Source organism: Podarcis erhardii (genome assembly GCF_964252035.2).
Source record: "Podarcis erhardii genome assembly, chromosome: 7".
Taxonomy (NCBI): domain Eukaryota; kingdom Metazoa; phylum Chordata; class Lepidosauria; order Squamata; family Lacertidae; genus Podarcis; species Podarcis erhardii.
Genome location: NC_138511.1, coordinates 59216951 through 59452256, shown reverse-complemented (window position 1 = coordinate 59452256; position 235306 = coordinate 59216951). Strand labels below are relative to the sequence as shown.

General features: G+C 46.7%; 11 protein-coding genes and 4 long non-coding RNA genes across 40 annotated transcripts; 5 read left to right on the top strand and 10 right to left on the bottom strand.

Annotated features, from left to right (window-relative positions):
- The first annotated feature begins 3090 nt into the window (after positions 1-3090).
- TXLNA (taxilin alpha) lies at positions 3091-15040 on the top strand. 5 transcript variants are annotated; one of them, XM_081869959.1, is made up of 11 exons: positions 3091-3278; positions 4817-5064; positions 5814-6140; positions 6689-6780; positions 8367-8541; positions 9136-9326; positions 10371-10490; positions 10782-10856; positions 11330-11422; positions 11641-11736; positions 12756-15040. In XM_081869959.1, exons 2-11 carry the CDS (start codon positions 4851-4853, stop codon positions 13098-13100), a joined length of 1728 nt encoding a protein of 575 aa, XP_081726085.1. In that variant the 5' UTR covers positions 3091-3278; positions 4817-4850; the 3' UTR covers positions 13101-15040. The 5 variants fall into 5 exon arrangements, with proteins under 5 accessions (XP_081726085.1, XP_081726081.1, XP_081726084.1 ...); XM_081869955.1 differs by having other exon boundaries at positions 3092-3278; positions 8367-8537; positions 9132-9326; XM_081869958.1 differs by lacking the exon at positions 3091-3278 and adding an exon at positions 3329-3348 and having other exon boundaries at positions 8367-8537; positions 9132-9326.
- Positions 15041-16601: 1561 nt separating this feature from the next.
- CCDC28B (coiled-coil domain containing 28B) lies at positions 16602-30404 on the top strand. Of its 4 annotated transcripts, none has more exons than XM_081869966.1 (6): positions 16602-16699; positions 20249-20484; positions 24086-24258; positions 24532-24686; positions 26340-26362; positions 26652-30404. In XM_081869966.1, the coding sequence occupies exons 2-6, from the start codon at positions 20324-20326 to the stop codon at positions 26704-26706; spliced, it is 567 nt and encodes a 188-aa protein (XP_081726092.1). In that variant the 5' UTR covers positions 16602-16699; positions 20249-20323; the 3' UTR covers positions 26707-30404. The 4 variants fall into 4 exon arrangements, with proteins under 4 accessions (XP_081726092.1, XP_081726093.1, XP_081726095.1 ...); XM_081869967.1 differs by having other exon boundaries at positions 16618-16735; XM_081869969.1 differs by lacking the exon at positions 16602-16699 and adding an exon at positions 18133-18218.
- Positions 30405-31757: 1353 nt separating this feature from the next.
- DCDC2B (doublecortin domain containing 2B) lies at positions 31758-44964 on the top strand. 6 transcript variants are annotated; one of them, XM_081869964.1, is made up of 11 exons: positions 31758-32211; positions 36244-36301; positions 37663-37739; positions 38359-38490; positions 39621-39767; positions 40211-40250; positions 40870-40938; positions 42444-42621; positions 43604-43707; positions 44167-44229; positions 44688-44964. In XM_081869964.1, the coding sequence occupies exons 1-11, from the start codon at positions 31934-31936 to the stop codon at positions 44688-44690; spliced, it is 1149 nt and encodes a 382-aa protein (XP_081726090.1). In that variant the 5' UTR covers positions 31758-31933; the 3' UTR covers positions 44691-44964. The 6 variants fall into 6 exon arrangements, with proteins under 6 accessions (XP_081726090.1, XP_081726088.1, XP_081726089.1 ...); XM_081869962.1 differs by having other exon boundaries at positions 44167-44245; positions 44691-44964; XM_081869963.1 differs by having other exon boundaries at positions 44167-44245.
- Positions 39774-42464, bottom strand: LOC309346335. Its single transcript, XR_014158607.1, has 3 exons — positions 42332-42464; positions 40836-41005; positions 39774-39911 (listed from the first exon to the last, which is right to left on the bottom strand). It is a non-coding gene; the product is annotated as an uncharacterized lncRNA (long non-coding RNA).
- Positions 44965-46263: 1299 nt separating the features above from the next.
- Positions 46264-50095, bottom strand: LOC309346334. Its single transcript, XR_014158606.1, has 2 exons — positions 49883-50095; positions 46264-48837 (listed from the first exon to the last, which is right to left on the bottom strand). It is a non-coding gene; the product is annotated as an uncharacterized lncRNA (long non-coding RNA).
- A 66-nt stretch (positions 50096-50161) lies between these two features.
- Positions 50162-53610, top strand: LOC309345372 (IQ domain-containing protein C-like). Of its 2 annotated transcripts, none has more exons than XM_081868387.1 (5): positions 50162-50474; positions 51287-51430; positions 51618-51930; positions 52192-52310; positions 52831-53610. In XM_081868387.1, the coding sequence occupies exons 1-5, from the start codon at positions 50337-50339 to the stop codon at positions 52867-52869; spliced, it is 753 nt and encodes a 250-aa protein (XP_081724513.1). In that variant the 5' UTR covers positions 50162-50336; the 3' UTR covers positions 52870-53610. The 2 variants fall into 2 exon arrangements, with proteins under 2 accessions (XP_081724513.1, XP_081724514.1); XM_081868388.1 differs by having other exon boundaries at positions 50170-50457.
- Positions 53611-56292: 2682 nt separating this feature from the next.
- On the bottom strand, positions 56293-71021 carry EVA1B (eva-1 homolog B). 6 transcript variants are annotated; one of them, XM_081872329.1, is made up of 5 exons: positions 70896-71021; positions 68649-68747; positions 64087-64140; positions 58681-58766; positions 56293-57660 (listed from the first exon to the last, which is right to left on the bottom strand). In XM_081872329.1, the coding sequence occupies exons 4-5, from the start codon at positions 58745-58747 to the stop codon at positions 57239-57241; spliced, it is 489 nt and encodes a 162-aa protein (XP_081728455.1). In that variant the 5' UTR covers positions 58748-58766; positions 64087-64140; positions 68649-68747; positions 70896-71021; the 3' UTR covers positions 56293-57238. The 6 variants fall into 6 exon arrangements, with proteins under 6 accessions (XP_081728455.1, XP_081728453.1, XP_081728454.1 ...); XM_081872327.1 differs by lacking the exon at positions 70896-71021 and having other exon boundaries at positions 68649-69543; XM_081872328.1 differs by lacking the exons at positions 68649-68747; positions 70896-71021 and adding an exon at positions 65573-66378.
- Positions 71022-73684: 2663 nt separating this feature from the next.
- Positions 73685-100126, bottom strand: STK40 (serine/threonine kinase 40). 2 transcript variants are annotated; one of them, XM_081872460.1, is made up of 11 exons: positions 100000-100126; positions 86811-86924; positions 84500-84585; positions 84056-84199; positions 82389-82616; positions 81753-81805; positions 79299-79414; positions 78911-79055; positions 78691-78810; positions 77798-77882; positions 73685-76798 (listed from the first exon to the last, which is right to left on the bottom strand). In XM_081872460.1, exons 1-11 carry the CDS (start codon positions 100118-100120, stop codon positions 76580-76582), a joined length of 1431 nt encoding a protein of 476 aa, XP_081728586.1. In that variant the 5' UTR covers positions 100121-100126; the 3' UTR covers positions 73685-76579. The 2 variants fall into 2 exon arrangements, with proteins under 2 accessions (XP_081728586.1, XP_081728587.1); XM_081872461.1 differs by lacking the exon at positions 100000-100126 and adding an exon at positions 93928-94050.
- A 4680-nt stretch (positions 100127-104806) lies between these two features.
- On the bottom strand, positions 104807-107286 carry LSM10 (LSM10, U7 small nuclear RNA associated). 3 transcript variants are annotated; one of them, XM_081872222.1, is made up of 2 exons: positions 107188-107286; positions 104807-105536 (listed from the first exon to the last, which is right to left on the bottom strand). In XM_081872222.1, the coding sequence occupies exon 2, from the start codon at positions 105514-105516 to the stop codon at positions 105145-105147; it is 372 nt and encodes a 123-aa protein (XP_081728348.1). In that variant the 5' UTR covers positions 105517-105536; positions 107188-107286; the 3' UTR covers positions 104807-105144. The 3 variants fall into 3 exon arrangements, with proteins under 3 accessions (XP_081728348.1, XP_081728350.1, XP_081728349.1); XM_081872224.1 differs by having other exon boundaries at positions 104807-105529; positions 107188-107246; XM_081872223.1 differs by lacking the exon at positions 107188-107286 and adding an exon at positions 106720-106859.
- A 145-nt stretch (positions 107287-107431) lies between these two features.
- On the top strand, positions 107432-118746 carry LOC309347557. Its single transcript, XR_014158975.1, has 3 exons — positions 107432-107655; positions 108085-108335; positions 118452-118746. It is a non-coding gene; the product is annotated as an uncharacterized lncRNA (long non-coding RNA).
- Positions 109291-121957, bottom strand: OSCP1 (organic solute carrier partner 1). Of its 2 annotated transcripts, XM_081872219.1 has the most exons (11): positions 121725-121957; positions 119238-119267; positions 114416-114570; positions 113879-114046; positions 113237-113317; positions 112976-113079; positions 112547-112675; positions 112388-112457; positions 111272-111411; positions 110764-110827; positions 109291-109876 (listed from the first exon to the last, which is right to left on the bottom strand). In XM_081872219.1, exons 1-11 carry the CDS (start codon positions 121834-121836, stop codon positions 109727-109729), a joined length of 1203 nt encoding a protein of 400 aa, XP_081728345.1. In that variant the 5' UTR covers positions 121837-121957; the 3' UTR covers positions 109291-109726. The 2 variants fall into 2 exon arrangements, with proteins under 2 accessions (XP_081728345.1, XP_081728346.1); XM_081872220.1 differs by lacking the exon at positions 119238-119267 and having other exon boundaries at positions 121725-121954.
- Positions 121958-123640: 1683 nt separating this feature from the next.
- On the bottom strand, positions 123641-131296 carry LOC309347554 (cornifelin-like). The gene is made up of 5 exons (XM_081872221.1): positions 131224-131296; positions 128460-130222; positions 127350-127486; positions 124484-124604; positions 123641-123757 (listed from the first exon to the last, which is right to left on the bottom strand). Exons 2-5 carry the CDS (start codon positions 128569-128571, stop codon positions 123744-123746), a joined length of 384 nt encoding a protein of 127 aa, XP_081728347.1. The 5' UTR covers positions 128572-130222; positions 131224-131296; the 3' UTR covers positions 123641-123743.
- A 498-nt stretch (positions 131297-131794) lies between these two features.
- Positions 131795-137733, bottom strand: MRPS15 (mitochondrial ribosomal protein S15). Its single transcript, XM_081872486.1, has 8 exons — positions 137564-137733; positions 135658-135720; positions 135074-135149; positions 134723-134771; positions 134378-134462; positions 133589-133647; positions 132684-132875; positions 131795-132004 (listed from the first exon to the last, which is right to left on the bottom strand). Exons 1-8 carry the CDS (start codon positions 137673-137675, stop codon positions 131879-131881), a joined length of 762 nt encoding a protein of 253 aa, XP_081728612.1. The 5' UTR covers positions 137676-137733; the 3' UTR covers positions 131795-131878.
- Positions 137734-139857: 2124 nt separating this feature from the next.
- CSF3R (colony stimulating factor 3 receptor) lies at positions 139858-167329 on the bottom strand. Of its 4 annotated transcripts, XM_081872422.1 has the most exons (17): positions 167218-167329; positions 166259-166349; positions 161229-161339; positions 160135-160437; positions 157665-157788; positions 156184-156374; positions 155815-155969; positions 153279-153450; positions 151926-152008; positions 151014-151227; positions 149718-149927; positions 146663-146764; positions 145523-145669; positions 143998-144138; positions 143101-143191; positions 142185-142266; positions 139858-141491 (listed from the first exon to the last, which is right to left on the bottom strand). In XM_081872422.1, exons 3-17 carry the CDS (start codon positions 161311-161313, stop codon positions 140976-140978), a joined length of 2616 nt encoding a protein of 871 aa, XP_081728548.1. In that variant the 5' UTR covers positions 161314-161339; positions 166259-166349; positions 167218-167329; the 3' UTR covers positions 139858-140975. The 4 variants fall into 4 exon arrangements, with proteins under 4 accessions (XP_081728548.1, XP_081728547.1, XP_081728550.1 ...); XM_081872421.1 differs by lacking the exon at positions 167218-167329 and having other exon boundaries at positions 166259-166780; XM_081872424.1 differs by lacking the exon at positions 167218-167329 and having other exon boundaries at positions 160135-160434; positions 166259-166780.
- A 6870-nt stretch (positions 167330-174199) lies between these two features.
- Positions 174200-178151, bottom strand: LOC309346325. The gene is made up of 2 exons (XR_014158604.1): positions 177929-178151; positions 174200-174432 (listed from the first exon to the last, which is right to left on the bottom strand). It is a non-coding gene; the product is annotated as an uncharacterized lncRNA (long non-coding RNA).
- Positions 178152-235306: the final 57155 nt, after the last annotated feature.

Sequence of the window (235306 nt, the reverse complement as noted above, 5' to 3'; positions counted from 1 at the left end):
TTCTTTTATTTTGACCTAATGTTGTTGTGGCTGCTATGAAGTGGCAGATGGGAAGAGGCTGGCTTGTTAATGGAACTGGTGGTGACCTTCTATTGCTACTTAACGACATCCTCGTCTCTTTGAATTTGTACCGGTCTGTTGTCATCCTGTGACCACAGGCTGAGCTGCTGGGGGACACAAGAGGAACATGGAGTGATCTGATGCCTGGAAGCTGGCCTTTTCAGGAATCCACCTTAGAGCCCACATGGGTCACCAAGGGAGAGGGTGGTGCCACTATGTGCTTGGGAGGGGGAACTTCCTCCATGCTGTTCTTGTTCCCAGCTACTGAGGGAGGCTTTTCTGGTCAGGTGTGTGAGAGAATTTGAGGCGTGTGGAGAGAGAGATTGTCCTTTTGATGGGAAGTTCTGTGGGTGGGTGGAGGAGATACTATGACTTTTATGTAGATTTGGAAGCTGAGAAAGAAAAACCACATTATGGTCATTGGGAGGGAAACTGAGGCAAGGAGATGGGGGTTAGGAAGCAGAGTGAGCAAGGGGGGAAGCCCCAGGTACGTCGATTATGCAAATATAAGTGGATTTTAATATATTTGATCTACATGCTGATGTCTCTGTACAATCTTTGTAATACACCCAGCTGATGGTGTGAAATTCCTGTGCCACACAACTCCTACCTATATTCTTTCCCCACTTCTTAGGAATTCCAGTCAGGCCAGGGCTGATTTTAATATGTCTGTTTATAACTATTAACCATACTGCCTCGTCTCAGATACAAGCATATCAACAAATGCAACTGTTGCTCACATTGATTGAGAAATTTAGGTGGGGCTGAATGATGCTCATCCAATAACCAAGCTCTTCTGTTCTCTCACACTCCTAATAAGACGTTAGCTACATGAGGGGCAAGTGTTTCTGAGGATTCCCTCTCTTGCCTTAAGAAATTATGTGACCCATCACATCTCAAAGGACATAATCAGAAATAGATGCTTCTTTTAAGGCAGGCTTTGCCCACCTGGTGCCCTCCTCAGATGCTATTGCACTGCAGTGCCATCAACCCTAGCCAGTACTGAATGGTACTGATAGTTGTGGTCCTGCAACATTTAGAGGACACTTAGAGGTGGATGAAAGCTGCTTTAAACGTTCCAGTGAGTAATTGTAATGCAACTTTGTTGTGGTGGTAGAAAACTTGGTTTATATCTCTTAGCATGATTTTTAAAAATCAGATGAGTGTGAGACATAATGTATATGCCCCTTATTTGAGCATCTTGGTGAAGGATCTTATTACAGCTGATATGATTTCTCATAGCAGACAAAGCTAGAAGTATTTGGGGTGGTTGTTGTTTTTACTATGGAAGTGTCATTTGGCTAATTGGTCATCAGACTGGGACAGAAAACTTATTACTGTATTATTACTGTGTAGAAGACTAAATTATTTTGATAACAAAAAGCCCAAGACCTGTGATTAATAGAATTTCTGTTTGAAGGAAAGGGGACTGCAATCTATAATGTTCCAAGGATTAAGTTAGAGGTCGTTGACTGTCATTTTAGGTTGATATTTGGATTTCTGAGTGACATAGGTGCCCTCCCCTCTGGCCACTTTTACCCAGATCCCTTGTAAAAGCAACTGTGTGTATTCCTCTCTGTGAGGGAGTGGCCTAATCCAGGGGAAAAGTTGGATCCAGTAGATCTAATGTAATCCTTGAAAATCTCATAGAGTATCACTGTTCCAGTTTCCTCCTTCAGCTCTGCACTTTTTTGGGGGGGTTAACCATCCACATAACCACAGAACATAAAGAGGCTTCATAGGAGGGTTGCTATGTTGGTGAACTGAATTAATGTAGAACAGTGATAATATACTTGGAATTTCCAACTGAAATCTAGAAAAATTATTTCTAGCATAAATAGTCTAGTAAATTTAAGGAAACCAAATTCCTACCTGGAAGCTTTATACTGCTATATGGATAAAACTAGACTAATGCACTGCAAAGTGCACTTTTATTTCTCTCTGGGGTTTTAACAATATATTTATCTGCTTGCCTTACAGACAGAATAAATCCCATTGATGAAAACAACATAATTAGCAAACAGGATAAAATAATAATAACTGCAATAATAACTGCATTAATCTGATAAATCTATTGTAGAATTGGTGCTACTTGTGCAACCATGCTTTTTTACTGTCCATATGTTTAATTCAGATTTCCTCATACTGCAGAAAACCTGTTAAGTAAAAAGATAGTGCATATTAGAAGTCATGGATGTGGTGGAAGCTTATTAGCATTTTAAAATTTTTATTCATTTATTTTTGAGTGAGTGGTTTGTCACGCCCATTTGCTCCTTGCCTGATCACAACCTTGCATTGCCCAAACAACGTCAGCTAGCCTTTTTTCAATTGCTGCGTGTTCGACTCTCATCATTCAGTGTCTCAAGATAGCAACACATGTGAGGGGTTACCTTGGAGACAATAACTGTGGCACATATATATTGGAACTTCTTTATAAAAAAATATAGCACAGGTCTTCTGTAAGACCTCTTTATCTGAATTTCCGTATGGTTAAATTTCAGTGTTGTAATAAAACAAGCCAGGCTTCCTTAGATTAAGGCCACGGTAGCAAAGCGACCATTGCCAAGGATGAATCTCAACCTTGCTCCCTATTAGAGTGAGCATACGTCCGTCCGTGCGTGTGTTATCTACCTTCCACGCTTCTAAGTACAACCAGATAGCATCTGAAGCCCTTTTAGCACTTTAAGGGTCAGTGTAAGTGTTAATTATGAAAGCTCTCCCTTGCGTGCCGCCGCCCTGCCATTGGGTAAGATCCCTTTCCCTTTGCCACCTTCCTTGCTTGGGGTGAGTGCGTGGAACTAGCCGGGATTTGTTCTCCAGCAAGAAGCCCGGGACCGCATTCGAGAGGATGCTGGGAGTTGTAGTTTTAACGAGGCTGCCTCTTACCCCGCCCCGTCCCCCCGGAGTGATGCATGCCGGGAGCTGTAGTGCAGCCCAGACTCCCGCCTCGCGTGCCGCTTTTTTCCACCCCATCGAAGTTTCCCAGCATGCTTCTCCCGGCCGCTCCCGCTGATTGGCTGGCGGCGGCTGGCGGCGCATGCGCAATTCTGAAACCCGGGGCCGGAGCTGCGTTCTCGAGCTTTTGGGAACCGCTAAATCCAGACTGGAACCGGGAAGAAGCGCTGGCGGCGGCGGCGACTCGTTAAGAAGAGAGTGGCGGCGGAGCAGCAAAAGGGAAAAAGCAAAAGCGATCAGAGCAGCCCCGTGCGTGCTGGGCGGTGAGTTTGGTAGGACGCGTCATACCTCTGGGCCGTGACGTCAGAGCACTAAGGGTGACGACAGCGCTGAGTGAGTGACGTGGTCATGTGGCGAGCAGGGAGGGCCGCGGTAGCGCCCTTCCCCCGGGGGAGCATGCGTAGTGGGGTCGGCAAGTTGAGGCTGGGGGGCGGGAGGAGTCCCGGGTGGGCCAGGACGGAGGCTGGGACTGGCTGGAAAGGTAGGCAAACTGTATGAGGAGCGGGGCTGGGACTGAGTGGCAGCAGGAGGAGGCCTGTGGGTTTCCAGAAGGCCTTCTTTCCCCGCCCCGCAAAGTTGCAAAGGTAAACACAGCAGCAACTCTAAATACATAAAAGGAAACTTGCGGCAGCAGCCATGGGCTGGTAAAAGCAGTAAAACCCGCGCCGAGTATTTGGGGTGTTTGACTGAGTGGCAAAGAAACGGGGGCTGAGGTCAGTAGACTGCTGAGCTGTGTGCAAGGATGAGGGAGAAACAGTAGTGCTGTTTTCTTGAGGGGGCCCTTTGGGGTATATTTGCCAGGGCTCGGGGTGGGAGGTGAACAGGCAAACATTTGGAGCCAAGCAGGGAGCATCTGGGGCCTGAGTTCCCAACTCATGTAATAACAAGGTGTTGGGGGATAAAAAATCATAGGTGGTGTTGAGCTAAGGGAAGGAGGGGTCCCATGAGTTGCTCATGCCCTAAGGCGGTTGTAGTGGGAGCAGGGAAGGGCTGGCCCAAGACAGTTGGGCACCTGAGACAAACCACAAAATGGCACAAAGCTGCCCACAAGAGACAAGGTGTGTGAAGATCTGCATCAGGAACAAGCGGGAGTCAGGGTGGAAAGGAATAAAGTTCTACATCGGGAACGAGTGGGAGGAGACCAGCAGTGCCTCCTATTCACCACTGCAGAGGTAACACTGGGGAGGGGGCAGCAATGCATTCCTTGGGGACTGGATCTGCTGTCCCTGTAAACCCTGCCGCCTGAGGTGGCTGCCCCAACTTGCCTCATGGGTGGGCCAGCCCTGGAGTAGGGCTTGGCTGATAAGACAGAGAGGTAAGTCACTTGGTGGGGTTCATGAGAGAACATCTGAGGGCATTTTGTTTTCTTGTAAGGGACTGGCAATGTTCTCTGGAACTGTGTGGAAATGTGCCACATATTTTTTTGCATAGAAGAGGGGCATAATGGGAATGGGCTAGGAGTTTGAGGTTCCTTCAACTGATAGTGTTCACATGTTAGCTTTTAACAGGCCTCTCTTACCTTGTTTCTCACAGGGTTGGGTGTGGCCAGGGCAGGAAGATAAATCAGGGGTGTTTTTAAACCTATGAGAGCAAAGCTCTCCGCCATGCTGAGAGAAAGCAACAATACAAATTGTCCCAAGCTGTAATGAATGATACATGATTTCAATGACTGCACCAGCGACTATCCTTTCTCCTGAATGTGGTGTTTTCTTATCTAGTAATGACTTTTAATATCCATTGAAATTACTAGTCATCCTCTGAACTTAATGCTAAACAGAGGGCCACTTTTTTCTTTTACTAGACGCTGTTGGAAGTGGCTTGGAAGGTGACTTACAATGAAGAGCCAAGATGGGGAAAGCAAAGCTGTCCTTCTACCTGCCAGCCCTTCCAAAATGAGTAGTGTGCTGGGGTTGGAAGACTTAGCTGAGGCTCCCATAGCGACTACAGAAAGCTGTGAATGTCCACACCAGCCTGAGATGTGCAGCTTGAACTCTTTGGTTGACGGAAATGTTGAAAACCCAATGAGTGAGGAGCAGAGTAAGAAAGAGGGTATGTGTTATCATGAGGCCTGTTGCCCTTTCAAACATTAGTTTTTATATCCCTTTACATTTTTCTTCAGCCATAAGCTGCTAGTGGCATTAAACATTTATTTCCTTTGTCTTTGCACCACCACCCCTAAAAGGGATTGTTGTTTATATTGCATACTTTCTTAAATCTCACAATGCCCATCATTTCATCGACTCTAAAGCCAAACTCTAAAGCCAAAACACACCTGAGGCCATACCGCTCTCTTCCAGGAAGCGTTGGTCTCATCTCTTCCTCTCCTCCCCCGTGCTGTAATCCTAATGTACCACCTTTATCCCCAGCCCCTTATTTACTAAACACTAGTGTCTACATGGCTAAGAAGTGCAAAAAAAAAAAGAGTTTTATATATTTTCAGCGCAATATATGCAGTGGTTTATGTAAAGTGCTTATTTGTTAACTGCTTGAACCTTACCTAGGAAGTTAGTTTTTATGTCAATTTTCTGTTATTAGTTTCCAGGCCTTATTTTACAGGAAAAAAACAGCTCATTTCTTCTGTGCTGTTAGTAAAACGTCTAGTACATTAAGAGCAGAATATTTTGAAATATTGTATGCTATTCTGGTAGACTCTATAAACTTTGCACAATGATCTGAAACACAAGAACATTTGATATTATTTAGTTAGTAAAATCTTTCTCCCCAGTTTGCACATGTTCACACATTTAATATCTTGCGTATTAATGTTAAATAGTGTTGTTCATTTATTCCTTTTGCAGCACTTTTGGTGGATGAGGCTGTATCCCAACCCCACCAACCGGTTAGCTGTGATGTCTCTGAAGAGCTAAGCAGACAACTAGAGGACATTCTGAACACATATTGCCTGGATACAAACCAGGAAGGACCAGGAGATGACAATGGGCAGAGTGAACCTGTAGAGATGGATGAGGCAGAAAAGTGCCGGAGTGAGTCCCCAAGGAATGGCGAGCAGGAGCAGAGTTGCCCTGAGATGAATGGAGAGAAAGAGGGACCCAGAGGGACCAGTGATGAAGGCGGCGAGCGGGATCAGAAACGAGCCCAAGAAAAAAAGAAAGCTAAGGGGCTTGGTAGGTGGTTCCTTCCTGATAGTGCTCTGCTCTGCTGTCCCATCCTCAGTTTATGTCCTAATTCTAAACGCAGTTGCCCTTGCTAAAGAGTAATCACTTACTATTGCAATCTCTTCATGGGCCTCTGGTCTCGCTGCCTGCTGTGCTCTGATGTTGGAATAGTCATGCCAGGGCTGTTGTGGCTGGTATTGACTCAACTTCTTTTTGTTACAGACATTCTGGACTGCCTAAGTTCAGATTGTAGAGTGCTTAAGGCAGAGATTTTTCACATTATGATGACTGAAAAAATAAACTGTGAGCTGGCTGCTCTCTGGAAATATGCCCTTTGTTAAAGAGCAGTGAGGCAGGCAGGAAAGCGTATAGCAGAGACCAGTCCACATCCTGCCTCCCCACCCCGATCTACAAGCTTATAGAAAACTGGTAGTAATTTCCACAGTCTACAGGTTTCTAGTTCCTTAGATTCTTTTGGTCTCAGACTCCTACTCTCCACCCCCTAGTTCTTTTCATTGTGATCTGAAGATGTGTCTACATTATCCTTTGTGTTCCAGGCAAGGAGATCACGTTGCTAATGCAGACCCTCAACACTCTAAGCACATCTGAGGAGAAACTGACAGCCCTCTGCAAGAAGTATGCTGAACTGGTCAGTGTCTGGCAAAGTGAGAGGGAGGGATGCTTGAGTGGGGTATTAGTGCAGGAGGCAACAGGAGAGGGCTTATTCTGAAAGTGAGAACTTATCCCTGAGGAAACCAGATGCTTTGCTTTGAATCTTGTATGGTTTGTTGTGGGTCATAACAGGTTCAGAACAAGTGGGACTCCATCACCCAACTCGTCTGCTAAAGCCAAGACATATGCTATTATAGTTTGGTGTAAGTGTAGGTTAAACGTTGGGGACATGCGTGCCATATCCAAATCCCACTTAACCGCCTGGCCCTTCATAAGGGGCAAACTTTGTCTTCAAGGGACTTGGGAGTTTTTCATAGGGACCATAGATAAAATAGTTTGTCTATGATGAGGAATGCAAAACACCCAGGCAGCAGAGTGCTCCCTCCTTTTGTACTTGGAGACTCTTTCAGAAACCTTTATGGCCAAGCAGAAGTGCTCAACAGGCTTCTAGCAGTGGCTTGCCTCTTGGGAATCCCAAACTAAACCGCAGGCAGCAGTATGCTTATTGCCAGGTTGTTGCCAGTGCTGGCTGGATGGGTGGGTAGGAGTTGTAGAACAGGCCTTCCCAAACCACTGGTAAAGGAGATTTTGCCAGAAGATTTACCAGTTAAGGGGTTAAGAGAGCTGTCTTAGACCTGTGAAATACCTAAAACACTTTAGGCACAAGTGGCTCCAGTTCTAGGATGCTCACATTGTTCACTGACCATGAGTACTTCTGCTAATGGCTTCCAGTGGCAGTTATCTCTTACCCCTGGTAGTAATAGGGGGTTATTGTTCAGGTTCATCTCTGCCCCAGTGTGTTCACCAAACCCACAGTGTCAGGTGTAATGCATATCAATCCACTGACAATCGGTTTAGACAATCTCAACTGACCTTCTTTGGAGTGTCATAGTCTTTGCAGTGTCCAATCTATGGCAAAATATCTGCAATGCCATGCTTCCTACTCAATATGCTTGTTAAAGTGTGGGGTCCAGAACTTCAGGTGGGGTCAGACCAAGTCAGAATAAAGTGGTACTATTAACTTTCCTTGATCTGGGCACTATTTAACGTCGTTATGTGAATTTGACAGAAGCTTCCTCATGATGAAATGCAGGACACCCTCAGCTTTGAAGAGTAAGGTCAGAAGGGGGCTTACAAGACTGTTTGCCTAAGTGGCACAAACACCCTTCATATCTTGATGCCCAACACTGCATTGTGCTGCTTGCATTCTTAAGATTTTATAATAACTGAAAAGGACTGCAGAGGTACAATACATGAGAGTCCCAACAATTAGAGTTGCATCCAGGGAAGATTGTTACTTGGGTGGCTGATCTCTCTTGTGGCTCAGGGATCTGCCTATCCAAATTCATTGGCCTTTAGCCTAGCCAGAAAAAGAGGGCTGCATTTCTAGCACAGAGGGGCCACCCAAGATGATGCATCCCTCCACCATGTTGCTTCAGTACTAGTTTTCCCTCTTCTCCCCCCTCTGTCCTTATTGCTCATATGTTTGGGAACACTCATTTTACTGCTATGTGGATACCATTACTTATGCCTGTCCTGGTCTGCTTCTCTTTGTTCTGCCAGCTGGAGGAGCACAGAAACTCTCAGAAGCAAATGAAAATCCTTCAGAAGAAGCAGACCCAGTTGGTGCAGGAGAAGGATCATCTACGGAGCGAGCACAGCAAGGCCATCTTGGCCCGCAGCAAGCTGGAGAGCCTGTGCCGGGAGCTCCAGAGGCACAACCGCACCCTCAAGGCAAGTGAGAGCCAATCTGTAGGTAGCCTCTCCCCCACCCCCATCAAAGCCCCGGGTGCTGTTCCAGTGTCATGTGCAGGCCTCTTGACCAGAGACCTGTGTGACGCTGCTGCACCTTTGGGGTCAAAAGAAAGCCTATCCAAGCAGCGTAGTTCAGCCTAAGAAGGGAGATAACATTGTTGTGGGGGCAGCTCCTGGCTTGCCATACTGGATGTCTTAGGTTGCCCTCTTGGCTGATTTTAAATGATCACAGTGGAGCCCCCAGTCTGTGACTTTGTAGACAAATTGGTTGGGGGGGGCAAGATGGGGGAAGAAGGAAGAAGATAACAGCTTCTGAACTGGATTTCAGCAGGTGTTTTCCAATAAGGGATGATGAATAATTGCTTTTCTCCAGCGAGCCAGTCCATTTTTAGCTAAGCTCTGCCTACTGTGACTTGCAGCCATTCCCTTTTCCATCGCTGCCACTGAACAGAAGCCCTTTAAGGGGGGTGCCAAGTATCCCCACCCGGAGAGCATTCTGCCCGCAGGAGTCCTCATTCTCGCCCTTCTTCTTCCCCCTGACTTTCACATGTTCTTTCCAACCTGTCTATCTAGGAAGAAGGTGTCCAAAGAGCCCGGGAGGAAGAAGAGAAGCGTAAGGAGGTGACATCCCACTTCCAGGTGACCCTCAACGATATCCAGCTGCAGATGGAGCAGCACAACGAGCGCAACTCCAAGCTACGCCAGGAGAATATGGAGCTAGCCGAGAGACTGAAGAAACTCATTGAGCAGTATGAGTTGCGAGAGGAGGTGTGCAGCCCACAGTGAGCGGTGGGGTGTGCATTGTGACTGGGGGGTGAGGGACGACTGGAATGTTGGGGAGGTAGGGAGGAGAAGTATCCCCAAATCTCTGCAACCTTAGTCTTATGATAAGAATTTAGTTCTACACCACCTGTTTGTTACCCAAGTGAGGGAACAGCTTTTAAATAAAACACAGAACCAAGGGAATTACAGCAAGCTCCAGCAGATCCAGTTAGGGACCCAGAATTTATATTGCAAATGTCCCACTTTATCACTGTTTCCTTAGCAACCAGGCCTTTGACAGAGTTGTTGACATTCCTGTCCCTATCTGTTCCTTGGAACCTTTCAAGGAGGTGCCGGATTTCACTCTAGTGCTAAATCAAAACAGACACGGCAAAACACCCTGAGTGACCGTTTATGCCACTTTCAGGGTCAGATAGGAAAGGAATGCAGCTACTAGGAGTCATAAAATGCAGGCACACAGGAATCATTCATGGATGCATTCTAGCCAAAGGTTAAATGCAATTATTGAAACATTTCTAAAATCAAAAATATGCATTTGGGGGCTCTGATTTTTTACATCAGTCGCATAAGTGTGCTGGCTGGGGCTGATGGGACTTGTAATCCAAAGCATCTGAAGGCACCAGGTTTGGGAAGGCTGGAATAGAGAATGTTGAGCTAGATAGCCCAAGGGTCTGACTTTGTATTAGACAGTTTCCTATGCTCGTTGTAGCAAGTGGCCTGTTGGCAACTGAAGAAGCACCGTTTTGATACCAGAGTCTGCACTCTGGCTTTAAACTGACCTGTCCTATGCAGGCCCCCAAATTAAAATGCTTTCACTTTCAGAAAAAAACCAAAACATTGCAGCTTTTTTCTGGTATGCCAGAGGCAGCCTCCCTATGAGCGATTGCTTTCCTTTGGCTAATGTGACTTGTGAAAATAAAAGTGATATTTGTGTCTTGGTATTGTGTCTGTGACTTTCTGCTCTTGCATTTGCCAGAAGCGGCTGCTGCTGCTGCTGACTGACAGCCTGTTTTGTCTTTCCATTGGCAGCACATCGACAAGGTCTTTAAACACAAGGACCTGCAGCAGCAGCTGGTAGATGCCAAGCTCCAGCAGGCCCAGGAGATGCTGAAGGAGGCTGAGGACAGGCATCAGCGGGAGAAAGACTTTGTGAGTCTTGCTCAAATGGTCCAAGGAGAAGCTCCAGTCTGGCTGCCGCAGCTGAGCATCTCTTAGGAGGAGAGCTGCGTCCAAGCTAGGGAGTCCTTTCCCCTCCTCCTGGATTCTTTGATATTCCTCAAAGCTACATCAGGCCCTGCTTGCCTCTTAATTGATCCTCTAAACATGGAGTGGAGGGAAGTTCCAGGCTGAAGGGCGCTGTTCTCCTGCAGTGGTGGTGGTGGTGGGGAGTTAATTTCTCTTACTCCATTACCTTCCCCCTGTTCCTTCTCTCTTGCACAGCTATTGAAGGAAGCCGTGGAGTCCCAGAGGATGTGCGAGTTGATGAAGCAACAGGAAACACATCTCAAGGAGCAGGTGTGTGTGTGGGTGGCACTCTTCTCTCTCCGCCGCCCCCCCCTTGCTAGAGTTCACATTTTCTATACAAAATCCACTTTCTTAGAATGAGGAAACAATTTTCCTTCTTGCGACTTGCTGGCAGGATCAGTTGGTCACGACAGGGGCATGGCTAAAGGAACAGTTGCTTCCTCCAAACCTAAATTGGGTTGGAATGTTGTTAGGCACTTAAGATGGTTTCGTTTGAGTTCCCAGCTGAGTCCTGAGTAGCTCCCTCTTCCTACCCCACCTCTGCACTTGCAGTGTTTTCAGTAAATGGTGCTTGAAGAATGTGTGCCTATGCGTGTGTGTGTGTGTGTGTGTGTGTGTGAGAGAGAGAGAGAGAGAGAGAGAGAGCGCGCGCGCACGCGCACTTCCCTTTCTCTTACTCAGCCCTGATATAAAGAAAGAGTTGTAGACACTAACTCTTCTCCTTCCCTCCTCCTTTTTTCCAGCTGGCCCTCTACACAGCAAAGTTTGAGGAATTTCAGAACACACTATCCAAAAGCAGTGAAGTGTTCACAACCTTCAAGCAAGAAATGGAGAAGGTACTGTATGTTTATGCTGCTTTCGTGTGCTGTGGGAGGAGAGGCTCTGACTTAAATTGTCACTCCTATTGAACAATGCTTAAATTCTGAAGTGCACCAGCCCATCCCTTTGAACTGCTGCCTTGGGAGGGGAGGACAGCCCCTGAACTGTTTCTCTGCTGGTGTCCCAGGACCGACTGACTTACACTGTTTTTTCCTTCCTTGCTGCAACCCCATAGATGACAAAGAAGATTAAGAAGCTGGAGAAAGAGACCACAATGTACAGATCCCGCTGGGAAAGCAGCAACAAGGCCCTTTTGGAAATGGCAGAAGAGGTAACGTTGCTGCTGCCTTACCCACATTGACTTCTCTAGGGGAAATGAGCCACAGGGTCAAATGCATAGCCAGACAGGCCCCAGAAATTCCTATGAGGGATTGAAACTATGCCCACCCCTTCAAATCTTTGAAATCCTCAAGGATCTAAATAGTGTTCAAAAAATCAGAATTTCTGGAAGATTATGTTCATTTCCCCCCAGACTCTGCACTCAGGAGAGAATAATAAATATTGGCAGATCCAGTACAAGATGCTGGTGCCTCTGTAGTTTTAGAGATGAGCTTGGAAACGCTGAGCAACCTTTTGCTGAAGTCTCGACCTGTTGATGGCCTATGCATAGTTTTTCAGTCCTTGGAAGTATCCTCCTCCTCAAAGAGTGTGCCACTCTTTGGGGGGGGGGGGAGGCATTTTGGTGAAATCACAAATCCTCTCCATTAGAAGAAACCTCTCTTGCTCTCTCACTTCCTTAGTTTTGCTCTTGGCATTCCGTGCTCTTAAGTCAGGATTCCTTTCAACAAACCTTTGAGTTTTTGTTCTTGCTCTTTGCCTGGCGTTCAGCCTTGGCTTTGCAGTTGGGCGCTGGCCAGTTGACAGAAAGACAACCCAGGAATGGTGCCCTTGTTTTTGTTCTTCATTGCTGGCTGGGACTAGAAGCTCCAGGCCAACCTCGATGCCACAATGAGTTGGAGTGGAGTGGAAAGAAGCAGGGATATGCACTTCCCTGTCCTTGTACTTGGAAGTTTCTTCTTCCAGAGCACACATTGCACTACTTGCTATGGGGCTTCTACGCCCAGTGGTACAAGGAGGGGAGGGTGTGGCTGAGGGTTAGTTAGTATCTGGTCCAGAGCTGGCCTGTAAGCTGGTTAAGGACATTTCCCATCTTAATGAACAAGCAGCTTTCCTGACGTCTTAGCAGCTGAATTTAAGCAACTTATTTTTGTCGCCTTTTCATGATCTCTTCTGTACCTTGGCAAGCAGGCAGAAGCTGGCCCTGAATTTGATTTTGTTTCCCCCTTGCAGAAAACTCTCCGGGACAAAGAACTGGAAGGGCTCCAAGTGAAAATCCAGCGCCTGGAGAAGCTCTGCCGGGCCCTGCAGACAGAGCGCAATGACCTGAACAAGAAGGTGCAGGACCTGTGTGCCCTTGTGCCTCCCGCTGCCAGCACGGACCTCCAAGGACCACCAAAGGACTCATCCCAAGGCAGCTCAGAGGAGCTGGCACCTCAGGGCACCACCGTGGAGGAGTGCCTTGCCCTGGCACAGGCGGTGTGCTGCACGGCACCAGTGGAGAGGTTTGGGGAGCCAAGCATAGGAGGAGCCCCTGCTCGGGAAAAGATGGATGAAGCTGCTGTCTCTCTTGAGTAAAGATGGAGGAAGGGGGAGAGGCGGGCATACCTCTCCAGAGACTGGGCCCCAGGCCTGGGGTGACAAAGCTCAGTCCCCCACCCCCCAGGCACTTAAGGTGTTCCAGTTTAAGTTTGAAAGCGTTTTTCTTTTCTTTTTTGCTTTATAAAAATTATCTCACTATATATTACACGATATGATGTGCAGGGCAACTCCCACTTTTTATATATAGGCCTAGGAACTAGATTGAACCACATCCTTGTGTGTCGTGTGAACATCTCTAAGTGTGTGGCAGTTTCACCAAAATACCTTCTGAAGTATGGGCATGGGGGAATCTTGCCAACCATAATCCTATTCCCCTCCCCCAAACTCAGTTTGGCTGCTACATCTCACTGTGGGTGCTATGCCATGAATGCAGATTTAGGAGGTTGGCATCACGGGGCCCTTTGGAGGATTTATTTTTCTCATATATTGACCAGACCCAGAGGCTTAAAACCAGAACAGGAGACTCAGGAGTTTGCTATCTAGTAGGTTATTTTTAGCATGTAGTTTTCCCCAGGAAAGCAGAGAATAAAGTAGATGTGACTTTGCTTCACAGGGACAAGAGACTGAGAGCCCTGTTGGTTTGAGGAGAGGGTGGGTGGGGAGCATCCTCTCTGGGACTTTGCTACTTCCAGAATCTATGTTTCAACAGCCTTACGACTTCACCGTTGCCTCTATGCTTATACACGCACAAGTGTATGTATTAAAGATTTAATCCAAAGGTTTTCCTTCCTTAAGTGTTTTGCACATGATGAGCACCCGTGCACATGGTTGCGTGTGGGGAATGCTCTGGGGGTGGGGGTGGGGTGGGCAGGGGGAGTGAATCCCCCGCGTGTGTTATATACTCTTCCTTGGGATACTTTGGTACTAAACGTCCTTCACAGTCCCAGAGGCTCAGGGAGACAAACCCTAACCTCCCAGGCAGCAAAGCCCAGTAACTAGAAACAAACTTAACACACATCAGGAGCTGCCTGGAGATTGTCCTCCATGACCGGACTCCCGTTTCCTTATCTTAACAGCACTTTTCCTTGGGCCACCTTGTCTACACAGCTCCATGTCAGTAAAAAAGAGGTTTCCTATTTAGTCCTCAGTGCTGCCATGGCTAGTTTAAACGCATAGAGGCTTTTTCTGTTTGTGATTTCAATTTCTGCTGCTTCTTGGGCTTAAAACCCAACTACAGACTTCTTTGCGTTTTAGTAGCTGCTGCCTTTGCTTTTAAAACTCTGCATCCCTCCTCGCTGGGACCATTATTAGCCTTTATTGTAATTCCTGTCTTGCTGAGCTGCCTATTCCTGTTAGTTGTGTTTTGAGCTGTTGAGTGTTGGTGGTTGGGAACAGCTGTGGGCAGGCACCATTCAGGCCCAGCCCTATATACTTCAAACACTCTGTGTTAAAGGAAGCTGGGCTTTAGGAAACAGTATTAGCAATGCATTTTGTATGATCTGACTTCACTCAAGTTGGCAGATTTCTTGCAGAGCTGTTTTGCTTCCTTGTTTCTCTTACTGGAGGTAGTGATTTCATCAAAGCTTTGGGTGACATCCAGCATCACACCAGCAGATATGGCAGGACTTCACCTTTGTCACAGCCCCTATCCCCACGTACGCCCAATCTGCTCTGGAGGGTCCCTCAACCCTTGAGCAATTTCAAGGGTGCATGGGGGGCTGGGGTGGGGAGAGGAAGTCCATGCTATGAATGGGCCGCCTCCCATCCTTTTCCTTGTACTTTGCAGGGCTTGGCCAAAAGCTGATGAATGTAAATGGGAGATAGAACTTTACTCTTGAAGCGGGACAGAACTGAACACTGAGATGTTTCAAGAAAACCTTCCAATTTTTTTTTTAATGCAGTGGTACAGGCAATATCTAGATCTGTTATATATATATATATATCTTTGTATCCAATACAAATGAACATAAACTTGACTGCATGTCTGTGCTCCTTTTTTCTCCGCTACCATCATGGATATTGAGGCAGGCTATTGAGCCTGGCACACAGCACCAATTTCCAGATGTCCATCCCAATTCGCTAAAAAGGGTATTTTGGCCCTTTTCAAGGGGCTTGGGACAGTTTTTGTATCACTTTCATGTGTCCTGTAAGCGGTGAAAATGGGTCTGGGAAATATTTTTCACTTGCTTAGCTTCAAAATCATTTTTTGGTTAGGATTCAGAAATAAAACCAATGTAGTGCTTTAGAGGGAGTGTTAGTCTTCTTAAGCATTAACACCAAACTTTCAGGTCCCAGTGTTTTTTTTTATTCGTCTAGAATACTGAAGACTGAAGTTACAAGGGGTCTTCCTAATTTGTATTATAATTTAAGTGGAACTCTAGCTACATTTTAAAAAAGGAAACCATGGAGCCGTGAGGGACCTCAAAGACCATCCAATGTACTGTTACAGCAGCCTTGTCTGGGCCATCCAGCTTCTGTTTAAAACCTATTAACCAAAAAGAGTGTCCGCCACTGTTCCAGGATTGAATATATTGTGCGGTTAGCATGGCAAGTTCTTCCCAATGCTTTGTTGAAACCATGTCATTTTGAATGAACTGGTGTGGATCTGACTGTGGAATGTGTGGTAACCTGACACCCTTCTGATTCTGACCATTGGCCAGGACCGATTTTGAGTCGGGTCCAACAAAATCTGGAGCATGGGTGTAGTAGTACCCATATCTCTAGTCATACAACTCTGCCTTGAGGCATCCTAGCCCCTATTTTTTTTGGGGGGGGGGGAGGGTGCTTTCAAGTATTGTACTCCTTCAGCAACACTTGTGATAAAGGAATTGTAGCTGTGTACCCTGCCCCAAAGCCTTAGGCTATGAATATGACCAAACACAGATCCACCCCCACTGGGAGACTATCCTGGGGGGGTTCTGCAGGCCATCATGTCAAGCTTAAAGGGGCAAGCAGTTAAACTTCTAATTTACATTTTTCAAGGGATGGGGGCTCTGCCTCTCCTTTTCTTTCTTTATAAAGGTCCTGCTTCTACTCTGGAGAAATGTACCAGGTCAAGCTTTCCTGGGTGTGAAAGGAGGGAAGAAGTCTAATGTACAACTTGGGCTGAATGGAAGCTGTGGGGTGAGGGAGGGGAAGATGGGCAGAGGAAGGCCTACCTAGGTGGAATCCGGTGCCTTCTGACCACACCCAGAGACCTTTTCCCTTCGACGCGCTGTTGGGCTACTGAACCCTATCCTCCAAAACGGGTTTAAGAATTCGGGCGTTTGCAATGGGCTGGCTCAGAGCGGGGGTGGGGAGCAAGCCAGTTTTCCAAGGGCCCGGATCTGAGCGGTGGAGCAGCGGCTGCTGTCCACGAAGGCAGTGGCAGCATCGGATCCAGTGAAAGGGCATGTCATTCTGGCCACCAAGCCTCCCTCCGCCCGAGCCCGGGGAAACCAGCTGCAGCCGACCCGAGGCGGAACGGACCCTGAGCATCGGGCCCCCGTTTCCACCAGCCCCTTTGCGGAGGCGTCTGCCTGGCCACCGCCTCTCCGAGAGGCAGTGCGCGCGCACGCGCTCGGCGCTTCTCGGGCGCGCAGCAGCAAGAGCAGCCGCCGCGGGAGCGTCCCCCGTGGCCCGTCTCCGCCGCAGAGGTCAGTGTCTCCGCAGAGCGTCCTCCACCCTATGCGGTGCGAAGTGGGGGCGGGGGGCGTGGAACCTCGGCGAGGAGAACGTTCTGATTTGGAACGTGGAGCGAGGAATCAGCGTTCCAAATCGGAACATTGGCGGTGGCATCTTTTGTTGCTGGCCGATGGCGGTGGGTGGAATTAACCGGCCTTTTAAGATTGCCGGCGGAGAGCGAGACCTTTCCTTCTCTCGCCCCGGACCTCTTTTCTCGGGCAGCGACCTCTTCTTAGAAGTCAGACAGGGCTGTTTGTTAAGGCGCTGCATCATCGCCGCCTCCTCTGCACGGTCTTGTTTATCGATCTATTTATGTGAGCTCCTTATGTGATGCAAGAGCGAAAATAGAAGGTCGATGAGCCAGGGAGGGTTCAAGTTAGCAATTCAGCGTTTAGTGTTGTTACCTAAATGAGATGCACAGCGCATTTCTCATAGCGGGAGAACCAGTCCTCCTCACCCAAGCAGTTGACAACCCCAGCAGCTACTGCTGGAGAAGGAGCCCTTGCACCCATCACCTCCCCCCCCCCCCACCGACCGACCTCTGATAATTGGCCCTATACCAAGAGGTGTCCCTGACGGACCATGTTCCCTAACAGAGCAGGGGCTGGAACACCAGGGAGCAGTCAGCTTTTGAGAACTGGGTGGAGGAAGGATTACCGCCCCTTCTCAAAATGTCCCCTCTGCAATATTAACACATTTATTTATGAAATCAATTTAAATTCTACCTTAGTTTTCTTACACAGAGCTAAGGGGTGTAAAATACTTACCCCACCCTCACTTGGGATAGCCAGGATTTTTGTTGGGGGGGGGGCAGGCTTCTGTGAGGAGGACAGAACCTCAGATTTGTATTGATTTTGATTGATTGGGGGGGGCAGCTGCCCCCTGCCCCTCCTGGCTACGCCCATGCATTCTCATTTTATTCTCAAAACAAACCCTGAGAGCTAGGTTAGCCTAAGGAAGCCAGACATCTTCCCAACATCACCTGGTGAGCTTTGTGGCTGGGTGGGGACTGAAGCTGTCTCTCCCTAGCCCCAACGCTGATCAGCGATACCATTTTCTGGGTTGTATATTCTGGCAGTGCAGCTGTTATTCTAGGCTGCATCAACAGTAGTGTCCTGGTCAAGGGAAGTAATAATACCACTTTATTCTGCCTTGGTCGGACCACACCTGGGATACTGTGTCCAGTTCTGGGTACCACAGTTTTAAGGAGGATATGGACAAGCTGGAATGTGTGCAGAGGAGGGCAGCCAAGATTATCAGCGGTCTGGAAACTAAGTCTTAGAAGGAATGGTTGAGGAATCTGGGTATGTTTAGCCTGGATAAAAGGAGTCTGAGCGGATATATGATAGCCATTTCAAATATCTGAAGGGCTGTCACATGGAAGATGGAGCATGCTTGTGTTCACCTTGTCCAGAGGATAGGACCCAAACCAATGTATTCAAGTTACAAGAAAGGAGTTTCTGACTAAACATCAGGAATAACTTTGTGATGGTAAGAGCTGTTTGCAGTCAAACAGCCTCCCTTGGGAGGCTGTGGACTCTCCTTCCTTGGTGGTGTTTAAAGCAGAGATTGGATGGTGCTCTTTCATGGATACTTTAACTGAGATTCCTGCATTGCAAGGGGTTGGACTAGATGACCCTTGGGTCCCTTCCAACTCTACAGTTCTATGACTCTAAGAAGGGTACTTAGGTATCTCCACTGAACCAAAAACGCCCAGCACCTCATTTTCTCATATTATTGTCTCCAAGTAATCAGAAACTCCAGGGGTAATACAACCCATGCATGATGTCCTTTTGAAGGGGAGAACAGTAGAGACTTAGGCCGCATCCAGACTTACTGAGCAGTCACCTTGATTTGTTTGTGGGAAGGTTGTACAATCTTGCATCGAGCAAATGTTATCCCAAAACCTTCCAGTTCATTTTCCCCATCACTTTTCTTATCACCAAAACAATTTTTTTTTGGGGGGGGGGAGAAGCAAAACTGATGTGCTCAAGCTTTAAAAAAAACTGTGCAACCTAGATTTGCCAGTGTGTGATTGAATCCTACCCAAAAATAGCAACAGTCAGAAAGTGTTCTCACGTTGTACTTACACAGTTATCACTGTACTCAAACAACAGCAGAAATCTGAGTAAAGCAGGGCTGGAGACACGGAGGCAAAAAATGTGGCTTTAATAATGACAGAGGCTTGAGTGCAGCAGGGATGGAGAGACACTGGGGGTTGTTATTTTAAAAAATGAAGCTGTTTTAACAAGGAGAAGTAGCAGAAATGGGTGCATCATAGCAGCTAACACAACAGAACCTTCCCACCTCCCTTCTTGCTGTATTCAAACCTTTTTCTAATCTGCCACTTCACCCCTCTTAATGTCACCTTGACTCATTCTATTCAAACCTCTGCCGCTGTCTAAAATAACCATCCCCTGCTCTGCTTTGTTCCATCCCTGCTTAATTCAGACCTGCGCTGCTGTTTAAAACTATTTCCCTACTGTGTTCTTTCAGCCCCACTTATGCGATTTTCCCCCTTCAATGTTTCCCCCTTCTCACTGTACTCAAACTTCTCCTTCTAGTCCTCACCTGACTCCTGTGTGTGTGTGAGAGGATGAGGAGCTCTCAATGATTTCATTGTATGGAAGGTTCTTTATTCAAACCTTTGCTGTTGTTTGCTAGATCCAGTTCCCCACCTCTGATTCAATGGGTTGGAGATGGGACGTGAGGAAGAGGAAGTCTGTTTCTTGTCCTGGTTACAGAATGGGCTGCTGTCTTCAGAACGCTCCCTGGGCTTGCAACACCTGACAAAACTGCTTTCCCTCTCAATGTGCCTCCCTTCTCACTCCCTTGCTGTTGCCATGCTGTTGTACAACCTGCCTTCTCTTTTCCTCCCCTACTCCACCACAGCTTCCCGCAAATCCAGGATTGTGATGGGGGCTGTGCAATGACAGCCTTACATATCTATGTTATTGGGAAGACATATTTATATGTCTCTTATTGTCTTGTTTACCATTGGGGTTATAAAAAATATTTGCAAGCTGTGTGAAGAGTTTTATTAAAACTTTTGTACACCCTGCAATTTTCTGATGAAAAAATGGCTTTCTAAAAAAATAATAATAAAGAATATCTGTTCCAGCCTTTTATTTTCACTGAAGGCCAGCCAGATTCCTTTGGAAGGCGCAAGAGCCATAGCTCAGTGGCAGAGCATCAGCTTTGCCTGCAGAAAGTCCTAGGTTCAGTCCCCTATGGCATCTCCAGGTAGGGCTGGGAGAGGCCCCTGCCGGAAACCCTGGAGAGCTGCTGCCAGTCAGTGCAGGCAGTACTGATCTGGATGGACCAAGGAATTGACTGGGTATAATGCAGCTTCCTGTGTTCCTATGGAAGCTCCCCTGCAGAGCATGGCAGGACTGGCCACTGCCGTATTGTTTGTCCCCGGGCCTGATGTTCAGAGGTAGTCTGCCTTGGAGCACTGGAGGGTCCATCTAGTTAAATTCATGACTGAAAGCCACCAATATGCTGCTGCTATCTCTTTCTAGCTTATTTTTAGGTTCATTCTTGGTTCCTCTGAGCGGTTTCCGGTGTGTGACTAAAAGAGACCCACTGCTTCCAGGATGGAGGAGAAGAAGAAGAAGAAAAGTCCCAAAGCCCACCTAGCTCAGCCAGTTCCAGCCAGTGCTCTCCGCAAGCTGCCAGTCCCTTCTAGCAAGAGCACCTCTTTCTCCCTGGGGATGCCTCATCTTCCTTCGCCAAAGCAAAGAGCCAAGTTCAAGAGGTCAGCCAAAGGTTTGGGGCAGAGCTGCATGGTTTCCTCTGGGGGGGACTTGAACCCAGAGCTCAGCAGGCTAGAATTTCATCCATCTAGCCACTGCCAAGCGGAAAGATGTGAAACTGGGGAGGAGGTGTTATAATGCTTATGTTGTGTTCCTACCTTTAAACAGGACTGTTCAAAATTGGACACTCCATGCATGTTTAAGGACATTTTAACCTTATGCTGATTTATTTATTTTTTAAACCAAGCTGCTTTTCATCAGAGAAAGGCATTTTGCCATTGCCCAGAGGCACCCTTTTCTTGCTTTTTGCTACTGCTTTGAGTTTGATGATTTGCATTTAAATGGTTGCACCATTCTTGCTTTTTTACATTTCTAAGCTGCTTTGATTTTTTTTTTTTTAATAATATTTATTAAAATTTTCCAATTAATTACAAATTAATAAAACATCCAATTTCAAATCTTTTTCCAATTACATCCTTTCAGGACTTCCCCTTCCCTCCCCCCCTTGTATTCCAAATCTCTCAAATGATCTCAACAAGTTCTTCTCCTCAATTCAAACTTGTTATCCTTAACCCAATTTTTTTTTTTTTAAAAAAACATTATTTTCCATTCCCCTAAAATCGGCTTATTCCCACCACGAGTTCCCCACTTTAGAATACCATGTAGATGTATATAGCCTAAATAAAACATAGTTTACGCCTTTAAGGATTCCACATTTCCCACCCCCCCTTTTCCCGGTTGCGTTCCCAATGTTCCTCAATGTCCGATATTTCCACGTCTCTCTAAATCATAGTCCTTTGCCAGTCCTCTTTAGTTTCGAATGTCCAATCATGGAAGGATTCTGTCTCAAAGAGAGGCCCATTTTTTCCATCCAGATTTTTATATCCAGGAGTGAAAAACTCCAAATTATAATCCTTAAGCTTGTCAAATCTGGATGTCCCAAATGTCCCCACTTTTAACTTGGTCCAATTCTTGTTATTTTGTTGTTCTTATTGATCACACTCCTCTTTCTATTTCTTTCTGTCCCTGTTTTCCTGCACAAATGTCCTAATTCCAAAAGTTAGTTCCTTTACAGAGGCTTGTTATTCAGAAACAAAACATTACGTCAAGTTCCTTTCATTCCACAACAGATGATTCCATTGTCTTCTTCGGTGTAGTGGCCTCTGTAGTCATAATAATGTTCCATTTCTGCAGTTTCCCAGGAGATAAACAGTTCAGTTCCAATTTCCAGCTAAAACTTGTAATGTCCCTCGGCTCCTCTAGGTGGATTGCAAAAACTGAGTTCTCTTCCAGATCGCATCCATTAGCCCTAGTAACTTTGTAATCCTTATTTAAAACAATTTGTATCCAATTTATAACAAATATAACCAGCAAAGTCCTTGTAACATAGTCTCTATCTTATTTTCCGCTTTGACAGCTCTTTGACAGCTGTCAAAACTTGCCTTTCTCCTCTCCAAACTCCGTCATCGATCGCTCCTGGGGTTCCAGGGGGGGTTGTTTTTAAGTCCGAATTCTACTTTCCTCCTCCAGCTCAATCTCATATTCTTCACTCGTGAGGTTAAAAACTTGCCAAAATGATGTTACTCCGATCTTAGTTATCAGATCCTTTGCTTTGACCCTTCTACAATGGAGGGGGTGGCTGACTTCCTTTTTTGCGCCTCCCCTGCTCGCTCCGAAATTTTTAAAATTTTTGTCCCTCTTTTTAGTCCAAGTTCCAATTACTTACAGGTTATTCTTTTAGGTCCGAATTTTCAAAGGAAGAAGCCAGCGCTCTCCGCCGAATGGCATGCGGCTTCGCACGGCAGGGATAGCAGAGGACTCAAAACACCACGCTTCTCCCCGGCACCCGATCCGTAGCCTTTAAAAAGGCTCCTTCACGAGTCGGGAGGGCGCTAATGGTGTCAGCCGAGTCTCCATGTCCACGGCCCCCGTGGCCGTGGTTTTTAAGGGTCCCCGCATCGCCGGTGCGGTAGGACCCAGCCCCTGCCGTGCAGGCTCCCTCCGGAGCTCGGAGGGAGTCCGCCATTCGGCGATGGCGCCGACCCGGAAGTTTCTAAGCTGCTTTGATTGACTTTTTCTGTAGGGGGAGAGCAGGGTATAATTTTTTTAAGTAACGTATTTTTTGCTCTATAAGATGCACCAGACCACAAGACGCACCTAGTTTTTGGAGGAGGAAAACAATAAAAAAAAATTCTGAATCTCAGAATCTCAGAACAGCAAGAGGGATCGCTGCGCAGTGAAAGCAGCAATCCCTCTTGCTGTTCTGGCTTCTGTGATAGCTGCGCAGCCTGCATTCGCTCCATAAGACACACACACACACACACACACACACACACACACACACATTTCCCCTTACTTTTTAGGAGGGAAAAAGTGAGTCTTATAGAGCAAAAAATACGGTAAATAAAATTAATAGGTCTGCTTTTTAAAAAAGCTGGCTGCCTTCCCAAAAGGAGGGCACTGGGCACATGCTTAGAGGCACTTAGCCCCTGGAAACATTATTGAAAATGAAAAACTTGGCAACCCTGCTTTTGAATAAAATTATCTCAGCATCTCCTTACAGTAGCAAACAGGGCACAGTCAAAAACAGTGAGTCAATGTATGAAGAATTACAGTGTCTTGGTTATGCCTTGCTAAAGTCACAAGCGGTCCTTGCTCCACCCCACAGTGCCTTAAGGCAGCCTTCAGATGCTTGGGACTACAACTCCCACCAGCTCCAGCCAGGTTGGTGACAGCTTACCTAAGGTCCATTCCCCTTAGAGAGAGCCCACCTCTTTTCCCTTTGAAATGACACTTCTTCCCAAATTATAACCCGAGGCAAAGGGGACCCAGGCTTCCAGTTTGGGGCTGCCCTTAAGGGTGGCAGGAGGGAAGATGGACACGATTGAGTGCTGTGAGCAATGTCCTCTGAAGCAGGCCTTACTGAAATGAAAGGAGACCTTTGCTAGAGCAAGCCAGGTGGGTGCCTGGGTGGAATCTAGGTTGTGGCCTTGAGTCAATGGCATTTCTTTATCCAGTAAACAAAGCAAAAGGATTTGACTCCCTAGTCCAGGTCTTGCGGTCTGGTGTGTGGGAGGTGGGAGGGAGTTGGAAGGAATATGTCTCCTGAGCTGAAAGTTCTGGGCTGAGAACTTTTGCTTTAAAGTTGTGGGTAAGCAGATCAATGTCCAGTGATGATATAGCACAATTTCTAGCAGCATTTATGGGGAGGCCAGCTGCTGAGAAGAAGTCTGCATACAAGAGAAAGACTCTACTATCCAGTTAGCTGCCCAACTTTCTGTTCCTCCCTGGGGAAAAATCACCCCAATGCCTCCCTGTTAATAATTTGGGGTGGGGGATCCCTCAGCTCTCCCCCACAACTTCCATAGGAGGAGGTGAGGCTGCCCTCCAAAGAGAGATTTTGGTGTGTTCCCACCCCTGCATGCCCAACTGGCCATTGCGTTGGCAGAGCCCCTGGCTCCTTGGCAAGGAAAGTGGAAATGATGCTGAGGACAATCTTGGAGGCCGTCTCTGGCTTCCTTTGTGCTCTGAGGAAGGAAGACGGACTTCCTGCCCGGTCCCACCCCACCCGTCATCTTTTCTTATTGCTGTTGTCTGATGCAGAGCAAACAAGGAGAAGCCCCGAGCTCCCCAGCCCGGAGGCAGCGCTGCCACAGCAGCTGTGGGGACCCCTCTGCAGCACTCGTTCCTGACCGACGTCTCGGATGTGTATGAGATGGAGGGGGGCCTCCTGAACCTCTTGAATGACTTCCATTCGGGAAAGCTGCAGGCTTTTGGTAAGCACTTCGGTTATTTCTCGGCCCTTGAGTTCCGAGGGAGAAAGACATCTCAGAAATATCTGTTTCTGGATGGTGTGTTGTAATATGCAGGGTGATGGATGGGGAACGGCAAGGCCTGAATTCGAATCTTTGCTTAGCAAGTGCAATTAGCTGAATTAAACTCTCTCAGCCTCACCTAGCTAACTGGTCCTCCCTGCAGGGGAAATGGGGGTGGTATCTCCTAGAAGCTCCATGGAATAACACTGGCGTTCTTTTTCTCAACTAACGCAGGGAAGGAATGTTCCTTTGAGCAGCTGGAGCACGTTCGGGAGATGCAGGAGAAGTTGGCTCGCCTGCATTTCAGCCTGGACGTCTACGTGGAGGAACTTGCCGAGGACCAGAAGAAGACGGTGGCCGACAGGAACCTGGATCAACTGCTGACAAATGTGAGTGCTGTGAGGAATCCTGGAATCCCTTTTCTGGCTGAGAGACTCTCGCCCTCTCCCACCTCCTTGTTCAGCCCAGAACTGAAGAGCTCAGGCTGCATACACTTTGAAACACATCCAAAGCACACACTTTCCCTCAAAGAATTCTGGGCAATGTAGTTTAAAGGTTGCTGGGAATTGTTAGACTGTGAAGGGTAAACCATAGTGCCTAGAATTCTTTGAGTTGGGGGGGGGGATGTGCTTTACAATATATAGTATGTAGCCCAAGTCACAAATGTTGTCCAGCACAAGACATGTTTGGGTGCATATGCCTTTGTTGTAGAAAGCCAGCATACTTAAAATATAATTGCCTCTGCCCCTAGAAGTTTATGAGCATCCATGACATCCCAACTACTCGGTCCGTGTGTAGGGTGCATTTACAGGTGATAGGTAACAATCTTTTAAAGGTAAAGGGACCCCTGACCATTGTGACCGACTTTGGGGTTGCGGTGCTCATCTTGCTTTATTGGCCGAGGGAGCCGGCGTACAGCTTCCGGGTCATGTGGCCAGCAAGACTAAGCCGCTTCTGGCGAACCAGAGCAGCGCACGGAAACGCCATTTACCTTCCTGCAGGAGTGGTACCTATTTATCTACTTGCACTTTGACGTGCTTTCGAACTGCTAGGTTGGCAGGAGCAGGGACCGAGCAACGGGAGCTCACCCCGTCGTGGGGATTCGAACCACTGACCTTCAGATCGGCAAGTCCTAGGCTCTGTGGTTTAACCCACAGCGCCACCCGCGTCCCTATCAGTCCTTTACTTACTGGCAAATTTACACTCTGCCTGTGGGGGAGACCTTGCTCTGTGCTCCTCCAATATTTATGGCCAGTTTGGTGGTTTTGGCCAAGCCCTATACCTGATCAGGTGTTGGACAGGTAAAGGTGTGGCTGAGACAGAAGAGGTTTGCAGGTACTGGTCATCATCTGATCATCAGGACTTGCAGTGTTCTGTGAGCAGCACTCTGCAAGCCCCACCAATGAGCTGATCGTCTGCATGGACAAAAACAGGATCCTTCACATTGTTGTGATGTTGGGTGATTGACTGGCCTGCCTATCAAGCTTGGCCTATAGGGGAGATAAGGGTCCATCCAGCCTCATGGCCAGATCCAGTTCCTAAACCCTGCAATAGAGCTTTCTCCATGTTGGTGCAATATCTATGGGACTCTCTTCTGCATTTTAGGAAACAAGTTAACTTTCTTAATCTTGATCCATTTTTATAGTACCTGCAGGCTAAATAAGGGAATATGACATATTGGATATCCCCTCTCTTTAAATATTGGCAAATGGCAGCCACAGAGGTGGCAGTGGGAGATCCCTCCGGCTTCTCCCTTAACAGAGCAAATACCTGTTTCAGGGGCATCTTTATCTGAAAAATAAGGTTTTGTGCATGTATGTGTTAAAAACACTACCATACACACTTACTCAGTGCCTGCACCCCTGATGCTTACCACTGCCTTCTCCCAGAAGCTGCTATTTGCCAAAATCTAAAGAAGGGGATGATCCTATCACAGCGCTCCATCACCTTGCTTAGTGTGACCCCAGTTTATTTCCACTGCAGAAGTTCCTCTTAAGAGCTCCTTGTGTTTGTTTGTGGCTGACTCTCTTTTGCTTTTGCAGCTGGAAGAACTCAGCAACTCCATGTATCCTCCTTATGGTGCCCAGTGTGTGAATGCCCAAGCCATTTCCCAGGTGGACTGGGGGCAGAGGCGATGGTGGGGGTGAAGGGTGGGACGCTGGGTGGGGTACAGGGAGGAAGTAGTCTATCCATCTGTGGCAGATAGGCAAGGTTGAATAGTCCAGCTACTCCTTTTTAAATAGGAGATTCCCCCCGGCTCCCTCCTCTCTCTCCCCAAGAGAAGCACCATTCAGAGAAGAAGGGGGGCATCATAGCTTAGCTGCCTTCCATTTTTCCTTAATAAGACACCTCAGACAAAAGCTCCACCTGGCAGAAAACCCTGACTTGGAGGATGCGTCCACAGTCTAGAAGGAGGAGGAGGAGGAGGCTGCCTGGTTTTTCTCTTGACTGTTTTCATTCAGAAGCCTCAAAAAGAAAAACAAAGGAAGCAAAGAAGCAGCTGCGGAGCTGAGCAAGAAGACCCTCGCGCAGAACTACTTCTGGACTGTACACAGCAAGGATAAGTTAGATGGAGCCTGGTGGAAAAGGATGCAACTCCTGGGCCTCAGTGCACTGGGGACACACTGCAGATGCAGCATGGAAGCCAGCCTCTGGCAGAGACTCCTGCGCCCCATGACCGACAGAGGGCAAACAGAGAGCTCTAGTGCAAGGCCCTGGGGGATGTGGCAAGGGATGCTGGGGGAGCCCTCTAGGGCCATGCAGGGCTCTGGCTCTGACTGGCAAAATGTCCTGTGCCAACACAGAGAGATGCAGGTTCTAGGGCTTGGTTGCCTGCAGACAGTCCTTAGAACCAGGATCCACTGTTCTTTTCCTCCTACAGCTCCAGACCAGTTTGCACACATGCTATGTGTGTACACACACAGTTTGACAGGCACAAGGCCAGCAAATTGAACGGTGATGTATTCCATCAGCCTCTCTGCTTCTGCCAAGAGTTGTCTGCCTCCAGTTTTAATATCCCCACCCCCCCACCCCCCGCATAGCATGAAAGCTTATTTTCATGACTGTTTGTTTGGTGCCCCATCAACATTTTTTAAAATGCCAACTGTTTAATAGGAAACTGCCCCTGGAGGAGGGAAGTGGTCTTATGACTAGGGAAGGCCAAATTTATCAGAATTTCAGTTGAATTCCTCCTAATTATACAGAGTTTTCCTTAACCACATTTTTGCAAGCAATTTCCCCGAATGCATTTTTTTGGTATGTTATTTTCCTTAATGTATACATTTTATGCACACTTTCCCCTAACATACACATTTTAAAAACATTATTTGGTTGGATAACTGTGTTAGACTTCAGAGGAGTGTGAAGTTTGAAGAATAGCTGTATTTTTATTTACACATTGTTTTAATAAGCACAACTTATGGAGTTCTTCATTAAAATGCAAGCCAGACCCAAATTTATCCCCCAGGCCTATTTGTAGAGAGCTGGTGTAGTGTAGCAGCTTAAGAGACTGACTATGAATCAAGAGGTGTCCAGTTTGAATCTTGCCTCTGCCACAAACTGACTAGTTGTCCTTAGTCACTCTCAGCTTCAGTACCCCCTTCTGCAATATGGGGTATGATAATATCTTACAGATCTGTTGTTAAGCTTTACAGCTAGGGAGAGTACATGTGAAGGTGCTATACAGATGTTAAGTGTTACTATTTTTATTATCCTCATCATTGGGATCATCCAATCCTTGGTCTGCATGTTTCATTTCTGCTATGAAAAGGAGGACCCAGTTCCCCCTAATACCAGATTTGAAGGACAGGTTGTGGAAGTTTATGGAACCACTTGAGGAGGGCAAGTTTCCTGGCTCCACAGCCCTTCACATGCTGCCAGGTGAACTTCTGCACTCTCTCTATTCAGGATGTAGCTCTGCCCCTTGCAAATGCACACAAACAGCTGGTTTGCTAGAGGTGTAGAAATAACATCCCTGGGCTACCTCCTTTCCCTTCCCTCGGGCTTGTCCCTCATTTTTCACCCCCCCTCCCACCCCCACAACCCAGCCCTAGGAATCCCCAGACAGGCCTAACCCAAGACTATGCTAGGTTACCCCTACATCACATGCAGGGCTCTGGCGGTTGTTCCAAGGCAACAAAACAGAGGTGCAAAACTTTCCCAGTGTTAACAACTTGGGGAATCTAATTAGGGTTCACATTTGCTTACTCAGAACCTAGTGAGACAGTAATGCATAACCAGTGAAAAAAGACTCAAGATTATACATGAAATGAAGGTATATTATTCATTTGCTTCATTTAAGGTATATTATTCACTTCATATAGATAACTGTGGCATTTGAAGAAATGTAATATTGCAGTATAGTACCATTAGAACTTAATATGGATATCGCCTCCAGATGGCCTCTACATTGAGCATTCATCCTGATTTGTCTACACAATGTTTATGGTGTCTGGTTTTTATTGAGCAAACGTTCTGATTTGTTTTCAGGGACGTTATATGACAATGGACATTCATTGTGATTGAATTGCTTGTGTGATGGTGTTATGCCTTCCTTTTAATCAGTTGTTTATCTCACACTTTTTAGTGCATCGCTTTCTTAACTGCAGAAAGCTTGTTTTTTCTTTTTCTTTTAAGTGGCTTTGTTGTGCTGAGCAAACCTAGGTTTCCAGAAAATTCAGCCTCCTGACTTGGAGCCATCTAGTTGTGAAAATTAATTTCTAATTTTGATGGCACATGTAGCATTTTGGAATAAAATATTTAAGCATCAATAACTGTGGGCTAGGATCCTGTGGCCTTTAGCTGGGTGAGAGGTTGTAAAAAAAGAGTTAGACCCCAAGCAGGCAGGTAGAAAGAGAGAGATTCTCTGAACACCTTTTATATATCAGAAAGATTGTGTTTTCTACCTTTTCTATCAATTTCATTACTTGCTTGGCAAGCCCATATAAGATGTAGATTCTGAGTGCCCATAATCTGTGAGCCCCTTCCTTTTCCAGCACCTTTGCTCAGGTCACTTTGACACTCCGTTGTCAATCATGTTATTGATTCCACATTTGCTGAGGCACTGTGGCTGTTGTTCTCATTGCGCTTTTTAGTATCTTATTTATGCTGATGGGATAATGTTTCCTGTGACGACCTCATCAGGTTGCCAGGGCCTCTCATGACTGTCCCTGAGGGTCAACAGAAAGTTCCAAGCGGCCTGCGCAATGTGGCAGAATTGAGCTTGTCGTCCGCTTTAGCCCATGACAGCTGCTCTACTGCCTGCTGGCGTTTGCTGCAGCTGATGGCTCTGCAGGCCTAGCTAACTCCAGATCAACATCCAGATTCTCCATGCGGATTAATGCACATGGGAGCCACCTCTGCCTTCCTGCAGGAGAAATTAGCGCTGAGGAGTATCAGGGGCAGGAATCTCGAGGACCATATCTCTTGGGATTTTTCTGACCCTCAGTTCCACCTTCCCCAGTTCTGGTGCTGCTGCAAGTGCTCCCAACTGCCTCCTTCTCCTGATCACCCTTAGCCTTGAACCCGGAGTCACTGCCAGAGCCATTTGGATACCTGGAGCTGTTGTGCATTGCCCGTCCCTTGAGGCTTGCAGAGGATCTCGCATGGCCCAGTTAGTGTTTGTTTAGTAACTGATGGTGTAAGGATATGGATTGAGTGCTTAATGAGTTGAAGTCCCATAGAATAATTCTTTGTTAATGCATAGGACTGCTGAAGGCAGGGGTTAATGCAGCCTTCACCAACATGGTGCCCTCCAGTTGTTTTTGGCTACGTCTGGAGTTGTAGCCAAAAGCATCTGGAGGGCACAAATTTGGCAAAGACTGGGTAGTGTGTACCCCCCCCCAAAAAGCTGCATTTAAAATCACAAGAAGCAGATAAAGTATGCAAACTTTAATTTGTATTACTAGTCCGCTTGTGTTCTCTTTCCCTCCCAAGCTCTTCTAAACCTTTGTGAAAATTGTAGTCTACTGAACAAATGAATGTGGTTTGTAATTTTTTAAATGCTGTTATGCTTGTTAACACATGAAACGTTCATCGTGGAAAGGGGTGGAGTCCAATTTTTGTAAAATCAGCTCATAAATAGTTATTAAACTTTCTATAGGACAAAAGTTTTGTGTGTATATTTGGTAGGTAAGTTTATTTTGTGTCTTTGGTTTTGACATCTAACTTGGCAACACTGCAATTTAGCAGTATCCAGTCGCTGCTGATATGCTTTACCCTGCAAATGGTATCACAACTCGGTTTCCAGACTTCTGGAGTCCAAATCACATCATGTAGCCAAGTGGGCGGTAGGATTTAATTAGGATGAGAGTCCAAATACTTGAAACCCCCCCCCTCCAGATTCCTAATCATGATTGCCTACCCCCACCAATTTAGAAGGCAGGGGAAGAAAATAAATAGAAAGGCAATAATATTGGGAAAGGCTGACGTACGTAGTGTATGAAACAAAGTAGGCTCCCAGCAATCCCACAAAAAGCTTGGATTATCTCAGACTTATGCACCCAGTACTCCAGAGAAGTGTCCCCTGCCTAGTACCAAACCATCACTTCTGCCCCAATGCTGCTTTCTGTGGGTACAAGCAAGATGCTGTGCACAAGTGGGCCTGCTGTGGTCAGATTTACCTACATCCTTTGCAAGGTTTATGGCTGTGTTTTCCCCCCTGAGAAAAGTTAAGATTCTGGAGAATCTGGATTCTGCCCCTTGTGCCACTATCTGCATTTTTTTCTGTTCTTGTGCTGAATTGCAGAATACAAACCATCCGTGATCATCAGAGGTGGCAGCCACATTTCCTACCTGGCTGGACAGCAATGCCCAATGCAGGGAGATGGTTATGGAGCACCAGGTTCTGTGAATATTCACAGAATATTCTCCAAGAAACAATGGGCTCTGCATCACAGGAGTTATAACACGGCTGTTTGGGACTGTAGTACTTAGTCCTGCCAGGGTGTATAGAGCTTGCTTTGACAAATAAGCAGCCCAGAAGCAAGTGCTGTGGCTTCAGTGGGTAGGCAACACATTCGACCTCTTTTTTTCCATCTGTAAATTGGAATTAATAATGGACTACCTTGCTGAGTTGTTAGGTAGGCAAGCACAGGAAGGATTGCAAATTCCTTTGGAAAATAAATGTATTGCCTATAGTGTGAAAATATGCGTTCCCAAGCTGTGTCCACCAGTGGCATCACTTCTCAACATAAGTGAGAAGGGCCTGGAAGACACGTTTATAATCCTAGGTGGGAGGAACTCTGCACATGCCCATGTTGTGGGCCTGAGAACTAGATAGGTTCTGAAGTCAAAGGAAGGAACCTGGACTGTGAATGTTGTTCAAGGGAGGATCGGTGTCCATGGCAAGCCAAAAGTGACTCACTCTCTTCCTCCCTCCCTCTCGCTCTTGATGTGGCTCAGCTTTCTGGCCTGACAAGGATATTTCCTCCTCCCCTGCTGAGCTGGCAGCTATGGAAACGGCAAGCCTTGCTCTCTCAGAACAGACCTTGGCAAAGAGGCCCTGCTCAGACTGGAAGGGTTTGCAGTGGTGGGAGCTCACTAGGATTGCCCCCCACCCCCATTGCTCCGCTTTCCAACTTTGGCCAAGGGGATTTGCAAGATAAACAACCTGCTGGTACCTATAGGCCAGAGGGACATGAGCTCAGGGACAGTGGCAGTGGCCCCTGTGGCCAAGAACGTGATGGTGTATCGCAACGGGGACCCCTTCTTCCACGGCAGGAAGTTCGTGGTGAGCCACCGGCGGTTCCTGACCTTTGAGGCCTTTTTGAACGAGGTGACCAGCACAATCCACGCCCCCACGGCCATCAGAAGCATCTACACCCCCCGGCACGGTCATCGGGTCTCCGACCTGGGCGAGCTGCAGAATGGGTGCCAGTACGTTGCAGGAGGCTTTGAGAGATTCAAGAGACTGGAGTGAGTAGGCACTTGGAGGCTGGCTGTGCTGCCTGCCCTACCGATGGCAGCAGAATATCTGCCCCCCTCCCCAACCCCAAATAATCCCAGGCTCTCTGCAGAAAAGCAGCTCCACCGACTGTGAACCTGTTAGCTATGTTGACAGGCAGGGAGGGATGAAGTCAGGTATGAGGGCATTGATTTCCTACCAAAAATGAGGGTGTCTTCTCACCTGGGGCACTGCAGGATGCCACATTTTTATTTGAAAGTAGCTGCTGTTGTGTGTGTGGGGGGGGGGGGAACTGCATAGAGGGGAGTTAGGCTTTCAGCACAGCTGTCCTGCACCATTTCCGCAGATAAAAATTGTCCTCCCAAGCTGCAGTTAGCTCTGTAGGGAAACATGTGCTGGTTCAATGTGCACGTTTTCTGCTGTTGAGCAAATAACAGGATTGGGGGGGAAGTCATTTAAACCTGAAAGACCATGCCAAACAGAGTTAACCCTTTCTCCCATATGCTGTCCCTGATCCTATCCAATGTTTTTGTTTTCACATACAGCCGCCTCGTGGCTGTGAGCGTTTTAGGAATATGTTTGGGAGGTGACTAGAAATAGACACTGAATCTCGCTGTGTCTGGCAAGTCGTCTTATAAGAAAACTCCGAGAGCTCCCTCTGCTGGCACGTGGTATTTTATTTGTTTATTTATTAAATTTCCATGCTGCCCTATAGCCGTAGATGTCAGGGCTGTTCACATCATAAAATTCTCATATAAAAACACACACAAAATACATAATAAGCGTAAGAACAAAGACAACCCAATAATGCCCCCTCCCACCACACATTAAAAGGGCATCGGATGTCATTCTGCCCAAGGCCTGGTTGAAGAGGAACATTTTCTCTGGGTACCTAAGTGTATAATGAAGGCACCAACTGAACTTCTCTGGGGAGAGCATTCCACAAACAGGGAGCCACTGCAGAAAAGGCCCATTTTCGTGTTGCCACCCTCCGGCCTCCTTGCGGTAGGATCTCCTACATGAGTCCTGATGGCACGAGTGGAAGTTAAGAGCATAAGCAGAGCCCACCTGCTGGATCAGGCCAGTGGCAATCTAGCCCATTACCCTTTACCCCCCAACATTTCTCTGATGAAAATAGGGACGTCCTATTCAGTAGTAGTAGTAGTAGTAGTACTAGTAGTAGTAGTAATACCCCACCCATCTGATTGGGTTGCCCCAGCCACTCTGGGTGGCTTCCAAAGTATATAAAAACTATAATAAAATATTAAACATTAAAAAACTTCCCTATTCAGGGCTGCCTTCAGATGTCTTCTAAAGTAGGGCTGCCATATGTCTGGGTTTTCCTGGACACGTCTGGGAATCAGATTGTAAAAATGGTGGCCGGGCAACTAGGGTGATTTTTAAAATAAAAATGCTTTTAAAAATCCCCCAAAGGCCCAAAGACTTACTTGTTTTTTGGTCAACAACTTTGTCTGGATTTTCGCTCTTGGGAATATAGCAACCCCATTCTAAAGGTTGCACAGTTACTTATCTCCTTAGCTCAGGGGTCACATAACTGTATCCTCTCCCACATTTCTCTGATGAAAAGAAAAGCAGAGCATTCTGCGATCAAATCAGAAACCAGGATGGTTTCTGTAAATCCAGGACTGGCCCTGGAAAATAGGGGCACTTGGAGGGTCTCTCATCCTGTTCTTACTCTGGCCCTCTGGGAAGCACACAAGGAAGACCTGAGTGCCACAGCAACATCTCTCCCCATTTGTGATTTCCGTACCCATACAGGAGGCCCCACAATGGATTGTGTGTCCCAGGGAGACTCCCCTCCTGGATTGTGACAGCAGCAAGTATGTGATGTCAGCCCACAAACATCACAGGCATTATCCCCAGCAGGTATTGTGTATGCGTGGGCTCCTGACATACAAAGCTGATGTGCAAGGTAACAGAACAGTCTGAATTTCAGCGCCTCTTATCCCACAGTCCGCTGGGAATACAGTCAATCTTCTGGCAGGCAACAAAGGCTGATTTAAAGAGCGGTGTATCTGGTGGTCAATGTTTAGTGCAGCCTTCCTCAACCTGGTTCCCTTCAGATGCTTTGGACTACAGCTCCCATCAGCCCCAGCTAACATGGCCCAAAACAGGAGTGGGTGGGTGTCCAAAGTCTGGTGGCTTTTGGAGGGTCCCAGAGAGAAGAGGTGACTCAGCCCTTTGCCTGAGACTTGTGGAGAGTGACTGAGGTGAATCATTGTGATTATTATTAGGAGAGAACTAGAACCTTTCTGCAAGTGCTTTTGACTTTGGAGGTCATGGCTGAGGTTTCGGAGGGACAGGGCACACAAGTCTAATGAGGCTTCTATTGAAGGGCTATATTTTGCTAGAAATAATGGGGGGGCATGTTGGACTTAATATTTCTAGAAATGTTTCTCATTTTTTTAGATAAGTGGTTCTTCTTGTCTGTACAGTCTTCTAGGTGCTGTGTGGAGGGTTGGTGAAGTCACCTGTAAGCAATCTTGCTTGGGGAGGCTTTTCCTCTTGTGATTTGGCTGCCTTTGCTTGCTGATTTGATGGTAGCATTTATTGCACTCCATGAAATAAGGACCCCAGCTTGATTACTGCCCTTAACCAGAAGAGGGCATCCCTTGCTTTTGACTTTCAGATGTCTCTTGAAGACCTTTTTATGTCAACAGGCCTGTTCAGTTGTTTAAATTTTTAAAAAGACGAGCCAGTCAATTATTATGATTGTTTTGTACTGTTTTGAGGCACTTTACAGGTGTGTGTGCGTGCGCGCGCATTGTTGTACATTGCCTTAATATATTTTATGGGAGTAGGAAGTTTATAAATATTTTAAAGAAATAAATATTTTGTTTTAACATGCTGTTTCCCACTTTGGGAGCCTTTGGGTCAAAAAAGTGTATAATTTGTAGTTGTTATAATCATATATTAGAGACTGGATTAGGACCTTAGTCTTTATTTGCTCCTCAAGAGCGTTGGGGCATTTTAATGGTCGTTGACAGGGATGTTAGCAGAAGAGCAAGGTAGGTGTGAGACAGACAGAGACAGCATTTTGGAGGGCTGTTACAGTACGAAGTTGGGGGTCGTTTCTGGCTTTTGTAAACCATAGTGTCTCTGGCTTTGGTTGCCTCCAGAGAGTCACTATTTTCTGGGAGGGGGCGGGATTCAAGGGAACACCATAACTTTAGAACAAAACAAATTCCTTCCAGTAGCACCTTAAAGACCAACTAAGTCAGTTCTTGGTATGAGCTTTCGTGTGCATGCACACGAAAGCTCATACCAAGAACTGACTTAGTTGGTCTTTAAGGTGCTACTGGAAGGAATTTGTTTTGTTTTGACTTTGGCAGACCAACACGGCTACCTATCTGTAACTGGAACCATAACTTTAGGTTTGCACAACAATTAACGTTGTTCACCACTGCTGTTCAGGCTGCACAGGAAAAAAAATTGGTTCTAGAAATTTGTTTCGATTGTGCAGATAAAATATAATGGATAGAATTCCACAGGATGTGATATTAGTGTGTGAAAACAATCAAGATCCAATGATCCCCAGGCATGTACCTCCAGATGATGGAGATGTCAGGCGCCATCCTGACTCCCTGGCATCTTCATTTGTTCACAAGTGGCCGATAGTCAGGTTCAAAATGTGCCTGGCTCTTGGCTAATTTCGAACACTGGCAATAAAGCAGCAGCAGCAATGGCCATGGTGCTGCTGGTGCCTGCTTACTTGCTCACCCCTGCAAGTCCTGGAGGGCACCCCTGCTATACCGCAGCACTTTGTTGCAGATCCAAATAGGTTTTTTTAATTAATCACCCAAATGTTGCTGTTTATAAAGATCACATTGGTTTCGTCATGGGACATTAATTCCACCAAACAAGAAGCTGTAAAGCCAAATTACATGTCCAATCCATAGCAGAGGAGAATGAGACTTGGCAACAGTAGACTTAACTAGACCCAATCAGTGAGCCAGACTTGAGCTGGGATTTGACCTCTGCTTGCACACCCTGTTCATTTTCTTCCCTCACTGCTTTGACAGCTACCTAAACCCTGGAATGAAGCAGCTCAATGGGAACCAGAAGAAAGACAGAGTGCAGGTCAGTTCCAGAGGAAAGGCTGATGCTGCTTTAAAGGATGAGCAGTCTAAAGCGGTTTTCACACACACACAAAAACTTTTATTGGCACATTAGGCACTGTGGAAGCAAAAGAATAAGCTTTGCCTTCAGGCTTACAGTCTGAAAAAGTTACTCTCTCTGCTTGGCCCACCCACTCCAATATAGTCCAGTCTCTGAGAAGCCAATGCAGTGAAGCAAACCTGCAAGAGGGCTCTGAACTGCTCTGTTTCCATGTTTTTAGGCTCAGTAGAAAGCAGCTTTAAGTGATTTTAAATGTTTGGTGTTTTATTATGCTTTTATATTTGTTGGAAACCACCCAGAATGGCTGAGGCAACCGGTCAGATGGGTGGGGGTATAAATAATAGTAGTAGTAATAATAATAATAATAATAATAATAATAAGAATAATAATGTGTGTGTTTATACACAAATTGCAATGCCTGGTGGCTGATGCAAGTAAGTTATTCACCCACCCACCCACTGATTTTTCTCTTAAATATAGCAACAAGACCTTGAACTATCTATCACTGTTGTGATTCTACTTAGGTCGAAAGGCAAGCAGTGGAGGGGTACAGAATGGTCCACTCATTGAAGATGGTGATATGAATTATATAGGTTAACCTCTGAAGAGTAAATCTGCAGAGGAAGGTCTGAATCTTCCTCAGGCTGAGTGGAACCCCTTGAGTTAGTCCCATCCACCTTACAAGACTAAAAATCATACAATTGTAAGAGTTGGAAGGGAACCACGTGGGTCATCTAGTCCAACCCCCTTTAATGCAGGAATCTTTTGCCCAATGTGGGGCTTGAACCCATGACCCTGAGATCAAGAGTTTCATGCTCTACCAACTGAGTTGTGTATATATACAGTAAAGCTTTAGTCACCGTAGCAGCAAGATGTGCACTCAGCAAGCTATTGTGAAGGCTTCTTTCTGTGTTGGTGACAACAGAGACCTTGTCTTAGCAGTGCCTCTTAGGAACAGGCCTGCCAAGGCCACAATGACTCACTGCTGTGTGCCATAGTTCTGGGCTTAGCGGGGAGGGCAGCAGCCCATTTAACCTGTTGTTGGCTGTCTGGTTTCAAATTCCGAGTTTGAACTCTAGAATGCATAAAGCCTGTCAGGCTTTCCTGGGCTGCCTCTGTCTTCTGAGTCACCCCATGTCCGTCGCTTGTCAGACTTGGTCCTCCCTCCCCTCTTCTGGTCTTCCAAAAATCAGATTGTAAGGTTGCTGGGGTAGAGACCCCTGTTGGTCTCTCTTTTCTGTTTATGCTTATCTGCAGAGCACCAAGAGCACGGCTGGAGATCTCTTGTTGTCAATAACAATTTTGGTGTTTCTGGTCTTCAGAGCTACCCAGTTATTCCCCAGAAGATGCCTGTTTCGACACAGTGGAGGAAGCAGGCGAACTTGCCCTGCATTATACAGTGAGTGACTCCCTGGCTGCTTCTGACAATTTCCCCTTTGGAGCAGTAGAGAACTAAAACAAATGTTCTTTGGACAGTGGTGGTGGGGGGAGTGCAGGGATTATTAGGAAAGGGTCTGAAGGCAGAACATGCCCCGTCCCTTACCCCAGGCCTGATTCAAGCCATGTTTCTTGACTGTTATAGGGGTAAACGTCTTGGCACAAGGTCTTCGTGCTGCTTTTAGCTGGTGTGTGGTTAGCAAAAATGTATAAATCTGAATTGAGCACCTGTTGGGTGCAAGGCGGCTTGGAGGTTCCTGAAGCAACAGTGGCATTAAGTGTCTTGTTGTAAGTAGTTGGTGGATTTGGTGGTCGTCATTGTATACCATCAGTGTATACCATTCATACACTGGTTCATCTTGGTCAGCATTGTCTACAGTGACTGGCAGTGGTTCTCCAACGTTTCAGGCCAGGTTCTCTCCCAGCCCTACCAGGTGCCACTGGGGTTGCAACTGGGACCTTCCATATGCAACCATGCCACAGAGCCATGCCCCTTCCCAAAGGAACGGAGAGCTTACACATACAGGCGACTATGGAAATCATGCCCTATGCAGCCTTGTCCCTTTGCTTCTCTGTTTAAGTGTTTTTCGCAATGGGGACCTGCTAAGCCCCCCCTTCCGCCTGATCCTCAACAAGAGCACCCTGCAAGAGTGGAGTGCCGTCCTGTCCATCTTGTCAATCAAGGCGAACCTGCGGACTGGGGCTGTTAGAAGGTGAGTACTTTGAACAAGCTCCACCCCTTTTGCCTGCCTTTCGCTTTCCAACAACGAGATTCTTTGGGAAATGGACCCAAAGTTTTTTGTCTCCTAGGAGGCACCTCTATGTGGGATTTATTGAATTCTGGAACACTGGCTATTTATGTGTTGTTTAGTGCCAAAATAGACTATTAAGTAGTTTACAAGTAGAAAAACCAGCTGGGAATGAGATGCTTGCCGTATGGGGCTGCCTTTCCAAAGGTGTAGTGGTTAGAGCATTGGATGATGACCTGGGAGACCAAGGTTCAAACCCCTACTCAGTCATGAAGCTCACTGGGCGGCCTTCGGCCAGTCACTCTCTGCCCAACCCACCTCACAGGGTTGTTATAAGGATAAAATGGGGATGAATCCCGCCTTGAGCTTGAAGAAGTGGGGTATAAATGCCATAAATAAATAAAAGTAATTGGAATTGCTACATTCTTCCTCTGAAAGTGCCCATTCCTAGGAATATGTGCAACAAGGTTTGCTGACTGCGGGTTACAAGCAACCACATGGTCTGTAGGAAGAGATCTGCACTCTGTTTCATATTGGCATCACTGTCATAGTTTTTCTCCCAAGGAATTTAGGGAACTGTAATTTGGCAATTCTGCTCAAAGTCCCAAGCTGTCAACACAGTTCCCAAGGGAAGACAGTGACATTTAAACCCACATTGTTTTGTACAGTAGGTTTAATGTTTGAATAGAATACCAATTCAATATTATTATTATTATTATTATTATTATTATTATTATTATTATTATTATCATTATTTTACAGTAATGCAGAAAGGTGCAAAGTTCGTTCTCAAGGCTTTGTAAGCATTTTGGTTTGCTAGTTTCACTTCAGATTTATAGTGAAGTTTCAGAAACTACTTTATACTGAGGCGGACCATTAACCCATCTGGCTCAATATTGCCCACACTAACTGGCAGTGGCTTTCCAGGGTTCTCTCCCATGCAAAGGTTGTTTTCTGCATGCGAAGCAGGTGCTGCACCACTGAGCTATGGTCCTTCTCCATTCAAATATAGAACTTTCTCTCCATCCTCAATCTCATTCCCAGTTTAGATTTCCCTGCCTGTTACAGATACTTGCTTTTCTGTTTCTGGCCAGGCTCTGCAAGCTCAATGGCGATGCTGTTTCCACTGGTGAAGATCTGGTGAGCGGCAACTACTACGTGGCGGTGGGCCTGGAGAAGTACAAAGACCTGCCCTACTTCGAATTGCTGGTGCCCCCAAAGATAACACACCAGCCAATTCGGTAGGTGGCTGAAGTCACTGAGGGCCAGTTCAATTGCCACTCCTTAGATGGCCATAAGTCCGTAAACACCAGCCCCTCCCACTCCTTCGTGGTTGTGTTCATGCTGCTAAAACTTGTTCAGTCCCTCTTGTTCCAAACATAGCCCTTTAAAACAAATTAAAAATCAATCATAATCGTATTTGTAGGCCGCTTTTCTACAAAACAAATAATGCTTTTACAACCAAGGAAACAGGAATGCATTTCAAAATCAAAAAGTGCAAAAACAATGTCCTAATTACATAGTGAAACAACACAATAGCAGATATAACAGCGTACCAAAGGCAACTTTTTAGCACTATAAGAATTATTATTTTAAAATAAATCTTACCTGTCCAGACCCTCTTTCCCTAACTAAATTTATCTGGGTGTGGGCCGCAGTGAATTTCCTGCTTCTATGATTACAGGGACCACTCAAATAGCAGACGAATGAGCCACAATCGAGGGGTAAGTTTTGCTGACTTCCCCAGGGATGGTGCTGACCAGGGATTCTGCTGGTTGAAGGGGCAAGGGTGGGGACAGGACTTCCAGATGGGTTGGTTTGTCATATGGTGGATTTGGTGGTGCTCATGCAGAATGGCCAGCCCATGTTTCTTCTCAGATATTTTATGAGAAAAATATTTTATTCTAGATTTTCCCTTTCTGGGAAAAATCCATTTTTTAAAAAAGGGTTTCCAGTAACCATTGGGTAGCACCCAAGGAGTTTGTTAGATTCTTCAAAAATAGTGTGATTTCTGCAAAACGCTTGCTTCCCTGTGTGATGTATTGGGCTGGTCCATCCCCATTTCATCAAATAAAAGAGATCACAGGGAAGCTAAAATCTCACATTGCTAAATCTCAGTGCATAGGATTTCCTGATGTTGTGCCACAAAAGTCTGCCCTTTCCATTGCCACGGCTCAAAACCCAATTGAAATGTAGAGATAGGCTTTGGTTCCTCTACTCGGAATTCCAGCCCTCTGGGTCTGCCTGTCTTTTTAAAATGAAGCAGCCTTGGGTTAAGTTAACAATTAATTTGATTTATTCACAATTACCCTGGTGGGAATTTTATATCTTCTTTTTTTCCAGTCAGCTAAGCTCCACCTGGCTCCGCTAGAGGGGTCCAGTGACTCAGCACTCCTTGAACCGCCACAACAGGTAGAGAAACACAAACAGCAGCTCTGGGGAAATGGGGGCTTCTCCTCACGCTTCTCTTTCGTGTTGACTGAAAAAGGGAGCTTGTGATTACATGGTCATCAGTAAAAGTGCACAAATAATATTACTGCAAAGAACTTAACAAAGACCCCCTAAGGTTTGTGCAGCCTTAAAAATTCATTGATGTCATATTTTTAAAAACATGTTTTTATTGTATCTCTCCCTTCCATCATTAAATACTTCTATCTGCCACCCCAGAAAAGCAAATGGTGGCTCTTAATATGCCATTTGGGACAAATGTTTGAACCATTTAAGACAGGGGTGAGCAATCTCCAGACTTCAGGCCAGATTTGGCCCTGTGTGGGTTCCAGTTTGGCTTGTGAGACTGTTTTCCCCAAACTACACCCGTCTTCCCCATACCTGATGTCATATAGAATAATAGATTCACAGAACTGCAGAGTTGGAAGGTAACCCAAAGGTGTTATAGTCCAGTCCCCTGCAATGCAGGAATCTCAACACATGGTCTTTCATCCAGTTTTAAACCATACTGGACCCTGCTTAGCTCTGCAAATGTAACATCAGGTATAGACGTAGGTAGATCATCTGCATGACCAAATTCCCTGTGGGGCACTTGATCATGGTTCATTGCCCATCAGCAGGTGAACTCAACCCATGGTTGCACAGCCAATCCCTCCAGAATGCAGCTTTGCCAAGCATCGGCCTGCCCAAGCTCCTCTTGCTGCAGCCCCCAAGCAGCTAGCATTGTAATGACCCTGTGAGGGTGGGAACAGAAGGTCATCAGACCCACTGGGCCAGGAAGACTCCACACCCCGATTTGAGATGGTGCATTTTCAAAGTGGATGAATCTCCATGAGGTTGCCATTGAGTCCACCCTCTAGAATTAGAGAGTGATGACAAATGATGGATGTGCTGGAAGCACTTGTTCTCTGGCTACCCAAGTCTGCCATTTTATTTTGTGGGGACCCTTTCCCCAAGTTTGCTTCAGCATGAGAATATGGAGTGGGAAAAGTCATCCTGTGGTGTGTCTTCCACCTTGGCAATCATTGTGTGGAAACAGCCCTGTTTCTCCCTCAAACCCGATGGCCAGCTCAAAAGTGACAAGGTAGCACTCATTGTTCTCTTCCCCACTGTTATCCTCACAACTCTGGGAGGTAGGTTAGCCTGGGAAGCTATGACTGGCTCAAGGTCACCCAGTGGCCGAGTGGGGATTTGAGCCCTAGTCTCCTGGGTCCTAGTCCCACACTCTAACAACTACACCACACTAGCTTTCTTTTTTTGGTGGAAAGAGCCTAGTTGTGTCAGCAGTGAAATGTGAGTGTAGGAGCTCACAAGTGACAGCCATGGCAACTTGTGTGATTGTGAAGAAACATCTCACCTGAGCATCAGCACTCATAAATGTGGAGATGGTGGGGCTCCCAGCTCAAATAAGGCACCACTCCTAGAAATAAATTTCTCCTGAGAATGATAGAATTGTCTCACACTTACAGCTGAACCTTCGGAGAGTGCAGTCCACAGGGATTGTGCAGAAGGAGAGCAGCCAGAATCTTTCCGCGGTGACGCGGAAAGGCAGGAAGCACCTGCACAAGGAGGCAGACTCCATCTTCCACGCCAAGCCAGGCCAGGCCGGGCGTATCAGGAGGAACTCAAACCAGAATTCTGACCAAGGTAAAAAGGAAAAGGTTTTCTTGCTTGGAATCTCTGTCAGCTAAGCCAGCCCCACCAGACCTCCTCCTCTCCCTCCCCCCAACTGTCATCCTGGGGGCAGCCATTCTCTCAGGCTGCCTCAGGGGGAGAGATGGGAAGCAACAGGGCTAATGTAATCAGATTTGCTCGAGAATCATTTCCATCAGGCCCCACCTGCCCCTGAATTGTGCCAGCTGGTCAATATAGGAACAGCTGTGTAGTGCCTGAGTTTTTTTATTTTCCTCTCCCCTCCCTGTTCCTTTTCCCTTGTGTGCTGTGTGAATTTTTAGCTGATAAGCCTGTATTGTTTTGATTGCATGTAAGCCACTCTGGGAGCCTTTTGGGCTGAAGAGCAGAGTACAAATGTTATTAATGAATGAATGTTGCACATAACACAAAGATAGCCTCATTGGTCATTAAGAAACAAAACTCAAATCCCTATGAGGGGCAGTGTATTCATTCAGGCCAACCAAATGTCTTTATTGGTTGGTTTAATATGATTGTAGTATCCTTAATACAGTAGTAATAAAGATGGTAGAATTCACATAAAGCCCAACTGCATGTAGTATGACCGGTGTGTGTGCTGTGAAGGTTGTGGAAGGTCTCGGGTTGAGCCAGCTTGATTTACATTTAGGCTGTGCCCCCTGAAGGTTCCGTCTTCCATGAATTTGTCCTTAGCTGGTGGCAAGAACTGATGGCGTAGTGAATCCCATCCATCATGTGTGAGAGATGTTGAAAACTTCTCTGGAATATGACGTAGCTGTGTTATTCAGAAGTACCTCTTGGGTGAAATGAAAGGGTGCTCCTAATTTTAAGGGGAAAGGTCATAGGATTCCCCCAAAGTGAAGAAGACTTCAGACTTGTAGGCCATTTGGGTAGGCTGCCTTCACAATCCCATTTCCTCTGGTAAGGATACCCCAGGATACAAAATAATGTTTTCTCAAAATGTTTTATTTTCCTACAGATGAAGGAAGTGTTTACAAAATAAAAGGTGTAAGGGAAGAGATACAGAATGCCCAGGAAATCAGAGATGATGAAAACACGCAGGTGGAATTGCCTCTTGACCAGGTATGAGGGTCAACATCTTTAGGTCTTTAGGTCAACATCTTCTGGATTGATTTTATGAATGGAAACTCTCACCACCGCAAAGAATCCCAGTGAGTGACGAAACTTCAGCAGGAAGAATTCACTCTCAAAATGTGTCTAGGGGAGGAGTTATGGAGAACTCTGAATATTGGGTTGGAGTCTCTTTGCCTTTACATTGACTCGAAAGCTGAAAGCTTTTTTAGATGTCCATCCTCACACAAGGAGCCTGTTGTTAAATTTTACATTCCAATTGTGGCCATGATTCTAAAAAGCAGCTGGCTTTGTGGCTGTGGCCAACTTACTGTACAACCCTCTACACAGAAGCAAGTCCCATTTTCTTCACTGGGACTTACTGCTGTATGGAGCAACAAAGCACTTCTCCAGCTGTGTGTGTTGTGAATCCTCTTGGGCCTCTTCAATTTTATCTCCCCTTTTTTCCAGAAAGCTGCAGAGACTGTAGAAGAGGAAGTTGTGCCCCAAAGTGAAGCTTTGCAACGCAGGAAGGTAAAGTAGCCGGAAGGTAAAGTAGCTGTCTCATAGAAATGTGCATATTGTCTGCAGCACCTTTCACAGAAAAAAAACGTATCCATAGTTTAACCCCTTCACCTTAGAAAAGGTGGTTAATCACTTGAGCACAAAATACCATTTATTCTTGCACGTGTTACCTTTTTCTAAGACAGGGGTGGGGTACATCAGTGGCCCTCCACATCTTGCAGGACTCCCATGTCTCATTGTCCCCTGCAGGCAGCATGGCCCAATGGTCAGGGATGATGGGAGTTGTAGTCCAGCAACACCTGGGACACCACAAGTCCCCCATCCCTGTTCTCTTCCTACAGCCCTCCTACTCCAGCAGTTGCACCCCAGTTCAACCTTCCTTCCAAAGCCCTCTAGATGCTTATTTCAATATTTTTTGGAGACAGCACTAGCCTTGTATTTTAATTTCTAATTCTTTATGCATCAAGTAGGTTGAGAATACTGACAAACTACAGAAGGCCCACACAATTCAGTGTTCTGCTGGTGACTCACAGGAAGAAGTGACAAGAAAGCCTCCTTTTCATCCGGCTTGAAGAAACTTTGTTTCACCTGAGAAAAGACTGTGGTAACACAAAGACCCGGCAAGGCTTTTCCTAGATATGAGTGTGTGAGAGATCCTTAAACAACCACATGCTGGTTTTGTGCAATCTTCGACTCAAATGCTTATCTTATGGATGTTCTTACAATAAAGATGTAGCATTGGAATGCTCTCTACTTTGGAATGTACATCTGAGGATCACATCACAGAGGTGGGCTGTGGTGGTGGGATCCAGGAGGCGGAAAGGGGCGCAGACCTCAATGGGACTGTGTGAGACAACTGATACTTGCTAGTTTAATACAGTGACACACACACACAAATATGGGAATGGGTAAACAGGTCAGTTAACAAAATAAAAAAAATCCTTCCAGTAGAGACCAACTAAGTTTGTTATTGGTATGAGCTTTCGTGCGCATGCACACTTCTTGAGATACACTGAAACAGAAGTCTCCAGACCCTTATATATAGTGAGAGGGTGGGGAGGGTATTACTCAGAAGGGTGGTGGGAATGGGTGATTAGCCGATAGGTGTGGTAAACCTGTTGAGGACTGTTAACGACTGCAATTCCCACCACCCTTCTGAGTAATACCCCTCCCCACCCTCTCACTATATATAAGGGTCTGGAGACTTCTGTTTCAGTGTATCTCAAGAAGTGTGCATGCGCACGAAAGCTCATACCAATAACTTAGTTAGTCTCTAAGGTGCTACTGTAAGGATTTTTTTTTTTTTGTTTCGACTACGGCAGACCAACACGGCTACCTACCTGTAACCACGACAGTTAACATCAACTACGGGTGTGCAAGAGAAAGTGTGCATGCACTCACTTCACTTTTCCAAGGGATTTGTGCAAAAGTTGGGTCCAGTAGAATTAATCTGAGCCTTGAGAGCACATCGTGCGGGAAACGGGTGTCCAACTGCCTCCTTCAGTTCTAAGTACTTTTCAAGGGAGAAGGTAGTAAGGAACCTCATCATCTCATGATCAAGAGGGCAGTAAGCCAGGAGTTCAGGGGCTTTATATGGGCTGGGAGACATCATTGTGGCAGTGCAAGTCAGACTGGCAAACTGTGTCTTAAAATAATTTTTTCTCAATTCTTGTTCATACTATAACCACATTTGCTATAAAATTGATTCTGACCCAGATTTGGGATTGAAAATGTCTTGATGGTCCTGCTAGATGGTCTACACCAGTGGAGGGTGCGTGCGAGTATATTGGTTCTCCTATAGCTTTTCAGCTTTTAATACTAATATGTTTTGAAGGGAGGGAACTGGCACTACACTTTAGTGACTTATCTGGCTGATAGCAATCCTAGGGGACTGCTGCTCTGCCCCAAGGCTCCTCTTGGCTGTGTCACCCTCCTGTGCCCTCCCCATTCATTTGCTAAGGGGCCCTTTCATTTCTTGGATGGATTTTTAAATGTCATTGTAAACTGCCTTGGGAACTAAGGCTGAGAGATGGGGCACAAATACATAATTGCAAGGCTTGATTTAAATATGAGGCAGTGTGGGGAGACAGACTGTTTAATAATGCATCTCTGTCTTCAAGCAAACTTATACATTAGCATTCACCATATACTGTCAGTACAAAACATTTATTTAGTGTCAACAGTGCATAACACCCCTCTCAGTTCCAGACTAAGGTTACCATATTTTGAAGAACAAAAAAGAGGACACATTTGCTAACTTCTACTTTTAATTACCTCATGGTATGTCACTTTCAAATGCACTTTGATCTTCTTTCTGATGTTGTCTGGCCCAAGCATATTTCTCTGTAGATCTTATCTTATTCAACAACTGCTTATTGCTTAAGAGATAAGCATGAAATTCCTTGCAAGTAAAGTGCTTATAATTATATTGTACTAGCAATATACTCCGCAGCGATTCCAAGGATAAGTGGCCTCTTTCTTTGCTCCACCAACTCTGCATCAAAGAGAAAATGTGTTCCATATTTGCATTATCATGTGATGCAACAGCAAAAAAAAACTGTGCAATCTTCAAAAGTTCTGAGTGGCACATGTTTTGGGAAGTCTCAAAGTACTTGGTCCACTTCTGATGTGCCTGAAGATTAATGAACCTATCATCACCTTTGTATTGATCCACAAACTTCTTGAGGTTGCAGAATTGATCAAAGCATTTCACATCATCTATGGACACATCCCTGTCCAGGAGAAATTTTATGGAAAGTTCTACCTTATCCCACTCAAGTGACTCACTAAGAGACATCCACATGAAGCATGAAAACTCTTTCATGCACTCCATCCATTTTCCCAGATATTCTATGCAGCTGTCATATAAGCTATTTACTTCTGCATAGAATTTGTTACACTCTGCACCAAGACCCTCCTTACGCTTTTCTTCTAGAAGGCTCTTAACTTTGAGGGACATAAAGTTGTTGCTTTTATGTTCATTGAGCACGTTCTGAACACAAAGCAGAACTTTCAGAACCTCTACAACTGAATTATTTTCCCTTTCGAGTTCTAAAATATATGAGTGAAACATACTCATGAGAGACTGCAAGTGCAATAAATAAACCTCACTAAATGCGTGTTCAAAAAACCTTTTTAACACTGTTGGTGGATTATTCTGCGAGAGAAAAAATGCCTTGACAGCTGGAAACACGCGAATGAGTCTATTGACGCCTGGAAATAATGACAACCACCTTGTCTTGCTATGAGATAGCAGCTTTTTGTATTCAGTATCTACAAATTCACAGTACTCCTTTAACTGCTCCGTTCGGACTGTATAGATATGAAAGTACTGGTATATCTTGAAAATGATGCTCTCAACATCAATGTCCAAAGTTTCTGCTGCCTGATGAACACAATTATTCAAAATGTGTCCTGGACATCCCACACCAATTAAAGTTTTGTTATCTAGCTCATTGTTCAACTTTGCAAACACATTTCTTCCTTCTGAATCCCATCGTATCCCTCCAAACATTGTGTTGCAGTTGTCACCTGTGAATGCTATGCATTTCTTTAGCAGTCCTTTACTTTCAAGAGTTTCCTTCACATATGACAAGATTGTATCTGCAGTCTCATTGGGTTGGCTTCGCATTTCAATTATTTTGGACTGCAAACCACCACTTTTCCAGTCAAAATACTGAATAACTATTGGAAACACCTTTACTGAACCATGGCTACTCCCATCAGTAGAAACTCCACAATAACATACGTCATTTTCTTCAATGCTTTTCAAAACATTTTCCAAACAATCGGGTGCCAAGACAGAATTTACAATTGCTTCTGTCTTGGTTTTTGCACTTGAAAACTTCCTTGCGATATTGGAATCTGGGAATGTCGTCTTCAGTAGGCCTGATGTGCACGCCATCACGTTATAACTGTTGTGGTGCTTAACAGTGTGAAAAGCAAAAGTTCCTTCAGCTGCGGTTACTTCATCTTCTAATTTGCTGCACGGTCTTATGAAAAAGTCTGTTAATTGTGCTGAGGAAGCTTCGCCTCGAATTGCTTTTTTGTGTTTTTCGGACTCCACATGTGATTGCAGGTCACGTCCTCCTTTATTTGCCACAGAGACAAATGTACCCGGTTTACATATCATGCATTCACCTTCAAAATCATCTCTACCTCTTCTAAAACAGGTATACTTCTTCTGTAGCCCAACAGAAAATTTACATTTTCTTTTCGGCATTTTGTAGTGTAGAAGCACTAAATCTCAGTTTTGCCTGAAATGTTTGAACCAGAAAGCAAAAACAGCTCTTGAAAGTAGTATGCAGAACTTAGGTTTATACAATTATCCTTTCCATGTGGGAAAATATTAGTCCAAGGTGTTATCCTGAATTTAAGGAGAATTTCAAAAGTTCATGAGGTGGTTCTGCAGACTTCAGAAGTGTTTGAAGTGGAAAAGTGACTGAGCTGGTTTTAATCCCAATTCGCTTTTTAGTCAACGTTTTCCCTTTCAACCGAAGCAGACTCTGCAGGTCAGCATCCAGCTACCTTTTGTCCCCCACAAGTGAGGCAACAGGTTGCAAAACATCCAGGCCTCATGTTCAGAATCCAGATCTCCAGATCACCTAGAAGGCCAGGCTGGGAAGAAGAGACAAGACACATTGCAATCAGTGTTCCTTTCTCTAGACGTGAACACCATGTACTTGTGAACAAGGAAGCCTTAAAGTAATAACATGCAACGAAATCCACACTGATTGCGCTGGAAGCATACGCTAAAATCGGCAGCAAGGCGATACTATCATGGGAGGCAGGCGCGAAGGAAACCAGAGGAATTAAAACTGTCAAAAAGGACGCTCCTTGGCCCAACTAGCCAAAGAGAAGGCAGTCCTCAGTGAAAGGAGGAGTTGCAGTTGCAACCCCAAGGCATAAGAGTTACTTGGGAAAAGTCCCCGTTACGCACCGTGTGGCTTACTTCCGAGTAAACACGCAACAGGACGGCGCTGCAAACCACCGGAGGTGGCAAGCTCGGATCCGGGACCCGAGGAAAGAAAGAGGGGGCGGAGGAGGAAAAGCGCCCGTGGATCTCAGCGCCTAACCTGCAGGAGTGTGCGCGCGTTTCCTGCCCTCCATAGCTGTCAACCTTCCCTTTTTTTGCGGGAAATTCCCTTATTCCAGCGCTGTTTCCCGCTGCTATCCCGGATTGTTAGATATCCCGTAGACTGTCCCCGGGACAGGTGAGGCTGCTGATCCCTTATTTTCGAATCTGAAAGTTGACAGCTATGCTCCCCTCCCATTTCATAGCCAGGTAAAGTCGGGTACGACTCCCCCCCCCCCGCCCCAGGTTGCCCTATCTACACTCTCCCTCCCTCGCAATCCGCCTCCAACTGCCGCCCCTCGACCAAGCTGGACCCCAACGGAACTTCAGTCCCATAATTTTTTTCCCTTGGAAGAAGAAAGGAGACGGGGGAAGGACGGAGAGGCCACATGCTCGAGGCGGGGGGGGGGGAAGAGACGGAACTAGGGGAGCCTCAGAGCCCGGCTTCTCCTCCCTCCCCCCCCCCCGGGACGAGCCCCGCCCCCCACACGCAAGCATTGTTTCCTTCGCCTCCTCTTCCCTCAGGCCGGTCGGCGGTGTGGAGGGAGAAGGAGGAAGCGTGGTCGCCGCCGCCGCCGCGACTCTCACCTGCCAGCCAAGTTCCAGCAAAGCACAGCAGCTCCAGTCGGGATCCCGGATTTTGAACGCTTCTCTTTGCCGCCGTTTCTCCCCCGCCGCGCCCACAAGGCCTCGCTCGAGTCTGCCAGCCAGTTCCAAAATGGCGCGGCTCAGAGGCGCATGCGCGATGCCTTGCGAACAAGCCTCGCGAGAGTTCGCCACCAGCCGCCGCGAGCAGCAGAAGAGACTTGTCTGCGGGCAGTAGTGGGCGGGGGGCAGGTGGGCTGGAGGAGGGGCCGCGCGCGCGCCAGACGTTACAATTAATTTGAAAGCAAATAACGGGAATTTTTTAGTTTCCCCATTCGCCTCCGTCATCCAGCCCGGAGAACGAAGAGGGCGCCTGGACAGCGCCACTTCGCGGCCGCTCTGAGGAACTTCAGGAAAAAGGAAGAAGAAAAGAGACCGCGCTTGTCGCGCTTCGCTGATGTCATCGAGAGACGCGGTTGCCAGGGCAGCCAACGCCGAGGAAGATGATGGAGGAGAGCGAGGAAGAGCAGCAGGAGCTAGTGCTGAGGAGGAGGAGGAAGGTGCTGGGGACGCTGCAGGTGCCGGAACCAGGATAGTGGGTGGCACTGGTTGGCATGGTGGACCTGCCACTCAAGGCAGACCTAGGAGTGCTCGTCCTCATGGTTTGGCTTCCTATCGTGGCCTCATCCCCCTGGAGACCCTGAAAAGGAGCAGCAGCCCTGGGAGGGTGGGAGGCTTGATGTGGGTGCAAAGCAGGCGAGAGGAGCTTTGCATGCAAGACTGGGAGCTTCTGCATGCAAAGCAGATGCTCTACCGCTGAGCCATTACTCTCCCTTCCCAACATGGCCTGCTTTGCGTAAATACACATTTCACCCACCCGACCCCTTTCCTCAGTGATTCCCTTGCAGCAAATAAACTGCTCTGCTTAAAGCATTTTGTGCTGCTGCTGCTGCTGCTGCTGTTTTTAAATGGAAATGGTGGCTTCTGTTAAAGAATGCCCATAGGGAAAAGTTCTCAAAAGCGGTGGTGGTAGCATGTACTATATAAATACACACACATACATATGCCTTTTGCTCATATTTCTTTCCTTTCCTGCCTCCAGCATCTGTTCTCTTGGGATTGGGGTCAGGAGCGCAGTATACTAGGACTGCCAACTTCCTAACTGGCCTTTCTCCTGCATCTTGTACAGCAGCCTGGCAAAGGTGGAGATAGAAAAACCATCACTATATAATTCCTGCTTGTTGGGCTGCTTTTTAAAGCCACAAGACCAGGAACTGGGGGGACTCATGGCAACCCTAGAAGGCTGGTCTGTGTAGACTTGTCTTATTAAACCAGGCTTGAGCTAATGGCCTTTAATTCCTTCCTAATTTGTGACTGTTATTTTTTTATGATTCATTTACTTCCTAGGCTCATGTCAGGGGTTACCTGGTCAGGAAGAGATTTCAAAGCTTAAAGGGGGAATATGATAGCATCGTCAAGGAGATTGAAGGGGATCTGGATTGGCTGAAGTGGGACAGTCATTACATGCCTGTGCCGGTGTTTCTTCCAAAGGTATGGTTACTGGTTCTTTCTACTCTTGGTAGAAGCTGGCAGTGCTTATAATTTCGCTGGCTTTTAATTGCACGAGGAGGAGAGAGAAGAGGGAAATGAAAACTGGCGGCAGTAAAAGTGAGGGTGATACTTAATGTTGCAGCCATGCATTGAAAATGGTGCTCTTCTTCCTCTGCCTTAAATATAGTCTGTCCAGAAGCCAACAAAAGCCAAGGAATTAAGTGTCCAAGAGCCAGGGGCCAACAAGAACAAGTTGCATGAAAAGGAGACAGCGTTTTGTTGTCAAGAAGAGCTACTCTCCAAAAAAACCCTTTATTGCAAGATGCAATCACCAGCTGAAGTGGTGGCAAAAACTGAGGCTGAGGAGCATCTTGTGGGCAGGCCCCCTGGGAATGCTTGCAAACTGCCAGGAGAGAGTGAGGAAGGCATGTACCACAATAGCATGTCGTCCGAATGGAGCAGCATGATCCTCAACATGGAGTCTCCAAGGCTGAGCCAAGGTAAGGCATGTGGAACAATTTGAGACTCCAAGCTCCCACCCACTGTCTTCCTTTGCTTTGCAGTACAGTCGCTGTTTTTCTCTGTTCTTCAGCATCATCACCCAACATAGTGCTTTTTGCTTATGCTGAAAAGGCAAGTTCCTGCCCCAATAAACTTACCTGGTAGTGGGGGGCAGGGAATAGGAGCCAACTGGTGGGGAGAGACATGGGGGGCAGACTAAGAGTGGTTTCTTGACCTTTTGTGCACCTCTTGTTGTGCAGAGCTTCATTTCCAAAGAGTACCAGAGATGCCCCAAGCTGTGCCTGACCTCCAGCGCTACCGAAAGCACCTGGCCATGGAGCTGCTGTGGCTGCAACAAGCAATTGCCAGCCGTAAGAACGTAAGAGCTGGTCCTCAAGGAGCCATGGGGTGTCTTCTGTGGATGGGGAAGAGATGCTAGGAGAGCCAGTGCTGTGGTGCGGAGCTGTGACTTCTTGTTCACACCTTTGTAAGATGCCTACAGCACCCTCCCACCATTGAGAAAAGAGCTGGTGGGTCTGGGATGATCCCTCAGCTTTTGTTTCTTTTAATCTCAGTGGGTGGGTAAAAGGTAAAGGTAAAGGGACCCCTGACAAGTCCAGTCATGAAGGACTCTGGGGTTTCGGCGCTCATCTCGCTTTACAGGCCAAGGGAGCTGGCGTTTGTCTGCTTCCGCAGACAGTTCAGCACCAAATAGCTAAAACTGTCAAAGGCACTATCCATTGGAGTCTAATGGGGGTGCTGGTGCTTATTACAATTTAATATTCATTTCAGAACCAATGGTGCCCTAGGTGCTGTACAAAGGACAAGACTTCATCTGCAACTCATTTCCTTATTTCTTCCTTTCCTCTCTCTTTTCTCCCTCCCTCCCTTCTTCGTAGTATTTGATCCTGAAACAGAAGTTGGGGAGCCCAGAGTGACTGCCGACTTGGAGGTCTCCAGCCTATGTTCCCAGTCAAACAGAAACAGATGTAACTGCTCTTACCAGCCATCAGGGGGAAGAAAGCATTGGGGGAGCAGCTCCCACCATGACTGCAGGGAAAAGCTTGTAGTTCCCTGGAGCTGGCTACTCCACATGCCCCCAGCTTTGATGTTTGTGAAAGCAACAGTGAAGATTCTCTTCCGATTTATCTGTTGTGAGTGAGGCTCAGAGCCCATTTCTACAGACTGATAGCTGGTCTACCTTGGATGAAATCTGAACTTTACATGAGCTATTAGCACCCTTTATGGTCTGTGTATTGGCTTGTTCTGCAGTCTGTTGGTTGTTGACCTTGGCTGCATGTGGATGATTTGACAGAAGGAGGTAAGTCCCAAATTGGAGGCGGAGCTTTGTGCCTTCATAGAGTTCAGCTCCCATAACTGTACTCCAGAGCTTACAAATATCACTGTGAAGTGATAGACATGGCTCTTAACCTTTGTAGAACAGGCTGCATTCAAGCCACACAGTGTTTAGATGTGCATCAGCACACCCACAACCACCTCTCCATCCTCCATGGACAATTTCTAAAAAGAGTTAAATGCACACCTGTGACAGAGGGTGTAGTGCAGAGACTTGTAAGGGAAGATGGATGAAGAAAAGCTGATACTGTGGAGAACACACAAGAGGATAACAAGTGGGTGGCATCATCATGTAGGTGTCCCATAAAAAATGAGGGAACAATGTGTTAGCTCTCTGCTAAATGTGCAAAACAAGGGCTGTTGGATTCTAGGGGAACTGCAAGTGTCTAGCGCAGACAACTGCTAGATGTCTCTATTCCATTACTTATTTTGTTGTCCTTTTTCTCATGGTCTCCCTGCTACTTGCCTTACTCTTGCTTTTGATGAGATGCTCTTTAGAAGGTGCCCCATGCAAACAGGACCTCTCTGCAGCTAGAAACTTGGATTTTCAAAGGGATAAAATGGCTATCAAGAGCACTGGTCAGGCACCCAATATCCTGGTCCCAGGCTTCTTTGGGGAGAGGAGAGATACGGTTGTGACTACTTGAAACTAAACAAACACATGCACAAGCCTAGCTAAGAACCAGTTTCCTTCAGAACCTCCAGGCTCCCAGTTTGGCAGAGCTCCAGGCAGTCCGTTCTGGCCAGAAAGAAGAGACTCTGCCTGAAGTTTTGGCTTCCTGTTTCCTTCAAGGGGTTGAAGGGAGTTTCCGAACCTGTATTTTTTTTTTTGGCAGTTTGTATATCATGGTTCCCTCCTAAAGAATAGATGTTGCTTGATAAGTGGTATGTTCTATAGCACATGCCTTTGTTTGTCCTGCTTGTAAACCTAAAGGGACTCAAGGAAGAACGGGAAGAAATTCACCTAGCCAGGACCTTTCACTTCTTAGCTCTGGCACAACCAGAACCTCTTAGACCAGGCTTCCTCAACCTCGGCCCTCCACATGTTTTTGGCCTACAACTCCCATGATCCCTAGCTAGCAGGACCAGTGGTCAGGGATGATGGGAATTGTAGTCTCCTAACATCTGGAGGCCTGAGGTTGAGGATGCCTATCTTGGACTCTTGCAGACATAAATTTTATTTGTGGGGCCCTCCTTTCTATTCCCCCACCCAAACTGAATTGGGTAGGTCAGGTTTTAATTTCAACAGTGCCAGCTAAATGATGTTTGTTTTGGTGGGGTGGTCATAAGCCTCACTCATTAACTTCCCCCTTACACCAGATAATATGAGGAAAATGATATTAAGCCTCACTTAAGAGGCTGGCATAATAACCTTCCCATGCACAGACATAAAGAAGTGGCACACAAGCCTTGAAAAAATGTGGGGCAGGATAAAACCCAGAAGGATTTCAGGGTGGCTGGAGACACTGGCCTTAGAGATGCTGTGTGTGTGAAATCCCAACATAGTTGATAATGTGGATATAAAAAACAGATGTCACATTCCTAACCTTCAACAGATGGGAACAGGGAAGACCCTGGGCTGGCACAGGCTCTCTTTGGGGCATCTGGACCCAGAAGCCTTGCCTTCTTTTCCCACTCCCTAGATGCAGGATGGCTTCCTTCCCCCAACACCCCTTCTCATCCCCTCATCCACTGCATTCCAGGCAACATCCTGCCCAGCCCCCCCCCCCCCGCCTGCCTGCAGGAAAACATCTGGCTCCAATTAGAGCAGCAGCAGGAGGAGAGGACTGGCTATTTTTATCAAGCCAAACTAGGGAGGAGTGGGATAAACAGCAAAAGGAGCAGGGAGGAAGGGGTGTGTGCCTTGAGCCCTTTTTGTCCCAGGACCAATGACCCCAAATGTCCTACCAGGGGCCAGATGCTGTCAGGGGTGGGGTTTGTTTTCTTGGATGGAAGAATTGGTTGCTTTCCCTAATTGCAAAATAAACTCTTTAAGCATCTGATTTTCAGCTGTGCTTGTCCCTGCTCCACACTGCCCATTCCCAGCCCAGACAGATTTACTCTGCTCTCACTCGCCACCCCTCCCACATCACCAGTGCTGTGTCTCTGGGGGAAAACATGCGGCTACTGGACAGAGGCTTTGACCCTGGGAAGCCAACCCCAACCTGACCCGCCCCCCTTCCCACCAGCCTGTTACTGTTTTCCAAGATTGAGTCAAGGGACAGGTGGGGGGTGGGGAGGAGGTTTGTGGGAACCAAGCAGAGGGCTCCCAAACAAGGAAGGTCAGTAAGAGCCTTCAAGTAGCATGGGTACAAAAAACTCTTCTTCCAACAACACAGGGAAGGTCTGGTGCAGAGGAGAACCAGCCTTTTTCAGGAAAAGACTAGACATCCTTCATGTTGGCTGGTCTGTGTGTGTGTGAATGGGGACAGAGAGAAAGTTAAAGGAAGTTATACTACCAAAATATGCTTGGAACATGGCCAAGAGTCTCTCAGACTCCCCCACCCTCTCAAACCTCCCATCTGGCTCCTTCCTGTGCATTAGGGGGCTTAGAGAGAGAGGCATTGGCAAAGCATCTCAACCAAAGGAGGTTCCACCAGGGGCAGGGGAAAGCTAGCCTTCCCGCCTGCTTCCCCCATTTTCCTTGTTACCCAGGTAAAATTAGGCAGAGGACCAGAGGTGAGACCAAAAGGCAAGTTGTGGAAAACTGGAATGAAGTTTATGAAAGATAAGGCACATTTTTACACAAAAGTTTACCGGCCTGTTAAAAACCAAGGTTGTCCTGTATACAACATGGGTCTGTGCAAAGTTGAAAGAGTCCCCTTCTGGGGTACATGGACACCAGGCACAAAGCCCCACAGGACCAGTGGGAGGGTTGCTAATCCCCCCCCCTTTTCTTCCATCTGGGGAAAGAGCCATAAAGGCCACTGGACAATGCTGCTGCTTGATAATACTTAGCCAAACCACACCCTGTTTGTGGAATGAGAGGAGTCAGGCAGCAAGCTGCCTCCCTGCAGGATGCTCCCCAGTTGTGCATCAACCTGGCTGAAGGTGGGATGAGATGAAGTGCTGCACCCTGAGAATTCACTGGGAATTTCCTGGTAGTGTGGAAAAATACTAAAGTTGGCATTTACCTGTTCCCTACGCAGCTCCTTGAAATAATAAGCACCATTTGGGAGGGGTAGGAGAAAAACAGGCTTCCAACACAGCCAGGAAAAAAGGGAGATACAGAACTTTGTCACAGTTGATCTGTCTCCCTTGGTATGTGGTTGTGTGTAAGCACAGGTGGGTTGAAGTTCCTTGCAGTCTATTCCCTCCAACCCATCCCTTTAGAGGTACCTGGACAGGAGCAACAAGACCGCCCCCCCCCCCCGCTGCCGCCACAATCCTCCCCAAGAGCACCATATTCCTTTTTTGCCTACTAAATCAGTTAAGCACAATGCAAGCCAGAGTCCTGCATGCAAGTACTGAGTTTGGTCTGTTCAGGCTGGTGAACTGCAACCCCCGTACCTTTCTGTTACTGCAGTGGGCACTGCTACACCACTTTCCATGTTCCCTACACATGTCCATTGTGAAAATCAGGACTAGTCCTCACACGTAAACAAAAGAACTGGCATTAGTTCTGTGTGCTGCTCCTTTACTTTGCCTGCACTGCCTTCCCTCTCAAGTTCCCAGGAGGAAAAGCAGCAGAGTCCTTGAATTTGCTGTCCAACAGTTTAACTAACTCATCTTGGTCCTTCTTGCCATTTTATCACTGTCACTTGATCCTCTCTCACCCCTGTGTGAAACCGCTACCTCTTATCTGGCATCAGGGCAGGTCTCGCAATGTTTGAGATACTGGTTGGGTGAAGTGATTAACCATAAATCCCTTGGGGTGAGACAAGGGGGTTCAAGAGTTCAGTAGCAGTCCACCCTGCCCGGGTGAGGAATGTGACCATGGCCAACCATGGGTCAATAGTAGTGGACTCTGCCAATGGTGCCAGTGCCTGTGCCCAGGATGTCAGGCTGCCCGTTGCGCCAGATCTCCCGGAGGATGCGTTCCCGCTCCTCCAGCCGCTGGGCACGCTCCAGCTCTTCCGCCGAGGCAAAGACGTTGACGGTGAGGGTCCCATCAGGGGTGGAGTGGGCCTCCAGCGGCAGCTCCGTCATAGCCAAGGGGGGCTCAGAAGCCGCTTGGTCAATGGTGTCTTCTTCCTCCTCGTCGTCATCATCTTCCTCGTCCTCATCTTCACTGAAGTCGCGTAGGCTTTTTCGGGGCTTGCGGGGGATGGCCTGAGGCTGCCATGAGATGTGGATGACCAGCAGGCAGAGGGTCAAGACAAGGCCAAAGCAGACCCCCAGCACGAAATAAAGGCCAAAGCTCTCAGGGTGATCTAGATGGCAGAGACATGGAGGAGAGGGTCAGAAATAGGCTAGGAAGACCACCGAGGAGACCGGCTTTTGAGATTCAAATGGTAGTGAAGGGGACAGAAATGGTTAGGAGCTGGGGCTCCCACAGACTCTGTAGACATTAGGCGGTAAGAAACGGAGTTGATTTGCCATTTCTTTGTGGATGCTGGAATTTTAGTAGCCAAACACTGAAAGACACCAGAGATTTAAACTATTGTGCAGCTGGAGGTGAAGGGCTGTTCAGTACTAAGTGCTTAAAACTTAGATAAATACTATGGTGAAGGGAAAGTACAATGACATATATAGAAAATATAGGGATATAGTTTCTTCAGTGTGAAATAAAGAAATGGCCTTTGAATAGCTGGGATGTAATGAAGGAATACGGAAGTGGGTACAGGAAGAAGGCAATTAATTTGACATGGTAGTCTTTCGCTGAGGTTTCTTAAATGGTTACCAGAGTATTATTTATTTATTTTGCTTTGTAAATGCTCAGTTTCAGGCGTTTGTGAATTGCACATCAAGGGATGGATAGCCTTCATCCTCAATGACACAGCGCTATACGAATTAGTTTATGAATGAATGAATGAATGGAAGAGCACGGTGTTGAATGCCTCCCACTGTTTTCCATTATGAAGTCAAGGAGGTATCCTAAATCACACTGCACTGTATGGAGCAATATAACTTTTATAATGTTAAGTTGACCAAGAGGGTTCCTGAACTTGAAATGCAGTGGACTATATTGGCTTCTGAGAGAAGAAATCCAAAGGCTGGTGGCTAAATTGGCCGGTCAGTTCATAAATGCAGGTAAACCAGTCTCCATTCTGGGGATGGGAAGGAAGGAGGTTGGCCTGCCATTTTGAAACAGGAGGAAGAAGATCCTCCATCCACATCCCAAGATAGTGTGCTGAGGACGGATAGTGGGAACAAGATGCCACCTCTGGCCAAGTGCCAAAGACTGCCATTGCTCACATATATGTCTGCCCCTGCCCCATTTCCTGACCCACCTCGAATGTGTGCATAGGCTGCCATGCTGTTGCTCAGCAGCTCCATCTCCCGCTTGTGGGTCTCCATGGTGGCTCCTCAGTGGCACCTGGGAGGACAGGGAGGAGGGGTCGTTATTAGCATATTACTCCTGCCCAATTCCTTAGAATTAGGAGACACGGTTCATCTAACGATTTGTTCAGACAGGAGGCAGCTTGACTGGAAAGAGGACTAAATGACAGGGTGTCCATGAAGAATTGCAGAGAACATCAGGCTAAGGGCCTTCAGAAAGAACACAGAGGACCTTCTATCAATATCCCTGCTGAGGAGCAAGGACAGAATTGTTTGTGGTCTGAGATAGGACAGTGTCACCAATGGTCTTCAGAATCGTATTCACAAACATTGGCATCTCAAGATAGCGTTCTATGTTTAGAGAGCAAACCTTTAATCACAAAAGAACAAGGAACTTAAAGCACTGGTTGGTCCGCAGCGACTCTAATGTAAAATCCACCATAGTCCATTATCTTGGGAATATCTAAGCTCTCTGGCCACCATCCCTGCAGACACTGCATTCACTGTAATCATACAAGTAAATTTTACATGTTCACAAATCCAACAGTTTATACCAGCCAACCTTTCTCCATGTGCAGTAGCAGTTATGTAGAATATGCCACTTGGTGTGCATCCAGGAAACTGTATGTGGGTCAAACACAAAGACCACTACAAATGAGCACCTCAGTAACATGTGGGATAAAAACAAGGTACACTGCCCCCACTGTGAATCATTTCTTAGAACCAGGTCACATAAAGCTGAATGCACACAAGTGGGGTGCAGGTCTACTAAGATGCCTCCAGCAAAGGAGTTTCTCTAAAATGGGTCGGGCTTTTAATAAATTGATTGTGGCACTCCTGAGGACTCCTCTCTCTTGGTTTTGCTCACACTGTGGGGTGCACAGGCCCAGAACTCTTAAGCTTAAAGGGCAAACAGCTGAGATAGTTTTAAATTGCCAAATAAAAGAAACCTTGGGGGCTTGACTGTGCCAAACAACTGCCCCCCCATTAATTAGCAAAACAGCTGCCTTGCTTCCCTCAGGCCCCCAGGCCAGTCATGGGGTTGCTGGACAGGACAGCCTCTCAGGCTACAAAGTCCTGTGACAGTCATCCCTCCCAGGGGGCCTCTTCCGACATGCGTCACACACCACACCCCAGGCGAGCTTGGATGGAGGCATCTGTCAGTGACTCTGCAAGCTGAAAAGAGGGGTGCCAAAGGATACAAAGAATTTCCTGTGGCATTTAATCCTCTCAATGACCCAGGCCTTTGAGTTTCATGCCCAAACAGGGTTTGAACCCAAGTTTCTCCATACCCAAACCCAATGCGTTATTCACACTGCCTTGTCATGTACCGAGGCCCAATGTTTAAGTTACGCTTGTGCATGATCCTGGGAACAGAGTCCCAGCAAATGTTTCCTCTCTTCCCTCATCCCTTAAGCCCCCCACCCCCAAGGCACTTCCTGCCACTGTCACAGGAAAAGATGCATCCTCAGTGGTGGGAAGATGGCTTGTTGTTTGGAGACCGGATGTTGCCTCTTCCTCTGCCCCCACCCAGCAACAGCCACCCGCACTCAGGAGTCTTCCAGGTCAAGGCTATTTCTGGCAGGTTGAAAGGATGTTGCAAAGGGTCCAGAGGACACACTCCAGGGTGGACAGAACAAGGGCCAGGGAAGAAGCTGATAGTCATAGAATTGTAGATGCTGGAAGGAACCCTGAGTATAATCTAGTCCAACCCCTTGCAATGCAGGAATATGTGGCTGTCCCATACGGGGATCAAACCTGCAATCAGAGCAAAAAGGTATTGAGGACAGAAGGACAGGTTGGGTCTGAGACTCTCAGGTTCAAACTAGATCTGAGTCAAAAGCTTTGAAGATTCTCAAGCTGCATGTGAACACAAATTTTCACCAATATTACTACCCACAGCACTGACTCCTTAAACAGGGCCTTGGGCAAATAATTATTCCTGGCCCCCACTTCCACTGAATAATAGATAGAAAGCACCCCACCCCCATTCAGGACAACATGCTGGATTGGATGCCCCCTTGAGCAATGAGCAGCTCACAGCCACCCATTTTCAGGAGCCATCCAGGCAGATGCCAGCCTCATCTGCAAACAGAACTCTCACCCCACAAGCTTTTCATGAGTCCAAGATTTCCTAAAGCTCTGAGCGACCCTTTGATGAGAGCCAGGCAGCTGGGCTGGGCAGCAGGCCAGAGAAGAAAGAGGGGGTTGTTTTGGGGGGGGAAATTACCTCCTCTTCTGAACATGCTAAGGATAAACCATGCAAAGTTATGGGCCCCAAACATAACAACATAAGACCAGCCTGCGGGATCAGGCCCATGGCCCATCTAGTCCAGCATCCTGTTCTCACAGTGGCCAATCTGAAGCCCTAAAGGGGAAACAGCAACCAGGATTTTTCCAGTGGTTTCCAGCAACTGGTATTCAGAAGCATTGCTGCCTCTGACTGGTCGTGGCTAGTAGCTATCATGGTTGTTAGTCAACAATAGCCCTCTCCTCCGTGAATTTGTCTAAACCGCTTTTAGAGTCATCTAGCTTGGTGACTGGGACGCGGGTGGCGCTGTGGGTTAAACCACACAACCTAGGACTTGCTGATCAGAAGGTCGGCAGTTCGAATCCCCGCGATGGGGTGAGCTCCCGTTGCTCGGTCCCTTCTCCTGCCAACCTAGCAGTTCGAAAGCACGTCAAAATGCAAGTAGATAAATAGGTACCACTCCGGCGGGAAGGTAAATGGTGTTTCCGTGCGCTGCCCTGGTTCGCCAGAAGCGGCTTAGTCATGCTGGCCACATGACCCGGAAGCTGTACGCCGGCTCCCTCGGCCAATAAAGCGAGATGAGCGCCGCAACCCCAGAGTCGGTCACAACTGGACCTAATGGTCAGGGATCCCTTTACCTTTACCTAGCTTGTTGACTACCACTGCCTTGTTGATCTGGGGTGTGAGTTTGGTCACTTCTGCTGGGAAGGAGAGCACCTCCTCCTGTTACCTCCCACTGTTCATCTCTACAAGGAATGCAGAGAAGGTCCTGCATCAGGGGTCTGTTCAGCTCCTACCAGACTGGCTAAGCAGTATTTCCACATAAGTCGGGGATAACAACAAAGTTGTAAGGGAGGGAACAAGGGGGTGTTGCTGCTAACTTTCATCAAAGGTAAGAACCGCCTCTTCTCATTTGTCTGTGATGTTGGAAATTACGCACACACCCCTCCACCAACCCCATGGCAGTACAGCAGGGATGCAATGGGAAATGGAGTCTTAAAAACCACTTGCAAAAATATCTGTAAAACTTGGAAATGAAAATGAGACATTTGGGCACAGAGGATGAAACCCTTAAAAAAACAACAAAAAACGCAGAAAAACAGACTTGTGCTATCAATCACTAACTGGAGTGCAACACACGCATATTGGGGTATGGGTAGGAAAGGGGTCCCCCCATGACCTGTTTTAGCTAATAAGCATAGAAATAAATGCTTCCATAATCTGATCAAAATAATTTGAGATAATGGAATAATTTTAAAAATAGAGATTTCTCTTATAAAACCAGTCTCACCAACAAAGCCCAGGTTTGTCCTATTTTTTCAAATATCAAGCCGGGGAGAATAAAGAGAAAAGAAAGAAAAAGATTGCAGAGGAACCTTTTGTGAGTAGGGAAAGCAATTTAGAAGGTGCCTCAGATTCTCTCCCACCCCCACTGGTACTTTCTGGGGAACTCTCCTAGATGCTTTTTTTTTTTTTTTTTTTTTTTGAGGGTGAATGAATTTCAAAGAGGGACCAGGCCGTTCCTCCTCCAGTTGAGCCTGAAATTAAAATGGAAACTGGCTTGGCTTGGTTGGAGTCTCTCCTGTGCTGACCAAATTGCCCAATGATGCCTGGCCTGTTGCAGCAGGAAGCCAAGAGTCCAGGAATGCAGGGGAGGGAGGGAGGGGGCGGGGAGGGGGAAAAACCAGCAGAAGCCAAACACAGACGCAGCTTCAGGCACAGTCCTGGTGCTCAATGTTGCTTTAAGCACATCTCCGGGAATGTGCTAGCTAACAACAAAGACAAGAATAATCAAAAGCATGCACAGGGTGCATCCCTCACATTGAGGAAACATTGCCTGTTATTTGGGGGAGAGCAAATCTAGAAAGTTAATTTTTCGATTTCACCCCTTAGGCTGTTTATGGGTTCTATATAACATCAAATTTTTAAAAAGGGAAGAGGAGTTTGGGTGTTTTTTGGGGGGTGGGGGGAGACTTTGTGAATATGTTACGGCGAACTGCAGCTTTGGCTGAAGACGTAATGTTAGTAGGGACTGGGAAAGGCTCCGTGAAATGGGATTTTCCACAGAGCATTAAAGATGTAGAAACTGATCTCACCCAGTAACAACAGGATATTAAGATGTCACTGGGGGACTTGACTGGAGGTACAAGTCATTAGCAAGACTCAGCCTAGAATTTAATAATAAATTCTGTCTCTGAGCATGGGCGGAGTGCTCTTGCATCCACAGCAAGCCCCCTCCCCCAATTTGGGATAAGAGAGGACCCTCCAAGGGCAGAGGTGACAGCTAGCCAGGTCTGCTTTGTGAAATTAAGAGCAGTTGCCCCATCCATTGGTGAAAGTGAGCCATGAAAGTTCAGGAGCTACACCTGAGCAGGTTATTCATGCCACTACAGTAAAGGATGCGAGGAAGAGGCCAGAGATGGAGCCAACAGGGCTGTCCCTAGAGGTGGGGACTCTCCTTCACTGGAAGTTTTAAAGCAGAGGTTGGATGGCCATCTGCCAGAGATTCTTTAGCTGTGATTCCTGCATTGCAAGGGGTTGGACTAGATGACTCTTAGAGTCCCTTCCAACTCTACAATTCTTTGATTCTAGGAACAAGCACGACTTCTTCTAAAGGAACAGTTACCAGAGTAGAATCGGACTGGAATCCCAAGGCTTGTTCACCCACTATTTCCACTGAGAAGCTCCTTCCACAAAGCTCCTTCTATCAGCCCATCCTTCCCAAATGGCACAGCGACAGGATCCCCTCTCAGGCATCACCCAAAAAGGATGAGATGCAACACCAAAAGAGGGGCAAAGAGGATGCAATTGCACAAACTTTGGATGCACTAATTCACGAAAGCTTGCCAGTATTTACTGTGCTTTCGATGCAAATAGAGTACATCTCACCCTGGCAGGGAAGTTTGTGGGTCAGGCAACCTGTGGCCCTGTGCTTGGTCTGCTATCCAAGTGCATAGATGTGGATGGGCAACTTCCAGCTCTCCTTTCTGAAAAGTTTGCTATCTTCAAAGCAGATTTGAATCGGACCGTTACAAAGCGGCTCATGCAATTAGCAGCCACAGAATCCAGCTAGCAGACCAACATTGAGAAAGGTTGCCAGGCTTACCGAGCGCAGGGTCTGTCCGAATTCAAGGCTGCTGCTCTGCCTCCATTGCAGTCCCTGTCAGAAGAAAGGAGCCTCTGAGAAGGAGGGGAGAAAGGGAGCCCCCCCCCCCCGCTTGAGCGGGATCTTACAGAGCAGCAGCAGACTGGCCTCTGGACTGAGCGGCTAATGGAAACTGCCGCTCACTTCCGTGCAGCTGGAAGCGCACAAATGTCAGGACCGGCCTGGCTCCCTTTGGACAGTGACCCCGCCCCCTCCCCTGGAGCAGGAAGCCTGGGCTGGACACATGGACGGACACACACACACCCAGGGACACACAGAGGGAGGAGAAGAGAAGGCCTCCTGTTTCTCTGCGTTCCGGGGAGGAGCAGCCCCCAGGCAGCAGAGGGCCAGGCAGCAAGGAGGAGAGGCTTGCAAGGGCCAATGGACTGCAAAATCCTTTGCGAAAGGAGCTGTCCCTGTGCCCGCCCGCCCGCCGTGGTGGTCAAAGGGGCCCAGAGTCCACGGAAGGAAGTCAGGATCAAAAGAGGTCCACACAAAGGACCCTCTCTCTCCGCACCAGGGAGGCCTCCAAGGTTGGGCTTGGGTTGGCATCAAGACCCGCTGGGTGTGTTTGCACAGCCAGGGCAAGAGAAACACCCTCCTGCCAGCAGAGGCAGAAAACGGCTCCTTTGGGCCTCTCAGATTTGGTACCCGGCTTCATCAGCAGAGCTTGGTTTTAAAAAGGAGGAGTGCTGGATGGGCCCCCAAGGCTGCCTCCTTCTGGATGGGAAACTAGTCAGTAAGCTTAACTATACCGGAGCAGCAATTTCTTAGTTTGAGAGGGGAAAGTCTCTCTCTGCACATGGCGCAGAGACACTCTGTTCCTGTTTCTCCAAGCTAAGAGGTTCTCGGATTAAGCTCCCAAAACGGCACCCTGGCAGCATGCCTCCAATGGGAGGGGTGCTCATTAGATGTGGCATGTTAAGTTTAACTCAGTCCCACAGGAGAGAAAACAAGCACTGACGCCAAGGCACTGGTCCCAGGAGGCCACACTGGTTGGCACACCCCGCAAGGGAGGTTTTTTTGGTGCGCGTCAAAATAGCCTCTCCTGCTGTTGCCAGGACTTCTCCCCCAAAATGTCAAAACCACGCACAGGCCACAAATGCAGCATCCAGTTCCTGCAGGTTTTGCAAACCCTGTTATCAAAAAGACAAACGCCAGGTGCCCTGTCTTAGGGAGAAACACTGCATTCAGACAACCAAACTTTCAGTGCAGGAACCCTTCCAAGAATGTGGGCGGCTGCCCACCCCCACCTCCCCAAATATATTAGAAATACTGGTCAGCCTGATAAGGAAAAGGATCCGGCCATCTGATCCAGAAATATAAAGTGACTGCTCCCCTCCGCCATTGGTTCAGATTTGGCACACATGTTTTCCTGGCACACGAAAGTGCTCTCATACCTCTGGGCACTCCAGCCTTTAAGTCCCTCAGCCTTTCAGTCACTAACCTCAGAACTCCAGCAGTGGCAATGGGGCTAGGAAGGATCAGGCCTCCTCTAGCATCCTCTCTCTTTCTCCGCTTCACAACACTGAGCTCAAAAGCAGCTGTCCCATCTCCTTGGCTGCAGCTAGTTTGGCAGCTGGAGTTTTCCTGGGACTGAGAGCGATGGCTGCTGAGTTTAGCCCAAGTGGGGCAGCGGACACAGGGGCAGCCAGATCCTGTTTTTCCCAGAAATATCCGGATGGATGGAGGATGAAGAGAAAAATCCAAAAAATGTGACACATCAGCAGAGATGAGTCAAGCCAGGCCAGCAATAGAAAACACAGACCCCCTTTGGTGGGGTGGGGGGGCTTCTGGCAAGGAGCAGGAGGAGGGATGCCAAGTATTCAGCCACAGGAAATGGGGGGTGCTGGGGCCCCTCTCTTGTTTGTGGTGGCGGCGGAGGGGGGGCAGTCACTGCCTCAAGTAGTGGAGCTGTTCCCCCAGCCAATTCAGTGGCTTCTCCCAATCTGTACTGATATGTCTGGCTGTATCTGTCCGACAAAGGGCTGGTTGGCTTATCTGTTGGGGGGGGAGGGAGGAAGGGAGGCAGGTCAATGAAGTGGCCAGGCTTGAGTGACAGTTGACACTTCACTACCACAAAGAGGGGTGATAAGGTTGAAGCTGCCAGCCTTGAGGGGACCCTGCCATAGGCACATTATGAGTCCAGACTAGGACCACTAAAATAATGTGAAGTGGCCCTAGATTGAGCCTTGCAACCTCTTCCACAATCTTCCCCTCCTCCCCTCAATGCAGCAGCTCAGTTCCTATAAGCTCCCACCATCCAGCGGGGGCCCCCTCCCATTCCCTGGTCTCCGCACAGCTCAAACATCTGGTTAATGATTAAAGCAAAGTCAAGAGGCTTGAAGTGCAGGGAGAGAGCAGTGGAGGGGGTGACTCAGGGTGCCAACTGTTCAGCTGCAAAGTGTAACGGTGTCTTTGTAAAAGCACACTGGGCCGCAGACTTTAGCAGGTGAAAGGTCTCAGTGCTGTTGGAGGCACAAGAGCAAGGAAGTCCTGCATCTTCGTAGTCAGCTGGCCGGCTGGAGAGCTGGAGGAGGAAGCAGTTACAGGTGGAAAGAGAAACGGAGTCCCAAGACAAAGGGTGTGTGCTTGCAATAAGGCCACCGGCTGACGGTCATCCTGGGGTGCCCTTGGCTCACTCTCTCATCTCTGCAATATTCTCAACTGGATCCTTAGGTTGAGACCGAGTCCCGACTGCTTAGGGGAGTCTGCAGCACTCTATATATGCATTATTGCAACTGCTGAAGCGCACCCAACTGGGGCAGCTAAGTCCATTTGGCCCCAGCCAGAGCCATGAACAAGAATGTCGCCTGGACTTTTCAGCAGCAATTCCTGGGCCTGCTGGGAATGTGCTAACAGGAATGGGCATTGCCATCATGCTCCAGTCCTCATTGCTGAGCCATGTGCTGCCAACATGGCAGGAGAAAGCTTTCATGGCCCAAACCCAGGAAGCAACACTGAGCTTTGAAGAAGCCTAGTGCCCTGTGGACTTTATCTCATGTCTTTGACCCTGACCCAGGCTTTAAAGGCAGGGCAAGGTGGAAGAAGGGGGTGGATTTGGACCTGGAGCCCCTTCTCAAGGCCTTCATCAGAGCCACCTTCAGGTTTACAATGTCCTCTGATGGGCTTAGCTGACTGCTGGGCAGTGAAATCTATGTACTTTTAAAATTTCATACAGTACCCCAAAGCAACATTAGGCCAGGGGCATTGTTGGGAAATTTAAAAGCTGGATAGACCCCATTGCCGTGCTCACAGTGCTCCCCCACCCCATCAAAATTATGGGAGGTCTAGGGAAGGCATCAGCAGTGGACCATGCCAAGGTACTGCAATTCTGGAAGCTGCCCAAGGATGCTTGATGCTGACAGAGAGTCTAGTATTCAGCGCTGGGACACATGGCATCAGCAGCCCCACTGTTGAGTCAGCAGTGGGATGGGGTGTCTACAAAGGCTAGTGAAATTCTAGGCTGCATCAGCACGATAGCATCCAGATCACAAGGAACGGTGCTGTTCCATTCTGTTGTGACCAGGCCTCATATGGAGAACAGTGTTAACTTCTGGGCACTGGAGCTTAAAAAGGCTATTGACACATTGGAATGTGTCCAGAGGTTGGGGTTGGGGTGGGCAAGCAAGCAAACTAACACGGGGAGGGGCAAGAGGACCCCTTTCTTCCTAGGTCTTTAGGTTGAAGCAGCTGAGTATATTTAGCCTGAACAAGATACAATGACGACTACTTTCAAATATCTGAAGGGCGGTCACAGAGATGGGGCAAATCTGTAGGACTCCTGAAACAACAGATTCAAATCACAGGAAAAAGGATTTTGCCTTATTAGAAAGAACTTCCTGATAACGTGAGCTATTTGGAACAGGCTGTTTCAGAAGGTGGTGGACTCTCCTTTGTTAGAGGTTTTTAAGCAGAGGTTGGATGGGATGCTGAAGCAATGGGTGTCTTTGCACCGAACAGGGGTTTCAAGTGGACGAGCTTCAAGGTCTCTTCCAACTCTCTGGTTCTGTGAAATAGCAATGGCGTCATTGAACACATGCAGAGGGACATTGCTGAGTAACTACAGTCAACTGCTACACATTTGAAAACAATGGCTCCCTAATTCCAAGGGTTAGAAGGGTTGCAAAGTTAAGTAGGACCGGAGAGGAGGAAGGTGGCTAGCTTGTTCTCTGGCTGAATTCTAGCATCTGAGAGAACTCAAGTCTGTGCCCAAGACACAAATTTGAGCATGCTTGCACTGAGCTAACAGGCCCAGATCGGTTCCTCTCCCTACATACAAGCAAACAAACACATGAATACACACACAGAGAGAGAGCAGAATCAGGGTGGGGGGAGATTTCTCCGCTACCTTCCTTGTGAAACATGGTGGAGAACCTCAAGCTAAGTGGCTTCTAAGCCAGACGCAGAAGCCGTTCCTCTTTCTCCAGTGAGCAAAGAACTGGGTCGCCTGGATCCCTGGGTGGGAAGACATTAGAGATGGGGGTGGGGTGGGGGAAGGCTGCTCGCCATGGCATACTCACCAGGCACACGGAGAAGAGGGACGCGGGAGCACCAGGGGTGCCAGGAGGGGAAAATGGAGCCCCTCTGCCACGGAAGGACCCCCCTGCTCCGTCCTCTTGCTTGGGAATGAAAAGAGTCAGAGAGGCAAAGATGGGGTCTGTTTTCCATTAACGCTGCTGAGCAACAGGAAGTGGTTGAGAGGGGGCTGGCGGGTCAGAGCTCCCCCCCTTCTACCCACACAGAGGGAGCGAGAGCAGGGATGGCTGGATTATTTTGATGGCTAACCTGCTTCAGGTAGAACAAGCAAGGGAAGGCAGGTACCGTCCCTTAAACAAAAATGGCCACTGGAGTACACAGAATGACACTAATGCGTATTGAAATTCCATGTGGATGGGAGGGAAGGAGGATTAAATATTCCAGCTGGAATAGTTGGCATGTTAATTTATTTAAAGATATGCAGATTTGAGGAGCCTGTTGGTTTAACCTTAATAAATAGAATAGGCTGAGAGGCAGGAGAACAAGAGACACGATCCCTACCAGGACAGAACAACAAGTCCTTCGTGGGCACAAACTGCAACTCCCTTTAGCTACAAGGATCCAGCTTTTGAAGGTGTAAATCCAGAGACAGCATGGCTTTCACACATTCCCATATCTCCTGCTCTGGTGTTCATGGGCAGGCCTGCAACAGCCCCTGTGTGTCCTGTGGAGTTTAAGGGTGGATCTGTGCCAGGGAATGACTTGAAACGGGGGACCCCTTTAGACCAGCTGACTCTGTTATCAGGGGTGGAGAACCTCAAACCTGGGTCTGAATGTGGCTGGGAGTCTTTTGCAGGGCATACCCCTTCTCCCCAAGGCCACAGCCCTCATCTGCCTGGCTCAGCACCTTCCTCAACTGCTTTTGCCTAGCTAGAACATGTCCATGAGCTGTGCAATTATGCCTCCTGCTTGCTTGGACAGAGATAGAAGCGTGGGTGGGCAGGCATGCACCCACTCTGACCTGTGTGGATAGAATGCAGGGAGTAGGAGTCACCTCTGCTGCTCCGCCCACTCTTGCCTCTGGCCCCGCCCACCACTGGCAGGTGACTTCCGGAAGACATGCTAAGACTGAACATGGCATGTTGGAGTGAAAATTCTCTCCTTTCATTCTTTCCGCTTCTCAACCATTTGCAGGTCCTTCCCAGGTGTTGCAGAGACCCCCACCCATAAATTCACCCCCTCCCCTACCTCATTTATAAGCTGCTGCTCTCCCAACAAATTTAACCCAAATTACTAGATCTGGCCATTCCCTTCCCTTCTCACCGGTATCCTCCTGCTGCTGCTGCGGCTGCTCTTTCTGAGGCTGTTTCCTCCACGAGACTCTTATGTGTTCAATCACGTGCAGCTTCTACTTGGGTCGAGGGAGATTTTTTTAGGCATTAGTCCAACCAGGGTTTCGAGGGTGCTCCTCAGTCCACTTCTATTACCTCAAAGGGCAGCTGCGCCAGCAGCACAGCCCATTTCTGTCCACCCAGTCCCACAGGGAAATGGGGCTGGAACTTAACCCTGCCTCCTTGCCTAGATGCCTTGTCCCCCAAATCCAGGGGGCAGGAGAGTGGGGCTGGGCTTATTGAGCTGTGAGAGAAAAGCATGCACTCGGGAGGGGATGGTGGACACTGGCACTGGGAAGCAATGGCAAGTGGCGAGGAAGGGGCAATGCTGCGTGCTCAAGGGCTACCCTCAACCTCTGGAGAACTCTCCCCAGCCACCCCTTGTGGGCTGGCTCCATCTCAATCACCTTCACTCCTGTACTCCTGTACAAGGGGATTTCCAATTATGCTAAAGTAAAGGTAAAGGTACCCCTGCCCGTACGGACCAGTCTTGCCAGACTCTAGGGTTGTGCGCTCATCTCACTCTAGAGGCCAGGAGCCAGCGCTGTCCGCAGACACTTCCGGGTCACGTGGCCAGTGTGACGAAGCTGCTCCGGCGCACCGGCACCAGAGCAGCACACAGAATGCCGTTTACCTTCCCGCTAGAAAGCGGTACCTATTTATCTACTTGCACTTAATTGTGCTTTCGAACTGCTAGGTGGGCAGGAGCTGGGACCGAACGACAGGAGCTCACCCCGCCGTGGGGATTCAAACTGCGCGGGGATTCGAACTGCCGACCATGCGATCGGCAAGTCTAGGTACTGAGGTTTTACCCACAGCGCCACCTGCGTCCCATAATTATGCTAAAATAGGTCCCCAATTCCTCAGTTTGGCACAAAGTTACACAAGCAGTTTGCCAACCTGTTGGGTACACAGCCCTCCATCTCTCATTGTTTTGGGGTGGGGGTGCAAAAGACCCTCAGGGAAGCTGCTCAAAGAAGATGGGAAGCCCCAATAGAAAAGCTCCTTTCACCTTCCAGGTCTTGAACTGGGGAGTTGGGGGGAAAGCGCTGGCAGGGACTTTCCCACCCCAAATCTTCCTTTGCAGGAAGGGAAGGCTGCTGCTGCAGTTGCAAAGGGTGGAGCTTCCAGGAGGGACTGAGGCCCAGTCAGGGCTGCATCCAGCGCCCAACCCTCAGGCGCCCTCTTGTGCCAAAAAGAGGGCCAGGCATTAACTCAGCAGTGGAAGAGTCTAGCCTGAGGCCCTTGCTTGCCCCCATATCCCTTTCAGGGGAGCAAGTGAAGGTGCCACACTGGAAGCCCCAGTCCTTCCACTGACTTCTGCTCAGGCCCTTGTTGCAGCACCCAATGCAAGAAGAGCCTGCTTGATCAGGCCAGTGGCCCATCTAGTCCAGCACCCCTCTTCTCCCAGTGGTCAACCAATGCCTGTGGTAAACCTGCAAGCAGGACCCAAGCACCAGAGTATTCTCCCCTCCTGTGGTTTCCAGCAACTGGTATTCAGAAGCATTGCTGCCTCTGACGGTGGAGTCAGGGCGTAGCCATCTTGGCTAGTAGCCTTCTCCTCCGTGAGGTTGCCCAATCCTCTTTTAAAGCCATCCAGGTCAGTGGTCACCCCTTCCTCCTGTGGGAGAGAGTTCCACAGTTTACCTATGTGCTGCATAAAGATTCTTTTATCTGTCCTGAATCCTCCACAGCTTTTGGCTTTGAATGTGTTATGGGAGAGGGAGACAAACTTTCCCCTATCCACTTCCTCCATGCCACACATTTTATAATCTTCTATCATATCACCGCTTAACTAATTTCTTGCTACGCCAGCAGTGACAGGGGGCTGGGCTGGGCTTCGGCAACTGACCTAGCCCTGGCAGCAGGCCTCCAAATCGCCATCACTTGCAGGATACACCTCAGCAGTGCCCCTTTGTACCAGATCACTGCAGAGGATCCTCCGGGGCTCAGAGAACATGGAGAGGGCCTGCACCTGATTGGCTGGAAACCCCAAGTTCAAGCATGGGGGGGGGGGGGAGAGATATACCAGGTGTTAAGAGTTGCACCCAATACAGTCATACCTCAGGTTACAGCCGCTTCAGGTTGCGTTTTTTTGGGTTGCGGACTGCCGAAACCTGAAAGTACTGGAACGGGTTACTGCGTTTGTGCATGCGCAGAAGCACAACCCGCAGCGTTCACACCACGTTCGAATGTGCATCCCGTACGGATCATGTTCGCAACCTGAGCATCCACTGTACCCTGAAGCAGGTGACACCAGGTGAGAGGAACAAATTAATAGTCAGACTGATTCTACGTGGCAGCTGCGCGCAAAAGAGGGAGCATTCAGCCTAGCATAGGGGTGTCTGCAGCATGCTGTTGGTTTTAGACTGGGGTCAATTTCAAATCTACCCACCTCCCTGAGCCAGAGCACTCTCTGAACTAGTCATCCTTTTGGGTTAGCCTACCTCACAGGGCTGGTGCAGGAGATGTCCCGCCTCACGAGCTCACTGCAATGTGAGCCAACCAAAGTGTTACCGAGGCAGAGGTGGGTTAACGGTGCCTTGTTGGACTGGAAACTCTAGCTCACTTTACCTTCACCCCAGCTGTGAAGGTTCCTGGATTTTCTTTGCCAGGCCATTTTTCACAGTGAAGGTAAAGATACCCCTGACCGTTAGGTTCAGTCACGGACGACACTGGGGTTGAGGCGCTCATCTCGCTCTATAGTCCGAGGGAGCCGGCGTTTGTTCACAGACAGCTTCCAGGTCATGTGGCCAGCATGACCAAGCCGCTTCTGGTGAAACCAGAGCAGCGCACGGAAACGCTGTTTCACCGTAGGGCTGCCTAAATGTCTGTGTGTAGATGGTTGGCATGGGAAATACAAACTATTCCTGCAGCCCTCCTCCGACTCTGTGGAGTCAGAAGCGGGCGGCAAGGGAGAGATCTGAGAGTGTCTTCCCCTTCCCCAGTTGAGTACCAGCTTGTGCCCTCTTGGGTTTCGCTTCCTCAATGGTGCATTGGTGCCTCAGAGGAATTTTGAGTGTGTTAGATAAGACAGACCAGTGGAATTCTCTCCCAGGTGAGGCCCAACACATTCCTAAGTAGAAGAGTTTTAACTACCACAAGCACCCATACCACCAGGGCAGATAGGACATACCTGACTGCCAGTGATAACACAGGTGTAGAACATTGGTGTTTGAAAAATGAGTTACACAAACAACTCAAGGGATGCTCCTCAGGCAGCGGGGAGAAGCCCTTCGCTCTGGCTCACTGCAAGGCTTGCTTATTTGAGACACATTATATTCTGTCTCTTTGGACAACTCAGATTTTGCACCCAAATTGCAGGCCTTGCATAAGTTACACAAAGTGATCCTATGTGCTCAACCTCCCCATGTGCAATTCGTTCTAACCTGTGGTCTCATGTGCAGCCTTCCTTCCCTCCAGCTTCCAAGATTTCTGCAGATATTGCCTACCTCATTCCAAGCACATCTTCAGACGCATGAGAACTAGCAGTTTCTCTAAAAATGTTTAAAAGCTAGCAAAATCTCTTGAAACAGAGTTGTTTTCACATGCTTCTCTCTCTCTCTCTCTCTCTCTCTCTCTCTCTCTCTCTCTCTCTCTCTCTCACACACACACACACACACACACACACACACACAGAGAGCTAGGCTCCAGACAAAAGTCGCCAGGACCTTCCAACACAATACAGATTTAGTTCTACATTATGAAATTTTATTGCTGACATGCAGGAATAGTTGGATGTAATACAAAAATAGGTCTCTATACAAATTATCTTTGCAATTTTTTTACAATAGGATCTTTTGTCTCTGGTGTCTCACCCGGCTTGTAATCCACAAAAACACAACCCAGACAGCTCACCCCAATTTCCACACACCCTCACTCCCCATTTCCTTTCAGTTTGCTTTTCATCACCATATCCAGAGTTGGGCGGAGCACACAGCTTGACAGCCTGTCGAGTATTGCTATGTTTTTTGAGGATGGAGAGAGTTCCCAATGCAAAACACACAGCCAGCTCTGCTGGGGAAGATGGTCAGTACTGGTGAAAGGGAGATGAGAGAGAGAAAGGAAGTAGAGGGAGCAGCATCTGCCCTGCCTGAATTCCGAGAGGGGAAGGAAGAGCCGGCCCTGCCCAGGGGGCTTCTATTGCTACTGACACAGGAAATATTCCAGGCAGAGGAGAAGTCCACAGAAACCGCCTGCTTGGGAAGTGGACTAGAAAGTTGTCGTGAAAGCTGGCCCACACCTCGCCTGTCATCCTACACTTCTTCTCCCACCTTCCAATACTGTTAAGAAAACATGTCAGCTGGGACTGCAGCCCCATAGAAAGCTGTAGGTAGGACTGAGGGGAACTGCTAAGGGTCTGTCTTCAGCAGAATAGTTCATTTTGGAGGTGTGCAGGCCCCGCTCAAGCAGGATACCTCGCATATGCTTCCAGATGACATGATGGGCAACTCAGTTTTTGGAGTGGGGAAAATAACTTGCCCCCGGACTGAGGGATTCCTCCATCTTGTGGGCTATGATGGTGCTGCAAGCAACAGTCCCAAAAACCACCAGGGAGGCTGGGCCCCAGGACACAAGATCCAGAGGCCTACAGCAACTGGCTCACCTGGAGAGGTTTGGCCCACAGAAGGGGCTGCGAAATGGGAGCCCAAATTTACTGCCCCCACCTGGGCCAAGCAAGGGGTGCCATTAAGCTTGTTAGCGTTCACCGATCCAGTTTTGGCTCGACCCACAGAGCTAATGCCTTATAGACAGGTTTATGCTGTGTTTCTTGGCGAGACTGCATGGGGGGCTGGTGACCTTTGAGGGGTTGGTTACCGTCCATCCCTAGCGAGAGAGCAAAATAAACTGTTCCTGGGTTTCCCTAACTCCATCCCTGTTTCCCAACTTAGCAACGATGAGAAAGCCAGAGAACAACCAAAGCAGAGTCTGCCCCACAGAGGGGAGGGGACTGTAGATCAGGCACAGAGGTTCTGCAAGGAAGTTTACACGTGGTTGGTTTTCTTCTTTTCTCTTTTTAAAGAGATTTGCAGAATTCTTTTGCAGTTCTCGTCAGTAGAAAATAATTCCTTGTGCTGAAGTCAGATTTCAGGATCTACAACCTTCGCTAGTCCTCCTCTTTGCACCATGCCAACACATTCACACTAAGGGAGGCCGTTGTCCTCGGCTGGTTCATTCATCTCAGGGCCATCCAACAGCCCCACTCCAGCCAGACTGCAGAGGTCTTGAGCCAACTTCCTTCAGGTCAGTGTCGCTTCCTGGATACTGCAATGTTGCTTTTGCTGGCATCCAGTGGTTCAACAGGGTGGGTGGCGAGGGGACACCTCACATTTTGAGACAATTTTTGAAAGGGTGATGAAGGCTGACCGGAAATGGGAAGGGAGTGGAAATGGGGCAGCACAGCCTAGGGAGGGTTGCTTGAGAACAGCTTATCTGGCAAGAGAGGCATCCAGTTCCAACAAATGAGGCTCAGAAATGATCCAGCCCAGTCCCAGCAAGACCTCCTGCCCACCCCCGCAAAAAATAATAATAAATGTCATGGTGGGGGAATTGTCTGTGACAAGATGGCAATGGCAAGACAAAGCAAAGAGCACATAAAGGAGTGGAGACCAGCAGGCATTTCTGAACCTGAGACAGCCTGGGGGGTAGGGGACAAAACAAAAACGAAGCAAGCAAACCCTTTTCACATTTTTCACAGATTTATCCCTTCAGCCGTACCAGTGTGGGTGAGGAGGAGGCAGGGAGAAATGTCAACAGAATTAATGCAACGTTACTGCGCCTTTCAAAAGCTACCATTTAAAAAAGAAAGGAAGACAGAACAAAACAAAAACCCTCCCAGGATATCCCCAAATAATTAAAGTGATTGGAAAAGGGAGGTTTGGGCCCTCGGAAAAGCTACATTTTTTTAAACAGCCCCTGGTTTGGAACTCTTTCCCCAGGTCAGAATCTGCAGAGCGAGGCTTTCTCACGTGGAGAGAAGCTCGTAGTGGAGGCAACCCATTTGCTAAGCCTGTGGTCACGCAGAGGGCCCGAAACCAACGTTTACACAAAATATATTCAAACCAGGTGTTAAATTAAAAATAGAACAAAGGGGATGGGGGAGAGGGTTTAAGAAATAGTTACTTTCATGAAACCCACCAGGGGGGAGGGAAGAAAGGAGGGGGAAATGATTAAGCTTATTCAAACCAGACAGAGCGAAGCACGGCCCACGTGGTCTCCGCAGCAGTCCAACGTCTGCGTCAGAAAAGAAGCCTGCGGGGGCAAACTTTGCCAAAAAACGCTCCTCGTTTCAGTCCAGAGAACAGTGTGGTTAAAAAGAGGCAGAGAGGTAGATTTCAGAGTCATGATTAAAAGCAGATTAGCTGTCTAGGTGTGGAGTTAAAATCCGCCAGCCATTTCCCCAGACAGTTGGGGTCTTTCCCCTGCTGCCCCCTCTGGGGTTGGGGGGCAAAGCCCAGCAGGCGATGCCCGCTGAGCACTCAGCTCACAGGGGAAGACTGCTACATTGTGAGGGATCCTGGGACCTGGCTGTCGCTGTCGCACGCCCCGTCGGGGGCAAGAGACCCACGGTGGGGTGGGAGGAGCTACTTCCGAAGGTAGCGCTGTGCAAGGATGGCTGCGTCCAAGGGGTTCATTGGCTGGGCGTCGTGGCCCAGGCGCCGCACAGGAGGGATGTTCCCAAACTGCCGCTTTTGGAGGAAGCTCTTGGCCTCGTGGAGCGTGTTCTTCTCCTCGGCCAGCAGCAGCTGCTGCCTCATGTAGTTCTCAAACTCGTACTGCGAACACTCCTCCGTCACCTTCGCCTGCGAGGGGGAGGAGCCCTGTTAGAGACCAACAGGAAGGTAGGAGCCAGACCTGCTTGCAACAGCACCCCCCTTCCCCCCAGCATTTGTACACAAGCTCACTGCTCCACTGCACACAAAAAGCCCGCCAGGCTCGTTTTCTGAATTTGACAAGTCGCTCCCCATCCCCACCCCCCATGTTCAAGAGCCTGGGAATCCCAGTTTCGTTCAGAGCAGTGGGCATATGACTTGAGAACAAGCTCTGAGAGGTGACAGAGGTCTCTGCTGCAAGGAGCCACCAGATTTGAAGCACTTGAACACAACCTGGGGGCTCTTAATATTTGGCAGGAATGTCCTCAGACATTCCAACTGCCAAAGGGAAAGCAGGAGGGGCCTGGAGGAAAGGTAGGTGGAGCCAGCTAAGAAGGGAAGGGGCCACCTGCAGGTGAAGAGGGAGAAAAAGAGGAGGCCAAGAGACCAGCTGAATTTCATGGACAGGCAGAGGAGGTTGACTTCAGATCCCCAGCAGTATTTAATAATACTTAAGAATCTGAATTAAAATTGCAATTGGGTTTTAAAATGTGTTGCTATCTCAGAAAGCTTTCTCAGCAAGACATTCGTTTTCCCCAGCCATCACTTCTCATCAGCTGGGAACCAACTGATGGAAAAAGCCCCCAAGGCCAGCAGAGACAGATGCTGCTGGGTACCTGCTCTGCCCTGCTTGTTTCATTTCTGACTAGAAAACAGATCACACCGAATGTCCTCACAGCTTCTGTCTGAAAGACACACACACACACACACACACACACACACACCCCCCAGCGAGTTCCCATGTGGCTCTGGAAGCAAAATCTGGGATCAAGCCACCTGAGAATGGGACTTCAGAATGGAGCAGAGCTCCTTTGACCCTCCGCACAGCTTGCAGAAAATATGCAAAGCAAGCAAGACACACCCTCCAATCAGGTCGAAGAGCCCATCTCCCTCAAGGGCAAGTGGTCCCGCTCAGCAGGCAGGACTTACCTCGTGTGCGCCTTCTGGATTGGCCACCTGGTCGTCTATGTCAGGCACCACTTGCAAGGGCCCGCTCAGCAGGGACATGGACTGCCTGCAGGAGAGACAGGCTGGTGGGTCAGGAGGCGGCACATTTGTGCCAACCTCAGAGGTGGCCTAAGCCTCCAGTTGGAAGATGGCAACCCTCACACACTGCACCCAGGAGCCTTGCCCACCCACCCACCCACCTCACCATTTCTCAGCATGTGAAGCAGCAGCACAGGACCGGGGTGGGGTGGGGGCAACATGGTGCAAAGGTTATTATGGATGCTTCTTTATCAGTGGGCCAAAGGGTCAAGGGTCACATGCTGCAGGCAGTTGTTCCATCCCCAGGATCCTTTTGACTGTCCTTTGACAGCTCTACAATATCTTTTTAAAGACCTGGTAGTCAGAACTGTAAGAGGTCTTCCACAGTGCCCACTGTCAAGAAAGGCAAGCCTTTCCCTGGCTGGACACTGAAGGACACAAATGGGGTGCTTCCATTTAGTTGAGAAGTAAGTAAAGGTAGCTTCTCATGCTTGATTCGGTACTTGGGTCTTGGTAGCAGGGTATAAAACTTAGCTCAAGAAGATGCTCTTCTAGCAAAGGGAGCAAGGGAGGAGGGTGAAATTATGCCGCACCCACCATTAAGAAACAAGAGACATGGCCCAGGGTGTTCCTTCCCGAGAAGTTGAGACAACACTTCCTATGTCTTTTGGCCAATGTTCAAAGCATTTACAAAAGACTCCTCCACCCAGCCTTCCCAACAAAGCTCACTCCTTTACCACAGGCCAGCTTTGGGCTGGAGGGGTGAGATGGGCCTTTGGCTTGATCCATCTGCAGGGCTCTTTGAAGGATTTTATCCCCTTCCACCACACACTCACCAGGAAGCAATGATGGAACTGAGGGAGTCGAGCACTTCGGAGGCGGTCAGGCGCTGCTGAGGGTCCAAGACGAGCAGCTTTCGGATCAAGCACACAGTGTTTTCCGACACCCGCCCATCTCTGTTAGGAAAGAGCAAGAGTGAGGGGCAGTGGAGCTACCAAACCAGAGACACCAAGGCCCAGAACCCCATGGCCAGGCATGCCTCCGACCCCCACTTACTCGGGGATGGTGTATTCAGCAGCCTTGATCTTGCGGAAGAGCTCCTGGGGGATGCTGTCGTAGAAGGGGAACTGCCCGTACAGCATGGTGAAGAGGACCACGCCCAGGGCCCACATGTCGCTGGGCTTCCCACGATATGGCCGGCCTGCAAACAGAGAGAGACAGCCCTGGAGAGTTAGCAGGGCCCATCCAGGAGGAGGAGGAAGATGAAGACAAAGGAGAGGCGCTAGGCAACCAGCCTGTGGGGTGGTCTCATGTTCCCGTCTTGGGCCCAACATTGGAGTGGCTCAGTGCCACGTCACATGCCTGTGATGTCATGCGTGCAAAGCAGGGAGGAGGCCCTTTTGGGTGAAAGGTCTAGGGGCTGCCACGGGATGCTGCTGCCTACCACTGAGGACGTCAGGGCTGATGTAAGCGGGGCTCCCACGCTGGTCCTTCAGGAGGTCATCTTCACTCACCAAGTGCTTCCCCAGGCAGAAGTTTGTGATGGTGATTCGGTGGGTCCTGGAGGGGAGAAAAAGTTAGTGGCCGGGTAACGGGGGGTGGGAGTGAGGGGTGTTGGAGTGGTATGAATGACCGGGGTGTCAACAAAGACACTGAAGGCCGCTCTGAGGAATAATGCCAAGCAGCTAACAAAAGTGGATGGACCAGATGGGGCTTTTGGGAGTTTGGTATGACATACACATCAGAATTATTCAGAGCCACTGTGGTGCAGCAGATTAGCTGGGAAGACACAAATTCAAACCCTCCCTTCAGCTGCAAAGCTCTCTGGGTGACCTAAGACCAGTGAGTAACTCCCAGTCTAGCCTACCTCATGCGGCAGTTGGCAAGGGCATGTGGGTGTATGGATGCAAGACCATGTACATTGGCCTGAGCAACTCGGAGAAGCACTGTATAAATATGTCGCTGCCTATTTATCTAAATTTGTGAACTCAGGTTCAGCTTAAACTTTGATGTTCAGAGTGTGAAGAATCGTCCTCAAAACCCTGATTCAGCCTTCACCAACTTGATGCCCTCCAGACGTTTTGGACTAAAACACCCTTCAGTCCTCCACAAATGCGGAGAGCACCAAGATGGCAAAAGTTTGGGAGTTGGGGGTCTGGCACTCCCCTGAAAGGTTTTGATCATCTGTGCCAGATTTACTGACCTTCACTCAAGAAATATGAGCAGACTTTTGACAAGTTGGGAGTGGGAGGGAGGGACGACGGAGCAAGAGGCCTGAATGCACAAGAATCAGCAGGCCTGGATGTTCTTTGGCTAAATTAACTGAGACTTTTTTAAAAGAAAGAAAGAAGTCAGCATTCCAAACAGCCAGCTCCTGATGACTCTCCTGTGAGCGAGGGGTGGAGGATGGCCTCAGCTCATAAACAACCGCCATGTCCTCCTGGCAGACGACAATGTTTTCTTGGCAATGAAGCCATCAGCATCCAAGGTGCTTCAGCTGTGAAATGTATGAATGGCTGTTTTCAGGCAGCCAAAAACTGACCTCATCCCACAGGGGATCAGGAAGGAGCAATAAATGGCACCACTTGCCTCACTGTGATCCTGGATGAGCGAGGGCCACCCAAAGGGCATTTCTGCACTACCAGGCCGTTGCTCAACAGATATTTGCCTGCTTCACACCTCTCGCTCCACAAGGCCATTTGATGCGCTTTTAATGCAGCGGTAGCAACAGAAACAAGAATATGCCTGCAAGAACATGGCCTTGTGGCCACCTTGAATGCAAAACACTGTTGGATCCCTGGGATAAGGCCTACTCAGGAAGGGTTCATTCTTGGTAAAAGAGCCAAAGTCAATGAAAGGCACTTTGAGCCACGGATATCACTTCATACAATCAAATGCAGGGCTGGAACTCAGAGAACCTTCCAGGTGCGAACCAGATCCTTTTTCAGGGTCATTCATCCCCAACTCCCTAGAAAACATTTCCCCATCCTGGTACCCTCCTTTAATTCCAATCAGCCCCACTCAATGGCCAACATTAAAGGGTTATGAGAGATGCAGTCCCAAACACCTGAAAGGCACTAGGGTTGGGAACGGCTGCTCTAGAAAACTGTTGTGATTCATTTTTAGGAGTGTAAGAGCGGCCCTAGTGGGTGATATCAGAAGGTTCATCTAACCCAGTATCCTTTTTCCAAATGCAGCAGCTTAAGTATCTCCAAGAAGCTCACAAGCCAGACATGAAGCCACATGTATGCCTTGTATGTTTCAGAGCAGATATAACAGGGGCTTGAACAGGCAAAGTCTTGCCAGAAACGTGAGTCACATTATGCGGAGCATGTGAGTGTGTGCAAGCAATGGATACAAAACCTACTGATGTGAGATAACATCTTGTTTAAAGGGGTACATAGAGCTGTCAGCGGCATTCCTCACTGTGACCCTGAGTTGTCTGGGAGCAAAGGAAGGGAGAGGGCAGTGGCAGCTATTGGAAGTTACACTCTGATGATAAAACTAGTTAGCCTCGTCTCAATTGAGGCTCTTATGAGGTCAACCCTGAACTAGTGCACAAATGACAAGGCTGCAACACAAGTGCCTGCATCAGATGTCTAGGGGGATGAGACTGACATGGCCTCTCTCCTCCAGTTTCATTCTCCTGTGACCTCGCTAAACTCCTAAGGAAGGCCAAAGTGCTTTCTCCAGGGAAAAACAAGCAAACAAGACACTGCCTTCTAAGGTTGCTGTTTGATTTGTGTGCGGATGCACAGACTGGAAAGCGGGAGCTTTCTTGGCAGGTGTTTCCCAGCACATACAGGAGCTCAACTTTCTTTGGTGTGCGACCTCAATCCGCGGAAATCCCACCAGCTGCAAATAATGTTCCAGAGTGAAAGTTGCAAAAGGGGCTCACCTTTTGTTCAGCACCATGTTCCCCAACTTCAAGTCTCTGTGCACAATGTTCTTCTAGAAAGACAAGAGGGAATTTATACTATTACAGTAGTACCTTGGGTTACTAACACTTCGGGTTACAGACTCTGTTAACCTGGAAGTAGTACCTCGGGTTAAGAACTTTACCTCAGGATCAGAACAGAAATCGTGCAGCAGCGGTGCGGTGGTGGCAGTGGGAGGCCCCATTAGCTAAAGTGGTACCTCAGGTTAAGAACGGTTTCAGGTTAAGAATGGATCTCTCGAACGAATTAAGTTCATAAGCAGAGGTACCACTGTAGTACAAAGTAGATTATTTGGTAAGATAAGAAACTTAAATGCTTAATTCAATCCCCCCAACCCTAAAGTTGTGCTTGCAGAAAATGGAGTGGATCAAGATCCCTTGTTCATTTCACCTGGCCATTTATGACCTGAAGACTTTTGCACCAACTAAGTTGGATATAAGAAGATGCTTTGCACAGAACTCTTTTAGCTCAGCATCGGCAGACGCCATGCCCCCCACCAAAGCACCAAGCCTCCCTCACAGTCACGTGGCTGCCAAAACCCCACAAGGGCCCCACATCTTCCTCACAGCTCCCTGAGACAAGCAGAGACACCCTACCTTGTGCAAGGCTTCCACTACCCGCACAACGTCGTAGAAAATCACGACGGTCTCCCGTTCGCTGAGGCGCTTCTCCTTGATGACATAGTGCTGCAGGTTGATGAGGTCGGCTGTCTTGTCGCTGAAGTCATGGGCGCAGAGGCAGTCCAGCACCAGACAGATGCGCTTCTTCATCTTACGCACCATCCGGTTGGATTCCAGGTCTTCCACATGCTCACAGGCTCGGTCCTGCAGAGCCCCAACAAGGATGGAGGCAGGTGTTATTTTAATCTGGGAGAGATGGTGCCAAACTGGCCTTTCCATCCATCAGTGGCTGACCCCCATACTTGCTGCTTGTGTGGCTCCCAAAAGCCAAGACCCCTATCTAGGCCACCACTCCTTGGCATGAGAGGTCACAGCCAACCCCAAACTCTACACCTGCATGATCACTGACATGCAATAAAGAGCCCAGTTATGGTTTTGGGGTTGGAGGAAACTAAGGTATACTCAGAGTTGACCCCCTGAAATTAATGGGCCTAAGTCAGTCATGTCCATTAACTTCAATGGGTATATTCCAAGTATGACTAATACTGGATGCAACCCTTCTGTTTCAAAAGTCTCCTTTCCAACCAGCACAACAGCAGCATGTGTGGCAGGTCTGGCCCATTCACCTTCTCCAGTCATGTGCTGAATTTACATGGATGGATGTGTGTGTTTGGTGGGGGGCCTGAGAAAAGGCCTTATTGCTGGAAGTGTGCTGGAATTCTTCCCACTAATGTGCCACAGACTCAAAAGGCTGAACTGCTGAATGTTCCACTGAAGAGCTTCCTAAACACTTCAGTGTGGGTCACCCGCAGTCTGTATTATGAACTGAGATTTCTTACCTTCACCATAAAGTCCAAGGGTGGGTTACAACAATGTAAAAATATTAAAACCGGGTAAAACAAGTTACAGTCAGAAGAACTTGAAGACTGTAGCAAAGCCTGAACAGAGTGATATTTCATTGTTGCAATATGATTGCAAAACATGGAGTCACTGTGGCACTGGCAACCTCAGCAAGCAGCTTTAAAATATATTTGATCCGATCTGATTTGATACTTTATTCCACTTTTCAGATAACAGCTGCTGAGCTCAAAGCAGCTCATAATAATCATAATAGCATTTGGGGGGTGGATCATATTGCAAACACTATAATATCAATAGAGTGACATACAGTGGTGCCTCGCAAGACGAAAATAATCCGTTCCGCAAGTCTCTTCGTCTAGCGGTTTTTTCGTCTTGCGAAGCACGGCCATTAGCGACTTAGCGGATTAGCGCTATTAGCGGCTATTAGCGGCTTAGAAAAAGGGGGGGGGACTCGCAAGACGTTTTCGTCTTGCGAAGCAAGCCCATAGGGAAATTCGTCTTGCGAAGCACCTTGAAAAACGGAAAACCCTTTCGTCTAGTGAGTTTTTCGTCTTGCGAGGCATTCGTCTTGCGGGGCACCACTGTATAAGTGAAGCAAATATGTGGGCAATCATGGTCATAAGAGTAGCTGGATAGGTCTGCAGTGTCTTTTGAGGAACAGGGGCCTAGCCTTGTAGGAACACAGGCCCACATCTCTCCAAAGGGCAAAAGCTGATAGAACATGCAACCGGTTGGGCTGGGCAGGGATACAGAACTCCAGTGCCCAGGATGGCTGTGCTTACCTGGAAAAGGCCGTGGTGGTGGACCACCCCGTCCTGATTGTGCAGGAGGGAGAGAAGTGAGTACTCTGTGTGGAGTAGCATCTTGCCCTGGCGCTCCTCCTGGGTTTCTGTGCCTTTGTCATTCCTATCCTCCAAGGTAAGGATCTTTGGGGAAAGCAGGCAAAGAAAAGAAAACACACACACACACATATTGCATTCCTTTCTCGAAAGTCAACAAGCTCCAACATCAAACTCTGTGCTTAGAATATTTACAGCTGGACCAAGGAAACCCTGGTGCCTGACCTTTGGGGACTTGGGCAGAGCTGCAGCACTTTGTGCTGTGGTGTCAGTGGTTTAAAGGCTGACAATCACAGAAGGAACAAGGCCACAGACTGCAGCAGCTGCCGATGCTTCCGCAACCTGGCCAGCTCTTCTCCAGAAAAAAGGATTCCACCTGCTGTTTACCTTGAGCTGGTAAAAGTCATCTGTCCCATCCTTCCTTGCCAAACACTGGACGATGCTCGGCACTGGAGAGTTGCCCAAGCGAGGCCCTGAGAAGGCAAAAGCAGAACAATGGACTTTGCTTCTTCTGACTCATCACCTACACTGCTCACTGCTGGCAGTTCAGCTGCCGACCCTGATTATCAGGAAGTTCCCTTTCCCGGCCCGAGATGGATTACATGTCTTTATGTAAGTCACACAGAGCTTCAGAGCATGGAGGCCCAAATGCTTTGCAGCCCCAAGTGAGGGTTGATGAAGAGAAACAGAAAACAGCGGCCACATAAATGATGTTTGTGTGACTGCTGTTTAGGAAGTATGAGATACAGTTTTTTTTAATTAAAAAAAAGTCCAGGATTATCTTTACTGTCTCCCTTTGTGTTAGTGAAGTGAGCGGAACAGATATGGTTGAAAAATTAGGAAACCGCTCTTTTGGCTCCAATATTTACATCTCAACAGTTGTATTTCTAAAAATAGTAAGACTTTGAAGTACTGTCATACTAATCCAAAGTAGTTCAAATAATCTGGTGTCAAAGATTTACGGTAAGAAGTAAAAAAATGTACAGTATATTATTAAAATTTGCATGGTAGTTGTAATAGCTTTTAAGAAGCTTAGGGAGAAATGAATGGCTCAGATATATCATATCAGATATGGCACTTTATATTTGCAAAAGATCCACCTCAAACCATCTTGTTGGAAAAGGAGAGAATCATTAAACTATGTAAGTGGTATCTGAACCAGACAAGCAGTTTAGAATATTTTAAAAGCCACAGATCATGGCTGGTGCTATACTCAAAATATGGCTAATTTCTACCACAGATGGTGAGCTTGCTTGTAAATTAAATCCTTTTCCAAAACAAGCTAACTACACATTATGCCTAACATGAGGTTACACAATGGCACTAGATCCTCTCTTGAGGTCAGTAGGTTATGTGAATGACACAGTAAAGAAAGAAAATTAGGGGCTAGTGTGAAAACTATTGTCAGCTGCAAAAATGGTGATTTCAGCAAAGTGGAGAGTCAATTGTTTTTGTCACATCAACAAAAATGTGATTGCTCGAGATCTGGACTATTGTAGAAATTGCCAAGATTACTGAGAACATTCAGTTAAAAGATGGCAGTCTGGGGGACAGACGGACAAAGTTTTCATCACCACTGAACATTATTTCTAAACTTTATGAGGAATAGATATGGATTAGATATTAACTGCTATAATCCATTCAAACTAATTTAAGTGATTACGGTTAATGACTGCATTTATAATCTTGGACCATACTACAGCTTATTATATTATCGCTGTAGTGGGCTTAAGTGTATTTGGTGCTATTGATTGGTATTTTAGTATGTACCAACCTGGAATTAATCTGAATAAGGAAATATAAAGATGGAATGGTATCAGGTAACTTAGAACTAAATTACTATTCTTCTTGATTGCACATCTAAATAGAGAGAAAGGATACCTACATTTTAATAGCATTTTAGGTCTTTTAAAGGAGATACAAGAAAGGGCACCTCCTCCAGAATTGGATCATGGCAGAAACGTCACACATGCCAGAAGAGCCTGGCTGTTTTTTACTTTTGGCGCAAGCCCTCCTGCTGCTCAGTGGTTGCCAGCATAGTCTAAACCACCACAGGACCTTTGGAGGCTGCACTTGGGCTATATCACAAGGAAACAAGGTGGCTGGGATTGGGCACTGGACACAGCAAACCACAAAAAGGAGAAAGGTGGTGCTCTAAGTCAGGGCCAGATCTGTGGAGCAGTGCTTGAATGACGACAGCCGAGTGTCTGCTGCTTACCAGGAGGGAGAGTTGGAGGGGCAAGAAGGTCGCCAGGAGCAGAGACAATACAGCATCCCTGCCTGTGTGTTTGCACAGCACGGACATCCCCACCACCTTGCCCCTCCTACTTTCCCAGTAAGCAGCAGTGACTTAGCTGTAAGGTGAGCAACACTGTGTGCTACTGAGAAGCACCAATGTGGTACCAGGGACAGAGCTCTCCTTCAGAACCTTACCTAGTCCCCCTTTTCCCAAATTTAGGGGAAAAAACCCAAGCTCCTAAGCCACCTGGCTGTGAAAATAAGCTGGAATATGGAGGGATCTCAGATGCCAGAGGGATGGGCAGAATGTTGCCAGAGAATTAATTGTGCCCAATGCAAGCTCTATGCACATTTGATTAACTTGCATTCTGCACGCCAGCTGCAGAGTAAGCACAGGGTAGGTTGCAGCCTGCCTTTGCCAGGTGCAATGCAGCAGATCACAAGCTCTGTTCCTACTTACCGAGAATGAAAGGTCCTGCCCGCTTGGTGTTGCTGCTGGAAATTCCTGGGCAGAAAGCCTTGGTGGACGTTTCCCCGCCCCCTCTGTCAGACACTCGCTGGTTCATTCTGAGTTCTGTGGAAAGAGAGCAGACACTTATTGTGAGGCCCTGAAGGAGCCCCCTACTTTCAAGTCTTTCCCTCTGTAATGCCCCTACATATCCTAGGCTACAGAGAGAGGGGGCGGGGGAAGAGGGAGAGAAGAATTGCATGATCTCCAAACTCAGGACACGCAGAACATAGCTGACTTCGCATAGTAAGCATAAGGTTGGCATGTCTCTCTAATTTTGTGTTATGTGCCTCCCTGCCAACAGCTATTTTCTGAATGGCACCTACAGTACTCACTCAAAATTCAAAATGGTCCTAAAATGGTGATCCCTGCTCTAGGAGCGAAGGTTATTCCTCGAGCAGTATTAGAAACTCAGATATATAAGCTAGGCGCCAAATGGCTCCTTAAACCAAGGTTAGAGTCGCCAAAACGGAATGTCTAGTTGCCATTTTGGGGTAAAATGTCTCTAAAGTCTTAATTGTCAAACAATGGACTGACTGCGATTGATTCTCATTTAAACATCTGGCTAGTTCAGATGACAACCTTGAGCTAGGTTAAGAACTTTGAGAACTTAAAGAAGAAAAGCCACTTGATCCAGAGTCAGTCCATGTATATACTGGCTTATTCCAACCTTTTTCTTAATAGCGACTGCTCCTGATCAAGCTGCACAGAAAAAGCATTTTGGTTCCAGAAATTCATTCTAATTGTGCCTATAAAAAGTAAGTGATAGAATTCTACAGGACGGGGTATTAGTGTGTGAAAACAGTCCAGATACAATGATCCCCAGATGATGGAGATGCCAAGCACCATCCTGGCATCTTCACTTGGTCGCAAGTGCTCCATAGCCAGGTGCAAAGTACAACTGGTGCCTGGCTAATTCTGAACACTGTCCTCATGTCAATAAATGCAACTCTCTCCCGCTTTATTCCATCCCTGCCAGGGAAAGCCCCTGGGAAAAGATGGCTGTGCTACTCTCTTAATCCCTTGTGCCTTTGCCATGCACTCACAGCCACCAGATACTGCCCACCCTGGGCAAAGGTCGCAGGTGAAACATACAGGAAAAACAAAGGCTAAGAGAAATTAACTGTGCCCCTGCCCAGACACCAGATTGGCCTCAAGTGATCCACAGATAAAGCAAGCTCAGCTGCAGCAGCTGTCACAGCCTTGTTATGTAGGACTGTTGCTTTGTCAATCACAGCCAAAATCCAAGCACATTTACACTTTTCATACAAAAACAGAAAAGCACCAATAATGTGAGCACCGCCTCTAAGGTTGAGTCAAATAGGATGAGATGTAAAAAGGCCCAGGTGCTCCCGTTATGAACTGGCAGTGGCCACAAACTGAAGCAGTGGCAGTGAAGCTGCCCACGTTGCAGCTTCTGGAGCCAAGAGCCCAAGGAACGGTGGCTGAATTGAAAGCACATTCACCTTCCTCAAGAGGCATCACCCTACACACATCCAGGAAAATAGGGCTGAGGGTGGTCTTTGGAAACACAAGAGGGATTTCAAAATGGGGACTGTGAGCCTACTCAGCCCCTGGCGCACAGGACCACCCACCCAAGGCTGAAGCAACTGAGCATAATGTGACACGATGGGGAAATACGAGAGAGGTTCCCACGCTGCTGAAGTTGACAGGCATGCAGAGGAGATGAGTCACTTCTCCCTGGAGACTCCTGGCGGGCACCATTTGTCATCAAACTTGAAATGTCAGCTGTTGTTGCAGCCTTGCCAGGACAGAGAGCCGCCCAGGTGGCAAGGGGCCAAGGGGATCTCCCAGCAGTGGCTGATGTTCTGTCAAAAGAGGAACAAAGGGAACCCATGGGGGAATCTGGCCGGGATCTCCCTTGGGCTTCTCACCCTGTGAAAGTTCACTGATAAAACAAATACACAGAAGCTATGGTGAAACTCTGGGCTCAGCCAACCCTCCAAGAGCTGCTGTCACCTGCCTTCAGCTGATACTTGGTGGCAGAGATTATGGGAGAAGATGATCTGTTTGCTCATGGGGAGAATAGGCAGAAGGGCACTGCCTTATTACGGTCAAAGGGGAGAATGCGTGATACCAAAAGAGCCATCCAAAATCTCACAACACATTCCCATTCGCCTCTCTGAGTTTACTTGGTACACAAGAACAGGTCTCCCTGGCCAGCTTTGCCTGCCCATCTCTTCCAGTCTGAGAATCATAAACTCGACAGCAAGGACTCCATAGAGCACCGGTCAATGCAGGAGGGCTGAGAGCAGAAACATATGTCAGATCACCTAAACACAGCACAGAATTCAGCAACCTGGAAAATCTCAACTTCTTTTTTAAATATAAAGATATTTTCTGCACTCACAATAATCCACGAGGAAATCTATGCCCAGTAAAGACATTCAAAGTTAGGGGGGGTAGAGCTAAGCAGTCACTGCTACTGGCCTGGGGTTTGAGCTGCAACCATCGGCAGAGACAGAGGAAAATATGTAACTGGCAGAATTTATCCAGGTTGCAGGACACAGCTATTCTAGGTGCCAAAATGCCAGTATTGTGATGACAAAAGCACAAGCACGTGGCTGGGAAAGGCAGCAATGCTGCAGCCTGATTCAAAGCCAGCTGTTCTCTGCACTTTGGCCCCCAGCTTTGGATCTGGCTGCCTCCGAAGAGCAAAAGTAAACATCTGCTTCACTCCACTATGCATGGCCTGCAAGGAGCAGCCAGCCAAGTACAGTGCCTTCTGTTACTGAACCATAGCCCACCCTCTGGCCGCCTCCTCTTGGCTTCCAAAATCTGCAACACAACTGGCCTGCAAGTTCTGCGCAAGGAAACCCTGTTTCAGAGATGCTGAAGATGCCACAAAGCCCATCTATTCAGGATGACGACAAAGCCACACAAGGAGAACTGTGTTTTTAGCCCTCAAAGCTCTCAGGGTGTCTGTGGTTGCTGTTAGGGAGAAGAGAGGCAGCATGGCTGATAAAGCGCTGCAAGGAGAGAGTAGGGAGCTTAACTCCCATCCTCCTTAATCATTGGCTGAGGCTGATGTGGGCAGTACAACAACAACTGGAGGTCCACAGGTTCCCCAACCCTAAACAATTCCTGGAGAGAGAGAAAATGTGCCTAGGAATGAGGAGACAAGCCTGCAGTCCCACCCAATAAATATTGATGCATCCTTAGAAGGAAATCTTTCCTAATAAAGAGAGGAGCATGGCAAGAGTGGTTCTTGATGACAATGCCATCTGCTGCAGGGGAAGTAAGCAAACAGATATGGGATACAGAAGACGACCTGGTGCAGATGTAAATCTAAACCAAAGTTTTGCATTACGAGCAGGCATTGCAGCCAGCCCCTCCCCTCGGTACAGAGAAGCGACAGGGAGTTTGGCTTGCGTTTTAGGTTCAGCATAGCTTGCTGTGCTGCCTGAATCCCAACAAACTGTGGTTAGCCTTAACAACCATCAATGGGGAAAAGGCAGCTTAAAGCCACAGTTTATGAAGCTGGCTTGTTTCAACTAACTATGGAGTTCAGAAGATTAAAATGGAAGTGGAAATTTCCAATGTCCTTCTGGCAGCTGTAATGGAGAGGCAGTGCATGCTGGTGAGCCCCCTGACATGCTAGGGATTGTGAATGGGACCGTCAACATACAGAAGATGCACAAAGAGGTCGGCTTAAAAATAAGTAAGTAAGTAAGTAAGTAAGTAGGTATTTTTTAAAAGCTCTCTTGGATAGGCAGTGTGCCAATGTGAATCTGCCTTGGACCAGGGAACTCTATCTAACAGCTTTCACCATCCAGATGACCAAAGGTGTGCAAGTTATTTAAAAGACTTAAGCAGGCTTCACGAAGCCCACTCTGAAACTATAAAAGAGGTTGGGGCTAATGAAAAGCTGTAGCCCAAAACATTTGGAGGGCACCAGGTGGGTGAAGATTGGTCTTAGGTGACATCATCTGGCTTTTTGGTGCCAGCAGTATGTTTTTAGGCCTATTTCAGTATTTTGGCTTTCTAGGCACCAGAATCAAACACCTATCATCAGGCGTCTGGATTTTTTTCAGCCCTGAACAAAGGCTGATGCAGTTGGAAAACAGGAGAACCAGGGACTTTGGAAAACTAGAGATTAGAGCCCTACTCAGGCATTGTTTAAGCATGCAGGTTACCGCATGACAAATACAGTAGCTGTGCCCCCAGCTTGTTTTCATCACCTTCCACAAATTGAAGGGAAGCTGTAGACGGAAGCCTCTTGCCTCTGTACATTTTGGAACACTAGCGGAAAGCATTGAAAATGGGGGTGGGGAGAGCTAGCACCCTCCCCACAAGCTTCTCACGTGATAACTTACATGCTTAAACAGCACCTGAACAGGGCTCAAGATACACCATACCAATCAATTCATATAACCAGCCCAGTAGGAACCAGAAGCAGAGGGGAGGGGTAAGAGGAAAGGCAGGGCCCAACACAAACGAGGCTGGCCTTACCCAAGTGTCGCCGGTGCTATACATCACACAACTACCTCTCTGGTGCTTAGGAAGTTATGTTTCTTCTCTGATGCTCCAGAAATGGCGGGAACAGACTGGCAGGACCAGAAAGTTTGCTTTGGATTAAAGTTCTATCCAAGGTGGCATTGCGGAATGATAGAATTGTAGAGTTGGAAGAAACTCTAAGGGTCATCTAAGTCCAGCCCCCTGCAATGAAGGAATCACAGCTAAAGAATCCCTGACAGATGGCCACACAACCTCTGCTTAAAAAACTCCACCAACTTCTGTGGGAGTCTGTTCCACAGCTCTTACCATCAGAAAGTTCTTCCTGATGTTAATCAGAATCTCCTTTCTTGTAATTTGAATCTACTGATGCGGGTCATAACCTCTGGGGCAGCAGGAAACAAGTTTGCTCCATCTTCCATGTGGCAGCCCTTCAGATATCTGGAGATGGCTATCTCCATGTATGATAGGAAATCTCTGGTGAGACCTTCTCTTTACCAGCTGGGCAGGTGGAGTAGCTTGTAGATTTTAGAGTATTCATGTTCACAAGATAGGACCTGGAAGATTTCAGGGCTGTGATGAAACTCTCTCGTTGTCACCAGTCAGGACAGACCGGTGAAGGCCTGGTTTGCTTACCACTGTGCACAGAGATCTTACGAAGGACGAGTATCAAGAGGTGGAAATGACAGGGAAGAAGATTTCAGCTAAACATCAGGAGGAACGCCCTAGTGGTAATATTACCTTGGGCAGAGATGGGCACCTCTGTTGGAGTTGTTTAAGCAGAGATTGCCAGTTGTCTGCCAGGGATGCTGTATCTGCTGTAAAGGGGATTGGGCTAAGTGACCCCCTAGTCCCCTTCTAATCCTCTGCAAGAGAACCCTGAGCAGCATGCAAGAGAATATCCTCTCCACTACACACACAAACACACACACACACATAGAGGTATATCTTGTTGAGTTCTCTACATCTCATCAGTCTAACCTGCACCTACAGTTGGGAGATACTCTGGTACCTAAAAGTATCACAACATTCCAATGCCTCTGCACTGCAGTGATACTTTCCTAGCCCTGATAATCACTGCATGCTGCCACAAAGCACCCGAAACACAGAACAGGATTATCTACAACTGTGTATATGTTTCTTAGCAAAGTCCTGCTCACTGTTTGGTAGCTCTCACCGCCAACGGAACTCCAGCTTGATGCCCCATTATGCCACTGAAAATACACCCCCAAAGTGTTCTTTGGTGACTAATAAAAAATGGGATTAGCAAACAAGTCTCACTTTCAGCCTTTTGTCACACTGACACTTCCAACCATAACTCAGCTGCAGTAACATGCAGTTTTTGCATGTTGCGCTGCTACATAACTGATGACCCCAAAGGTGATAAAGATATTTAAACAAGAGGTTTGATCCCTGATGACACAAATATTAAACACCTTACTGGTGAACCCATGCAAGAAAAGTGCCAACCTCTGGTTGCCCCTGTCTGACCAGTCCAATACAGTGGTACCTCATGTTACAGCCGCTTCAGGTTACAGACTCCGCTAACCCAGAAATAGCACCTCGGGTTAAGAACTTTGCTTCAGGATGAGAACAGAAATCGTGCTCAGGCGGCGCAGGAGGCCCCATTAGCTAAAGTGGTGCTTCAGGTTATGAACAGTTTCAGGTTAAGAATGGGCCTCCGGAACGAATTAAGTACTTAACCCAAGGTATCACTGTATGTACTTTGATCAGATCCCATTCACTGATAGGCTAAAGGCTGTGATAAGAAGATTCGTCAGAGGGCAAAGACTTTTCCATCAGTCAAAATCTCAAAAGAGCTCACCTTGGTAAAAAGCAAAAAAGTTGTATGTATGCTGACATACTCATTACACAGAGACACAAAAAAACTCAGTGCAAAGTTCTTCTACCCAGTAGTAATGCTGGGTAGGAAATTTCCCACCGTTACTTTTTTCAAAGGAAAACGTTTAGAAATGCACTGCTTCATAAGATTGGTAATATAATGAACAGACACAACTTAGATTGGGCAACTGGGACAGATACAATACCACTCAAACCTAAAATCAATGTTTTTATTGTATGATATTTAGGTGACTATACTTAGGAAGCACATATATTTATGCAGAGCTCTTCAGACATTCTAAAATAAGTATGTTAACAGTCTTCGGATCCTTCATTTTCCCTTCATGCTGCAATCCTAAACACACTTTATAAAAAGTAAATTCCACTGTATTCAATGGGACTCACTTCTGCGGAAGCAGACATAGGACTGTGCTGTTAAAATCCAATGATTTGTGGGAAGCATATGCTACTGAGCTGTCAGGTCTTAATGTATTTCTGCGTATGTTAATAAAAATATTTTCCAAGTAAAGTTTTGATTATTTTTTTTCAACTATGACACTTAAGCCACACTAACAGCACTTTATTGGTCTCCCCCAACCCAAAATTTCAGCTCACCGACTTGAGCTACAGGGGCTGGGGAGGAAACTTACAGCTCAAAAAATAAAATAAAAATAAAAATAAAAAAACATGACAGGTTAATAAACAAGACAAACAAACAAAACTGTAAGACTGTAATTCTAACCCCACTTACCTGGGAGTAAGCCCCAGCAGACATTGTTAGAATTGCACTATTAGGCAAACAAACATGCTAAATAAGATTTCCATAGATTTAGAGCAGCTGGGGGGGGGGGAGAAGTAAATTTAAATGTTTCCAGAAAATTTGCAGAATGTCTCCCCAAAATAATATTTACACATGCCCCAGTTGTTGCTCAAAGGCAAAAAAACTCTGTTTTCCTTGGAACATCAGCAACCCAGTGGGCCGTTCGCTGCTCAAACTTATTTTAGCGCCGTTCACTGGCCGAAGGTATGCCAGCTATGTGGGTTTGGCAAGTTTAGCTCAGAGCAAGCCACAAGGCTTGCCCACATTTGGTCATACGGATAAGGAGATTGGGGCAAGTGGAGGAAGGCCATGGACTCCAGAATAGTAAGCCAGCCTGGTCATGATACCCAACAGCTGCACTCTTCCAAAACCTTCGTCCCCTGAGCCAGAAGCCAGTTTTAAATGGGCACTTCAACCAATGGAGTTTGAAAGGGAGGGAAGGCCTTCTTCTCAGAAGTCCCTTGCTGTTTTATTTATAACTTGCCTTTGATTGAGTTAGTCTCAAGACGACTTACAAAAGATTCGAACAGCAAGCACAAACCCCCAAACAGCCCTCGGCCTCTTGGGTGAAAGATGGGGCCAAGACACTTTTCCTTTCTGCTCTGTAGCCTCATGTGGAACTTTAGAGGAGAAACTCACCGAAAAACCAATCCTCAGGGGAAAACATGGTCTCTGTGGGCCAGATGACAGGCAGAAAGCAATATGGAAGACACAGGCATATGGAGCAAACAGACCTTTCCAAGCACAAGGGAGGGGACACAACTGCTTGTCCATGACAAAGGACCCCAGGCCCGGAAAAAAGGGGTCTGAAGTTATGTGAAGTTAAATTGTTCTGGGCCCAACTAGTGAACCTAGATTTCCTTAGCTTTGCCACTTGGGGATTCCTGAAGAATAGATACATCAAGGGTTCCCAAACTGTGGTCTGTGGACCACCAGCAATCTCTGAGCCCTGTCAGCTGGTGTGGGGTGTGGCTATGGATTTGTGGCTGAAGACAGGACAGCGGCAATCCATCACATTCAACATTCATACTTGTTTTTAATCGTATTTTTATTGCTTCTCTTATTTCTTATATTGTATTTTGCCATCTTACAATTTGATTTCAAATTGCAATACAATAAAACCCAAATATGAGAAGTAAAAGAAGCAATGCAAAAAAAAAACAAAAAACAAAAAACCCAGTGTCTAGCACAGCATATTACAATTACTACAATAGGCAGAAACATCACATGGTCCGCCAAGACCTGCATCACTTTTCAAGTGGTCTGTGGGGTGAGGGTTGGGAACCACAGGAGGCATTGATTAATCTGGTTGCTGCCTCTCCTGGAGCAAATTAATAGCAGCCCAAACAGAACCACCGACCTGTGCACACCCATCCTGGGTCAGACAGCTGTTTCAAGAAGGACAGGTTTCTGTGCTATCAGTCACCAAAGTTTCTCATTGAGGAGCTATAATTATTGTTATTATTAAGAAAATGTATTTGTCCCTTTTTCTTGCTACAAGAAACTCAAAGTGATTTACAAAAACAAAACAAAAAAAATCACATGCATACAATTAAAACAAAGGAGAAAATATATTAACACACATAGCATTAAGAAGCCATAGATCATTAACAGAGGAATGTTTTTGGGTGGCACCTAAAGATATGTAACCATGGTGCCAGGTGAGCCTCCCTGGGGAGAGCATTCCACAAACGGAGCCAACACAGAAAAGGCCTGTTCTTGTGTTGCCACCCCCTGTGGAGCTAATGCACTGAAATAGAAGTGCATGAGCAGCTTGCTCAGTATCTGCACCTGCAATCTGCAGACGCTATGCTTGTCATGTCCATAGAGGAGATCCATAGCTCAAGGCCAGAATCCATGCTTTGCATGTAAGTCCCAGGTCCAATCTTTAGTTAGCACCTTCGATTAGAAGGCTAGGAAGGGAAGAAACCACACAGTTGCATGCTAGATGGAACAGCCAACATGGTGCCCTCCAGATATTGTGGGACTATAACCCCCATCATACTGGACTACTGGCTGTGCTAGCTGGGGCCGATACAAGCTTGAGCCCAACACCATCTGGAGGTCTCCACATTCCTTGTCATCAGAATAGGCAGTAGTAGGCTTGATGAGCCAGCATAAAGCAGCTTCATCTATCCAAACAGATCAGAAGACCAACAACCATTGGTAAAAACACTGCATTTATTTGGAAAATGCTACCCATGACAAATGTGAATCAGCCTTGGAAAAATATCTTGCTATATGGATTTAGAGATCAAACCCAAATATATGTGCATGTGTGCAAACACACACTTTGACTCTGTTACTTTGGGCTCTGATCGATTGTATTTTACAGAGGCTTGCCTGGTGCCATCACTACATATCTTCCTGTGCCAGGCAAAAGAATTTCCTTTTTATCCAGGCCTTTGGCTTTAATTATCTGTGGCTTTTTTGCATGGATGGAGTGTTTTAATGTAGAGATTTTTCTTTGCTTGTTTTAACTTGTGTTTTTGTTTAAAATGTTCTAAGTCGTTTTGAGTTGCTGCGGCAAAAAAAAAGCAACTAATAAATTTAATAAACAATAATGCTTCTACAGTACTCCTTTTTACTTCTGGGGTGTAGCGCTGTAATCAGGGCTAGAATCATGTTTAAAAGGAAGATCAGAACGCTCAGAATGCCAAATAGACCCTACAAAAGCACATCAGGTTAAGTGCTATGCAGCCTGCATGTGAACTAACACATAACCAGAAGCAAACCACAGGATGTATTTACATGGCCTGCCTTTCATTTTCTCACTCTCATTCATGCACTTGAAGACACAGGAAGCCTAGTTTTTCATCTCTGACAGCTAAGATTTTAACTCTATACCTGACTAACTCCTCCGTAAAGACCTCAAGCACAAGATATCAGATGTATTCATTATGCCCATAAATCAGCTCCTCTCACTGCCCGCCCCCCAGCTTCCCATCAGAATTACAGAGCATATCCAAGTGTCATAGAAGCTATCAGAAATCAAAGAGAGTTTTTTTTAAAAAAAAAAAGTTGTCAAGATTTACAAGCTACACAGATTCTGTGTAAGGTGACTGGAATGCCAATGATTTCTATGGATCACCATCATGGGTATCATTACTTGACTTTCCTACGAGGCTATGGCTGGGGCTGCAAGCCAGCAGACACAACTGTGCTACTACCTGCAGAGAGGACTGTAAAATGAAGCCTAGTCTCTCAACCTCTCTCTCCACCTGAAGTGGTGGACTGCACCTTACTATAAAACCACACCTTAAGTTGCAGCATTATCAACGTAACAAGAAAAAGGAAGAACTGAGCAGAGAAGCAGCCCCGAGAAGCTTCAGGTTGAAAAGGGAAGAGTGTGGTCCACACATGAAAGGAGAGCAAGCTCTGAACTCCGGGCCTGTTTTATAAGACAAGCTTACCCAAAATCACACAATGGAATCAGAGGCAAAGTATGCTTACAGAGGAGAAAGGCTTACTCTATTTGTACTCAATATGTATATTTGCAATTAAAAACAAATGTTACAAGGCAAGAGAGAGAAAGAGAGAGAAGGGCGTAGATTAGAAGACCTAAGAAGACTCATAATTCTCCACATGCTGAAGACTTGTGAAACAGCTACACAGTGACCCTCTTGGGCTGGAAAGCTTTTTCAATTCCTAGGTCAAAGATATCTCAAGTTCTTGGACACGAGCATCAAACTGCCATATATATATATTTTCCAAATCTTATTCGAGTAGCTGCTAGTGGAATTTCTATAGCTTTCTCTCATTAAGGAAACTTGCTTCCATAGACTTCTGGAGACAGAGACAGAGCAGAGGCGAGGGTTATACCTCTGCTCCAGCTACTGGTGACAGCAGAGTCAGAGGACTGGGAAAACTTTGTCCCACCTCAACATTTTAGCCAGTGGCAGACCTGTGAACTTCCCCCACAGCTGTCAAGTGGAGCCACAGAAGAAAGCAAGGAGCTGTTAAGGTGCAAAAGTGCTGCACGATCTTTTTCTGCATCATGGAACACAAGTGCCATTATTATCAGTTGAGAGGAGAAAGTATAGTGGCTAAGAGCCAGAAATGTGGAAGCTCCCCCCCCCCCCCATATCTCTTCTCCTACAATGGCCACTGCCAATCTTTTTTCCCTTCAGACTCAGCTCCCACATTAGCCACATTCAGATAGTAGCCGTAGCTAATCATGTTTAGATAATGATGGTGAAGTGCTTCAAAAACTCTACAGCGCAGTAGCCATGCTCACTAATAAGCAGAGATAATGGTTTGCCATGGCAGAGCTGGGCATAGCCAGGTTCCCACCACATCCAATGATAGTGGTCCCTGAACACTGACCACATTGAGTGGGGCTGATGGGAGCTGTAATCCAATAGCATCCAGAGGGTACCACAAAGACTATCCTGATCTGTGGGACCACACTTTCTCAGAGGGCAAAAAGCAAATTCTCATGATATAAGTTTTATACATAAAACGAGTTGCCTCTTACTTGCAAGGTGAAGGCTGAGCCCTCATATTTCTCTTAGCTCTGCAAAGGAGCCCACCTGTCATTCCCGAACAAGGATTATTTTCATCCCTCCTTCAATCCCCTGAAAAAGTGCTCTTCTGTCTGCATGTGGGCTCCCAGCCTCTCCTGGGCCAAGAGTCCTTCCTCTCACCTTCCTTCCTGCCCAGCGCTCAGCACCACCACAGGAAAGTCCTCATGGGTTGCAGCCTTTCCTTGATCTATCATCCCCATGCAGAGAAATGAGCAAAGCCAAACACAGATCTCTTGAGCAGGAAGGGATGGCAGTGTGGGGAATTATGGCATGCTGCAGCAGCCCTGGAAGGGGCTAGGTAGAGGAGCTGAAGCAGCACACATGCCGGAAACAAAGCAACTGGCCGGTGGGGGGGGGGGTACCGGTGGGTGGAGACGTGGTCACGGAAGGGAGAGGAAGGAGTCTCAGCTGGAGGCAGGCAGGGAAAGAGAAAAGAGGGATTGAACGTCAGCCCCCCCCCATGTTTTTCTGATTGCAACAGCATTAAATGGACATGAGACCAGAGCGGCCAGCAGAGTGTGTGTGAAGAGAAATGCAAGAGAACAAGATGAAAGGATCAAAGTAGAGGGCAACATCAGTGAGCAGGGGGCCTATTTCTGAAAGGAAGGAGTAGGCCAGACTGCAGACGAGGGCAAACCTGAGGGTGAGAAGCAGCCATGGCCAAAGCAACTCTGTCCTCGCCCTGCAAGGAACAGAGGGGGAGTCTTCAGCCATTTCTTTTTGGGGGCGGGGGGACTCTATGCCGGTGATGAGCGACTGATTTCCGCAACGGAGGTGTTCAGGGGGTTGTCTCCACAAACCCGTATCCCAGTGAGAGGCCGGAGATGGGGAAGGAGGGGCGTGGTGGCTTACCGACCAAAAAGCTTGCAAAGGGGCACGTTGGTCTCCCCTCCCCGATTCCCCGACCCGCTCTCCGCCGCCCCAAACACCGTATGCCCGGTCTACTAACCCCCTCGGCTCCGCGCCGCCTGCAGTCCTACGTGCCCTAAGCAGCCTTCCTGGGAAGGCCACCCCGTGGAGCTCAGCGAGGCTTACTCCCAAGAAAGCCTGTGCACCAACTGCAACGGGAGTCCAAGGAGTACGTAGAGGGCTGGGCTGCCGCGGCTGGCCCTTGAACGAGAGGCGAAGCTGCCGCCGCCGCCGCCGCGGGAAGGACGGGGAGCGCTCCTGTACAGGACGTTGATTTGCCAGCCAGACCCTCTGCCAGGAGGCTCCATTCCATTCCCTGCTGGGCTGCCGCGGCTGAGCCATTCATAAGAGCCAAAGCTGCTGCCGTACGGGAGGAGGAGGAGAGGCGGCGGCGGAAAGGGCTCCTGCTCAGGACACCAGCTGGTCAGCCGGCCAGCCATGCCCTCTGCCAGGAGACTCCATTGCATTCCTACCTACCCTTCTCCACCCCCGCCCCGGGAAAGAGAAGGTTCGCGCGCACCGCGGCGGGGGTAGGTGGGCGGGCAGGGGGCGGCCTGCCCCTTCTTACCCATCGCCGCCGCCTCCGGGCCCGGCCCCGCCGGCCACCGTCCGCTTCTCGCCTGTCCCAGCCAACTCGGGCTCTTCGACTCCGCCACCTGACAACGGACGTGACGCGACGCTGCCGTCATCGCCAACGCCGGCCACGCCCCCGCAGGCTGCCGCCGCCGCCATCTTCTTCCCCAGAGCCTCGGCCTGTGTCAAAGATGGCGCCGACAGAAGCAAGGCCGGGCGGAAGAGAGGAAGGGGGGAAGTAGGCGGGGAGTGCCGGTGCAGGATTGGTAAACTCGAGAGTCACCCACCCCTCCCTTCGGTGTGAAATCAGCCCTGCCCCTCACCTACCCGAGGGCGAATGAAAGACCTGCGCAGGGTATGATTGGCAGGATCCGACTGACGTCACTTTAAATACCATAGGTTGATATTAATCTTTCTGTATTATTTCTCTTTTGCTTTTGTATTATGCTGCTGGAGGAGACTCTTGAGAGTCCCATGGGCTGCAAGAAGATCAAACCTCTCCATTCTGAAGGAAATCAGCCCTGAGTGCTCACTGGAAGGACAGATCCTGAAGCTGAGGTTCCAATACTTTGGCCACCTCATGAGAAGAGAAGACTCCCTGGAAAAGACCCTGATGTTGGGAAAGATGGAGGGCACAAGGAGAAGGGGACGACAGAGGACGAGATGGTTGGACAGTGTTCTCGAAGCTACGAACATGAGTTTGACCAAACTGCGGGAGGCAGTGGAAGACAGGAGTGCCTGGCGTGCTCTGGTCCATGGGGTCACGAAGAGTCGGAAACGACTAAACAACAACAACATTATTTCTCTCTCGGAGCAACGTATTTAAATATAATTAATTATTCCGTTTATTAAAAAAGCAAAACACATGAGAAACCTGGCCTGGCCGTTTCCACCAGATCTGCTCCTGGAACTGGCCTAGGGGAAAAGGGGCTTTATTATTTATGTATTTTTATAACTCTTATCTTCCCACCTTTTCCTCTAAGACACTCAAGGCGGCGCACATGTTTCATGGCCGAGTAGGGATTTGAACCCTCGTCTCCCTGATCCTAGTCTGGTGTAACATCCTGGTAGATCAGGGTTCAAATCCCCACTTAGCCATGAAGCTTATTGTGTGACCTTGAGCAAAGCACTACCTCTCGGCCTCACCTACCTCACAGGGTTTGTTGTGGGGATTAAATGAGAACCATGTCTGTACACCACCTTCAGCTCCTTGGAGAGAAAAAAGTTGGTCTATAAATGCAGTAAAATATATATATATATATTGATGGGGCCTTCGCTTGCTCCTTATTTGACAGCCTCAAATTGCCATATCTCTTAACTAGAGGTTTTGTTTTTTTTTAAAGTGAAAAGCAAGTAACCCAGAGCAACCCTCAGCCACTTTTGTAACTGGTGAGTCATGCTTGGGTGGTGGGGGCAGGAGGGAGAAGGACAAACAGCAGCTCGCTTTCTCTCTCTCAGTTGCGCACTTGCATCATGCAGGCATGACTCACTCTATGGGAGCCTCAACTGCCACTTGTGCAAACAACAGACTCCAGGGAGGTAACAAAAGAGTGTTAGCCTTCCTTAGTACTGCCGGCATTAGGGGAAGTGGGGCTGCAGTCACCAAACCTGACTTGAGCCATCTGCCAGATTTGGAGACCCTTTCTGCAAACAGCTCTGTGTTCTGGGTGTGCAACTCCCTCCTGCTATCATTGGCAGGGGTGCTCAGCACCGTTTGGAAATAAAGCCAGGCTCTTCCCACGCTTTGTCTAGTGCTAACTGAAGTGGATAGAAACCACTTTTTTCTAGAAGTTGTTGCAGCAGCCAAGAATCCTGAATTATGAGCCAGTGGTGGTGCGCTGGTTAGTGTTGGACTAGGACCTGAGAAACCAGGGTTCGAATCCCCACTCGTTCATGAAGCTCACTGGGTGACTTTGAGCCAGTCACTTACTCTCAACCTAACCTACCTCACAGGGTTGTTGTGGGGATTAAATGAGGAACGGGAGAATCATGTAAGCACCTTGAGTTCCATAGAGGAAAAGGTGCAATATAAATGCAATAAATAAAAACATATACCACGTGTGCAGTCTGAGTAGAGACCCACAAAATATATGTAGCTGCAAGCAAAAAGTCGGGAGATGGTTCAGCATATCCAAACTAGTTAGCATAGCAAATATGGAGCACACAGAATTCCATGGCCCTCATTGGCTCCTTAATGTGATGTGGCCAAGATGCCACTTTTTTGTTACCAGACAGACACACCAACATGTGCCAGGCAGCCTCTACACAACCTTTGATTCACTTTGTAAACTTGCACCTGCTCCATCAGGTGAAGGGGATGTGTTAACATTTCCTGCAGTACAGATGAGTCACGTGCATGAAATGGGGTGAAAGTGTAGCTGTGGGGCCCACATTGCTGCAGCATTTAGCACACATTAAGATGGACGCGGGTGGTGCTGTGGGTTAAACCACAGAGCCTAGGACTTGCCAATCAGAAGGTTGGCGGTTTGAATCCCCGTGACGGGGTGAGCTCCCGTTGCTCAGTCCCTGCTCCTGCCAACCTAGCAGTTCGAAAGCACGTCAAAGTGCAAGTAGATAAATAGGTACCGCTCCGGCGGGAAGGTAAACAGCATTTCCGTGTGCTGCTCTGGTTCACCAGAAGTGGCTTAGTAATGCTGGCCACATGACCCAGAAGCTGTATGCCGGCTCCCTCAGCCAATAAAGCGATGAGCGCCGCAACCCCAGAGTTGTCCGCGACTGGACCTAATGGTCAGGGGTCCCTTTACCTTTACACAAACATTAACTCTTTGGGGCTGTAGATTTTGGGAAGAAAAGCAAAGCTGGTGCAGACAGGCAGGCTGTCTGCTGTGTCCTCAGTGGCCCTGGAAAGCTCTGAATCATCAGCCCAAAGGCATTTAAGTCCAGCTCCTCTCCTGTGCCAGTTACCCCTCAACATGTGCTAGGCAAGTCAGCAGACTTGGCAGGAAGAGCAGCTTTCAATGCCTGCTGGAGGAAGGAGGGGATGCTGCTCTTTCATCTGCCTAGAGAGTAGCTGAACTAAATGGTGTGAAATAACAGGTGGCCTGTTGCCAAAACAGTACCTCTTTTGTGGGGAAGGTGGTGGAGAAGCTGCAGAACTGCAAGTGTTCCTGGATGACACTGGTTATCAGGATCCAGGTTTAGGCCTGGTTTTGGGAATGAATTTGCCTTGGTCACCTTGGTGGATGACCTGTAATGGGAGAAATATGGCGATACATGGCCCTGTTACAATTGCTTGGTATCTCGGCAGCTTTAGATAGCATTGGCCAGGGTAACCTACTGGATCATCTGAGTGGGATGGGTAATGAAGACACTATATTAGTGGTTCCACTCATACTTGCTTGGTTGTGTCCAGACAGTAACACTGGGTAGGCGACTGCTCTTTGACATTGTTCTGGCATTGATATACAAAGCCCTGAGCAACTTAGGCCTAACATACCTGAACTGTTATATTCCAGCTTGACCACTGAAATCCAGAGGGGTGATGTTATTTGTCCCCCCATGTTACAGACCGACATTTAGAAACTAGACATTTAGCACCACTGGTCACATAACCTCTGATGTACCTGCTTACTCTGCGCCTTGGAACCTGACTTCTGTACCAAACTGACTTATGCATTAAAACCTTTGGAAGAAATGGTGTTGAAAGTTCTAGTTCCTCACCCAGCTGAGAGCCAGGACAATCCCCAAGCACTGCTTATCCATGGTGCAAACCATTCTCTCATAACAAAAGAGCCATAGTTAGCAGCAACCTGCCTCATAGTACCTGTTGCCCACTTTGGAGTGGGGCTGCCAGTTCAACTAAGTAATGCCCATGGGTGAAATGCAAGGGGGAACTGAGCAACAGTTATGGGATGTTAGTAAGGTTGCAGCTGCCCTCCTCCATTATTTTCAGAAGAGAAGGCATTACAGTCTACACATGTGCTTCTGGCACAAAGAGACGATGCCCAGCAGCTGTATTATGAACTGAATGCACTCTGTCAGATGCAACTTCAGATCAAACAAGAGGATGAGTGAGAGAAGGGCTCAATGACGGGTTTATGCTTTGCAATTCTTGGGCATCTCCTACTGGAAAGATGTGATGCAGCAGAACTAAGAAAGCTCTCTCTGCCCAAGGTTTTGGAAAACCACCACCATTAGTCAGCACTGGGCTAAATCAGAATCCTACAACTCCAATTAGTCCCACCCAGCATGAGCATTAGCCAGGGATGATGTGAAGTGTAGTCCAGCCTCTGGAGGGCACCAGGGTGGAAAAGGCTAGGCAAGATAGACCAAGTTCCTGATACATGTTCATATTGCATTATTGAGGTTCTAGAGCCAGCGTGGTGTAGCGATTTGTGTTGGACTAAAACATGGGGGACCAGGGTTCAAATCCTCACTCAGCCATGACATTGGGCCAGTCACTTCTTCAGCCTAACCTACCTCACAGGGCTGTTGTGGGGATGAAATGGGGGGAAGAGTATATGTCACCTTGTGCTCCTTGGAGGAAAGGTGAGATATAAATGTATGTAAGTAAGTAAGTAGGTAGGTAGGTAGGTAAGTAAGTAAGTAAGTAAGTAAGTAAGTAAGAAATAAATAAATAAATAAATAAATAAATAAATAAATAAAGAGTCAAACTCTGTACAAGGACTGAGTGCTCTCTCCTTTGGAATTTAACCGTGGCTCAGCTGCTACTTTTCTCAGCCTGCAAATCCTTGTTAAAGAGGGATGATATGAGGATTTTCAACGTACAAAACGCTGCTGGTTGGTCTGGTGAGAAACAGTTTGTAAAAGGAAAGTGGATCTTAAAATTTTGTAAACAGTTTATTTGGAAAAAAGAGGCTGAAGAAGGTGAAGAGAGTATTAGTCCACAGAAAGCAAGAATCCTATTTGTTGCTAAGGTCAGTTGTATTCAAACTTATTCTTACAAACAGACCTAATGACCACTTCCCCTTTCTATAGAAAAGTTTGGTGAACTCTTGAACTCAGGAAGTGCAGCCAGGTAAGGCATCTAGAAAAATCAGGGAGGGTTGTCTACAGGTCACTTCTAATCTCAGTCCAGAAAAATGTGCTTCTTCATCAGGAGTACAAGCAATGTCAGGCTGAGGTTGGGGCACATGGCAAATCCAGGGCACTAGCCTGCTCATTTGTAGCTCTGCTTAAGGAACTCCTTCCTGCCCCTGTCTCGGCCACCAAAAGTGCGAACTCTGTGAATGAGCTGCAGCTGTTTCTCAATGGTGGCCGTGATGTCCATGTCATCAGGGATGTGGACGTAGCGGACGTTCCTTCCCGTCACAAACAGATCATCCAGCCAGGTGGAATGGCCACACCGGTCAGTGAACGTCGCCTCGGCCAGGCGGATGTTCATGAAGGCGTCAACATTGGTGATGCGTCCCACAGCCATGCTCTCGTCCCGCAGCTCCACAGTGGTGACGTGTCCGTGGAGGCCCTGCAGCAGGATGACAAGGCTGTTCTCCGAGATAGTGCGCTCCTTCACGGAGTGGCTGATCTCCATGGCGTGGCACCACCTGATGGCTGGAACAGAAACAGGAGGAAGAAGAGAGTTCAGTGAGTTAGCCCCATTAATCGCTTTCTCTTGTGCTATATAGAGAACGGGTCTGTGCTTGCTCTGTGCCAACCATGGAAATCAGCTCATGATTTTAAAATCACAGTTCTTGTTTGTTTTGCTTGGAGAGTACACAGGTGAAACCTCAAAACCCAAACTGAGGCTCTGCAGGATCTCTAAAGGCACCTAAGCAAGCTTCAGTACAGAACTCTGTGTGTTGGTTGGCCTCTCCTTAGCAGCCAGGCAGTAAGAATCAAAAGGGGCTGAGCCCATGATCTATCATCTGTCCCAAAGAATCTGCACATGCCCAGAGGCTAACTGCTCAGCAATCAAACATTCTCACTTGGAAGGAGCAGCAGTAGAATAGCGAGAAAGCTGAATTTCTTCTCTTTCCCATAATGTATTTATGTATACCGTATGTGCTTCAGTGTAAGTTGCTGCAAGACCTGTTTGGTGACAAGCAACTAGTAAGTTTCGTACATAAATGAAAATAAATAAATGGCAGACCTGGTGCCAGGGCCACTGAGAGAGGAACACTGTTATACTGGGTCCAGACTCGAGCTTTCTTTCTTTCTTTCTTTCTTTCTTTCTTTCTTTCTTTCTTTCTTTCTTTCTTTCTCTGTGTTTTTTAAATTGAATTTAACACTTGTAGAAGGAAAGCGAGGAAGCAAAATGTGTGGGCATTTGAAGCAATCACTATTTGAAGCAATTGCTTTGTGATAGGAGCCTATTCCTGCTTTTCTGTTTTTAGCCAATGAGTACAGTCACAGCTGTGACCCATAAGTGCTGTGGGCAAATACATACACAGAGAAGAACCCTCAAACTTGGAAGCCTTTAAAAAAAAGGATTGGGCAAATCAGTGGAGAAGGCAGTGGATGCTTCCTACCCATGATGGAGGCCAGGCTCTGCCTCCTCAGCCTGAGGCAGATGTGTTTCTTAACGCCAGCTGCTGGAAACAACAGGAGGGTGTGTGTGCTGCTATTGCCCTCCGGTCCTGCTCTGGGGTTTTCCCATTGGGGGTATCTGTTTGGCTACTGTGAGATGAGGACACTGGGCTAGATTGGCCCCCTATGTCTCAATCTAGCTGCAGCTAGGCTGTTCTGATGTTCTTCTGTAAAACAACTTTCAAGTGGCCCAAAGAGTCCCTCTCGCCAAGGAGGTGGCCTTCTAGTGGGGAAGAGGGCCCGATCCACTCATGGGGCCTGCTGGGCCGCAGGAAATCCTGTGGGCGCAGAAAGCAAGCAGGCAGGCAGGCAGGAGAAGCAGACCCAGGGACTCATGATAGGGGTCCCCAGCATGAGCTGCCCCGCATTGGTGTAGCCAAGGGGGGCAGGTAGGGGCAGCTGCCCCCTTCAATAAAAATAAAGGAAAATACATGGGGGGGGGCAGAACCTCTGTTAGCTAACAAATGGCCTGACCCCCCACCCCAACAAAAATCCTGGCTACGCCCATGCGCCCTAGGCCTGCTCCTGGCTGCCTAACCCTCGCTCTGTCTCGCTCTCCGGCCTTTTGCTCCGCTGCCAAAGCCAGGGAAGGGGAAAGGGCAGCTCGTGGCGGCTCCTGACCCGGATCGGGTCCCGTTCAGAAGAGGCGCGCGCAGCGGAGGCTCCGCTCGCCTACCTGTCTTGGATCTCCCGCCTCCTCGCCCAGCGCAAAAGCAGAAGCACGCGTGCGCAATCGATAGGGGGCTTAATCAGAGACTTCGCTCCTCATTCGCCGGTTCTAAGCCCAACCGGAAGAAAGTGGAGCAGCCCCATTGGCTAGAATGGAAGAAAAGGCGGGGCTCGAAGTGGGGGAGGAGAAAGCTGGCTTGTGATTGCTCCGTTGTTTCCGCCCGTAGCTGGTGCGCTCGGAGATTCGCTTTCCGCCCTGAAAGTGACGCGAAGAAGCCACCTAAAAGCTGGAGAGGTTGTAGTTTCGGCGGTGTCGATGGGCTCCTTTGCTCCAGCTCAAAGCCGCCTTAACTCTCAACTAAGCATGCTCAGAATTGCCGGTATCCGGGTGTGATTTTACGAATCACAGTAACATCAGGGTGCAATTCATTATTTTGGAGCAACCCTTGTTAAGCAGGGTAATGCTTCCTGCCCGGTAAACATGGATAAGATTTAGTTAACTACACATGACGAGCTGTGTGTTAAGCTGCATTTTTCAAATTTAAAATGTTTTAAATAAACACATACAGTTTTTATACACTATTCTTTAATGGTAGTAATGGATTTATAATTAGCTTATAATAAAAGTAGAACTATCTTCTCTAATAAGCAGCTTTTGTTCTGTGCAAATAGGCTATATCTAGTTCATCAGAAGCGGCTTAGTCATGCTGGCCACATGACCCGGAAGCTGTCTGCGGGCAAACGCCGGCTCCGTTAGCCTATAGAGCGAGATGAGCACGCAACCCCCGAGTTGTGTGCGACTGGACCTAACAGTCAGAGGTACCTTTACCTTAGTTAGAATCTATTTGGGAGTCCTATGCAAACTCACTTAAGAGACTCATCAACCATTTTACCAAACCTGCAGGCAGTTCCATCAGCCTGATGACGAACATCCTGGGTCAGGACATCGCCAGCACTCCATGCAATAGCACTGGTGATCACACGCTTGAGATGGTAGACTGTTTTGTCTATCTGGATTTCACCATAACCAGCAGCCTCCATCAGTGCTGAGCTAGACAAGCATATTGGCAACACAGCTACGACAATGTGATGCTAACATCCCATACCAAGATAAAGGTCTACCATACTTGTGTGTTGAGCACGCTGCTTATGGAAGTGAGTCATGGGCAACTTAGAATTGTCAGGAGCGACTCCTCAATGCCTTACATGTGTGCTGTGACAGGAAGCTTTTGGGTATCATCAGGGACGTGCTCTATGGGAAAATGGCTACAGGCACCAGGCCTGTTGGCCAACCAACTCTGTGTTACGAAAGATGTCTGCAAACGTGACATGAAGGCTGGCAGCATTAACCCCACTGTGTGGGAATACCTTGCAGAACACTGGAGTGCCTGGAGATAGACAGTCAGGTTGTGTATCCATAGCAGTGACCAGAGGAGCAAAGACCACTGGGAAGAGTGTAGAGAGAAGAAACGCCATAGTGTATCTGCACCAGCACCACCAGATGCCTTCATCTGACCCAGCTACAACAAAATGACTCTCTTGTATTAGTCTCAACAGCCACGGCAGGTGCTGCAACCATCCAATAGATTAGCTTCACCCCCCAAAGGCACACTCCTTCACTGTCTCCTGAGACAGATGGATGCCAACAACAATACTTAAACCATGCTGTCCCACAATCAGAATTGTCAAGGTTTTTGCCAATAGGGCTGCTGTGCCTTTAACAGCTGCAAAAGCAGCAGAAATTCATCAGTGGGAGAGGCATCTAGGGCAGCCTTCACAAATCTGGTGCCCTTCAGATGCTGTTGGACTACAACTTCCACCAGCCCCAGTTGTAGTTCAGCAACACCTGGAGGGCACCAGGCTGATATAGGGAAATAAACAGTGGCAACTCTAGTAAGAGTGTTGTTTCTCTCCTCTGTCAATGTATGTCTACGGGGATTTTCAGAGCTTGCAATCCTCTACACACTTACTGGGAGGAAACCCTACTGAACAGAGGGGGATTTGCTTATGAGTAAACTTCTGGACTTGGCATGTGAGGCGGTGGGTTATCACAGGGCAGGTGGGGTGGAGAGAGCCTTAAAAGGTAAGTGATAAAAAAAGCAAAAGGACATCTTGTTTCTGGTCTTTATTGCTGCAACTAAAAAGACCTTGGTTGCAACACCATTAAAAACTTGGTCCCCATAAACAAAATGAAGGAACTGGTCTTTCTGCTCGTGTTATAACACACTCACAAACTTAACTAGTGATATAACACAGTTTGGACCTTTAATTAGGAAGCCTATAGAGGAAATCTGTGTATGCATACAGGACATAAATGCCCACTTTCTTTCCAGATGCTCCAGCTTGTAACTCTGGGAGGCACAATCTAGGTCCTTATTAGCACAGGAATGAAGCTGCTATTTGACCATGACCCCATTTCACCAAAGCCAGAGACAGAATTGGTCAAACACATCTAAGCAACATCCAGCCTTAGTGACCCAACAAAAATGGATGACCTTGGTAACTGCTCTGTTCTACAGGAGGCTGGCAGCCAGGTGTTCTCCTCCTCAAGATGGGAGAGACTTGCATTCATGCTCAGCATCCAGCTCATCCATCATTGCCAACAAGTCAGCACCCTTGCTGATCCTCTCCTTTGGTTCTTCTGCGACCTCGAACTCTCCCATGATGCGAGCCAGCTCCTCATTCCGTTGAGGGTCCTATTTAAAAGAGTCCAATTGGTTCTACTTATGGGAGAACATAAATCATAAATTTGACAATTCAATACTTTATTTTCAGTAACCAGCTTTAAAAAATCAATTTAACCTCAGTTGCCAGAAGCAACAAAACAGTGTAGTTTTGATTTTAAGAGCATCAAAATGTTCCTCTGAAAATCAAAAGGAGCTTTGACTGCTGTGAGGGCAAGCAAAGAGCATTCTTGGTTTTCAAACACCAAGTTCCAGGTACATAACACACACCTCATATGAAACTCACTACCACAAGATGTGGCAATGGCTACTGGTCAAGTTGGCTTCAAGGGGACTAGACAGTTTTTATGATTATCAATAATAAATATTAAAAGCAAAAAGAAGGAAACTAGACAAATTCATCAAAAAGCGCAAGTTCTCACTGGTTCTATGGAACTTGTGTTTTCAAAGGCAGCACACCATCTAAGATGCAGGCAACAAAGATCACTAGAGTGCTTTTGTTTTGCCAGGTTCTGACCAGACACTGTTCGAAACAGTATGCTAGGATAGAGAGGCTCATGTACAGATTCAGCAAGGTTTTTCTCAGTTATATTCACAGAATGTGGTGGTTTCTCTCCCCCACACTCCCCATGTGTTATCTTCTTTTCATCTTTTATGCAGGCTGATCAGGCAGAAGAGAGATTCTGCCATGCAGTCAAGAGTTCTGCGAAACTCAAATGCTTGCATGCCCAACTAAAATTACCTCCCCCCTATCCCAAGTTCCTTACCTATTTTATTTTCTGGAAGTAACATAGCAACAAACATCAATACAATACACTTCACCAAATGCACATTCATTTAGTTTGAAAACTATTCAGCTTACTCTCGAAATGAGAGGCTAGGGGGCAATGACTGCATACCTTGTCTGCTTGTATGTTGATAACTTGATACAATAATTCCTCTGGGCGGGTCAGTGCAGCATGTCTTGAGGAAAAAAATAAAGAGCTGTCACAGAATTGTAGAGTTGGAAGGTGAGATGAGAGTAATCTAGTCCAACCCTCCGTGATGAAGGAATCTTAACTAAACCAGCCATGATTAAATGCTATTCATTTGCAGATAGAATGCTACAAATGCAATCTGTTTGGTAAGCTGTAATGCCTCTAGCAGCTTTTCACATATCTCACTTGTTTGAATTTTTAATGAATAGCAATTCCCTGACAATTGCTCCCCATTGCTGCATCTGATGAGCCTTTTCTGCAATACTGGTACTAATTAAAGAAGGTTCTGCAGCAAAGGTTCCCAAAAGGAAGGGGGGGTGTCATGCAAGGGCTTCAGTACGTGCCTCTCACCCACGGATTGATTCAACTAGATGGCTGAACGGCCAACTCTCACCCACACCACCAATAAAGCAAGTGAGACTGATCATACTCTTCTTCCTCATCTGTGGTGAAGAGATTCAGCCGGAAACCAGCCTCGTTGCCAAGGGGCTTCTTGATGTCCAGGCTTCCCATGAGTCTGGCCAAGAAGTTCAGCTCTTCTTTAGCGAGAGGGTTTGGAGCAGTATTCTCCTACATGGAACAAGAGTGGGTCTGTTACACAGAGAGGCAACCAATGGCAGTATTGGAAGCTCATCAGTTCACAAGGGTTGTGGCCTCCTAGCACTATAAAAGCTGCAACAAAGCGGTCTGCTGGGGGCTCTGGCATATTGGTTGAAAGCAGCTTTGCAACTGACATTTTTGAAATTGGGAGATAAAAGAGCGTACTGTATATGGTTGTAGCCAAGTATGTTCTGGCATGGAAATTAATGTGCCTGGGATAGGCATGATTGTTGATTTCAATGAGCCTTCTTTGAGTATGATTAGCATTGGATACAACTTATGCACATATCATAAAATAACGTCTAGAATAATCTATAAAGCCAGCTCATTGCTCCAGAGGTTATCGGTTATCTCCACAGAATTGATGGCAGCAACATGCAACTTACAGAATATGAATTACTGGGGGTTATTTTGGTGTGAAACTCATAATTAAGTGGACATCTAAATATCTCTCTCTCACTCTGGAGATCACTGGGACGAGATGTTTATGTGTGGCCTTGGCTCAAAGTACTCTCTGCCCACAATAGTCTCTCAGCCCTCAATGCTCTTAAGCAAACACCTACACTGGCTTATAGAAGTTGCATTCAGCAACAGACACAACCTGATCAAAAGAAAAGACCAGAAAAAACAAACTCCAGGTTGAAAAGATATGATAAAGGATGCTCTGTCTGAGAAAAAGGGCATCCAGAGAGAAGGACTGATTATATTACTAAAGGATACAGGATCCTAATCTGAAACAGAAAACATTTAGGTAGTAAAGTGGTTTTCTGCTCAGCACTACTTAAGAGCAGCCCTCTCCAACATGGCGTCCTTCAGATATTTTGGACTACAAATCTCACAACCCCTAATCACTGGCTGTTTGGAGCGTTGGGAATTGTAATCCAAGAACATCTGGAGGCACCAAGTTGGGAAAGGTTGATTAAGAAGGTTGACTAAAGATACTGACCTTTACACGAGATGCCAAATTTTTGGCTGCCCCCGACATGTCTGTCTCTACAGGCCGACTGATGCTGTATCTAGAGGCAATTGGTAAAGGCTTATAGTAGACACAAAGGAAAACTGCAGAGCCCCCAACTGAAATGTGACTTTGCATTTCATGGCTTACATGTTTGTTCCCAATTTGATTACTCTGTCTCCATAGAGGTCGAATGAGCCTTCTCGATATGGAAGCTGGTAATTTCCACCACTGACGAACTCAGTCCTCTTAATTTCATCCCCTTTACTGTTGAAAAGTCTGAAAAATGCAATATTGATGCACTGTGGTGACTTCTAGTGCTTTTGTGAACAAGGAAGAATAACCCTCTGTCTCACAGAACAGCTGGGAGAGTTAATAAAGGGGAATTTGCTGGCCTAAGGTAGTACACATACACTCTTTCCTCTACCCCCAGCAGGTTTGTCTCAGTCAGATAACCCATACAGCCTGGCACTAGGGATTCTCCTTAAGATTGGGATAGATGGTTAACTAGGTGCAGCTCATATATCTAGTGGCTATATGGAAAAAGCAGGGTGCAAGGTAGAGAGGTCTAAGATTCACCTGATGAGCCCTGGAACCTCTGTTCCCCAAGGAACTGGACCAGAGGTTGGCAGTACAAAATGCCCATTTGAGTTCTGTACTTTATCTTTGAGGAGGATGGAAACCTGTGGAGGAAGCACAAAACTTTGTAAAGTGGTCTTGCTTAGAAAGAATTTCTGCCCAAGACCTTCTTATTCCTGTATCACATCATGCAACTTCACCCAGGGATCCTTGCTCTTCTATCACAAGCTTCTGATGTGTAAAAATGAAAAAGCCACCCACCCTGATGTGTATGTCCTGGAAGAAGATGAGCAATGTCTGCCGGATGAGCTGAAGTTCGCCAGCAGAGAGAGAGCCGTATGTCTGCGGAAGAAAATCAGAATAAATCCTTGCTGCTGCTTTAGCATTATTCAGGTGTATGATTCACATGGATGTTTAAGTGCTTCCTCATAGCTGTGGGCAGAAAATTATTTCCATTTTGGTGACAGGCAACTGAGAAAGAGCAACTTTCCCTGAGGACACCCCAGTGGTTATTTAGTTGCTGCTGGGATTTTAAACCAGATCTCCCAGATTCAAGTAAGCTTAAATAGAAATCTAACCCCCAGTAAAACATGCTTCTTTTATGAAATCATGAATCCATTTCAAAACTTTTGTTACTTTTTGAATATTATTAATATCAGTACTGCAACACTGATATAACCCTGGTAACGAGACATGCTTGCATTGTATTTTACTCAGTTGTCTTATTTCTGCTTTCACTGGTGAAATCTCCAGACTTACAGTGCAGCAGCTTGAAGGGAGAGCACACTACACAGTAGAAAACCAATATGAGGGCATGCTCCAATATGTTTTGCCTTCGTATCATTTCCCCCTGTAATTGTACATACATTTGAATAGAATCTAAAAGGTATGGTGTGCTCTTACATCAATGAGTTTCCTAAAGGTTGCATCAACCTGGGCCAGAGTTTTGGGTGCTTCATAAATGAAATCTTTGATAGCATCCAGGTGGTTGAAAGTGATGAGTAAAATGTCTTTGGGCCGAGGGCAGAGTAGAACTTGGTACTTGAATGCCATGGTCATTAGATCGTAGAGCTACAAAGTAAGGAAACTGGAATTAGTTAAATCACAGAGCCCAGGCTGAGCCTTATTAGATATTAATCAGCTGTCTTCTTGTGCAGTTGGCTGGATTTTATTCTGTGAGCCACCCTAATAGGAGCCTGTGCTTGGTTAGACCTGTCTTGATATTGCTCTAGTTGTCACTGCTGTTTCATCGCCTTCAGCTCCCTTGTCTACCTAAGCTGCCATTCTCCCCTGATTCAGCTGTCACTTTCCTTTATCCCCCAATTTTTCCTGAATGTTAAGTGTGAGAATCCTAGTTCCATTTAATGACAGCACTTGTTGACAAAGAGTTACCTGAATTCCCCATAAGACATTGGGGGAAACAGAAAGGTTCATACTCACCTTATCCATACTGGGTGCATTCAGTCTCATGATTGAGGCATGAACCAGACGCTCAAAAACTGTCCTCAGGGCCTTTCTTGAATAGAGCTCCTGCGGCTTAAATAGCTCGTCCATAAACTTTTTATTGAATATACCCCCTATGATGTCATTCATAACTGAAAAGACAAAAGATTCAAATGTATCACAAATGGATCGGCTTTGCTTTTGTTTCACAGGAAGACACAGACAGTTATAGCTGAGGAGAGACTTGCAAAGGCCACTCTCCAATTGAAACACACCATGCCCCACAAATGTCTTCTGTGCGAAGCTGTGATCCTCTCCAAATCCCCTTCAGTTCAAGGAAACTTGCACAGAAGCCATTCCCAGCCTTTCTTACCAGTGACTTCTCCAGTGCTGGTAGAGATACAGGATCTGGAAACGGTTTCTTTTCTTAGTAATGAGACACGGTTGCCCTCCTTGAAACTACTGCTTCCAAATTCAATAAATTCCAACAGTAGAACAGCAGATTATGGTAATCTGAAACAATTCGTCTTCTTTTGCATTTGCAAACTGCATCCATTCTTTTTCTTCTGCAAACATTTTATAGAGGCTCCCGAATCCATGGTAAGTAATTTGAGGTAGAAGAGAATCACAACACCCTGTCCCCCATTGTTTAATCATTTGCAGTTGGGCTGATAACCACAACCAAATACTGAGAAGTACATAAAATGATTGAAACAATATTCAGATGTAGTGGTCAGGGTTACTATTGCCAGAGGTACTACACCAGTAATATTCAAGCACTAGATGTTATTTCTTTTACACTCAATACCCAGTAGTTGTGCAGGCAGAGTTGGCTACAAAGAATCTCTCATGAACCATAGTAGGTATCCCTACTGCTAAGAAAATGATATTTGGCCATGTAGATAAGTCTTGAACATTGGAGAGAATCACTGTAAAAACCAGTCTTAGAAATGACTGTGTACCTGTGTACAGAGAAAAGGTTAAAATATTTCACCAAAATGTCAAAATTCTCCATTTATCAACTCCAGATCTTAGGTGCCTGGGATCTTCCTAGTCAAGCTGAAATTAAATACAGTTTCCTGTATGCGTCCTAGCTGCTACAGAAACCATATTCATGTGGACACCAATAAAGTCTGAGTTTAAAAGGTTTCGATCCTGATCTGTTGCCCAGTACTGTCCCTTCCACACACACCCTGGTGGAAGTGGACAAAGGCAAAGTCTTCTGATTGTCTATGCCTTCACTGGAAGTTTTTAAACAGAGGTTGGATGGGCCATCTGCCAGGGACTTTTTTTTTTATAATTTTTTTTATTGAGTTTCATTTGTCACACTCATTCAAACACAAAAAACAAGAAAAAGCGAAGCAAATGCATTTGAGAAGAAAAACACAAATGCAACTACTCACTAAGTATCTTAACAGAAAAATTCAGAAAGAAAAAAGGCACTTAAAAGTGAAGAGAAAAAAAACCACATCCAAAGAAGAAAAAAGCAAACGAAAAAAGAAAAAAAGAGAAAAACTAATACATAAAAAGAATCTGACTTCCTTCCCTGCTGATTTCGGATTTCTACTTTTAATGGTTTGGTTTTAACAGCTGGTATTAGTAGATGGTTTATGCACCGGAAGTTTTATAACTGACCTGCTATAGTTGGTAAGTTTCCTAATTTATCTTCAATATAGACCAAAAAAATTTTCCAATCGTCCTTTAACTTTGCATTTTTTTGATTTCTAATTCTTTGCGTCATTTTTGCCAATTCAATAAAATCATATAATTTTGTTTGCCATTCCTTCACCGTGGGTATATTTGTGTTTTTCCAATTTTGAGCGACTAGTATTCTGGCTGCTGCAGTTGAGTATTGAAATAGAGTTTTATCTTCCTTCCTAATTTCCTCTCCGATGATTCCTAATAAAAAGGCTTCTGGTTTTTTGGGGAATGTGTATCTAAGACATTTTTTTAACTCACTATATATCTGGTTCCAAAATTTTTTCATTTCCTCACATCCCCACCACATCTGCCAGGGACTTTTAGAAGTGATTCCTGCATTGCAGGGGGCTGGACTAAATGACCCTTGGGGTCCTTTCCAACTCTACGATTCTGAGATTCTATGCCCAGTCACAAAGTCTTTTCTAGCTCCCATTTTCATTCTCCATTGTGCTAAGTAACAGCAGTTGTTCAATCTAGTATCCAGCAGGTGTTGCTAAGCACAGAGAGACTAGGATGGATAAGCAGAGCTTTTAGTGATGCAATTCTCTCTTGACCCGCTCCAATGCAATCCTTAACAAAGCTGTAGTAAATTCTCCTTCAGTGTATGCTTCTAAAGAGATTTGACAGAGTTCTGCTTCTGTGCTTCTCTGTCAGCCCCAGCCAGGAAAATTCTCTAGTAGTTTGGAATTGGACAGAAACATGATCACACCAAATAGTGACCTCTGACATTTTGCACTGTATTCGTGTAACTGAATGAGATAGTACATTGCGTCACTGTCCCAAAATATAAGTCACTAGGGGTGGTAGAAGATTAGGATGCTTACCAGCCAGTTTTCCTCTCAACCCTCAGGGTGGCACAGGGTGTTTGGTGCCAGGTGAGTGACTAAACTTTGGGTTGGTAAATGAAAGTGGAGAAATCCTGCATTGCTCTACGATCCACACCAGAATCCTGTGGTGGAATTGCTTTTTTTCTTTTTCACTCCTAAACAGTTTGGTTTATTAAGCCACCACCAATTAAGACTACCTAGTACAGTCGCTATACACAGCATTTAGGGTAGCTATTAGCCATAGGTGGTTAAGACTTCCTCCATACCAAATCCACTGGTCTGGCCTCCTGTGACACATAGGCAAATGCAGGTGGGCTAAAATTCAGCCACTAAACAGCATTTTAAAAAACGACTCCCTCGTTCCCTCATTTACCTACAGACTGCTATGCATCTGAGCAATAGAAACAGAGATCTTGTAGCATTTGGGGATTATGTTTGGTTACACAGTTTACTTGGGGGGGGGGGGACATACCTGGTGGTTTCTTCAGCTCAACCCACTCCAGGTATTAAGCATGATGCAGAACAGCACGATGCAATCTAAAGATATGCAATAATGCCATACTAAAGCAGCAGCAGTAAATTTTGGGATTTAATGAGGAAAGTTGTAGATTAAAAGACATAGTTCAAGGCAGAGAACCGGTGACTAATTCTGCAGTACAGCAGGAAGAGAGCAAGAACCACGGGATACACTCTACCTCCATACTGCTCATAGTATGCTTGTACAGCCGCTCCTTTGCCAACAGAGATGTTCAGCAATCAGTTGAGCTACTACCTAAGATGAATTTTCCAATAAGTTTTTTTTCCAAGGCACTAGTGAATTATTTTTATGTTTCAGGATCATTCCTGCCTGTTTTTAAAATGCAGAAAGCCCTAGTCAAGCATTCACTTGTTCGTCAATTACACCTGCTACAGAAGTGTTGATGCAGCCAGGAACACTATGCAGCTCTGTGTATGTACAACATGCCACTAAAATGCTGTCAGTCAAAATTTTAGTCATTAATCAGTCAGGTTTTTACAGGAGTTCACCATCATTAGAGGTTCCGCTTTGAGGTTTCATTTACAATCGGTATATAAATTTTGTTAGAGTAATAAAATAAAACCACTGCAATCAACACACAGAAGGACTGTAGGCAGTTCATAGGCTTTAAAAGCACATCCTAATACATATGTGCACCATGACAGTCTATTGCATTTATGGTTTGTTCTTAGTTCCTGTGCAGCTATAGCAAAATCTTTCAACTCTGTATGTTGCCTGATTCATTTAGACAGACGGCAGATGACGGTTGTGGTGGTTGATGGGTTAAAAAAAAAAAGACTTGGTCAATTGACTAATCCAATATTGTTAAATGATGGTCAAGTATTTTCAAAGCATTAATATTAAAGCAAGACAGTTATCAACCGATTTGAAACTCATACCAATTACAACAAAATTGGATAACTTTCACTTTAAAAAGGGGAATGAATGATTTATTTTTAATACATATTTATTTTGGCTTCTTCTCCAGAAATTGAGGGCAGTCTGCCCATCCCTCAGTGTGTTCTCACAACACACCTGTGTGTGACTTAACCACAATCGCCTAATGACTTTCTTGGCTGAGTGAGGATCTGAATCTGGGTCTTCCTAGTCCTAGTTTGACACTTTACTCATCAATGACTGCTTCTGCTCCTGTTTGCAACTGCCTGTTAAAGAAGGTAGCCTGTTTTGATGTGGAGTTTGTCACTAGCAAGCAACCCTCGTGCCTGCCCCTGCTAACAAATGATAACCTAATCAAATAAAATAAAAAATGACAAGTTGCCATATTCACAATGGTATTCTTGAAATATTTGATAATATGTGACCAGAGTCAAATAACAGGCAATCTATCTTGCAAGCAGAAGGTCCCAGGTTCAATCCCCCATCTCCATGTAGGGCTGGGAGAGACTCCTGCCTGAAATTCTGGAGAGCTGCTGCCAGTCAGTGAGGACAATACTGAGCTAGATGAACCATAGTCTGACTCTGTATAAGGCAGCTTCCCAGGTTCCTAACAGTTGCCTAGCATGCCAACACTACTATGAGTTACTTAAAAAGTCATAAGAATTGACCAACGAGGGTTCAATGAATTTCTTCCAGGATTTGCTATAAATGTGGTACATAATGTTGTCAGTTACCCGAGCTCCATAAATATAATGCTGCTGGTCTGAAGGGATCTTCCAATAGTATCCCAGAAGATACTGTGTGTGCATAGTTTGGAATCTCAGTGAAAAAAAACACAAAAAGCTCTTTGTGCAGGGGGCTAAAAATGTTACAGTACCTCGTCTCCTGTCCACATCAGTCCATTCATCTACACGAAGCATAAAACAGAAAAAATGACGGGTCAAGTACTAAGAACAATAAACTGACAAGCAGGATGAAAGAGGGGAAATAAGTAAAAAAGAATCCAACAGTATTTAGTACCCTGCTGTATTAGAGCTGCAAAGCAAAGGAGAGGAGAGCTTTCAACTAATATTTTAAAGTGGCAAAAAATAAAAAAATAAAAGCCACAATGTGTGGAGGGTAGGGGTGATATACAGGCATTATAAAAATGGACCTATGACACTTCTGTAATCTCATTCCACACATTGTGGGGGGAAGAGGCTTATTTTCCCAGCATAAAATTTGGTGAAAAGGCAAAGTATTGCAACAGCTGCACAGCCTTGATGTGGAGCATTCACTTCAAACAAATGAGATACAACAGAATTAATTGCACTAACTGCTCAAAATGACTGTGCTGACTGCCGAGCATCCTCAGATCCACATAGATGAGTTACTGTGCTAGAGCAACTCCAATACTTCTGAGCAAATGTAACCTGTACAAAACCATTGCCTCATACCTAAGTCTGCAGGGTAGAAAAAAATATGATACATGCATGCTGGATCACCAAGAACATAACAAGATTTGTTTCCCACCTTTCCTCTTGAGTTCAGCCACTTGTCCAGTAAGCTGTATGACGAATTGAACTCATGCTATTTACCAGCCCAAGATTTAAACACATGCATATCAGTAGCTTGGAATTTTAAGCGTTTCTGCAGTAGAATTAGTATACTATAGGATTTGATGCTGGTGCCTAGAGAACGGAAATCTTTTTCTAGTCCTGTTCACCTGCATCTGAATGTCAACCATGACTTACATTATTATTTTTTCTTTTACATTTCCTTTCAATGTTCTGTTTCTAGTACAGCATGCCCTCAACTTATATGAGGGTTATGTTCCAGGGATCACACCTAAAGTCAAAATCATGTAGTCAAAATATATTGGGTACAATGGCAGGTGGGATTGCCAAAGACCCTTTTCCTGGATGCCTGTCCCCTTCTTTATTTTTATCCCCCCAAGTGTGTAAAGTTGAATAAGTTAAATTTGTGTAAGTTGTGGGTACCTTGTACATCAGAAGCAACATTCACCTTTCAATGCTAGCCCTATATGCTCATGCCCAAGAAGAAGAAGCAAAGCTATTCTTCAAGTACCTAGGAAGCAGATCAGACAAACCTTCCCCCCTCACCTTGAAATGGTGGGGCAATTGTCCATGAAAGATGCTGTTCTTCCAAAATGCTCTGAGGGACTACAAAGTGTAGCATGACTGCAGCTCCAAGTGGGAGGGAAGGGTCTCGACATGTTCACTAATGGGTAGTGGCATACTATGGCAAAGGAAATTGTGGAATCCTGCAAAGGACTTATTTCTAGAGAATTCCATTAGAATGCTAAACATTTCCAGCATTCAGCTCACCATGTGGAAATATTCTCCCCTCTCAATGTTCCCAAGTACTACTAATGTGGCAATGTCTTCAGAAATATTGATCCTAACAAGGTTACCAATCACTTTAAGACATAGAACTTAAAACTGTCTGCACAAGTTGTCATTCAGATATGGTGGCAGAACATTATAAAGGCTGTTTAACATTCAACATCATTTTATTATTGTATAAAGATGCCTGGTCAGAATATTGTAAGTCACCCAGGAGGTTGTAATCTGTGACAGGGGGAAGTACATTCCTCTGATCAGGTGTACTTGGATTTGCCTACCTCAACAGGCATTGGGAAATGTACACCCCTCCTCAAGAGGTCTGGAGGGTGGCAACACGAGAACTGGCCTTCTCTGCAGTGGCTTCCTGCCTGTGGAATGCCCTCCCCAGGGAAGTGTGCCTGGCACCTTCATTATACACCTTTAGGTGCCAGGCAAAAACGTTCCCTTTTAAGCAGGCCTTTGGTTGATCTAATTGATATCCTTTGCCTTTTTAAAATGTGGCCCTTTTTAGGGGGTGTTATTTATTTTGATTACATATATTGTGGTTTTCGTGTTGATCTTTTGTGTGAACCGCCATGAGACCTCCGGGTATAGGGTGGTATATAAATTCAAAGAATAATAATAATAAAGACCCACGTTGTAAGTGGGCAAGATACAAATCACACTAATGTGTGCAAAGCCTTCCCTAATTTGGTGCCCTCCAGATGTTTGGGGCTACAACTCTCATTGGGCCCAGCACCATTCGGTCGTAGTCCAAAACATCTGGACGAGACTCATGTTCGGGAAGGCAGCAGATGCGCGTTGCCGAAAAATGTTCCTCACAGCTTCGGGCAGGGCGTCTTTCACCCTCGTCGTGGCACTCGCCCCTCCCACCCCGAATAGCCGTTATGAGGAACTCAATCACACCAGCCCCCTCCCCCACCCCGTTAAATGACACCCTCGCCCCGCGTTGTAGCCGGAGAGGAAAGGTGTGTGTGAGTGTGAGAGAGAGCGCGGTATAGGCGGGGCCCCTCCCAGACCTTGGCGCGCCTTGTCTCCCGGGATGCTTTGCGCGCGCAGCCGCTGGTCCACGATGTAGAGCATCTCCCCGCCCAGGTTGAGGACGAGCAACGGCAGCGTCCTCAGCGACATGGCCGCGGGACCCGCACTCGGCCGGGCTTCCGTCCAGGAGACAAGCTGTGGCTGCGACTCTGATGGCGGCGGCGGCGGCTGCTACGACGGCAGCAGCGGCCCCGTTGCCTGGACAACGCCACCGCCAATCGGAAGGCTGCTTGCTGGCAGGTGTCGTCTCCTTTTAAAGGCGGATCTTAGGTCTCCGCCCACAACTTCCCTAGATGGGCTTACGGCCCGCCGTCTCATCCTCTTTCCCGCCCTCTCATCTTCGGGCCTATAATCGAGACGGAGTCGGATGTTAATAGGATGAGCTTTTTATTGGCGCATGCGCAGCTCAGGATGCAGTGTCCAGTTCTGGCCCCGCAGGTCTGAAACACACAAGGAAAGTGGGGAAGATATAATAATAATAATAATAATAATAATAATAATAATAATAATAATAATAATAATAATAATAATAATAATAATAATAATAATAATATTTATATCTCGCCTATTTAGAAGCTTCAGGCGAATTGGCAAAAATGACCGGGAAAATCAGAGATCAAGAGGACCATAAATTTACTAAAGGGGATTTTTTTTTTAACTTACTTGAAAGAGCACTGTAAACAATTGAAAACCTTGGCAGGATTTTACAAACACTTGCAATGAAGCGAGAATTATGATAAAAAGCGAGTTTTAAGAAATATGGAGAATATGATACAATGCAGTTTGAAAAGAATACCTGGGGAAACCATGGAGGGGTGGAGGGAAGTTCAGGGATTCTGAGAATCCTATTTGTAAACTGATTATGATTTGTGTATGATGCCAAATGCTAAAAGTGAAAATGAATAAAAAAACTTTTTAAAATAAAAAAAAAAACAGAAGTGTCATGTGAGGGAAAGGGTGAGGCTAAGCATTACCGCTCTTGGTTCTAGTTGCAGCCCTAAGGCTCCTGGGAAGGAGAAAGTCGTTGCCATTTGCAGCCTGATCCCCACATGCGTTCTTCAGGCAGTTTCATACGCTAAACACATTTAGTGACACAAACACACAACTGACAAGGTGCAAAAGTCAGGCCTGGCTCCGCCTTCTTGCCTCAATCAGTGAAGTTCCCTTCCAAATGCATAGCTACCTGCATCCCTTGTTCTTTTACTCAAATTGTGGGCCATCACTGAAAAGACCCCATCTCTAATGCCCACCAACGAAATTGATCTGGCAGGTGAAGACATGAACATGGCCTCTGAGGCAGATTCTTGATGCCCAGGCAGGCTCATGGAGCTTAGGCTACAAATGTGCAAATGTGAAAGAGAGAGAAACTTTTATTCACTTTCTCCACAGTGTGGATAATTTTATAAACCTATCATGTGTATCTCCTTTTTCCCTCCTAAATTGCAAAAGTTTCACAATTTAAGCAACTATCAGAATTTAAACAGTGTGATTTCCCTGCTGCAGCACTAACCAATTGCAAGTGGACTCAAATACAGTTGTACCTTGGATCTCAAACGCCTTGGCTCCTGAACAAATTGGGTCCTGAACAATCGAAACCCGGAAGTGAGTGTTCCGGTTTTCGAATGTTCTTTTGGAACCCAAACGTCTCATGCGGGTTCTACGGCTTTCGATTGGCTGCAGGAGTTTCCTGCAGCCAATCAGAAGCCGTGCTTTGGTTTCCAAATGTTTTGGAAGTTGAACGGACTTCCGGAATGGATTCTGTTCGACTTCCAAGGTACGAGTGTATTCCCTTTAGGCATCTGACAGAAAGCTGTGCTTAGAGATCATCAGAGTCCGACAGAATTTTTATCTTGGAGGGGGAAAACGTTGATGCTCCTTTTCCATCAAGACCCACCTTTGTACCTCCATTTCCTTATTTATTCAGAGAGCGGGTGTGCACTTCACGGCCCATGCGGCACAACTCACACAGGCCACAAAGACACATTGACATGGCATCCCTAAAAACAGTGCCCTGTATGATTCAAACAAAGAAAAGAGATTTAATGAGACATAGCACCTCAAATCTGGAATGCATTTTTGCTCCACATACACTCCTTCAAGCCTTGCACACAGGCAGGTCTTTAGAAGCATACAATGAGCCAGTGGACAGGATCAGCTTAATGTGGGCATGAGGAGCATGCAGGTGTCATATTCTGGCTAAGATGCTGAGGCAGTCCCTTGGGATCTCATCTCTCAGAATCAGAATCAGATATGATAATACTTTCCAGCCTCACATGACTGTTGTAAGGATCACAAGAAAATGTACATGATGCCCTTTGGATGTTCTGAAGCATTATAATACTAAATATTAATAACATGAAAATCAGATCATGCACAGGAGAAAGATATACCCAATACATTTGTTTAAAAATGGTATCCTCCCTTCTTCCAAGAAGTTCACATTGACATTTTGCTGCACAACCATCCTATGAGGTAGGCTAGGATGAAAAATAGCAATTTATCCATAGCTACCCATAAAGCTTCATAGCCCAGCAGGGATTTGAAAGAGGGCAACATGCTACAGTACTTGAGTGTGTTCACAGTGACCATTGACTGCTGGACAAGCCACTATTTCTATAGGGTTTGCACTTAACTACTGGAAGTTTGGGGTTCTAGCACCACTTTACTCCTGTTTCCCCTGAAAGAGGCAGTTCATATGGTTCAGGAGTAGCGTGGGCTGTCTGGTGAAAACAGTTACCTAGTGTGTTGTGGGCTCCTAAGAGAGGAAGAGTGAGATAGGAGATAAAGAAATGTCTTCCTCTGCCTTCAGTCAAAACAGAGACGGGGATCGCTATTTTCAATAAACCCTGCTGAAGCGCCTATATGAAAAAAAAATCAAAGATGACATACTTCACAGTTTATACTACAGCTTTTGAAAAAGAGTCCAAACATCTATAAACGTCAGGCGAGCATTGACCCAAATTGCTCACACTATACAATGGAAGAATGAATTGTTCAGCAAAAGAGAAGAGGTGAGAATGCTTTGTAGGTGGCAAGGAGAAGTCCAACCCAATGAAAAATCAATATTGTCCTCCTTGCCAATTTCCACCACCACCGAGATATGAAGCTATTTAACCAGGACCTGTTCTTCTGTTCTGCTTGTTGCACTCACCACAGCACTTCTAACTCCCTCTGCAACATGACAAAGGCTTTTGTAATGCTACCACTTGGATGGAATGAAAGACAACCTGGGCTGTTGAGAAAAAGCTGGAAAAAGTTATCTGTGGTGTTGCAAAAGCAACAGAAATAATGTCTGCTCTGTTTTGTAATGAAACAAGGCAGTTCCAGTCCTCGGAACAAACTGTTCCCTGCTGTTTGTGTTCAAATTGCTAGAGAAGATATGGTGCAATTTATCACCTAGAATTATTATAGAGTTGGAAGGGACCATGAGGGTCATCTAGTCCAACCCCATTCAATACACGAATCGCAACTAAAGCATCCATGACAGATGGTCATCCAACCTCTGCTTAAAAACATCTGTTGAAGCAGCCTAGAATAGCATCAGCATTAGCTTTCCCCCCTCATTGACGCCTTGCTCCATTAGATTATTCATTCCTCTCCCAGCCAACTCTGATAAAGGTAGAGGATTTGGGGAGAGGAGAAGCAGTGAAACTCAGTGGTAGAGCATCTTCTTTGCATGCAAAAGTCCCAGGTTCAATCCCCAGCAACTCCAGGTAGGGCTGGGAATGTCTTCAGCCTGAAGCCCTGTACAGCAGCTGCCAGTCAGTGTAGACAGTACTAAGCTAGATGGACTCAATGGTCAGACTCAGTATAAGGCAGCTTCCTATGTTCCTAAGAGACAGAGTTTGCAAAACAGAGGAGTAATCCCTCATTTGCATGGTACCTCTCTGCTGCTATCTGCCCTTGACAGAGGATATTAAGGGGTGGCCCCTCCCTGAGTGCCAGGTTCTTTCTCTTTGTCCTTTCCCTCCTCTCTTATTTAAATCTTTCATTTTTAAAGAAAGCATTGTTTACCACAAAGGTGGGAACACGTTGCCCTCCATATGTTGTTGCACAACAACTCTCATCATCCCTAACCACTAGCCATGCTGACTGGGTCTGATAGGAGTTGGAGTCCAACAACATCTGGAGGGCCACAGCCAGGGCTGTCTTAAGCATATCTGGTGCTGTGGTGCAAAGATCCCTCTGCCCCCCGCCCCATTTCCCAGAGTTGTCGACCTTTTTTTTTAGGGAGCTGACACCATGCTTACACATTATCTCTAACAAGCCCTTAAAACAAAATAAAAGGAAAAGGCAGAAGAAAATGTAATGAAGTCCTCAATTCTAAAGCAAGACTCATTCAAGACTCAGCAGTTCTTCTAATTCATCCTCATGATTCAAATCACCAGATATCAAAAAGTTAAAGCAATCACCAGTTTGTTGTTCTTTAAATAAATTGATAAAGACACAGAGAATGAAGTTCCCGACCAATTTGTGTTTAAGTACAAAGCTGACGTTTTCAAATATTGTCGGGGGTGGGGTGGGGGTGGGTGTAAAGCAGTGACACCCTGAACCTAAAAAGGACCCAAAACTTGGGTACAATGGCTGCAGCCCTAACTGCACTTACCTGAGAGTAAGCCCTGCTGAATCTAATAGGACCGTAAAACCCGCCCCCGTCTTTAAAGGACTTTTTATTGGTGTTTGTTTGTTTTTAACCACTAACTGCATGGAGAGCACACTCTCGAGTCCATCCTTACCTCCGAACTGAGTCCTAATGGTAGTGCGCCCCCCCCCCCAGCTTTCCCCTCCCACTGCCCCAATTCTGAATGAATCTGTCCTCCACCTTTTTCCTGGATGGAAGGGGTGGGGTGGGGGGCGACATTCTCAGCGTCCTTCCCCCTCCCTGTCCTCCCCGCCCGACGCGCTGAGCAGCTCGAGGCTCACTTGCCACGCAGGCTTCCTCAGCAGTCCCGCTACTGCCGTGGGGCAGGCAGGAGGGAGAAGGGTGCTGCGTAGCTTTGCGCGGCACCGCCGCTGCCTCCTCTCCCAGACAGGAAGCGAGAGAGCGCAGCTGGCCGTAGGAAGAGCCGCTGCTGCCCAGCATGCCCTCGCAGCTGTTCCCGGTCGGTCCCAGACTCCTGCTGCTGGGTGCCCCTGATGGGCTGGCGCCGTGGCGCAGGGTGCCACTAACCCTAATGGGTAAGACGGCCCTGGCTGCAGCTGCCCCACCTCTGGCTTAAAGGGTAGTTGGGCACACTATTAAGTGCAGCGTGGTTTAAACCCACCCACCCACCATCTCAATTTGTGCTCTGAGTCTTTTAAGAACCTGGCAATGCCCTTGTATCCAAGGGAAGAGAGGGAAGGTGACAGCAAAGGCCAGCAAGCAACTAATTGTCCCAAGCATCACTCTGTCGCATAGAGGGCTGCATTTATCTCAGGAACTCACCACTCCCCTGCTGTAGAGGACTACAAACAAGTTGTGTAGAAATAAATCATTTCTTGGATGATGCACATTTCATCTGTTTCTTTCACTCTCCAGACCCCTGCTGATCAATGAGTAAGAGCACATCTACTGGGGGAACAGACTGTACAACACCACAAAATGTGATGGAGGAAAGTGTTACCGGAATGCCATAGGAGAGCCGCATGTGAGTCCGCAGTGCTGTCAAGCCGCCAGGCACCAGTCCGAGGCAACAGTTCTCCCCGTATTTGCGTGACACGTAACAGGCCAGGATTGCCGGGCAGAGAAGCCCAACACAACCTGCCCAAATGAAACACACAGGTGAGGAGGTAAACATCAATGAAAGGGAATCAATAACCCTAACCCTGCCCTTCTTAAAATATAATTCCTGCTAACTATACTTTTTGCACAGATCGTCCCCTGTGCGGTTCCTTCATGGTTAAGGGTTAGACAGCAGGTGTGCACACAAACACTCAGACCAGTTCACAAACATAAACTTTAATAGTCCTTAAAATTAAGGAGAGAATAACTGTCTGTGAAAGCCAAGTGAAGGAAGAAAACAGCAAGCTGAACATCTCTTGATTTTAAAAGAATATCACACATTTTTATGCTGTTAGATTTGGGTACAGGAACCGAACATCCCACGCTCCTGCAAACCAAAACAGCCACATAAATAAAGGGTCACTCTAAGACCTACACGGAGGTTGCCCTGGATCCAAAGACCCATGGAACTAGATCTGAGCACTAAGGGGGCACTAGTCTTGCACTTCTTGAGAATCCCCTCCCTCCATGCCATAAGGCAAAGGCTTCCAAAGGCAGTTGTCATGTATAGTAGGGATTCTGCCACTCAAAGAAAATGGTAAAAGTTCCCTTGGGCACAGCGTAAGGAACTGGGCATCTCAACATCTGCAAGCAAAATGTTTTCTGTATTTTGCAATTGCTTCATGAATCCCCTCAATTGTTAATTTTTTTATTGCATTTCTATTCCACCTTTTTCTCCAAGGAACTCAAGGTGATGAGGCTTTCCATGCATTCCGAATCTAAAGAACCCCACAACTTAGCTTCTCTTCACAAAGAGCCTTGAGGTACAACGGCTGCAGGTCTGCATGGTAACAGGTGGCAAGTTTTAAACACATTAACCTGGAAGCAACACTGGGAATCATCTGGGGATGGTTAAGGAGGGGAGTCAGTCTACAATAGCCCACAGCAGCTTTCTTCCATCTTATAAAAAATTGATCTCCACAGGCTAAAATACAGCCAGAAGTTTACTTACACATGGGGCAGTCTGAACAGCAGTCATACCTCCCACTGCTCCAGCTGCCTTCTGAGGACTGGGTCAAAGGTGAGACTGTGGCAACCGGCTGGCAGGTCACAGGCTGGGACATAGCTAGAGCTAAGGCCACTGGCGGCTCAGAAACCACCTCAAAAAGGCAAATCTGAATGGCAGCGACAAATGTTTTGCAAGCGGTGCTTAAAGGCAAACTCAAGTCTTCAGTTCCTTGTGGTCAGGCCACATGTGTATTTGAGCAATGGGGAAATGGTAAGCAGGAAGCAGAGGACTGCAAGGCCTGGTGAAGTTAGAATGGAAATGTAAACCCCCCCCCCTTTTTAGTGGTGAGACTTTGTTCAGGAGGTTGTTCACTCTGTCGTGGTGTCTTCACCCCCCTCTTCAGGTAAAAAGGCTGAAAGATTGGTTTACAGAAATCAGTAATAAGATTGTCAGCTGAGGGCAATCTGGGACATGACACAAAATGGAAAAGAAATTGGAGGAAGGAGGAGAAACACAAACTCAGGCACTTCTTAGTTACAAAGGCCAGCAGACATGGAAATAGTTCAAGGCAAGGAGGCACCCAAAGTTGCTGGTTTCTCAGCTGACCCTATTTGTTCATAGCATTAAATAATCTTAGAATTGTAGAGTTGGAAGAAACTCTGAGGGTCATCTAGTCCAAACCCCTGGAATGCAGGAATCGCAACTAAAACATCAATGACAGATGGCTATCCAACCTCTGCTTAAAGACTACCAATGAGGGAGTCCGTTCCACTGCAGGTCTCCCCAGTCTTATATCCGCGTAGCTGGTTCTTCCTGCTTAAGTGTAGAACCTGACATTTGACCCTATTATAATTCATTGTTAGTTTGTTCCAGTTCTCCAATCTGTTAAGGTCATATTGAATCTTGATTGTATCTTCTGCTGCATCAGCTACCCCTCCCGGTTTGATGTCATCTGCAAATTTGACGAGCATCCTCTCAATTCCTTCATCCAAGTACATCACTGGTAGATGGTAGGCCAAACCCTTGGTCTTTGCTACAAAGACTGGGAGTGATATTGATACTGTGGGTTATGATTGGTGCTTTAGGGTGGTGACGGCTAGTCAACTGTAGGGTTGGTAGCCCCTGGAGACCTACAGAATTTGCTCAGGTTCCTCAGTGCTCTGGTTGGAAGGCTGTGGAATGGTGAGATGAAAAGTGTTGTCACAGTCGCTGCTCATGGCCTTCTATGGCACTGCAGGAAGCCCAGACTGCACCTTGTTTGCAGGGGAGCTCCAGGCAATGGAACAGGCAGAACAGCAGCTTGAGCACAAGTAGTGTGTCTCACAGCAACAGCCATGACAGGAGTGAAAGCGTATGTTTGTGCTACCAAAAGAATCACTCCAGCACCCTCTTCTTCTTTGGCGATCACTCGCAGCCGGGTAAGATTGTCTTCCATAAACACGGTTTTAACAGTAAGTGACTGTGGAGGCCAATTCTGGATCCGCACGTCATTCCACAGTGGGGACATTGGTTTCCTGGGAGGAGTTTACCACGACACCTTTGGTAAAAGCTGTCCCCAAGTAGCCATTTGGAGTCATTCTGAGTGGTGAAATAGGCTAACTAAACCTACCCTGAAGGGAAAAGTGGCTGGACTCATAGGCCTGCTGTGACAGGCTTGCAAGGCATTTCCAGGATAAAGTTGCTCAGATTTGTTCTAACTAGACACTAGTAGAATCCTAATGGAGGCATCCAGAGCACCGTCTGTTCTGGTTGGGATTGTTGCAGCCCTGATGTGGACAAGATGCTTGAGGGCACCTGGTCAACTACCCGCACTTTGAACTTGGCACTCCATCATGGATGAGAGTTAACAAGAGGGAACTGACTGGGTGGGGCTGGGGTGGTGAATGCAGGAAGGAGTGGCACCGGTCATCTTGAAAGGAGTAGTTGTGTGTGGCCCACCTCGAATCCCTCTCTGGACCTGAGGTATATGAGAACTACCTCCAGGTGGTGGTCATTCAGCTTCAGACCTGCTTGAAAGATGGTTGTTCAAGGGTAGTGTAACCCCATCCAGGACAGGCTTTACATCAGTATCCAACACCAGCATCCCAACCCACAAAACCTCTGTCTTTCCTGGGTTAAGTTTCACCTAGTTCCCTTATCCATCTCAGTACTGCATCCAGGCATCTGATGGTTAATTCTGCTGCCTCCCTGAGATTCTTAGGCAGAAGAGAGACAGAGATGCAGGTCATCTGTGCATTGGGGAAATTACACCCCAAACCTCCAAACGACTGATCCCAGCAACTTCATACAGATTGAAGAGCATCAGTGACACAGCTCTGTGACACCCACAAGCCAGAGGCCAAAGCGGAACAACAATGAAAAATCATCCAGCGCGACTTTTGAATAATGACCACCAGGAAAGGACTCGAGCCACTGTAATACTGTGTCTCTGAAGCAAAGCTCAGATAGGCAGGGTGGAAGGATGCCATAGCTGATGGCACCCAATGCTACCCAAAGGCACCAAATTCAAAAAGTGCTGAACTACATCTGCCGCTGAAAAAGAAGCATTGGGAGTGTACTTAAGAGTGCATTTTTGAAGCTTCCTTTTCAATTTGTCCCCATGATTTTACCTGCTGTCCTGCCTGACCTCATGTGACATCCAGTGATGGACATGTAGGCATGGTTTGCAAAGCAAACAGGCCTAATTAGGTCACTCATGGGCTGGAGGTTCCTCATCACTAGTTTCAAATAGGGCTTGCACTACTACGTCTTTTTGAGAAGTAGGAACAAAACGGTCCCTAAATATGGCATTCCTTTTACTCCAGAAGTGCTGCAGACTTTGTTTTTGCTGCAAGCGACTAACATAATTAACCAAGTGATTTAATTCTTATTTCTGGTTTCTGGGAAGGATCAGAAACCAGGAAGATCAAGTATTTCTAAAAGACTAGAATAACTTTTTAACATACTTAAAAGACCACTGTAAACAGTGAAAATCATTGGCAGCGATACAATGACACTTGTAATGTGAAAATAACTTTGGTAACTATGAATATATAACAGATAGATAATGATAAAAGATGCAGAAAAAGAAAAAAAAAATTATTTTCTCTGAAAATGGAACCCATGGAGGGAGGGAAGGAGGTCCGAAGGTTTGAAAGAACCTTTTTATTTTAATGTTTTGAAATGGTTCAAGTTAAAATGTATAAAATTATGTAAAACCAATAAAAATATTTAAAAATGAGAAGTGATTAAATTAACCCAGTGATGATGGCCTCTGAACCATATGAATGGCCATCATCATTGGGCAGGAGGACTCTATATACACAGACTTTCATATGCACCCAAGGCAGAGGAAACAGTGGTGGTTAAACTATTTATTGTCTACCAGCTTCAGAAGATGTTGCTCAGTATGAGCCCCCTCCCAAACATAGGGCAGGTTTTGCTTAGACTGGGCTGCCTTCAGTTGGCGATGCTTGCTTCTCTGCTTCTCTGGCCCTGGTTCTCTCTAGCCACTCTTGTCGCTGCTTCAGTCTCTGCGGGGCTTTCAGCTTCTGTACCTCTTGGTAGACCTAGAGGGTTAATGGGAAGAAGGGAGGCGGGAGGCAGTTAGGCAGTCAGTAGCACAGACCAAGACTACAAAATCCCAGAGTTCTATTGGGAGTGGTCTAATCCCCATACCAGCTGACAATGGGCATTTACTATGTTTATATTTATTACTCCATGGGAAAAGCCATGGCTCAGTGACACAGCACTTGCTTTACACATAGGTTCAATCTGTGGAACCTCCAGATAGGGCTGGCAAAGTCTCCTGCTGAAACCCTGGAAAGCTGCTGCCAGTCAGTGACTGGAGACAATACTTAGCTAGATGGCCCAAGAGTCTGATTTGGCACAAGGCAGAATCTCCTATTTCTTACAGAATTCTAGCACTGCACTCCTGCTATTTGGTGCTGCTCAGGGTGGCTGCTTACACCCTCAGTCCTACCCAGTATGTGCCCCCAACACTACTGGTCATGCGAAATACAAAACAAAGGTAAGCTCCATTGAGGAGGGTGGAGGTTTCGCTGGTCTGCCTGGCAATTTAACACAGTAATATTGCTTTAAGAAAGCCTTCCCAAACCCAGTGCCCTCTGGATATCTCCCAGTTGATGGGAGCACAAAGCAGCACCAGGCCCCTCCGAAGCTCATCTGTTACAGAAGAGGAGCTCTGCTTCCAAATGCCTGGGCAGCAACATGCCATGGTGGCTGTACCTTGTTGCACAAGGCTTTTTTGGCGATCCAGCGCTGGGTGACTCTCCGGCAGTACAGTGGGGGAAACTCGTACTTGATGTCCAGCACCTTGCATGTCTTCTCAAAGACGTCGTACTTGGTGTTGCGCAGGTACTTCAGCAGCATCTTCCGCCGGTCTATGGCTATCAACATCTGGCGACGGTTGACTGTGTCCTGGGGACAAGGGTTACTTGTTGCTAGTTACCACTACTACTATTAATTGTTTATATCCCAGATCTCAGGACATCTTTCCAAGGTGGCTGATCACACGAAGTATCAGCATATAAGAAATTGTGAGGATCCAGCTGGTGGATACAACAGTCTAAATGGACGCAACAGTCCAAATGGAGCAGCCTCTCTTGCTCTCCTGCTGGCATATAAAGCCCTAAATTACTTGGGACCAGGATACCTTGCAGACTATCTTCTTTTATAAATTTGTACATCTCCAACCAATCATAAGATCTTAAGGAGGCCTTGCTAGGTCTACCGAGTTCAGTCAAATGAATCTATGCATCTAAGGCACCTATGAAGCGGGCCTTCTTAGTGATGGCACCCAATCTCTGGAACACCCTCTGCAATTTAGGAGGTGGGAAAAGGAGCACCTTTTATGCAGGCTTTCCCTGGACTATAAAGTTTTGCCGCACTGTTTTGTATTTACCGCTACGGATATTAACTGTTTTATTTTGTAAAATGCATTTATATTTTGGTTCTGACATCTTATGTAATCAGTGCTGCGCAAGATTCAACTTTGAAAGAAATACTGACATTGCTTTGTATCTGAACAATGGCTGTAGCAGTTGGCACTCAACAGTAGCTCCACCCTGAAATACAAATTATCAGCTGGCTCCGAATACAGCATATATTGTGCTTGCATCAAAGACAGTTACCTTGGTGTGCATATGCAGATGTTCCTGGAGCGTGCGGATCTTGGCTGTCAAGAAGGCAACTGCAAGAGCAAAAGAAAGTCACTGCAGAAAGGCCAGAGACAAAGTGCCTATTCCAATGTTGAATGTTTCTGAATTCCTGCTTTAAAAACTGCGCATAGACATTGCCAACCAGCAAGCAAACACAGGGAACTGACCACTTAGAGCTGGCTGCTGGATGTGCTTCCATTATTCTAGAGCTTGCACTTGACTAATGACAGTTTGATGTTATATAGCTGGAAGATCTAAGGGTCTTCCCTCTGGCTACTTCAAAATCCTTGCGTGGACTTTGGTAGTAGATATATGGCAGAGGTTGAGAACACTGTTGGCCTTACAGGTGTTGTTGGACTGCAACTCTCATCAGTTCCAGCCAGCATGGTCAATGGTCCAAGAACACTTCAGTGTCTGTAGGTTCTCCACCTTGGTATAGGGCAAAAAGAGAATCTCTGCTGGTGGAGCTCCATTTGGCTCCAGCTCTTTTATACAGGAAGGGAAAGCACATAAGCAGATCTGTCATGTTCTCTATATAGAAGGAAATGTCTCTCAACATTAAGAGATTATCCTGCCGCAACTCTGTCCAACACTGGCCTTTGCCAAGTAGGATCCAGTTGGATCTCTGTTTCCAGATGTACCCTTTCATAGCTCCATTTTCTGCTATGTATCCCTTGAAGTACCTGCTGGGGCACAGACAGGATGGCAGCGAAGGAAACAGGAGGCAGCAGCTTTTCTCTTGGGACATATTTTTCTGCTTACCTTGGACCTCTAAGGAGCTAGTGTCAGTTGGGGACTTCCGGACCTGGTCTGCTAGCTGCTGTTTCTTGATTTTCACTTTCTCCTTCTGCATGCAGAAGGGGAAGACAAAATTAATACAACTAGATACTCATACAACTAGATGACTAATAGTCACTCAACCCTACTCCACTATGCAGGAATGGCAGGCCATTGTTTGCTTACAATGCCAACAGCAAACCTACCTGCCTACAGAAAAGGCAGAAATTCTGTTTTTTGTGGCTTTTTTAATGGTAAAGCATGGAAGAGTGGGGGAATGAAGGAAGACTTGCCCCCAATCCTAATTTACCCATGTAGGAGAACACTGACCTGGCTTGCCATTTCCAGAGACAGCAACCTTCTCACAACATCATCTACCCTGCAGGAAAACAGAGAGTCCTTTGATTACTTGTCCCCGAATTGCTTAACATTTGGGGAACAGCTTTGAGAGATTAGAAATCAAGGGAGCCATGTTAGATATTCAGAATTAAATGTAAGTTATAGGAGCACTAATTTAGGACCTCCCCCATCATCTGAAGACCCCAGTCGATAAAATGAGGCTTAAGTGGTTGCATTTTGGGGGCCCCTAAAGGGCAGCCCAATGTGCCAGACTTGCTGTTTCCTCCATGAAGCCCCTTTTCATGAAACTCACAGTCCTTCCCTGGTCCTCGCAAACCTTACTTGTCTATAACTGGGATGTTGGCATAAGGTTTCTTCAGCATTGTGGGAGGCAGATCATCCAAATGGCTGGGGATTTCTGCAACAACAGCAACACAGCAATAAGAGCACAGCAGCTGCCTTGCTAGTTCACTAGTACAGAATACTTTTTTATAACAGTAGTCAGCCAAGTATTGGTGGGAACACATAAGCTGATGTCTAAAAGAGAAGCTCTTGGCATCTCTCAGTAGGTAAAGAGAGGTACATTGTGGAAGCTAAAGAGGAACTCCAGTTGCAAAACATGGTGACCCACAAGCCAGCAGGAAGTTGGTTCACCTGGGCAACAGAACATGTAGCAAGTGGTGTATCTTAACATGTCCAATCACCCTTTTTTATTTAACAGAACTTGTGTGCTCCTTAATTGTAAAAAAAAATCTAAGCAATTTTATTTTCCATTTCAATGGATTAGGAAATGGGGTAAGAGACAGAGACTCAGACCCATAATATCCAGTACAGTCATGAAACTCCCTCAAAACTGGAATCTCAAACAGTTCAGGTGACAGCCTTAGCAGACCAACTGCTTACAACAATGAGAATGTAATACAAACCTTGCTTTTTTCTACGGACAGGCCTGGCATAATCCCTGGCTGTTTGAAGGAGGGGGCTCTTATCTAAAAGGACAGAAAAGCAGCAGGGGTTACACTTGAGCCACATCAGTGCAATACAATAACACAACAGCACATTAGCATTTTGCTCCTTGGAAGTAATTAGGCACATCACTTCTCTCTCTTGGTTTTTGGGGAGATAAAACAGCTCTTCCAGTCTAGAGAACAACCTGTGGAGAAGCAATTTTTAGGCTCATAAGTAGACGGAACATTTCATATTTGAAGAAAGCATTCTGTTTTCTGCCCCACGGCCAATAAATGTGGGCAATGCACGAGCAGAGAAAGAGTAAGCTGCTCTGCCTTCACCCCCAACAAGGCTGCTGCAATTGCTCAGGTTGCTAGATGTGACCAAAAGTCACATTTGGGGCATCGGGCGAGGGAAGATCTCTAACAGCAAAATCCTTTGCATATTCTTTTCTATTCTAAGTTCAGTAGTGTCATGCAGTTTCCAGTTCAAGTAGAGGTTCCACTACAGGGAAAGAGGAAATGGCTTCCAATGCAAGGGACATGTAAACAAGTTCTTTTGACATACAACAGAAACTTCTTAGTCACCATATTCTTTTCACAATCCAAGGCCGTAATCAAGATCGTTTAGTGTATTAAGACCAGGAACGGAGGAAACAGCCCACTCTACTGCCTCCTTGGTTGTGAGCTTGATGTTGCATTTAATAGGTGGGGAGAGAGATGGAGTGAGATGGCTTGGCACATGGAAGATGACAAGTGATGCAAGAACATGGGACAGAGCCACAGAGACACCAAAGCAGCCCTCACTGCTGGGAAGCTCCATCTCCATCCACCAGATGCCAGTGTGGCACAGTGGTTAGTGTCAGACTAGGACCTGGGAGACCAGTGTTTAAATCCCCACTTAGTCATGAAGCCCACTAGTCATGACTAGTCATGAAGACTGACCCTGGGCCAGTCATTTTGTCTACTTCACAGGGTTGTTATGAGGATAAAATGGAGAGGGGCAAAAGGTGGGTACAGTGGTACCTCGGGTTACATATGCTTCAGGTTACAGACGCTCCAGGTTACAGACTCCGCTAACCTAGAAATAGTACCTCAGGTTAAGAACTTTGCTTCAGGATGAGAATAAAAATCGTGCTCCGGCGGCGCGGCAGCAGCAGGAGGCCCCATTAGCTAAAGTGGTGCTTCAGGTTAAGAACAGTTTCAGGTTAAGAATGGACCTCCAGAACAAATTAAGTACTTAACCCGAGGTACCACTGTACAGCACCTTTAGCTCCTTAGGAAAAGGTGGAATATAAATGTAATAATAAAATAAATAAATAAGTGGAATGGTTGAAGGTGTCTGCCACACTGCAAGTTAATTACCAGAATGGTCAACCCCCTCCCCATGTCCTGCCTTCTGCTCCTATTACACTAACAAAGAACATGCATAGATGTGTTCGTCTATGGGTCTTCAGTGCATTTTAGCCACCTCCCCCAGGTGCCTTAAAGCAGATTGACTCCCAATCATATTCACGCTCTTGGACAATGAGGCCACCCGGGTCCCCCTTTAATTCTATTTTGATGAGATGCATGTGACTTTTGCAAGCAGCTTGGAAGGCACCCTGTGGAAAGGGGCCTTTCTGTCAGTTGCAGAGACGGGGACGGTGTGAATCCATTTCCCCCAACCTGGTGCCTTCCCGGTTCTGCACTGAAATTCCCGTTAACCCCCCAAACAGCGTGGCCGCGTTCCCTTGAGCTCCGCCCGGCTGTGCTGTCTGGGACTGAATGGGAGCTGCACCCCAAGGTGCCAGGTAGGGGGAGGCCCGTATCTAATTCGAAGCAGAGGCAGTGTACATGGGACCAGCTGCGCGCGCTCCGAATTACTCAACCCCGAGCTCCTTACGCAGTGATCCCCGACCCGCCGCCGCCGCTGCCACGTGCGAGCCGAGGCAGCTCCATCCGCGCAGCGCGGCAGCCCCCGCCGCCGAGACTCCCCTGAACAACACCAGCGACATTCTCTCCCGGCTTAGTTCGTGGGCGCCGCCATCTTGGTGCGTCACAGGCCAGGTCCCCGCGGGAGCACCGAGAGCATCGATTGATACCCTGCGCGCCGGAGCCAATGGAAGGTAAAAGAAGAGGGTGAAGCCCGCCCCTCAGGTGATGAATGGCAGCCCCCGCTCCCAGCCTGCTTTTGTTCTGATGCCGAGCGCGGGCTGCCTGCGAGGTGGCTCAGTGGGAGCGACTTCAGTGCTTGGCAGAGCTTGCTCACTTGGGCTGCCTAGGCCAGCGTTGCCTGCTCTGGCTGGCAGCAGCTCTCTTTGATCTGGAGATGCCTGCTGGGGCTGGAGCTGGCGCTGGGACTTTCTGCATGATTCAAAAAGGGCTCCACCACCACCTTCTTCTCCTTCTTCTTATTCGGCGATCACTCATAGCCGAGTAAGATTGTCTTCCATGAACACGGTCTTAACAGTGAGTCTGTAAGTGACCATGGAGGCCAATTCTGGATCCACACGGCCTTCCACAGTGAGGTCATAGGTTTCTGACGGAACATCCTTCGGCTCCTCCATGATAATATGACAGCAACAATTGCAGATAACAATGGCTCTCAAAGTGAACCATTCACAGTGGGATCAAGTGTTAAACAGGGTTGTGTTATCGCCCCAACTCTTTATTATTTTCATTGCCATGATCCTACACTTTGTTGAAGGGAAACTCCCCACCCAAGTAGAAATCATATATTGAACAGATGGAAAGCTCTTTAATCTGAGTAGGCTGAAAGCAAAGAGTAAGGTTCCGATAACTTCCATCATAGAGCTTCAGTATGCTCCACCACCACCAAGCTGTGGGTCCTCCCTAGCAGCTGGGAGCGGCCAGTTGGCCCAGGTTTCTCTGCAGACATCAACCTCTTCCAAATTGGTGCCTGTCAGATGTTTTGGACTACAACTCCCATCAGCCTGAGACAGCTACACCAAAAACATTTGCAGATTGATGGACTGGGATTGTGTCCATCAACCATTATTTTGTAGCAGATGTGACATATGCATTGCTTTTTAAATCCAAAATGATTTTAATCAGAGATGGTGTAGGCTGAACCAGGAATCTTAGGTGCCCCCAAGAGGTGCTGCACCAGCAAAGCTAAGGGTCTCCCTTTAATTGTGGGAATACTGTAATATTTTTGTGACCTGTTCAGTGGCTGGTTGGTGAGGGACCCTTGACTTACCTTTAAGGGAACTCTGGGGTTGTTTCCACACTAAAATCCTTTAGCACTGCCAATACACTTATTTACAGGTAGTGAAAGGGGAATTAAAACAGAGGTATCATATAGTCTTGGTGCAGTAATGCCCTTCCCTGTATGCAAGCTCTATTTATAGTGAGCTAGTTCAGTTCTAATGTTAATTAAAGCTCCAATGACTTTTAAATGTCTTTTAAAATGTATGTGTCTGGTCAAGCTATCCTGGATTTTGACTTACATTTTTTGTATTTATTTTGTGCTGTTGTGTTTTCAACCACTTTTAAAAGTAATTTTTTGAATACTAATATATTGATTTTTATGCTCAATTTCCCCCTAATATATGCACTTTTGTAATCCTTGCTTGGTTGGAGAACTGCATTTAAAAATTTGGATAAGTCTGAATTCGGAAGGATAGCTGTATTTCAAATTGCATGTTGTTTCAGGAAGTACAAATATGGCAGTGTCACCTTTAAATGCAAACCAAATTTCTTCCCCATCCCTTCGGGAGGACTGCAACTGCCTTAAAGGTTTGCATGTGATCTGAACAAGAGGGTTCACACTCTCCCACCAGCACCTTCTGTGACCTTGCAAAGTGCCCTGAAGTGGAGCACACTTTGATTCCACTCTTCTTCATTGGGGCCCTGAAAAATGCAGCTGCCCCGAGCAACTGCTTGGGTTGGTTTGCAGATGCACTGGCAGAATATGAAGGGGGAAGCTAGAAAATAATACAGTAGATGATGCTCCCCCTGCTCCCTACCCTCTGGTTCACCACCACAGATTGCAACAGAACTATGAGACCCGCATCTTCCAAAGTTCCTAGGAAGTTCTTTAGGGATCATGTGCTGAGTTTCCACCCAACAAAGATGGGGTAGGGGCTGCAGCCAATTCTTGTCTGCAATCTCTGCCTGACGGGTGTTGCGGGAGGGGGAGAGTGCAAGAATTACAACGATGACAAACACAAGGAGAACTGTGGAGCACTTTTAATTTGCAATGTTCCATATACATGATAAATAAACAGCAGCAGTGGGTGTAAACACGTTGAAGAAAACTGGCGTTCCCAACCCTACTTCTGGGAACATTCATCCCCTTTGACTTCCTGCTCAGGCTGTGCTAAACAGGGAAAAACCCGTTTCCCCTTCTCAGTTCTCCAAGCTGCTCCTTGGTTTCCCCTCCAAACCCTTTCAGGCAAAAAATGACATTTTGTGGGCACCCTTGTTTCCTGCTACAGAAGGAGCAACACAGTATTTCCTTTGCACAATACGACTTTATGCTGGCATGTACCCTGGCCTGACCTTTTGCATTTTTGTGACGACTGCGATGGCTTTTAGCAAACAAAGCTGACTGATGAAATGAGAAAGGAGCAACTTCATGATGATTCTAAGTTTCTCAGGCTGCTCTTTTTCTCATGCCTCTTCCTTTCCCTCCTCCCCACCTTGGGAGGTTCTGGATTGTGGCTCTCATCAGCTGGCACTGTGCTTTCTGCAGCTTCTCCACGGCTGCTCCTTCTTTCACAACACCTTTGTACCGCAGAGGCAGATGTCCCCAGAAATGGGGCCAGCTCAGGGAGTTTGCCTTTAGGTATGGGCTGCCCCTGTTTTTCTGAGCCGCAGAGGAAGAGAAGGGAGTCTCCATTTGCAGGTGCTTGGTAGACTTGAGGTGGGAGGTGGGTTGTCCATGCAGGTCCAGGGTCACAGCAGCAGGGGACAGCACGAGGTCATCAGCAGGGGTTGAATAGGGGGCCACAGTTATGGAAAGGGGAAAGAACCCAAGGCAGGGCTCCTTGCAGTTCTGTCTCTTCTTGGTTCGAAATGGAGGAAGCTGCCTTATACTGACCTTCTGCATGCAAAGCAGATGTTCTTCCACTGAGATACACCCCTTCCCCTAAAGGGGAGCAAAAGGCATCACTCAGGAAATGCCACCCCAACATCCGCTCCACTTTCTTAGACTCTCTAGGGTGACACAAAATCTAGGTGGCTGAATGTTTGGCTGGAATAATTCAGTGCTTCCTCCAGTGAAGGAGGAGAAGAAGAATGCAAGAAGCCACAAGCAGCTCCAGTTTGATGCTCTCCCTGTCAGTCAGGTTCTACAGTTTTCGGAAGTTGCTCAGGTCTTCATCCCCATCAATTTTGAGGCCCTGGAGCAATGGGAAATCTAACAGGGCCCTGTCCAGGAAAACGGCATCCTCCTGACAACTGTAGTCAAGCTCTCTGTTTGGATGGTCGCTGTGAAACCACAGGTTCTCGTAGGGCTTTGGGCTTGGTGTCCTGTCGCTTAGGAGGGGCTGCGTAGAGTTGGAGCGCGTGTAGAAACTGGGCGAGGCCTTCTGTTGGCTGCAGTAGCTGTCCACAAACACCTTTGCGTACTGGACAGACTCTGGGCTGTTCACGTAAGAGGCTGGCGCTGGGTCACCGGTTAGCAAAGTGGTCTCAGCATCAGCCACATAAGATTCCAAGGAGGCTGTCATTGACCCATCCTCCAGGGCCTTAGCAGGCTCCCCCTTACCACAGGAAAGGCATTTCTTCTCATCCGCTTCAATCACCAAGATGGCCGAAACAACAACAGGGCTGAGCTCGCACGACTTTGGAGCCTGGAGGATCTCCTGGGAAAGAAGGCAGTAGGTCAAGTTAACAGCTAATGGCTACAGTACAGGTCACCTCCCTGTTGGGTGAGAGGAAAGGCCCATCATCCCTTGAGGTGGAATAACCAATTCCGGTGAGGCCTCAGAATCAGATGATCTCTGAACATGAAGGCTTTGCAGTGTTGGTCCTCATAGCTAGAAAACTCCAATAATCTTGGATTCATCCATGTATTCATCTGGACCAGTTGTCTCCAACCTGGTGCCCTCTGGACACTTTGGACCTCCACTCCCATCAGCATAGCCATATGGTGCTGGTGCTGGTGCCAGTGATGGCTGCAGCTGATGGAAGTTGTGGTCGAATTTGGCTTGAAGACAGGAGGGTGGCAAAGGCTGACCTAAGACGAACAAAGCACAGCTGAGGCCCATGTCCTTAAACATCCCTGGTCTGTGGCTGCTGACCTTTGGGGTCAGTATGTGCTGATACCTAGCTGTGGCTACTACATGATGTGGGGCTTGTGATGTGCAGAACTCAGGGTGGGTCAGGACAGAGGGGCTGCCCATGTTCCCAGCCGTGCCACCTGCCCATGACTCACACTGCAGGTGAGATGTGTGTAAAATGTGGGTCAGTATTCCGAAAGGCCTACGCAGGTAGGGGAGGAATAGGAGGGGCAGCAGGCCAAGCCCAAGAGATTCCACCCCCCACACTACATTTACCTCTTGCAGGATGGCTGGTGCCCATTTGCCAAGGCTGCTGTTGGCTGGGTCAGGGACGCTGGGCCAGAACTGGGTTTTCATCCTGTGGGTCACGTGAGAGAGAGATATCTGGTGAGAGTCAACATCCCAGGAGGTAAGTGTTTAGGCTGACTGGACATCCCACAAAAGGCAGGATGTTATTGCTTTCGCTGAGTCAGCCTGATTCCCATTCAACCACTAAGGGCCCAGCTTATTGCTCCGCCTTTAATTCCCCATTGTCCCACCCTCTCCAACTACTACTGTCCCACACTTTCTCCTCCCTAAATCCTGATATTCGCTATGCTTTGAAATCCAAATAGGAGAGCAACATCAATTGCATAGGAAATCTCCATCCTTTGAAATCCACACTTATCTGAATTTTGTGATGTAGTTATCCACTCAAACAATGTTCACAAAAGTACATAAAAAGCTCGCACAAAAATGAATATATTAGTGAAATTAACATACACAACTGCATTATATTTTTGCACAAATGTGTACGTCAGTCAAAAGAGTACAGTATATAAAATATGTTTGTTAGGAGAAATTCATATTAAAATGCTGATGAATTTTAATGAGGATTTTTTAAAATTGCAAATTGCTGCAAAATGTGGAGAACTGAACTTAAGATTGGGAAAATGAGAAACCTAAATAAGTGAAATTGACTGATCCTTCCCTCCCTACTCTGAGTCCCGCCTCATTCTTTCTCCTTGTCCTTTGCTTTCATGCTCATTCCCTGCTTCTTCCCTACTTACATGCCAAGCCCTGGTCTCTTCCTTTCCTCCTCCTGCAAATATCTCACTTCCTATCTGAGGCCCTCTGGGCAACAACTCTGTTTCCTCATCTGCTCTCAGAGATGACAAGCAGGATGAGTTCTGCAGCTCTTCCCAACACTCACCTCTTGCTCTTCTGAAAACAGATGACCAGGACAATAATTGCAAGCAAGAGGAGCCCAATCAGCATGTAGACAAAGGGGAGGTCCATGTCATCTGGAAGAGAGAGATCACAGAGGAGTAAGCCCAGGTGATAGTGGTGGCATGTTAAGAGGACCTTCCGCATTTGGGGCTGGAGGAGAGAGAGGAGGATGGGGTGCACTTGGGCTTGTTCAGCCTTGCAATGTGAGCCACAATGCATGTCAGGAATGTGCTCCCCCCGAGTGCAGCAGAAGAGTCAGCCTCAGAAATTGAGCTAAGTGAGCAGGGGGCCAACTCTGCAAATAAGAGCTGGTTGTCAGAGTCCAGAAAGGGCAGTCTGGCCCCACTCCTTCCCAGGGAAGATGCTGTTAGCTCCCAAGGAGAGGAAGAGTTGGAAGGTGGCCAGAGCATTGCCAGGCAACCAGCAGATAAGCCAGAGTCTGGGGCTGTGTCTTCTGGGAGTGGGGAGGAGACAGGCCAGCCATTCAGTCCCCGTACTAGGAGACTGGAGAAGCTCAGAGAACAATGGAAGGGAAGGAGAAGATAGGTAGGATTTTGGCATTCTTTCTGTTGGGGAAGGGACAATGATTCAGACTGATCAACTACTGTTAATGATAGCAGGTGGGAAGCTGTGTTCTGGATGTGTTTTTCTTGTAAATAAACTTACATAAAACTGACAGAGAGTCCTTGCTGCTTATCAGGCTGCTTGCCTGCCAGATCGTTATAATGCAGCCAGTTCACATGTGGCACTCTCTCCTCCTGGGGTTTCCAGCAACTGGTATTCAGAAGCATTGCTACCCCCAAGTGTGGAGGCAGAGCATGGGGACAGCCCACCGCCCCCATGAACCCAGCCCCACCCTCCGTCCTATGGTTCTCCTTACCAATCGCCTTGGTATAGAACGTAAGGATGGTACCGTTGGTGCTCCCACCCACTGTTGAGGCCATGATGTGCACCCTGTACATTCTGGAAGGCCAGAGACCCACGATGGTGAAGGTGTCGACTGAAGAGTTCACGACAGCACCTAGGAAAAAGGCAGTCATGTTTAGCCCCCCCCCCAGGGTGAAAGTGTAGCTGAGGCAGGGGGCTCTGAGGCCAGAGGGTGGGTGGATTTCACAAAAGGCCACCTGGCAACGCTTCGGACAATGTGGCCCCTAGTCTAACCTATGAAAGCTGGTGTCACCGTAAATTTTACCAACATGACTCATGTTGTTCTGGCCCAGTAGGTTTTAGAAACTATACAAAACCCTATTCAGTAGAAGTTATAGCACTGTATATGCTTTGATAGGCAACCTACATGTGAAGGGATATAGAAAGGTATAGAAGAGATTGTGAAAGGATGTAGTGAGGAGAATCTGCTTCCTCGGACTGTATAATGTGTCGAGATTGTGCAGGAAAATCTCACTCTTGAGGTACATAGCCTGATAGTAAGTAGGCACCCTGTTCTTCACTGAATCAGACATCCAGCTCTCACGATGCAGGTACACTTTTCCTCCAAGAACTGGTTCACCCACACTTCTGTTTCCCCCGCAATTTCTTCCATTTGTCTGGAGATTTCTAGCCATGGGTCCAAGAGGTTTCTTTTTTTTGTTTCACTGCTTTCCCCATGAAAACCCACCGTTTATTGCTGAATCAGAACGAACGCCGATCTGCAACAAACCCAATCGACGTTTGTTCCAACTGAGCAGTAAACAGTGGGCTTTTCTGAGGAAAGTGGCAGGACAACAAAACAAAACAAAAACAGAACCTATCAAATACATGACTAGAAAGAAACAGAAGTGTGCATGAGCCCAACGTGACTTAATTTCTACGCATGCATAAAGCTAAGGTAAGGGAAAGCCTCGGTATAAGCCTGGGTCATTTTTAGGCTGGTGGACTCCACTTCTGTGGGTTTTCCAGAGGCTGCTGCTATGACCAAGGAATTATCCACACTTATATCTTGCCCCACTCATTCCAGGCACAGGCCTGTGTTTAAAAGTTCTGTGTCTGAGCATCCCCTGCCCCCGAGAGCTTTCCCTCAAAAACCTGCTCTTTAGCACTCAATCGGAGCAAACAGTAGTAGCTCCAGAACAAAAACAAAAAAACAGGGGCCTTCGGACATGGAGCTTTAAAATGCAGAGCATGCCTAGAAAGAGCAGAGGACAGGTGGGTGTGGATAAGCCCCAGGTAAAGTTGTCTTAAACATCATAATGGTGGGGCTGTTGAAGAAATCCACTGCACCTCCAGGCCTGTTGACCAGAGGTGAAGTTAGACACCCAGCCATCTGTGCAGCAATGCAGATCCCTTCTTCCAGCCCAACTTGAGCTCTCCTTGTCCACTGGCCTGGCAATTTAGGGTCCTCCCACCCTTTGCTGGGAGGATATGAAGTGACACAAGTGGGAGGGGCTGAATGTATGGGTGTGACTCACTTTTCAGGTCCTCGTTGGTGCCGTTCCAGAAAATGGTGTAGTTGGTGATGAAGCCATGCCGCTTTTCAACCGGGATGGGTTCCCAGTGAAGCTGAGCTGTGGACTTACTGATACTCCCTGGGTGGAGTTTGGGGGTGTCAGATGGAGCTGCAGAAGGAGAAAAGGTGGGTTATTATTATTGCAAGCAGCAAACCAGGCTCACCAGGAGGCTGCAGGGGGACTGATGGGTTTTATTAGGGCAGATTCACAGCATAGTTTTGAAGCACATGGCTTTCCCCAAAGAATCCTGGGAATGGTAGTTGGAGTCCCAGCTCTGTGAGACTCCAGTTCCCAGGATTTTGGGGGGAGGGGTTAGGCACTTTAAAGGCACACTGGGTGTGCTTTAATCACATGGTGTGAATCCACCCTGAGAAAGGCAATCTGGACCAAGGCTTGCTAGCAGTCATCCCTGGAAGCTGCTCTTAGTTCTACATCTCAGAAAGATAGTTCCTGAACATGTGCAGAGTATCTTTCCAGCACCACTGTACATCCACAAGCACCCCCTAACCCAATCAGAGGAAGTGGCATCCAAAAAGGTTTAGGGTTAACTCAAATACTAGCATGGGAATTTATAATTTTGGAAATTAAGTTGTGGGGCATGAATATCTTGGGGGGCGGGGGCGGGAATCCTCCAAGGGGACCATCCAGAGATGTCTTTGCTATGATTCATTTGTGTGTTCTCATGATGGTATCAGGGCAGTTATAAGCGATTCCAATACTCTTTGGGGCAGACTTACTGCTTTGTTTCCAATCAGTGCATATCAGGGTTTGTCTTGCTTTTGCTGCACAATAGCACAAGAGTTCCCCTCTGCCTCCAGACAGCAACAATATGGTAACACTGGTGAAGCTCTGCAGCACAACTAATAAAGCAGAATGGCGTGTGGATGGTCCAACATAAATCCACCACTAATGCACTATTATTGAATCAGTTAGAAGCTGCAGAAAAGAACCTCCCCCCTGCAACCACCCACTTCAGTCTGGATGGTTCCCAAGATGCTGAACGAAGACAGTTTTGTTGGAAGGAAGATAGTTTTATGCATCTAAATAAAACTGCGCATCCCCAGATGATGGCAGCTGAGCAGAAGCAGGGGGAGGCCATACCTTTCTGCCTGGTGTAAACTTCCAAACACTGGGGCATCCCCACTCTGTCCCTGTAGAGTGGGTAGATGGAGATGTTGTAGCGTTGAAAAGGTTTCACGTTTTCTGAAAGAGAGAAGGGGAAGGTTGTCCGTGGATGTGAGAATGGGAGCCAGAAGATCAGAAGGTGAGCTTGTCACTGGGCCTGAAGAACAATCTATAATAATAATAATAATAATAATAATTTATTATTTGTACCCCGCCCATCTGGCTGGGTTTCCCCAGCCACTCTGGGCGGCTTCCAACAGAGATAAAAAATACACTAAAATGTCACATATTAAAAACTTCCCTGAACAGGGCTGCCTTCAGATGTCTTCTGAATGTCAGGTAGTTGTCCATCGCCTTGACATCCGATGGGAGGGCATTCCACAGGGCGGGCGCCACCACCGAGAAGGCCCTCTGCCTGGTTCCCTGCAACTTGGCCTCTCGCAGTGAGGGAACCGCCAGAAGGCCCTCGGAGCTGGACCTCAGTGTCCGGGCAGAACGATGGGGGAGGAGACGCTCCTTCAGATATACTGGACTGAGGCCATTTAGGGCTTTAAAGGTCAGCACCAACACTTTGAATTGTGCTCGGAAACGTACTGGGAGCCAATGTAGGTCTTTCAAGACCGGTGTTATATGGTCTCGGCGGCCGCTCCCAGTCACCAGTCTAGCTGCCGCATTCTGTATTAGTTGTAGTTTCCGGGTCACCTTCAAAGGTAGCCCCACGTAGAGCGCATTGCAGTAGTCCAAGCGGGAGATAACCAGAGCATGTACCACTCTGGCGAGACAGTCCGCAGGCAGATAGGGTCTCAGCCTACGTACCAGATGGAGCTGGTAAACAGCTGCCCTGGATACAGATTTGACCTGTGCCTCCATGGACAGCTGTGAGTCCAAAATGACTCCCAGGCTGCGCACCTGGTCCTTCAGGGGCACAGTTACCGCATTCAGGACCAGGGAATCCTCCACACCTGCCCGCCTCCTGTCCCCCAAAAACAGTACTTCTGTCTTGTCAGGATTCAACCTCAATCTGTTAGCCGCCATCCATCCTCCAACCGCCTCCAGACACTCACACAGGACCTTTACTGCCTTCACTGGTTCTGATTTAAAAGAGAGGTAGAGCTGGGTATCATCTGCATACTGATGAACACCCAGCCCAAACCTCCTGATGATCGCTCCCAGCGGCTGCATGTAGATGTTGAAAAGCATGGGGGAGAGGACAGAACCCTGAGGCACCCCACAAGTGAGCGGCCAGGGGTCTGAACACTCATCCCCCACCACCACTTTCTGAACACGGCCCAGGAGGAAGGAGCGGAACCACTGTATGACAGTGCCCCCAGCTCCCAGCCCCTCAAGACGGTCCAGAAGGATGTCATGGTCGATGGTATCAAACGCCGCTGAGAGATCCAGCAGAACTAGGAAACAGCTCTCACCTTTGTCCCTAGCCCGCCGGAGATCATCAACCAGTGCGACCAAGGCAGTTTCAGTCCCATGATGAGGCCTGAATCCCGACTGGAAGGGATCCAAATGGTCCGCTTCTTCCAGGCGTGCCTGGAGTTGTTCAGCAACCACTCGCTCAATCACCTTGCCCAAGAATGGGAGGTTTGAGACTGGGCGATAATTGGCCATCGTGGCCGCATCTAAAGATGGTTTTTTAAGAAGCGGTTTAATAACCGCCTCTTTCAGCGGGTCTGGGAAGGCTCCCTCACGGAGGGAAGCATTCACCACCCCACGAAGCCCATCGCCCAGTCCTTCCCGGCTAGCTTTTATAAGCCAGGATGGGCAAGGATCCAGGAGACAGGTGGTTGGCTTCACTCGTCCAAGCAGCCTGTCCACATCCTCGGAGGTAACAGATTGAAATTGATCCCACACAACTTGACCAGACAGGACTCTAGCACTCTCCCGCCCCGGCCCTGCTCCCACGGTGGAGTCTACTTCTTCCCGAATCTGAGCGATTTTATCTGCAAAAAAATTTGCAAAATCATTGCAGGAGAACATGTGGCCCGTACTGGGCCCCGATGTTACAGGTGGTTCCGCTAAATTGCGAACCACCTGAAAGAGTCTCCTGCTGCTGTTTTCTGCAGATGCAATAGAGGCGGTGAAGAAAGTCTTCTTCGCCGTCGCTATCGCCACTTGGTAGGCTCGACGTTGAGCTCTAACCCGTGTCCGGTCAGATTCAGAATGAGTTATCCGCCACCGGCGCTCTAGCCGTCTCAACGATTGTTTCATTGCCCTCAGATCCGTGGAAAACCACGGGGCTCTCCGGGCTTCATGCAATCGGAGAGGGCGCTTCGGAGCCAAACAGTCAATAGCCCTGGTTAACTCCACATTCCAGCGGGCCACCAGGGAATCGGCTGAAAGGCCATCAACATGGGATAAAGCATCCCCAACCACTCTCTGGAAACCATTTGGATCCATTAAGTGGCGGGGGCGGACCATCCGAATCGGTCCCACCTCCCTGCAGAGGGGATGGGTCGCGGAGAAGTCCAGTTGCACCAGGAAGTGATCTGACCATGGCACTTCTTTCGTTTCGCTTTTACTTAGTGTCAGATCACCAACATCCGTAGAGGTAAACACCAGGTCCAAGGCATGTCCGCGGCTATGGGTTGGGCCAGACTTATTCAGGGACAGCCCCATGGAGGCCATGCTTTCCACGAAGTCCCGAGCGGCCCCTTGTAAGGTCGTGTCGGCATGGATGTTAAAATCCCCTAGGACGACCAAGCTAGGTGTCTCCAGGAGAACATCCGCCACGACCTGAAGCAGCTCGGGCAGGGAATCCTTGGTGCAGCGGGGAGGTCGGTACACCAAAAGGAATCCTGTACTGCCCCTATTGCCCAACTTCCAGAACATGCACTCAGAAAACTGGGTCTTCCCAATAGGACGCCTGGTGCAAACATCTAGGATGATATGTACCCATTTCACAGAAAAGAGTGTGGAGGGACTCTCAGCTCTCCTACCCCACTAACGGGCATCCCTCTTCTGTCTCCCAAGCGGCTCTTCCAATGGATGAAAGGGCTCCAGCCCTCTCTCTCCCTCTCACCTTGGATCAGAGCACGTGTGATGGTGCCACTCTGCACTTTGGTCCATCGCATGTTGTTGTGACCGTGGGTGCCATCGGATGGGTCTTCCGCCGAGGTCATGCTGCGCCACTCAATGATGTAGCCCCTGGCTGGTGTCGCTGGGGGATCCCAGTGCACCCAGATGCTTGTCTCGTTGTGAGGGGAGGCCTGGAACTTGGGCACGGGTTGACCTACGGACAGTATCAGAAGATGCAGGGGAGATGGTTAGAATTATAGGCAAGAGAGCATAGGAAGGCAAACTGGTGATGGGGTGGGGGGAATCATAGAGTGATGAAAATGACCCCAAGGGTCAGAATCACAGCTTAAGAACCTCTGACAGATGGCCACCCAACCTCTGCTTAAAAGCCTCCAGTGAAAGAAGACTCCCTCGGAAGGTGGTGGACTCTCCTTCACTGGAGGATTTTAAGCAGAGGTTGGACGTCAGGGATTCCTCAGCTGTGATTCCTGAAATGGCAGGGGGTTGGACCAGATGATTATCAGATCCCATTTGACTTTACAATTCTACGATTCTGTGATTCTAACTCTTGAGGTAGCTTGTTCCACTTTCAAACGGCTCTCATGGTCAGAAAGGCAGCGGACTGTCCTTTGTTGGAGGTTTTAAGCAGCGGTTGGATGGCTATCTGTCAGTTGTGACTCCTGCGTTGCAGAAGGTTAGACTAAATGACCCTTTGGCTCCCTTCCAACTCTACAATTCTACAATTCTATACGATCTCCACACAGTACATATGTGTGCTTGGAGATGGCAATTGGCCTCTTTATCATTGCTGTGCCTTAGTCGTGAAAGACCTGTGCAAGACCTCAGTATAAGCTTTTTTAAAATCCTAAAAATCCAAAGCACAACCCCCTTTTGCCCATTTCTCCCATCCTGTACCTATCTTTGGAAAATCTTTGGATAGGTACGGAAATACCTGTGTGTGTTCTCCAAAGAGAAGATAACGAATGGAGAGAGGGAGAGAGAGAGAGGAGTCCTTGAGGTGAGGGGCTTGCGCACCCACCCTGATACCCTCGGTCAAGTTGCATCCATTAGTGTGGATGACAAGCAGTAGAACAGAGATGAATATCCAGGATGGGAAAAAACCCCAGAAAACTGTGGCACACAGAAAAACCAAGCCCCAAGACTTGTGGAGAGGGAAACCCAAAAATCCTGCAGCTGGCAGGGAATACGCTCATATTCTTAAGACAGTGAATGTATTGAAAAAGGTGTGTAAAAGTGACTCCTTGCAGGAGAGCTGTCCCCAGGTTGAGGAGGCTCCTACCTTTCTTCTCAGACAAGTAGACTTCAGTGGGCTGAGATGAGCCTTTAGCGTTGTAGGCCATGAGATAAATCTTCTGGGTTCCAAGTGGAAGTGAGAAAGTGCAGCATGTCTCAGAGGTGTTGCACAGTGGTGATGGCTCCCCGCTGTGCCGCCGGGTGCTGAGGGTGGCCATGTAACCCAAGATTTTCCCATGGGCCTCATTGGGTTTCATTGGCTGCACAATAAGAACAGAAGAACATAAGAAGAGCCTGCTGGATCAGGCCCATGGCCCATCTAGTCCAGAATCTTTTTTTCACAGTGGCCAGCCAGATGCCACAGTGGGAAACTCGCAAGCAGGATTCAAGCACAAGAGCCCTCTCTCCTCCTGTGGTTTCCAGTATTCAGAAGCATTGCTGCCTCCAGCTGTGGAGGCAGAGCAGAGTCATCATGGCTAATAACCACCGACAGCCCCCTCCTCCATGAATTAGTCTAATCCTCTTTTAAAGCCATTAAATTTGGTGGCCATCACTGCATCCTGTGGCAGCGAGTTGCATAGTTTAACTATGTTTAGCTGCGTGACGAAGTCCTTTCATTTATCTGACCTGACCTGAATCTCCCAACATTTCTTGATTGCCCACTTTACTGTAAGGGGTTGCTTGCTTAACGAGTGAATCAAAAGTGCACATTATATCCAACATGGGAGGGAGCAGAAGACCCTGGATTAGCCTCTTGCACCTTATGATGATGCCTCCTAAGACTGCAAGACACAGATCTCATGAGGGCTTCTTCCCTTGCACAAGCTGGTGCCCTCCAGATGTTTTGGAATGGTCAGATTGGAGCTGATGTGAGTTGTAGTCCAAAACATCTGGAAGGCACCAGGTTGCGGGAGGTTGGTTGGCCTTGAGGTCTGCAATGTAGTCCCCCGCCCCTCACCTTCCACAACAGCTGCACTTCCGTTCTTGCCTCTGCCTCCCTGGTCTTCACTTTCCACCAGGCATCAAGCTCTCCTGAAGGCGCTGGAAGAGAAAAAGAGACTTTGGGTCCATCTACACTGGAGTTTAATGTGAATTTGAAGTTGCTTGTGTCTCTCTTGTTTTTGTTGTGGTAGGGGCCACACCGTATCCTCATTAAACTGGCAGCCCACACTCCCACCACCGCTAAATTTGGAATTTCCCATCCATGGGAAGAAAATTCAGTATAGGCCCAGGCTGTCTGAAGGACCCTATTCTCCCATACAAACCTTCCCTGGGTTCTGTGATCTTTGGGGAAGACCTTTCTCTTAGTCCCAACACCATCATAGGCACACTTGGTGGGGATGTGGGAGAGGGGCTTCTTGGTGGCTGCTCCCAGACTCTCAAACTCCTTCCTTAGAGACGCTAGATTGGCTCCTTGTAGTCCTTCTACCGGCAGCTGAAGACCTTTTTATTCCAATAGGCCTTTGGGAACTGACTCTTTTTCAATAGCTTTTAATACTGCTATGCTGTTTTATTATCTGTATTTTAACAGAGCTGTTTTTTTATATTGTCTTAATTCTATTAATTATTGTTATTATTAATAATAACATCCTGCCCTTTTGTCAGATCAGTACTCAAGGCATAAATTAAAACAACACAGATAAAATACGGAAGTCTAAAAACATACGGAAGATAATGATTCGAAAGTAATTAAACTCTTATCTATTGTATGTTTTTAGCCTTCCGTATTTTATCTGTGTTGTTTTAATTTGTGCCTTGAGTACTGATCTGAAAAAAGGAGATTATTGTTAATAATAACAACAATAATACAAAATTGCAAGTTACCTGACTGTGGGTACACTGAACTGCCTTGTGTGGGTGGCTGGGTTTTTTTTACACATGTGGTGGAAAGTGATCCTTTCCTGGGCGCTGCCTTTCATGGCACCCCTGACTTCCATTTTGTTTCCGTCAGCCCAAACGAAAAAAGGTAGCCTGTTGTTTTTCAATGGTTGTTGCTGGAGGTATCTTGGCGGTCCTTTTATTTTTGAAACTGCTCTTGAACAGAACAGCTGTATGAAAGCATGGGCAGATAAACTCTTTCCCTCCATGGTTTGAGGCCGGATCGGTTCTGAGGCTGCCTCCCAGCAACTCCTCCTCACTCAACTCAAAACCCTTCAATAGCACAGGGAACAGAGGAACCCCTGGTTTCTTATTTGGATGAGCTTCCCAGTTGAGAGCTTAGGAGGGGCTGTGGACTAGCCCCCTGCCCTGCATCCCTCTTGACAACAGGGCCACAGGATTTCAGAAGAAACTGCCCCTCCGTTCCACCCACCTTTCTCATGGGTGGTGAAGTTCACCATTGGACTCCAGTCACTCCAGTAGCCGGCTCCACCAAATCTCTGGCAGCGCATCTGGAAGTGGTAGAGGGTCCCAAAGAGGAAGCCGCAGTGCCGCACACGCCACACTTCCTGCCTTTCCCAGGTGGGGTTGGTGATATTGTGGACCTGGGAGGTGAAAAGCGAGAATGAGAATGAGCTGTGATTCCTGTATTGCAGGGGCTTGGACTGGGTGGGCCCCTTCCACCTCTACAATTCTACAAAGAATAACAGCCAATCGTCCAAGGCTGCTGTGCCATTGGCCCCTTGGGTGTAGGGATGGAAGGATCTGCCAGGTTCACTTCTCTCCCTTTCTCATTTTCCCAATCTGAATGCAGCTCTCCAGCAATCTGCGCCTTAACAAAAATCCTTTTTGGAAACCCTTAAGTGTTAGAGGAAGGTTACCAGATGTCCCCGTTTCCCAGGGACAGTCCCCAGATTTACAAATCAGTCCCCTGACAAAATCCATCCCTTTCAGCTGAAGTTGAATTGTCCCTGGATTCATTGAAAAAAACCTGGTAACCTTATGTTAGAGTGGAAATTTATCCTACTAAACACACTTTCTGTCTGCAGTTTTGAGTAATGTACATACTTTGTAAGCACTTTCCCCTAAAATAAAGCATTTTTCTTTGTTGTTTTCATTAATATATTCTTTGTAATTAACACTTTCCCCAAATTCTTTGTAATTAACACTTTCCCCAAATAAATGCATTTTGGTAAACAATGGTCAATCGGAAAACTGCATCACAAAATCTGGATATGTGCAATTTTCAAAGTTCTTATATCGTTTCAAAAAGTGCAAATTTAATAGATTTGGCTTTCAATGTGAATGAAATAGAACTTCTCCTTGACCCCTGTGTTCAGAGCCCAGCCTTCACCAACTCTTTGCCCTTGGCCAGCACAGCCATGCTGGCTGGGCTGATGGGAATTATAGTCCATAATGGCTCCATTGGCTTGGGCTGGTGATGGTTGCAGTCCAGAATGGCTGCCTTGGCTAGTGTTGATGAGAGTTGTAGTCTGGAACATCTGGAGGGCATCTGACTGGCAAAGGCTGCCTCAGACATCACTGGTAAGGTATGGTGAGAGAGCACCAGCAAAGAGGAGTGACTTGCACCCTTGATGCTCCAGTAACAGGGGAACTGGACCACTGCAAGCCCCAAACCAGGCTGTGCTTGGCAGGATGACTAATCGTAGCTAATTGTGGGTGAGCTGATCTGGAGGAAAAATAGCTCAGTTGCATATTTGCATATTTGAACAGCAGGGCTACCACTGGAGCAAAAGAAAAAGCAGCAACAGAAGCTGGCAGAGCCAACATGAGGCTGATGAGCCCCTGGCTTGCCGGTTGCCAGGGAACAGCCTGGGAAAGAAGTGTGAAGATAAGGGACCAGGTGCTGTGTGTGTGTTTTAGGGATGATGGATGTGACACAGGACAGGAGTGAAGGAGAACAGGTATTTTTCCATCTTGTCATTATTCTGGTCTCAAGCATATCAAGAAATACCTAAAATTATTAAATCATCTGTTCAGGTCTCCCCACAACTATCATTATTGAATATGTGGAGGGACAACATGAAAACATGCTGCACAAAGAACTTTTGACATGGATGCTACCAGCAGCTAGGATCCAAGCGCCCAGCAGTGGAAAACCCTGAGAAATCTACATTTGTCTTTTTGGTATAAGAACTTATGGACTTCATATATTTGCATGTTTCCAGGAGGCTGAAGGATTCAGAATACTTCTGTGTCACCTGGTGGGACTTTATTTCCTATGCTTCTTAGAAGCTCAGCATCCACCATCCACGTCAGCTTGGGAAATATGCCTTGATTTATATTGATGTGCCAGCATTTCTTCTCTGATTATTTATGGTTTGTTTGCTTAGCATACAGTATGAAGTAATACCCTGTTATTGCACTTTCGGGTTGGTAAATATGGGAATAAATGAGTAAATAAAACAGTCATCAAGGGGTTAACAGCAAAGCCAAGCACGTCCTGGGGGTTGAGGGTGTGCTTTCTCTTGCATCAAAAAGCTGCTCTTGAATGAGAGCTAGGAACCTCCTTCAGCCCTTGAATGAGAGCTAGGAACCCCCTTCAGCAATGGAACTGGGTGTGTGCGCAGCAGGGGGAGGCCTGCTCTGATCTCCAGGCTCCCTGTTCGGAAGAGATACTTGAAGTATAGGTGGGTTCCCATGAGGCAAGACACAGCAATAACAGCAAGAACCTTTACTGAACTACATAACTAGGAAACAGGGGCAAAGCAACTGCTTATATACATTGCTGAAAGCCTGGGCCACTCCCACTCCCAACGTGATTGGCTGTCTAAACTTCCAAGCTGTGAATCACGACTCAGAGTTCAAGGGCCAATGGCAGAGGCCCAAATCCTGAAATGTTCTGTGACTGGACATCATGTATCGAATCAGAATACAGGGGCTCAGAATCCTTAGTCCAGACTCAAGCTCAGGCAAACACAAACCACTGAATACATAGCAATACTCACCAGCTTCCACTCCTGGTTGCCCTCTGCCTGGTAGCTCAGGTCACATAACTGGTGCATGTGCTCGCTGTCTCTCCCTGCTTCCCACATGACAGATATGCAGTCAGTCTCCTTGGGGATGGACTGCATGGCGTGGATGGTTGGGGGGTCCAACTTGGCTGAAATGAGAAGTGCAGGGCAAAAAGCTAAGGCAAGGGCAGTGGTGTGTGTGTTAAAGTCTGATCTTGAAGGTCTGATCTAGCCAGGCTTTTCTTCTATGGCAAGCCTCAGCTAGCATTTGCATCTTTCATTTCCAAACTTCCCACCTCAGGCAGAAGTGCTGCAAAAAGATGCAAAGTCAGGGCGGACTCCGCTGCCTCTGCCTCCACACACCTAAATCGATGGGGTCTGCACACAGCGGCTCAGAGCCCACTTCTCCCAGGGCGTTGTTCACCGACAGCCAGAAAATCATGGGGTGGTAGAGCAGGAGGTTCTCTCGGCTGATGGTGCAGGAGTTCTGCCCAGGCAGTGGGGTGCAGCTTGCGGGGACGGCCTCTGTGGGGACTTCACACACCCCCTGGTTCCTGGAACACCAAGAGAGCAGTCAGTCAGTGGCTGCCAGAGGAGGAAGTACCTTTGACTTCTCTGTGGTCCCACCATGCGCAGGGGTGGGTGAAATGGGGCACTGAACTCCACAAATCAGTGCCTTAATGTGCTCGTGCTAGGTGACTCAGTTCAAGGAGGTACAAAACTGCCAAATTTTACAGACCCTCTAAGTATCCCTATTTTCCAGGGATGTCCCTGATTTAGAGAAGCCACCCTGGTTTCTGATTTGATCCCGGAATGTCCTGCTTTTGCTTAGGATGTCCCTATTTTCATTGGATAAATGTTGGAGGGCATGGAGTTACTTGACCCCTGAGCTGTCTGAAGGCAATCCTGTATAGGGAAGGTTTATTTTTTAAAAAAAGTTTAATGTTTTATTATGTTTTTATATACAAGGTTTGACCATGTGAATGGTCACAGAAATCAGCGAGAAATATTCGAACAGACAATCAGCATCGGAAAACCATGAAATGCTTACAAATGTGTACGGCGATGAAGCTGTAACTCAAAAGACAGTGGTTTAAGTGTTTTCGTGAAGGGCAGCAAACCATCGAAGATGACCCTCCGTCTGGCAGACCATCGACAAGCAGAACAGCGGCAAATGTTGACAGAGTTCGTGAGTTATTGATGTGGGATCTGTGTTTGTCCCGGAAGAATTGCATATTCCGTGTGAAATAGTTACTGAGGTTACTGAGTTGTCCCACCCTCCATATTCTCCTGATCTGGCCCCACTGGATTTCTTTCTTTTTGCGAAACTGAAATCTGCACCGAAAGGCCACAGATTTTCCAACATTTCACATGTCCAAGTTGCTGTGATGAGGGAACTGAAAGCAGTATGAAGAGGACTTCTCCAGAAGTTTCCAACAGTTCCACGAATGTTGTCAACAGTGCATTGTATCAGAGGGGGTCTACTCTGAAGGCCTGTATTTCTCGCTGTCTGATTTCTGTGACCATTCACCAAACTTTCTGGTCACACCTTGTATGTTGGAAGCTGCCCAGAGTGGTTGGGGCAGCCCAATAAGATGTGTGAGGTATAAATAGTAAAATTATCATTATGGAATGAGACGTCCCTATTTTCATCAGAGAAATGTTGGAGGGTATGATTTTACAATCTTCATTCTCATTGTCTGGCCACCAGCCCAAACTTTTGGCATTTCCCATAAGATGATCTGTCAACTGGCCTAGAGGTTCAAAGCCAGGGTCAGAATGTGGGAGACAAAGTTCCCCCACTGCCCACACTCCACACTATTAAAAAAATTATATTTCCTTACCGGTATCCCTTCAAGGCCACACTGACTGGGAGGAAGCTGTCTTGCCCAGGGTCCCACCGGCACGTGAGGTTCTTCGTGGTGACATTCATAACGCAGGTGAGGTTTTGGGGTTGTGCTGGAGGATCTGAATGGCGGGAAAGGGGGACGGAAGAAGAGAAGGAAATGAATTGCATCCCTGCATTCAGTGGGGCTGAACTGAGATCTGCATCTGCCACCCAATGAAATTTGAATTCTGTGTTTGAGATTTGTCTCTGATATTTCACAGTGGACATACAATGGAATTTCAGACAAACACTTCTTTTCCCAGTAGCAGCACTTGAGATGAGGCAGTTTATAAAATTACATATTTGATACCTACCAAAAACATAGCAATCAACAGATGCCAATAAATCTAAAGCACTGGAATGCTATGGGGAAAAATAAAATGCAAAACTTGGCTGGTAAAAGATAATAAATGTTCCCCATTTTTTTAATATTCATTCTGGTTCTGTCAGAAAGGAATTGTCATCCAGGGCAGATCAGTTAGGGACCCTGGTAATTTCTCCCTTCACCTGAAGAATACAGCTTGGCTCATTTACTAAAATCCTCTGGAACTATCTGCTTGGGATATGCTACAGTCTCATTTGCAATGGTTTCCACAAGAAGAATATGGTTGCTTTCCTGAGTTTTGACTAGAGAGATGGTAGAGTGGATCACATCACAGTAGACCCTTTGCTAACTTTACAGGCTACCAGTCAGGCTCAGCCCAATATCTTTTGCTGCCTGAGGCAAAGGGGCCTGATCCACATGTTGAAGCTGACCTGACAGGCAGCCAAGTCTTCCTTCAACACTAGCAATGGGACAATGCCTGCCACCCCACCTGTGGACAGCAAACTGTGGGGGCACATACCACTTTAATCTCTGATGCCTCACCGCCACTGTCCACTCACCAGGGTTTGCCACCTCACTCTGCCTCTTGGTAGGGCCGGGCTTGTTACCAATTGGCTTCTGGGTTCAATTAAAGGTGCTGGTTTTGACTTTTTAAATCTTAAATACTCTGGGACTAGAATAGCTCAAGAAGTGTCCCTACCTCCTGACAATGAACACTTAGTTCTACTTCAAAAGACTCACCACCAGACAAGACGCAGGCTCTTTGGGGGGTTGTGCTGCTCCTAATCTAGGGTCAGCTTCCTAAGAGAGGTACTCTTGGCCCCCATTGCTTCTTTTTAAATAATTTTTGTTAATTTTTTGTTTTACAATTTAAAGTAAAGTAAAGGGTAAAGGGACCCCTGACCGTTAGGTCCAGTCGTGGCCGACTCTGGGGTTGCGGCTCTCAACTTGCTTTATTGGCTGAGGGAGCTGGTGGCCAGCAGGACTAAGCCGCTTCTGGCGAACCAGAGCAGCGCACAGAAACGCTGCTTACCTTCCCGCCGGAGTGGTACCTATTTATCTACTAGCACTTTGACGTGCTTTTGAACTGCTAGGTTGGCAGGAGCAGGGACTGAGCAACAGGAGCTCACCCTGTCGCGGGGATTTGAACCGTCGACCTTCTGATTGGCAAGTCCTAGGCTTTGTGGTTTAACCCACAGCGCCACCCGCGTCCCTATGACAATTTAAAGTACCGGTACTCATTTTTACATCCTTAAGATATCAATGACTTCCATGGTTCATTCTACATATCACAAATCCCTGCATATTTAACAAAAACTATACCATTCAGTATTCCATTATTGCATCCATCAAAACTTAATTACACTGTTGAATTTATCTTAATGTTGCTAGCGTTTTCAGCTGTACACAGTTATTTCCCATAAATTCAATAAACGTTTTCCAATTTTCTCTAAACATATGTTCTTCTTGTTTGCTTATTCTACATGTTAAGTCTGCAAGCTGCGCATATTCTGTCAACTTAAGTTGCCATTCTTTTTTGGTTGGGACCTCGCTTGTTTTCCATTTTTGGGCTAACAGAACATGGGCCGCAGGAGTGGCATACATACACAACCTTTTATGACACCTGGGAATTTAAGTCTGAATTATTCCCAACAGGAAGGATTCTGGGTTTTTGGAGGGGAAAATACTTTTATACATTTTTTTCCAATTTATTATGGATCATTTCCCAACACTCTTTTACCCTTCTACAAGCCCACCACATATGAAAGAACGTTCCCTCTACGTCTTTGCATCTCCAGCACATCTGATTCAGTCCTATACATCTTAGCAAGCCTACTTGGAGCTAAATACCATCTGTAAATCATTTTCAAGTAGTTCTCCTTTTAATGCAGAGGTTTTACCCCAGTGGACTTTCCCGGGATTCCCTTGTTAACGAGGATTTCCTTTTACTGTTGCTTTTTGGAAGTTTTGCACTGATCATGATTTTCCTGCTTTTATCATTGTAAACCACCTTGATTCTTTTGTTAAAATGAATGCCCACGTATATCAAAGATGCCTCCTGCCCCATGTCCCTTGCTCTGCAGCACCAGGGTGCACTTACATCCTGCACGAATCTGGATGACCTTCATCATCTGTGGCTTCTGTTTCCTCTTTACATAGCAGCTCAGAGTGGTCACAGTCTCATTGATGGGCCCGATGGTGATGTTGGAGACCTCTAACCCATTGTGTAAACTGTACTGGGTCCCTGTCAGGAACTCTTCGTCCAGTTTCCACATCATCTGGATTTCTTCATCGTCTCGGATGAGGCAGGAGCTTCTCCAGATGGTGCAAGAAGCTCTTGCTGTGGATCCCAAGAGAACCACTGGGGAGTCTGTGGTGATGCTGCTGCAGGCCAAGGATCCTGCTGGGCAAGGAGAGAAAGACTTATTGATTTATCCCATCTGTATCCCACCTTTGCTCCAAGGAATCTCAAGGCGGCTTACGTAGGTCTCCTCCTCCCTGGCTTATCCTCACAACAACCCCATGAGGTAGGTTAGGCTGAGAGAGGCAGTGACCAGCACAAGGTCACCAGGAAAGATTCATGGCTGAATGGGGACTGGAACCCTGATCTCCCAGGTCCTAGTCTGACGCTCTAACCACCATGCAACGCATAGGCTTGGGAAAGCAACATGGCTCTCACCAAACCTTACAAATCCACCTGTTGCTGCAGCTGTGGCAAAATGCACTACTACAGCTGTTTGTGGTTGGTGGCACATGCAATTGTGAATACTTTGACACAGCTGTTTATTCTATACTGTTAAGTATGATGATGAATTCTATTTAAGTACCCCTTTTTAATCTTTTGTACGACTTCCTTGGAAAGTGGTGGACTCTTTTGCCTTGGAGGTTTTTAATGAGAGGTTGGATTATATATTTACGTGTGATTCCTGCATTACAGGAACTTGGGGTCCCTTCCAACTCTACAATTTTATAATTCTGCACTTATGCAGTATATTGTTTATTATATTGCTGTGTTGTCAAGCAGCCTGTGGCCTTTTAAAAAAAGTTAAACTTTTTTTTGTACTTTGCTGTAAGGAAAAATCTATGATTCTATTAAATGAAAAAGAAAGAAAGAAAAGGGAATCAGCTGCACATCACCTGTTGTTCAATTATGCCCCAGATTGGCCCCATCTAGACAGCAGAATGGCAACCTACCTCCTGGGAGCAGAAAGAAGCAGGCAGAGCAACCCAGAAGCAGCATCATTTGCCCCCTGGACCAGGGCTTCTTAGGGCTTGCCATGGTGTTGCTCAGGGTTCTGGCATCACCTGGAATCCAGAGAGAAACACTTTCAGGCACTTAGAACTTCGAAATCCCTTCATGACACTATGGCGGGGGAGGGGGATGTTTTCACCTCACGTGATTGGCAATAAATGCTGCCAGTCCTAAACCTAGGTGGGATTTACCCTGGAGGAAGGGGACACATCTAATAAGAAGGTGCGCAGTTAGAATTTCACCACCTTTTGCATTGCACAAAGAGGATTATCATGAGGCATTAGCACCTGCTAGGCAATGTTCTGGGCTGCTCTGTGCCCTCTGCATTCGGTTTCAGGCATGCCAAAAATATCCATGACCTGGCTTTAGAAGTTCTGTGTCCCATCTTTGGGACACAGGAAGAACAGAAGACGCAGAGGCTGTGATGAGACAATGCAGTTGCAAAGTGTTGTTAATCCTTAAGATTGACATAAGAAGTGACATTTATCCAACCGTGTTAGAAAAGTTGTTGTTTCTGTGTGCTAGCAAGTCTCATGTTTACAATTAAAGAGAGCCAGATATAGCCAAACAGGTTTTTGTGTATGTGTCGTTAGGGAAGTGTACTGAAAAGTCCTGGATGAACAAATTAATAACAAGAAGGCATATGAACACCCCACAAGCAAATAAATATAGATGCAGTTCTCCAGCCAATGTGTATAAAAATACATATTTTAGGAGAAAACTTCAAATTTTTCACTTATCCAGATTTTGTGAAGCAGTTCTTCAACTGGCCAATGTTTACCAAAATGCATTTATTAGGGGAAAGTGTGCAAAAAGATGCCTGCATTAGTGAAAACAGCATAAGCTTGCATTATTTTTGGAGAAAATCTTGCAAATGTGTAAATTAGTCAAGACTACATACAAAATTGTGCATATCAGGATAAATTTGCACTGAAATGCTTACAGAGGGTTGTAACCAATGTCAGTTCTACCATGAGTAGAGCCTTTGAAATTTATGAACGTGGGTGCATTGATTTCAGTGGGTCTCTTCTGAGTAGGACTTAGGGCTTATCCACGCTTTCTTTAGTCCCTCTTTTTTTAAAAACAACAATAACAGCAGCAGCAGCAACATAAAATCAGAATGGACCATGATGATAATCTAGTCCAATGCAGGAATCTTCTTTCCAGAATTGTCAGAAGGTCAATCAGACAATAGAAACCTCTTACTATTTGGAGATTGGGGTGGCATGTAACAACAGGGATTGCAGCTAACGTCATGTTAATGTATTTTTAATTTTAATGTATTTTTAATCTTTGTTGGAAGCCGCCCAGAGTGGCTGGGAAAACCCAATCAGATGGGCGGGGTATAGATAATAGATTATTCTTATTCTTATTCTTATTCTTATTCTTATTCTTATTCTTATTCTTATTCTTATTCTTATTCTTATTCTTATTTGTACACAGCCTTATTTTGGATGCTATCCAATTAATCTCTGCTAGAGCTGCCCCCAGATAGCTGTACTATACAACAAGCAGGATACAGTTTGAGCAGCAGAAACTGTTATTATTGATTCAAATGAATGGTGGTCTGAAGTATAATAAAGTGTCTTTCTAGCCCTGCAATGACCAGGCAGGTGAATTTTTAACCACCTCAAAATAAATGCGCCACAGAGAGTTTTCGCAAAGATAAAGCCAGAGTACTTAAGTGGGCAACACTGTTCAATTATACAACCGCTTATGCTGTGTATGCCTTTTGATGCACACCACCAATTTAGTCAACATAATGAGCAAATTAACCTCCCTGATTGCCATAAGTTCCAGATTTGGAAAATAATAATCTCACACCTACTTGGGGGAATGAAACAGGAGCCACACCATCTGCAGAAATCGAGCTGTGTGTGCAGAAAGGGAGAAGAGAGCTCCTGAACGATGTCATTTATGTAGCGATTAAGTAAGAGTGGGGCTAAAACGCAGCCTTGTTTTACGCCACCCTTGATATCAATACTGAATCTGAAAGGCAGTTTGCAAGTCCGGTTCAGGTGTCGGCATCAGCACCAGAGCAGAGCTGTTGTGTAAGAAGGGGCAGGTGTTGATTCGCTGTTGGTCAACTGAATCAAAGGCAGGTGTTACATAACCAATGCAACACACACACACCTTCCTGGTGGGGAGCTAATGTTCTTCACTACCCTTTTTTATTTCTTTTGGAGATTGCCTCTAGTTTACATTCACATCTGCACCACACATTTATAGCACCTTCATACCACTTTAACAGTCATGGCTTACTCCAAAGAATCCTGGGAAATGCCATTTATTAAGGGTGCTAAGAGTTGTTAGGGGACCCCTTACCATAGCTGTCGACTTTTCCCTTTTCTTATGAGGAATCCTATTTGGAATAAGGGAATTTCCCTTAAAAAAAGGGAACCGTTGACAGCTATGCCCCTTACAGAGGTACAATTCCCAGCCCCATTAAATACTTCCGCTCTCAGGTTTCTTTGAGGATGGGGAAAGTAATGACTGTGAAACTAGTATAAGTGTGCTATAAATGTATGGCATGGATGTGACCTTTGTCTCTCAATCCCAGGTGTGGGAGGGTTGTGTCTGGTTAGCAAAGGAAAGGCACTCTTCACATTCTCAGAGGAATTCCCCCTTGCTGCTGCAAAGCTGAGCCTGGGATGGAAAGCAGGGTACTAATGCCTATGGTTGAAGCAGGCCTTGTAGATTTGTAACCCCCCGTCTGTCAGAGAGAAGGACTTCTGGCCTAGGCTTCTTCCTGACCTGCTAGTTTACTATATGCAGAATTTTGTGTGTGTGGCATTTAATTATGTGGGTCCCCAATGACGTTTCTGGGGTGGTGAAGGAGGCCAGACACATGCTCACCTTCTTGGTGAGAACTAAGGGGGAAAAAAGGCTAGACAAAAACAATGAGATGAATCACTGATATTGGGATAGTTCTGAAGGCCACCCCTGGTGAGCTGACAGGCAAATTAGGGATTGTCATGCTATGCCTCAAGTCTACAACTCTCTGCTCCATTTATCTTTTTTACATTAGTTATAGCAGAAAAACAACTGCTCTGAGCTCCTCACTTCTTTGAGTGGAGAAATGTTCCAGGCACTGTGCTGCTGGATTTAATTAGCTTTAGATGATAGAGAGCATCAGGCGCTTTGCACAATTTAGTTTATTTGCAGATATGTAGTTTGAACATTTTGGGAGAAAACCAAGGACACTTCTACAACAACCCCACTAATCCGGCATCGCATTCTGAGCCTGCTATTGTCAGATCCCCGACACCTGTATGTGTTGACGCTTGTAGCAAAACTAAATTATGCTGTCATAGAACTCAGAAGAAGAATCTAAAGTGCCCCAAGCTCAGCTGCTGTGATGGGTCCACCAGAATGAATGGCTAGTTCTTCCAGCAACAGATGCATGTCTGAATGCCAAGGATAAGGCACAGGGTTGTGGCAACTTCACAGGCATAAGGCTAGCTCACAGCTAGGGGAGACTGATAGAAATTTGAGTTGTGACTTGGTGCGTGGGTTAGGGCCCTATACTTAGTAGTTCTGTGGGTCGGTAGGCTAGGATCACCACTCTTAAATAACAACTCTTGCATACTTCAAAAGAGGCAAAACCCACAGGCCACCACTCATTCTTTAATGCCAGGTCTGATTGGCCTAATTGCTTGGGTACCCCACAACCATGACAAGTGGCTGGTTTCTGGAATGGTGGCTGATGTTGTGAGCAGTCATTGGCTCCCTTCATGGGTGGGTGGCATCTACAGAGGGACAAGTCAGTCAGTTTCGGTTCATCTCAGTGTCTTGTTTTCCCATCAGCTTGCGATTTGGGTTTTTTTTAATACAAAATGTCCTCGTGGAAATACGCCAGCGCTTTAGTGTGAATTTCTCCTAATGTGCACATGGTTTTCCCCAATCTACACATTCTTGCAAAAAAAAAATAAAAAAAAAATCTTCTTATTATAGCATGCATTTCTGTCTGTTATTTTCACTGATACATACATTTCAATGTATTTTATCCCAGAATATGCATTTTTGCACACATTACTTGGCTGGAGAATGACATTGCAAGATTCGGAGAAGTGCCCATTTCAAAGGGCAGCTTCATTTCGTAAAGGGTGAATTAGGGAGCTTCGCCTTTAAGTGAGAACGGAATAGATTCCTCCCTCATCCCATTGGCAAAATCCTTCACTGGTGGGAATAAGTGATCTGTCCAGGGCATGCCTGCTGCTTTCCTGCCATTTTTGTCTTTCCTAGTTGTGTGTTTTCCTCCTCTTCTGTTCCCGAGCAAGCGCTAGATACAGCACTGGCCTCTCTCTGTTCCCAACATAATGCAAGCGTAGGATTTAACAGCAATCAAACTCCTGTTTGGGGGCAAAGGAGGTACACCCCAACATTTGGTTGGAGATCCCACTTTTGTTCCCTATTAGCCATGGAGTCTAAATGGAACCTCCATGTGCTGGGGCACTCTGCCTTAATGCCAGACAAGGGGGACAAAGGGGGAAATGGTCATCCCCTCAAGCCTTACTTGTGGGTGCTGAGGGGTCTGGACTAGACAGTTCTGTGACCTAGCAAGACCATTCTTCTGATCTCTACCCCACAACTTCATTCTGGAGACGTTTCCATCACAAGCAGAGCTGTCCTGTGTCCCACATATCTGGAGCAGAGTTCCAACTATCTCCTGGTACAATGTTTAGCTCTACATGTCAGCATTACCCAGCACCAAAATGCCAGCTTGCCATTCTTCTTTGGCTGGGCATTCCCACCCACAACTGGCACACACAACTACCACCTAACAGAGGAAGAAGGGGTAATAATGCCCTGTGAGCCCCAGAACATATTTAGGACGACATTTTCTAACACAGCAGACCCTGGACAGGGCAAAACACAGTCATAATCTGACGACACAACTGAGCACATGGCCCCATGCATTGAGTGGCAAGCAATTAAAAAATAAAAAATATCTGGGATCCCCAGAACTTACCTCTGCTTATTTTCCATGGACTCTCTGTTCATTCTGGGAAATGGCGACGCTGGAGATTGGAGTGGAATCACCTGCCAATGTGCTGCCTCCCCTCAATAAGTTTGTAAAGAGAGAGTGGGGGAAACACACAAAATTCTGCTTCCCAGCTCAAGGACTGCCGTTACTCCGCTCCTCTCTCTCGCCCTCTCAGCAAGGTAATTGCAAAATGCTTCTCCAAAGGCGTTATCTGCCCAACAGTGTCTCTCAGGAAGGAAGGAACTGTGTGGCTGGCACACTCACACACACATGCCACGCAGGGCTGGGAGAGGCAGCCCCTGCCTCAACTTCCCCAACCTTCACAGCTTTATAGGGGCTTTGCAATGTGCAGGCGGTGTGGCAATCTCCATCACCTTTGCTGTCAGGCAGAGACGGCTCAGAAACTGTCAGAGCAGAGACAGCCGCATGGGTGATCTTCGGGAGGTGGGGGGCAGAAAGGTGTGACTGGGCCTGACTGTGCAGCCCAGCAAGATCTATTAGGATTTAGACTAGTGGTCCCCAAACTTTTTTGGGCCACCGTCCTCTTGGTTCCATAAACTCATCCCCAGTGCCCCTTACCATACGCTGTTAAAAAACATAATTCATAATAGTTTGCATGACCCACAAAGGAAGATAACAGCACAATAAAATTCAAAGCAGTCACAATTAATTGCACATTTATTCAAAATCCAATTAAAACCATTTTGTTTAATTCAGTCAACAGATCTTGTGATAGTCTGATAGTCATTTACACCTGCAGGAGCCCCCTGCTACCCTTTTGGCTCTTAGTGTCCCCCCCCCCAGACAATCCCACAGCCCCCAAAGGGGAGGTACTGCCTGCTGACCCTGCTCTGTTAGCAAGGGGGATCAGGAGTAGTTTATAAAATAAAATAAAATAAAATTGAAGTGTGCAGATGATTATGAAAAATCGTCAAGAGACTCACTTGATAAAATTGATTCGGAACTGTGTGTTAGGTTCCCTGCAATCTCTCCTTAGCGTCAGAGCTGTTGTTGTGCTGCCCCAGAAAGCTCCCAAATTGCAACTTGCTTGGGGGAAGGAGTCGGCCACAGAATGCTGAACAGCAGGGCAGTGTCTGCCAAAGCAAGAGGGACATCAGTTTGGCATGGAGGACTTCTTAAAGAGCCACAAGACCCGGGAGGGGTGGAGGGTAAGGAAAGTTGGAATGCATTCTAGGTCCCTGTCTTTGGCATCCTTCAGTGCTTGCAACAAGTCAAAGATTAACTTATTTCTATTAGAATGATAGAATCATGGAATTGTAGAGTTGGAAGAGACTCCCAGAGGCGCATATATATATATATATATATATATGGATGTCACATAGAGGAGGGAGAAAGGTTGTTTTCTGCTGCTCCAGAGAAGCGGACACGGAGCAATGGATCCAAACTACAAGAAAGAAGATTCCACCTAAACATTAGGAAGAACTTCCTGACAGTAAGAGCTGTTCGACAGTGGAATTTGCTGCCAAGGAGTGTGGTGGAGTCTCCTTCTTTGGAGGTCTTTAAGCAGAGGCTTGACAACCATATGTCAGGAGTGCTCTGATGGTGTTTCCTGCTTGGCAGGGGGTTGGACTCGATGGCCCTTGTGGTCTCTTCCAACTCTATGATTCTATGATTCTATGATCTAGTCCAACCCCTGCAATGCAGGAATATACAGGTGGCCCATATGGGGATCGAACCCATGACCTTGGCATTTTCAGTACCATGCTCGAATCAACTGAGCTGAGCAGTTGAAAATAGTATCTAGGCTGCATTACAATATGACAACACCTTACGTCCCTTTAACTAGAGGGATTTCAACCTTATGTGATTGAAGGCTGGCTGGTTGAAAATATGCAAGTTAAGTGCAAACAATCTAGAAAGCTCTTTTTGACTGGCATTTCCCAGCATGGAAAGACATTTTCAGCTCTCTGCCTTGCTGGGGGGCGGGTGCTCAGCGCATGGGTTCTGGGATGCTCCCTTGAGATTTTGCAGGGCCATCCAAGTTCCTGAGAAATCTCACATGAGCATCCCTAGGCTTCCAGAGCAAGCACATTGAGAAGGCCATGCTGCCCACCCCAGCAAGGGGGAGAGCTTAAAAGCTCAACAATGGTACCTGCTCAAAGTACAGATCCAAAGATGCTCCAGTGGTCAGAATGGAGGGAATTTGGAGCTTGGTAGGTTCTACATGCACGGGGCTTGGGAAGCTTCACTGTCACTATTTCTGTGTGGGTTTCAATCACATGCTGGCAAATTCTTGTTGTACAATTAAAGCTAATTTGGTGCTCTTGGGCAGCCAACTTGCTCCCTTGCTCCAAAAAATAAAAATAAAATAAGAAACCCCTGAAGTTTTTGCCATATGGAAAGTGACAGGAAAATGCACTGGGAAGTGTGGGATACCAAATGCTTGATGAGACGTTGTATAACCTCCCCACAAACAAATCAGAATTTAGTTTTATAAATAAGCCAGTGTTGTTTAACCTGCTACATATGTTGTACAAAAAAGGGGACAAAATTCTCAATAAATAAACAGGTTGCCTGAAGGTAAACCCAGTTGCCTCCCTTCCATGTTTTTTTAATTTTTTTAATTGATTTATTAAATTGTATACTGCTGTCGGGGCAGAGTTCACAGAAACCCCCCGCCCCACAAAGTACATAATAAAAACAAGAGCAAAGATGAAACAAATCAATAGCCCTCCCTACCACAAGGATGTGAGGATGAAGTAGACTAATTCATGGAGGAAAAGTCTATTGATAGCTACTAGCCACGATGATTATATGATATGACTCCATTGTTTGAGGCAGTAAATGCCTCTGAATGCCAGATGCTGGAAACCACAGGGGGGAAGAGGGCTCTTGTGCTCAAATCCTGTTTGCAGGTTTCCCATTGGGGCATCTGGTTGGCCACTGCGAGAACAGAGTGCTGGGCTGGATGGGCCATTGGCCTGATTCTGCAGGCTCTTCTTATGTTCTCCAAAACTTGGAATTGCCTGAACAGGTCATATTGTTGGGGATCGATTTGACCAAAGTACTATATTCAAGGAGTGTTTTGATGACATATGCAGAGATATCCACGCTTGGAAGGTGGAAGTGGGAGAACGGCTTCCAGGTGTGTAGACTCTCTTCCCAGCTTTAGAAGGGACACTTGGATGGTGAGGGGTGGGGTTGGAAGGGAGGGGGGCTTGAGCTTTCTTCTTCACTGATAGCTCCACACCTCTCATCTGAAATGGGCTCAGGTCTTGCCAGCTTGCACTCCTTTTCAGGGCTCCACAAAGAGGCAACTGAGCTCTATGTTTACTTCATTGGAGCGGAGTGTGATTGTGAAAAACAGGCAAATTGCACAATTCCACACCACTTTTTTGACACATTAGGATGGTGTCACTTCCTGCACAAAGGAGTTGTTTGTTACGGAATGATGTCCTGTCATGTGCCTACTGAAGGCAGAGAATATTTCCACTAGGTTGGGCTTCTGGAAGCTAGTCCTCATGGTTATCTTCACCATAACTGCTTGCAGAGCTGATTCCCCCTCCTTGCTTTGCAAGCTGATATTTCTTCTTTTATTGCCTGTTTATTAAAAAACAACTTATCTCACGCCACTGTGTTGGAGAGCTTGTGGCCATAAGGGCACTTTTTCCCATATGTGGGGGGCAGGGAGAGGGTGTGAAAAACTGACATCTGATTGGTGATCTATATTTGCAGATCACAATAACAAACCAAACTTTCACTCCTGATCCAGTCTTGGCACTCCTAGTCACTGAAAGTGAGTTAACCCCCCCTTTTGTGCACAAAGAGTTGGTAGTGCTGCTGTTAGCTGCAGACTGAACTGAGATTGCTAAGCCATGGAAAGTGTCTCAAATTCCACCCATATAAAAGAAGGAGTTGCTTGCTTTGCTGCCGCCTGCAGCCAGATTCAAAATCTCCCAATGCTGGGAGTCTGCATGGCGTCCCTATTGGTTTGGGAAGGTGCAGGACATGGCCTTGTCTGAGCGTTTAACCCAACAGAGGAGGGTTCTAAGAGGGGTTAGGGAACGAGACCATTTTGAGGATGCATGGTTTCCAATTAGATGCTTTATAAATGCAACGAGTGCACTGACAGCTTAGGCCCCCAACAAGAAGTGGCGCTGTGTGGTGAGGCTGCCTTATTGATATGTTACTCTGACTTCTAAAATGTCCCTTCATAGAATCATAGCATCATATAATCATAGGGCTGGAAGGGATCCCAAGGATCATCTAGTTTAACCCTATGCAATGCAGGAAACACAGCTAAAGAATCCAACCTCTGTTTAAAAAACCCTGGTGAATAAGAATCTACCTTTGTAGCATCCAAGACTTTCCCCCCAGCATCTATTGTTTTATTATGATGCAACTGTAAGCCTTCTGTTCATTCCAACTGAAACTATGTGCTCCACACAGTCATCATTCTTTGTTTCTTTATTGTTTGTCTCATTTGTACACTGTAGTTTTTTAAAACTCAATAAACGTGTCAAAGGAAAGCAAAAGAAAAGGGATTCCAGAAGTCTCCTACCTGTTCATCTTGTGAAAGGTGGCTTAAGAAAGTGTGGGATATTGCGTCGTCCACTTAACCCATCCACGGAGGATGCTGAAGGGGTAATGAAACATGGCCACTTCAGTGTTGCATGGCTTCCTTTCATATGTTTCATCAGCAAGAATCGTGCACTGTAAACCCTCCACCTCCAGCAACATATGCCTCAATGTGGTGAGGCTGCCTGGTTGCGATTTCCTGCTTCTACAGCTGTATTAGACACTCTGGTTATTGGTCCCTTCCTTTGACTAAAATGTGCAAAATCAAGTCTGGATCTGCCTACTTGCATTAGCATAATTGTAACACAGTTGCTGGTTGTTTTCTACATGGTTTATTTCATTTTTATAATGCTACAGTTGTACCTTGGAAGACACATGGAATCCATTCCAGAAGTCCATTTGAATTCCAAAACACTAGAAAACCAAAGTGCAGCTTCTGATTTTCAGCTTCTGCAGCCAATCAGAAGCCGCGGAAGCCCCGTCGGATGTTCAGCTTCCAAAAATAGTTCGCAAACCAGAACAGTCACTTCTGGGTTTGTGCCGTTCGGGAGCCAAAACATTCAAGAACTAAGCTGTTCGAAAACCAAGGCATGACTGTATTTCTGAGAAAATGTAATAAACCTTAAAAAAGAAAGCAGCAAACTTATATCCCACCATTTGTTGCGAGACCCCAGGGTAGGTAACAACAAGGACAAAGATAAAGCAAAATATTAAAATGCCACATTGCAGACACTAATCTGCCAATTTTCTACACAACAGCCCAATGTATTTATTATTTATCTCATTGCATTTATAGCTCACCTTTTTCTCCTAGGCACTTAAGGTGGTGTACATGGCTCTCCTCCCTCCTCATTTAATCCCCACAACAACCTAGTGAGGTAGGTTAGGCTGAGAGGCAGTGACTGGCCCAAGGTCACCCAGTGAGCTTCATGGCTGAGTGGGGATTTGAACCCTGGTCTCCCAGGTCTCAGTTCAGTGCTCTAACCACTACTCCACACTGCATCTCAATGCATTGTTACACACCACCCTAACCTCCATGTGGTGAGAGACTCTGGGAGTTCCATGTGCTTTTCCCAGGCTTCATTTACTTTGGAATGCAGGTCAATGGAGGCTGTGGTATCTTCAGGATATGTGGTTTTATTTACACATATATACAACCTGAGCTTAGGATGGAAGGGCTGGGGTTCGCGCAGGAGACAAGAGGATGCAGGACTCACCAGGCAGGTCTTATGGTGGCATTTGCTGAGGACAGTCTGATCCCCAAGCAAGTGCTAGTTAACAAGATAAACCAACCGGCATAGAGTTAAAACACCGCTGCCTAAGGAAACACAATCAATTGGGAAGTGTCAGAAAGCCAGAAAATAGAGGACAATCAAATTATCCCCGACTGAGTTGTTTCTGCTGAAGGGATGGAACATGTTTCTCTACTGATTTCCAGGCATAAAATAGCCAGGTGTACCTGATGCTCAAAGGAGTAAACGTTGCTTCGTAACTCCAAAGGTTTGAACAATTCCACACTTGAGGTTTAATCAAGATTTATATTTACGGTGAAAAAGCAAAAAGTAAAGTTCACGCCCACCAGCACTTATTGAAATCACCCTTCAGAAGAAGCTGGACTGCCCCCAATCCCCCCTAAGTGCATTTTGCTCTGATCTCGCAACAATATTGCTACAGAAATCAGTGAGCTTATGTTAATGAAAGTTCAGAAGCTACTGGACTGCCTCCCCAAACCCCCAAATGTATTCTGCTCTGCTCCAGCAAGCTCAGCAGCCAGGCTGGCGACTGTAATAACAATATTGCTATATAGCACTGGTGAAAATGAGGATGATGAAGTCAGGCACTGAGTGAGTCTGCTTACATAGGCCAAATGGTCCTCTGAGAGGATGTTCCACTTGCCTTTGGGGCGCCACATGAGATCATGGAACTGGAAAACCACTTTTTCTGGGGCAAGATCTCGGCCCAAAATCACGTGACAGCAAGGCACTCAAAATGGCCGCCGTGGTCTCAAAAGAAAAAATGGGATGTCCCAGGTTTTCCAGGGCAATTGATGGGTATGCTAAACCCAAGAAATGAATGAATGTCTGACTATAGCTAATATTTGGGACACTGAAGGGATAAATACAGGCTGCAGCAGTTTTCCTGAACTGTGCCTACGGAAATTCCTGGGTTTAGCTTGTGCAAATTTGTCTGGCTGGGGTGGTTGAATGTAGGCCATTATGAAATGATGGTCAGGTACCCATAACACCAAAGAAGTTGCGCAGGTTAGTACCAAACAGATGTTGCCAAGGCGATGAGTGTGTGAGAGGTGATTGAAAAGGAGTGTTGTTTTGCAGGAGGGCTGGGTTTTTGGTGAAGGATGTGTTGGGAGGAGGAAGGAGAACAAACCCAGACTTCCATGAGCTGCTGGGCAGGGCAAAACCATCTTGGCTCTGGCTAGAGGAGACTGCACTGAGAGACTATCAGCCATGTCTGGCAGCTGCTTTAAACCTCAGCTGCTGAACTATGAGAGGGGCAAGGAGAGACACTATTGGGGTATAATGTTCTGCACCCCATCCTTGGAAGACTTTAGGCATATATAGGTGTAAAATAAACCATATATCTTAAAGTGCTACAGACTCCACTGTGCCCTGAATTCGCAATGGAAACACGACCCTGAACACGACCTAGAACTCCCAGAATCTTGCACGACTCGTGGAGATTGGGATGTCATGTAGCAAAAAGCAAACCCCTGGAAGATAACTCCATCCTGTCTCTCAAGGTTGATCATTCAACTGAATTTGTCAGCATCGTGCTCCCTTTATACATTTTAATTGAATCAGCACGTCTCTTGCTCACAAAGGATTTAAGGGTACTCCAAGGGCTGCATGGGAGACTTTGGGCTTGAAAGGAACTGCTTTTAAACAAATTGAAGTTGGAGGAGCAGATGTTTTTTAGTAACTCTGGTTCTGGAACACCCTTATTTCATTTATAATCCACCCAAAGGATCCTCAAAATTATAACAAGAAGACCATTAAACGTATAATAAAACTATGGCTGGGTGTCAAGGGCGTTGCCCCCTCTGTGATTTCCAGCAACTGGAAACACTGAACCCAAAGTATGATATAACAAACAAGCGAAACCAACAGGAAACAAGCAACTCCAGAGCAAGGGCAGGTCTCACGTATGCCAGTTGCCCAAAGCTGATCCTCCTATTCTCCACTGGATGTTCAAGATCCCAGATAGCCATTTTTAAGCTGTCAATTTCACTCTGCTGCTCTGGGCTAAATTCATGACTACGTTCACCATCTTCACTCTTTCCTTAATTTTTGTTGAAACAGACTCTGTTTTGGGACTACCCACAGGCATTCAACTGTCAGGGAGCCAGCCAGCAATAAATCACACACAGTATGTGATGTTAACTCTTTATTAGCAGAAACCAGGTCAGCTCAGGAAAGCCAGGCCTAATGAGCACAACAACTCTTCTCAGTAGGTCTTGCTCCTATGAAGCCATTGTGGAGGCTGAAGATCCCCGCCTTCCCACAGCTGCCTAAATCTCCTCCTCCTGTGGGTCCTTCCCATGCAGTCTGGAACTCTGCTGACACAGCTGTCTCTGCGCCACCCTCTTTAGACCTCTTCTCATCCTGGAAGATCAGTGGGGAGGGGATATATCAGAAAACTAATATTAAGATCTTAGTTGGGAGTCTTCCCAGGATTTTCTTGGCAGCTGAACCTGGGACCTTCTGCATGCAAAGTGTGATGCTCTTACCACCGAGCTTCTTTGACTTAGTCCCACAAAAGCAATAAAACAACAAAATGGAAAGTTAATCAGTTAAGACCCCCAATAACAGCATTAAAACAGCAGCCACATTAAAAGCGGAAGAGATTGACTATGTTTTCAGCCTCTTTCTGGAAGTCATCAGGAATGTGGCCAGGGGAACATCTTTCCAGAGGTAACACTTCTTTTTGCCATCCACCTTAGTTCAAAAAACATGTGTGGGAGTCCTCTGAGAAAGGCAAGTCTTTGTGGGACCTAGTCACTCTATTCTCAAGCCATTTAGGGGCTTTAAAGATTAAGGCCAGCAAACTGGTGGCCCACATCGTTTTTTAAGAGCTAACAAAACTATGTTCCGTAACACTTGAATCAGTTTCCTTTCAGTTTCTTTAGAATGAAGATCAGTGGGGACTGTGGTGTCTTTGTAATATTGGTTTTATTTACACATCTATTCATATGGAGCATATCTTCCTCCCCCATTAGGTTTCTAGGAGGGAACATAGAAAGCCACAGCTTTCTATCGACTCAGCACAGAGAGCAAGACAGGTTTCTGAGCCTTCCATGCCCCAGATCCAGACCAAGGCTGGCCTAGGCCTATTGTTCTGTCATAGTCACCAATGATGTCACCTTCAGTTCAGGGAAGGAGGGGGAGCCTGCGTTCCGGAAGTGAATGTTGTTGGAGTTTTAAAATCTAAACCAGGCATATCTTCAGAATCTGTGATGAATGAAATAGTTGGGGAAAAACAAATGGAATCTGAAGTGTAAACAGAGCAACATTGGGGTGCGAATGAACAACAATTTGAATGCAGCTTTTTTTGTTTGAGTTAAGAAATCTAGGATATTCTGACAAGGGATCATAATATATCCCATATACGTAGCACATGTTAAATGATGAAACACAGCAATGTGCATGAATTTCACTGGAATGAGATTCTTTCAAATGCAAACAGGCAGCAGCTGTTCCATTCCTGATGCATTAAAACCAACTGCATTTGCAAACCACATGGACCAAGCATTCCAACGCAACATCTAGAAGAATTTTCTAAGAGTAAGAGCTATTCAGCAATGGAACAAACCCCCTCAAAATGTGATGGACTTGGAGGTTTTTAAATGGAGGTTGGATGGCCATCTGTCAGGGATTCTTTAGCTAAGATTCTTGCATTGCAGGGGGTTGGAGTAGATCAGTGTTTCCCAACCTTGGGCCTCCAGCTGTTTTTGAACTACAATTCCCATCATCCCTGACCACTGGTCTTGCTAGCTAGGGATGATGGGAGTTGTAGTCCAAAAACAGCTGGAGGCCCAAGGTTGGGAAACACTGGAGTAGATGACCCTTTGGGTCTCTTCCAACTCTACAGTTCTATGATTATATTAAAAGATTAGCTCCCGCCATCTTTCCTCTTATAGCTTTCTATCACCATCCCCTGTTTTATAGCAAAACTAGGGAACAACAATTTAATGACTGGAAACATTTTTTTAATACCATTAGGGACCTGTATAAAGGCCCTATTGATAGGCGCTCAGCTAACAGAAAAACTAGGATACAGACTGGCTGGCTATTCAAGTAAAACACTTTACTTCCTTCCAACCCTATAGGGATGTCTCAAGCCATCAGACCACTCAAACCCATAGAACAGCTTCTCCTAAATACTACACATCTAAAAATTACTGTCACACGGTAATCTAGGTTCCTTAAAATCTCTGTAGGAATCAGATTTGATCTGTAATATTGAGCCAAGTGAGTGGCATAAATTTTGGGGAAAACAACCATTTAAGTCTATATCAGCAAGGACAGAAATAAATGCTACGTAGGTCTCAGATGCTATAAAACAAACTCACAAGCAAACTCACTAGGTTGGGGAGGTTGCTAAGAATTGGGATCTTATTGCCACATGTGGTGGAGCTGCAAGAAGATTCAAGGTTTTCATAGCTTAAGAATAGATGAAGTGGAACAGTTCCCTGTGATCCCAAACTACCATTATTAAACTTGTTTACTGAAGGCTTAAAAGACTTTTTGTTTAAAGAACTATTAATCCTTTTTATGGTGGCTGCTGGACAGGTTTTAGCTCAAAATTGGAAATCAGCTGCTAATTTGATATAGGATGCATGCAATGAGAAGAGTTGCACTCATAGAAAACTAAGATTTTGCACTCATAGAGTTGCACTCATAGAAAAGCTATCTAAGATTTTGATGACATATGGTACATTCCCCGCCCCTCCATGTCAGAAACAACAGGACGAAGACACTACCATTGACTCTCTGGGGCAATCTGCTTGGAGAATGAACATTACCCAATATTTACAATTGTTCTCAATATTTACACATGTTTTGTTAAACACCTGAATTCTATGCAAATTCTGTGAATTATATGGGATGACTGGGAAGGAGGGGGAGGGGAAATGGGGGTGCTTTCGAGTTAGACATTTTAACTGTATTTACTACTGAAAATGCATAAATAAAGCATACTTTTTGAAAAACCAAAAACCTGGGATATTGTGGAAGGGAGAATACAGATTAACATCTCTCTGTAAGCTGGTTGAAAGAACAGAACATTATACTCATGACCTTTCTGATGACTGTGTGTGGGATGTTTCTTATTTGGCTCCATCAGAGTAGGAAAGTGAGGCAGGTGAGCTGTGCTGTGCTGGATGATTTCACTGTGTCATCAGCACTACAGACACCAGAACCTGCCTTGAATCATAGAATCACATAATTGTAGAGATGGAAGTGACCCCAATGGTCATTTAGTTCATCCCCTGCAATTCAGGTATCACAGCTAAAGAATCCCTGACAGATGGCCATCCAAACTCTGTTTAAAAACCTCCAAAGAAGGAGAGTCCATTGTCTTCCAAGGGAGCCCATTCCACTGTCAAACAGCTCTTACTGTCCGGAGGTTCTTCCTAATGCTTAACTATAACCTCCTCTATTGCAATTTGAATCCATTAGTTGTAGTCCTACCCTCCGGAGCAGCAGGGTGACAGCCCTTCAGATATTTGAAGATGGCTATCATATCACCTCTCCATCTTCTCTTCTCCAGGCTAAACATACCCAACTCCCTCAACCATTCAGACAGAGAGTGAACCAGAGAGATGGCCTGTCCAAGCTAAATAACTACCTGCATGGACTAAGGATTATCTTTCGTAGTGCTGGGTTGTGAGAGTATGGAGAGGGAGAAATATGGTGATTTAACATGCAGTTTCCTCCTAAGTCTCCTTTTAAGGCAGCTGGAAGGAATAGCCAACTGAAAGGATTCAGCCTATTACAAGAGATGGGAAGTAACAATGGGGACTCGCTAAGCTGGGGCACACTTGTTGAGTTTTGCAATGACAGTTACTTTTAATCTTAGAACAAAGCCCTTGTTATTTACTTCTGCCTTGATTCTTGGACACAGCACTGGCGTAGCTGGAACATCCCTTATTCACCCATCAAGGATCACTGCCTGACTCTCCCCTCTTGCACACATTACACAATCTCTTCTCTGCCTGCTGTGCATTGTATTCATTTACTCTGTAACAGCCTGTCCCATCCTGACTTCCGGAGCACAGTGTCTTAGTAAACTGCCCGTACCGTAACAGTTCCTCTTTCTTGAAAAGAATGTTTGATGTCACAATGGATCTGGCTGTACTTCTAGAATAGCTGCAACTGGATTCTATGCAGCGACTTTGAGCATGACAAGCATTGGATACTAAGGAGTACACATCATTGCATGTCAAATATATATTAAGGATGATATACCATTGCATGCTATGTTAAATACATACTAAGGATTACCTACTATTGCATATTAAATAGCAGGAATGGGAGGGAAGCTGGTGTAAAATTTTGGCTAGATGTTTGCAGTTACAAGATCCCCCATTCCCTATGTCTTCCAAAACTGAACTGCTAGATGTTCAGGTGGGGTGGGGGGGAGGCTGAAAATGGAGAGCCAGTGTGGCGTAGTGGTTAGCGTGCTGGACTGGGACCTTGGAGACCAGGATTCAACTCCCTACTCAGCCATGAAGCTCACTGGGTGACCCAGTCACTGCCTCTCAGCCTAGCCTACCTTGTTGCTGCAGAACAAATTCCTTCCAGTAGCACCTTAAAGACCAACTAAGTCAGTTCTTGGTATGAGCTTTCGTGTGCATGCACACTTCTTCAGATACACTGCACTTCAGATACACTACACTTCAGATACACTGTTGCTGCAGGATTGAGGAGGGGTGGTGGTGGACCATGTATGCCACTTTGGAGAGAAAGGTGGTCTTTTAATGCAATAAATATAAATAAATAGAAGAATGGCAATGAATGTACAAGAACATTTTACAGCATGGGCATTGATGCCAGAACATTGGGACTGTGCCTTGTAAATAGGGGCTGCTTGAGGGTTTCCCTTATGTTCAGTGATATGCCACAGACAACATGCAGCATTATGTTTGATAGCATAGTATACTGATAACATGCGGACAGAACAATCAAGAGACACCATGGAGATGGTTGATGGTTCATGGAGGGATGTTGGGTGAGAGACTGGGAAATGTTGGTCTCCCAGGGTGAGAGGCTGGGAGAAGCTGCTATTTTCTGTGGGTAGCAAGGGCTAAGAACTACCTTTAAGGCGAGGGAGAAGCAGCCCTGGGCTGGTGGTGGTGGTAGGAGGAGAAGCAGGCTGAGCGCCATAGAGGAGGACCCGCCAGTCATTGAAGGTGCACCGCTGCCACGTTCTGCTCCTTCCCTTGGCTCCTCCCTGCGTTCCTGCGTCGCACAAACACACAATATGTGCATCGTTGGCTCCCCCAATCTTCTGCTCAAGTTGGTGCCTCTGGCTGTACACATAATTCCTGGACATGGGAACCACCCACCCATGCACTTCCATCTTGGGACACCTCCCACTCATAGCACTTCCATCTTATCAGCATTCAGCCTCAGTTCTTAGCCCCCATGCAGTCCATTACTGCTTCCAGACACCTGTTCAACACCTCCACATCCCCTCCTAATGTGGATGGAATGGAGTTATATATGGCTGCATGTCAGGAGCTGGATTAAAAATCAGTCCAGCTCTTGGATCTCATATCCTCTTATTCCCTTCTGGGCTCCTCAAGCGCTCCTTGTTAATATCAAATAACCCACCAGTGGCTGGGCAGAGATGAGTCACTGCTGTAACCAGCCACCTTGGCCTGGAAAGGTGATGCAATTTCTTGCAGCTTGTTACAGGAAAAACAAGCTTCTTTTGTAACTATGGTGACGTGCATCACCCATCTCTGCGGGAAGAAGCTTCGAGGGACCAGCCGGCAGAAAAGTGTCAGACGGAAAACATTGCTTGCTCCTTCCTCTTCCTTGGTCGTGGACCATGGAGACAAACACAGTCTTTTGGAGCAGAGCCAACAAATCAGGGGGGAAAAACCAGAAAAAAGAGGGGAGGGGGACACCAAATAGGGAGGGGAATGCAATGGAGTGGCTGGGGAAAGGCGAATGGAGGAAGAGACATGCAGACTGAAAAAGGGCAGAATGAACCATCTCATAAGAACATAAGCAGAGCCTGCTGGATCAGGCCAGCATCCTCTTCTCACAGTGGCCAACCAGATGCCTGTGGAAAACCCAAAGAAGGATCCAAGCACAACAGCCCCCCCACGGTTTCCAGCCACTGATTTTCAGAAGCATTGTGGCCTCCGCCCATGGAGGCAGAGCATAGCCACAGGGCTAGTAGCCATTGATCGTCTTCTCCTACATGAATTTGTCCAATGAATTTGTCCATGAATCTTTTAAAGCCACCCAGGTCTGTCAGTACCTCCTGTGGGAGCAAGTTCCATAGTTTAACTGTGCAGTGTCTGAAGAAGTCCTTTCTTTTGTCCTCCCTGAATCTTCAAACATTCAGCTTCATTGGATATCCACAAGTTCTAGTGTTATGAGGGAGAGAGGAAAACTTTTCTCTCTCCACTTTCTTAAAGGTAATAATAATAAAAAAATTGTTTATTTATATCCCGCCCTCCCCAGCCGAAGCTGGGCTCAGGGAGGCTAACAACAATCAAAATCATCCAACGGTTCTAAAAACATTTCATTATAAAAATTAAAATCAAATTGATGGCAACCATTAAGCAAAATTATGTGCAGATTGCCAGAGGAGGGGGGTCAGGCTGTGCCCTGACCAAAGGCCTGGTGGAACAGCTCTGTCTTGCAGGCCCTGCGGAAAGATGTCAAGTCCCGCAGGGCCCTAGTCTCTTGTGACAGAGCGTTCCACCAGATTAGAGCCGTGGCCAAGAAGGCCCTGGCTCTAGTTGAGGCCAGCCTAACCTCTTTGTGGCCTGGGATCTTCAAGATGTTTTTATTTGCAGACCGTAAGTTCCTCTGTGGGACATACCAGGAGAGGCGGTCCCGTAGGTACGAGGGTCCTAGGCCGTATAGGGCTTTAAAGGTTAAAACCAGCACCTTAAACCTGATCCTGTACTCCACCGGGAGCCAGTGCAGCTGGTATAGTACCGGATGAATGTGATCTCGCAGCGAAGACCCCATAAGGAGTCTCGCCGCGGCATTCTGCACCCGTTGGAGTTTCTGGGTCAGTCTCAAGGGTAGCCCCACATAGAGCGAGTTACAATAATCCAGTCTGGAGGTGACCGTCGCATGGATCACAGTGGCTAGGTCAGGGCGAGAGAGATAAGGAGCCAACTGCTTAGCTTGGTGATGAAAAAATGTTGCCTTTGTTATAGCTGTAATCTGCGCCTCCATAGAGAGGGAGGTATCGAAGATTACACCCAAACTCTTAACGGACGATGCTGGCACTAATTGCACCCCCGCAAGAGATGGGAGTTGCCCCCTCAATCCCATATCGCCCCGTCCCAGCCAGAGGACCTCTGTCTTCGAAGGATTTAGCTTCAACCGGCTCCCACGTAACCATCCAGCTACAGCTTCCAGACATCTCGCCAGTGTGTCTGGGGCCGAGTCAGGATGGCCATCCATCAACAGATAGAGTTGGGTGTCATCGGCATACTGATGGCAACCCAGTCCAAAACTCCGGACAAGCTGGGCGAGGGGGCGCATAAAGATGTTAAAAAGCATTGGGGAGAGAATCGCACCCTGAGGCACTCCACACACCAAGGAGTGGCGCGATGACAATTCCCCCCCAAGCGCCACCCTCTGTCCCCGACCAGAGAGAAACAAGCGCAGCCATTGAAGGACTGTGCCCTGAATCCCCACGTCAGCAAGGCGGTGGTCCAGGAGTTCGTGATCGACCATGTCGAAGGCTGCTGACAGGTAAAGGTAAAGGTAAAGGTAAAGGGACTCCTGACCATTAGGTCCAGTCGTGACTGACTCTGGGGTTGTGGCGCTCATCTTGCTTTATTGGCCGAGGGAGCCGGTGTGTCATGCCTAATTTTATAAACTTCTACCGTGTCACCTCTTACTTGCATCTTATCTAAGTCACAAAGTCCCATGCACTGCAATCTTCCTTCATAGGGGACTCTCTCCATCCCCTTGATCATTCTGGTTGCCCTTTTCTGAATCTTCTCCAATGCTACAACATCCTTTTCGAGGCAAGGGGACCAGAACAGTACACAAGATTCCAAATGTGTTCACGCCTGAGATGTGTATCACAGCATTATGATAGCAGCAGCTTCATTTTCAACTCTATCCCTAATTATCCATTATCATGGAATTTGCCCTTTTTGAGGCCACTGCACAACCAGTTGACACCTCACTGATTGTCTGGACAGAGCATTTTGTGATTCACACAGAGAAGTCTCTTCCCACCTGCTTTTTAATATTTGGGAGAAGTTATTTGGAGATTTGATCTCCGTGTTGAGTCACAGGTATGCAAATGGCATACAACTTGGCCTCCCTTTCCCACCCACCCCCTGTCCCAAGGATCTGTGCTTTTCTTGGACAGGTGTATGGAGGCTGTTCGGAAGATGAGCAAGCTGGAATTTAAACCAGATGAGATGGGAGGTAATGTGTGCTGGGGAGCTGGCTGATGAGGTTACATACCCTCTGAAGGACTAAGTTCACAGCTTTGGGAGGGGGACAGGGAGACGACTTTCACTGACTTGTGCTGCTATGCTAGCTGTGAGCCATAAGCACGACCGTATCCAGAGTGGCTGGACCTGACTTCAATTACTCATTCACTAGTGCTAACCAAGTTCAACTACTGTAATGTGCTTCATGTACGGCTATTTTTGAAGATGGTTCAGAAACTTCAGTTGGTGCAAAAAATGGATGCTCCTCTGTTGATGAGGGCTTGAAACTGGAACACATAATGCCGGTTGTGCACCTGTTGCACTGACTACTAGAATCCACACAATGCGTTCCAGTGCATTCACAGTCAGGTAACAAGTGGTCTATATTCCCAGATCAATGGAAGATATAGGGCAGATCCCGTTAGACCTTTGCAGGGGGATTTCTGGCTTGGCAGCAAGGAATCAGGCCAGCCCTCCTTTGTTTGTGAAACAAGTAGGATGACGACATAGAGGTGTTTGTTGGCTGGGAAGGCTTAGCTGAGATGCGAGGTTTCTTTTTATCATAAATGCAAGTGGGAACCTCCAAAGAAGAAGTGAGGCTTTCCCATCATTGCAGCAGAGTAAAAGTCTACATGGCTTCTGGTAGCAAGTCAGATGTGGATGAATCATCTCCCAAGCTTAGCGGGGACACCAGTGCCTCACCAGAAACAATGAAATGCATCACAAACAGAGGACAAATATTTGCATAGAACTCACGTATCCTCATTTATATGCATAGGCACAAATTTAGAAATGATTACTGTAATGTACATAGAAATAGAATGCCTCTCATCATAGGGGGACCTGGTGACCCATGTTCAGTCTATTCACCAGATGCTTACAGGAAACTTCAAGCTCCTTCCCCAGCTCTCCCTTCTCCCTTAAACCGGGCAGCCCTTTGAGGACTTTTCCAAACTGAGCCTGATGGATCAGGCCAATGGCTCATCTAGACCAGCATCTTGTTCTCACAGTGGCCAACCAGATGCCTGTGGGAAACCTGTAAGCCGAACCAAGCACAATAGGACTTTCTGTGGTTTCCCAGCATTGCTGCCTCTGACTGTGGAGGCAGAGCAAAGACACCATGGCTAGTAGCCATTGATAGGCTAACTTGCCTAATCCTTTTCTAAAGCCATCCACGTTGGTGGCCGTCACAACCTCCTGTGGCAGTGAGTTCCTAAGTTTAACTGTGTGCTGTGTGAAGAAGTCCTGTCCCAAATCTTCCAGCTTCATTGGATGTCCATGAGTCCTAGCGTTAGGAGAGAAGGAGAAAAAATCTTTCTCTATCCACTTGTACAATAGATTTGTATAATGGTATTATGATACCAGCAGTTTTATTTTGAATTTCTTTTTCACAGTTACTGCACACTGGGTGGGCATCTTCATTGAACTGTCCTCTATGACCTCAATGTCTCATTCCTGGTCAGTCACCACCCATTCAGACCTCATGAGTTTATATGTGAAATTAAGATTTATTTTGCCCTGACACGCATTACTTGTTTACACTGAATTGCATTTGCCATTTTACCACCCATTTGTTCAGTTTGGAGGGGTCCTATGGGAGCTCTTCACAATCCCTTTTTGTTTTAATCCCCGAACAAGTCACTACTCACTCCTATTTCTAGATTGTTTAGGAACAAGTTAAAAATCACAGGTCCCAAGACCAATCCTTTGCGGACTCCATTTTCTACATCCTGCTTCCTGCTACTTAACTAATTAATCGTCCATAGGAGGACCCCTCCCCTTATTCCATGACTGTTAAGCTTACTCAGGAGTCTTTGGTGAGGTACTTTGCTGAAAGTTTTTTTCCAAGTCCAAGTATACTATGTCAACTGGATCACCTCTATATGCTTGTTGACACTCTCAAAGAACTCTAAAAGGGTTGAAAGACAGGACTTTCCCTTACAGAAGCCATGCTGGCTTGTCCTTCTATATACTTGGTTATTTTAACTTTAACAATACTTTTCACCAGTTTTCTTGGGACAGCTAACCAGCCTGTGATTTCCAGGATCCCCCATGAATCCATCCCTGCCATGTGTTCTGGAAAAAATGGGACATCCTGTTTTTTCACATGAGATCATGGTGGCCATTCTTGCGCTATGGTCTCAGCCCCCCAAAAGTGCTTTTAGGGGGCTGCAATCTTGTGGTGGCCCAAAACACATGAGATCACAATCCTGAAAAAAACAAACACTTTTTTTGGGGGGGGGAGGGGGAGGTTGAGAGCATGGTGCAGGTCATGTGACTTGCCTGTGAGCGTGTCCTGGAAGAAGCCCGTTCCAGGTTTTGACCTGAAAAAGTTGGAGAGTACGTGAACCCCTGTTAAAAATTGGTGTTACACTTACTACTTTTCAGTTCTCAGGTATGGAAGCTGATCTGAGGGACAAGTTACACATTTTTATTAGAAGATCAGCAATTTCACATTTGAGTTCTTTGAAAACTTTCAGGTTGGTGCTATCTCTTTATTCTCCTTTAGCACGCCTTTGAATCCCTTGTCATCTAAGAATCCAACTGCCTGCCTAGACAGTCTCCTGCTACAGTTCTCTTTATCTGCAAAAGACTTCCATTTTCAAAAGGAAGCCTTCTTGCCTCTAATAGCTTATTTGCTTGTTAACTATGCCAGTGTCTTCATGGTACCTTTCTTGATCTGCGATATACAGTTGAGCTTCTAATATTGTGTTTTTAAACAACTTTCAAGCATCTTGGAATGACTGACCCTCTTGGTTTTTCCTTTTGACTTCATTTTTACCAATCTCCTCATTTTGTGGAAGCTTCCTCTTTTGAGGTCAAATGTGACTGTACAAAGGTAATATTTACAATGGTTGTTCCACTCATGTTGACCTCTGGCACTGTTCACCATTAGCCTATTGTGCTGGAAGAGTTGGGATGCAATGCAGCTTGCACTGGAGGCTGATGTGAAAGAGAGTCTGCATGTGAAAGAGATGACAGATGGACTAATAATAATAGTACAGTAATAATAATTTATTATTTATACCCCACCCATCTTCTGGGTTTCTCCAGCCACTCTGGGCAGCTCCCAACAGAATATTAAAAACAAAATAAAACATCAAACATTAAAAACTTCCTGAAACAGGGCTGCCTTCAGATGTCTTCTAAAAGTCAGATAGTTGCTTATTTCCTTGACATCTGATGGGAGGATGATCCACAGCGCGGGCACCACGACCGAGAAGGCCCTCTGTCTGGTTCCCTGTAACCTCACTTCTCACAGTGCAGGAACCGCCAGAACGCCCTTGGCACTGGACCTCAGTGTCCAGGCTGAATGGTGGGTATGGAGATGCTCTTTCAGGTATACTGGGCCGAGGCCATTTAGGGTTTTAAAGGTCAGCACCAACACTTTGAATTGTGCTTGGAAATGTACTAGGAGCCAATGAAGGTCTTTCAGGACTGGTGTTATATGCTCTCGGCGGCCACTCCCAGTCACCAGTCTAGCTGCCGCATTCTGGATTAGCTGTCGTTTCCGAGTCACCTTCAAAGTAGCCCCACATAGAGCGCACTGCAGTAGTCCAAGCGGGAGATAGCCAGAGCATGCAGCACTCTGGTGAGACAGTCTGCAGGCAGGTAGGGTCTCAGCCTGCGTACCAGATGGAGCTGGTAGACAGCTTCTTCTATGTTTCCTCAACTGTCATTTCTGACCTAACCTGTGTTGAGCTTATCACAGTTGCTGAGGGTTGTTGACCTCTTCCTCTTCCTTCCTCTTTGCCCTCACCTTAGGAGAGAAGCCATCTTTACATGTGTCTCCAGCTGAGATGCAAGAGCAGGCATGGCCTAGGACATCTCTACCTTAGATATCTCACTCTTGCCTGTCCTTCCTGGACTTGTTCACTAGATGGCAGTGGTCCCCCACTCTTTCAAAGAGGCGCTGCAGTCTACAACAGCCAGTCCTAGGAAGTGTGTACCAGGTGGGATTGGGAGAATGTGCTGTTGCGCTTGCAGCCTTCCATTCCTCTTATGCCAGAGGTTTTGCATAGTAAGGCGGGAAGCAGATGTTTGTCACCTAACAAGGAATTCCCCAACCTGGGCTGTGCAAAATGGCATTGCACGAGAGGTGGCTGGTCTGTGTTCCTGTGTCTGTGTGCCTAATTCAGCCTTCTCCAACCAAGTGCCCTATAGATGTTTTGGTCTACAACTACCACCAGCCTCAGCCAGGCTTATGGGAGCTGTAGTCCAAAGTATCTACAGGGCATCAGGTTGGAGAAGGTCGACTTAATCTGATAAAAACAAACATGATGCTTGTTGTGACGTGGGGTTTGTGATTTCAGCTCTCTTGACATATTATGCTGGAGACAGTTCTCTAGTAACACTTCTTTATTAAAAGCAACAAGACTAAAACCTGAGGAGGGGAGAGCTACATTTATAGGGACAGGGAACTAGCTAGAAAGGATACATTTTGGAGGGAACAATATCAGGCAATCATAGTCCTGCCTTTTGGAGGCAACCAATAAGACAGAGGATCCAAATACAGCAGCTTAAATGAACCAATAGTAGCTGTACCCTCTGAAACCAAAAGGCAGTTACTTTACCCTAATGCAATTACAGACAATAATAATACAGATATAAAATCCTTTGACTCAATACACAACACCCCTCCCCCCCAGTGAGCACAGCAGACGTAATCTCTCAGGTACTGTGGGGTCCTACAACTTCTACTTGATCTCCTGACAACAGGTGTTGCCGGTTCTGGATTGGGTGTCACCTGTGGTAGGGGGGTTGCTATAGGGGTTTCGTCAGGAACAGATGGAGTCCCAGACATCTCAGGGTCCCCTACCTGTACCTCGTCATCCTGAGGACTAGCAGACCCTGGTTCATTTGCTGAAGCCCCTGGTAATTGCACCTCTGGGCCATTTTCACTCTGGTCTTGCAGCTCTGCGTTGTTAGCCAGGGATGAATTATCAGACTCCTCCCTGCTGAGCGCCCGGCGCCTCAGCTGATCTATATGTCTCTTCCAAACTTGCCCATTTTCCAAGGTCACATAATAGGACACAGGTCCACTAGCCCGGGTGACCACACCAGCCACCCACCGCGAACCTCGTGAATAGTTCCTCACCCAGACCAGATCTTCAGGGGCGAAATACCTTGTTGTGTCAGTCTCAGCCTGGGGGTTTGCTCTTGAATTATGGTTTGGCATTTTATCCGGGTGGACATAATCCAGCACCATTACCAATCTTCTACCCAAGAGCAGCTCAGCTGGCGACTTGCCCGTCGCAGTACACGGCGTCGCATGCTGCAAAAATAACATTCGCGCGATGTGAGCTGACCAGTTACCCTCCATTAAGCGCGCAATGGATTCTTTGGCTGTTCTTACCATGCGCTCCGCCTGCCCATTGAAGGATGGGTGAAAGGGCGCAGATGTGACCCCCCTTATGAAGTTATCAGCCAAGAATGCCCTGAATTCTTGGGATACAAAAGCTGCCCCATTATCTGATACAATGGTCTCAGGTAACCCGTGGGTTGCAAACAGCTGCCTCAACACCTTGATTATGGCAGCTGATGCCATGCTAGGGACCATCGCCACTTCTAACCATTTGGAATATGCATCGACGATAACCAAAAAGACCTTCCCCTGGAATGGCCCAGCAAAATCTAAGTGCAGCCGGCTCCAGGGAGATCTGGACTGCTCCCACCAGTGAACTGGTGCTCTGGCCACTTCTGGCCGCACCTCTTGGCATGCCTTGCATGTTCGTACCCATTGTTCTATGTTCTGGTCCATTCCAGGCCACCACACATAACATCGGGCTAGCGACTTCATCCTGACCATTCCCGGGTGTCCTATGTGAAGCGTCTCGAGAACCCTGTTTCTCAGTGGTGCTGGGATGATCACCCTATCTCCCCACAGGAGACAACCCTTATGCATGGATAACTCGTGCTGCCTTGTTGCATAAGGCCTGAATTTGTCTTCATGCGGACCACCTGGCCACCCCCTCCCCACCCAAGTGAGCACATGGGAGAGAACAGCATCTTTCCTCGTTTTCTCAGCAATATCAGTAGCCGTTACAGGAGCCCCCGGAAGTGTTTCCAGCATCATTATGTGCTCCGCTGGAGCAGGATCCTCATTGCTCCTGCCAGGAAGGGGCAATCGACTCAGCGCATCAGCGTGGCACAACCGTTTTCCCGGCACATGGGTCAAGGTGTACTGGAACCCGTTCAGGAATATAGACCAACGCAACATTCTGGGGGAGAGAATTTGTGGCGTTTGTTTGTTCGGGTTGAACAACCCCAACAGTGGTTTGTGGTCCGTTTCAATGGAGAAATGGCGACCGTACACATAATCATGGAACTTTTTGATTCCTGCCACAATTGCAAGCGCCTCTTTGTCAATTTGAGCATAGTTGCGCTCCGTGGGCGACAACGTATGGGAATAGAAAGAGATGGGCTTTTCCGACCCATCCGGTTCCCTATGACTCAGCACCGCCCCCAGGCCGTATTGAGAGGCATCACATGCCAGGACCAGCGGCTTCGATTCATCATAATGAGCAAGGACGCTCTTGCTACTCAGCATTCCTCGCAAGGAGTCAAAAGCCTTCTGCTGCTCCTGCCCCCATCGCCACACATTCTTTTTCTGCAACAGTCTATGTAATGGTTCAGCTACCGAAGCTTTCTGGGGTAAGAACGAATGATAAAAGTTAATAAGTCCCAGGAATGACTGCAACTCCGTCTTGTTCTGTGGTCGTGGTGCCTCGATGATGGCCTTAACCTTAGCACCTGTGGGGTGGATGCCTGATGCATCAATTTTAAACCCCAAGAATTCCACAGTTAGCACCCCAAAACTGCATTTTTCCTTTTTTAGTTGCAACCCCACCTCCTTGAACTTGAGCAACACTGCACGGACACGCGCAACCAGTTCCTGTGGGTCTTTTCCAGCAATCAAAACGTCATCAAAAAATGGCAAGACCCCCGGCAGACCTCTTAACAGGCGTTCCATGAGCCCTTGAAAAATCCCTGGGGCCACACAAACTCCAAATTGTAATCTGTTAACTCTGAACGCCCCTTTATGTGTGACAATAGTCTGTGCTTCTGCTGATTGTGGGGTTACTGGCAGCTGTTGGTAAGCTTGTGCCAGGTCAAGTTTGGCGAACACCTTGCCCCCAGCCAGTTTAGCCAACATATGTGATATGACTGGAATGGGGTATGAGTTTCCCCTGAGTGCCTTATTGATAGTACATTTGTAATCAGCACAGATCCTGACTTCCCCATTTGCTTTAAGGGGCGTGACGATTGGAGTCTCCCACTTAGCGGAGTCCACGGGTGAGAGAACTCCCTGCTTGACCAATTTATCCAGCTCTGCTTCAATCTTGGGTTGCAGTGCAAATGGCACTCGCCTTGGTTTGAGTCGGATTGGGGCCACCCCAGGGTCCAATTCGAAGTCAACTGGGGGCCCTTTATAACAACCCAGTTTTCCATTAAAGAGACCAGCAAATTCTTTGTATAATGCCTCGCTCATCTCGGGGCAGGTTTGGATTGAATTAAGCCCTGATATACTCAGTCCCAGGGCGGGGAACCAGTCAGTGCCCAGGAGACTGGGGCGACTGCCCTTCGCAATCACCAGTTTCAGTACCGCCTGTTTGTCCCAGAACTGTACTCTCACGGCACACATTCCCATGACATGGATGCGGCCCGCTGAGTATGACTGCAAAGTTGCCGGGAAGGGCTCCAGAGGGGGCAACTTACCCCTGGGGAAGAATGTCCTCGCGGTCTGGTCCGACACGATAGTGAATCCAGATCCAGAGTCCACCTCCATGTCGCACAGCTGACCCTCAATCTTCACCTTGACGTGTGCCTTGCCTTGCGCTGGAAACTGCACGACCCTCCCGTTGATCTCCGTTACGTAGTGGCAGTCCTTTAGAACATGGTTTGCTGTGGGCGATCTGCGATGCTCCAGTCTAGGTGCTCCTGTCGCTCCCAACGCTGCCGATCTACAGACCCTGGCGATGTGGTCTGTCTTTCCGCACGTCCGGCACATAGCATCCCGGAAACGACAACTCTTCCGCTCATGGTTTCCGCCACAACCAGGGCACCTGCCTCGGTGATCTTTGTGCACTGTGCAGGCCTGACGCACTGACTCGACCCCATGGACTGGGCTCTGGCTCGGAGTAGCCTCTAGCTCGTCCATGGCATGCGCAACTTCTATCTGTGGCTTAGGGGCCCTGCGACTGGCACCAAGCTCCTCTCTTTCATAATTCTCCGTGGCAGTGGCCTCCTTCAAGGCTGAAGCAAGGGTAACCTCTTCTTTAGCCACGATGCGTCTTCTGGCTTTCTTGCTGCTCAGACCACCGACAAACCGATCCAGGAGAGTCTCTTCCAGATCTTGGAAGTCGCAGTGCTGAGCGAGCTTCCACAGTTCAGCTAGAAATGCAGATACAGACTCCCCAGCACGCTGCTGCCTCTTATGAAACTCCATCCGCCGTGCCATCTTGGTCTCAGTAGGCGCTAAATGGCTTGTTAGGCAGGCAAGAATATCTTTGAGAGATGTCTCACTTAGCTTCGCTGGGGCAAGCAATGCCTTGGCCAGCTTGAAGGTCACAGGCCCACAGTAGCTCAGGAATGTGGCCCTTCTTTTGCTGGCATCGGTGATCCCTTGAGCCACTGAGAAGAACTCGAAGCGTTCGACGTAGTCTTCCCACGTGTGGGGCTCTGATGGCTGGAAGGGCTCCAATACCCTTGGACTCTCCATTGTCCTGTGGGCAGGGTCGTCTTCTCAGCCGGCCAGTGAGTCTTGTTCTTAGCTACAATCCGGACTCTGAGGCAGGGCTGCGTTTAACCGCTCCTCAGCATTCCGGTATCCCACCTTCGTCGCCAGTTGTTGTGACGTGGGGTTTGTGATTTCAGCTCTCTTGACGTATTATGCTGGAGACAGTTCTCTAGTAACACTTCTTTATTAAAAGCAACAAGACTAAAACCTGAGGAGGGGAGAGCTACATTTATAGGGACAGGGAACTAGCTAGAAAGGATACATTTTGGAGGGAACAATATCAGGCAATCACAGTCCTGCCTTTTGGAGGCAACCAATAAGACAGAGGATCCAAATACAGCAGCTTAAATGAACCAATAGTAGCTGTACCCTCTGAAACCAAAAGGCAGTTACTTTACCCTAATGCAATTACAGACAATAATAATACAGATATAAAATTCTTTGACTCAATACACAACAATGCTAATTGGTGGGTTTTGGTGGTTTTTTAAAAATTATCCAGTGCAAGGGAAAGAAGTTTAGATAGATGGAAAGAAAGAAAGAAAGAAAGAAAGAAAGAAAGAAAGAAAGAAAGAAAGAAAGAAAGATTTTAATAAGGAATGGGGAACATTTATAATTTATCTTAAAAACCATTGTAAACAGTTAAAATTGTTAGTGAATTTTGGACACAATGGAGTGGTAAACGATTTCGATTATCATAAAAGATGCAGGAGGAAGTGATTAACAATAGGACTCACAAAGGGAAGAAGGGAAGTCCAAGAGATTCCTTGGAGTCTTGTTTTTATGTTGTAAGTTGGATAATGTGACTGTAAAATTTTAATCTGAACAACCAAATAAATAATTTAAAGAAAGAAGGAAAGGAAAGGAAAGGAAAGGAAAGGAAAGGAAGGAAGGAAGGAAGGAAGGAAGGAAGGAAGGAAGGAAGATAGGAAGGAAGAATGCCCAAATGCCCAAATTCCTGTTTTGATCCCAGAATGTCCCGTATTTCGGTCAGGCAGGCACTCTGGTACAAGCACCAGACCAAAAGATGCTCACTCTGGCATTGGTTAGCAGTGTGGCACCAAAGTGCCTTCTGGTTCAGCACTCTGACGCAACTCTGTTGACAATCGTCAGAGCACCTGTCGTTCTTGCTTTTCAGAGTCTGACAGTCGTTTACACCCCCAATGCCCCTTTGCCACCCTCTTGCTTCTTATTGCCCCCTAGGTAATCCCACCGCCCCACAGGGGGTGCTGCCACCCACTTTGGTCTAAAATAACCTGCCCCCCAGTGGCACAGTTAAATATTACTTCCTCCCACCCCTACTGTGGAGTCAAACAGGCGCAGGAATGCCTATTTTGATGCTGAGTTGCTACATGTTGCTCATGCATGTATTTGGCTCTTGCATGCTTTTTCCTGTTCCTTTCAGGGAGGCCTGTGCAGGAGAACATCCCAGGAGATTGGTGCCTCTCGTGTGTTAATGTGTGCATGATGTGATCAGCCGATGCAGGCAGGGGAGAGAATGACGTCCGTCCTTTTGATTTCCTGCCTCAGGCACCAGTCTTTTGAGGGCTTGCTGTTTCTTATTCTGCCACCTGGAATAAAGAGCTGCTCAGGGCTGAAAGCCGAAGTCAAGCCTTGGCCGGTGTTTTGATGGCAGGAAAAGGAACAATGTACCAGGTGCACCCCTGTTATCAGTCTAAAGTGAGGTGTCACCAGCAATTTCTCCTACCTGCTGGGTAATGAGAGCTGGCAGGCGGCTGAGGCAGGCACTTTGGCAAGGCTGTCGCAAATGAGAAATTGCAAAAAGGCAGGGCAGGGAATTTGGGGGGCAGGGCGGGAGAGAGCAAGGGGGGCACTTTGTGCCTTGAAATCCTGTGTGCTTAACCCTTCGGTACCACTTGGGTGGCTCTTATTCTGCGCCCTGCTCCCCAGGGGCGGCGGGGAGGGGGTGTTCTGAAGCGAGTTCTCATTTGGAATGTAAGAACACCCTCACATGCTCAGTCGTTGAATTGTTGGAAGACTCTGTTAGTCTTGTTTGTTAACATTCAATAAAATTATACACACACGCCGCTAAGCCTGTGTGTGGCCCTCCTCAGCACCACATCATTTTTGTAGCTGTAGGATTCCTTCCTAAGAGAGGTTAGTCTGGATTCCTCCTTGTTATCTCTCTGCTGGCAGGCTAAGACCTTCCTGTTGAGACAGGCCTTTGAAATCTAGGTACAGATGAGGCTGACCATGGGGCTTCTGCCAGAGCCATAGGTATTTTAATGCTGATTCTAAAAGCGTTCTGATGTATTTGAGCTATTGTTTTTAACTAGTTTGTCTTTATCATTTTGTATTTAATAATGATTTTTTTAAAAAATGCTGTAAACTTTTTAAAATACCAACTTGGGAGAAAGATAGGCTATAAATACATTAAATAGATAAGCTAAATTATATAAACCAATTATGCATAAGCCAAAGTGCAGGGAATACACTTTGTTTTAGCCAGAATATACTGGCTGCCAGTTTCATTGGATGATCCTGTGTTCTAGTATTGTCAGAGGAGGAATTATAGAATTGTAGAGTTGGCTGGGGACCCCAGGGCTCATCTAGTCCAACCTCCTGGAATGCAGGAATCTGAGTGAAGGAATTCTCTTCTTCCTTTCCCTGCACGTGGCTCAACTTCTGCTTCTTCATTATGCAAACGATGCGGCTCTTATTTCATTCTCCCAAGCTGGTTTGAGAAGATTATTTTCCAAATCTGCTAAAGAATCCCTGGCAGATGGCCATCCAACCTCTGTTTAAAAACCTCCAAGGAAGGAGAGTTCATCATATTCGGAGGCAGTTTGTTTCACTGGGGAATGGCTCTTACTGTCTGAAGGTTCTTCCTAATGTTTAGTCGGAATCTTCTTTCTTGTCATTTGAATCCATTGCTTTGGGTCCTACTCTTTGGAGAAAACAAGCTTGCTCCATCTTCCATGTGACAGACCTTCAGAAATTGGAAGGTGGATATGATACCACTCCTTCTCCAGACTTCTCTTCTCCAGGCTAAACATCCCCAACTCCAAATTCCCTCAAGTAGTAGTAACCTTGTATCACACACTCTTTCCGACACCTGATGGATTAGACTTTCCCCTGCCAACAAAACATACCTTTCCCACAGATGTTGCACAAGTCTTCCCTTTGGCATCTGGCATTTTTGATGCCATCGCAGGAAATTCAAGCAACGGCCTTGTGAGTGCACTTATTGCTGGCAAATGTTGATCTGTCTCAGATGGAAGCAAGCTCACTGCCAGGATTCAATCCACAATTCTTGTTTTGCTGCACCTGGCGCCAAATTCCAGTCAGTCAACTCTCACTCTGACTTGTTAGTTGTTCTTTCAAATCCCAGACTCAGTGTGGCCACCTGTTCCTTCTTGGTGGTAAGGGACAGGCACTCTGCATATGTTCAACAACACTCTCCATTATCAGCTTACATGTCGCTAAGCTGAGTCCTGGCGCCGAGAGCCGCTTCTTGAGCCAGCCACAGATGCACCTGTCAAAAATGAAAATAATGGCTTTATAAAAAGGCAACACAGATTTCCCCCTCTCTTTTCCTTGCAGCTCATGAAGCAGTACTTGCGTATCCCAGTACTTGTCCTCTTCCCACAATGCATCCTTCTTGGTCCCTAATGGGTTTTCCAAGCCAAAAGGATTATGGGTGAGAAAGCCTTTAATATTGTCTCATGCTGAAAGCAGGTTGCAAAATTTTCTGAGGCTGAGAACTACCCTGACGGTGGGGCAGCCTCGGAAGCATCAGCCTGGGGAATGCTGAATGAATGAGCCAGAGGGCCATCTCACTGGGGTAAGAGATGTAGGCTTCTGCCAGCTGGTCACTGTAAACTGGAAAAGTTGCCTAAATGTTGCTTTGATGTCTCCAAGATGTGAAAGGAAAAAAGAGCATATCTGTGCTGTGCTTAAACACCTTTTGCAATTAGCTAAGTTGGTTAGAGTTTGGTGCTGACAACACCAAGGTTGCAGGTTTGATATGGGACAGCTGCATATTCCTGCATTGCAGGGGGTTGGATTAGATGATCCTCAGCTCTGCAATTTTATGATTTTAATACAACTTTAGCTGTCTAGGCATCCCCAGAGAATCCTGGGAATCGTTCAAGAGCTGCCTGCTAGGTCCCCTTTGGGCCAAATGGAAGTCGCAACCCTGGATCACACACTGTTACAGGCAGGGTCAATTTGAGATTGTGACCTGTGCGCAGGGCGAGGGAATTCTAATCCTTCACACCAGCTCTGCAACTTGCTCTAAAATGCTCTGTTCTCAAGAATGGATGCCATTAGAAATGTGCTATTTCTAATTAGTTGCAGGTCCCTTCTAGATTCTACCCAGAAGAGCCAGTTTCTTAGTTGACACTTATTCAAGGTCAAAGCAGAGCTCAGTCTTGGAAAATAATAATAGTCTAAAACATCTTGACAAGCTGCTTTCCAGAGCTGGTTGTCATTCATTTCTGTATAGCAAAAAGCAGGAAAACGGCCAATAGGCATACAGTGGTACCTTGGTTGTCAAACTTAATCCGTTCCGGGAGTCCGTTTGACTCCTGGAACCGTTCGAAAACCAAGGCGCAGCTTCTGATTAACTGCAGGGCCTTCCTGCACTCAATTGGAAGCTGCAGAAGCAGTGTTGGAAGTTCGGCTTCCAAAAAAGTTTGTAAATCAGAACACTTCTGGGTTTGTGGCATTCGGGAGCTGATTTGTTTGAGAGCCAAGCCGTTCTACAACCAAGGAACCAAGGATTTTTAAAAATATACTTTAACTCTTGCCTTAAATGTTGGCCACCCGGATTCTGTACAAAGAAGAGCTGCTGATATTCCTGATGGTAGAGTATAGCTTCTGATTTTTAAAAAAGTTCTGCACAGTTTCCAAAACTTTAATGGACTTAGAATCAGAGTCCCAGATTTCAGTGCCACAGAGCATTTGAGTAAGTACTTTATTACCAAATATCTTTAGGGCAGGTTCAATCAGCTGCCCTCCCTTATTATAACATAAATTCGTCAGTGCCCCAATAGTTTTGTGTGCTTTGACTTTCACTGCCTCCATATAACACTTCCAAGAGAGGCTTTCATTTAAGAGTATACCCAGGAAGTGCTTTTTTTGGGGGGGGGGGGACGACGCAGGGGTACGCATACACCTAAAAATTTTGTGAATCTAAGTTTGGCTTCATTGAGGGGCAGTATTTCAATATGAGTAGGAAAATGAGAGTACCCCTAAACAAAATTTTTTTAAAAAGAAAAAAGCACTGTGCAACCCAGGTATCAAAGTGAGTGAGTTTGTTCTATAGCCTGCTGATCCACCTACAGCTAGGATTGTGTTGCAAAAAATCACACTCTTGGTCTTAGAGTAATTTATAGATATGCATTTCTGTTTACAGTAAGTGCTGGAAACCTCCAAGAGATTTTTGAGGCCCAGTCGGGACCACAAATAAGAATAATAAAATTATTCTTAATGTTCTTAGTATATTTCCTTATAATACAGTTAAGGTTCAAACATTGATCACTGTTATTGTGTCATCCTCTGTATTTTGCTTGTCCTTCATGGATAATATTACTTTGCAAACAGTCTGTTAATTTTTGAGGGAAATGCCATGCGTATAGCTTCGAGGAGATGCCTAACAAACTAATTGGCCAGTAGTTTTGTGGACCCTTCCTATCTCCTTTCTTATAAATCAGGAAAATCATACTCATTTTTCATCTAGATGGCATTTGGCCTGTGTTGTTTACGGTAGTAAGTGAGCCAGCCAGGATAGACACCCATCATTCTATGTATTCCTTATAGAGCTCAGGTGGAAGCATATCTTGTTATACCTTGGGATTGAACCTGGAACCTCCTCGGGGCAAAACAGGTGCCCTGGCCCTTCCATCTATAGCCTCATACCTCCACACCTTTGGGAGAGGGCTGCCTGGTATGTACTGCTGCTCATTTTCTGTCCAGGTCCTTCAACTGCTAATGGGGCGTCCGTTTTCCACTCTGCTTCTAATCTGCACCTGGCAGGTTGTCAACCTTTCGATGAAACTAGGCCACAAGTGCCAGGAGAGCAATTATTTTTATCCTGTTCAAAGAAGCATCCTCAAACACATGGCAAAGTGCCAGCAGTGTTTACTGGGCTGGGTGAAAATATCCGGTGGTTATTGACTCACATTCAGAAGTTGCAAAAGGAGGCCTGTTAGCTTTGATAGAGCAGCAGGCAGATGTTCCCGGAAGCTTGAGCAGACGTTATTTTCCTTCTCCAATAAGCCTCCTCCCTTCATAACGCTGCAAAGAGCCCCTGCAGACCCTTAATAATATCTGACCCCAGTCTAGGAAACCTCACCCAGCTGATACAGACATAAATGCTGGCATTTGTGGCAAATGTTAGCTCCTTTCAAAGCTATTGCGTCCCTGGCAAAGGTTCAGAGTCGAGAGCCATCAATTCCTCCCTCCCTTGCACGAGGTCATAAAAAGAACTGGCTGGATCAGCCCAATGGTCCATCTAGTTCAGCATCCTCTTCTCACAGTGACCAATCAGATTCCTCTTCCAGAAGACCTGCAAGGAGGACCTGAGCACGGGATTACTTTCACCTCCTGTGGTTTCCAGCAACTGATATTCAGAAGCATTAGAGCCAAGCCACCAAGGCTAGCAGCCCTTGAGAGCCCTCTCCTCCATGAATTTGTCTAATCCTCTTTTAAAGCCGTCTAGGTTGGTGCCCACTGCTGCCTCCTGTGGGAGGGAGTTCCATAGTTTAACTATGTACAGTGTGGAGAAGGACTTTATTTTATCTGTTTTGAATCTTCCAATGTTCAGCTTCATTGGATGTCCACAAATTCTCGTGTTATGAGCAAGGGAGAAAAACCTTTCTCTACCCACTCTCTCCATGCCATGCATAATTTTACAAAGTTTTATCATGTCACCTCTTCCTTGCCTTTTCTGTAAACTAAAAAGCCCTGTATGCTGCATCCTTTCTTCATAGGGCAGTAGCTCCAACCCCTTGATCATTTTTGCTTGCACTTTTCTGAATCTTCTCCAACTCTACAGTATCCTTTTTGAGCTGAGGTGACCAGAACAGTAGACAGGATTTCAAATGTGTTTTTTACCATAAAGTTGTATAATGGCACCATGATACTGGCAGTTTTACCTCCTCCCACATTTCCTTATTACTTTGTCCCTGGGAACTTGGCATCAACTGCCCCTTGAGATAGCTGACCGCTGCAGGCTGCATTGCTAGAACTGCCTGCCTTTCTTACCAAAACCATGAGGCCGTTGCCACCTTGCCCCAGCCCCTTCTGGTGTTTCTGAGTTGGCCACATTTGCCTTCTAAATACACACAATCATCTATTTGGGTGGGCAGAATGTCGTGTTTTAGTTTGTAGGCATCTGTTTGGATGGATACATAAGAAGAGCCTGGCTGCTGAACCATTTGTTGTTGTTGTTTAGTCATTTAGTCGTGTCCGACTCTTTGTGACCCCATGGACCAGAGCACGCCAGGCATTTCTGTCTTCCACTGTCTCCCGCAGTTTGGTCAGACTGATGTTGGTAGCTTCGAGAACACTGTCCAACCATCTCGTCCTCTGTCATCCCCTTCTCCTTGTGCCCTCCATCTTTCCCAACATCAGGGTCTTTTCCAGGGAGTCTTCTCATGAGGTGGCCAAAGTATTGGAGCCTCAGCTTCAGGATCTGTCCTTCCAGTGAGCACTCAAGGCTGATTTCCTTAAGAATGGATAGGTTTGATCTTCTTGCAGTCCGTTGGACTCTCAAGAGTCTCCTCTAGCACCATAATTCAAAAGCATCAATTCTTCGCCGAGCAGCCTTCTTGATGGTCCAGCTCTCACTTCCATACATCACTATGGGGAAAACCATAGCTTTAACTATACGGACCTTTGTCATAGGACTGTAGAATTGGAAGGAACCCTGAGGGTCATTTAGTCCAACCCCCTGCAATGCAGTGGCCCAGCAGTCTGCTCTTACAATGGCCAGCCAGATAGCTGTGGGAAACCTACAAGCAGGACCCAAGTGCAATAGCACTCTTTTGGTCATAATTTCCTGCAAATGGAATATCACTGACACCAGAGGTAATATATTTATATATATCCATTAATATGTTTGCACACGCACACATAGGCACAACAAGAGATAGTGTAGGTCTCTCTGGGAGTTTGTGGCAGGACCCGAGGGATTTTGTTTGCCAAGACAAGGGGTTATTTCTTTGGCTGGTTGCTTGCAGACCTTTTGCCTATAAGCAGGGCTGTGATTCCGCGAAAGTCCAGAAATGCTGCAGAATGTATTGTTGGTCACAGGATTGTGCTTCCCAAGAGCCTGGGCTTTTACATCAGCAAAACGAAAGCAAGTTTCTAGGTCTTATGATCCTCTTAGGATTGACAGGACCTGCTTGAAAATGTGTGAGCAGTATCTGGTGAAATCTGACCCCCAATGGGTGACTGAATAAGATTTCCAGGGAGCAAAGAGGAGTGTCAAGGCAGAAAAGGGCTGTAGATGAGCAATGAACCTCCTCCCATAGAATCATAGAATTGCAGAGGTAGAAGGGCCCCCTGCAATGCAAGAGATTATGACTGTTATGTACTGACTCCAAGTATATTTCAATGACTGCAGAATATTTTTTGCAAAGCAAGAAAAACCGTGTACACGTGCTTGCTTGGTATAATTTATACAGAATTCAGAATCCCGCTTTTGTTGTATAAGGAAGAGGGACATCTGGCTGCAGGTTTGCGACTTTCTTTTGGTACAGCCAGCCTAAGACGCACCGTCCTGCTTACTATCCAAGCCAAAGCTGGAGCTTCTTGGCAAGTCTTCTCTGTCCTTTGCTGAGCACGTCTTTATAAATATTTCACTGTGGTGACACCAAACAGGAATCCCAAAGGCAGCTGTAATCGATGCTTTGTAAAATGGTGAATTGTTCCTGACAAAACATTGGAAACCATTTAGGAAAGGATGAATAAAACATGCTGGAGTCACGTGCCGGTTAGACATGTGCCGATGTTCGAGATCTTGAAAGCTATTCATCCCACAAAGTCTGCTCCCGGTTCTTGTCAAAAAATTTTGCTCTCAGAAACTGAGTGGAGAATTCCACATCTTTCCCCCCTCCCCCCCCATGCCTGGCACTTGCTCAGAAGGAGTTTCTCCACATTGGACAGCATGGCAATAGCAGCACTGAAATGAGAGCAGGCAGAATCTCCTGTCCACTCAGGTAAGAGGCAGGCAAGCTCCAAGCCATCATGGGAACTTGGTTCAACTGCACATTGAAATATCCCTTGAACTGCACCCATGGGGCACTGGAGGCAGCACCCAGTAGCACCCAATAGCACCCCTTCTTTGTGCCTACCGTCTAGCATCCTCAAACCCAGCAATTGACTCTGTTTAGGGCCATCTGCCTGGCTCGTCTCATCCTGACCTATATCATAATGCCATTATAGAAATCTATGGCGAGGCTGCATTTGGAATCCTGTGTGCAGTTCTGGTCACCTCACCTGAAAAAGGATATTGTAGAGCTGGAAAAGGTTCAGAAAAGGGCAAGCAAAATTATCAGTAGGGTGGAGTCACTCCCCATTGAGGAATGGTTGCAGCCTATGGGGCTTTTTAGTTTAGAGGCAACATGCAAATGTAAAATAATGCATGGCAATGCAGAAAGTGGCTGGAGAAAGGCTCTCATAACACCAGAACTCATGACAGCTAATGAAGGAGAATGTTGGAAGATTCAGAACAGATAAAAGGAAGTGCTTCCTTGCACGGCACATTGTTAAACTGTGGAACTCCTGCAGGAAGCAGTGGTGGCTACCAACCTGGATGGCTTTAAAAAAGGATGAGACAAGTTCATGGGAGGAGTGAGCAATCAATGGCTACCAGTCGTGATGGCTGTGCTCTGCCTCCATGGTTAGAGGCTGCCATGCTTCTGAATGCTGACTGCTAGAAACCACAGGAGGGCTCTTGTGCCCGATTCCTGCTTGCTGGTTTCCCACAGAAGCATCTGTTTGGCCACTGTGAAAACAGGATGCTGGACAAGATGGACTATTGGCCTGATCCAGCAGGCTTTTCTTACATTCTTATGACCTAGCACTCACCATAGCACCATCACTGGGCTCTTCCCCACACTGATTCTTCTCTCCTGATTGTAGAGAGTTGAACCAGAGGTACAAGAAGTATTTTTAAAAAAATATAGGTAAGGAAGGTTTCCTGGACCAGCCATGTCTCGTTAGCAGGATGCCTTGCAGCCACAAGGCTTCAGTCAATGCTCTGAAAAGTTCACAAGGACAGCCGTGTTACTGTGTGGTTTGCTGATTTCATGGATTCGCGGTGCAAAATATATTGAGAGAGGACTGTCAACACTGCCCAGATCTCTGCCGAAGTCCCTCAGCAGCCATCTCTCTTATTAGTTTAAGTGTAACTCAATTTGTCCATTGATCAAAGCCAGAGTTCAGTGGAAAAGGGGACCAGGGAGAAATCATCAAACTTACTGCAAGTGTCACTCTGGGGTTGCAAAGCGAGCACAGTTGCACTGCCACTTTTCCAGCAGTTTATGATTTAAAAAAGGAGGCATGCTGGGCTTATGTCAGTGTGGATGGCAGGGGGCCATTCAGGAAGTAATGGGCAACCAGCCCCCTATATGCCTGGACTTCATGAATTATGATAGCTAGGCTGTACCTCCGCAGGTGGAGGCAGCAATGCTTCTGAATACAGTAGGATCACAGCTTAAATGGATTTTACTTACATGACTGTAGTTTTATGCACATGGACATTTTTTTAAGGGGTGGAAGGAGTGGGTGGGGGGAAAGCATCAGAAGGGGCTGCCTGGGATCTTGCAAGCATCCAGGGCCTGTGCCAGCATTTCCCAGAGCCAGGCAAGCAAGCCAGAGAGCTTAAAAAACTCTTTCCGTGCAGGGTTTTCCCACTGTGGAAAGGGTTTTAAAGACTACTGCCTTGCTTTTTGGGCTCTCGGAAGGTCAAGTGTGGTTTCTGCTGGCCTTCATGAGATCTTGTGCTGAAACCAGAAGGTAAAATTGCTTACATGGTTCCAGGGGGTCATTCTGACTTCACATGATTTTGCCTTTACACCCCCCCCCCCCGAATGAAGTCCTCATGCGAGGCACAATCCTACTGCTGGAAACCACAGGTCCTTTGTGCTCAGGTCCCGCTTGAAGGTTTCCCACAGGCATCTGGGCGGCCAGTGTGGGAGCAGGATGCTGGACTGGATGGGCCATTGCCCTGATCTGGCAGGCTTTTCTTATGTTCTCTTGTGAAACCGCCTCCAATGCCCATTCAGGTGATAGACAGATAATTTATTACGGTCAAAGAGCAGCTCACATAACATAACACAATAAAAACAGCATTCATAAAGATAAAATATACAATCAGAGCAGATTGCAGCAATAGCTCATGAGTTAAAATTGAGATATGTACATACACCCGTACAGCTGAGATTTGGGCTACCATAAAAAAATTAATCCTGAGGCGCCCCCAAAGGGCGACTTCAGCATTTCCCTAGTAAGCTATTTTATTCTATAGGATGATCTGTGCCTACAAATCTGGGTGCAGAATCTGGCTACCAGCCAGGACGTCTTGTGATCTTTGCCTAAGAGGAGAGAATTAAGTTTAGACTTGTCTGAAAGATTGGCGAGCCTCTTCAGCAAAGGATCAATGGTGTCTCTACGACTCTCAATATAAAAAGGACATCTAAAAAAATGTATGTTTGGGGCTTGTCCATTCAGGTGTTTTTTCTTGCCACACGGTGGCGGCAGCGGCCTCCTCCTCCTCCTCTTTTTCTGACCCAGCAGGAGAGAGTGAAATAGCTGTGATTTTCATAGCGGGGACTAAATCATGCTGTGAAATTTCCAGTTCCAAAGCATAAGCAGTGGGGGAAGGAAAGGGAGGTCTCCCCCCTGCCCCACTTTCCTGTGCTCCCTGGGGAATTATTGCACCCAGCTAATGTGTGAGATGCAGCAGGTGAGCGAGGTGGAAAAGGGGGCTTAGGGGGTAAGGAGACATGATCCTCAGAAGAAGGCAATAGCCAAGAAAAGTCTGCAGGACCCCAAAACCATGGTTCTGCTTTCAGGTCAAAAGCAGGCATCTCCTCAGAGATAGACCATTCCTTAATCAGGAGGAATCAACTACCCAAACATGGCAGCTTCTAAAGTCTCTCCTTCTGCTCCCCACCTGGAAGGAAAGATTCTCTACACCACATCTACTCACTTAAAGAAAAAGGAGAGTGCCAAATGAGGTAGTTTTGTTCATAGCTGACAACTTTCAGATTTGAAAATAAGGGATCAGCAGCCTCACCTGTCCCAGGGACAGTGTACGGGATATCTTAACAATCCAGGATAGCAGCAGGAAATGGTGCTGGAATAAGGGAATTTCCTGCAAAAAAAGGGAAGGCTGACAGCTACAGTTTTGTTTGTCCCACAATTCCTCCTCCCTCCTCAGTCTCAGAAGTGTTACTTGCACTTGCTCAAAAAGGAACTGTGCACATGGTCGCAATTATTATTACTGCACAGATTTTCAGGGCAGAACCATTATATTGGCAGATCAACATGATAAAGCTACAGCTCATTTGACAGTTCCACCACGGCATGGTGTAGAGGAAGAAGTTTTCCTTCCTCTCTAGAGCCCATCAGGGCTGTCCAGTGAAGGTGAACACTGAAAGAGCCAAGATGGAGAAAAGGAAGGCATTCTTCTCACAGCACGTAGTTAAACTGTAGAACTTGCTACCACAAGATGCAGCAATGCGGTGGGGCAGGAAGGTGTTTCGGCAAGCGGGAATGGAAACCGCTGTTGCACAGACACAGGAAGCAACTCTTTGATCTCCCCAAGAGCTCACTGGGGAAGAGGGTTGAGATGGGAAACAGGAAGTGGGGGGCTTGAGTTTTGCTGGGATGAGGAATGGACATTTGCCAACCCCTTTTCAGTAACCCAGGCCATGTGCACAGAGACTGAAGGAACTGTAGGTTAAGGCACAAGTGCAGGATGCGTGAGGTTTCTAACCTGTAGGCTCTCATGTGACCAACCTGTGACCCTGCAGGGCAGAAAGGGTGACCAGTGGGCCAGACCTGTGGTGGGGATTTCCTGGTGTCCATCTGTGCTGCCGGTGCACGGTGGAAACTTACCCACATGTTGGAATCTCAAGATAAAAAACCTCTGCGCTTTCTGCACAATGCAGGCTTCCCCTCTCGCTGCTCTGTGGGGGATGCTGTGGCAACCAGTTGAGGGAAGGCAGGTCAGTTAGCCAATGTACACTTTCCACATTTGTGGGTTTGGCAGATGCCTGCAGGGCTGGGAGCTGCACTCTGAGGCATAACCTCCCCGCTTACCTGGCATTGCAGAACTTTTGTGAGCCGTTTTCTCACGGAAACCTTGTGGAAACCTTGGGAGTGGGACAACCTTCTAGAAATGACAAAACATGTAGTATGTTTTTAGTACTGCTACTTGCCACTCCAATCTCTGAGTGGTAAGAGACCCCAAGGCTTCCTGCACTTACCCAGCGTTTGGTTCCCTTGGGATGAAGTCCAGCGGAGATAGTGTCTTTAGGATAGATGGTGCTATTTACACATGTATACAACCCAAGCATAGGAGAGAGAGGCTCACAGCATTAACAGATCTTGCTTTTCCATTAGTCACAGCTTCTGATTTGGCACAGAGCAAGCAAGTCTCTGTGTATCCAGCTTCCAGCTCAGCTCTCTCATACTGCTCTGGCTATTGTTCTCCTCCCTAGCAGCTAGGTGAGGGTGGAGGCAGAAGCAGATTTAGGGCAGCCTGACTGGTTTCCCTGCACTGGGTGCTGAGTGGAGGGGGTGCCTTCTCAAAGCCCAGTAAGCACTTGAACCAGCTTCAGGAAGGAGGTGTGAACTGCTCTGACAGGGTCCTAGAGTCCTTCTGCCTCCCTGCCAGAGTCCTTGTACCTCCTTCCTAAAGCTCAGCACCTCTCTTACCTGGCTCTGGGGGTGTCTGTCAAATTTTCACCTCACACAAGGTGCCAGATTACCAAGGTCTGCTCTGGTGGAGCAAACGTCCACTCATTTGTTCTATGGAACAGAACAACTTCTTTGGTTATGTTAATTGTGGTGCTTAAATAGTAGCCAATACAGTGGTACCTCTGGATACGAACGGGATCCGTTCCGGAGCCCCGTTCGCACCCAGAAGCAAATGTAACTAGCGACGGCACGTCTGCGCATGCGCGCATTGCTTTCCGCCACTTCTGCACATGCACGTGACGTCATTTTGAGCGTCTGCACATGCACAAGTGGCGAAACCCGGAAGTAACATGCTCAACCCAAAGCGCATTCAACCCAAGGTATGACTGTACCATTACCGAGACCAGGGTTTCCCAAACTTGGGTCTCTAGCTGTTTTTGGACTACAAACCCCATCATCTCTTACCACTGGTTATGCTAGCTAGGGATGATGGGAGTTGTAGTCCAAAAACGTCTGGAGACCCAAGTTTGACAGACCCTGAACTAGACAAAGGGACTGGTTTGGCTCTCATACATTCTACCCCAATAATACAGGATCCCAAGAATTGGATGGGACTCTATTATATTATTATTATTATTATTATTATTATTATTATTATTATTATTATATTTATTTATTTATTTGTACACCGCCCATCTGGCTGGGTTTCCCCAGTCACTCTGGGCGCCTTCCAAAAAAGATTAAAAACACATCAAATGTCACATTAAAAAACTCCCTGAACAGGGCTGCCTTCAGATGTTTTCTAAATGTCAGGTAGTTGTTTAACTCAAGGCATCATCTAGACTGACCCTTCAAACCCACAACAGTACTTTTAGCGAGAAGTACTGGAAATCCATTTTTGAAAGAATTCATACCTGAAAACCAAAGCATCTTGAACACTTAAAAAGTGATTTCTAAAACAATTGAAAATATTTGCTTCTGTTTCTTATGAAATACAGACTGCTTTGCCCATAGGTAAGTGTAATGCCAGCTGCCCACCTTGTGTCTTTTCTGTTATCAATGTTTCAGGAAAGTGATGCTGCCCAAACAAAGTGGCTGTAGAAATTTCTCACCTCCCCTTCCCAAGCTGCTAAACAAGAAGTATGAATTGCCTTCTTCAGACATGTCACCCTAAGGTAATTCAGATAATAACAAAATGGCCCATAATTGACCTTAATGAGCATCCTGCTGTCAAATTAAAGCCATTTGGCCCCCCCGAGGAAGGGGAGATGGAGACGGCGAGGGGAGCGAGGCTTGGCTATTATGATACTTGATTATGGAAAGTGGCTTCCTGGGGCGGCTGTCCATCTTGGGGACGCACGCAGATGTCATATGAATAGCGCAGATCGCATGTGGCATTGCTGATAGTCTGCCTGGTGAGAGCGAGGCCTCTCAGCTGGTGGAAACAGAGCTTGTGATGCTTCTCCAGAGCTCTTCCACAGGGGCCTGGGCCACTGAACCCCAGCAAGGGTGGGGGGAGACAGAAAGAAAGCAATGATTTAATTTCAAAAGGGGGAAAAGCCCAGAACATCCTTTTTTAACACCACCCACCCAAATATCAGCCTGGCAAGTTGCTGAATGTAGTGTTAGCCTTGATGTAAGGAATGATATTTCAAAGCTTGCCAGTTCTTTCTTCATCATATACATGAAAAAGCTGTCCAGATTTTTGTCTCTCGGCCACATTGGAAATCCAGATTGTCACCAGCCCATCTCGTAGGGTACCCAGTCTAGTAAGAGCCGAGGAGCTGTGTTGCCCCCTCTAGTGGCTTGTGACTGCCGTGCATGTGTGTGTCAGGACGAGGTCTGAAAGGAAGCCCTGACCAAGATAGGGAAGTTTGGATTGTGTTCAACTGAGTCCTATTCAGAGTAAACCCATTAAGTTCAATGGGTCTTGAGTAGGGCTAGTGTTGAATACCACCAAAGTGTAACTGGGTTCCCACAAGGCAAGATACAGTGATAACAGCAAAAACCTTTATTGACCTAACTGGACAACAGGGACAAAGCAACTGCTTACAGTGGTACCTCGGGTTACAAACACTTTGGGTTACAAACTCCACTAACCCGGGAGTAGTACCTCGGGTTGAGAACTTTGCCCCAGGATGAGAATGGAAATCGTGCACCAGTGGAGCAGCAGCAACGGGAGGCCCCATTAGCGAAAGCGCGCCTCAGGTTAAGAACGGTTTTGGGTTAAGAATGGACCTCCGGAACGAATTAAGTTCATAACCCCAGATACCACTGTATATACATTTCTGAAGGTCTGGGCCACTCCCACTCCCAACGTGATTGGCTGTCTAAACTTCCAAGCTGCGAATCATGACTCAGAGTTTAAGGGCCAATGGCAGAGGCCCAAATTCTGAAATGTTCTGTGACTGGATATCATGTATTGAATCAGAACACAGGGGCTCAGAATCCTTAGTCCAGACTCAAGCTCAGGCAGACACAGACCACTGAATACATAACACCCACCACCTTTTGTTTCCTTGGGTGGTATTCAGCTAAATTCTACTCAAAGCAGACCCCCCTGAAAGGAATGGACCTAACTTGGTCATGTTCATAAACTTCAGTGGGTCTACTCTGAGTAATGCTCAGTGGACTACCACCCTGTGATGACTCCCAACCCTTCCTGGAACTAAAAGCAGGCAGCATCCACAGGGTTTCCTCTGAGCTTACGTTGAGTGTGTGTGTTTATTGTGCCAGAGTCTCTTGCTTCCATTGGGTAGGAGGCCCTTTTATGGTGGCTTGGGCCCTGATTGGGGACAGAAGACCCATTAGCATCAATGAGTCTCAATGAGCCTCATACGGCAGGTGAGGGACAGCTGGGAGGGGGAGTTGATCCAGCCCCCAAAGAACACGGCACCCAAAAATGTGCATTTTGGGGTACCCTTTGAGATCACCACCCTGAAGAAAGCACTTTTTAAGGGCAAGATCTCAGCATGAAATCGTGTGAGAACACAGCACCCAAAATGGCTGCTGTGCCTCATTTTCCCCATGACATTTGTGGGGCATGGCAGCTGTTCTAAATATGCTTTTGAAAGGCAAATTGATGCTGCCTCTAAATTATAATTATTATTATTTTGGGGGGGAATTTAAGTAGATTATTGTCACAGTTAGCTGTGGTACTTCAATACCTCTGAATCACATGCACAAAAAACTGGGAGCCTTCAAAAACCTGTTTCTCCACTGTCTAATCCTGTACATTTAAATGAACACATTTATTATGACATAAAATTTATTTAGTTATTAACTGCATTGATATCCCGTTTTTCCCCCTCCAAGGAGCTCAAGGTGGCATCCCTCCTCATTTAATCCCCACAACAAACCTGTGAGGAGGTTGGTTAGGCTGAGAGGCAGTGACTGGCCCAGAGCTCGCACAGTGGCTGAAGGTGGATTCGCACCCTGGTCTCCCAGGACTAGCCACTATATAATACTGTCACGCATACCAAAGATCTGAGCCTCATTCTGGTCTAGAAGGAATGGTGTTTCCCAGGCACCTGTCAGAAAAATGCATGCCACAAAGGGTATCTGCCACCATCCCACCTTCACAGACCATTTTGGGATGAGCCATTGACCTCTGCAGATATATCACCAGTCCTGGGGATAATGCTAGCGATGAGAAAGAGAGGCGGGTGCCTGTCTCTGCCTGGCCAGAATGCCAGCGCCTTCCACAGCGAGCTCCTGGCAGAGGCTGGGATGAAGGGAAGACTCCTTAATTTGTCTTGTCAGCAGACTCTGGTGAAATTAATTGGAATTTGCTGACAACAAACCATCCTCGTCGGGCAACAATAGAAGCAGTGATAAGTGTGCTTAGCATCCAGTTACCAGCGGTGTAGGGCCTGCCACGGTTCTGTCGGCAAAATGGATTAGGTGTCTCGGCAGCTGATTTATAGCCTCTCAGCTGTTCAGAGGAGAGTGGCTGGACCTGCACATGGTGCTCAGCCTCAGCCAGGGCTTTCAAGGGGCATCTTTGGCCCTGAAACAGGGGCAAAAGAAGAGGCTGTTGCTGGCAAGCAGGAAAACGGGTCCTCAGCAGCCCCGGCAGATCGACTGCAGCGCAAAGCTGCACGTGCAAATGATGCCACGGCCCAGACCAGCGCTGGCGGCCAAAGATTTGTGCCACCAAGAATGACTGAAGACAGAAAGCGTGTCCTTCACACTTCCGGGATTAGGAAGGAGGTTTTCTAGTGAGTTAATGAAAGCTGCTTTGAAGATACATCAACTCTCATTTCTAAAATACAGCACTCCTTTGGTGGAATTGTAGGGGGGCCCCTGAGGACCCCTGTTTCTTTGGGAAGATATAGAATCGTAAAGTTGGAAGAGACTTGAAAGGGCACCTCAGAGGACATCTAGTCCAACCCCCTGCTGATGCAGCACCCCTGATAGGTCTCCACCTGGCCTTGAAAGCTCATCTGATGAAACAGAGAACGAGGAAAGCTGAAACCCAGTGCCACAAACGAGGGAGATAAATTCCTCTCTGCTTGTTTTACTTCTTCAAGAATGATGCCTCATAGCCCATTACTTTGGGGCCCTGTTTTCACAACCCAAGATGGCTGACCTCCTGCTGTTGCCGCTGTCAATGTTGCTGCTTCAGCAACTGTACGGGATTCAGCTTGCGTGTGGGGAGGGAAAGAAATGGAAAAGAGGATTCCCAGATTTGGCCTGCTGTTATATCTGAAGGGAAGATCGTGTATTCGGTGTGATGCTATTATAGGGACGAGGGGGGCATGTGGAGAATGTGCTTAATCCTGTTAAAGGAGAGCAAAGAAATGATACAGATAAAGGCCAGCTGGAACAGCTCACTGCAACCAAAGAGAACACCTTGTGGAAAACACTTCAGTCTGTTAAGATTAATGTGTATCTATTTCAATTGGGCCCTATTATCTTCCTGTTTGTGTGGGTCGAAAAGCAGGGAGACATTGCCTGAGAGGGAAACATAATCTGCAGAAAACTGAATATATAGTTCATAGCTGTGGAGGGTGGGGGGAAGCAGGGGAAAGTACCAGTGGGGATTTCCTCTGGCACTGGAAACTTTCAGAGTGTGATGTAGAGGCACTTGCTGCTTTCTGATTCTCAGCGGAGTCAGGACTGAAACAGTACAAGTGTTACTTCAATAGACAGAATCCTTGCCCATACCAGGAGGTAGGACTCAGTGAGGCAGGCAGAATGCTACTGGAGAGCTGGGAGGCATGAGAACCCATTGCTGACCAGTGGGAACCCGCAGGCCATGACTGGGGACTCTGGGATTTGGTTACTGGGAAAGCATCAAGGCCAGCCTCAGGGTAAAAAGGCATATTATAGAAACATGAAAAAAGCTGATGCTATTCTAGGCTGCAGTCACAGAAATCTAGTGTCCAGATCAAGGGAAGTACTAGGGCCACACTATTCCACCTGGAATCCTGTGCCCAACTCTGGGCACCACAGTTGAAACAAAAAGATGGACAGAGGAGGGCAACCAAGATGATCAAGGGTCTAGAATCCAAGCCGTATGAGGAATGGTTGAGGGAGAAGGGTATGTTTATCTGCAGAAGAAAAGACTGAGAGGTGATATTACAGTTTCTTCAAATATCTGAAGGGCTGTCACATGGAAGTTGGAGCAAGCTTGCTTATTGCTGCTCCAGAAGGGAGGAACTGAAACAATAGATTCAAATGACAAGTTTGGGGTGCCATATTTCCACACCAATATATAATACAGCAGCACTTTAGCGCTCATTTCCTAGTATATTCAATTGGGTACACAATTTTCCTAATATACAAATACCTGTAAGCAACTCTTCCTAATATAATGCATTTTATGTTATTCTCGCTACTAAGTGCATTCTATGCACAGTCCCCCCCCCTTTTGTACCACATTTTTTGGCTGGTGAACTTCATCCCAAAACTTGGACAGCTGTGCTTTGGTTCATGTATCGTTATAGAAGGTGCTAATTAGGTTGGCATTAAAACATGAGCTGAACTGAATTCCTGTCCCATCGCTTGCCCTTGGGCTGTGTTCAGATGTGCCTTCAAAGAGGAGGACACTCTGTGCACTCCCACCCAGAAAGAGGCCAGCTTCTTGCTCCACTTGCATAACACTCTGTACTGAGGTCCCTAGCAATGATTTGAATGCCTCTGCTCTCCCCACCATTTCAGGCAGACTGTCTGCTTTTTTTAAAAAAATAAATAAAAGTGCTCTTTGCCCTTTTTCTTTTAGCAGTAGAGACACTCCTCTCTGCACTGTCGGAATGAGTCCTCCTTTGCAGACCTCCCTGCGGCAAAAAGGTTCCATTTGGATCTTCACATAGCTCCTCATTGGCCTGTATTTTGCAGGGTGGGGGGTCCTTCCCCACTTTTTTTTTTGGTTTTGTTCTGCAGGTGCTCTGATTTCGCTGTTTCTCCTTTGAAAAGTTTCCTCCAGGACCGTGAAAGTCATTCTCTCCTCATTTCATACCTGACCCCAGCAGGGAAACTGTTCCTCTGTGCATGACATGAATACCCTTCAATGACAGCTGGAGTGCTTGGATCATGACTTTCTCCCTGCGCCTTCTGCTTTGCAAAACCCAGGTCTCCTCCATCCTCTGCCAAGTTCCCAGCAGCTCTGAACAGCCCTGAGAGACTTTGGCAGCTACTTAAAACTCTGAAGTTCAGATCCAACTTGGGGGAAAATGAATGTGAAGCACTGGGTGACCTTAAGAGTATAGCCAGTAAAGTGCCGGCGAACCTCAGTGAGCAAACAATTCAGCTGAGCTCAGAGCTGGTGCAGAAAGCTCTTGGGAAGCAATTTGAGCTGACAGAGTGAGGATGCCTGATGGATCTCTTCTAGCAGCTGAATATGTGTGCTGTTGAGAAGGGTTTTTTTTAAGCAGGATGGGGAAATGGCCAGTCCATTTTAGTCTGGAACATGCCTATCTGAATAACAGGAGGTGCAGAAAGTGGGTGGCCAATCAGGCACACACAGGCATCCTATAATATTCCCAGTGCTCAAGTATGTTCAGATTATGCTCTGGATATTAACAGCGGAAGATGGATCACACCAAGATAGCGGCAAATTCTGCAATGAAATTGATTCTAATGAATTACACTTCCCCATCTATTTCCTCCAGCGGCAGTTGCAGATGTACTCAGAATGCAAGTTTCCCTCCTGCAGTGGGTGGGAGGGAGAGGCAGCCATTTGCAGACTGACTGACCCAGTTGTAGCTTTGGGTAACAGCCTTGAAAACAGGGCTCCCAGAGCAGACCCCAACTTCCCTGAGGAAGAGATGGGAGACCCTCATAGCCCAGAGGAACCAAGGTCCAGGAGGAACAGAAGGGGAAGGAAGGGAGAGAGAGGGGATGTCCTACCTGGCCCAGTCTGTTAACTACAGACCCCTGGGGACATGCTCCAAGGGCCACCCACTCAGAAATGCCCAATGGCCTGCCAAGTGTGGCTGGAGTGCAAGCAAGGGAGCTCACTTTGTGCTGGCATGATTGCCCGAGGAAGAGCTCCATCTGGCAAGGTTGACTGTTGTTAGATCTGTCCATAGTCCTGGGACTCATGCTCAAACAAAGGCACAGGCAGACTGACCAGGCCTCAATATATTGTTGAATTCCCTGCGACTAGGCCAGGAGAAGTTCATAAAGGATGCATTTGAGGGCCATCAGAGTGTGGTGGTTAGGAGAGTGTCAGATTAGGACTGGGAAGAACCAGATTCAAATCCTCGCTCAGCCATGAAGCTCACTGGGCGATCTTGGGCCAGTAATTTCTTCTCTGCTTAACTTTCCTCACATGCAGGTATGTGAAGCCATATATGGCATCCTTAGTTCCTTGGAGGGAAGGTAAGATAAAAATGTCATGAATAAATAACATTTATCTGAAAAGCTTTTTAAAAATGTAGTTAAAGTGGCAGATAAAATGGGAAGCCCTTTGAAAGTCAAGTAAATCCTAAAAAGGGATAAAAAGATTATTGTCTCATTGTGGTATTTCTAAGCACCAAAACAAGTCAACAACTGCCCACATACCATCCAGGCTGCACTGTTTGCAAGGGCTCCCATTGTCTCTGGTTGAATGAAGCTGCCTGCAAGATGCCTGAGAGCCAGAAAACTCCCTGCGTGGACCATCCCTTTGGTGTGCTGGCATCTTGAAGGGAACTTGGCTGTGGCTACACACAGCAGGCGCCTGTGGTTGTGTGCTGAAAAGCATCTCCATCCTTGCACAGCCTCTTGGCAGGAGCTTCAATGCAGGCGGCACATGGGTGCAGCACAAAGAGGATGTTGGCCACAGGACTAAAGACTCGAAGCTGGGCTGTGCGATGAGAGGCAGGTGGGCAGAGTGGTGTGTAAGGGGGGGGGGCTGGTTCTTTCTGGGAACTTAGATAAGGCCCAAGCCACCAGGCATGGAGGGAAAGGCACAAGCATATTCTGCCGTTTTGAAGATTTTGTGGGAAAAGGCAGGGGCATGAAGAGGCTCACTAGCCTGGAAAGCACCAGTGTAAACAGGGGGCCACTGGGCTGTGAGCCGCAGAACCTGCTCATGATGCAAGGGCTCAGCCATGTGAAATGAGAAGCAACAGAAGCAAGTGTCTTCATTGCTGGAAACAATGACTCCTATAAGCAGAGGTGAACGTCCGTTTGCACTGAGCTGAAAAGGCAGTGTGTGATCAGCAAATGGCAGATGCTGGACAGCTCCATTCAACCCACCTTGACAAGATGCCCCTTTGCTTCCGCATGGCTTGGGTTCACTCATGGCCTTGGCTTTCTGCTCCTTGTTCACTGAGCCAAGGAGAGAATCTATTATTATTATTAGCCGCACGGATGTTACTAGCCCAGAGATGGAAAGAAGACAAAGTCCCTACCAGAGAAGAATGGCAACTAAACTGTTGGATTATGCAAAAATGGCAAGACTGACCGGAGAGCGCAGGAAAAAAGACCAAAACTTCAATAAAGAATGGGTAAAATTTATAATTTGCTTAAGAGACCACTATAAGCAGATGAAAACATTAGCAGGATTGCAATAACACTTGTAATGTAGAAGATATTATGGACAAAATGGAGAGAGATAAAATTTGGATGATGAAATAATATGCAGCTGAAAAGGTTTATAATAGGCCCCATGGAGGTGGGAAGTCTAGAGATTCAGAGAAATCTCTAAATATGGATATGTAATTACATATGGATATGTAATTGTTATAACTCTACCCTTGTAAAATCAAATAAAAATTATTTTTAAAAAAGAAAGAAAAAGAGAATCTATTATTATTATTTTAAAAATTGTATACCGTCCTTCATTTGAAGATCACAGGGCAGTTCACAACACAAAATACAAAAAGAGAGCACAAAATAGAATAAGAAGAAAAACAAACCAATAACCCTGCCCCCACTAACACATTTAAAAGGCCATGGAATGTTAATCAGCCAAAGGCCTGCTTATAAAGGAAAGTTTTCACCTGGTGCCTAAAGATATGTAATGAAGCTACCAGGCGAGACTTCCTGAGGAGAACATTCCACAAATGGGGAGCCACCTCAGAAAAAGCCCATTCTTGTGTTTCTGCTCTCTTTACCTCTCATGAGGAAGGGCCTCAGATGAAGATCACAGGGTCTGGGTTGGTTTGTATGCGGAGAAATGGCCCTTGAGGTATTGTGGTCCTAAGCCATTTAAGGCTTTATAGGTCAAAACCAGCACTTTGACTTGGGCCTGGAAACTAAGTGGCAGCCAGTGCAGTTGGGCCAGGATTGGTGTAATATGCTCAAACTGCCTTGCCCCAGTGAGCAAGCAACCTGGCTGCTGAATTCTGCACCAACTGAAGTTTCTGAACTGTCTTCAGAGGCAGCCCTATATTGAGTGCATGACAATAATTTAACCTAGGGATTACCAGAGCATAGATGGCAGAAGTTAGGCTATCCCAGATAGGGGTGCAGCTGGGCCACCAGCTGAAGCTGACGGAAGGCTCTCCGAGCCAGTGAGACCACCTGCGCCTCAAGCCACAATCTTGCTTCAAAACTGGGACTAGCTCTGACTTCCTGTCATTGCTCCCACACAATACCTGCTCAATGTGTACATTTGCAAACAAACAGATGATCTGAGAAGGACCCTTAGTCTTCAGGGCTTGTTTCCACTCTGGAAAATGGCTGCCACCCAGGTAGGAGAAGAGGAAGAAGATGCAACAACCGTACTGTGGGCAGCCAGAGAGCCTCATGGGTTTTTGATTGGCAGAAAGATTGCTTTCCCAGAATCTACTCTGTACGTAAGTGGAGAAAGTAGCTTTTTCGATTCTCTCCCCTATTGCACTCATTCTGGCTGGTGGTTTATCACTGTGATTAGACAGTAATAGCTTGTGCCTTTGTGCTTGTGATTGCAGCTGAGAGTTACAGCCTGACCTGGACTATCTCACAGAGAGTGTTGGGAGAAGGAATTGGGGAGGGGAGGACATTAGAACAGATGCCCATCTCCCTTCCCTCTCCTAAAAGGGAACTCAGCTTCCTTCCTTCCTTCCTTCCTTCCTTCCTTCCTTCCTTCCTTCCTTCCTTCCTTCCTTCCTTCCTTCCTTTTAAGGCAGCAAAACTCTGGGGGCCTGATGGCAGCTCAGTGGGTAGTGGGGTGTGTGGAATGTCTGATGTTATTGCCTGTTCACACATCTGAAGACTAGATGGTTCATCCCTATGACAATTTAAGGTGAAATTTGACCTGAAGGTATGTCTGGAAAAAGTAGGTCTCCCAAACCTGATTTTTTATTTGAAATGGTGAATTCATATTATTTTATTTGCAACATTTATAATCATGGATATTTGGTACCACATAACCACTTGGGTTATTTCCCTTCTAAAATCAAGAAGTGAACTTAGCATTATTGATTTAACTTTGATCATTAATTTGAAAATATTGGTTGAAATCAAAATTTGAACATTCAAATACAAGTTTTGATCATTTTGTTCGGTTTTGGTGAAAATTTGTTTCTGCTTTAGAAGTAACTCCACATGCCACATAGATATAGCACGTGGATCTTGTACATGACCACTTCCCTCACCTTTCTCTTTAGCAGTTTTGGGAGTCAAGAGACACTTGTGCACCTTTTACGGAGATGCCTCCAGAATTATTGATGGAACATCTGGAAGGATGAAGCAAGAGGGACTCTGTCCAGAACAGAACATTTTAATCCTCTCAGTTGTTATTTCTAAACTGGTTTGTGCAAGGTAGAAAAGGTCTGAAGGACCAAACCCCACTTGACAGGGACATCTCTCCTATTCCCTGCCCCAGATGAAAGAAACCTACCCCAGGTAAACACAACACTATTTTGATTTCTGGGCAATCTGCTATCGTGTTGGGCTCCTTGGTGATCAATTGGCATGATGGAAAAAATATAGCATTGCTTCTCTCTCCCCCCCACCTCACCTGATTCCACAAGCTAAAGCAGCCACCTCATTTCCATCAGGGTTTTTGCACCTGTTGCACAGCTGTGGGCAGGCACCCCATTGAAATTCTGCAGGCATCCACCTGAGCAAAGCTGGTTAATTCAGCTGTAAGCTGGATTTCGGAAGGTCGCAGCCTCAGAAGCTTAGTGCCAGAGTCCCTCAGCACCCCTCCAAAGACAAGGCATTACGAGTGGGAAGCCATTAGAAAATATTCTGCAGTCATTTTGCTGCTGCGCACACAGTCCAGAGATGAAGGAGCAGCCAGGCCTTTTCACAGAGCCTTCCAAATTTGTCGGGAGCAGACAAGGCTGCTCATTAAGGGAGTCACGGAGGCAGAGCTGGGCGAGGATTCATGAGCCTGTGGCAGGAGGATGCGCCCAGTCCTAGATGTCCTCTGCCACTTAGACTAGTGCAGCCTGTCTAATTACTCCACGCCTCTTCAAATATGGGTGGAGAAATCAAGACGATTAGGCTGGCAGCAGATTAATTTGGAGGAGGAAGTCAGAGTCTGGGAAGACACTTCCTGGATGTATTTTTGTGTGTGAGAGAGTGTGTGGAAGGGGTGGGGAGAGCTGTTGGCAAAATTTGTGGTGGATTTCAAAAAGAGGCATAAAGTAGAAACCTTTCACCAGGTCACCCAGAAAGGGACAGGCAGGCTGTGGATTGCTTAGTGGAGATGGAATCACACTCAGCATATGCTCTGAGGTAAATATTCCTTGTTACTTCAACTACTCTGAAACTACGTCCTGGTGCTGCAATTAGGTTTGGGAGTCTGAGTTAGTTTTGGCTCCTATTTAACCAAGCAACCAGTTAACTGGACCATCATTCTCCTATAAAGACCCACATCATCAACATCCTCTCTGCCATACATTATGGGCTATAGAGACTAGCATTCCCCAACTTGCTGCTCTATAGATGTTACGATTCCAATCAGCCCCTGCATCAAATGGCTGGGCTGAGGCTGATGAGAGTCAAAAACACCTGGAGGGCACCAGGTTGGGGAAGGACACCCACTTTCCTCTGCCCTCCCAGCACACAAAATGACACCTTTTGACCTCTCCTCTGAAACAAAGAAGGAAAAACAACAATCCCCCCTCAGTTCTTTCTCCCAGGGGCTCACCAAAGTGCTAATTGTCCATTGTGAGTGTCTTTCCCTGCAATACAGGCATCACCCCTAATTATACCTCTGCTCTAATTAAGCATAATGATAGAGATGTTCTCTTGTCCCACTACATCCCTGTGGCAGAGGCCACTAGGGTGCCTTTCGGTGGGCTTGCCCTACCTGTGGTTCCGGAGACAACCCCTTTGCCCCTATAATTTGCAAGGCTCTTTTATCCTCTCCCCACGTATTTGTTCAGGCAGAACAAAGGATGGAACAGCAGGTCCACCTTTGCTCTTCATTCTGCCTCCCTGCCCCTGGCAAAATCTGATTTCCCAAAGCCGGCATGGTCAAGTTGTTCACATGAAATAATATTTCGTCTGGGGTGAGTGGGTGTGTAGGTTTACAGGGAAGGAGCAGAAGCTGAAAGTGTATGCCATTTTCCAATAATCTGTAGCACTCCCAGTGCATAATAAATACAAAATATCCCTTGAAACTGAATGTGCAATGGGAAGAGATGTTTTACTGGCCATCTTTGTGCCCTGCTCCCCTAGCAGCTTTAAAAGGTGTTCACCAACACTGTGTCTTTGCTGGTATAAGAGCTCAAGCAAAGGTCAGTCCAGAGGTACCTTTTCAAAACATTCAAGAAGATGATGTTACTCCTCCGTCTGCTGCTTCCCTCTCTATGGGGCAGTACTAAAGTTCCCATTGCTTGCAGAGCACCCTCATCTCATCACTGCCCATTTATTACATTTATATCCCACCTTTTCACCCAAGGAATGCACGGGGACAAACATAGTTCTTCTCCCAATTTTATGCTCGCAACAACCCTGTGAGGTAGGTTAGGCTGAGGGTGAGTGACTGGCCCAAGGTCACCCAGTGAGCTTCATGGCTAAGTGGGGAATTGACCCCTGGTCTCCCACATCCTAGTCTGACACTCTTACCACTAGACCACTCACCCACAAAATTGTGTCCAGGTTGGCTTATGACGTATCAGATGAATAAGTATAACAACTCAAAGCTTGTTGGAAACAATTCTAAATAATCACAATTTCACTAAATGCAAGGAATAAAAATATCAAGCCATGCAACATTGGGTAAAACAATGCAAATAAGTTAACTTAAGCACTTACCCTCAAGGGCATAGTATAAAGCGGTGCAAATAAGCTCACATAATTAAATAACTAAAACCAAACAGACAAGTGATACCAATGGAATAAAACATCACCCTGGTCCTGATGTTGAACCACAGATGGCTTCAGAACAGCCCCCCTTCTTCAGTATTTCAAGAGTACAGAATACTCTCATAGAAGCATAGAATTGTTGAGCTGGAAGGGACCCCAAGGGTCATCTAGCCTTGCAATGCAGGAATCACAGTGAAAGAATCCCTGGTGGATGGCCATCCAATCTATGCTTAAAAACCTCTAAAGACGGAGAGCCCACCACCTTCCAGCAGAGTCTGCTCCACTGTCAAACAGCTCTTACCACCAGAAAGTTCTTCCTGATGTTTAGTCAGAATCTCCTTTCTTGTAACTTGAAGCCATTGCTTCAGATCCTGCCCTCCAGAGCAGCAGAAAACAAGCTCACTCCATCTTCCATGAGACTGCCCTTGAGATATTGGAAGATAGCTATCCTCTCCTCTCCTCCAGGCTAAACATACGTACCCAGCTCCCTCAACCATTCCTCACAAGGCTTGATTTCCAGACCCATGATCATCTTGGTCACCATCATCTGCACACATTCCAGCATGTCAATATAAGGCTAATATTGTGCAGTCCTCACAATGATTCACCGCTTTACCTTTGCAAGATCTCCGAGCCTGCTAATGTGGTGGAATCTCTTGTCTGGAACTCTGACCTCCTTGACTGCTTGTCCCTTGGCTGCCACCCTCACCTTCTCCCTTTCCTTTCATGTCTCACCTGGCACCTCCTGTCTGCTGACTCCCAGACCTTGGACTTTGGCTCACAAGCCAATGCATCAGCACACCTAAAAATCTTACATTTACCAGCAATGAAACACCCCATTTGTTGTGCTGGAACCCAACAAATGCAGAATGTTTTCCTCTCTTTGTTTTGCCAATTTTCACTGTGAGGGCTGAGCTACATGGCCAGTGTGAGGGTAATGTCATCTTCACTCAAGACAGAGAAGTTGGGTGAAAAAGCCCTCTGAGCCCCATATGTCACCTTCTAAGTGATGCAGTAGCAGCAGCTGATAGGAAGCAGGGCTCCTTTCATCAATTTTGCTGGAGGCCCAGCTCCATCAGGCACCTCCAGCCCCTGAACTATGCCAGCTGGTCAGTGCAGAAACAACTGTTTAGAAACTGATGCCTCAGTGCTGATTGTTGATCTTTCCTCTTTCCACTCTGTCCCTTTCCCCTTATGTGCTGTGTTTTTGCTTTTATTTTAGATTGTAAGCTTGTGGGTAGGGACTGTCTTGTTCTGATTGTATGTAAGCTGCTTGGGGAGCCTTTTTGTCTGAAGAGAGGGGTGCAAGCGCTATAATCAATCAATCTATCAATCAAGCCAACTGCAGTGTCCTTTTTGCACCATGGTGGCACAGAGAAAAGAAATGGGGAGAGGTTGTTTAGTCACTGGCAGGGGACTCCTGAGGCCTGACATCCATCCACTGATGTCACAGATAGATTCTAACAGGAGATGCCCACAAGGAACTAAGCAAGAGTTTAGCTACAGTTGGCACCAATAATACCAAGCCCAGCCCATTCCCTTACACATCACTGTGTCATGCTCTGATTATCACAGATTGGCACAGGCTCATTCTCAGCCCCATCAGTTCACAATAGCTTCTTCTGCAAAGACATCCCTCTTGTCACTTGGGCAAGGTGAAGGCAGGAGGAAGGGAAGAGACCAGTGGGTGAGTGGGTGGGTGGGCGGGCGGGGGAGGCAGGAGACAGAAGCAAGTAGCTCTTCATCATACTTTGCCAAGAGAGTGAGTGACACCACGAGGAAATAAATGCAGCAACAAAGAAAGATTGCACTGGGATTGTTTCAGACACTCTGTCAAACACCAGACGGCAGCTTGTAGGTGATGGAGAGGAGATGTTCTCCCCAAAAGGGAAATAGTTGTCACAGCAGTTCCAAGAATCAGGCTGAGCTGCGCCTTGAGATGTCCAAGAGGGACCAGTTGAAGCTTCACATACATTTGGGAGCTCCCAGGCTGCCACTGTCTGCAGGGTGGGGTGGGGTTCAATTCATGAAAGCCAGTGCAGGGTAGTATCAGACTAGGACCTGGGAGACCGGGGTTCAACCCCACTCAGTCATGAAGTACACTGGGTGACCTTGGGGCAGTCACCTTGGGTGATCCTTCATGTCCATTCTTGGGGGCGGTGGTTTCAATACCCAAATTGAAGGTGGTCACCATGCCATGCCCCATGGAAGCCAACAGAGGCCTTTTTGTAGATTGACACAATAAGGGAAACTGGTTATGCAACTGCCTATCTAGAGAGGGGACTTTCATTGATGATGTGGTGTGGTGGAGTTGCTCTCCATGGTCCTGAAGGTGAAACATATTACAGCTAACAATGTCCTTACCTTCTGACCTACAGATGATGAGATGGGAAGGAGAGGGAGCAAGAGCATAGCTGTCAACTTTTCTCTTTTCTTGCGAGGAATCCTATTCGGAATAAGGGAATTTCCCTTTAAAAAAAGGAAACATTGACAGCAGTGGAGCAAGAGACCTTCAAAAATGGGATCTCTGGGGAAGGGGAGGGGAGACTCTGGGGTCTTGGCACCATCAACCACCTTGCACTGTGTGTTTTGGCAGCCAGAAAATGCCTCTGTGTGCAGCCTGGGATGCTGGCTACCAGTATCTTTTTTTTTCTTTCCAAGTGAGAAGATTGCCATGGCAACTTCCATAGCAGCCAAACACCTGAGAACACGAGCTCCAAGTGAAACTTGTCACTCATCATCCAACAATGTTAATCTGTTGGATTTACATAGTAATTAATGTCAAGAGGCAATCTACAATTTAAGCAATCAGCGCCTGGATTCCCAGTGCCCTGCAGCCTGAGCTGTGAAACAGTTGCTGACTTAACCCTTCAGTTCTTGCTCATTCTTCAGCTGGAAGAGAGAAAGAGAGAGAGAGTGAGCACATATTTCAAGCTAGCAATTTGGGTGGTGAGCCCAGCACATTGGAAATTGGGGTGGGCGTGGGGGGGGACCATAGATGATGAACACTTTCGAATATCTCAGTCAGACGTCGTTGTTAGCAAGCTTCATGTAAGCGTTTTGCATAGAACTTATGATTCTCCCTGATATTCACCTTGAAAGCATAGATAGAAAGATGCTTTGAAGCTGGGGCAGCTGCCTGTAACCTTAAAGGAGGTGCTAGTGTGACCTTTCCTCAAGAGGGCCTGAACCTGGATGTATTGGATAACTATTGCCCTGTCACGCATACCTCCTTTTTGGGCTAAAGATTCTCAAGAACTTCAGACATGCTTGGAAGAAGCAGAGTTTCTGCTCTCATTTCGACTTGGCTCCATGTCCTGCTTTGGGACTGATACTGCCTAGTCACCTTGATCAATGACCTTTGTTGGTATCCTCCTGGCATTCTGCAGGGTCTCAGGTAGAGAGAGGTCTTTGCCTTCCCCTGAAACCTGAGCCTTTCAGCTGGACATTGAAACTGGGATCCTCTGAATGCAATGCCTCCTTCCCTTTTCCTAGATAAGAGGACCAAGCCACCGTGGCCACAAAAAGAGAGGCTGAGATACTAACCTTCCACTCACTTGTTTTCCTGTGAATGTAGGAACACCGGTGTCTGGCTGTTACCTCTCAGCACTCTTGGAAAAGCTATTATAAATACAGAAACCATTGCAGCAAATTAAAACAGAAGTGTTGAATGTTCTATTTATTTATTTATCTATCAAATTTGTATACTGCCTTTCATACTTAGATTTCAGGGTGGTTCACAACATAAAATATAATATAAAAACACAAAACACATGATAAAAATAAGAACAAAACCTGAAAACCAATAAACTTCCATCCCCGCACCCCTCCTTTCTCCCACAAACACATTTAAAGTGTTAATCAGCCAAAGGCTTGGTTGAAGAGGAACATTTTTGCCTGGCACCTAAAGCTGTATCATGACGGCATCTATAACTGTCAATAATCTTTGAGAATTCTTGGAGAACAGGTGAGGTCCCTGCAAGCTGGAGGTGGTCAAATATTGTCCTCCCCATCTTCAAAAAGGGGAAAAAAAAGAAGACCCAGGTAACTACTGACTTGATATCAATAGGTGGAAAGGTCTTAAAACAGATCATTACATGGTTGATGTGTTAGCATGTAGAAAGGGAGACTGTGATTACTAAAACAGAGGATAGGTTTATAAAAAAACAAGTCATGCCAGACCAATCTCATTTATTTTTTAAATACAGTTATAAGCTTGGTGGATCAGGGGAATGCTGTAGACATAGTATATCTTGATTTCATTAAGGCTATTGACAAAGTCCCCTGATGTCAGGGGTTCAGGGAGAGAGGCGCAGATGAGGGAGGAGACAGAGAGTGAGGGGGAAGGATTCCAGAGTGACGAGGAAGAGGATGACAATGACCCAAGATTGTCCATGAGTCCGTCCAGTGAATCGGAGGACTCCCAAAAGGGAGCCCCTCTGGTCAAGCCAAGGGAAGCTAGAGGGGGAAGCAGTCAGGAGCAGGGAAACGAAGGGGGAACCCCCAGTGGGAGTTGGAGAGCGAGACCGGCTGCTCCGCTGGAACGGAGTGAGGGGGGAGGAGTGACCAGTGTGTCAGAAGGAGCAGAACAGGAAGCAGAGAGGGGAAGGAGATCAGGGCAAAACGTCCTGCCGGAAGGGGAGGAAAGTAGTATCGAGGGCAGTGTAACTGTCGAAGGCAAGGTCAGGAGCAACGTACGCGCGCCAAGTTCAAAATGGGAGGCGCGCGGAAATGAAGAGAGTCCTGGGGAGGAGCCTGGTCCCAAAGCCCGAAGGAGGGGGGAGGAGGCGGCAGAGGACTCAGCCTCTGGAGAGTCCCGAAGGGAGAGAACACAGGGGGGCAGAAAGACCCTGCGGAAAAGGAAAGAGAGAAAGAGGTGGACCAGTACAAGCCTCTTAAACTGGTGTAGAGGGGGGACCGACTCAGAGGGTACTTCAGCGGTCTAAGGGTAACAGACGTAGAGTCACGGAGTTCGGATGTGAAGCTAATAATGTTCTTCAATAAAAGCTTTTGTACATAAGCTGGAGTGGACTTTGGTCTCTTGTGAGCTGGGACCACGGGTGACTCTGACACCTATGATATTATTGCAGGGAAGCTGGTAAAATATGGACTGGACAAGGTTATTGTCAGGTGGATTTGTAGCTGGTTGACTAACTGAACCCAAGGAGTGCTCACTAATGATCCCTCATCATCCTGGGAAAAAGTGACAAGTGCCTCGGGGTTCTGTTCTGAGCCCATTGTTATTCAATATCTTTATAAATGACTTGGATGAAGGAAGGGTCACAGTGACACCCACTTTAAGTTGCCTTCAGCTGGGCTTCTTATACAGATGAGATGTGGGGCTTCTGTGTCAGAATGAAAGTATGGAAGAAGGTGGTCATTCTGGACCTAAGCAATTGAGGGTTTTGAAGGCCATTATCACCAAGAGTATGTATTGTGCCTGGAAGCAAAAGTGTGCTGGTCCCGTGGGTTACCCGAGAGGCGAGGTCCAAGTCCAGTCCGTGGTCAAAGATGCAACGTGGAGGCAGTCTGTAGTAGCTGAAGCTGGGTGCAGGGCAGGGAGTCGGATGAAGTCAGGAACAGGCATGCAAGCAGGGAGCCAGGGTGGGTCAGGAGTTTAGGCAGGAAAGCAGGACAGGGTTCAGGCAGGAACTAGCAACCAACAATGTTGCTCCTGCAACTTGGGACTGGGGCTGGCTGGCTTTTATCTGCCCCAAGGCATAGGGTGGCCCTGATCCTCTGGTGACTCGCCTCTCCTGGCCTGGAGGTGAGCACTCCTCCTGCAGGAACATAGTTCCCTCTGCCTCTCTGCCCTGAGCCTCTGCAGCTCAGGAGAGGTTGGAGGGTTACTGGACCCAGAGGCAACCTCAGCTTCCTCTGATGGGGCTGAGAGTGGAGCACCCACAGGCAATGGGTCCTCCATCACCTCAGGAGCCAGAGCAGACTCAGCTGTTGCCTGCACCTGAGGATCCAGCACAGGTGAGGACCCTTTAGGCTCATATCCCGGCCCTGGCTCAGCTGGTTCTGGAGGCGAGGAATCCTGTGCAGGCTGGGATCCCTCAGGTTCAGCATCCGAGTCTGAATCCCAGGCCATCACAAAAAGGGTAGCCAGTGTAGCCCTTGTAGACCCTTTAGATGAGCACCCATCAATATTCACATGGACCAGCTGCAGTTTCCGAAGACTCTTCAAAGACTCTTCTTTGAAGACAGCCTTGCGAGAACCTAGGGCATGCCCTTTGTCAGTTGGCACACCAGTCTACTTTGAAGGATGAGGAATGAAGACAACCTGCCCTTCGGGCCAGGAGGTAAGGACCAGTGGCTCACAGCAGCCCAGTCCCCTTCTTGCCATCTTGGTTGCCAAGACGCACAGCTGTTGTGCAAACAGACCCAAGCGGCATCTCATCTCATTTGCAAACCTCTCAGGGACAGAACATGCAAACAGTCCTAAACAAGCTTCTTCAGAGTAGGGAAAGCAATTCATGTGAGCAAACAGATGGCAAGTACTTAAGCGAATGTCTTGCAGAGAGATGTGCATGTTTTCCAAGCGGTTTGCTTCCAAGGTTAAGAGAGATCATTCCGAGGGGTGTCCATCACAACTCTCCCTTGTCCATTCCCACCAGCCTCCTTCTCAAACCATGCAGCCTATGGAGGAAGCACCCAGTGTCTCTGGCAAAGGTGGCAATTATTCTTACTTTTCTTTCTCACAAAGCTGCAAACTCCCAGAGCCGGGCTAAACTGTGTGGCTTTGTCATGTCACTCGGCAGCTGCTTCAGACGGTTTGTGTCATTCTCAGCTTTGATGTATTAAATCGGCAGGGAAGTCTCATCTATCTTCCATTCATGCACCTGCTATGCCGTGTGGTGCCAAGTATTATGTGTTAAAACCAGGATAAATCATGTCACAGCTCTATGGGAGATCAAACACGGGCTTTTGAAGCAGACATTATTTGATAGGGGAAATTCTGGAAAGCAAATTTCCACGATTCAGATTTGTTTGCTAGGTGAACTTTCAATGTGCTAGACGACTTTGGGATTGCAGGATTGTCACCTCCTGTGCAATTCGGCTTGCATATGAATGAGGGCAGCAGGGGCTCTTCTGGCTGACCTGCATCCAAGGGAGATGTGCTATGCCACAACCAGGGAAAAGGTGTGCTCTGCAGTGGCACCCTGACTATGGAATGCCCCCGCTTTGAAAAATGATTGACCTTTAGGCACCAGCTCAAAACCTGCATTCCCCAGCAGGCTTATCTGAGACTCTCTCTCTCTCTTCCCACTCTCCCCTTCTCTCTCTCTCTCCCCCCCATTGCTCTTGCTTTTGGGTTGTTTTGGCTTGCAACTGGAAACTGTTTTATGATTTTCTGGTTGTACCCAGCTCTGGTATCCCTATGTGATGAATGGGGGGGGGGGTTAAACATATTTTAAATAAGTATATAAGGTATGATGTGTGTGTGTGTGTGTATGTGTATACTAGCTAACTATTATTTCTTTGTTTATCTATAAACATCAACAACTGGGAAACACTGGCCTGCGATTGCTCCAATTGGAGAACAGCCTTTACCAAAGGTGTCATGGTCTTTGAAGACGCTCAAACTTGGGATGAAAAGAAGAAATGTGCTAAGAGGAAGGCACACTTGGCAAACCCTCCCCATGATCAACTCCCACCCGGAAACCTGTGTCCCCACTGTGGAAGGATGTGTGGATCCAGAACTGGCCTCCACAGTCACTTACGGACTCACTGCTAAAACCCTGTTTTGGAAGACAATCTTACTCAGCTACGAATGATCACCAAAGAAGAAGAAGAAATAATAATAATAATAATAATAATAATAATAATAATAATAGATCTATTTATTTATTGTTAAAGAGTAGTTAGTCTATGCCTAGGAATTTCCCCTAAATGTAAAAATGTTTCGCAAAACCCTGAATCTTTTTCTCCCATGATCCCAAGCGGGTAGCATCAACAATGGACCCCATCAGGTTACAAAGCCACGAGTCTTTGCTGGTCTCCATCAGACTCACACAGCTGCCGCAAAAGAAGTGGTGGTGGTGCAGGAGCCCCATATCAGAGATCTGCTGAGCAAGGGCGCCAATCTATCCAGAGGCTGCCTTCATTCTAAACCTGCACTTCTTTTCCTCTTCCTTCTAAACTGGGGGGGGGGGGGAGGAGTCTTAGTGAGAAAGGTGTGCGTATGCAGAAGGAGACACACTAATTGATTTCTTACATATTAATATGTCAATCACTAGGGCTTTTAAAATGACTCATAAGTAAGCTTGACATTCCTGTTAATTAAATAGCCATCCTGATTCTAATCCACTGAAAATTAATCATTTGGGGAATTAAAAGGCATCAGCAGAAGATACTTCATTACCGTGAGTGCTTTGCTTTCCCCTCCTGCACATGGTGACAAGGAGTTCCTTCGCCAGAGCCAGGATGGAAACAGGACTTAACCTATACCAGTTATAGGTTGCTACTAAAAAGGTAAAAAAGGTAAAGGACCCCTGGACTGTTAAGTCCAGTCAAAGGCGACTATGGGGTTGTGGCACTCATCTTGTTTTCAGGCTGATGGAGCCTGCGTTTGTACAAACAGTTTTCTAGGTAACGTGGTCAGCATCACTAAACTGCTTCTGGTGCAACGGAACACCGTGATGGAAGCCAGAGTGCACGGAAATGCCGTTTACCTTCCCACCACATTGGTACCTATTTATCTACTTGCACTGGCGTGCTTTCGAACTGCTAGGTTGGCAAGAGCTGGGACAGAGCAACAGGAGCTCACCCCATCACTGGGATTCGAACCGTTGACCTTCTGATCAGCAAGCTCAAGAGCCTCAGTGGTTTAGGCCACAGTGCTACTCGCGTCCCTTAGGTTCCTAAAACCAGTAATCCAACAAACTCAAATTCCTAAGTGGACTCACCTGATTTGAACTGGGCAGATCAGGACTCAGGCCAGATCATGAACCCACCAGATTCCAGACAGTGGTTGATTCCTTTACAAGGAATCTGGGGGCTGCCTCTCTGTGCCTGTAAATGAGGTTTCTATCTTTTAAACTTAAACAAAAATAAAATAAAATGATAATTCAACCACAAAGAGCATTTTTGAGTATGAGGTCCAAGTATTGGCGGGGTATAAATAATAAATTAATATTATATTATTAAGAAGAGGCACCACAAGATCCAAAGCAGAAATTCAAAGTAGGTTTCTACTATCTTGAACATGGAAGAGATATTCCAACAGCTATAACAATATTATTCACTATCTGGCTTCCTGTATGATATATGCAGCATCAACAAAATAATCTGCTGAAGGTGTACTTAAGGCCAGTACATTTTTTTGGAAAAATCATTGATGCACAATGGAAACTTTTTAGTTTAAAGAAAAGGCAATAAGAGGCAACATGAAAGAAGTTTATAAAAGTATCCACAATTTAATGCAGATTTGTTTTAAATTAATTTCATTTCTATTTTAGTCTTTTATTTTAATATTTGTTTAAAGAAGGACATGGTTTTTCAAAGGTGCATGGTGAGGTCTGCCAGGATGAAAAAAAGCCAGCGCTTCAAATTTATTTTGTTGTATACTGCTTTATTTGGGTCTGAGCTAATATCTATTGATGCTCTCTTGTTTTACACCAGTGCTATTGTTTTGTGATGGTCTGATGATTAGATACAAATGAATGAATCTGATCTGATGAGTGAACTACCCTCAGGCCCTGGACTTTTTCCATCCAAGGAGGCTGAAAATACAACTGCGGATATCATAAAGCTGTTATACAAATCTATGGTGCAACCACATTTGAAATATTGGGTAGAGTTCCAGTTGCTTCACCTCAAAAAGGATATTGTAGAGCAGGAAAAGTTTCAGAAAGGGGCAACCAAAATGAGGCAGGGGATGGAGCACCTCTCCCATGAAGAAAGATTGCAGTGTATGGGATTTATAGTTCAGAGGAGGGTTTCCCAAACTTTGGTCCCTAGCTGTTTTTGGACTACAATTCCCATCATCCTTGACCACTGGTCCTGCTAGCTAGGGAGGATGGGAGTTGTAGTTCAAAAAACAGCTGGAGGCGACCCAAGTTTGGGAAACCCTGGTTTAAAGAAAAGGCGGAGTAAGGAGTTTATAAAATTTTGCTTGGCCTTGAGAAAGTTGATAGAGAAACCAATCTCTCTCTCTCTCTCTCTCTCTCTCTCTCTCTCTCTCTCTCTCTCTCTCTCACACACATACACACACACACACACACACACTGTGGACTGGCCCTTGCAGAAAACTGAGACAGGGCTCACCCACACTTCCACTTTCCCCACCCCTTCTCCCTTGGAAAACCTGATCTTTCCTGCTGAATTGGAGCAAATGTCCATTGGGTTTTCTCTGGATTGACATTTGCTCTAATTGAGTACTGAATAGTGGGTTTCCTTGGGGAAAGTATTGGGGAAAGCATCACCACTCAGACCCATGCCTCGAAAACATGGGACGAGTGGAAAAGTGCTTGTAACTGTATATTCTAGGCGCAGGGAAAACCGAAGTGTGGACAAGCCCACTGACACGGTTTCAGAGTTCTGAAACTTTTTACAGGATTTCCCAGGCAACAGGGGTTACCCAGGTCTCCACGCAATGTCGTTTTGCAACCCCCATGTAAATCTATTAGCCATGGTGGCAGCCAAGGCAAAGCAAAACTGAAGACACAAAACAGGCAGAAAGGCAAAGTGCCCCTTGTAATCAGAGTCAATTCGAAAAGCCCTCCAGGGTCCCCTTCTGGGAGCGCAGGGCTGACAACTTGTCAGCTGATTGATGATCCAAGGGGCTAATTAGAGCCAGGGGGGTGGGGCGGTAAATTAGCTGGGCCAGCCAGTAGGTGGCAGCATCGGACCACTTTCTCTGGACCCCAAGCGGCATCTTTTGCTCCTGACTTACCTCGCAAGGCCCCCGAGACCACAGCCAGAGAGAAGCAGAGAGGCATCGGCTTCTGTTTATGGAGCATCCATCCTGATTTGCTTGCACAGAGCTTGCATGGAGGGGAGACCATGTCTAGCCTTTGTCAAGCATTTGCATTCCACTTCCTGATTTGTTTGCAGGCTGTTTATTTTATTCTTCAAGGAGCTCAAGGTGGTGGTACGTAGTTCTCTTCCTTCCCATTTTATCCCCACAACAACCCTGTGAGGTAGGTTAGGCTGAGAGGCAGCAACTGACCCAAGGTTACCCCTTCAGCTTTATGGCTAAATGGAAATTTGAACCCTGGCTTCCCAGGTCCTAGTTTGACATGCTGACCACTATACCACACTGTCTCTCAATAAGGTTATGCTTCCCCCTGTTAATTGTTCATTCATTCCACACTTTTTCTTAACTGCAAAAAGTGTTGGTAGTACCCAATTAAGTTCCACTCTTAGGACTAACATTGTGTACAGCTCTCTGCTTTTTAAAAAATTGATTTGCTGTGCCAGAGTGACCAAATGCTTTAATTCACTTTAATTGTGCAAACCTAAATTTCCAGTATGCAGCTAAATCCCTCCCCAAAAATACTGACGCCCAGCACCAAATTAAGGAAATATTAGTCAATGAATTTTGTGAGTTGTAAATCAGTTCATTGATTGTTTGTATCTGCACATATCTGCACAGAAAGAACACAAGTTCTGAAATATAAAAAACACACTTTTTTTGTTTTATGAGAATACACACACACGTTTTAAGAGACACAACCTCCGAATAAAGTGTCAAACTCAAATAAAGTGTTCCCCCCTCAAGGGATATTTCTTAATTTTGGAAGGGTAAAGGATTGGTTTTCTGGAGTGTGTGTCCACTATGTGTGCACCTTAAAATTTGTGTAAAAGAGAGAGGCATTGAAAAGTGTGTGATGAGCAAATGATGAATGGGAAGGTACAGAAATAGATTGTCCGAGACTCATTGTCCGAGAACTGTCCTGCAAATAAATCAGAATGAATGGTCCCTAAAGCTTTGTCCAAGCGAACCAGGATGAGTGTTCAAAAAAATAGAGGGTGGCCAAGTTTGCTCTCTACAGCTGCCCTCCTCCTGTTCCTTCTGCCAGCACCCTGCTGTGGTAGGAGGGTCAGAAGGGTCTGCAATGGGTTGGTTTCTTTCTAGGGAAACCCTTTCTTCTCTGCCCTTCTGTGGCCATGCAGGCGTAGGGATATTTGTGTGTGTGTGTGTGTGTGTATGTGTGTGTGTGTGTGTAGCTTCTCAGTCTGCTCAGCCAGCCAGCCTGGGCACTGCACAGTATGAGTGTTTTTTCTCTGTGTTGGCTGTCACGTCGCCCGCAGGAGGAGGAGATGTTTATTACCTTGATTCCAGTCTCAGCCCAGTGGGACAAGCATTTCAGGTTCAGTGACCCATTCTTCTATTTCTCTCTCTCCCCACGTGTCCTTCCCGGTTTCATTCCTCAGTGACAGAGTTGACGCTGGCACCCTCCACGTGCTAGTAGCAGGGCAGAAAGGGATTCTGGGAAATACAGAAGAGGACCTGGGATTGGCTCAAACATGTTTGGGTCTCTGTACCATACACTTGCGATTGATTAATCCAGAGGGAGTCTTGTGAATCGCACTGCGACTCGTGGGACGGGGCACCAGCTTTGGCCCCCACCCCAGTCCCTTCTGCTCAAACAGATGTTGCAGGTCTACAAATCAATATTTGCAAAAAGTACCTTGCCTATGCTGTTTGCTTATTTAATGCATCTATACCTTTCCTTTCCATAAAAAAGAACGCCCAAGGTGGCTAACAACAATAAAATCCGCAATAAAAACACACACCACAGCAACCAATTCACAAACAAGTAAGCAATATGAAGATAAAATCATATAAGAGCAGATAAAAATGGCAGCTTGTTAAAAAGCATGATTAAAAGAGAAACACAGAATAAAACACCAAGCAGCAGAGCTGAACAAAGCAGTCCAGCAGGCCAAACACCTGTGTAAATAAAAAAGGGCTTTGCCTGTCGGCATCAGTGAGCCTTGGAAAGAAGGTCCAGATTCAACTCCTTTAAATGCAAAGAGCAGCAGGCTGCCTCTGGTCCAGGAATCATGGAGCCAAGAGCCAGCCTTCTGGGGAGGAGGGTGCCTCTTCCAGGATGGTGCTGGAAGCCTCCTCCATCACCTGCTTTGAATGAGCCTCCCCTCTCTTTCCGCAGGCAAGAACACATTGATAACCTTTCCCTGACTTTCCTTCCCTTCCCCCACAGACAGACCCAATTGCTGCCCTGTTGATGACTTCTCAGGCTGCGGAGGTAAATGTCTCTCTGCAAGGTGCCCAGAGATGGAATTAATCCTGCAAGGACTTAGGCTGGAAGGTCAGCCTCTACCTGGCAGCTTTGGGCAAGCTCACAATTAGGCAAGGGAAGCAGCCGCAGGGGCTGGCAGCCTTTATCCATCTTGGGTTTCCCCGCTGTTCTCCCAACATTTTCCCCGTTTTGTTTTGAAACAAAATTGCAGTTTAATCCCTCCCGCTTTGAATGGCAGGGAAGAGTTTCACTGACCTTCTTCCTCCTATCTCCCAGCTGCACTTTGTGGGTTCTAATAAACAAGGACGCCTCAATTTTTCACCATTTGGTCCTTCGGCAAAGGAAACGCCAACAAGTGACAGGAAGGCAGCATTGCCTGCCTGCCTGCCTGTCTGCTGAAGTGGAGATCTGAATTTCAGGGCTGTGTGTTTTGTGTGTGAGACAATTTTGTTGTTGTTGTTTTAATTCAAGTTCACAAGCTTATTGTGCTGGTCCCGGGGGCTAACTGAGAAGCGAGGTCCGAGTCCAGTCTGAGGTCGAAGGTGCGGTATGGAGGCTGTCCGTCAAAGCTGTAGCTGGGTCCAAGGCGGGGAGTCGGGTGGGTTCAGGAACTCTGGCAGAAGAACAGGACAGGGTGCAGGGAGGATCAGGCCAGCAACAACGTTGCTCCCGCAACCTGGAACTGGGGCTGACTGGCTTTTTTTTTGGGGGGGGGGGTTCTTTTCATTTTTTTAAAAAGATATTTATTAAGAATTTTTAATTACAATACAAATAAATAAAACACAATAATATATATCATAACACATTTTCTTATCATCTTTGGACTTCCTCGCATCTCCCGTTCCTGCGTTCCTAGTTATAAAAAATTTAATCCAGCAATTTATCACCTTGTTTACATTCTTACTAACTAATTTTCCAATATTACATCACACATTTTAAATAAATTTGTTTGATATCTTGAAAAATTTGGTTTAGCCTAATCATTGTCTAATTGAATTTAACTTATCTTCATAATTCACCTCATCTGTTTTAATGGTGCCGAATTCTTTATAATCTAGCATCCTGCTTAACATTCATACAATTTACAATATTTTTGCAGATAAATCTTAAATTTCTTCCAGTCTTCTTCTACCGTCTCCTCTCCCAGGTCTCGGATTCTGCCAGTCATCTCGGCCAGTTCCATATAGTCTATCAGTTTCGTCTGCCATTCTTCCAGTGTGGGTAAATCTTGGGTTTTCCATTGCTTAGCGACGAGTGTCCTTGCTGCTGTTGTTGCATACATAAAAAATGTTCGGTCCTTCTTTAACACCTTCTGGCCGACAATACCCAGAAGGAAGGCCTCTGGTTTCTTGGAGAAGGTATACTTAAATATCTTTTTCAGCTCATTATATATCATTTCCCAGAAAGCCTTCACTCTAGGGCAGGTCCACCAGAGGTGAAAGAATGTTCCTTCATTTTCTTTACATTTCCAACATTTGTTATCAGACAAATGGTATATTTTTGCAAGTTTAACTGGGGTCATGTACCATCTATATATCATTTTCATAACATTTTCTTTCAGAGCATTACATGCAGTGAAATTCAGCCCATTGGTCCACAACCTTTCCCAGTCCTCAAACATGATATTATATCCAATGACCTGTGTGGGGCTGACTGGCTTTTATCTGCCCCGAGGCATAGGGCGACCCCGGTCCACAGGTGACTCACCTCTCCTGGCCTGGAGGTGAGCACTCCTCCTGCAGGAACTCAGTTCCCTCCGCCTTTCTGCCCTGAGCCTCTGCAGCTCAGGAGAGGCTGGAGGGTTACGGGACCCAGAGGCAACCTCCTTTTCCCCTGCGGGGCTGAGAGTGGAGCACCTGCAGGTAATGGGTCCTCCATCACCTATGGGGCCAGAGCAGACTCAGCCGTTGCCTGCACCTGAGGATCCAGCACAGGCTCACGCCCCAGCCCCGGCTCAGCTGGTTCTGGAGGCGGGGACTCCTGTGCGGGCTGGGATTCCTCAGGTTCAGCCTCTGAGTCTGAATCGCAGGCCATCACACTTATTTTTTTTTTAGCCAAAGGCCATGACAAACTTGTGCCAGGCAATAGTATTAATAAAATAATACAGAACATGCAGAGACAAAGTATATATGAACAAAGTAAAGTAATATTCTGCACCAAGGATGGGCAGTGCCTGCTGGAAGTGCAACAGCAGGGATCATCCAGTTTGTAATTTAAGGGTTAATTTTAAAGTCAACTAGGCAAGAGCAGGGTGGGTAGAGTTGTTGCTTAGCAATCAGGCAGAGGGGCATGATGTTTGGGAGTATCATGTGCCCTGATTGGGTGTGCAATTCTGAGGGAGTTTGACCCTGTTTGATTGAATGTTTTCCTTCTGTGCATAAGGCCTGAAGCAATAAAGACAAAGGCCACATCCTCACCTTCATTTTAAAGCCCTAGTATGCCACTCTTAACAGCCATGGATTTCCTCAAATAATTCTGGGATCTGTGATTTGTTAAGGATGCTGAGATTTATTAGGAGACACCTGTTCCGCCTCTCAGAGCTACAGTTCCCAGCGAGGTTCAACAATTAGCCCACCTTTCAAAGGAACTCTGGGAACTGCAGCTTTAAACAGTAATGAATAGAAAACATACTGGCCCTGGAGTTTTGCAGCCATAAGGACTAGTAGCTTGCTTAAAACAGATTCTGAGGTTCTTGCTTATGTTCTGTGCCTGCGCAGAATTGCAGCTGTTCCTGTCTGCTATCTCAGATCTACCTGCCTAAAATTCACCTTCCCCTCCTAGAAGATAATTCTTTGAGTGTCACTACATGGTCCTTTTGCCTGATTGCAGTATTTGGCTCACACAAGGATGATTTGAGGTGTCTTTTATTCTAGAAACAAGTTCAAGAATTCATATCTGTGAGAGGTCTAATAGAGAGGAATGTGGGTTTTTTTTTTGTTTTTTGTTTACCTCTTTCATAAAAGTAGGTCCTGAGATCACTGAATGAAAGTGCCAGACTGGTTAAAGTACCTCTCAGTATAATAAGAAAGTTATGTAGCAGCAAGATGTGGTGACTCTCAATAGCTTAGATGGCTTTAGAAAAGGACCAGAGAAGCTCACGGAGGAGAGCTCTAGCAACACTTCTTTTTCTTTTTGCCTCATGACTTTTTTATTGAATTTTTTTAATTGAATTATGTTGCATACACAAACAATTAGAACAAAATTTACAGTCATCAAACAGATTAAGTAGATAAAAAAAGAATCAAAAATTAATACAGAAAAGTAAAATTATAATTATATAAAATTATAATATA

Bases quoted from the DNA above. Each gene is read 5' to 3' on its own strand.
- TXLNA (XM_081869959.1), top strand. From the start codon at position 4,851: ATGAAGAGCCAAGATGGGGAAAGCAAAGCTGTCCTTCTACCTGCCAGC. The intron at 5,065-5,813 runs GTATGTGTTATC...TTCCTTTTGCAG, and splicing joins GGAGCAGAGTAAGAAAGAGG to CACTTTTGGTGGATGAGGCT. The intron at 6,781-8,366 runs GTCAGTGTCTGG...TTGTTCTGCCAG, and splicing joins GCAAGAAGTATGCTGAACTG to CTGGAGGAGCACAGAAACTC.
- CCDC28B (XM_081869966.1), top strand. From the start codon at position 20,324: ATGGAGGAGAAGAAGAAGAAGAAAAGTCCCAAAGCCCACCTAGCTCAG. The intron at 20,485-24,085 runs GTCAGCCAAAGG...TGTCTGATGCAG, and splicing joins CAAAGAGCCAAGTTCAAGAG to AGCAAACAAGGAGAAGCCCC. The intron at 24,259-24,531 runs GTAAGCACTTCG...CAACTAACGCAG, and splicing joins GGGAAAGCTGCAGGCTTTTG to GGAAGGAATGTTCCTTTGAG.
- DCDC2B (XM_081869961.1), top strand. From the start codon at position 31,934: ATGAGCTCAGGGACAGTGGCAGTGGCCCCTGTGGCCAAGAACGTGATG. The intron at 39,768-40,210 runs GTAGGTGGCTGA...CTATGATTACAG, and splicing joins ATAACACACCAGCCAATTCG to GGACCACTCAAATAGCAGAC. The intron at 40,939-42,443 runs GTAGAGAAACAC...TCACACTTACAG, and splicing joins TCCTTGAACCGCCACAACAG to CTGAACCTTCGGAGAGTGCA.
- LOC309345372 (XM_081868387.1), top strand. From the start codon at position 50,337: ATGTCATCGAGAGACGCGGTTGCCAGGGCAGCCAACGCCGAGGAAGAT. The intron at 51,431-51,617 runs GTATGGTTACTG...CCTTAAATATAG, and splicing joins TGCCGGTGTTTCTTCCAAAG to TCTGTCCAGAAGCCAACAAA. The intron at 52,311-52,830 runs GTAAGAGCTGGT...CCTTCTTCGTAG, and splicing joins CAATTGCCAGCCGTAAGAAC to TATTTGATCCTGAAACAGAA.
- EVA1B (XM_081872329.1), bottom strand. From the start codon at position 58,747: ATGGAGACCCACAAGCGGGAGATGGAGCTGCTGAGCAACAGCATGGCA. The intron at 57,661-58,680 runs GTGGGTCAGGAA...TCTGCCATCTAG, and splicing joins AGCCTATGCACACATTCGAG to ATCACCCTGAGAGCTTTGGC.
- STK40 (XM_081872460.1), bottom strand. From the start codon at position 100,120: ATGACGGCAGCGTCGCGTCACGTCCGTTGTCAGGTGGCGGAGTCGAAG. The intron at 78,811-78,910 runs GTAAGTGGGGGT...CTTTCCTAACAG, and splicing joins GCTGAATACACCATCCCCGA to AGATGGGCGGGTGTCGGAAA. The intron at 76,799-77,797 runs GTAAGTCCTGCC...TCCCCCTCGCAG, and splicing joins ATCCAGAAGGCGCACACGAG to GCGAAGGTGACGGAGGAGTG.
- LSM10 (XM_081872222.1), bottom strand. From the start codon at position 105,516: ATGGAGATCAGCCACTCCGTGAAGGAGCGCACTATCTCGGAGAACAGC.
- OSCP1 (XM_081872219.1), bottom strand. From the start codon at position 121,836: ATGTCGCTGAGGACGCTGCCGTTGCTCGTCCTCAACCTGGGCGGGGAG. The intron at 114,047-114,415 runs GTGAGTATGAAC...CTTACTTTGTAG, and splicing joins ATGCACCCAGTATGGATAAG to CTCTACGATCTAATGACCAT. The intron at 109,877-110,763 runs GTATGCAGTCAT...TCTTTTAAATAG, and splicing joins TCAACATACAAGCAGACAAG to GACCCTCAACGGAATGAGGA.
- LOC309347554 (XM_081872221.1), bottom strand. From the start codon at position 128,571: ATGTCCCAGCCTGTGACCTGCCAGCCGGTTGCCACAGTCTCACCTTTG. The intron at 127,487-128,459 runs GTAAGTAAACTT...TCATTTGGGCAG, and splicing joins CTGTTCAGACTGCCCCATGT to GTTGTGTTGGGCTTCTCTGC. The intron at 124,605-127,349 runs GTAACACTTTCC...TTTTTCATATAG, and splicing joins GGCTCTCCTATGGCATTCCG to GCGCTTCAGCAGGGTTTATT.
- MRPS15 (XM_081872486.1), bottom strand. From the start codon at position 137,675: ATGTCGCTGGTGTTGTTCAGGGGAGTCTCGGCGGCGGGGGCTGCCGCG. The intron at 134,772-135,073 runs GTAAGGTTTGCG...GTTTTCCTGCAG, and splicing joins AACATCCCAGTTATAGACAA to GGTAGATGATGTTGTGAGAA. The intron at 133,648-134,377 runs GTAAGCAGAAAA...TTGCTCTTGCAG, and splicing joins TAGCTCCTTAGAGGTCCAAG to TTGCCTTCTTGACAGCCAAG.
- CSF3R (XM_081872422.1), bottom strand. From the start codon at position 161,313: ATGGCAAGCCCTAAGAAGCCCTGGTCCAGGGGGCAAATGATGCTGCTT. The intron at 155,970-156,183 runs GTGTGTGGAGGC...TTCTCATTTCAG, and splicing joins TGCAGACCCCATCGATTTAG to CCAAGTTGGACCCCCCAACC. The intron at 145,670-146,662 runs GTATGGCCTCCC...CTCCTTCTGCAG, and splicing joins AGTTTACACCAGGCAGAAAG to CTCCATCTGACACCCCCAAA.